This window comes from Cuculus canorus, chromosome 11, assembly GCF_017976375.1.
Source record: "Cuculus canorus isolate bCucCan1 chromosome 11, bCucCan1.pri, whole genome shotgun sequence".
Taxonomy (NCBI): domain Eukaryota; kingdom Metazoa; phylum Chordata; class Aves; order Cuculiformes; family Cuculidae; genus Cuculus; species Cuculus canorus.
The window spans coordinates 16,271,566-16,515,358 of record NC_071411.1 but is presented as its reverse complement, the minus strand read 5'-3'; the positions used below and the strand labels follow the sequence as shown (position 1 = coordinate 16,515,358).

The 243,793-nt window shown below is 44.4% G+C and overlaps 2 protein-coding genes across 5 annotated transcripts; one reads left to right on the top strand and one right to left on the bottom strand.

The window, feature by feature from the left end:
* The first annotated feature begins 640 nt into the window (after positions 1 to 640).
* On the top strand, positions 641 to 90,424 carry SLC25A26 (solute carrier family 25 member 26). Of its 3 annotated transcripts, none has more exons than XM_054076460.1 (10): positions 641 to 826; positions 3,019 to 3,175; positions 4,793 to 4,902; positions 19,876 to 19,980; positions 21,353 to 21,400; positions 61,113 to 61,157; positions 72,532 to 72,601; positions 80,387 to 80,451; positions 81,916 to 81,989; positions 86,370 to 90,424. In XM_054076460.1, the coding sequence occupies exons 1-10, from the start codon at positions 794 to 796 to the stop codon at positions 86,464 to 86,466; spliced, it is 804 nt and encodes a 267-aa protein (XP_053932435.1). In that variant the 5' UTR covers positions 641 to 793; the 3' UTR covers positions 86,467 to 90,424. The 3 variants fall into 3 exon arrangements, with proteins under 3 accessions (XP_053932435.1, XP_053932436.1, XP_053932437.1); XM_054076462.1 differs by lacking the exon at positions 641 to 826 and adding an exon at positions 1,771 to 1,875; XM_054076461.1 differs by lacking the exon at positions 61,113 to 61,157.
* A 1,868-nt stretch (positions 90,425 to 92,292) lies between these two features.
* Positions 92,293 to 182,985, bottom strand: LRIG1 (leucine rich repeats and immunoglobulin like domains 1). 2 transcript variants are annotated; one of them, XM_054076457.1, is made up of 19 exons: positions 182,568 to 182,985; positions 146,221 to 146,292; positions 140,909 to 140,983; positions 122,180 to 122,317; positions 121,095 to 121,238; positions 118,699 to 118,842; positions 117,736 to 117,879; positions 112,591 to 112,734; positions 108,617 to 108,697; positions 103,473 to 103,544; positions 102,115 to 102,186; positions 100,699 to 100,862; positions 98,582 to 98,902; positions 97,666 to 97,947; positions 96,676 to 97,095; positions 95,236 to 95,358; positions 94,496 to 94,660; positions 93,086 to 93,394; positions 92,293 to 92,876 (listed from the first exon to the last, which is right to left on the bottom strand). In XM_054076457.1, exons 1-19 carry the CDS (start codon positions 182,744 to 182,746, stop codon positions 92,644 to 92,646), a joined length of 3,282 nt encoding a protein of 1,093 aa, XP_053932432.1. In that variant the 5' UTR covers positions 182,747 to 182,985; the 3' UTR covers positions 92,293 to 92,643. The 2 variants fall into 2 exon arrangements, with proteins under 2 accessions (XP_053932432.1, XP_053932434.1); XM_054076459.1 differs by having other exon boundaries at positions 94,496 to 94,642; positions 182,568 to 182,984.
* Between the last annotated feature and the right edge of the window lie 60,808 nt (positions 182,986 to 243,793).

Below are 243,793 nucleotides of genomic sequence, written 5' to 3'. Positions count from 1 at the left end.
GGAATACTGCGTCCAGTTCTGGAATCCTCAACATAAGAAGGATATGGAGCTCTTGGAATGGGTCCAGAGGAGGCTACAAAGATGACCAGAGCGCTGGAGCACCACCCATATGAGGACAGGCTGAGAGAGCTGGGGTTGTTCAGCCTGGAGAAGGTTCTGGGGACACCTTATAGCGACCTTCCAGTACCTGAAGGGGCTACAAGAAAGCTGGGGAGGGGCTTGTGTTGATAGGACGAGGGGCAATGGGTATAAACTGGAGAGGGGCAGATTTAGACTAGACATTAGGAAGAATTTCTTCACGATGAGAGTTAAGGCCCTGGCCCAGGTTGCCCAGGGAAGGTGTGGCTGCCCCATCCCTGGAGGTGTTCCAGGCCAGGTTGGATGGGCCTTGGGCAGCCTGAGCCAGTGGGAGGTGTCCCTGCCCATGGCAGAGGGTTGGAACTGGATGATCTTTAAGGTCCCTTCCAACCCAAACTATTCCATGAATCTGCGATTCACGGCCCGTAAAACTACCCACTGGCGTTTCAGGACAAGGCTCCGCCCCCATCGGACGAGGCTCCGCCCCCACCGGACGAGGCTCCGCCCCCGGGCAGGGTGAGGCTGCGGGCGGCGGCGCAGCTGCAGTAGGGAGCGGCGCTCACGTGACCGCGGGGCCCACGTGACCACGGCTCGGGGGGCACCAACATGGCTGCGCCCACGCGCACGCTGGGGGCGCGGTGGTGGCGGGGGCTCTAGTGCCGTTTCGAGGAAGGGAGAGCCGAGCCGCGCTGCCATCCCGGCCCACTGACCCCGTATGGAGACGCGGCAGTCCTGGGCGGCCTTGGCGGTGAGTGCGTGAGCCCGGGCCGGCTTGGGTTCTCTTCCCCTGGGCTCAGCAGCCGCCCCGGGCACGGCTCTGGCTCTCCCAGGCTCGGCAGCTGCTGCCGGCTGCGTGAGGCGCCTGCTTTGTTCTCCATTTCCCTCCCTAAAAGCTCTCCCTTGTATGGTCATGGCTGCTATCCACAACGTCCATGCGGTTTTGTTTAACTGTGTCCCTGGCGTTCAGTCCGGCCCCCCTCAGTACAAGAAAGACAGTGAGAAGCAAGGCTGGAGCGCGTCTAGAGAAAGGCAATTGAACTGCTGAAGGATTTGTAACACAAGCGTTACGAAAAGCAGCTGAGGGACCTGGGGTTGTTTAGCCTGGAGAAAAGGAGGCTGAGGGGAGACATCATTGCTCGCTGCAGCTCCCTGAAGGGAGGTTGCAACAGAGGCGGGTGTTGGTCTCTTCTCCCAAGACACAAGTGGTAGGACAAGAGGAAATGGCCTCAAGATGCACCAGAGAGGTTTAGACTGGATATTAGGAAAAGCTCCTTCACTGAAGGGGTTGTCCAGCATAGCAACAGGCTGCCCAGGGAAGTTCTGGAGTCACCATCCCTTGGAGATAGTTAAAAGACACACATATGTTCTTTAGTGGTGGCAATACTCGTTTATGGTTGGACTTGATGATCATAGAATTGTTAAGGTTGGAAAAAGCCTCTAAGATCATCAAGTCCAGCCATCAGCCCAACACCACCACCATGTCCAGAAGTGCCACGTATTAAAGATCTTGGATGATCTTCAAGGTTTCTTCCAACATAAATGATTCTGTGAAGTTTAACTGGGTATGTCCAGCTCCTGGTAAAGGTCTTCCATCTGTTTGATTTCTGATAACATTACTGAAAGGTGGGGAGAAGATGCCTTGGAGTTGCCTTATTATCTAAAACTCATTGCTGTTTTCTGCAGATGGTGGAAGCAGGGGGGTGTTGTTGCCTGCTGGCAGTGCTGTTAGCTGCTTCATGAATTTAAATGACATCTAAGATGCCGAACTTCGAAAACTGAAGAGGCTATTAGTAACTTGTGAGTTGTGTTTTAACGGATGGGTAGATTAAACCTGATTACATGTTATTTTGATCAGATAAGGATTTTGATCAAAAATAGTGAAGAAAAATCGATGCATGCAAATTGGCTAAATAGATGAAAAGACTAATTAACTTATTGATTAAAACTTTAGCAGCAGATAGTGAACACCTCTCTGAATCCTCTAGTGGCTCTGAAAAAAAATCCAGTGGCATAGTGAGATTTGTTTTCAGACAGAGTTTAAAATCTGTGCAGTTGTCTCTCTTGTGGTGCTCTATGTGAAGCAGACTTCAAACTATGTTTTCTATTCTCAATAACAGTGCATCTGAATAATGTCTCATAATGGATTCATGTGAAATATTGATATTTTACTTTTTGAAAATAAGTTTTTCTGTGTATTTCAGTCTCCTCCTGCTGTTTTTAACAAGTAGTTCTTTTCTTGTTATCAGATCAGCCATGTCCTAGGAAAAAGTCATCTAGAAACACAGAGAATAGAAAAAGATTGAGCTTTAGTTGACACTATTTTATCAGGGTTTGGTTTTAAGGATTGCTTTGGATAAAAACTTTCCCTTTTTCCTTACAGCTTTGAAAACCTATTTATTTAATATGATATTTCTTCCTATAGGCTTTTGTCAGCTAAAGAAAATAAAGCAGTTTTACTTTAGGCTTTGTCCAACCAAGGAAATGGGGGGGGTAACACTTTAAATGAAGAAGAATGGTAGAAAAATGTGAATGTACTTTCCAGTGATGCTCATGGGGGAGCAGAATTGCTTTTCTTAATATCACACAACTTCTAGAGGTGCTGGTCATTCTGTGCTGTGGCATTTGCTGTCTTGCTTTTATGTGTGCTGGCTAAGTGATGCATTGCTTTATTTGTACTATTCAAAACACTGAGATTGTTTTGAAAATACCTTAAAAATGGTTTAAAAGTTGTATTATCTGTTACTTTCTTTTGTTGAAGCTTCTTTGTTATAGCTCTGGAAGCCATTGAGGTCTGTGTGAGAATACCGGTTTATAATTTGACTTCAGAAAGGCTATAGTCAGTAGACCTTTGGTGTACGCTCACTTCAGTTACTCACAGAAGCACCGCAGCTTCACCCCTATGAATATTAATGCACTTTACTCCATTTTTCTGTCTTAAAGGCTGGTGGAGTTGCTGGTGTCTGTGTTGACCTGATCCTTTTTCCCCTGGATACCATAAAAACAAGACTGCAGAGTCCTCAAGGATTTAGGAAGTCTGGTGGTTTTCGTGGCATCTATGCTGGTGTTCCTTCCACTGCTATAGGATCCTTTCCAAATGGTAAATTGTTTTTTGGATTTTGCTTTGCCTTCTTTAAGCAGGTACTTAGGAAGTATGGGACATTCATGTCCATGGCTTCCCCTCTTGTGGGTGACTGTGCGGCTTTTGCAAGTCTGTGTCCAGTCATGAAAAGCAGTTGCAAGAATTGTACAATATTGAACAAACCCTTTAAGTGAGCCTGGAATGAATGCTGTTGCATGTTTACTCGGCAAAGCAACCCTTTGTAAACTTTCCTGAATTACAGGGGAACCCTAAAGCATTTCGAGGTGCAAAGAGGGCTTGAGTCTTGCTTGCCATGGGTGCTTTTGTCATGACCCACTCTTTCACAGCATTGGAAATTAATCAAAATTCTAAGTGCTTGAGCACTGGAGGCCTTTGAGTTAATTCCCCTGGGGATGCCATGTGCCTCTTTTTCTCCCTAGAAACAACTACAACACTTAAAATGAGAAGACATCAGGAATACTTTTGAAACTGAAGCTTTAAAAAAGTAAATGCTCCCTGCAGAGAGAAGGCATCTAAAATTCCTAATGCCTTTGTCCATTTTGTCTTTGTAAGGAGGGATAAAAAGACAGTGAGTTATGCTGTCAGTAGTAAATGTTAGCAGAACTTTGCTGACAAATCCACTGACACCTTCAGATGTTTGATGTCCTTCATAAGATGATATAAAAAAATTCAGTTCTTTATCTTGTCTGCTCTGTTATCTCCTTTTGAGGTGATAAGCATCTTTTGATTAGCAGAAGGCAATTCACATAGCCCTTCTTTACAATTAAGATCCATTTCCCCGCAAGACATGTCAGTTTTTTCCAGGATTTACATCTTCAAAATCTGAACTGTGGTTTTATCTTTCCAACATATGATGAGAACTGAAATTATCCTTAGGAGAAGGAGTAACCCTTAAGCTGCAAGTGCCTTTGTAGTTGACTTGCAGTGAATAAACATAGCCCGTGTTGTTATGCTGAGTTTAGTTTTGTTTGTTTCTTGTTCACTGAACAAGACGTCTATGAATTCTTCAGAAACTTAGAAGAATTTTTTTTTTTATGGAGATGAAGGGCAAAATGTTAAACTGACGATAGCTAGGAAGAAGTTATTAATAACTGCTCCTGTAACAGTTTTGCACATTGCAGGGTAGCAGGCTTGGATCAAGGACCTGGATGGGTTTGGGTTGTTGTGGTTTTTTTTTTTCTTTTAAATTAATCAACTGATTTATTTTGGAGGGTTTATTTATTTCCTTACCCCAAAATAAAGAACATCTACCCAATTCAACCAAACGACCTCCTCTCTCCCCATCAGATCTATGAATATGGAAGTTACCATTTTTTCAAAACCCACTGGACATTCATGGCTAACACATCTTTCCTTATCTCAATACTAAATATGGCTGGAAGTCCTGACACCTTTTGATATTTAATGGGAGGCTTGCCAGTGATAGCCAGGAGCATGAACTTCTGAAAGAATTATCCCACAGATTGTGTTGATATTGTATTGTTTTGGGCAAAAATATCCTGTTTTCAACTGCTGTTGTAGAATAAAAGGTGACAGAATCTACCTCTAAATGTTTTTGTGCTAGTTCTGTGATGGAGGAATGGTTAAAGGACTGCATGTATTCTTGAATTTCAGCTGCTGCTTTTTTTATCACCTATGAGAATGTGAAATCCATGCTGCACTTTGACTCTGCATCCTACTTGACTCCAGCAACACACATGGTGGCCGCCTCCCTTGGGGAAGTGGTAAGAAAGAAGTTCATATTGTGTGTCTGTGGGAGGAGAGGAAACCATGCAATTATGAAAACTCAAGTTTGGTGTCATATCATGCTTTTTTGAATGTTGACAATCTTTGTACTTGTGACAGTTCTTACAAAACTATTACTTCTTCTTTAATGACTTTTTGGCACTGGTAAGGATGGTTTCAAAGTGAATAGAAGAATTAGTAACAGTTCTTAGTAGCCCTGTTAGGTTATCTTGCTGTCAGTAGATACTGGAAGTGTGCGTTGTTCTAAAACATGAATCTCCTTGTAGTAGTTGTGTGTCAGTGTTAGCATTCAAGGAAGGCTTTTACAGCCTCTCGGCTTCGTGTGGGGTAGTCCTGGAAATTATTTTAAAAACAGCTGTAAGAGAATGATGTTACAGGTAAAGTAGGCAGATGCCATCATCTGAAACCCATACACCTCGATGAGTGAGAACCAGTATTACCAGATTAATACTAATATCCCTCTCCTTCTCCACTATTTAACGAACTATTTATTGTATTTATAAAAAGACTTTTCTAGTGACTGCTGTGCAAGTCCCCTTACCAGATGATGTGTAATGCTTTCCTGATGAAACCTGCCTCAGTGGGAAGTGTCGTGGGTAACCTAATGATGCTTTCTCCCTTGGGATTGACATCTGTATGTTTTAGTGGCAGCTTTTCACACAGTCTCTCTGAAAGCTGTAGCTCTTATTTTAGTGTATTCATAGGGTTATTGCAGGCTAAAAATATGTGAGTAATGAAAATAATCTCCATATCCAAGCTTTTTGAAAGCTCTTTCCTCCGACTTTTTGGTAAAGTTGCTGTGTTTCTTATCCATTAAATCCAGTGCTTTGTTTATAGCAGGCTCTGGAGCTGCAAGTAATGCCTGCCTTTGCCTGGGTTCATAGAATACCCAGAATAATTGAGACCAATTCTATTGAATGCTTTAAATGATGGGTAAGGAACGTCACAAGAGAAGCTTCTCTTGTTTTGATGCCCAGGTTGCCCTTACCTTGTTAACAGCATGGATTTTGCAGAAATTGTGTGTGTATGTGTGCACGTGGTTGGTTGGTTTGTTTGTTTTATATTGTAAGTTACAAATGAAATAGCACTACAGTATTGAATTTAAGAAATTACCTCTTCCCCTCTTGACTTTCCAGTCTTGTGCAAATAATTTGTGACGAGTTTTGAAAACGAATGCTTCTTTATGTGATCAAACAGTGACTATTCCTGTTTGGTCCAGATGCAAACGTCTATGGGTAAATACTGAAGGCACTTTATCCACAAGCTGTATCCTAGAAGCTTGTGTATTGTCTGGTTAAAAACTGTTTCTGAGGTTATTTGCAAACAAAAAGAGCCAGGTTGCTGTGGGATAGCTGAATCAAAGAAATTCCAGCTTCAGCAAAATCCTTCTTTCCCCAGATGCTCCTCATTTTTGACTGCAGAGTTGGTGGGTGCCTTAGTGGTGTTTGGGGCTCGGTGTTAAGCTGTGAAGTCCATGGCTGTTCCTTCCAGCACTGCTCACCACCTTCTTCCTGCTGTTCTCACACTGCGTGTCTTTCGGCACTGCAGTGATGAAACGGAGTGCAAACTGCCGTCCCTCCACAGGTTTGAGGGAGGGAAATGGCCTCTATGAAACTAACTTTTTTGGCTCCTTTTACAACTTAAACTTAGCCTGTGATGTGGGGCAGAGAAATGTATTGTGCCTGTGGTTCCACAGTCTGCTTTTTATTAACTGAGTTTTTTCATCTCTTGTGACACTGGCTCCTTTCTCTCCGTTTTTATATTTTTATATTCCTCGTGCAGGCTTTGCTTACTTGTAGATGGGTCCCAAGCTGCTGGCAGTGCCGAGGGATCTGTGCCGTTTTAGCTTAGCACCAGGTGCCTCGCTGTTACAGCAGCACAGCCTCACTACTTCCCACAGGAGGCAGCTCAGCTCTCCCTGCTCTCTGTGTTTCCAGCTTTGATTCCCAAGTAATTTTTATTTTCCCGTGGAAAAGATACTGATTGGATTGAATGGGAACTAGGTAGGGAATGTAATTTAACATAGCAAGCGCATGAGGACAGGGGAGTGCAGCACCTATTGACCACTCTGGTAGTGGTTATAGGCAGAAGCAGGTAGAAGGGCAATAAATTTAGGGCTGGTTTAGATACGTTTGTGTTGCTGCTTCAGGTGGATTCTCTTTGATCTTGATTAGAGCCTGTGCTGTCAGATTACAGCTTCTAAGTGAAGGCAATGCGCAGAACTTATTTCCATGGAAATTCTTGCTGATTTCTTACAGCCTTTACAGAGATTCTTCACTATGGCAATGCATAGCCCTTAAATTCCTCGTTTGCCTGATATGGAGCGAGGAGATCCAAGAGGTGTGTTAAGCTTCTCGCGTGCTATTTCAGAATAAAGCAAAATGATGATTGGGCTTGTGAAAAGATGCCAGTGCTCTGTGATAAAATCCACTGAAAAAAAAACCTCTTTTCTTTTATGAGTGGGTTATTTATAGCATACTACTTCTGCCTGTGAGGGTTCTGTGAGAAAACTATAACTGGGTACTTTAATCGTTAGCAGCCAAAGAACAGTTGGCTGCAGGTGACTCCGTGCATGATTACAGAACCTGCTGCCTGTATTTTTCAAGGTGGTCTGTGCTCTTGTGACTTTTACAGCTCAGGCACTTTCTGCTTTCACTTCCAGGCTGACAAATGGAGATGCAGCATAGTTAAACGAGTTGCTCAGGGCTGTCTCGTGCTTGGCTCTTGCTACTGTAAGAGCAGAGAAAAATATAGTGATAGCCATTGAAATGGCAATCTGACTTTATGGTGTGGAAACTGTGATGTTGTAACAACCATTATTCAGCTAATAAGATTCTGCTTTTTTCTAGCTTTTCTTCTTGTCTTGGTGTGATGGGAGCTCTAAGCTGTAAAATAATTGAGGTAGGGATTTAGAGATTTGCTACAACAAACCTGTACTAAAAATAGCACAAAGCAAGATCTTCTCGCATTTGTTTTATAAAAAGTCTTAGCCAATCGATAGAAATATATAAACTATTCCAAGTTGCATCAGGGTGAAAGTTATAATTATGTTTTATTGATTAGTCATTAAGTTTTAATCTGGGTGTAACCATTGGGACTATTATTTTGTCAGTAGTTTTTTAACGTACTTTTCCCCTTTGTACACTTTAATAATTACGATGATATAAATTGCTTTTAAATATGAAACAATAAGACTATGTCATGTTAGGATTCCCAAGACTGCATTTCCAAACTGTCTTTTTACAAAACGGAAAAATTAAGATTTAGAGCACGAAACTGATGTTGGACTTCTAGGTTTGCTGCTCCTTCAGTGGTGAGCATAAATGAGTCAGTCACCTTCTTGTCCATCAATGAAATGTGAGTATGTGCTAAGCTTAAAGTTATGTTAATGCTGACTAATTTGTGTTTTGAATGTGACCCAGTCAAAAGAATAAAATAGGTAAGGAGGCAGAAAGGCAAAGGTTGCATCAATAGGGGAGAAACTGGTCAAATGGGAGCTCTTAGTATTTATAGCAGCCACTCTTCTGTATTTTTTACAGCCCATGTAATTGCATGGGAAACAGTCCCCTGGAACTGGTTCGGTTCAACTTCCCAGTTCCAGGCTATGGGGCACAAAACTGAGCAATAAAAAAGCAGTGGCTGTAGTGTGGTTTTCTTTTTTTTTTTTCTTTTGGGCAGGAGGAACAGAAGGCAGCTCTCATCTCCCAGAGTGAGATAAAGAGAAGTGCATACAAAATCTGACCCTGTTAAACATAATTATTTTTTCCTTTAACTGAATCTTGCTGGATAGGGACTCTGACTATCCCATAATACATGAAAAATTACTTACAAAGACACAGCCAAAACTCTAGAGGGCGGATCCATGGTATATCACCTCATCTCATCAAGGAAAAAGAAGGTTGAAGAATACATGAGTTACCTGGAGGAGCGGAACTCTTATAATACCCTTGTGAAGTTTGGAGATAGGAAACACACTTCCTGCATCCAGGGCTTTGGAATTTTCCATCTTGACTCTATATTGTCCTGTATGTTTAGTCTGCCTGTATCTTTGCAGTGAGCTGCCAAGTATGCTTGGAAAACATGATATCATAGGGAGTGGAAAGGAAAACCAGATGTTCTAAAATTTTACTTTTAATATTCTAAGGCGATTTAAGTAACTCTGCAAAGGAGCAGTGCTTTTAACTTCCTAGTCCCCGTCTTAAATGGTAACCAGGTGTGTCTTGCAGATCCAGAGTTAATTGTACAGCTGTGGATTGATTTGCACAGAATTTTTAAGGTCTGTTTAATATGACAATGAATACTGTTAATTACAAGAAATTCTGACAAAGAGAAGTCCCCCTCCGGGCCTTCCCCACCAGCCTCCTGCAAACATGGATTTATGGGACAAGTTTAAGATTGTCCCAGTTTGACCGATGAGGTTTCCTTCATGAGTGCCAAAATGGTTGGATTCAGCACTGCTAATTTTACATCCTGCTGACTTTTCCATGGAGGTGAGAATATAGTCGTTTGGATGGTGTTCCTGAAGCTAGCTGACAACGGCCTTTTCCATCTAATGTTTAGATATTGTTATGGTTACGATCTGAACTTTGCGATACATTTAGTGAAAGTTTTGGGCTGTTGCTTGTAAATATCAGGTTCACTCTTATCTTTCTGACCTTTTATTTTTGATTGACTATTTTTGATGATGTCTTTTTTTTTTTTTTTTTTCCTACTCTGTAGGAAAGCAAGTCTACCTGACTTCAATTTCACTTGTGAGAGAAAGTGTGTGGGAGGACTGAGGACCAGGATGGGAGTTAAAGGTCCTGTTCTTTTGGCAGCTAGAGGTAATGACTGTGCTCTGCAAGTAGATTTCCAGCTGAAGTTATTGGGCTGCTTTTGTCTTTATGTAAGTTTGCTGAGCACTCCAGGATTACAGCGCTGGAGGTGTTGACACTGGGCAGTGTATTGCCAAGGTTGAGAGATCCTAGGTGTGACCTGCAATGAAGTGGTGCAGCTACAGAGTTTGCATAGCACCAGGCAGAGAGAGTAACCCAGATCCTGAAGGCTGCATGAGGGAGAGGGCATGAGAATGGCTGACTTGTCATACTTCACGTGAGTGAAGTGAAGTAGCAGGGGAAACATGCTGAAGAGGGCAACAGCTAAAACATAGAAACGGAGCTGGATGTTCGTTTCGCTGCCTCATCTTGGTTTGAATGAGTAGGTGAGTGGTGTGACATTGTCACCTCACTCCAACAGGGGCTGTCACTGTGGCTCCACAGGGCGAGATGAGGACAGGTATTTGAAGGTGAATTTCCAAGCTCGCTTGTGTATTCCAGCGTGTTGCCACTTAAGATACTTTTATGATAAGAGCAAAGCGTGTGGTTCATCTGTGATTAGCATCTGACTGTCAGTATTAATAGTTTGGGAATTTTTTATCTCCTGTTGGAATGTGTCAAATAGGAAAACTTCTTAATGCAGGAATTGTCTTTCTGGGGAATTCAGACAGCTTTCTCTACTAGTCCTAACTTGTTTCTTAGAAGAAGCAAGCCCAAATGCAAGCAAGTTTAGAGATTACAAATCGTGGTTCTGTCGAATAACATTTTGAATGTGCTTTTAGTTCAAATAAAGAAGAGAAGGGCATGTTTTTATTACTTTAGGCTTAGTCTTTTTTTCTCAGAGGGGTGTGGGGAAGTGTTTTGGAGAGGACATCATGTTGTTTGTCTCCGTCCACAAATCAGCCTCTTTCTCTCTGCCATGGCAGTATCTTTTAGAACAGTTAACTAGTTTCAGTTTAATAGAAGAACAGCAATCTCCAAATATGAATTCCATGAGAGTGGCGAGGTTAGAGAAGAAAGTTGCTATTAATGCCTGTTCTGAGGAAAAGGCAGAAGCACGAGTCAGACAAATCCACAGGGTAATATGAAAGAATCTCCAGCAGGATAATTGGCCAGTGCTTTGCAGCATTGTAAGCCCTAGAAGATCATATTGTTGGAGTCCAATCTAACAGAGATGAAACAGCCACTCACATTAGACATGGAGTTAAGATTTTAGCTATTTGAAACTCCAAAACTTGTGTGTTGGAAGATGTGACTTTTCAGTTCAATGGGCAAGTTGGACACTCTAGGCAGAGTTGCTTCTAACTCAACAATCGCTTGCTGGAACAAGAGGTGATTTAACACTTACTGTGTCTAGACTTTTGCCTAATGGCTTTGAATTTTTAACTATGCCTTTTTCCACTCCACTAAGAAATGGACAAAGCTAATTAAAAACAAAAAGCCGCATTTTCTGCTTTGCATTCTATCTCCTCTCCGCCAGTGTAGTATGGGCTAGTGTTCAGAGTAGTATTCAAAGTCTGAGAGCAGTCAAAGTTTGATGGGACCTCTTCCACAGTATTTAGGCTTTTTTTTTGCTGCTTTCATTGATCACTACTTGTCATTTTGGGTGTGACTCTTTTGTGCTGTGCATATCTGGATGGATACAGACAGTGATAAGATGAATGTGCTGACCCTGTTGGGGAGTGCAGCAACATAGGTGGTCTTCTGAATTAATCATGGTGGATTTTGAAATATTCATGAATTAATCTAGGTGAGGTCAAGTCCGCACTACAGATGCTGCAGGATTTTTGCCAGATTCTTATGCCAGAAGCATAGCTGAGCAGTGTTTGGAAGATGGTTGTGAAGGTGAGGCTGCTGCCATTAAGGGCTACTAGAGAAGGAGCATACTTAGAGTGGATGGAAACTCAAATTAGAGCTGCATCTGGAAATTGCTTGTAAATAAAGATGAATGGAGGCATGAATCTACAAATGTTGCCAACAAATTCATCATGCAATTAAAGGCTGAAACAGCAAATTAAGAACTGTCAAACATCTAAGCAGCCACCCATGCTCATCATCTCTTGTGTGTGCCATGTTAACTGCATGCATTACTTTGTCTTCATCAGCTGTCTTTTCTAGATTGCTGTGTTATGTGCTCAGTTCAGGGCTTAGAGGATGTGCTGCTTTGCAGTATAAAGTAGAAGCTTCATGGCTGTCATTCCTTTTTCTTTTTTAAATCCTAGGGCTGATGTTCAGCTGATTTATAAATATTTGTAGCTCAGTGTGTCTATAGAGGAAAGCTACTTTGGGTTAAAGAATATAAGTGAGAAATAAATAATTTAAAAGTATTTCCTGATAGATTTCCTGGTTTGCAATGTGTTCTGCTGGAGTCAGCTTTGGAAATGTCTGAGATAGTTTAAGGTAAGTTTATTCCAAAGTAAGGTTCCATCCAGGGTTTGTCAGGAATAACTATTTCTGAATAGCTCCATATGTGGACAAGACCATAATTCTTTAAGTGAAAAGTCTGTAAGAAAGAGTAAGGGATCAATTAAAGGAAAATACTTGATAAAATACAATGTAGTTGAAATTTCCGTGTTCTGGGCCAATGTAACCCCAAGAGACTGAGGAAATTGTAAAATACTAGTCATCTTTCAACAGGAGACTTAATGTGTTTTCAGAAAATATTGCCTGTGTTCTCTTGCCTGGAATCTCATTAACATTTGTCCTCCTGTAACACAGCCCGACCCCACTTGGCTCCTTGGAAACAGTTTTATGCTGGATGGGATGCACTGTGCTACTTTTGCTGAAAGAACAGTTTGGCTGGTGGGTGTGATGAGTTTCTTGAGCCTTTTAAAATTAGTTTAACAGACTTGATGGTGGAAGAGTTGCTGGGATAGATTGGATCATGCAGACAATTCTGTAGGTTGAATTAAGGGGTACTCTTGTTCATCTTTAAGGCTTTCTGTGTTTGAATGTGGTAGTTATTTGTGATTCGTGCATCAACTAGGGTTTTTAAAAGCTGTTCGACTGTCTGATTTTTTTTTTCACTTGAGTGCAAACCAACTGCTTGCAACTGTACTGAGGAACTTAAAAATCTGCGAGACACTTGGTCTGTGCTGGAGTACAAGAGATGTGCCTAACAGCAGGCCATGTTTAGTAGGTTTTAGGTTTGGTTTTAAAAAGGAAACACAACTCTACACTAGTTAAACTTTGAAAGACCAATTTAATTATGCAAAGTGCACAAACTTTCAAAACATCTGCAGTCAGAAGAACTTCTGTCAAGAAGTATTTAGTGTAAACTTTGTCAGCTTCACAGACTTTTCCAATTCTTTTTCTGTTAACTGATAGAATTGGGGTAACGGTTTTTCCTTGCTGTGAAGAGAGCTCAGCTCATATTTCCACTGTTTGAGGACAAACGTTTTCCAGAGTGTACCTAACATGGTTGGTGGAGAGGTAGGCAGGGAGCCTACAGTAAGAGTTGCAGGGCATGTAGTGTGGCAGTTGAAGAGGCATATGTGGGGATGGAAATCAGAGGGATAGAAGGGATGGACAAGGAGCCGGCAGAGGACTTCAGGCTGCTGGATTGAAAAGGTGTTGCTCTGGAGCAGGAAGAGGAGAGTTCTGAAAAGCAATAATAAGAAGCTGACTTAGAGTTGACAATGACAGGGTGAAATGACACTGCAAACCAGCTCTGCTATTTCCAGGTGTAGTCATCTAAGGTGGAAACATGGAGGAAGTTGAAAATGTTTTGGAAAACCAGAGGTTTTACACAATGCTTGTGAGATTTGGTGCCTGTGAGTGGTCTCATCTCTGAAAGAGTACATTTTAAGCTCTGGGAAGTGCTGAGATCTGAAGGATCTTGCTGGGTGAGATTGCGCTTTGAAGAATGTTTCCTGCCAGCATACAGGGGAGCTGCAGTTAAATTAATGAAGGCTCTATTGTGTCAGTCAGGAAAAGATGGGACAAAGAGCTTGGCATTGTCTAAAGCTTCCCATCCAGAGCCTATTAGTCAAAACTTGTTCTCTCCATGGGGTTTAAAGTAGGAATGGAGTCACCTGTTCAAGATCCCAGCTGCCTTGCACAGCTCTGAATTTAACTATGCTGAAAAGGGCTGTGGGTGCTGTGCTTGAGCGTGGGAGGGGAAAATAAGATTAGCATTTTCTGAGGTTTTGTTTTTGAAGATGAACTCATTTTCTTCTGGGGCTGGAAGTTAAGGCAGAAACTGAAGGTGGACAGTGCATATAATGGGCAGTTCCTGTCCTCTCTGGACACAATTTCCTCGTTAAATAAGTGTTAACGCTTCAATTCTCCAGTTGTGCTTTAGCAGGCAACGCAACCTGCTGGCAAGCAAGCACGTGTGGAAGGACTTGTTCACGGCTTGAGGTGTGATCCACAGCAAATTACAGACCACAGACTTTTTTGTTCTGTCTTGGTCAAAAGGGCAGCAATTATTTAGGTGAAAGTGTATTGGTGTTTGAACTGTTACAGGTCTGTGGTTGCAACAGTTCAGGCTTCTCTGCTCAAAGAAAATATGAAACCAAATGCGAATTTCATGTTTCTCCACTTTTCTGTTGATTTTTCCTGGTGGTGGAAAGGGTTCAGTGGTTCATCTTCTGTCTACAGAGACGTCTTGTGCTCTTCACCCCCCTCTGCCCATCCACTAACGTTCCCAATCCAAGACTTGTGGCAAGTTTAGGAGCAATTATTTGGAGGATAAGATACTTTGCTAATTGCATAATATTGCATTGAAAAAGTTCATTTTTACACTGATATTGGGAAGGGGATCACAAAGAGATCTCAAAAACCAAACATGGACTTAGAAAGTCTGGAGCAGTATGGGAAGCTGCAGTGCTGAATTCAGTATCTGTTGAGAACCTCTGACTTGAACAAAGAGGGAAAATATCCCTTCTTTTTCAGGATCCAAATGAAATCAGTGCAATTTAAGAACTCTTAATTTTAGGCTCAGCTATTATTTTAATCATTCAGTTATCTGAGGAATGGAAAAGGACACTTTTCATGTTTCAGGTGAAAAATAGTAAATTTCTGCTTACAAGGGAGCATCTGATAAAGAAATTTAGATGCTCAGATTGTCATATTTATTAACCTATTTGGGGAAGCAGGTTTGTTTTTTTTTAAAAATAATATAAACACACAAACGAAGCAGTAGTAAGACTAACCTGAGTTATAAGGTCACTTTTGACTGCTGGAATATGGCCAAGGCTAATGCGGAGTGCACTAAAAAATACCCAAACAAACAAACAACAAACCCAAACACTTCACAACATCAAAACCATCTTTATTGCTTCTTCTCTTTGAATAGGGGTTTAGAATTGCACTGCTTTTCTTGCTCTTTCTGTGTTATGTTAGAGCAGGCAATCCTTCTGACCTTCAGGGCTGGGGGGAGAGATTAGGATTTTGTTGCCAGATTGACTGCAGCATAAACATAAGTCATAGCCTCTTTGTTGTAATTCTTGTGCAGCAGCTTTTTCTTCCGAATGGGTTTGTGATTCTCTTGCATAGGTATTGTGAGGTTTAGCTTAAAGCCTCTGCTGTCTGGGTACAAATTTGTGCAGTGTCATAAATTAGATTCTTGTTTGATTAAGAATAAATTTAGGCAGATGACATTTAAAAGTAACTCTCCCCAGGTATGTTCCTTTAGTTCTGTATAAAGTATTAAATTTTATTTATATGGTAAACATCAATTAAAGCTTCCCAGCCTACTCAGACAGAAAAAAACATTAAAACTAACCTCCAGCTAAGGAAATCTACAATTAGAATCATTTAGGAAGACAGTGTTCTGAAGAGTTTAGAGCTGCAACACAGAGGAGTATTTTGGAGCTCACTGCATGTTTCTGTATCCATTTTTCAAAGCAGGCTTAGGTGTCCAAGCCAGAGATTTGGACAGAGTCACTGAGCGTGGGTTCCTAAATTGCAAGCCACTAAAGTATTCCCAAACATTTCTCTGTCAGACCACTCTGCTCCTGCCTTGTAGCAGAATAGCTGGCTAATTACAAAGTGGAAAAAATTCAGCCTTGATTCTCACCCAGTCCCAGGTTAGTGCAGAGAACAGATGAGCTCGTTAGCCAGGAGCACATCAGGTGCCAGCATCTTAACAGAATGGGCTCTTAGTCTTTGCCCTTCAGTAGCCTGCCTTAAAAGCATGGATAATATCTGTCTCTTATTAAGATAAGAAACACTCAGACCATATGGTTGTGGGAGCTTTGAAGAGTATGAGTGAAATCCTCAGCTGTGCAAGGTGCATGCCAGGCTGCAGAAAGTAATGCTTTCTCAAGCTGCTCTCCTTGGAAGTACAAAGCCACGAATAGCAGTGTGCCAGCTGTGTCCCCAGTTCTGAGAAAAGCCTGCCCTCCATCATCCCACTTTAAATAAGCCCTTAATAGCAACTGCAACACCTGCTCTGTCCTCTTTCAAATGGTTCCGGATACCTCTCCTGCACAGACCTTCCTGCAAGGTTAGGTGTCAAACAGTAATATAGGTGCCTGAAACAAATGCACATGTTCTTTTTAATTATGTGCCCAGTGTTACTGTCTGTAAAAAAATGCTCAGTAGCCTTGTGCTGATGAACTAGGTGAGTAATACCTAATTTTTTAACAGCTGCTCCAGCTTTAAGTAGGATTAGCCCCTGTGCTGAAGTCAGTGATTTGAGATAAGGTGTTTCCAATAAACTTAGTTGAGTCTGTGCAAAAGGCTTTGAGCAGGTCCCTGGTGCCCTTTGCAGCAGATCTTATTTTCTGTTAGCTTCAACCGTGTAGGAACAGGCTGATCTACTGAAACAAACTGTTTAAATCTTTATATATATATAGGAGGCTTTGTGTTGACTTTAAGTCACTTTTAAGACTTTAATTGCACTGGTCATTCTCCGTTATCAGTTGGGATATCGGTCAGAACAATCAGGGAAGACTGGTTCCAACACAAATCCAACCAGGAGATGGCAGCATTGATGCGTGTAAGTAATATCTAAAAGTTAAAATGCTTTTCACTGACAAAGAGAAAACATTACCTTCACTTAATTGCAAGATACTCTGACTAGCAATACGTAGATAAATGTTAACAAAATAGTCCTATTTTTAGCTTTTTACCCTAAACAGCTAACACAAGTTAGTAAATTAAAAATGCAGTTAGGTTTGCATCTAAATACTGGAGTCACCATTTGACCTGGTAGTGATTTAAGAAAAGAATTTTGCAATTCCAAACGGTTTTGTTCAGAAGTGGTTATAGTATGAAAAGGCTTGAAAGATAGTAGATGCTAATATTGTCGTTTCTGCATAGCTGCTCTGTAAACTAATAATAGCTTTGCTTGTAGCTGTAAAATTGGGTTTTGCTAAAGTTTAAATCTAAAAATCCTTGAGTCTTTGTTTCAGCGTTATTATCTCCCTGTGGCATGTATGCACATGCATTGTCATGGGGGCAGAGGCTGAAAACGGGAGAACTAATACCTGACCTGGTAAATAAGTAAGGAATTTGTAGGGCAGCACCCATTTTTTTTGCTGAATTGGGTTTGTAGGATCTTGATTCTCTCTTTCTGATTCTATCAAAACCACAGGAATAACTCCCTACTCCAGAGCTTGCCTGGAAAAATGAGCATGGCTCCTATCAACAGGGTGCTGTTGTCTGATGCCTTAATGTCAGCTGAGGTGGCCAGGGGCTAGCTGCTGTACCCTCTGCGTGGCTGCCTATGCAGGTGTTCAACAGAGAGCTTGTTCATCACAGGACCGTCTCCAAAACTGGTAGGATGCCCAGGGAGTTTAGCAGGCTGTATTGTGTTTTGTGGAAGCAACAGGCTGCATCTTGTGAACAGCCAAGAGATTAAAAAGCAATTTTTTCCTGTGATCTTGGTGATTAGGGAGGTGAATGGGCTCGCAAGGTCACGTTATTGTCTGCCTTCCACATCTGTTTATCTAGTAGCTGATGTCAGTAAAAGCATGTACGTGGACAGTTACTGCAGAGCAGCCACACAAGTTTATTTTTCACCCATGCTTCTGCAATTTGCTTATTGCTTTCAGATGTTTGAAATTTTAAGTATGAATTCTCTTGGTGCAGTGTTATCATGCTGGTGCTGATTGAACGTATTTAGCTAAGAAAGCAAACCATGGAGATGTGCCTTGTTCTTTTCACTCTGCAGTGTAACCTGGAAGGTGCTGGGATGATTAAAATCTAAGCATAATAGAGTTGAGATTTTTCTGCACCCATCTGTCCCAGGTTGTTACTTTTCTTAACCTTGTGAGCTAGTAAGATAGGTGTGAAGTCGATCTTGCATACTTCCCTTTAGAGACCCGTGTTTGACTGACATCAAAAGGCTGCTCAGATTGTTTCTGGTGGTGAGGTACAGATGTAGGAACTAATAAGGTAAGGTGGTGTAAGTTCAGGTGCACAGCAAAAATGTCACCATTCGGTCTGATATTGGCAGTTGCAGCTTGTGGCTTTTTCAGTCCCAGAAGTGTCCTATGGAGCCAATCTGACAGCGCGGCCCGGGTGACACAAACCTTTATTATTTCCTTTCATAACAGTACAATGTAATCACTGTTTTTGTTCCTGTGCATCCACGGATCCCCTTGTAGGTGCAAATTCAAATGGGAGAAACATCCAAGTTAATTTGAAATGAGATGCACCCCAAGCAGTCCCAGGGAAATGGAGACATTCCTTTGTAGCCACCCTTCTCCTGCCAAAACTGCAGCACCCTAGATGTCAGGAAGCCACCCTGAGCTCTTTGTCTGGTCTCGTTTGACTAGATTGTTTTCATCCGAGCCTTTTTACAGCTTTCCTCCTGCCTCCATACTTTTAAGGAATAAAAAGCTAATATAAGGACATGGAGTGTTATGAAGCATGAAGTTCCATAAATATTTATGCTGAAGTATCAAAAAAAACTTGACAGTTCTTATTTTCTTGACAGATTGGGGTCACTTGTTATTTTTGACCCTGAGAATTGAAGAGCACAAGGAGTTAGATCTGTTTGTAATGACTTGTGGATATTGTTGTCTGGTAAACGTGTAGGAATGTAACAGGATAATGGACTTTTTCTTGGTCTCTTTGTGAAAACGGAACTTAAACTTTGTACTGTTACCCACAAACGACCACTCACATTACTGTCTCTCCGCAGTTGGGCAGTGAATTCCTGAACTTAAACTCTCTTTGGCACATGTGGCATTCTGGATTAGCAGCTTGGTTTGTCACTTCAGATGGACAGCTTTCACCTAGGTTGCTGAAGTACTCCGTGATCACCTTTACGTCTAGTGACCAGGTTCATCGCAGCACGTTCTGAGCGTGACACAGCATACGACTGAGGAAGGCCAAAAACCTGGCAAAGGTGTCTCCAGTGTTTTGCCACCAATCCCAGCCTGCTTTAAGTATTTCCTTGGCCAACTGAAGACAAGCTCTTCTTAAAAGCTTAAATGCTGATAAACGGATATTTTCTATGTAGATGAGAGGCATCTAAAGCTCTCATAGTTTAGGATCCTCATTCCTCAAAATTGTATGCACATAAGCTTAACTCCTACCTGAAGATGTAGTGGCAGGTAAATGTTTTAAAGCCAAGTCTGATTGCAGCCACATTATTACATCCAGCTGCAGGGGCCTTTTTTGCCTTGTAAATTAGTTGTGTAGGGAAGGATCAATCTGATGTTTCACCTCAAATGGAATTGGATGTGTGTTTTAAGGTAAACCTTGAAAATATTCCATGTATCTAAAGCTAACTGGAGTGTGTCTTGCTGTCAGTCACTAGAGGGCACAAAGGAACTACCTAGAAAAGATGTTGGTTGTTCTTCAAGTCCTGAATCTCTAGTTTAGATCTGTGAAAGTCAGGGGAAAATTTCTTTGACTGCCAAAAGACAGGATGGCTTCAAAATTTTAGTTTCATCAGTGACTTTTCCCACTCAAATATACTAATGGTTTAGAAGTTAAAAAATTTCAACGGTACTTCCATTTTTCTGCCAGTACGATTTTGTGTTTGGAAGGTATGTAGCTCTCGGAGCAAATACATAAACTGCTCATAAACAGCTTTTAAGTTCAACTCGTATAGTTACAAAAGTTATTTCCTCCTTTCTCAGCTTTCTGTAGTTGGAACAATCTCCAAATGTGTCCACTGCATGAAAAGTAAGGCAGCAAAAGGATTTGCTCTCTGAACGTATGGTTCTTTTGCAGGTTGCATGCCTTGTACGGGTTCCATCTGAAGTTGTCAAGCAACGGGCCCAGGTTTCTCCTTCCTCAAGTACCCTCCGGATTCTTTCCCACACCTTGTATCATGAGGTGAGTTCAGTGCAAAATTTCAAAGGTGCTGCTTCATTCTTCCCACTCAATGCCATACGTGTCCAGAAGTGTTCCTACAGCTTTATTCCAGTTGCGTGCTCTCCCAGTACTTTCTCATCTATTTTGTCGTTAGAAGCGATTGGCATATTATGGTTAAGGAAACCCAACCCCCACCTACGTGCACTTACACGCACACTCTAAGCAACTTTTTTCCTCAAAGATTTAGCTTTCCAGTTTCCAACGCTCTGTTTGTATTTATGTGAGCAGTCTCAACAGAGCATCAAGTCTCTGTATCTGGAGGTTGTAGAATGGTTTGCAGGTTTTGATGCAGGCTTTGCAGAACATGTCTTAAAGGCAACGTTTCAGAGAGGCTCTGTAAGGAGCTTTGGAAGCGAGTGCTCATCCAGTGTTGGTAACTTGTGAAAAAGAAGGGCTTTTGACATCTTTTCAGTAGTTAGACTGTTCCTGCCTCTGAAACCCCGTTCACCACTGCTTTTACTGAGTCTCACACAGGGCATTTTTCAAGTTGTATTCTGTAAAAGCAAGTGGCTCCTAAAAACACTATGGGGAAAATTATTATACACATTTCTGTGTGTAAAAGCCAGGAGAAGGAAGATATAAATATGACCTTTAAACCATCCACTTGATTTTTATTTGCTTGTAAATGAAAATTATTGTGATAACCCTGCACATGAGGGTGCTGGAACTTCTTTCTGTGTTTTGACCATTCTGCTATAAAAGCTGATGCTCTGAGAATTGCATGTTTTTCTTCTTTCTAGCTGGCTAGAGAACCGTAAGAATTGCCAAACACTGGAATATACTATCCTATAAGATATTAAACATAATTTTATATGCTTTTATAAAATCATATTTTAATTTTTGAATGTTATTAGCTAGTTAAAATACAAAATATTTGTATTTAAAAGCTCTGAATCAAGGCTAAGAAGATGAACATAGGAAGCTGTCATTTGTGTGTTCATTTTGCATAGGCTATTTAAACAGAAGAGAAGCAGTTTCAAAATATTTATAGGATAATGAATACTTCTAGACCAAAATATGGGGCAAGTAGAGTTTGAAGTAATGTATTTCTGTGTCTTCTTGTCCTTTGAATTTTAACTGTAAGGTCTATTTTCTCCTCTATAACTGAATAATCTGAACAATGGTTAAATGATCTTTGCAATGAACATAGAAGCCTCTGGCATTGTGAACTGTGAAATACAGCATACAAGGTGATAATCAATGTAGTCAACCTGCAAGAAGCTCAGGTCTGACACTCAGTAAAGCTGTAATGCTTGTCTTGTAATCACTATTAAATTGTGGGTTTTGGCAAACTAATTCCTTATAGCTGATGCTTTCTTTTGTTGATTTACAGGGTATTCAAGGACTTTATCGGGGTTATAAAAGCACAGTATTAAGAGAGGTAAAACACTTATCTGCCTCATTTAATTTTTTTTTTTGTTTTAAATTGATTCCTTTGCTTCACTTTGTTCTCTAACAAGAGGTAGTAAAGTTGAGATCAATTGCTCTAACCATAAGCTCTCATCCTAGCCTATTTTATTCTAGATAAGTTACTAGCGTGTAGTTTAAATAGAATCTGATAATGTGCACCAAGATGATGTGTGATACATGCAAAAAGTCATCTACCATTCTGTCTCTCAGTTCTGTTGCTGCTAAGTCATAAAAGGATGGAAACGTATGAGTTAACATGATTAAAACCTTAAAATAAAGTACTGGAAACTTCTTCAAGTCTTGTGATTGCATCATGTGAAGTATGTATGCCAACAATGGTGAACTGGTGGCATCAGGCCAAGCTTGGCATAGACAGATTTAGGCTTTCTTTAAATATGTTTGTCAGCAGATGGCAAGAGATTATCTGGCATCTGTGTATAGGGGGGATTGTGTGCTCCCGCGCTCTCATTTTTTTTTTTTTTTTAAATGTGTGAAAGAAATGCATTTAGTTATCCAGCCTGTAGATGTGATATGGCATTACTTAGCTCTAAATCCAAGGTACTTCACTGTTGGAAAAAAGCTGGAGCTAAAAATATTTTTGGCCTGCTTGGCAGAAAGCAGTTCCTAAACTGAGATCTCCTCACAAACATACAGCGAATTACAGGATCAGTGTCTTGGAAGTGCTTGGGTACACTCTGTGAACTGCAGGCAGGTGAGAAAAGCAGAAAAACATGCAGATAACTCCCAGTCTAAAACTGTTTCAGAATCAGATACCAGGAGGTCATCTCTTGACAAAGCAGAAGGGGTACCACGAGTACCTCAAATAGAGATGAGGCTCGATTCCTGGGAAAACGTAATAGCTACTGTCCAGGAAGGGTTCTTTACTTACTGTGTTCAATGGGATGTGTGGGTTTGTCCTCTCCATTTGTGACTTGACTGAGTAAACTAAGTTCGGATCTTTGCTTCTTTTGTTTTTTTAAATACAGAATTGGATCGGTTGGCTGTGTTGCCATTGATAATAAAGCCAGTTACAGAGGGGTTTTAGCCTTAATTCAGTAGCTTTTCTTTTAAAGCATTTCTTCCAGCTGACAACTGTTTTTAAGACAGTTATGTTAGCCAGCTCTTGTTACAACTACAGAATAAAGATGGACATTACCTAAAATAAGAAATACCAAATTCAGTGTTCCTTAGAGAACTGACAAATGATAATGCGCTGCAGTCTCTTTTAGCAGTGTTGAGTGTTTAAAAAATTAGTTATTTGTGCAGAGATGACACCTGCTTTTCTGAAACGTAACCTCCACCATAGCTTGGTCCTGTACTTATTTTCTGGCTCACTAAACACATGTTATTCACTCAGATTTTATTTGGAGACGGGCAAAAAAGGCCAACAAATCATTTTGATTTCTCTGAGGAGTTCTGAATAAATGAATAAATTTAGATCCTATTGAATACAGATTTTGCATACTAACAGGTAGATAAAACACATGGTTGCTACTGGGTGCTGTTCTCCTTAAAATTTGTTTTGACATATGTCAGGGTGGTAATTAATTTGCAGACCATATTCATGGCATAGTGTGTGACCCTGCTGAGATAACTTTGTTTACTCAAAATGGCAGCACTTTGTTGGAAATTTAATGGGGGTCCTCTCCATTATGTGTATTCATAAAAGATCCTTCAGAACTGATTTCAGTTGAAGTATTGCTTTTTGGGAGAATCTGTCCAATAGAATGAGAAATAAATGATTACCAAATGAAATGTGCTTTCTCTTCAAAATGAAACAAATCAGTTGTGATGTTTTAAAAATAAATATCTTTGAATTTAACAGCCTGTTAAGACCATTGCATTTTTTACACTAAATATTGTAAAGCAATGCCTATTCAAGTAATGCCAGCATGCTGAAGCTTCAGCTGGAAATGTTGCAAGCCTGACATTTAATCTGGATATTTTCCTCTCTTTCCCTAGAGGAAGAAGTGTATGTAAAGTCTTTATTTCCAGATAAAACTCTATTTTAATTCATTATTGGACACATCCAGGTAGCTGCATAGCATATATAGACTCGTATTTAATTCCAGCTGATTTTTGTACTTACATAGTTTGTTTACATGATTGAGTTCTTTACTTGGACAAACCCCTTTGTTTAGTTACAGTGGAGTGGGATTTCGGGATAGAGAGGGGCTTCAATGCATGATTTTTCATTAAAAGAAAATAATTGGAAGAGGCTAGGAGTGTTGATGGTTTTCAGATTATGATGTTCTCACGCTGGCAAAATTCTTGAGCCAGAATTTAAGAAAAGTTAATTTAAGTTGATGCATTGGGATAAAACTTTGATTATCACATAAAATGCATTTCAGTGCCTTTAGAGAGATCTGCTTGCCAACTGCTTGGACTCAAGTGAAAATGAGTCTGACTGTTTATAAAGGGAGTATAATATTAAAACTTCATCGTTTTACTGTAGTGTAATAGATCTGTTCAGCTTGGAGAAGAGAAGACTTCGAGGAGATCTTATTGCAGCCTTTCAATATTTAAAGGGGGCTTATAAGAAAGATGGGGAAAAAATTTTTAGCAGAGCCTGTAGCAATAGGACAAGGCATAATGTTTTTAAACTAGAAGAGGAGAGGTCTAGACTAGATATTAGGAAGGAATTTTTAACCTGAGGGTGGTGGATGGAAACACTGGAACAGATTGCCCAGAGAGGTGGTGGATGCCCCATCCCTTCATTCTTGATTCTCATTCTTTCAGTTATCCACCTTATGTTTGCATCAGAATACTTTCTGTACAGGTGAATATCAGAAAGAAAAGAAGATGGCCAAGTATATGCAGTGCTTTTAGAAATACCTTTGAGTGAACCTCAGTGGAGGACAAAGCCTTCAATGCTTGGAAGTTTTGTCTATGACTTTTTCACCTACTTTCTTTTTGGTGCCTCCTCCCTCCCATCTCCGTTATGTTTGGGTCTTTATTTCTTCCTTTGATGTTACTTAAACAGAAGTAATTAAAAAAAATCTAAAGGGAAGTGAGGTACAGAGCATCACTCTCTTGGCAGCATGAGCCTGATGGAGACATCCGTACTCCAAGAGGAAAGCTTTTGTGATACAACACAAAGTGGGAGTATGGTTACTAGGTTGCTGAATGAGACTTCGAATAAACGCAGAAATTGGAGGCTGTAAAATGATGTGGAATTCCCATGATGTCATTTCCAAAACAAATCCGAGTGAGAATTGTCTTTTTCTATGGTAGTAGTGTACCAGTGTGCATCGGTGTAGAAACAGGAGCATGCTCCTAAGAGCAGTCAATGAACAGGTAAATTTATTCATGTTCTGTACAGCAAGAGACAAGTTCATTTGTGAAATCTCTAGCCATCTTATAACAAGGCAGGAGCAGACTGTAAATCCACTTTAAATTCTCTAGAATTTCTTAATGGGGATGTAGTTCTGCTGCTGAGATCTTATATAAGCAAATGGAGCCAGATTTTTAATTCCTGCATAATGCATTTTATTAACTATGACCAAGTAGAACATCTGTTAAAATTCCATAATGTTCAGTTCATGGGAAAAAGAGAGAAACCTCTGAGTTCCTGTTGGAGCTTTTCCATTTCCATTAGTGTTACAGGACTCTACCAGATGTCTTAAAGGACGTTATTATGAATGAGGGGACAACACAAAAGAAAAGGAAGTGCCTTGTCCAGTGTCTCTGTGTACAATAGCTCCCTGTACAATGAGTTATTTGACCCTCAGCGTGTCTGTGTGCAGGCTGGAGCTTTGCACAAGCGATGCTGCTGTTAGCTGTAGTGTCCCTTCTGTTGTGAGTTACTGTGTGGAAGAGTTGAGTGAGTCCCGAGTGGGTGTTCTGTGTGGTTTCCATCTAATTTGTTGCTTTTAAAAATATTGCAGATGGACTGGGCCCTTGCCTAGCAGTAGATTCAAAAGGAGCTAAACTGCATATTAAAGTCCTCCTTAAAGATAAAGAGGGATGGGGGACGACTGGCTCTTTATAATTCACAGATGACTTGAAAGGAGACTGAGAATCGCTTTCAAATGTCACGTTTGCTGCGCAGGTTGCCCTCAGCAAGCCGGTCCTCTGTGTCGCCTTGTAGAGTTTGCTGAAACAATTCAGGCTCTCTGCTCATGGTGGCCTCTGTTCGGGTAGAGATGGCAATGCTGCTTCACTTAGCAGTGTTGTTGGAATTTGAAAGAAGGCTATCAATAAATCTGAACCCACTGCTGTCAGTGTGCTGTTGATCTGACTTTCAGTGAGATAGTGGAGTCCTTACTCCTGGGAGTCCCAGTTTTTTTGTGTTGGTACAGTTGTGTGTTGGTTTGGGTATTTTTTTTTGTTTGTATTTCTCCCTTCATTGTATGCAAGTTGGCAGCCCGAGTGGATAAAGGCGGCTATTGTTGTCTTGGGAGGAGGAGAGCACTCCGTGCTATATTCATTTTCAGGAGGAGCAGGACAGATAGTTCAAAGTTTGCATTAATGACTGGCAGCAGTGGGACAAATGGGCAACAAATTCAGGCTTTTCCGAGTCTCAAGAAGGCACAAGTAATACTGTGTCCCGAGAGGAGCGTGTTGTTTTACATATGCAGCTGAATGAGCATCCTGTTGTAATGGGCGTATCAAACGGGTGCAGTGTAGCCTATGCAGATGAAGGAACCAGCAGAAAAAAGACCAACTGCCCTCCCCCTTAAATGGCTTATACTTGGGAGAGGGAATCTAAAGCAAGTGGCAGCAAAATGGACCTTAAAGTCACACCTGCTTCATGTTCCTAAACTTAAAGGGTCAATGAACAAAGGATGCTGAGAAGGTTTTGTATAAAACTGTGAAACCCAGCTGACATATGTTAAACCACTGTTGACTGAGGGAGGGAGGGGATCTCTGAAGGTAGAGCTCGATAGGGAACCGTCTGCAAACAGGGAGCCTCGTTTGTTTATCCACTAGAGGTAGTTTTGCATGCTTTTCTTTTGTTAGGACATCTTTATATAAATATCCTGTTCTTCTAGCTGTTAGAGGTTTTTTTTAAGTTTATCTCTGTTGCTGTAGGACAGAAAGAATGTTATTAATACGTTCTTTTACTTACACAATTAAAACTTTGATCTTCTGTCATTCTTTGTGTATTACAGAGCAGATGTCAATAGAAGCAGGCAAAGCAGGATGCTATCTTAATACAATATTTGGAAAAATAAACATCCTCCTTAATGAAATATGTGCAGTATCTGTCTTTTGTTACCTTCTGGAAAACTGGCTTTATTGGGGTTTTTTTGTGAGTCTAGGTAGGTTAGGTTTAACCAGGAATTTGCCAGGCAGGCTCTGTAACACTGGGTTTTTTGACTTTTAGTGAGCAACCAGCATTTTATTGGCTTGGGTGTTTCTGTATAGAACAACATCAGCCTCATGAAAGGGATAGGAACTGCAAAATGGATTAACTCACTTGTCCCTGCCATGTGGAAAATTGTGCAGAAGTTGTGACGTGATTAATGGGAGGAAAGTTGAAAAATTAAGACTCTGCTCCCTCCTCTCCGCTTACTGGAAAGCCTGTCACTGGGGTTCTCTCTCTCTGGTACACTTGTGTCCTTCTAGATATCGATATTGGAGGAGTTTCATACAGGAAAGTATATAAGGGTTAAAGGTAATGCCTGTGGGGTAAGAGCAGGAGGCAGCTCCATGCTCTGGATAAGGGCTGAAGCACATCCGAGCTCGTGACCTGCAACACTGATAAACAGACAAAAGGAATAGCCGTCCTTCACTGTTGTAGGTCATGCTTGTTATCTTCTCCTCTGAAAATGCTGGAAGAGTACTTGGAAATGAAAACGGAGATCTCAAAAGGCAGTTACAAATGACTTTTACAGACCACACAATAACTCTGCTTTTTCTAATTTACCGGTTGTGGGGAATAGGTTTTGAGACATGCCTGACTGGCAAATTGGCCAGGGTGGGCAAAGACCTAAAGCAAATTCCTTGTTGAAGTCTGACAGGGGTTAGCTTTTTTTTTTGTTGTTGCTCTCAGCTTTCCCGGTTGAACGCTCTCTCTCAAACTAGGTGTAGTATCCATATATACTGGTTAGAAGCAGAATGCAGCCATCCTTGCTGCCATCAATTTTAAGTGTATCAGTGGAGCATTCAGTTGTTGTCATGTCTGACATCAGTGGATATCTTCAGATGAAAATAACTTCATATATGCAGAGTGTTTCTGTATTTTAAAAACTGCAGCCTTGCATCTAGGGTCTTTGAACTGAAAAAAAGACTGAAAACTATGTGTACTAAAAATGGCTTATGTGATTTGATAATGCAGATTCCTTCCAAATGAATGTGTGTGCAAGCAGAGTCTTGCAGGAATCATATTCTACTTGAATATAGATACTTGAAATAGATACTATTTCCATACATTCTCTTAGCAGCTTACTAAAGCATTTTTGCAAGTGATGTTTTCCACAGCATTCATGGTATAGGAACGTGTTGGGTCAGTAGCAACACTGTGGGCAAGAACAATTGATGATAAATGAACAATTTTGTAGTTCTGGGCTTTTTTTGTTTGTTTTTTTTTGGGTTTTTTTTAGACAACTTGAGAAGTATATTCTTTACATTGGTTGCTCTTGGTTTTTACATGTTTGGCAATGGTTTGAAAAGCATACTTCAGATGCTATCTCCAGTGGAAAATGTGAATATGAAACTGCTCTGTTTCCCCACCTAAATAAAATTATCTGTGACCAAGGATTAGGAAGCAGTTGCGAGTCCCTCAAGAAGGAGAACTCACAAAAAGCATCCCTTTCCCCAATGAGCAGGTGAGACTTTAACCAGAGGGAGTACAGGCATCAAGAGAGAGAGTCCTTATTGTAAAAAGAGCAAAGGCTTAAAATAGTAAAAGAAGTAAAAAACAAATAGAAGTGATTATAAGGGATACTTAAAAAAATAGAAGAAAGCAAAAAAAAACAAACCAAAACCTACCCGGTAGTGTCATTGAATAGTAACACCTGTACAAGGCAAAACTAAGGATATTGGAGTTAATGGAGTGACTTTGAATCTTCAGTCGTAGTGGCCTGTTAGCATGGCACTGAAGTCGGGGAGAGCCACTGCATCTCTAATGGCATTAGGTGGTTGTGCCCACTTCTGTAAAATTTGGCTGACCTTAGCTCTTGGGACTGTTAAAAGGCAAACCCCAAAGAATTGAATAGAAATTTGTGGCATTTTTGGATGAGTGATGGCTTTTAGTTTTAATTCCACAGCTACATCCCGCTAAGGACAACTGTATTTTGTCTGTGTAAATTTTTTCTGTAGTTTTCAGTGGGAGATAAGATGTCCTGTGTTACTAGACTGTAGGGTAATCCTGCCAATGGCCAAAGGGTTGCCCAGCTCTATCTGTTGAAGATTGTGTTTTGTTTGTGGGAGAAGCCACTTCTGCATATCAGTGCTGCAGCAGGTAATTCTATAACCCTAAAAAGATGTACAGATTGCTTATCTGTTTATACAAAATCTGTACATCTGACATATGGATGCATGTACATGTAAAACGTGATATTGTTGTCAAGGGTCTCAGACTCTGTGAAGCAACTTGTCCTGTAAATGTGTGTGGTTGGTCTGGAACAGCAAGCAATTTAGCAATTTCCTAGGAGCACACAACTGTATTTCAAGGGTGAAATTCTTGCTTGAACTAGACCAAAACATGATTTTTTTACAGTGGAAGACTTCCACCGGCAGAATCACACTGCTGTCAGTATTAATAGCAATTATCTGTTCTTCATACTTGGGCTGCTATTACCTGGTATCTCTATATCTGCTGAAAACCAGAAGCACAGTTAAAAGAATTGGCAATCCAAGAGCTTTTTCCCAAAATTCCTTGTATGATGTTATCTCAACCAGCAGTTCTGCTTTAACATAAAAATCCAAGTGTCTGCTCCAGTCAAGAGAAGATGTACGTCAGGACCTGGGGGCATAATGAGAGTTCTGGGGAGCAAGGCTGGTGTGGAACCTAGACTGTCCGCTTTCTGCTTGGCCTTGAGCTTGGCCATGACTGAGAGCCTTTAGCACTCATGAGCCACCACAAATTGAGTGGTGGCTGTCAGACGGCTTTCTTTTTTTGATGTTTTCATATTCTGTAGATTGTTGAAAGAGCTCAGCAAGAGGCAAGTCTTGAGGGCATCGACGTGTGAGCTCTAGTGATTTGTTTGGGAGAGTCCCCTTCTTTCTGTTGGGAGTTTAGCACCTCTGTACTTTAAATGAAAGTAGTACAAAGTGGTGGGCTTTGAGTTGGAGTTCAGAGGATGGTGTGACACATGCTAGTTTCTTCTGGTTCTGGTACAGGCTGGTAAGTAGGGGGACTCTGGCAGTGGGGCGAGGCAGGTGGTTGGGGTCTTCTCTTAAATTGTCCCACCATTGAATCTAGGAACCTGCCATCCGTATCCTCAGTATGAAAAATCAGGTCTGCATATATTCATAACAATGTGCCTGGTTTTGGTGGGAGCTTTAGCACTTGAATTCCCATTTGTGCAGGTTTCCAAAGACCATAGTGATCATGTGCTTTCATCTGAAGGTACAACAGAATTGAAGGGGTGTACCTAAAGCATGTAGAAAAGAGGAAACTAAATTTTAATTTAGACTCTTGCTGCTGAAGCCATGCCTTCTTCTGACCCTAAACAATTCCACCCAACCCTGACCTGTCACTAGATTTTTATCTATATATATGCACATATAATACTCTGTTACTTGTTACATTACATATAATCTGTTTATATAAGTAAGTATTAGGTATCTACTGAGAAATATGAAACTGAAAAGTTGAATCTGAAACCCAAACGTTACGGTGAAGGTGTGAAAATAAACCAGATCTGCAGCAGAGAGCATATGTAGTTTGTCACAGTTAGAGCAGTGTTTGAAAGCATGACTATAGAGGCACTTGTGAGAGTCTGCTACAAGAACAGTTTTCCTACTGCTCCACACAGATCATGCTTCAATTTTTGTGAAAGACTAGCTTATTAGTATCTTGCAGGAAATAAGAAGTGATTCCGCTGATTTAAGTGTAGAAGTGATGCCCCACAGAAAGAAAATACAGAGAGTCATACCCAAAAAAAGAAAATATGGAAAGTCACACCTAGCTTCAGAATATTTTCAGGAGGAGATTTGGCTGGGTTTAGCTAACGGCAGAGATGAAACAACTTTCCTACTTTATTTAACGAGGAATCTTGGGAGTGCACTAGCAATCATTCCTTGTAGTAAACAGTTCAGCCACTTAAGGGAAAAGAAGCTAATTTGGGGCATGGGAACTTTTTCTTGTATTTAAAAATAAAAGAAAAATAGGAGCACCATGACCTTTCTTCTGTTCCTGTTTGCTGTGGGCACGGTGACTTCAGTGCTGTCATACACTAGAGGGCACACAATGCTTACGATTGCTGCAGTGCCAGCCCAAGGAAATGCCTATTGCCAGGGATCTAATCTTAGGCTGACCTGAGGATCTTGGAATTGACTTTGCTTTAATCCTGCCTCTCAAGCCAGTTGCAAAGGAAACAAAACTTGAAATGTTATGAATTTTGTTTGACTCTGGGGACCAGTCCCATTGAATTGCCTGGAACTGCCTTGTGCAGGTGAACTCCGTGAGATTTAGTTTGGGAACGATTTTATGTACTCTTGCTTTCTACTTTTGCCTAGGTTTGCATTTGATATGAATTGATCAAATAAAGTCTGTAGCATTCCCCACGTGTTTTTGCCCAGGGGAATAATGTCTGTATAATCACAGAGAAGAGAAAGAAGGTTATACGATCATGACCTGTTAGTGTCCGTGCTGAGACTTAATAGAATATGTAGTAAGCTATTTAAAATTTTATTTTAAAGTCAGTTTTTGTCAAGATTCTGCAGTTCCTTAGCTTATCTATAATATTTATATTATATATATGTATTTATATATGTATTTATAATATATATATTATGTATTTATATATGTATTTATATTATATATATGTATTTATAATCTCTGGGATAATCCCTGTGTGGTTTGCACCTTAATTTGGGAATCTCATGTCACTTTATACGTAGTTGGAACTGCATGGTGGGGATGGAACAGGAGAGATGGGTGGTAACGTGATTTTCATTATTTTGATGGAAAAGCAGGGAAAGGAGGCCTGGTGTGTATGCTGCAAATGGAAACAGCGCTATTAAACCAGGTTCTTATCTCACTTTTATTTTTCTGTTGATTTTATAGAAGCCAATAAACAGCAAGCTCTGCAAATTTTCTTTTTTATGCTGAATATGTGAAAATTGTGTTCTTGCTTTTCAAAGCCTGCAGGTCTAGCTGCATTAAAGTAGAGCTTGCCCTGAACGTTTTGGCATCATGATCTGGTACAGCTACCCCGAGCTTGACTCTTTCCCAGTTAAAGGCTGCTAGTGGTGCTTGGTGTAGGACATGAATGAACTTCTGTCATGAGTAAACTGAGGTGCTCTGTCAGACAGAACAACCCCCCCAAAAGAGACAGAAATGTAAGCCAGGATACTACCTTGGGAGAACAGCTAGCACATTGTATTCTGTGTTTGCATTTGGCATTGTAGAGTCTCATAACTTAAAAACAGAAGAGCAAATAAAGAAGTATCCATAGATATCAGAATAAATAATGTGCTTGTATCTCAGTGGGTGGTCATCTGCTTCATTCTCGCTTTTCCTGATATGAAATCCTGAAGTGTGAAATAAAATTCTAGGAGGAATATAAGACCATGAGGCTTAGCTGAATCTTGTCTTGCTGACTTTTAATGTACTCAATGCCAATTAAAGCAAAATTTGGCCCAGTATAATTTTGCCACTGGCTACATACCTCACAAGTTTTGGATGGATTTTTTTTCCCCCTTTTTTTCCAACTCTCCCAGCGTTTTGCCTTCTGGCCTGTACAGCTGTGCTGCTAGTATACTTTCTATTTCTGGAAGTGACCCATGCAGTTAGGTCAGTTTGTTTTAGCCTCGCTCCTTGTTGCTGAAGTAGAATAGCACATTTCCCTGAACTGCATGAAAGCTGGGGTAGACAATCTTGATAGATATGATTAATGGGTGCCTCTACTTTGCTCTGCAGCTGAAGGCTTCCTGAGGTTCTGTGTCAGCTGGGTTACAGCTCCCCAGCCCAACCTTTACATCGAAAGTGTGCCTTAGGTTCAATTATGTTGTTAAATATATTTTTATTCACTGCTTTTACTTTAGGAAAGTCTTTTCAATTGAAATACAGTAAAGAGAGTCTGAAGGGGTAGTAATGGCAGGAAAAGCAAGTCATAAAGATGGACGAGTTTGGATTTTTTTCCCCCGTCTTTTTACCTGGTAGTTTGTAGGCTACATTTCCTGTGACTGGAGTTAAGTCTGGGGTTAGTGAGGTGTTTAATTCTTTGCTCTTAGCAGCAGGATGGTAACCATGATGGAAGATAGTAGCAAGTGATGGTAGCTTTGAGTCGGTGATAGCTTGTCAGTACATGGAATATATTTGTAGGTTACTGTTATATTTATTTCCAGTAATGGGACTTTAATATGGGATTCATTGAACTTGACAGAAAATATGTTTTGTATTGTCACTTTTGTCAGAAGGAAAAACAAATTATGCATCACATTAGATGAAAAACGCTATCCACAGCCTCCAGCCGTTGTGTGACTGCTCCTTCAGAAACAGAATTAAAGAATATAGGGGGGAGCCCCCCTGTTGATGTGAGTGATAATAAAATATAATGTGTGATTGGCGACAAGGAACACTGCGCTCGTGCCTCTCTGTTATAGCGAACACTAACAACACTGCAAATTGTTCAAGTTCAGAGGCTGGACTCTGGGTGTGTGAATGCTGGCTGCAGCACTGGCTGGATCCATCCAGTTTTCCTGGTGACTGCAATGCAATTGTAATTGCAAGAGCACATTAGCATTCTGGGCAATTGAGTACAAGTCTTAATTGCAAATAATCCTCTTGAAGTTGTTCTCCCCTCTACTGCAATCAAAGGAGAGCTTTGTTAAGGCATTAACTAACAAATTAGCTGCTAAATACTGGTAATTACCTATTTCCCAGAGATTGCTTTTTAATTATAGCTTAAGCTATGTGATTCCTGAAATCACTTCTTTGGCAAACCAATGTTTGTGGTCATTTCCAACCACTGTAACTAAAGGGGAAAAAAGTAATTTTTGAAGTCTTTACTGATATCAGAACATACTTTGCTGGCCTGCAGAAATACCTTCTTGGTGTTTCTTTTAACTGTTATTAGTATTTTAATTTAAATGCATTGGGCTGTGCTGAAGAATTGTCGTTTCAATTTTACTTCCATGTACAACGTGTTCTCGTTAGATTTGTAGATAGCGTGGATATTTTCCACTTAACTATTACAAGAAACTTTTCCTATGAGGGAGAAGGAATTAACCACTTTATTTTCATATATAGTGGTTAATGCAAACTATTTATTTTGCTAATCTGTGTCTTAGTAACCATTTAGAAAAATAAATGATGTTTGTTTTTTTGGAGAAAGGGGGTATTTTTTTGTATATTCATTGCTTTTCCTTCCCAGATTTCAATAAAGGCTGCAAGTCTTCCAATATATCATTCTGCTTCCTTTCAAACCTGACTTTTTTATGAGGGAGCACAACCATCAAAATTGGCAAGCGTTAAGCTTCATAATTAGTTCAATATAGTGACCAATTCTGTGAATTATGAGTTCAAAGCAACATATGGACATGGATGAAATCAGATTTTGGCATTTCTCACTTAGATTGTTTCAGGACACTGCTGGAGCTTCTTTGATCTGTAAATAACAACTGCAGTTCAGTGCCTTACTTAAAATACATCAAACGCATTCATGACTTTTGCTTTTACATATAAACCTCACTTCCAGTTACAGTTTTGAATCAGATTAAGAAAGCTATTCATGTTTGGGGATTTCATAGAGAAAGCTAAAATAGATAGCTTGTTTTATTCTTCTTGTTTCAAGACTTGCAGCAAAACTTTCTTTGTCGCAATGTGCACCCCAGACTACATCAGCAGTTGCTTTATCAAGTCAAAAGCAAGCATCTTCTGTATTGCAGATCCTCTACAACCTGATGGCAATGCGTGTCTTCCTTTCTCAGCAGTATCAAAGAAGTGAACCAAAGGTTTGGTTTTGCTGCACCATGCAGTGATGTACTTCAGTAACTCCTTTGCCTGTTTGCACATAGCAGCCTTGTTCCTGGTTCTGAATTTTGTTGTGGTGTGGGCTGGGATGTGCCCTCTAGCAGACAGTAGCTGGAGATAACCAGACAGCCTTTACTTCTTACTCCTTAACGATATACACAGGTGCTGACCTTGTTCAATAAGCAACATTGCCTTTCAGTAGTTGGTTAAATGCACTACCTCTGGGCTTATCAGTTATGAAAGGGCCGTATGATTTCTTGGTAGCAAAAGAATGCGGGGAATTATGGCTTCTTGGCGTTCTACCATGAGCTTTCCAGCTGGGTAACTCCATTGCTTTAACTTCCAGTGTTTTGATTAGAAAAATTCTGCGTTCAGTGGTAGTGCAGTGGAGATGTTTTTCTGCTGCGTAGTTAGTGTAATTACCAGAGTTCTACACAAATGCCTAAGAGTTATTTTCATCTTTAGGGTCTACTAAGGTAAAGTTCTTGTCCCATATAGCCCCTAACATACAACTTTGTACTCAGTAAAAATCCACTGCAATCCTTCACCTCCCCAAAAAACTCATAAGCTTGAAACTTAGCTGAAAGATGAGCTGCTTTTCTAAGCCCCCTGTCCCTTATCCATTTATAGTCCCTTGATAAGATGCCAGATACCTCTCACCTGGAGTATTTGTTTCTGAGAGTGGCAGATGAGGAAACCTGAGCAGGCAAGTTAGACTTTGCCTGATGAGATCAGACCCATGTTCTGTCCAGTCTGATGTCTTGTCTCTCCTTGGGGCCAGATGTGGAATCCTCAGGGAAGTCAAGAGGTGGGAAGGGTGCCCTGCTGTGTTTCAGGCTCACAGCTGGCAGCTGTTAAAAGGCAAGCATTAAACCTGCCTTCAGTAAGTCCTTGTTCTTACCAGCATCCCCAACAAAAATGACTGTAGAAGTAGGTACTACAAATCCCACACTTTTACATTAACCCTTTTAAATGGATGCAGCTGACTCAGAGATTTCTTACACCAATGACTGATATTTTTTGAGGGCAGGGACAGCTTATACTTATTATCTGGGAAAATGAATGATCCTTCCTACTTATTCCCCATTTATCTTTCCCTTGGAGTCTGTCCTCTAAAATGCCCTTATTTATTTATGCATCCTGCCTTGCAAAATAACATCTTGCACAGATAAACTTTTAATCTTTGTGATGCAAATTGTGCTCCATTCAGTGTTTTCCTGCTGATATCCCTCTGCAGAAATCTGGGCCAACGAGCTGGGGCACAACCCAAGACCACGTCTCTCAGACCTTAGTGGCAAAGGCTTCTCCAGGGTGACTGTATGACTGTCCCTAACCTTTGTTGCAAAGTCTTCTGAACATTGTAGTTTACTGTCTGAAAAGTAACAGCTGGAAGAACAGCTAACTAAGCTGTGGGCAGAGAAAGTGTTTCAGAAAGAGAAATTTTCACTATGAGAATTTTTGGCAGCTTTGGAAGAACTTCATCCCACACCTGTCATGCTTGGCAGAGGATTTCCCTTCTGCATCTCCAGTAGAAAGCTGTACATGTCCAAAGAACCCTGAGGTATGTGGATATGAGGGAAAGGGTTGACATCAAAATTCAGTCGGAGCAGTCAGAAAAAAAAGAAAAAAACCAGCAGCAGACAAGGAAAACCCGAGGAGAGGCAACAGTGAAAACACTAAGGTGCAATGAAAGGAATTGGTGCTCTCAGTGTTGTGTAAGGTCTTGTGTTTAATTCTAGATTTGGTCAAAACCTGACATTAGGTGGAAGAGTTTTCAACTGGTTTTGTGCTTTCTTGTCTTTGTTGATTTTCCTTTGGGAGTAATGCACTCACTCATGGACACTTGAGGGTTCTTGTTGGGTGCTCTGGCTGGCTGTAAGGCCTTTGTTTTTGCAAAGGGAACTCCCTGCAGAAGGGAAAGGGGTAATGCATGTCATTTTAACAGTAGAAATATTTGTGGATGTTTTCAGTGTGGTGGGATTTCCTTGCTGGTTCTGAAGGCCTTTGGTTTCTATACTGGCTTTTAAAAACAAAGAGAGAACACCATTGCATAGACTATCCTTCTTTGTGGTTTGAATGCATACAGAAGTTTTCATACTGTCTTTTCAAAGTGAAATGAGTTAGAGGAATTTTACCCTTTAGCTTTAGCTTGGGTAGTTTGTATCATTCAGCTACTTAATTTTTACTTAGGTGGTTATTCAATCTGCAAATTCTGGCTTGACCAGTTTCGAAGAGATGGGCTTACTGGGCTTGGAATTGCCTAAGAGGCTGTGATGAAGAATGAAAGGACTGAGGGCTGCTCTGAGAAGGTGAAAGGAGCGCCTCTGTGAGGGCTTTAGGATTGAATCTCAGCAGGATTTGTTTTGTAAATTGATATCTGAAGCTTCTGGGATTTGGTAGCATTAGATTCTGAAGAAGATTAGCATTTGTATCAAAACTGTATATCACAAGATTATATTTTATGCATATTTCAGTTATTCTCCCTCTATCTGCCCCACTTATTTACCGTTTTTTGGCTCTGAAGTATGTGCATGTCTTCTATGAGTTCTAACACTTCATCTTAATGTAATGAGTATGAATTTCCTTTTGGATTCACAGCCCTGTCACCAATGCTCTCTGTTGTTTTTTCACTTTAGTTGTAAGTATAGATGCGTGTTTAATCTGAATTTTAGATAGTTGAGAGGTGCTTATTCTTAAAATGTAGTGGTACTAACTGTTATTTTCAGAACATGTAGTGAAAGAATGTATTTAGAAACTAAGCCCAGGAATTTCTGTGGCGGGTCAGGCACTTCTGGCCTCAACTGTCATTGACTACAAGAAGAATAAAGCTCACTTGTGCCTCTACAAATCACCGAAGCATTCCCTTCCCTGATGTTATGATATGTGTCATACGCTCTGTTGAGAGACAATATGAATGTGCCTGGTGGGTTAACTATTCTCTGGATAAACTTGGGTATTGCTGGGTCTTTTCACTGTGCCTTTTACGATCCACATCTCTCAGAATGATGTGAATATGTAAAATATGAGCTGCTTTTAAAAAACAGAAGTGTGCGTACATCTACCAACCATGGAAAAAACCTTTGATAAGTGAGCTAGATACTACAGTGAAGTTTCAAACACCAGCCAACAAAAGAGCCCTAATGTTTTTTGTTTTCATTCCTGTACTTTTTAGAGTCTATTTCATGATCGTTCGTGCTTGATTCAGAATTTTAGGTGGGAGTTGGAAGAACACAGTGAAGTTGTGTGATTAAAGAGGCTGATGAGCCACCATAGCCTCCATGCACGGTGACTGAGAGCAAACTCATCTTGCCTGGATATTCCAGATTCCTGAGAGAGAAAATAAGTGAGGAAAACCTACAAATTGAGTGAGGAGGAAATGGTTAAAAATAAAATGTTTGGGGTTGTCAAACCTTGGTGAGAGAATTCTGCCCAAGATCCTACACAGCCATGTGGTGTTCAGAGTAGTGAAAGGCAAGATGCTAAAGATCTTTAGTCTGTTGTTTAATATCTGAGTGAATATATTGGACAGATCCACAGGTCAGGTGAATATAAATTGTGTTGTTGGAATTTATCCGGCCAGTAACTTAACCTCTGACTCACCCCAGCAACGGTACAACATTTCAAATGTAGCCTTCAAGGAAGGATGAACAAATTTCTTAAGCCATTGGGCACAAACAAAACCTTCAAAATCAGTCAAGAATACCTCCTTGTTCCCACTGCTCCGTCACCCCTTGTGCCCTGGGATGTATTTATTGTAGCTAATTCTAGGAAAATTCCATCTGTCTGTGTTCTGTGCTCGGAGTGACTAAAAGTACCTTTCCTTATTTTGTCCATCTCGTGTTTAGTTCTGTGGCCTTTTAAAATTTTCCAGACCACCAAGTGTGATGACTCTCGGCTGAGGATATGGATACCCATGGTCTGACAAACTAACCTCTTTTGTTATTTTACTTCAACCGAAGGGAACATAAAGAGGGGAATGCGAAAACATGGTTTTCTTGACAGTCCCAGCAGTTTAGGAATTAACTCATTCAGGCCACAGAAATCCTACGTATTACTAAGGGACTTGAAAAGAATGTGTCCTCTCACCTGGGATTTCATTTTACCTTCGTGCCTCCCCAAAATCCACCTGACGCACAGAGCTCCCACTAACAGTGGGGAAGGAGCTTAGTACTTCTAGAAACAAATAAGGCTGATTAAGTGCTTATGTCTGATTTAGCTCTTTACCTGTTAAGTAGATGATTTGGAAATGTCTTGTGTGTGTGTGTAAGGGAACTATTCCCATTGCTAAATTTCATTTCTCAGGAATTTTTCCCCATTTTTAATTAAAAAGGGGAGCAGAAGTGAGTAATGGTAGGAAGGAGCCAGCTCGAGGATCCAATCTGAATTTCGTGCTAAATAGGTAGCTGGAAAATCCTGCCTGGGTTATGAGGCAGACACTGAAACACGGGACCACTCGCTGAGGTATTTTTTATTGGATGGCCTTGAACAACTTATTTATTTTCCCAAGGCCCATGAATTGCCAACACAGGGAGTACTTTTACTGTAATAAAATACCATGTATTTAAAGAGAATTCCTTCTTTCTCAGGACAAATGTGACCTTGATTAAATTATTTCTATTTTTAATCAACTTTAAGGTCCTTGGAACTTCTAAAGTTCTTAGCAGCTGTTCCTCAGATGTCTGCTGGCCTGTTGGCCTCACAGATTTCCCCACCTCTTCCAGAGGGCTAAGGACTCCAAATACATCCTAAACAGCCAGGGATAACATTTTGTGGCCAAGAAAGACTAAGTGGTGCCCTGTGCTTGGAAAGGGCTCTGTAAATGGTCTCCAGAGCTTGCCCACTGAGGCTATATGTTGGAGAACCCTGTTAAAGAGCAGTTCAGCTTTAGAAGTTGCACTCTGATCCCCAAACACTGGATCTTCTTTCTGGTGCCAGTTTTCTTTTGTACATTATGTTTCCTTTGAGAGCAGAATACAGGCAGAATCTCTTAGGCTCTTGTTTTACTCTTTAATGCAGCACCACAAACCAGAAATCCTTGGGGTTTAAGCAGCTTCACCATTTGTTTACACAGGTCTACACTGGCTTTTTGTTTTCTTTGTTGTTTCGTCTGTGTTTTTGCCCCTGCCCTGCGTTTTGGATGGTTCTGTTTTCTGTAGGAAATTCTGAAAGGCGGTTTAGCTGCATGCATACCACCTTCCCCATACATCCACCTAGTCATCTCTGCACATGGTGCAATACATGACTAGCACTCTGTTCTGAAAGCCATCGTACCCTTTCTTTACTGAAGTACTTCTAAAAACAGAAGAAACACATTTTCCTACGGACCTGCAATCCACAGTGCCCCTGCTTTCCCTTTTGCACTGATTTATGCTCTGCTTTCACAGCCCCAGAACTCCCTCCTAAAGCCCCAAGGTGTTGGTTGAGCAGGTGGTAACACGTACTGAGGCACTTCTCCAGGTGTCCATGTGCTCCTTCTCTGCTGGTGTGTACCCACTGACTGCTTGGCCAGCAACCACATAGATAACTCTTGGGGTTCCTCTGCAGCCTTTCCTGCAAAGTGGTGTTGCCATGTTGAGTCTCTTGGCTCAATTGAGATGCTTACAGATGTGTTTGTGATGTTCAGTTGATGTTCACATAAGTTTTAGGAGCTTTGTCCCTACCACCATCTTATTTGCCTAATATTAGATGATGAGTTCAAAAGCTAAGGAAAAAGAGGGCAACTTCATGCACCACTTCAATAGCAAACCTGTCTGAAAAGAAACCTCTGTACAGTCAGAGACAAGATGTCAGTAAATATCTTAGTGGATGTCTCATGTTATTCGTACAGCATTGAAATAAGGATTTTTTTTTGAGCCATATTGTAAGCATATGGTAGAAATGGAAACCTTGGTACTGATTATTATTATCCAAATGTTAACTAAAATTTTATCATCCAGACATTGTTTGTTAGGGCCAATGGAAGACAAAACTCTACAATGCCAGTGAAATTTGTATCAGGACCAAGTTATGGTATTAATAGTTGGCAAAGGCACTGAGTTTTACTGTACTAACCAAATATTGTCATTTATCATGTCTCGGGTACCCATTGAAAATACATGGGCTACAGTCCAAGTGCAATACCTGTGGAGATTAACAAATTGAAGGTTTAGTTCAGGGCACTCCTGAAACTGCTCAGGTATTACAAATGAGGAATACTTCTTGGTACAAAATGTCCTCAGGCTTCATCAGTGCAGATATCCTTTCAGTAGTTGTTACGGATAGTATGCGAGTAACCACACCGTGATGCAGGTCTGAAGTACCGCTCTCCTTTTCTTGGTAGATATGAGACCATTTAATTGAAGATTTAGTTATGGAATTTTCTCTCTATGAGTAGAATTCCATAGTTTATTATACTGAAATTCCTGAAATAGCAAAAAAACCCAACCTATAAGGAAGGATCAGGCAGCTTAAAGCTAAAATAATAGAATCTCATGTTGTGTGTGCATTGGGGTTTTATGGCCCTTATGCATCGAGAGTAAGAGTTGCAAATGTTGTATGTTTGCAGACCTGGAGTTTTGATGTTGTTGGTTTATTTTCAATTAATTGTATGTGTACCAGATAACTGTTACTTAAATAGACTTAGAAATCTTTTTCTTTTGAGATTTGTAATACCTTTTTTCTTTAAGGGTTTAGCACTGGTAGTTGGGTTTTGTGTAAATCTATTGATGTTATTTCTACCACTGGTGATCTTATTTGTGACCACAAACACTACTATTTGATTCTGTCAAAGGTGTTTCCATAATCATAGTGCAGCTTAATAACAATTCAGAGAGCATAAAGCTCCCAGTAGTTCTAGTTGAAAATGGATACAGAAGCTACAGCTTGGATCAGAGATAGTAAAACTGGATAGCATTTTGTGTCCCTAAATCTTTTCCATCACATCTTAACATTCCATGTTACTCAAATGGAAAAGAATTTTGTAGAAGTGTGTTTCTAATTTTTTTAAGTTCAGTAAAGAAAATCACAATAAAATAGAACTGTTGGCATTTCTTTGTATCAAGAGCTGTTCTGCTCTTAAAGATCCTGTTAACTTTAGTGTGAACTGCTTGAATTAGATGTTTGCAGGTTCAGGCTGCTTCCAGGTATTTGGATGGAAGCTATCCTGGCTTCTTTACTTGATGAAGCATGTTGAATTAACAATAAATTGTTAGTATCGTCTCTCTCGCCTCATGTTTTTCCATGAGAATACTTGGGAGGTAAAAGTTTTGTTACTTGACAGCGAAATCATCAGTAGTCCTTTGACAGTAAAGAAATGTCAACCTTTGAAAATCCTATTGATTTTCTAAGTATTTTGCAGTCTTTGGAAAGTATTTTGCAGGCTTTGGAAACTGAACTATCATGAATACGGGCACAGTGCAGATGCCACGGCTTGAAAAAACTCTCTGATCAAGGATACAGGTGTATCTTTGGACACAAGAATGCAGACTTGAGCATTGCTCCCTTTCTAGCATAAGCTTTACCCCAGAAGATCCTTTAATGCCTGTGCTTACAGTGACAGAAAGCCTTTTGATTAGCAGCGCCTATAAAGAGCAGATGGTATCTTCTGAATGTGTTTTAATACAAGAAAGTATTGAGTATAGATTGAGACCACGGATATTTAAAATCAGCTGTGTCTGTAAACTCCATTTCAGTGTTACCTGTGCTTTGAAGAGCTTAGGATATTTAATATGTCTGCAGACATCCCATAAATTCTTATTTACCCCACCTGCCTCCTTGTGCTAAGTTCCTGCTGTTACAAGTAAAGCTTTGATGAATATTTAGATTGCACTATAAAGTTCTTTCCCTCACAGATATAGATTTTCCTCATGGAAACACTTTATTTCTCTTCAGAAAAACACAGGAGAAAAAGATTGTCTTATGTCTGCAGCTCACCAGGTTTCCAGTGGAGTGGCAATGAATAATTCTTCCTAGAGCAGTACAGAGCAGCGAATACAGTTTCCTGATACCTCAAAAGCTAAGTCAAACCCCCCCAAGTTTAGTAGTTTTGGTACTAAAACTTCCTCTTTCCCCAATTTTTAAATGATTGCAGTAATCATCTTCTTGATGGATATTGTTCTGTGTTTTGTTACATGCTTGGTACTCTTGTGACCTCCCCTACCCAGTCTTCCACCCTTCCAACCATCCATCAGAAGTCTCGGTCTTAGAAACCTGGCTGGGCCTTCTTTGTTTTCCCTCTTCAGGAACCAACTATTTAGTATGAGATGGAGTTTTACGTATGCAGCTGTCTGAAATTACAGCCCCTTTTCTGAAAGAGGATGTTTACTGCCTCATTAATATCAGTTAGAAGTTCTACTTTATAGCATTGCATTAATAGGAGTAAGGTGGAAACGTTAGCGGAAGGCTGAGATCTGAGATTTTCGTTAGTGCTTTTGAATGCCGTTAACTGTCCTTGTAAAGCTACAGGTAACCCCATGTTCTTGTGAGAAATGTGTACCCCTTATCTGACCAGATTGTTTATAGAGCTGTAGATTTATCATTTATCATCTTCCTTGTCTGTCTTCACAAATGAGCTCTTTGTGAAGTTTCCTAGTAGACAGCTGTTTGATCAGAGTTGAGTTTGAGAGATCTTTCCTAGAGCTTCCTGGAAAGCCTCATCATTTATTGGTTTGATTTTATCTTGAAGTATTTGAGTTTCATGGAAAATCTCTTCTATGTGTGTACCTACACCCCTGTAACAGGAAAGCTGAGATCTTGCAGCTTTTTGTGTTTGCGTTACAACATCAGGATCTGGCCTTTTACTATCCTTACAGAGGACTCGACAGGAAATCTGGATCATGTACATGCTGCTTTAAGTCTTCAAAGCCAAATTAAGAGATCTGTGGAGATAATACGACTTTTCCTTGTATTGCTGGGGAATAAAATCCATGGGTGAGATGTATTCTTATAGCACAGTCTTCCAGAAGTTTTTCTCTTCAGGGAACTGATGCTACTGAATGCAACAGTAATCATTAACGGAAGGAGGCTGTGATTTCAGGCAGACTTCATATATGTTGTCATTACACATCTGGGCTAACGTATTATGTTTGGGTCCTGCAGCCACTGCTGTAATATGAATAATCCGTACAGACTCAATCAAAATCAAAGCCTTAGTGTTTTACAGACTGTCCTCTCAGCCAAAGGTCATCTTTGAGCTGATGACCTTCTCGTCCAATGGACAAGATGAAGGGCTACCATTTTTTCCAGATGTCAGGTCCAGAAAGATTGAGTGCTTTCCCTGAGGTTGTGCCCCTAACTTCCTATAAAGTTGGGGAATTCTCCTCACTGCCAGACCAGTTTCAGACATGAAAGACTATCCTGCTGCCTCAATTAAAGGTTTTTGTTGCGAACTTACAGTTGAGCACACATGTGACATTTTGCAAGGTGCTGAAGGTTGAAACTGTCACAGTGGCTGACTTTGCCAAGGTTCTACACTGAAATTCAGCATACGTATACGATGACTTCTCTCGTGTTCACTAAAAGTCAGAGCGCCTTGGAATAACAGAGTCCTGTAGCTCAGGCTTCTGCATCACAGAATGCCTCAGACTACACAGACTCTTTGGGTTATACTTGTTTCCCACAATTTTCTGCATGTTTGTCTCTAAATGAACCATGAAATGATTCAGTGCCCACATGTGGTTTTAATAACAAGCGTATGTGGGCAAATAAGAAAATATAGACCATTTGACTAGAAGTTTCCAGTGGACGATACAGGTTCAAATCAAAGTAGGTTTGTTGTACAGTGTTTGTCAGAGTCAGTTAATTACTTTTGGATTATATGGCATTTTAGGTGAGACTTCTCTCTATAACCTGGTGACAGCTGTTGAGCAATGGAAGGCTTCATATTTAATCAAGGACAGATTTGGAACAATAAGCTTCAGTTTGATCTTCACTGTGAACTTTTGGGAAGTTTGTTTGGTGATGTTAGTCTTTGGGTTTTTTGTTTTGCTGCTGCTGTTTTTGGTTGTTAGGTTGTGGGTTTTTTGGGTTTTGGTTTTTGTTTTGTTTTTTTTTATTTGAGAAAGTTCAGCAGGTAGCTTTCTGATCTTGTTTTAGCTGAGAGTTCGGTCAAGGCTTTATGCATGTTTAATAGAAAGTCACATTAGGCATCTGCATCTTGAAAACTAGAACTACTGTAGATAGATTGTTGGCTTCAGGTGGAGTGCTATCCTTCCCTTCACCATGTATCCTTAGCTTTGAAAAATGCTTGCGAAAGGACTCTTGTGTCTTCCATTTTTATTTTGTTATCGAGTAATAAGTTCTTACATTTACAAATTTTCTATTCTGGGCTCCCACCTCAGACCACCTCTTGTTCAGCTCTGATGTTCCTTCTTCCATGCGTAGTGAAGGGAGACTGATATCCCACTAGCTTGAAATCAGAAGAAATCTGTTGTTGTCACATGAGAGAATCTCACGTAGGCTATTCTGAATCTATCTTCTCTTTTTTTTTCCCAAACTTGAAGGGTTCATGTTGGCTTAGACTTAACCAATCTGGCTGAAGCTTGCTGATGAAACACACGGTGAGAATTGCCTTTGTCAGTCTTTGAGACTGATGTCCTTTTGTGTGAAAGGGAGGAAAAGTGATAAATAAAGACAGGTACTTGAGAATTTTCTTGATGGAGAAAAGACAAATCTGTTCCTATTGCTCTGATGAGAAGGTGAAGAAGGAATGACTTAAATTGCTCTGGGGAACTATCATACAGAGCAGCACCTGAGCTGATCCTCTGTGGGGTCCATCCATCAGGAGAGGCTGTTTCAAATAGGTTAGACAAACATGTTGGGAACAGGCCCTGCCCTTGGTCAACAGCCTTCAGATTGCTCTTTCTCCATAATACTGTAATTCCTGGGAAAGGCAGGTTTAGTTGTAAGAGAAGGCAAACAAGCAGTGCAAAGGAGCAGTGCTTTGGGTGTTGTGTAGAATAAGAGACTTCAGTTTAACAGGTGGATAAAGCCTGTAAAATTTGTTAAACTATGTTTTTCTCCACTTATGTTACTGGAAGCGTTGTTTTTCTGTGGAGGTTTTTTCAGTATCTAAATGATGTGTCAGGGTGTCTGTGTTAGGTAGAGGAACCTGAACCTGCTCCCTGGGGGCTTGTATGTGAGTTGCGCTGGGCTGCACTGGTTTCTTCTCGCTCTGATCTTTGGGCACCAAACTTGATTGCAAGGAGGAGATACGTGACATGTGCATAGGTCTTTTTGCCGTGTTGTGAGGAACATAGGTCTGCTGGAAGCTCTGAAGTGATGGCAAGGAAACTGTGGTCAAATTTGCTATAAATCCTGCTGTATGTAGCTGATTTACACACAACTCGCAAAAAAGTATTTTTGGCCCAGAAATGTGAAACCAGTGTCACCCAGGACTATAAGCTGGAGAAGGTCAAATGGTCTGTGTTTTGAGAGTGCAGAGGATTTCAGGAGGATGGTGATGCTGAGGGAGGACTATTTCCCATGGTTGCTCTTGCTTTCTGCTTCACACTAGGAGTGGACACAACCCCAGGCAGCTTATGGGCCTTATCACGAAGCGAGGGTTGTAGTGTCGAGGCAAATTTTTGCATGTTCTAAAGGGGAAATGCACTTCTCTGAAGCACAAACGTCCCAAGGTGCTATAGATGATAACACCTGTATGCAGTTATTTTATCTCTGGGCTCATCAGGTTTTAGGAGCAGAGCCATATATTAAAGGAGCTGTCACAGCAGTCCGTGTTTGCCTCCAAGGTGTCTCCTGAAATGCTTCTGCAGGTAATTAATCACCTAATAAAAAACACTCTTTGACAGTAGGTGGAATTTAGAAATTAATTTGCACCCCTTAAATAAGGCTTCTAAAACTATAATTATCATGAAAGGAAGAAACAAGCTGTGTCAGGTGTATAAATGATTTATTTCTCAAGAAAAAACTGTCACCGAAATAGCACTTAAGCTTGCAGTGTCTGCTGTGTTTCTTTTAAGTGTATTAAGCAATGACATTTGCCTTCCCTCTCATATTTGCAGGTACTGGGCAAGTCTTCAATTGTTTGTGAAATGTTCATTACTAAAGTGACCTGCAACAAAATTATACCTGCTCTTTTTGTGTTCTCTTTCTCTGTGTGATCTCTCCTTGCTTCCCCATCACTCCCTGGTCAGTGTCTTACCCACTGGGGAGCCTCTGCCTCCTCAGAGGACACTGCAGACCTTGTGCAGCCCAGTGGGTTGTTTGGATTTCTCATTCTCTCTCCAAACGGTGGATTTTGTGAACTGGATGTTGGTAGCATCGGGAAATAGCTAAGGGGAGGAATTTTTAACTAGTTGGCATATAGTATAAGTTACCTGGAATAAAGGGAAATCTAAGATATCTGATTATCTTTTTTTAAATGATACAGGTTTAAAGATGCCTGAGATTTGTTTTTCAAGGTTGTGAGAAGGCAGTTGGGTTTTTTTTAGATCTAGAGAAATATGTGAATACCAATGTTTTAAAAGTGAATTGTTTACTATATGATTTACCTTCAAAATCAAGCAAATGCCCTGTTAAAAATGTGTCGCTGAAATATCTGACCTGTGCAGCAGAGCATCAGAAGACTTATTTCAGGTGCGTGGGTGAAGGCGATGCAGGCTTCACTGCAGCCTTTGCTGTGAAATTGCCACTAACGACTGTTCTGGTATCTACATCAGAAGTGTATTTGTTGCTGACAGTGTAATTTGCAGGCTTCAAAGAGCGTGCGGTGTGCTGATATACTGTCTGTAGTTTATGTGACATGGAAGAAAATTGTCTTGTTATTGCATATTAATCTTGCATTATTCGTGCATTAATTTCTGAGAAAGCCCAGGAGGATTTCTATTCAGTTGTGTCTGACCAACTTCCCCACTGCACACATCCTTCCACACTTATTTGCCTGAAGTTGACTTGCAAGTGGGATGTGGGTGCTCAGCACCACTAGCTTGATTCAAAAGTCTTCTTGCTCGCACTGAGATTTCTGGAGTTAAAACCCCTTGAGAAAAGCTGGAGTAAAAATTAAATCACTTACAGTGTCCTTTCAATTTACGTTTTAGTTACATGGTCTTCTATGCATATGGTGTACTGGAATGCATCACAAACAAAATAGGCTGTTTTCAAAAAACCCATGTGGTACTATTAGATTGGAAATGCCATGTTTTCATTATAGGAACTGACAGGTTGCAAGCGACTTGTGCGAGTAAAAAATACTTGTGATTCTTACTTTACACTTAGGAATGCATGTTGGAATAAAGCTATGCAAAAACCTTTCAAAATAAACTAATAACTTTCTTCTTTCTCCTTCTCCAGAGTTTTACCACGAAGTGTTTTTACTGGATTGCTGGGTTTTCTAGAGTTGTAGTGGAAATAACTTTCATGAAAGCCAAGTGGCAAAAATTAAATGCTGTGGAATGCAGCTGAAAGGGCAGTCCAACTACCCTGAGCATGTCCTGGTTTGCTTGAAATATGGTTGCCCTTTACAGGCACTCAATTCATCTTGAGGCCAATTTGAACAGTGCGCAGTGCAAAAATGATGAACTGTTATGACATGCCCTGAACCAGCTCCAGTTCAGCTTGTGTAAATTCTACATGTGGGGTGCTTTTGGAGCTGACAGGTGGAATTTTATTGTGATTGTATTTAACTATTCCACCACAGTAAAGGCTTTTGTCATTTGTCTTACTAAATTGCAAAGCAAAGACACAAGTTCTTTACTTTTACTTTTTGTGAAGTCTGTTGCTCAGGGTCTGGAAACATGGATAAAGATCTTCCTAGTGCTCAGTTCCACATCGCAAATGGGTACTTACCATCAGGTCTGTGGGTACAGGGCATCATGTTTGGGTCTTTTTCTGGGCTGGCTGCTGCTGGGTGCACCGTGGTGGTGGTGGTGGAAGAAGCTCATCTTTGGTTTAAGCCTGAGAGTGAAGTCAGGCTTAGTCCATGCTCAGGGATCCTCTACTGGCTGCATGGCCAGGTGAAGAGGTTATGACCCCCTGTTGCCTCTTGCCATCTTTAAACTGGCTTATTTGGCAAGAAGCAGGGATGGAGCATGTTAGTGGCAGGGTTTGTAATGAGCTCTTGGGAGCAGGGTAAAAGTGACAACTGGCCCCTCTGTCCCCATGGCTGCAGCGAGAGGAGGGAGTGCAAGCAGGCAGTGGACATAGAGCTCACTCTGCTGCACATTCTCCCTCTTAGTCTACAGGGCATTTCCTTCCAGGATAACAGGCTGTTTTCACCACGTCTGTCAGCATTTCAGCATGAATTTGGGAACCTCCTTTCCACCCCAGACTAGTCCTGGGTCTAAGACACTGACTTCCCAATCAAGTCAGGTCCTTTACTGGCATCGTGCCAGGTGAGCTTTTCAAATTGTATATGTGAGCACAGAATCAGGACACTGTTCTGCAGGTTTCTTAATTCTTTTTGTGATCCCAGACCACTGCCAGCATTTGCTGGTACTGTTTAAAGAACAGTGTTAATGGTATTATATCTTTTAATTGGACGCTACAGTTGATTTTTGCTCTTGTATGACTTCCTCAGACTTTAGTTGTTTTGTCTGAAGTGATCTATTAATATTTGCACTGAGATAAAAATTGTGTTTGAAGTGAAGAAAGCATTCTGGCACAAATTAGAAAATCCTAAGGAAGATAAATGAAAAATGTAATTAAAATGCCTTGAGATTGAAACATTATGGGGATTGTAATGTATAGCTTGCTAATCTCATTAGAAAAGTTTTAAGTCACCTGGATATATTATATTCTGCCAACAACAATCTGTTCCCTTTCAGCCCAAAAGGTTACAAATATTACACTGGAAGAGGCATTTGCTTTGAGATCAGCTCAATCTTTGTATTAGGCAATAGCATTGCTTGCTTTCTTTTTCTCTTTGGCCCTTAACTTGCTTGTTAGTTTTCCTCTCCTGTGTGCCTGTTGCCCAGTGCTTGTGGTCCAGCTGTGTGTGGTGCCACTGCAGGGACACTGTCTCACGATTTTTTCCTTCAGCTGCTGCCTTGCAGTTCTGTTGAACTAATTTGGACAGATAGATCTCAGTCTCAGGGCAAAGGGAGCATCATTCGTGTATCATCTATGGGTGGCACTGAGAACAAGGCATCCAAACCCTGCAGGAACAGAAATGGTTCTCAAGACCTGCGTGAGGGCAGGTTTCTCAAGCAGATACTCAAACATCGTCCACGAAATTTTCTGGAGATTCCTAATGCTTGAGGAATGATTGGCTGTTTCCTCAACCAATGTTTTCATGTCTGATTTTCTTTCCTCTCAAGTAATGCCTGTTAGTAGGGCTGACTTTCTGTTTCCTAGCTGGAAAAAAAATTGGGAGGAGTATGGTTCAAATCGTGTATATGTAAATCCCATCTTTTACTGTGTATCACAGGCAAAAGCCCATACCAGCCAACACAACTTAAGCCATTGCACTGTGAGTTTTATGAATCTACCTATGACAGCAGGGAATTGGCAAATCTGCCACTGGTTGTGATGGGCATTTGACATGGCTGCAAAACCAATGAGGAAAAGAAATAATCTAGTGGAACCTTCTGGATGTGAAACGGCCTTTAAATGAATTAAAGCTGTGAGCACAGCAGTTCCCATTCCTTTCCCTCTAGAGGCCAAGCTGCAGTGGGCGTACAACTTGGCTTTCTCCTTTTGGTGTCAATGTTTTCCACAGAAGTACGTTTCTTAAAGGAACCATCAGTGCAACAGATGCTGCGCTCGGACCTGCTGTGTGAGAGAGGAGCGTTCTGGAAGTGGTGGGATCTAATCCCATCCTGAGGCTCTGGTAGTTACATTGGATTTTTCTGCTGCTACTTGTGACGCTAAAACCCCTTGATGGAGCTGCAGTTGTGTTGTTACCTTGGCTTATCCTCTGTTGGGTGTTTGAGGTCACTTTGGGTTCTTTATTGTATATCTATAGTAACCCACAGAAAAGTTTTCTTTGGCTTTTCATTCACCATGTTGGTTGCAACACCAAATTAGCAGAAAACTTTCTTTAGGTGTCAGTTCAACAAAACACTTTGGCCCAACTCCAGCTCTGGAAGAGCTTTTGGATTAATGGGTAGTTGGGAGTATAAAGAAGAGAATGGAGTCAAAAATCTTTTTTGGGTCTGATCTTTAGTGTTTTTAAAGTGTAATCTTGTCCCTATTCAGCAACAGTGAAAGCTAAGCATGTGCTTAAGTGCTTTGCCAAGCATGGAGAGGGGATGATTTATACTGGTAAAGTGGAAATTTAATAGTTTCCGCTTTACTGATCACAGCTATAACCAGGATTTCATAGAAGAGTTAGCTACCATTGTGCTCTGCAGTTCAGTTCAGGCTCTGAAGGTTGCCCAAACCTATAGCTGGGATGTGTGGACAGCCCTGCAGCGTGAGCAGATGAAGAAAGTAAAGAGTTCTTCTGTATCTGGAATGTTGCGTTTGTTTAGTTCTTGCCCACTAGAGCACCCTTGTTCCTGTGGATCGTGTTCCCATGCTCTTGTAGTTTGGCACGCCTTCCTCATGTCCAAGCTGAGCGATGGACTGTGAGAAATTATTTTGGTTTAGCTTTATGATTTAACATCCTGGTTTTGAGAGAGCCTCAAGGCAAATAGAAATGAGGTGGCTGTATGAAGATGTGCAAATGAATTTGAAGGCTTATGGTGAAAACATCTTCTCCATAAATGAATCCAAACAAATAATTGAGAGTGGTGGCTTTTATTGCCACAGGTCTGACAGTGTTGGTGTCGTTGTGGAAGCAGGGTTAGACTCCTTTGAGGATGCCTGCAAGAGGTTCTTGAAAGCAGAACCTCAATGCTGTCCGCAAACTGGGTTTGTGTATGCCGGCAGGCTCATCTAAATTTTTTCCCAGCTTGCTGACAGACAGGAAGCTGGGGGTGCAGGCAGTGAGACGGCTTTCCTAGGGGCTCAGTTGCCACGTCAGAGTGTGCAAGTCCACACCTGGGAGGGCAGCGAGTCCCAGGTGGACCTGCAGCGTCCAACTCGACATTGTACAGCTGCTGCCTTTGGGGAGGGTGGAAGAGGGGCTCCATTAGGAGCATAGGAGCAAAGCATCTTGCCAGCTGCATAGGCAGGGAGGTCTGCTGGGTCCACGAGTCTTCCTGTGTAAATAGTTACAGTCTGGTTTAACTATCAAAAAAAATCTACAGAGGGTAAAGAAAATAAAAGAACCATCCTTCCTGTATCTGTACGTGCGTTGTCTAACTATTCATTTGGGTCTGAGCAAGTGCTTGTTGCTCTTTTTCTGTTCACTTTCATGGGTTTTAGATTAGGTCTTTTATAATATAGAGTCAGATTAAAGTTTGTGAAATTGTAACTGCAGTTCAGGAAATCTCATGCTTAAATACATAAAAGCTAGGAGAGACCATTGTCATAAGCTACTAGGTGCCCTGATGTAACATATGCAAGTTGCTTCTCTCAGCGACTCTGAGAGACTGTATCTTGTGGTTGGGCTAAAGCAATGCAACTGTTTATTAAAAAATAATAAAGGCGAGTGAGAGAGAAAAAATAGTCCAGCCTTATTTCAGGCACACACAGGATAGTCAGGCTATTCAGTACAGGATGTACAGACATACTGAAGTGTTTCTCTGTAAAGAGGTGGGAAGTTAATATGTGTTTTACTGCTTTGCAGAACCAACACCTGTTCAGCTAACACCAACAGATCGCACGTGGTGAGCTCTTCTATGAAGATCAATCCTTTAAGTCCACATGGACTGACATGCCTTTTGGGCTGCTGCGTGGCAGGCTATTCACCCCGGCCTTGTGAGGCTTCCCCAATGTTTGCCCTGATCGTCATTTCATTGGCACCCACTGGGGCTCCACACACGAGACTGCAAGCACCTTGCAAAACAAGGCTATTTCTTCTTTTACCTGTAGTGCACAACGCAGGTCCAGTTGTTAATAGCTGTAAACAGCAGTCACAGAAAAAGCAATACCCCAGTTTGTGGGTTACTCACAAAATTTGGAATGTGTATACATATAAGCATCTGTGCAGGTGTGTAAGATAAGTAAAATATCTTTACATGAATAGCATTTCCTGCATTTGACATTAATCTGCATTTTTTCTCTCTGCCACATGATGGGGATAACGGTGTAAGATACATAAACAGCACTGCATGGGTCATGCACTTCAAAGAAAGAAGTTGCGACTTGGCAGTTTATGGTAATTGCTCCGTTAGTGTTGGATTTGCACAAGCCTTGACGGAATAATGTTCTCACAGTATCTGTGGGATTTTTTGTTCAAAGCAGAATTTGGTTTCTTGTCTTGTTCTGTTGGGGTTTTTTGTTTTGTTTTTTCTTCCCCATGAAAGGCAAGTATGCAGGAATACCCTTACAAAGTCATCCAGGCTGTCGATGCAGCAACACACCAAAGTGCTTATGTAGTAATAAATTCAAAGGAATTCACTTAGTTTGCATTGACTTAATTGGGACTTTATGTTGTACTTACATATGTACTTCACGTTTGGGGTCAAGTACAGCCACTTTTTGAACTGTTATGTCCACTTCTGCAGAAACAGGGACTTTGCAGCAGATGCTGCTTAAGAAGTTAAAAAGAGCATGTCCTAGATCCTGCTCTCACTATGAGTCGGGGTCAGTGCATCCAGGGAAGGACATGGTAAGATCCAAATTATTTGATCCCTGTGTTGTATGCTAGAACCCTTGCAATCTGCGCTCTCCTCTTTTCTCCAACTTGAGCATAGGTCCTGATCCAAAAGCTATCGAAGCCATGTGTGCAAAATTCCTAGTGATTTCAGTGAACTTTCAATCAGGCTCACATGCAAAGGCAGAGATAGATTTTCCCATGGTATTTTTTTAGTGACATTTAGAAATCTCCTGGTGAGAGATGTGTTTAATTTTTATGGTGAGAGCTGCTCTGTTGTGTTTGCGATCATAATGTAGTAACAAGACATTTGTAACAAAACTGCTGTAGGCTGAAATACATCCAGGGAAGGGAGAAACACGTGTTTCTTTCCAGTCTGTTAATTTTTTGTGGCTGTTACTTTGAGGACATGATTTCCTATGCTGATGTCAGTGCAATTACAGCTGCACTGTTGTCAAGTTTCTTTGACTGAATATTTGCTGGATGAAGCACTACTGTCACCCTCTCCACAGATCCACCTGCCTTAGGATTCAAACATGCTGCTACTTTAATTCCGTGTGCTCAGGTCCCTGCGTCTGGTGCAAAAATCCTTATTTGAGGAACTGTTCAACTCTGATACCGCAAATCTGCCAGTCCAGTGTCTGCCTATAATTTTTTTTCTTTGATGAGACTTTAAAAGTTTGTATTAGAGGCTCTCCCTTGAATAAAGCATTATATTTACATTTAAAACATTACATGTATGTAAAACGCACATGAAAATGCCTTCAAAATTAGGGAGTGGACATGGTGCCCGGACAGCAGCACATAAACTTGCACGTGTGTGTTTGCATGCCCACGTATTGGTGCAATATCTTCTCTGAATGTTAGAGAAGTCTTTTTCCAGAAATGCCGCACTCCATGCTCTAGGGTTCTGCTCCTCTGTTTTTTTTTTTCATGAGAACAAAGATTGGTCCTTCATGGTCCTAAACTCAATGCATGTGCATGACTTAAAGGCATTACCTACCAATAAATAGGAGATTAGCTGCGGCTTGTGTATTTCCTGATCAGTTCAGGTTTTTTCAGATGGCTCGTTGTTATCCCGTTTCCTTTAACGATGGGACACTTTAATGAGTTTGCCATCTGACATACATCTGCTTCCTGTTAAACAATACCTTCATTCTTCTAGAGCTGCTAAACTCATCTTTCATCCTACAAGATTTTTATCTGTGCCCTGAAAACAGCATGTACGAATTGATGTCAGCATATTCATAATCTTGTTGAGGGTTTTTTTTTTGATATGTTTTCGAGAAAGGACAGCGAAACGGGCTTCTCCTTTACTGTTTGTTTGCTGGAGAATGGGAGAACATGGATATTATTTGTCTAATTAGGGGCCAATCAGTCCAGCTTCTGTTTGAAGTCCAGTAGGATCAAGTTCTGCAGCTACCATTATACAATTTGTACTAGTTATTCTATCCTGCCAGCAAAAGAAGGGGCTGGTGCAAAAGGGAGGGATTTTGAGGGCTGTTAATGTTGTTTATTTGAGGAAAGAGTTTTCAGTAGCTTAAGGATGGTCTGTTTCATGTGTGTGCAAAATTAGTGCTCCGTGATCATCAGGATCTTTCAAATGAATCCAGCCTGCACTGAGTTTGTGCATCTGCCTCATTGCTTCTCCTTTCCCCCATGTTTTGGGAACATGGAGTCCTGCCGGATCTCTGACTGTGTCTTTCCCTTCACTGGTCAATGCTGCTCCTCCAGAAAAACCGTTCCTTCCTTTTTCTTTTCTTTTTTTTTTTTTTTTTTTCTTCTATTGGAGGGAAACTGGATAGAATTTTCCTTGTATTTATCTGTCTCTACATAATGTCCTTTATATCTTGCTTTTGTAATGGGTGTGTGGTGATGCTTAGAAGAAAATCTTGTATGTGACATTTTGCCACACAAGTCAGTCCAAAGGACATCTGCAAGAATGACTTGTAGCTGAATTAAGCAACCAGTGGGACACATAGTATTTTGTCTTAGAAAGGAATTTGCTTCTCAATATTTGCGTATGCAAGGTGGCAAGTGGAAGAACTTAGGATTTAGAGAGTTGGGAAAACCGAGGAAGCAAGGTGCAATATTTATTTGAGGGTTAGTGGATGCTTGAATCAGAATAATGACTGTAATTTAGGCATTTTGTATTTCTTCCCACTTACAGCTTGCAGTTGTTTCCCAGCTCACACAGGGTTAATGTTACTTGTGTGAAAATGAGGGTATTGCTGATTACCTGAAGTGACTGCTGATGCATGATCTGACACCTTTGTTTTAATGATACTCTTGGCACTGTTGGGATCTGTGTTTCTGCCACCCTAACTGCCATTCTTTTGCCTCTGGCAGTGCTGCAGAGCCAAGCATTCCAGCTGAAGAGCTGGGAGAAGTTGTTAGTTAAAAGTGCAACTTCATAGTTCTTCCTCTGATGGCCCGGTTTCCCATGGGGTTCCACCTGTCTCTGGCTTCATGCAGTCTTAGAGGAGGTGCTGTATGTGAACTGGGTCTCTCAGTATGTTCACTAAGGGATGGAACCACAAGGAGATCTTCTCTGGTCATTGCTATTCTAGCATTGTCATACTTGCCTGAAGAGTTTGTTTCTAACTGCATCACTGTTTATTAACAAAACTCTTCATCATTTATTTAACATTTAGACTTGTCCAGTCTTTCACCAGACTCACACCTTCCATCTCTAGGTGCTGCTGGAACACAGTTGATGGCTTTGGCAGTCCTTCATTTATGTTAGGATTATGAGTTGCCTTCGTTGGGTTCATTATGGAGTCTACAATTTATCAAGGAGGATCTGGGAGGCAGTATTAATTGAAGCTTCGCAAGAAGATAGGTGAGCTCTGTCAACTTTGGGGTGTTCTATCGATGATGGCTGTGCTGAGCTCCCGTATACCTTCACCTTCAGTCAGGATTGTGGGAAGCTACGGGTCTACACAATGATGTCTATTGCTGTGACCTCCTACGTGACCAGGGGAGAGGCTTAGCTCATGGTCTGCTGTCTTTTCAAACCTCATCGTGGGGAAAGTATATTTATAGCTGGACCATCAGTTTATCGTTGTGAAGATGTATTGGGCAAGTGTGTGAAGAATTATAGGAGGACACGAGACTGAACCAGATTTACTGTCATTATTAATGGAAATGTTTGGTGTTATTAATGGAAATGTTTGGTGGGCAGACAGGGTGTTTTATTCTACCTGTAAATGGAAACTATTTGAAAATAACCATCTTTTATAAAGAAGCTGATTAGAAGAAAAGGAATGTAAAGGAGACTTGCATAAAAGGAAATTGTTCTGAAATCTGTGAGTTTTGTACCCTCGGAAAAGAGTCTATTTTTTGATACTCGGAGGTGGTTTATTAGAGTTTTTGTAGCAGTTACAATGGAGAGGGCACAGTTTAACACCTGCAGCTCAGACGCTGTGGTGGCGTACTCCTTTTAAATGCCAATTTCAGTGGTGGTAAGAGCTTTCTGAGCCTCATCAAAGAGCATGCAAGTGACAGCTTAGGTGTGAGTTTGAGAACTGCTCCGTGACGACTGCAATACATTCTCCCTCAAGTCCACAGATATTCTTGCTGTTGGCCTTTGTGAGAGTTGTATGGTCAAAAAAACCTCATTATAGCTGTTGGATTTTCTCCCATTGCTGTTAATGAAGGGAACAGCGGAGACATGGAGGAGAGCAGTTTCTGGGACATTGGTACAGTTTCAGGGACATTGAAGAAACTCTTACAAGGTGAGCCTGTTCCTCCTCTGGCTGTTTATGCCAATCTCTCTTTCAGTATTTACTCTAACGTTTATAAAAACAGCTCTTCTGGAGAGCAGAGCCCGCTGAACTGGAGACAGAAAACCTGAATAAACAAACATGTGCCACAGATTAGTAAGAACATCTGTAGGTTTTATATTGTTTTGAGAACACATACCACATAGTTTTTCATTTCTTATGCTTTTCTAGTTTCTCCCTTTCTTTCTGTCTCTCTCTTCTTCTTTTTAAATCTATTGCTAATAAAGGTTGGAGGTAAAAAGCACAGCTGGACTATGCATGACATGCCACTGTTTAATTTCTAGCTCGGAGGTTGAGAAGAAGAGTAGTTTTATTGTATCCTAGAAGAGAATAAAGCCACATGCAAATTCCAGCCATGGACATCTGTTTCCTCTTTGTGTGAAAGAATTATCATATTTGGAAGGGAATCCCAGTTCTGAAGGGGCTGATGAGGGTTTTTTTTTCTCTTTTTGGTTCTACCCCCCCCTTCAGCCTTGCTCTACTCACTCCCTGGCTGCAGTGTTTCCTTCGGGACGTCAGCTTGCGATTTAGCATCAGATATTGAACGGGGGAGTTTTGAGTTGCTTTAAATGTTGTGCTGCAGTTACAAAGAATATTATTAAGCTCCTCCTTAAATTTCTTTTATTTAATTAAACAGCGTTTGGTGGGAGGACTTTTGCTCTGCCATCAATCTTCAGTACTTGCCAGTATTTTCTTGAGAAGTAAGATGTGCATATCTTGCTCTGGCTGTGAAGTGCAACTGTTGCTAGAAGTAATTTATTTTATTTTTAATAATTTTAAAAATCTTTCTGTATCGGAGGAATTAAGCAGACCTATGGAGATAATGTGCAATGTTCATTACATTTTTAGGCATCAGGTGCTGGGGATGACAGGGGCCAAAGTGGATGATAATTTCACTAACCTGTAAAACATTTTGAATAACGATTTACAGCTGTCTGGGTCTTTAAACTTTTTTTTTTGTGGTGTTGTTGTTAGACTTGACTGTGTTGAACAAACAGCACAGTTATCTAATATCAGGCCAGACATGAGAACTGGTACTCTCTGTCTATTTTATATTAACGTCAAATGAGAGGTTGGCAGAGCTCACCAGGGTTTCATATTTGCTGGCAGAAAGTTACTCACATGTGTGGACCACATTTTTATTGTTGCTTTAGCCTATTACAGGCATAAATATTGTTGCCTGGCAGGGTGTGATTCTGTTCATTGCTGAAAAGCTTGTCTTTTAAAAAGGAAAATATGCAGACGAATGAAATGCTGTAAATGTTCAAATTAAGAAGCGTCCCCAGACTGCGAGATTTTGTTGCGTCCGTTGTGGTAGAGGAATAAAAGGCGATAAGCGATGGCTTTTCGTTGTTGCATGGGTTACCCTTGCAGAACTATTTCTTTTTGCATATATTAATCCTGCTTTTGGGCATGGGCTGCTTAGTCTGGTCTCTTAGGGAAACGAGGTATATGCGCAGGGGAGCGCAGAGCAGACTGCACAGCCCTGGGACATGTTGGCCGCAGAAATGGGGCGGAAAGGCAAAGGCTGCAAAGATAAATAGAAGTTCCTATAAGTTTCTTGAAAATGTGTGTAATTGGAGAATGAAAGTGATTAAAGGGTTTGAAGGAAGGCTTGAAACAGGAACTGACCTTCCAGCAAGGGCTGTGGTGGATGTCCTTTGGGTAGGAAAATCACTTGACCCAGCTAGGAAATTATTTGGCTTGAAATGGCTCTTGTGGGTTTTGTTTTTAAGTCAGGGTGTTGTCAAACAGGCTCCAATGAACACTGTAAGAAATGGGGGACATCTCATTAGGATCTCCTTAGTGTAGGCAAAGGTGCTGCTCTGCTTGGTTCGGTTGGTGGTGCTTCCTAGTTTGTTTGCGATTTGCATTTTCAAACTCTATGGAAGTGTGACTTAAGACTGTTTAAGTCTTTATCCTGCAGAGGTGTTGTAGAGTAGGGAGCCCAGCGATGGTGTGGATCCCGCTAACATACTTTGAAATCTTCCCTGGCATTTTGGAAGCCTGCGCATGGCAGCATCTTGTGGGGCACACAGAGCAAAGTGAAATCCATCATCCCCATCCAGGTCTGGTCCCTGCCGAGTGGGACACAGAAAGCAAACACCAGTAAAGCAGAAAATCAAACAGCAATCACGAACAAATTTCCTCGTTGATTGAAATGCTTCTAACTAGGAGATAAAAAGGGGGTTATGTCAAAAGCTTCCCTTGTTGTCTTATTAACAGCTGCATAATTTTACCACTCATTCACGCGTATAGAAAAGCAAATCTTGGAGACTGTATTTGAAAGCTTGTTTTGTTTGGTGTACAGCTGGACACAGAGCATTTCCTTTTCTCTCTTTTCACAAATTTGAAGCAAATGTAATGGATATTGTGTCTTTTTTCAACGTACTTTTTGACCTAGATAAGTGAGGATTGTGTTGGTTTTCATTTTACATTGTAAAGAAATCATGCCATTTAACTCCAATTCAACAATGATGCAGCAGCATGTGAAGATATATGTATCTTCTCATAAATATATTACCACATATTACTGTCAAATAGCTGAACTTTTTCAGTCAGTATGAAAAACAAAATTTAATTGCTACACTAGAGTTTCAAGGCCCTGATAAATAAGAGCCATGTCTGACCTTTATTGTGGGGCTCTGAGATGCCACCAGGGATATTACTCAGTGTTCAAGATGACAAACTTCCTCTGAGATTTCAGTTTGTCAGCTCAATGTACAGCAGTGACATTGATTTCTTCTTACTGCCATTTCCTGCCTGAGTAGATAACAAATTTTCTGTGGCAGGTGTCTGTCAAGCTTAGTTTTGCTTGGCAGATTAACTTAATAGTCTCATTTATTAATCATCAATTGCAACGACAGTAAAGTAGACAATACTCTAACTCTTAGGATGTTGAATGGATGTACCATTTCAGATTCCTTTATGTAGCTTGAATTTGGTCTTAATAAGCGGTTCATATCTCTGTAGTGAATGTCTTTAACTTGGCATTACTGATGTAACAAAGAGCAATGGTTTCTGTATTGGTTAAATGTGACCCATTTTGAGCGTATACTGTGTTTCATGGCCAAAGGCTAGCAAAATTATGCACAAAATACACAATCAGCCTCCTTAAGGGGGAAAACTAATCTGACATGCACCATGCTTGGGAAAGAAGGTAAAATTAGGAGAAGAAAATAGATACTTGGAGTAAGATTTGAAACTGATGCTTGATCGGCTATTGGAGTGGAAGAGAGAACTGCAGAATCATTTAAGAAAGAGCAAAGGAGATCTGCAGATAGAGCTATAGGGCAGTTCTGGCACAGGCTGGTGTTTTCACAGGGCCTCCTTCCTTCAAGATGTATTGAGATAGAATGCCAGGCTGGAGAAAGCAAAGGCAGGGTTGGTACTAGAAGTGGATGTTGGACGGGGCTTGTCAGAGTGGTGAAGGAGGAGGGAGAGCCAGAAGAACTTGGTGGAGAGATTGGAAGAGAGGAAAACAATAAGGAAAGGCAAAAACCTTGGAAAGCGATGTCTCCTGTTGCAAGGAATCACTCTGTTCAAAGCGAACAGAGTGTAGGCTGTGTTAGCCCTACACAGCCTACAGAGCTGTAGGAGAAGAATGTTTGCTTTTCTCCCCCGTGTTAAGAGATTTCTGTAAAGGAGCTGGAAATGCACAGGCACTGCTGGGGACACATGGCTGCAGGAAGAAGCCTAGGTAGAGACACAAGCTTTTGCTGGACAGAAGAACCTCTTGTTACAGGTGATGAGACGAGAACAACCAAGCTTCTCCCGGGTTTTAGTTGGGTTCTGGTAGCTCTTCACAACCTGCTTTTAATTCTGAAGGGAGCTTGTTAATGTGAGATCACTGGGAGATGTTCAGGAAAGTTTCTGCAGCTTGGGAATGGTTTTCTTGAACCATCCGTATGGCTTTCTTGGCTGAACGTCAAACCAAGAATGTCCCTGCACTAGATCATACTGCTTATTGCCCTTCTAGGCCACCTTGGTAACAATACATTAACCTCTCAGCAGGGAATGTGATAAACAAAGTAAAACTGCTTTAGTGAAACGAGTAATTTAATGGCAGCATACATAAAGTGTCCTTAAAGATTTGTAAATGTAATAAGCTGCAGTCCACTGACTAAACACTAACCGTTCCTAATTTAGCCAGTTGAGGAACATGCCAACTTAATTTGCTTTTCTAACATTGTGTTGTTTTTTGTTTTTTTTTCTTTTCCCGCCTCTCCAGATTCCTTTCTCTCTTGTACAATTTCCCCTCTGGGAGTCCTTAAAGGTAAGTCCTCTTTAATGATAGAAATATAAATTGTACGTTTTCACAAAGGCTTTCCATGGTAACCCGTCTAACTTGATCATCACAATTCTGAGCACACCCAAGAATCAGTGCGTATGTACCAACCTACCTGTCCATGTGAAGATAATTTGCCTGAATATCTGAAAAACAACAGGGAACATCTAACCACTAATATGTAGCATGCAGTCTAAATTTTACTCCCCAGCATACCGGAAATTTCATCTGCTGCCCTGGCTATTTTTACTGATTAGAGTGGGAACCATCTTGTGCTGTGTTTCTTTTTTATTTTATTTTAATATCTTTTAGCATTTCACTCTTCAAGGTAACAGGCAGTTGGAAATGATGCAGAAAAAGCATTATTGAGCCTGGTTTTGTAGACAGGGAGAAGTTCTCAGTGCATCACTAGCAGGCTATCCTGATTGGATATGTATTCCTTATTTCAAAGGTCGTTTAAAGAAGGTGTCAGTTGGATGATATTTTAATAATGCTGTTCTCTCAACAGCTATTGTTTTGTTAATCCTAGACACAGTGAAGGTCTAGATTTTTGAACACAGAATTGGATTCGAGTCATGTGACTTCTTTGTCCCTCTTTTTTTCTTTTAACTCACTGCAAAAGGTGAAGGAAAGTCGGGGCTTTTCTGGTGCTTGGGTTGGAAGCACAGAAAATTATTGCAGATTTTTGAAAGCATTGTAGCAAAATAGAAGATTTGTATGAGAGGAGCTGGGGGGAGAGCAATTTTCTTCTTGTTAAGGGTGCTGGACTTCTGTGGGAGCCTGGCACTGAAACTCAGACTGGGCAGGGGTACTGGGAAGGATGAGAACTGGTGATGATCTTCATTGCCCCTTGCTGCTTCTGTTGAGGGAAGAGGGCTTGTCTTTGCCTTGGTCGCTGTATGCTTGCTTGGTACAATCGCTTGTCCTCTCGCTGTGTGTCAGTAGCTTGGGTTTTTCTGGAGGGATGAGCCCACAGTACTCATGGTTGCACTGGAGGCTTCAGGGAGTCAAATATAAAGGGGAGTCCACAGGCAGGAGGAGTGTGAAATACATCAAGAGCTTTCACAGCACTGAACTGCGTTTTGCAGAGGAATCTGTAGGAACTTGATGAGCTTGGTCTGCTGTGGTGTCTGGGTATCGTCCCATCGCGCAGGCTAGCTTTGACTGCCTTATTAGGAATCTGTTTCCCTGCCAGTATCTAGGAATGGCTTTCTGTAAACTCTTAGGCAGTGATGCTGGCCTGACCTGCTAGTTGTTAGTGCAGCAGCCGTGTCTGGGAGCAAGAGGTGATAGTGCTTAAAGAGAAAAAGTGCAGTGTTCTTGGCAAAACCCACATAAACCAGCAACATAGCATAGCTGTTTTCAGAATGTAAAGTTATTTTAACTACTGTCCACATAGCTGAGACCATAAAATGTATTGTTTAGATCGCAGGCTTTAAAGAAGACAGTTTGACTTTAGCTAGCTGCAGGAGTGAGTCACTTAGAATGAGACATCATGTTTAATCTGAAGAGGTTAGTGCAGATATGAAGAGAAACAAAACTGGGTTAGTTTGTTATATGGACTGGGTGCAGTATATTCTTCTGCCTTGGAAACTAAGAGCAGAACATGGCAGAAGTCAGTCTTGCATGCTTCAATCACTTTGGCTCAGCACATGGAGAGAACTCAAGGTTGGTCACATCAAAGCCAGGCAGTGAAAGCAGAATACATTTTGTTTATCTGAGTGAAGCACTTGAAAAAATTGCACTGACAATATGACAAAGGAAAAAAACCACTGTGGTCCCATCAACGGGCCGGATGTGGTCAATAGCATCTACGGGAGCATGATTCAGGGCAGGGCTTCTGCATGGGTGCATGAGGGAGCTTGAAGAGACAGTAATTATGAAGGAGTGCGAAGGACAGGAGATGAATGGCATGAAACTTGAACATAGATGAGTTTACAGAGGCTGTTGGTTTGATAATGTTTGAGATACTATTCTGCACTGCATTAATGGGATTCCTTGAGAAAGTAAGTGCAGGAATAGTTGTGTGTGGATCATCTCACAGAGGAGAACAGAACAAGTACTGTGGCTGTGTCATTTTTAAAACCATTAGTACAAAATTACATAAGCTGATGGATGATAGACTCGGTCACATAATTCCCTGAACAAGCTAATCGTCATGAACATGAGGAAAAAAAGACAGCTAGTGAGGCACATGGAAGAAGTTTCCCTTTCTTTCACATATGTGCTGGCTGCAGCCAGCAGGAGGGTGTTAAGCTTAAAGAAGCCTAATAAAGGCTTGTTGTAGGCAGTGAATCAGGTGTTTCTATATTCCATTTTCTCTATCTGCTTTGCTCCAAGCCATTGTGGTTATTCCTTATGCTTCCAGACAGCTTTAGCCAGATAGTTTATGTGTACACTTTTCTTCTGTACACCAACCGTCCTATGTGAGAGTGAACTTTCATATCAATCACTAAACTAAGTGATATGAACTAAGAACATTGTATAAATTACTGAACTATGATAGTTACTTACACCATGTGTGCTGGAAAGGGGAGTACTGCAGTAATCAGCAAGGAAGAAATACTGCTTCAAAAACTGGCTTTGCTTGCAGTTATTCAGGTGAACACACTATTTAGAAACAGTCAATAGACTCATTCCTTAGATGACAGAGACTCAAGAAGCAACAGTAAACAAATGATGGTGATTTTAATAAAAGCAAACCCTTCTTTTTTTTTTGGTTGTAGGTAGCATCCACTGCTGTATTGTACACTTAATGGCCTTTGACTTCCCAATTCTTCATTTTTCCGTGTTTTGATTATTGATACAAACCAAAGGGGAGAAAGAAACTGTCCTATCATATACCAGATTTCAGGAGAGACATTTTAATTCTCTACTAGGATGAGTGCTTCTCTATCTTATTAGCCCAACCTTTACAGTTAAAACAGTTTTGAAGTCTTCTCAGAGCTGAGGAAAAGAAGGGGTATTTCAAATTTCATTCACTGTCTGCTACACCAGAGGGGTTTGATTACCACTGTGGCAGTTTGATCAGGTTTAGGTTCTTTTAGGTGGGGCTAATGCTTCTGATCCCATCTCAAAGCCAGCTGGCCATGAAGAATGGCAGCAGAATGTAACTCGTGTGCTTCCCAAATGCCAGACGAGCACACTGCCTTCTGTATTAATTCAAATTTGGAATAACGTTGTGAGATACAGTCCCCTTGTAAGCTGCTGTTGAACTTCCAGGGTGACTTTGTAACTTGCTTTGGAAGCACTATATGTGTGTTCTTCATTGTGGGAATTTTAAGTTACAAAGTCTGTGTATTTGGCATGAAATTGTGGTGGGTTACAGAGAGTCTGACACAACTCTCTTGCTTTCACCCTACTGCCAAAGGTCTGAGTCTCCACTCAGATGGCTGTAGCCCTGTGGAGTTCATCCCTTCTCTTTGATCTTCTGCTCTATCCTACTGTGTTTGAGTGTTTTATTCAGCATATCTGAGCACCTATCAACAGCACATAAATGATTTATCATTAAGTTTTAGTTGTGTTTCAATCCATATATTTTCTCTTCTAGATTTAACTGAGAATAAAGACACCTTTAGTTTCTGCTGTGGGGACATTGCAGGTTTTATTTTCAACAGAATGGAATCTAATCCCCCCCCAAAAATCAAGAGCCTTTGGTTAGGTTTGAGTCCAGAAACATCTTGTGAAAACTGCCTGTTTTTTATGTCTGAATGGAAATGATCTGTTCCCTCAGAGAACAGCGCTGTGTGTGAGATAAACCTGTCTCAGGTGAAACAAGACTCGGTCCTCTTGGGTTTTATATTTCTGCATGTTGGCTGCGCTTCACAGTGCCTGAAAGTTACTCCAATGCAGCTGTACATGAAGAATGCTCTCTTTATAGGCTAAATGTATTGTATCTCTGGAGAAAGGCTCTGGTAGCCAGCGACAAGGGAAGGAACAGTCAGGACAGGAGGACATAGGTCTCAGATGAGTAGACTTGAAAAATAAGGATTTTTTTGTTCAGGTGGTTGTTTTTTAAGGAGTGAAAACAAACCTACTATTCTGGGAACCTTTTGTATTTTTAATTAGACAGGTCCAATTCTGAGATGAGACACTTGGATGTTGCTAAGACAGGATCAGGCTGATTTCACCCTGCAGATCCTGTGCGCTCTTGCAGATGCAGCCTCTCTGGGAGGGCTTTCACGGACTGTGCTGCTCTGCTGGCCCAGGACTTACAAGGAAGGATAAAAATCTTGGACTGACTGTGCTCCAGGTGATGTTCTGGCTCTTCTGGCACTCAGTGGGACCGGGATTTCTCTGTTTGTCTCAGTGCTCTTAGATTTTCTGTGGCTATGGTGACCCTGCATGTTTTTTTGTCACTGTCTTAAACAATAAGATAGTTTTCTCAAATCTTTAAGTCTCACAGATTAACAAGTGTTTTACAAAGAGACATTTGATTGGACCTTCAGAACCCTTCCTGGCTATAGACAGGGAGCTGAGATACATAGGCAGCACTCTCTTGTGGGATTTTATAATAACCGTGGTGGCCTGGGATAGTGGTGTAAGATGCTGAACAAGCAGAAGAATGCTTGGTGGCTTCAGGAGAAAGGATGGTTTGAGGAGTGCACAGAGGCACATTTCTACCCTGTGAAATGAGGGGCATTGCAGTAAAGAGAATGGGAGACCTCCAGCCATTCCCTGTGAGGCTGACCAGTAGCAGAAGCTTGGTTGGGTCAGAACAGAAGTTTCCCAAGTTGTTCCTAGGCTGGGTCCTGCCCACACGATGCAGAGCAGGCTTGGGATTGGGTTTACGCTTCCTTAGGGGCCTTGTTTTTCTGTCCAGGTTCAGCTGTCACCCCAGGCACAAGGAGTTTGTGTTGAGAGGAGCAGATCTTGGGAAATCTGCTGATGAACTGGACTAGAGAGCTACATGAGGCCATTGGCACTTGTACTCATTTGCTTGGTTCTCTTGGCTCACCCTCCGGAGAGATCCACTTCTGGTGGCTGCTATAGGCAGCCCAGCACGTGAACAACTGTGGTTTGAGGGTGGGCTCGGCTTTGCTGGTAGCTGTCGGTGCAGGTATACCTGGGAGACATACCTTGAAGCATGCTGTGCAAAGGGTGCTTGGTGAGTTTCTGTAGAGGGTGAGGACTTTCATCTTGGTTGGAGCTTATTGCACCTGATTTTTAAAGTTAATAAGAATGAAAAGTTTACAGAATGCTTCTGCCCAGGCATCTGGGGTTCTCAGCAGTAATACGTGTTTATAACTCCACCATTGAAACAATAAACCACATGCTATTTCCCTTCTAAAATTTACAATCAAATCTGTTGCCGTTTAACAGGGTAAGTAGAAGATAGAAGAATGTAGCCAAACTGGGCCTAAAATGGTTTTCCCTGCTCTGTAGGTAGGTGACAGCTTTCCTTTTTTCCTGGAGAAGCAGTCTAGTATTTCTTTTCTGCTATGCTCAGCTGCATATAAGTCAAGAGTAAATGAAACCCAGGCCTGGCTTTAAACCCATTTCCTTGCAGCAGTGTAGTAAGTGTTCTACCATGCCTTGCTCCCTCTTTGAGTAACGATCAGGCTGATTTAGGGATTAAGTCCTCACTGTTAAATAACACTAACGTGTCTGCCATTTGCTTAGGTGCTGTATCAGGAAAACAGATTTCCAAGGCGGCATTTCCAGGCGTGATGTAACTTGCGGCCAATGTGGTGTGTGCATGCCATTAGCATAACGGCTGCATTTTTCTCACAAAAGAACAATGTACCCAACAGCTGTTCAGCAAACAGCCCTTGCTTTATTAGTGTCACAATAAGTGTCATTCACACAGTCTTGAAGCACAATCGAAGGAATGCTATACACCATCTGCACCAAAGAGAAAGAAACAAATGCAATCCTTACTTACAGCTCTGCAGGCACGTTTGAGAAAGTCAGATGGTCTTGGATCATCAATGCAGCATTTAAAATGGCAGAAGTAAAACAGACTCGCGCAGTCTGTAGATACAGAGCCAGATTGTGATGTTCTTGGTCGTGCCCAGACCAGAAGTCATTCTCTAGAAGTCACGGAGCTTGGCAGTGATATCTGTAGACATTTAGTAGAACACAGAAGTAATCAATGTGAAGGGCTTACCATTTGATTCAGATGCTTGCTTCTTGGTGAAAAACCTTGAAAGACTCATGTAATTCTTCCATGTAATTTATTCATACAAGCCTGCATGAAGCATGGATTTATTAGCAGGTAGTAGCTGTGCAGATGCTCGAGGAAAGTCGTCCTAACTTCAAAGTGATTTTTCAGAAGGGCATTTTCTTCCCCAGACACATATATGGCCCTTCATGCCATGGAAACTGAGCGTAGCTGGCGTATTATGTTCTGTCTTGCCATGGGAACGCTGTTTTGAAGACATTTTCTTTAACCAGGCTTTTAGCACATCCATTTTGATTTACATCCAAATAGGTCACAGACTTCAGTGCAGTATTATGTAGGGAGAAAAAAGGAATTAAATGCTTTTAACATGAAAAGTACACTGTTGCATGTAGGCCAACTTTTGTTCTTTCTCTCAATTTATCTAGGATTTGGGTGGGTTTAATTCTATTCCCAAATTCAGCACTGGCATAAACGAGCACAACTCCATTAGTGCAAATGGAGTCTCAAAGTTTATGTCAACAGCGAACTTAGATCATTGAATTTTTCCCATGTTTGGGCTTACATGTTTCCTGCAAGATAATATACACATGTACTGCACATATGCTGTACATATGGACATAAAAATTCACTGGGGAGGACGTTTGGCTCTATGCTTTTTGACTTTATATATAGAAACTGCAATCAGCTTATGAATGTTTTGCTTCTCCTGTAGCTAATGTGCCATGCATCTGTAGGGATCAGCCATGCAGAATGCCATGTTGCAAGTAAAATAACTAGTAGCAAAGGGAAGGTTGAAAATTGCTTTCCTTTCCTCCAGACCTGCACATGCACGCAAATCCCTGTGATTAATTCGGAGAGATTTTTCTCCCCTCTGTTATCATAAAATTGAACACTGTCTTGAACAGAGGGGTGCATAGAAATACTACAGATGCTTATCATAGGAGTGAATTGTAATGTTTACTCAGCTGCAGGCCTCAAGTTTAGTGTATGCTGTAAAGTCTTGCCTCTTAGTACCTGAGGAACAGCAAGGCCAAGGCAGAGATGTCTCAGTCTCTGCGATGCTTTCTGACACGTCTGGGATGTTGGTTTGGTCGTCAGGTTTGAGAGAGATATGAGTGTTGCGCTTCCCTGGGGTCACCATAGCTTAGATATCCTGAATAGAGACCAAGACTCAGCTGTGCTGCGAGCACAAAGCTGACAGATGATTTCTGCATTAAACTGTAACTCCAAATGCATGGCAAAGGTGACAAGCATGCACAGAACTGTTTGAATTGCTCTAAAGTTATTGGCCATCAGGAGCCCAGGTATCCTCAGTACAGGGGGAGCTCATGTTTGTGGGCACCATGTACCTCCCCTCTCTATTCAAAGGCGGTGGTAGTCTTTTGGTTTTTTTTTTTTTTCAAGTTTTTTAGATTGAAAGGCCTTTGGTCTGTCCTAAGAGCGGATTTTACAATGCACCTTCTGCCCAGCAAAATAAGATGTCCTAGTATTCTTTGTATCAAAAAGAGCTAAATAACGTTTGTAGTAAGAAGCAGAGGACACCGGCCTGTGGGACAGAATGAAGTGGGATCGTTAGGAAGAAAACTGAGTTCTACTCGCATATAGAACTTGACCTTTCTCTGTGAACATTATCCTTGTGAATAATTGGAAATCTGCATTCAGGCTTCCCACTGCGTCCCGTCCCTTGGGGACACACCCGCTGTATTGCTTTACATGGTGCCGCAATGCACAGCGAGATTTACATATATATCACAGAAAAGTGTTTACAAAAAAAATTAGCATGTGATTGAGCTGGGAAGCTGCAGAGGGCCCCAACTGTACGAGTTTCCATGCGCTTCAGCCAGAAGATTTATTTCCAATTTGTTATTCATAAGGGAAGAGCGAGAGATTGGGATGGGGTCCTTTGAAGTGGAAAACAAAGTCTTCTATTCAGCCTTCAGCTTAATAGAATACACATGACACAGGCTTGGCATGGCGGCCTGCTTTCATGTAATGTGCTCCTTGTCATTTTGCTTTCCTAGGCTGTGAATTCTAGTGGGAATGGGTATTGCCCTGGAAAAGTCTTGTTGTCTCCTGCTGCCTTTTGCAGGAGCAGCACAGTGTAAGCAGGTAGGAGCCATTTGGTGCTGGTGGTGGGGAAACGGTCGGATCCAACTGTTGCATTTGTGTTGCTTGTAATTCCTGGTTTATGTTCTGTATTAAAGATCATATGTAGCAAAAGCAGTCTGGTTGCAGGGCTTCTGTGGATGTTATGTGGGTGCTTCTGCCCTGTTTGGAGGTCCCCAGGCAGGGAGCCGTCACCCACGGGCTCTGAGCCTGCCTCTGACACCAATCATCTACGTGACCTGAGCTCTTGCTGTTACCCCTCGAGTAGAAGTGGCTGAGAGAAGGTTTTTCTGAATTTGTGCAGCATCTGGGATGGCAGAGCCTGATCTAGGCACTGTATCACTACGAATAATCAGTGGTTCTGTCAGAAGTTGGTGGTTTGGGGATATGTCTATGTATATTTCTTACCAGGAATGAGGCCCCAGTTTTACAGTGATGTTGTTATTACCTGTAGCCATGAGCCTCTCGTAGCTTCTGTGCTTTGCCCTGATTAGTAGCCTTAAAGCCATCCGCAGTGCAGCACAAAGGTGAGTATTTTTAAAGAACTTACAAGTCCAACATACTGCAAAGATCTGTCAGTAAGTGGGTCCGTGGGCTTTGAGAGGAAATGTGTGACCTTCAGCACGTCTGCTTGGCCCACAGCCTGAGTTTGGTTTGAAGTAATTTGAACCAGACCCCTGTTGGTCCTCTTGGCCCTTGACACTTCTTCTCAGCTTCCTTCGGGATGATGTCCTTGCACCACTCTCTCTCTCTTCTGCATGTTCAGGTTTGGAGCTCTGGGTGAATCACCAAAATCAGAGATGGAAAGAAATGCGTGAAGTCATCTCATCCTGCCCTTGCCAGCGCAGGATTATTCCCCGCAGTACAGTCTTGAGTGCCTTCTCTAGTCTATTTTTAAATGACTCAAAGGAGAGGGCTTTCCTCTCCTCCCCAGGGAGGCTGGCTCCACTCTTTGGTAGACCTCACTGTTGGGGAATTTTCTTCCTGTTCTCCAGCCTCAATTCTCCTTTTCCCTAATTTAATTGAACTGTTCCTGGCTCCACCCTTCTAAACAATTTTCCGTATTACATGGCTGTTGCAAATACCTGTTGTCAATTTGCAGGCATAAAGGATGGGAATTCATCACAGTTTGCCTTGCTTGGCAAAGGCTCTTTGTGCAGAACTGTACTGGGAAGCCAGGATTTATCAGAAACTACATTTCAGAGCTACACGCCAAGAAATAAGAATGACCTTTTCCTACTTCTTTGGACAATGCCATTGACATAAACCCCAATCATAACTGAGAATGGGCTGGGCTTCTGGCAGAGCTGTGAATGTCTGTATTAATTTGCTGGTTTTCCTCTCAGTCCTCCAGCAAATCTTCCATAGTGTTGTTTTGCATGACAGAAGTAACTGTTCTGAGTTCTTGGGTTTCATAGTAGATGGATAGATGTTTGGAGAATGTTTAATGAGAAAATACTGTAATTCTGTTTTTATCGAGTGGCTCCAGCAGTTAAATTTCTAAGCCCTCACTTTCGGTTTGAGGTTTCTTAAGCACCTGAAATGTTTTTAAAATGAGTTTTGAAGGTTGGACTTACACTTTGACAATACCTCCATGCTTTGGAAGGTAGCGTCTTTTGTCTTAGGGGGAGTGTCCTTCATCCAGCAGGACTGACTTGAAAGGAGTGTGTCCAAAAAGCAGAAGTTATTCCAGAAAAGCATCTTATGGATTCGAAGAATTATGATTCCCTGTTTATGAGATAAAAATCAGTTTCTGCTGTGGGTGACAGTAGAATAGAAGACCATACTGAAAATACTAGGAAAAGAATGGCTAACATTAAAGAGACTGAAATCCCTTTAGTGCTTTCGTACAACAGAGCTGCAGCTATTTAGCTGTGGCAGCATACCAAACAACATTGTGGCTGGCCATTGTTGCTTGAACAGTTTGATTTTTAAAACATTCAACTGAATTACAACCAGCAGCCAAGTTGGAAGAAGCAAGTCTCAAGGACAGTGTGTTAAATGAAGTCAGCAAATAAGGGAAATGAATTCCCATGCCCCAGTGGAAAGCGGCTGTATGGCAGAGCAGGAGCCTGAGAGCAATATCTCCACCTAGCACAGCTATCAGGTTGCTTTCAGGAAAACTTTGTCATATAGAAGTAATACAGCTTTAATTAGAATGAGACAGTGCCACAGCTATAAAATAAAATAACTGATTTCTCTGCGGTAGCCCTTGGAAGGGCCATGGACCCCATACTTTTTTGCTCAGCGCTGGTCCTTGCATCATAAACCAGAAACATCTCCTCCGGAGAACTTCTAATGTTAAGTATTTCAGGAGCTGGGAAAGGGGGATGAAGTGGGGTGTAGAGAACAAAGTGACGGAATGAAAAACATCCCAGCACGCATTGGCCTTTGTTGCTGATACTGATCTGGCTTATCAGACTGTTTAACGTGATTCTTGATATGTGTTTTTTAGAAGACACTGTTCTTGTTGGTGTTTTCAAACGTGCATGTTTAAATGATACTGCGAGTTGAATGGATCGGAGCATGGTGTGTGGGAGCAGTGCAGAGAAGGGTGTGTGGTCCCTAATGACGCCAAGTGAAAAACAGAGACACACCTGCTTTGGGATGTAATGGGTGTGATAAGAGTAATTTCTTAACGATGGGGCTTTTTGGGGAGTATGAAGGGAAGGGTTGGTTTAGGGAATGTAGGGGGACAAACAGGACTTCTGTCTCTCTATGCTGGGGACTGTTTTTTTAAATGGAGTGTTTGGTACATCTGGGCTGAACTGATATTGGTTCTTGCATGCCATCCCCCCCGCTCAGTGTTTTGCTTTGCACTGTTTTAGCTGCCAAAAAGAAAATAAATTCACAAAATATTTGCAAAGTTGCATGGCCACAGGCTTAAATACATACATATGAAATCCCTGAAAGCAATTTGCTTCAAGCCCTCCTCAGTTCCAGACATCTTTCTCACTCCATCTGCTCGTTCAAGTACACAAGCTTTTTGGGAAAAATCACTTATTACATCACTGAAAAATGCCACAAAAATAGCTTTTCACTTAAGTTCCCATCCTCGGAGTTAACTCACATGGGGATCAGATAGATTCAAACATTTAATAACTTTTTATTTTCCTTTCTCTTTAAACACAGGATCTCTGGTCATGGAAGCAGGGTCACGTGGTGGATTCTTGGCAGTCGGCAGTCTGTGGAGCTTTTGCAGGTGCAAAGGATTATATGTTATACTGGGAAAGACTAAAGAAGAAAGGGAAAAATGTGCAAATCTATTAAGTATAGCAGAACAACATTCCTTTGTAATTCAAGTTTGTTTAGAAGACAAGGGATCCAGTTGTTGTTTGGAAATAGGGAAGTCAGCAAAGGATAGAGAAGGGAAAAAAAAAAAAAAGAAAGACTCAAACAGGGTGTCTGTTTGAAAGACAACCAATTTGTTTTTGACAAATTTCTGCTATTTAAAAACCAGGGGCCTGTCAGTCAGGCTTTGCAATTATTTCGAAGTTGATTTGTAAAATCCTCATCCAGGAGAAACTTTGCTTGGGTGGGGGTTTGTGCAGCTGCCTGCTCTGAGCGCTTCCCCAGGGGCTGAAGTGATTGCAGCGAGAGGCTGTGATTCACCGTTCATGTGACAGCTCTGACAGCCATGTAGATTAACTAGAGTCAGGAGAGCAGAGGCTAGTCCTGCACAGCCCCGAGGCAAAAGCCTTCCACAGCAAAAAAAACCCCGGAGGACGAAACATCTGGGCAATCTCCAGACACTAGAAGAAGAATAAAGAGTGGCAGAATACAATACTGCACTATTTATTACCGAACAAGCCAGAAGTTAATTGGATTCTTCAGTAGGCGTCTTGCTTAATTTTAGCCTACTGTAGTTGTTTCCAAAAAAAAAAGGAGAAAAAAATCAATTAATGACTCATCAGTATAGCTGACAAGTTTGAGGGAGGAGAGACTCAACTGTCTTAATAGAAAAAACAGATTAGTAGTTAAGAGATGGATAGCCAGAGCTTTTCCCCAAGGAGCTAAAATACATTTTGAGATTCCAAACCAGAAACAGACTACATGGAAAAAATAAATCCTATTTAAAGAGAAATTATAGCATTTCTTGAAATAGAGATTATCAACAGCAAAGTTTGTTCTTTGATGACTTACAAAATCAGAGCCATTGCGTCATATATATTTTTTTCAAAAAACTAAGCTCTGTTAGGGGAATCGAAGTATTAAAATAGCAGCAGAATTCCAGCGGAGACTGAGGCTTCGTTTGATGGGCCCTGTAACTGCACAGCTGAGAAAGGGTGCGTGGCTGTAAGTGCACACAGTTCAGTAGCTCTAGGGCATGTGAACTGTAAGGGAATGGTTTGCGTAGAATTGATTCCATTTTGGGGCAGAGGAAATGTTTTAGTTAATCTCTTGTGGTGTTGTCCAGCTGTATTTTCTGTGCTGATGTGATGGGAAGATGGGGGGGTTACTCTGCTTAAAATTCAGCCTGCTGTTAGGTTTTAGACTGACTTCATCAAATCTGTGCAAACAAGGTCAGAGCAATTGAAACAGATCGTTCATTTTCATTTTGAGACAAAACGAGCTACCAGACTAAAAATGCTTTAAAATGCAATCTGTACGTCTGCAGGTGTGATAGGGGATCATTAATTTAGCTCTGTTGATTTCTTTACAGTCAAATTGATAGAAAAACTGTGTTCAGGCATGTTCAGAGATCTGGAAAGGTTATCTGATTTACCCAAGGCCTTGTGGAGTAATTTCCTGAAGTCCAATTGGTGCCTCAATCGGAAATTTAGCCCAGTGCCTCCTTTTCCGTCTCTGTATTTTTTGATTCTAACCAGTTGTGCTTGGACTTGCCACTGATTGCAGGATGTTCAGTAATGTCTGCTAGCTTTCTAGCAGAAATATCGCGGAAGGATCTTCCAGAGGTACAGTTGTGCGTGAATGCTTCGCTGCCTTTCAGCAGAGACTGGGAGACCTAATGCTTTGTGTTGGAGGAGGCACCGGGTCCTGTAGCAGCACAGAGACTTCCAGGTCTGTGGTGGTGATAGATGAGACTGTTCAGCCTACCTGTCCTCATAGGCTTTATTCCCCAAGCACAAATCTTTGCAGATCTGGAGTCTTACTTTGTAGGTCGTGTTGTAATCGGTGATGATATATGTTCTCTGGTTCATCCTTACAGCTTCACTTCCTCCAACCTAGTTTGTCATCTTTGTTTGTTCTGTCCCCATTCTCTTCTTTCCACTAACAGTATTTGAAGCTTCCTTTCTCACGTATCCTTTGAGGACCTGCTTCAAAATTCACGAGGTTAATCGCTTAGGATGGGAACCTCACCCTTCCATCACTATTGCCTTCCCTCTGCAGCTGTGTAACAGGCAGGACCTGTATCAATCTAATCTGATACCGCATCCCTTCTGTTTCAGTGAAAATATTTAGCCTTTTTGCTGAATGGAGGCAATGGAAAAATAATTTCCTGCTTTCTCAAGAATGGATTCCACAGTTAAAAAATTATTAACTACCTACATACAGCTTCAAACCAGAGAATGAAAACCAGGCCAAACTCTTCAGCATTTTCTTTCCACTCAAGGAAAAAAAAAAAAAAATCAAAATCCCACTAGTACACTGTGAATAAAATAAGAAGGATGTGTGCATGCAAGTTATTTAAAATTATTGTTTTAAAAACCTCAAAAGGAGAAGATTATCCAAAACCCAAACTTTAAATGCAGAGATGCTGTCAGATGCCACCGTGGTAGTAGTGGGGAGGTGAAATCATACAGCCATGCTTTTCTCCTGTGTTCTTTGCTTGAATTCAGTACTGTCTAAAAATATGTTAGAGGTCCTGAGGGGCAGGGTAATAGGCTGAAACAAACTGAAAGAAAAGTCCTGTTTGGCTTCCCTTTATGGCACACCCACACATGTGTTGGTTAGTTCCTAGCTAAATCATAATTGATTATTTGGCGAAGACAGAACAAAGAGCAACAATATATTGAACTCCATCCCCAGTGCCTGTGCAATGGCAGTGATTTCAGCGAAGTGCTGTGAGAGGCCCAACTCTTCCTTGTTGAGCGCAGATGTGTACGATGTGTGCATGCAATCCATGGGCTTTTTATAGTCACAAAATAGGCACGAGCGTAACTATCAGAGATTTGGAATTCTCTCTGTCTCATCTGTTAATAATTTAATCCCTGGAGGCCTTGTCCAGCATTATCATCATCTCTGATGCCTTAACTAGAGGAGATGTTCGGAGGAGTCAGGGAGTGAGAGAAGGCAATATGTGAGCAGCCGGTGGGGGGAGAACCCAAGGGGAGAGATGCATGACAATTTAAGCCTGAGGTTGCATTTAAACCAAACTTTCCTTCGTGATTGGGCTGTTTGGACACTAGCCCACATTTGGGCAGAGATTTGGGCACAGGCTGAAAGCAGAGGGAAACATCCCCATGCTGCAGGCAGATTGGGCATGACGGTGGTTGCCTTCCATGCTCTGGGCTTAGGCTGCCTGGCTGGACTGCTGCACCCCAGCCCTACCGGGGCTGGATGGCCCAGAAGAGAGCTTCTGGGTGGGTTTCGTGTGCCCTCCGTTGGGCCAGTGGTAAGGACATCCTGCCATTGAGTATTAGCTGTTGGGAAAGCAAAGCACTGCCCAGAAGCAGTGAGGCCGCTCCAGCTTGTCAAAGAACCTGAGTGTCCATTTAATGCGATTGAAAATTCGTATTAAAGACTTCTTCTTTCTCCCTAAGGTAAAAAAAAAAATGTGTCTTAACATTAATAATTAATGCTCTTTGGTGACAAAGTCACAGAGACTGGAGGTGCAAGGCTGGTGAATAACAAAGCACTAACGAGAGCTTTTTGCACATTAACAGGGAAGACTTCTCATCACTTTTGTTTTGATCTAATTGGCTCTGACAAGATTACACACTGTGTCTAAAAGCCTCTTTAACTCTATAGGTCTGAATAAATTTTGAGAGGTTCTCGGGATTTCCCTGCAGTGCCTGCTTGGACCACGCTTCTAACCCTGAAGTGGTTAAATCACTGGAGCAGCAGTGCTTTGCCTCTTGGTATTTCTGCTGAAATCCAAAGGGGTTCTTCCTCGGGTCACTTTGCTCTACTATGGACAGATGATGTTACCACAGTGATAAAGGACCAGAATAAACTTCTCTTTAAAGAAATTTAACATCAATGAAAGAAAAGTGCAATTATGGAGTGATTGAATGAAGTGTTCTGAAAAAGACTCTGAATTAGCATTGGACCTGTGTGACTCAGCTTTTTCAACTCAAGTTTGGGATTCAGTCCTGAATCAATCCTGAGTACTCTACAGCAGTCAGAACAGAAAATAGTAATGAAGACAGGAAATAATGTAGCTGCACCTGGGTTTTTTTCTTTTTCCTAAGGTGGGCTTATTCAAACAAGGACATTAGTCAAGCACAAATTCCTGTTGCTTGAAATGAGCTTGACCTACCGAACTGGGCTGACGTTGCAGAAGAGAATGCCAGGAGTCCAGCCAGATGACAGAAATTCAGGATTGGGAGGAACCCCTGTGATGACCAGAAGGGTTCCTTGGAAACCCTTTAGAAAGGGTGAGGAGAAGTTAAAATGGTACAGAAAAAAAAAAGATAAGAGGACTAAAGGAAAACTTTCCTTCTTCCATTTGTGGGCTCTTATTTGAGGACTGTGTGAAAGAACCTGTGAAACATTTTCCTACAGCAGCAGCAGCAGCAGCAGCAAATTCTGCAGGCAGCCACCTTAGCAGGGACCTAAGGTTATGTATTGTTCTCAGGTGAAATATTTCACTCTTTTCTGATGTTTCTCAGTTTTCATTTGCATGTGACAGCTAAAAAGGGTAAGAAATGCCAGCAGGACCCTAGGGGTAATATCTTAAGTCTTCAAGATTTTTTATTCTTATTGCCAAGTACAGGTAAATCATTCCCTGCAGATGTTGGTCACTAGCACCTTCATCAAGAATTGGTCGCTGGGAAAGTGTGAGCAGCAGAGGGATTTTCTGTTTAATGCCCTGAGCTTGGTAAAGTTTAGCTGCTCAGTTGACATATGACTATACAGTGTCCATTGTAACTTCCTGGGAGACAGGGGATGAATTTTCAACTACTATATGAAGTTTTATTTTCCCAGTAGAGGAGTTTGTCACCCTGCTAGAAGTATTAACAAGCCAAGAGCCTTTTCCTATGTGCAAATCCGTCTTTATGCCTACTTGCTGAGCCCGAGTTGCCACCAGATCCTTCTAGGGCAAGGGAGAAAGGAGCCTTCTCCAGGATGGAGCTGGTGGGTCTTGTCTGGGCACAGACTGCCCGCAAAGGTGCGTTCTGCTCTGCAGAGAAGCTGGAATGATTAGGAGTGTGATTTGATGAGGGGACTCTGGCTGACTGTTTGTATCTGTTGTATTAATGTGATAATTGGAAACAGTAGTGTTGTAGGTTTCTTTATCCAGTTAAAGTAGATGGGATTGAGCAGTAGCACTGTAGCAAATTCTTACATACCTGTGTTCTAACGTTGAAGAGGTCACTCTAAAATTTCCTTGGACGTTTAGAATTAAGGCTGGAGCAAATTAATTTTGTCAGACTCACTGTCTTCAATGAAATGCAGTTCCCAACAAATGCTAGCTTTAATCTTCTGTTTTTCTCGAGCTTATACAAATTTGCATTTCATTTAGCCGCTTCCCTGCTGCTTGTTGTGCTTAAGAAGCATTTTATTGTGGCTGTGGTCATTCTAAATTGTTTGGTAAATCTGTAACAAATACTTCCCAGTGATGGAAAAAGAAACATTGAAATGTTAATAACAAAAGAGTCTGAAAAATCCAGATGTTAGTTGGCGATAAAATGAAAACCAATCAGCATCAGCCAAGATTGAAGCTTCTGTCAGTAAAAAACTTTCAGGAACAAACACATAAAAAAAATTACTGTGGTCTGATAAGAGGAATAAGTTGGTCTGACCGAACTGTTACCGTTGGCTCTATAACTGAGTGATGCATGGAGGTTTTTTGCCTGATACAGGCCTGACAGCCGTGTGGTTCACTGTTTGATTGCATCTTGTTCTGTGGGCAAAGGAAGGGCTTCTACATCCAGACTTGTAAAGGCACAATTTTCCATGGAGATTATTTTTACTATTCTAAAAATACATCGCTGACATGAGTACCAAAGTTTCTATCCAGACCATTCTCTCAAAGCCTTTGGGTCACTTACTCAAGAACTGGCTCACCATAAAAAGATTTTTGACCTTAAAGAAGGCCCATGAATTGGCTGGAATTTAGTTTAACTTGCTCACAGTTTCTGCTCTGGCTTCTTGAGTACAACCCATTTTTCTGCTTTTTTAGTGAGGCATCACTGCTAGAGAGCTTTCGGCAGCGTGAACCAGCTGGGCTGACCTGACGAGAGCAGAAGCTGCTCTGAAACCAGGCATTTTGGGCTGTTTGATAGCTCAGCTTTCTTGCGATTCTTGTTTGATATTCAGGGGACTGCATATACGCCTTACTGCATCTCCTGAACTGTCATGAGATGTTCCTTAGTTAACTGTAAGAAGTCAATGTAGCGTGCCAGCTGGCCCAGCCTCCTTTTTTATTTAAAGCAGGGGTTCAGTATGGTAAGGCTAAGGTTCTTGAGAGAGAGGTGCAGGTGAAAACACAAGCCAGTGGGGAAGAGTTCATTACTTCATGCATTTTAGAAGAAATGTTTTTCCTCTTTCCCATCTTGAGAAATGAGAGATCAATTTTTCTGCATTCCATAAAACTTGGAACAGAAAATAGATTATTTTTAGGTTATTCCCTGGGTGCTGTGTAGGCTTCAGTCTTTGGAGTGACTCTGTTCCCTGCTGTAACAGATACAGGGTTTATACAAGCTCCCAAGAAGAAAACAGGAGTAAGAAGGAAGAAATTTCAGAACAAGTCTCTCTCTTTTCCTCCCTTCTTTCTTTCTTCACTCACTGCTGGTCTGCTCCTTCATTTTAAATTTCCTTCACATTGGCTCTTCCTCAGCATGAATTACTTCCTTGAAATCTTGTGACCAGAGGAAGGAGAGAGAGATTAATGTTAGGATGGGGAAATGAGGCAAAGGGGATAAGATTCTGGAAGAAAAAGCAGCAAAGCTGGCCCCTAGATAGAACAAGAGGCCAGGCCATAGCCTCTGGGTTAAACTATGGAGACAGAAATGCACATTTCTGGGTGAGACACGCTGATAGACAAGCTGAAGATCTCTGGCTTTCAGGAGGAGAGCCACAGCTGAGCTGCCTGCTCCAGGCAAGAGGAATAAACTCCAAGGGTGAGGTCTGGGAGTGACTAGAGAGAATGACACTGCCCGTGAGGGGAAGATGCGCTTGTGGCAGCAGACTTCTGACTGTTTCCAAAGACCCTTGGACAGCTTTACATTGTTGTCCTCCAAACTGGAGCTGGTTTCATTTGTTGGAGATGAGCTCCATCCCAAAGACAGGCTTGTCTTTTTTCCTTGAAACAAGAGTTCCAGGTCTAACAGTTGAAGTCTTGATCCAGTCTGTGTTTCCTGGATAGCTTTGAGGAACATGTGTTTCAGATGCAGAGCATCTTTTCTCTCTTTCTGTTTTTCTAGCTTTTGGACGGTCAGGCTTTAATTCTCAAAGCAGAGCACAGTGTGATGAGGTTGTTTGCTCCTCTGTGCAAATGAGTAAGCATGTTCTTCCTTTCAAACTTGTCTGTAGGTGTTGGAAGTGGAATCCATGATCCTTACGACCTTCAAATGTTCATATATGTACAGAATCCAAAACAAAAGGACAGTAATCTCAATGGACATGTTTGGATTTACAGTTAACTAGTATAGAGCTATTTTCCTTAAGTCAGCACACAGGAATAAAACACTCTGTGTACAGACCTTCAACAAACGTACCTGGACTCTGACGTGAGGAAACATGCTGTAGGCATTAATAATGGAACAGTGTTGACCGCAGCCATGGGAATTATAGGCAGTGTGGCATTCATATTCACCCAACAATGTCTCACTTGTGTTTGGTATTTTAATTTGCTCAGGTGGATTTGCAGCTGCAGTCACCACGCCTCTCGACGTAGCGAAGACAAGAATTATGTTGGCAAAGGTAAGAGCGAAGGAGGCCACCAGGCACGTGGGTGAGTGGCTTGTGTGGTTCCAGAGTTTCTCTGTGGTCATTACAGAGTGAAATCCAGCACCTATATTAATATGATTTCTGCTCTTGTCTTCAAATGCAGGATTAGATGCGAACAGGTACTGCCTGCAGAACTAATGAAATTGCTTTGTTCCTTTCCCCAAATTGCTGCTCTGTTCCTTTCCCAAAGGAGCTGTCTGAGAAGGACTTGTGCTTGTGCTAGACTTCTGGAGTCTCTTGCAGCATCTTTAGGAGAAAATCCTTGCAGGGTCAGATGCCCAAAGTTAAAATTCCCATCAGGGATTTATTCCTCTGCTGGTTTGATATTTATTGGACTTGAACATGTGTGTGAGTCTTTTCTGAAGAGGACTTGACACTGGGTTTTCTCCCGAAATTCTAAGCCATAGAGATCTTGATGGCTTACATCTGCCAACCAGGGCAAAAGGAAGATTGCTTTCAAAGATCAATGAGTTTAGTAAGTAGTTAAATGGCTGCTAAGTCCAGTGTTCCTGTCATCATCTTGCTGACCCAGAGCAGAGCTGAGAGCAGCTCCATAGCTAGAAGCCCTCAGCAGGTGGTTACTCCAAAAGCCTTTCCCTGCCTTGATAGGAGCTATTGTATTGACAAAAGTCGGGCATTCTGGCATTCCTGTGGATGGTTTTTACCCTATTCCTCATGTCTCTCATGATGGGGATGTTTCTTGTTGATAACATCCACCTCCGCAGCCGAGTCACACACATCCGTGCTCCCCACCTTGCTCTGCTGTGTGTCTCTCACTGCTGGGTGTTGGACCTGCTGCAGCTCCTTTGCCTTTAGATGGTTTTGGTGATAGAACTGTAAGAACTGGGCTTCGTTTCTGTTTCCTGCTGTCCTGAGAAAACATTGTTGGTAAGGGAATGACACTCTTTTGGGATGTTCTGAGACCATTCAAACAGCATCTTCACATTCATTGTCTCAGACAAACTATATCACAGGTGTAATTCAGTTGTTTGTAGTCCTGCTGTTTGCACTCCAGGCAATTTTCACATGTAATACACTACTCATCCTTTTTTTTTTTTAAGTAAACCTCAAGGCTGCTGTTCTCTTGCAGTGAGCAGCAAAGTCACTTGTTGGTGCTTTTAGAGTGCATTTTTATTAACATCTTAGTCCAGTGTCAGCTGCTGGATGGTAGAACCGAGTACAGTGCAGAAGGGAATAAAGTCCCAGTTCTGTAACTAAGCAGCTGTGTGACCTTGAAGTGATCATTTTGTTCTTCTGTGCCTTGGTTTCTCTTTGCCTCATTTCTGGAGACAAGGAACTTTTTCCTGTGCCTGGGGTGAGGAGATTGTTAGGGTGTCAGTAATGGCTGTAAAGCAGCACTAAGCGGGGACGGGGAGCTCAGTAAATAACTAACCCTCTCTGCTGACAGTTTCCAATCTCTCTCCTTCTGTGGTCCAGGCTGGTTCCAGCAATGCTAGTGGGAATGTTCTGGCCGCCCTTGGAGGCATCTGGAGGACGCAAGGCCTGTCAGGGTAAGGATATGCTGGAGAAGCACATCTCGGGTGTTGTGTCTCTGTGTGTGCTGGGGAGTGGGAGGGGAGCGGGTGGTCTGCTTGTATTTAAATTCTGTTATACAGAAAAGACTTTGAATTCCTGTGTACGTTGTCTTGTGGCAGTGAGTCCACAGATTGATTGAGGTGTGTGAATTACCCTGCCTGAGAGGTCAGGGAAGGCCAGCATAGGAACCATGTATCCCTTATGGACAGTCTTCTCCTTCTGGCAGTTTCCTACTGATTTGAAAGCACCAGCAAGGTCTCCTCTGTTCCGTTATAATCGCTGTTCTTACTGTGAAGTATGATGGGTGCATGCCATTCCAGTGTGGTGCCAGCAACAGGGACAAACTGAAGCAGAAAGAAGGGAGCTGTGGGCTCCCTGACTTGTCCACTGAGCCTCCTGTTAGGTCTGAGCTTGAGCATATGCCCACTTGGATTTCTCTGGTGAGGCACTTGTTCCAAAAATGCACATTTTCTGAGACAGGCTTGAGTGCAAAGAGTAAGTCAGGGCAGACGCAGAGCAGCTCTCTGGCTGCTTTCCTCCTGTAACTAGGGTGTAGAAATGTTCTGGGCTGTGGAAATCTGGAATAATGTCAATTCAGTCTCTTGACTGCCTCACTTTACCCAGTCCTGAGATGGAGAACTGCTCTCCTGACTGTGGAGTGGTGTTGTGAACGGAGTCCTCTGCTAGCATTTGTAGAACATTTTGAATATACGTTATTACTGATTTTTAGAGCTCTGCTTCATTCTGCTACCTTGCCCTGTTGGAGTGCATGAGTCGTACCAGTTATTGGCCACTTGTAGTGAATACACATCTTGAACAACTCTTCCAGTCCATGAGGTTCAACCTGTGCTTCCTTCAGTAGGGCTTGTGTCCCACCTGCCCTTGGCCTGGAAGGGAAAGGGAGGGCTTTTTGGAGGCTTTTCACAGTGATTTCTCACAGGTTTTTAATCTGCTTGCTCTGGCCGACGCTTTCAGGGTGCTGTTTTAACATCTGTAAACTGCTGCTCAAAGCAGCATGCCCGTCGCAGCTTTGCAGGAGATAGTTTTCTCTTAACATCTGATCTCTGCTCGTGCGACTAATAAAAGTTCAATCTTCTTTCTACACATGTGGGAAATAATTCAAAGCAAATTGCAGGAAGTTCCTGGACACCAATTCCAGGAAGGCATCCAGCTGTGCCCCCCGGCAGTGCTCAGGGATGGTTTGTCTCAGGTTTGCTCTTTGAGATGATGAGGTGACCTGGCAGTGGGTGAGTTTTGGGTCCTGTGCAGCTCAGTGGATGCCGGGGCACGTTTTGAAAGGAACTAGGAGAAGTGAGGCCGTGTCTGCTGCTGATGGCAGTTCTGCTCTGAAGGGTGTGAAAAGGCATGGATTTGGCTGGGGAAAGCTCCCCTGTTCCCCAGCCAACGGCAGAGAATAAAAATGTGTGTTTGTGTTCTTTTCAGGGTGTTTCAGCAGTGCCCTTTTCTAAATAACCCAAAATTACATTCTGCCTAAAGATAGTACCCGTGGAGTGGGACCAAAGGGAGCACAATTGAATTGAAATCAAAACAATAAGCGATCTGGAGAAAAAGTAATGTGTAAAAGGGGGCCAAGCTGCGTCAGCTGCAAGGAAAAGGAAGAAAGTCTTGGGAAAAATAAACGCAGAGGCTGCCATGCCTGCTGCCAATTATAAATCTATTAATCAAAAACAATAAAAATGTCAGGCTTTTTTGGCCAGTTGCAACATGAAATGATTTATGGCTCCTCTAATAAATCTTGTACTTGAAGAGGAGGAATTCTGAGGGCAGAAAGAGGCATTGCTTATTGCCACCTTATTAAAACCAGAGTGCAGGGCTCAGCTTCCTGGTCTGCACCTAGTAAATCCAATCCCTCTGCTTCACGCCAAGAAATTTCACATCCCTTTCTGTCCGGGGAGAGCCAGGATAGGGATGCGGTGAGTGGATCCACGCGCCTCTTTGCTCTTGCCAGTAGGGTAGACCAGCTATTCATGTGAAAGCAGGTTTGCATCTTGTCCAGCTGCTTTTCACACAAGGAGGTGGTAGCGTTTGAAAGATGTGAATGGAGCTTCACAGCTCACTGGTGAGAAAGACAAGGGTTATTTGACTGATAAATCTGGTGAGGTGGCTTGTCCCAGCCTGTGTGGAGCTGGGGGTGGAGCTGGTGGTTTGCACTAGGCGTCCCGTTCCTCAGCCGAGCTTCACGTCTGAGGTGGACGTGGCACAATGGGCAGTAACCACACCTCTCTCTAGAGCTGAATCTCGCCGCTGTGCGTGGTGAAAGCAGCTCCCGTACTCAAGGGAGCTGGTTTTGTAGCCAAGCACACAGACATGACAATGACTTTGAACAGGAGTCCTGGTTATTCTCTATTGAGAAAGAATTTGCTTTGCGTTGCCAAGTGGTGGTCCCAGACCATCACTTTTGCTGTTGGGACCTCAGGACAAGGTGTGTTGCTGGGCTAGGAACCCTGAAATGAAGAGTTGCACCCTGGAGGGCAGGGTATCGTGGTGCTGGCAGGCTGGGAGGGGAGATGGTGCAGGTTTAACACCTGCGGCCAAGCTTCACCCTGGGATTTCAATGGGATTCCTGGAGTTGTGACTCCTGCTGAGCCGTTCCTCGCACAGGTAGGAAGAGCATGATGTGTCTGTACCTGAAAGCCTGTATCTGATCTTTGCCAGTGACTGACATACCGTGCATTTATTGCAGCCATTGGTGAGGAGAAGGCAGGGGTGAAGCCCTCCAGCCCGTGGTGCAGGATCTGACTGGTAACAGGGAGAGCTGCTTAAGCAAAAGGAGAAGCCCAGGCAGGGAGAGAGGAGTGGCAGGGTGCCAGGCACAATCTGTGCAAATATATAGCAACTACAAATAGGCAGCAGAGCTGTGCCCATGTGTGGTTTCTGATGGAGGCAGCAAAACAAACCCTGGCTGATCTCATCTGCTGGGGAGGACAAGTGCAGCCCGGGGAGGAGCAGTTTGGGTCAGGCCCACAGCAGAGCTCAGCTCTTTGGGTTTGGGCAGCCCCAGAGCTGTTCAGCTCTGCCCTCCTGCCTTGGTTGGAGAGGCCATAGGTGGAAGGTGAGAAACTGGGAAGAGCAGGGCCAGGGTTCTTGGAAGTGATGGTTGGTAATAGAGGTTGCCAGGGATGCAGCTCCCGCGTAACTCAGTTATCTGCCCTTGTTTATGTAATAGCCGTGTCTCGAGCGGGCTGTGCTGTAAATGACTGTTGTTCTGTAAATGAATGTCTGCCACTGCTGCTGTAGTGAGGCTGCCTGATTCGGCAGGAGGAGGATGGTACGCATTTCAGGAGCGATGCTGTGTCATAGGATTTACCCTATCAGTGCTCTGTCCATACATGCCTTGTACAAATTACTCTGTTTTAAAGCTGTCATTATGGTAATAGACCCAATTGCTGTCTAGTAAAGCCATAAAATGTTTCCATCTGCCTGTGCGCTCCAGGCTCCTTAGCAAAGCTCATTACAACGAAAACCAGAGTTATGGCAGCCCGAGGTTTCCCCAGCGCAGCCTGAGTAGCCAGATGCAGGCAGAGCAGGTAGCTCCTAGGGGCGCGTGCATCTTACATGCAGCCACTTTCACTGGGAATGACACCTTGTCCCACTGTGGAACCACTCGTAGCAGGGACTGAGCAGCATTTGGAAAAGGTTGAGGACCACAGCATCCCTGCAGAGCTCAGCTAGAGTGTGCTGGGAAGGGCTCCCGCCATGCAGGGATAGATCAGTAGGGGGATGCCAGACAGATTTGAGCTTAATGTTTAGTTCTTGCTTGCAATGAAGGAAGTCTGAAATCCTCTGGGAGGATACGTTGGCCTATTCTGAGGTTGTTAAACCAGCTATGAGTTTAGATGTGTTGTGCAATTGGCTTTGCACGAGTTTCCTGTTAACTTCCAAGAGCTACTGATGATCAGGCACCTAAAAATTGTGGCGGCTGAACGCACAGCCACTCCTGTTCCCTCCTCACTGGGTGTTACTGGGGACGAGCAGGGCTCTCACTGCAGTGGGCGAGCTCCTGGCAGAGAGAGAGTCCCTCTGCCCAGGCTAGATGGAGGCAGCAGAGGTTGGGACGCTTCCCATCCATCTGCGCCCCTCCTGGGGATGCGTCTGAGCTCCTCGCTCTGCAGCGTGGCCCATGGCCTCCTGCACCCGAGGAGTGTGGAGAGGGGTTAAAAATGACAGGCTTGGGAGTGCTCTCTTAGGGAAGCCCAGACAGGTTCCTCCACTGAGCAGTGGGGTGAGGTTTGAAAAACCAGCAAGAGAGAGCTTTGTCTTCCAACGCCCTGCAGCCAGCCGTGCAGCATCCGCTCATCCCTCATCCTCTGAAACCGCCTTTCCTTTGCCTTCAGCTTGTTCGCAGGTGTTGTCCCACGGATGGCAGCCATCAGCCTGGGAGGCTTCATCTTCCTGGGGACATACGAGAAGACTCGGCAGCTGCTGCTCTGAGCCAGCCTGGCCGGTCCAGCCGGTGGCCACTGAGGCGCTGGAGAAGCCGCTGAGCTGGAGGAGGAGTCCACCCATGAACGCAGCCTTCCTCCTGCCACCCCTCGCCGCGCAGGAGCAGCTGTTCAGCAGGCTGAGCGCCACTTTCGCTGTTAAAGAAAAGTAAATCCTCCAATAATCCAATTTCCCAAACATGAAATTTTCCTGCATGGAAAGTGAGTGAGGTCATACTGAGAGTCGTGCCAAAAAAGTACTGTTTGGGGGGTAAACAGCTAATTACGGTGGCTGAGAAAGGCGTTATTAGTCCTCTGTCAGGGGAAATGTTTTGCAAACCTCCAGATCATGGGCTGAGCGGAGAGGCTGAAATAAAGCGAGTTTTCATCAGTGAGTGGCACCTGCCTCGTAACACAGGGAAGGGTTTTTCTGGTCGGGGAAGGGGCCGATAGAGTTACAGACTGCTGCCCTCCAACAGCACTGAAAGTATTCCAGGTTGGGAGAGCTCTTTGTAAAAGACAATAATCCATTTGTTCCTGATTCGAGCCCTATTTTTGAAAGTTTATATTGCTGTTTATCCCTACAGGTGCTCAGCAAGCATTTCTGTGTGGAAATTTTCTGTGCAGCTTTGTTAATTAGACTCACATTTCTCCACTAAAAGCATGAGCTCGTATTATTTTACAGCTGTGCTTGTGCAGAGAGATGCAGCTCTGTCTTCTTTTGGTCTTCCTCTCTGAACAGCTGAAGGAACAGGAGGCTGGAAATGCTGAAGCCCAAGGAGGGAGGCTGGGAAGGCAAGGAGAGCGCATAAGTTCTCCTGCCGATGAACAGATGGATCCTGAGGGCTCTCAGGGGGCTGCTGGCCGGCAGAGCAAACCTGTGCTGTTGCTCTCCTCTTAGGAAATGGAAGCTGTAGTGGCCAAAGTGGTGCAGGAACGAGGTTGGTGAAAAGGCCTAATTGAAATTAATGAAAAGGACATCCTGAAATTAATTAAAATGATCAGGAGAGGGTGGATGGGGGAGAATTGGCCAAGTTTACACCAGCAGCTCAGCTAGGTGCTGTTGGAAATGGGTGCTTGTGTGGGAATGCCTGGGCAGGCAGAGTTGAGCTACTGCAGTGAGCACCTAAGGCACGCGCTGAAGCCCCTCCGTGGCTGTGCCAGCAGGACGGGTTGCGAGGGGCTCGGTTGGGTGGCGGCAGCTCCTCTGTTTGCCCTGGGCTCAGCCGGGATGCTCAGTGGGTGAGGATGAGGAGGGCAGCTTTGTGCTGGGTGTTGGGATGCGCTGCACCAACGATGCCGGCGATCGAATGTGAGAGCCCAGCACAGCCCGGCTCGTGCAGCCACGGCAGCAGCGAGGCTGTCGGCTTCGGCCCCGTGCACCGGTGTTACGGGGTGTTGTAGCCGTGATGCCGTGCTTCCCTGGAGTGCTGTAATTTAGCAGTGAGGTTGTTCCGTCCATTAGGACGGTGCCACACAGTAGGAGGGAGCGTGGGCCAAGGAGGAGCAAACGCCAAACCAGCTCTGTGTGTGAGTGAACAGGGAGCACGGGCAGAGCTGTGGCACAACCACGAGCCGGGCTTTCCAAGGCCGATGTTTAATTACACTGTCATCCCGTGAGTAAAGTTAAAAAATAATTGGCAACCAAGTAAAGCAAACATAACAAAGGACATGATTCTTAACACTAATCTTCAATTAAAAATGGGGAGTCAGCTAAGTCCCATACTGGCTGGCCAGTGCTTCCAGTTGCCACAGCACGGTGTAGCCGTGCTTCCCACCACTTTCAAGGATGGCTCTTCTGTGAAGTTCTATATAGAGACCAGAACCCATCTAGGGAGCTTTGGGTTGGAGATTTATTACTGTCTTATATTTTCTACTAAAGCTCTTTAAACATGAAGAGAGGGTTAGTGCTGTACTCGGTGCATTTAATTATTTGAGCCGAAAATAATTGTTGAGTCCAAATGCTGCATTTTTGTTGGTTTTATTTAATATTTGCATAATCAGTTTTTGGCATCACTGGGGTGTTTTTTGTTAAAAAACTCTCAATCCATACCTCAAACGACTCCCCACATTGCTTTAGCCAACCTAATGCTGGGGTGGAGCGATGGGAGCCCAAGTGATTCCCCTTCCTTTGTGCCAATGGAGTGTCTCCAAACCCTGAACCACCGCGGGAAGGACAAGGTCACTCATGAGCGGCACCGGGCAGGTGAGAGTTGCGGCGGGCAGGGACCGTTCCACACACACTGATTTGTCTGATCCTGCTGTAAATGACACTGTGGGGGGAAAGACCTAAAAATGTGGGGTTTCCCCCATCTCCACTACCCGTTTGCCTCGAGTTTTAGCAGTGTTGTATTTCAAGTTTACCAGAAGTTGGATATATTTTAGCTCAGTAATGTGGAATAACAACTTGAATCTCAGACCAGGCTCAGCCTCTTAAAGGCTCATTCTTTTCCATTATAAAAAATCGAACTCCTACATGTGTTAACAGACATCAGAGCAGAAAATCCACTTTATGCCCAAAGTTCTAATTTGGAGGAGGAAATACTTTAATTTTATTTTTAAATATACAGAACCTGAATTGAGATTTTAAGTTAAACCAAGAATCTGAGCTTATCTCTAACGCTGCCTCTGGAATTTCCAGCAAGGGTACGGCTGGGGTTTGAAAAAGCCAGAGGTGACCCATTTTCCTTGCATCCTTACGGATGCGCACAGCCCATCTCTCTGGTTTCCAAGTGCTGAGACTGCCAGATACTTAACCAAGGTGATATATTAGAAATGTTCTTTATTGTATCTTTCAATACAGCCCCCAAAATTCCACCTCATCCACAGATTAGGCTCATGCCAACCCACAGTGTCTAATGTTGAAGCTGTGGGTCTTGTTTCAGGAGTGACTATTTTGGCAGTTGGTCTGTGTTTTCATCAGAGAAAGACAGAAAAGAGTGTAGCAATGGATTAGAATTTTATTTAATTTTCCACTGAAACTCCCAAAAGCTCACTCGCAACAAAACCACTTTGATATTACAAATGAACCTTTATTAAAGACACTTCAATGCCGTTTGTTAGACACTTCAATATCTTACATGTTTTTCAATGTACAACATTGTACCAAATTTTCTAATAAATAAATAACTTTGTACACAAAAGTAATACTTCCTCTTTCACATTGCCTCTTAGAAGCAGCAAATTCACATATTTAGTGGAAGTCATAACATTAGGCAGTTAACTATTCGGAAACATTATTTTCACTTGTTAATGTGGCAAAGATGCTTTGTGTCTGCAGTGGTGATGACATTTCCACCAGCAAAATGAGTCAACTCAATCATTCCCATCGTCCCTGTGTCCCCAGTTCCACTGTGTTCTCCCCGCTAGTCGGCTCCCAAGCATCCTTCTCCTTCAGTAAAGGGAACAGCACCCTCGGTGTACAGTTTTCTAACATCCTTTTCCATTTCTTTGAGTAAACTTGGTACTCAGCATCACCAGGCACCTGCCTCAAAGTGCAAACGTGGCCATAGTCAGGAACAGGTACAGACAGGTGCCTGGCTGCGTTCTGCCCTGCATTATCAAGGTTGCCCACAGCAAAACTCCCCCTCAGCTCCTCAGGGTGAGGCTACAGGACAGATCCCCAAGTGATGGATCTGAATGGAAAACTAACCGTTTGTGCCCTTATTTGAGCCGCAGCACTAACAAAGGTGGATTCCTGCCAGAGTGGGCTTCAGTGGAACTGGTATTTGAGTTGCTTCTAAAGGAAAATGGTAACAACTCCCCCTAATAAACCTTCCCCCAAAGTAGTCATCACCAGAGTGAGCAACCTTATGTTAGCAGGACTAAAACTACAAATAACTCGAAGAGATTCCTCCATCCACAGGTACCAACACCAACGGAAAGCAGCCTTTCTGTAAAGAAAAAGTTCTGTAGTGAAGTTGGAAGTGACAGCAAGAGATCTGTGTGACCACGGTGGGTCTTTCTTTCCCTCCTGCCCATTCATGGATAAACTTAAGAGACCACATAAAAATAGTTGGGATGTTTCCATTTAACAGAGGACTTTCAGCCATAAATACACCTTCTCCTTTCTAAACGAGAGTATTTCTGCATGGCCCACAGCTGCTACGCAGAGCAGCGGTCAGCGGAGGCGGGGATGTGAATACAAAGGCTCTGAGCTGCACATGGGGTCCTGGTGTTCACAGAAAAGCCTCCTCTTGGGTTGCAGGGAGAATGTTCAAAGTCTGAATTAACAGTGCAGCTGTCAGCTTACGAGTGGGATTCTAGTGTTGTCAGAACGGCTCTACAGTTTCAACCTCTTTTCAGAGAGGAGGTGGTTTGGGGGGGATGGAGGGATATTAAGATGTGTTACACTGGCATGGGTTATTCCTTCTAAACTGGACTAAACTGTGTATCATTACAGAATTCTAGAATGGTGGAGGTTGAAAGGGACCTCTAAGCGCTCATCCAGTTCAACAACCTGCTAAAGCAGGGTCACCTCGAACAGATTGCATAGGAACATGTCCAGGCAGGCCTTGAATATCTCCAGAGATGGAGACTACCCAGCCTCCCTGGGCAGCCTGGTCCAGTGCTCCGTCACACTCACAGGAAGGCAATTTTCCCTTGTGTTCAGATGGAGCTTCCTGTGCTCCAGTTTGTACCCGGTGGTGCCCTTGTCCTGTCACTGGGCAATACTGAAGACTCTGGTCCCATCTTCCTGATCCCTGCCCTTTAGATATTGATCAGCAGCAATGAGGTTCCCTCTCAGTCTTCTCCAGGCTAAACAGAATTGGGTCTCTCAGCCTTTCCTCCTGGCTCATTGGTGTCACTTTGGTGTCCACCAGGACCTCCCAGGCTCTTCTCCACAGAGTTGCTTTCCAGCAGGTCCACAACCTGACCTGTACTGGTGCAGCGGATTGTTCCTCCTGAGGCGCTGAAGCCTTCGCTTGCCGTTGTTGAACCTTATGAGACTCCTCTCCACCTGGCTCTTGGGCCTGTCCAGGTCTCGCTGAAGGGCAGCACAGCCTTCTGGTGCATCCGCCACTCCCCCCAGTTTTGTGTCACCAGCAAACATGCTGAGGGTGCACTCTGTCCCCTCACTGAGGTATTGATGAAGTTGTTGAGAAGAGCGGACCCAGCGCTGACCCCGGGGAGAACCAGTGGCCACAAGCTTCCCTGTGCACCGTACACAGGTAAAGCTGCACTCATCTGGGCAGGGAAACACCTGCAGTTGGCTCTGCAGGTGACCGGTGCTGGAACAACGTACACGGCTGTGTAACGCTTCCGCTGCTATGCTGTTAGCGGGGCAGTGACCCACCCTGCCCTCTACTCACACCTTAGTTTTGTCGGTAATGAGTGCTCACAACAGCCTGGTTGGTTGGTTTGGGGCTCGGCTCTGCTGCAGAATCACTCCTTCCTTGTGTGTGGCCGCTCTAAGCTATCGCACAGGCACAGCTCAAACCCTAATTTTTATGCATTTTTATAAAAGAAATGGAATTTAAGAGAAAAAATGGAGTTGCCATGTAACTTCTCACTGCTTGGTTTTTCCCTATAAACTTCATTTGACACAGTTGAAGATCGCTGTTTACATGTGTTAAGTGCAATAAATTTCAAAGGGGAAGGAAATTTGTGCTAAGTAACCCAATTGATCCTTGATTTAAAGGAACTTCCATTGAAAAGAGGACGATCCCTTTGGAACAGTCTGGCTTTTTAAAGTTCTGCTTATGCATTTAAGGCACCAGAATTATTTCTCTCACAAAGTTTAACAGCAACCTGATACTGAAAACAATATTGCCAAAATTGTAAAATTTCACTCAGTTTTCCATGCACTAAAGATTAAAATAGCCTCTGTAAAAGATATATATATATATTTTTATATATATATATTTATATATGAAAACTCTTATGTACAATTGTATCAAATACTTTTCTCTTTACACAATAATCCCTTGCATTTATGTGCTTCATATGCAAGTCAACTTTTGAACGCTTCATACTTCTCAGGGAAGTTTTAAACTATGTACAAACAGATGACGCTCGAACAGGAGTTTGTTCCCCATACAAGCTTGTTTCTCATACCTCAGCTGTTTGCCCTTGACAGGTCATCAGTTCACGATTTGAGGTAGAAGTAAGTAGCCTATATTCTCTGTGCAAAAAAAATTATAACCAATAATAACGTGTTTGTTAATTTGCACATGGCAGCCTGTCCTCAGTCCAGCGACCGGTTTGGTGGTTTCGGCTCATGAATGGCGTCGCACGGCTGGGGCGCGAAGCCGTTGGACAGGAGAGCCTGCTTCACTGCTGCTTCGCTCTGCAAATCCAGTAGTGTTGGGGAGATTTCAGGAAGCACATTCAGTTGCTTTAAGGACCCTCCTGCCGGTGAAGCTCTCACCAAATTAAGGTTGTTGAGCTCTGAAGGCTTTGCTGCTGCTTGTGAAGAGCCTGCAAAAACCCAAAGAAACAGGGTGGTTAGTTGATACTTAGGCCGGCCGGTGCTCCTCATCAAACCAACCCTCCTCATAAAACCAGCCCTGCTGTTACCATTCACGGCTTTGAGCCAGTTAACAACGCTGATGGGAAAACACAGAGCTCCGCTACAGGTATTACACTGCATCTGGGGAGACAAAAGACATCCCTGAGGAAACACCTACCCTGTTTGTCTGCAAGCAGAGGGCTGGTGGTGCTCGCAGGTCTTATTCTGTCGTGGTTGCTGGGGTAGAGGGTCCCATCTGTTTCTAACGTCTTGCCGCCGGCAATCCCGTTGCACGGCTGAGGAGGAAGAAGGCTGGTGCCCGCACCCCTCTTCCTATTTCGTTCATTGCTGCTCAGTGCGTTTGGGTAGGTATTATCCATAGTCTTAAGGCTCTCAGAGTAGAAATCTGACTCCTTGGGATAAATGCGGACGTTCATGCTGTCCGTGCTGCCGCTGCAGTCTGTGCACACAACGGGCAGGCCGTAGCCTTGAAGGGAGGAAGGGAAAACAGCACAACGATTAACCAGCTGGACATTGTCAGCACTGAGGCACACAACTTGCGGAAGGAAAGGCAGCTCTGTTTAATACATCTCTCCCTCAGCAGGGTGGGAATCTCACTACATAACATGAACGTTTCTGGGATCTATACAGCCCTAGTACCCATCTGTGGTTTTCAGAACTCTGCTGCCATCACCAAAGGTTGTCCCAATTAATGGGTTCAGGTGGTTGGGTTTTTTTACTTCAAAGAAGTTGCAGCTTTCTTTTTATAAATAAATCATGCATTTATTTGCTTTTCCAGACTTTCTAGTCAAGGTAGAAAGCGGAACTTCCCTGTCCCTGCTTTAAAATACCAAGTTACCTGTCTTGTGCTGGTGCTTTACAGGCATCACTGTCAACTCGTAGTGTTATGGCAAGATATTTTCTTACTGTTAATGGTATTAACAGATGAGCAGAATTCAAAGAAGCAGGCAGGAAGGAGTTTCTAAACGTTTAAAGTTAATTTCCTTAGTGTACTTGACAACTTTCTATTATTAAACTTCACAGTTTCTCCTGGACAAAAGATTTGTTTCACTGGGAGTTTTTCTGTGGCTGTTACAATACAGCATGAGAACAGAAAACACACCCTAAAGCTAGAAAAGCATGAGTGTAAAACCCAAAAAAATGGCAAACAATAGAGGCAGGTAGTGCCCCAAATAATCTTTAGATTTTGAAAATTAAAAGAAAAGCAGAGCTTTGAAGCTGACAGCCCCTTTAAAGAGGATGAGAAACTTTAAACACCTTCAGTTTGAAACTGCTGTCATGTTTTAGGAACAGCTCAAATCAAAATACCGATCAGCCAGCTGCAAGGAATTATGATCGGGAGCTTCAGACTGCTTCCTTCTGTTAGTTCCTTGAATTCAAGCTATCCAAGCTTGATAGTGGAGCAGAGCAAACAGGAGAAAGTAAATCTACTGTGCTCACACCTGAGAATCATTCTGGGCCTTTCTTTTCTGAAGGCAACAATTTCTTGTCTTAATGCTTACTGACTTGGAAGGCTTTCTGATCTGTACAAACACAAAATACCTTTCCAGATTAATGGGTTTTGTACCTGTATTATCTGGAACAAGCATTCCATCAGCCGTGTCTTCAGTTTTCCAAGTGTCTTTATTATAGCCGATACACAGCTTTGGCTGTCTACAACCTACGGTGGGAGCTTCAACATCTGGACACCTTCCAGCATCAGTCTGACACATACCTGTAACAAACGAACCATCTGGCTAAAGATTACAACCATCTGCTCTTAGTTAAATGACTTGTTAAGTCTTATTTCTAACCGTGAAAGCTGCGAAAGGGAGAAAAAATAGCAATGGAGATAATAGAACATCAAAAGATAAATGTTTAACAGAATGCATACTGTACAATCTCAGGAGAATCTTGGTTCAGGACACTAACTTTTTCTTTCTAACGTGCTGTATGTAAAATCCCAACATTTAATTTCTAAGCCTGAAGGGAGGGACAGGCAATGTTAATGTATTTTCTAGTAGAGCGTCACTATGGTTAACTCCAGTGCCAAAAACCTAATCCAAAATTAGCAAAAAAATAGTCCTTCGGGCTTGACTGAGCAGTTTCTGAAGCAGCCTGCCTGTATGAGCACTTATTACTGGGAGAGAAGAGCTTTGTGAAGTGAGACAGATCCTTGTTCTGCATAAATGCTGTAGCTGGAGAACTACATTATTAAGGTCTTTCAGATAACTCACAAGTGCAGAGGTACTTTATGCTGAGGCTCCTCCCTCTTCTTATCAAGTTCAGATACAGCATCACAGAAAAAAGAATCAAAGCAGTTCTCACCGTTGCTGTCGATGTGCCCGTTAGGCTGTTGGCTGTCTACTCTGACAACTGTTTCCTGCCGGTCAGAGAGCGTCCCTTGTGAAGACAAGTAGCTCGGCACGTCAGGAGGCACGATGGTCTCATCTAGAGCAACGGGAGCAGAGAAATGTCAGCTCCCGGTAGTTACATATAGGGGCTTCTGTTTGCCAAGGCATGCAAAATCATGTTTTCGAAAGGGATTTAGGACCAGATCTATAACTGGTATTTTCTGTAGATGCAATGGAAAAAGTGAACAGCCTACACACTCCATCTCCTCAGAAGCCCTGGTTTTACAAAACTTAAAGCTGTGAGGTACAGTGCTGACAATGCCATTTTGCATGTTTGCATTTGGCATGGCTAGTAAATGTATATGGAGGTAAAACTCTCTCTTCAGAACAGGTAAATTTTTCCTTTTTCCGTGAAATTCAGACTACCTCACTTGATTCAAGTCCTCTGTCTCCTAAAGTCCCAAGTAACAGACTTCCAGAGAACATGGTCTTCAATTCCCTTAAGCAGGCAAGTAAGCCTAAACCCCTTACCTCTCCTTGGCTACCTCTGTCTTTTATCGGGTAATTTTGGTTTCTCCCTGTCACACAAACCTAAGTGAAACCCAATCAATTATGCTAAGCACCAAGCCCCTAGATTTTCAGGACTGAAGAAAAAGGGGAAAGAATATCCTGCTGGCACTTCACATTGCTCGTATGGTACCCAAGGCTTCCTACCTAGCCTTTAAAATCCTATCTTGTAGTATACCTGAAGTTAAGGGTAATACAGAAAGACTGCAAATCCCAGCAGGGTAGGGAAGCCTTAAGCTGCTTCTTCCATACTTCTGTTCAGAGGGTACACAGTGTTGAGGGCAGGACAGTTTATTCTCACCACCACACTCATTTCAGCACCAAATGACCCCCATTACATATCAGGAGGAAGCAAAAACCACTTCTTTTTATCCTAAAAATTGAGGGATATTCCTCAACAGCAAGGCTGCAATAGCTCTCCCAGGCAACATGGAAAAAGATATTCCAGCTTCAAAGTCTAGTTTTGCAAGTTTTGAATTTAAAGTCATTGAAAATACAGATTCCCAAGAAGGAAGACAGGTTCTCAGCATCATGGACATAATCCAGACTGTCTCTAGAATTATCACATATGGTCATGGAAAATCAAAGTAGCAAAGCAACGACTGAAAGTACTGCCAAGGAGAAAAGGCCTTTCTGAAGAGGAAGCCAAGGGGAGAAATGCAGCTCTGAACATGCTTCAACAGCAAGTGAAAGCCGGTTCCAGCTTTGTGAGCCAAGAGAACTACTGAGATAAGCTAAGTGCTCTTCCAGCGTGACCGTGTGGCTACCTGACATGCCGACTCAGCCTCAGAGGGAAGTCTGACAGCACAGAAGGTTAGAGAAAACCTTAGCAAGAGACTACAGCTACCTGTGTTGGTGACGCTGTATTCCTCACTCTTCTTCCTGGTTTGGTAGATGATGCAGACCCAGACCAGAGAGGTGAGCACAATGCTACACACCACGGCGATGGTGATGATCCCCACAGTAGTACGGTCCTTCCTGCAGCCAAGAGACTGTAAGATGCTCACATGGCTGTGCGCGCGCTCTGTCCCCAGGGTGTTGGACATTTCACAGGTGTATTTCCCAGCATCCTCCAAGACAACGTTCCTCACAATCAGCAGCTGATTCCCGGAGGTAAAGTGGTGTCTTTCAGTCACAATCAGGGGCTGGTCACCTTTCAGCCAGGTAATGCGGGGAGGTGGGCTCCCTGTGGCTTTGCACTGAAGAGCCACAGTCTCACCTACAGACACTACATGGTCTTCCAGGGGGTGGATCAAAGATGGTGTCTCTGCAGGAGAATAAAACCAGAAATTAATTCTGGAGGACAGTACAACAACAGATTTCTTGTAACAGTATTGAACTCAACTGATGTTCCTGCAGACAAATGTATAGCAATGCACTATGTGGCCAGGTACCCAAGAGTATGGTGGCTGCAAACTGTAGCAGATCTAACAATCACAACCAAGGTCTTCCTTTTAACCAGTTGCCGTTAGGTCTTCTAAACAAAGAAACCCCCAAGGATAAGGGGCAATGGGTGACACACATGAATTATTTCACAGGGCAAGAAAGATGGGAGTGCAATTTTCTTTTGAAGTCATTTTCCCAGACAGGAAATATGGTGGTTGGAGGGGCTTCCTTGGCATAGGAAGGAGGAAATCTGACTCACATCTCCTTTTTTTAATTAGCGGGGCATTTTTTGTTGGTTAACTAAAGCGTAAAGGAGTGAAACGAGACAAATGCAGAGCATTGCCTCTTTTTCTCTTTTCTGTATCTGCAACTGCTGAAGAGCTTTAACAGCAATTCCTTCCAGCTCCCTGTGCTTGAACACTTCATCTCTTGGGGCACTAAGGCATCTTACCCAGTACAGTCAGGGTGGCATTTGCAAGCACAGATCCCGCAGAATTCTGTGCTGTGCAGCTGTAGACACCCATGTCTTCTATCTTTACATCCGTAATGAAGAAGACGTCGTCATCAGGCATGACGTGCATGCGGCGTTCTCGAGCTGCAGGGAAGTCCGTGCCCCCATCTTTCTGCCAGGCAATTTGTGGGGTGGGGTGTCCCTCGGCCGCACACTCCAGCCGTGCCGTGGTCCCTGTCCGGCTGGTGATGTCGTGGGGAGTTTTGATAAATGAGGGCAACACTGCGAGAGAAAAACAAGAAAAAGAGATGAGCAATTCCACAGGGAAAACACCATCTTCTGAGCAGTTCTAACTGTTTTCCTTCCCAGGCAGGAGATGGAAATGATAACCACCCATACACAAAAGCATGGCAAGCTGCTTTTTTAAGATATATCTAAACTGCAGGGAATTGACCCTCTGTTTCTACCGCACATACATGTCTGCAGTGTCCAAGGCCCCCCTCACTTGGGATCATCAGAGCTGGAAAAGCTAATCTTCTTCTGTGATTAATGTGAAAACAAACCCATTATCTCTCCTACAGAGAACTTTCAATCATTATAGTCCCTCTTCTTTGTATCCGACTGTATTTTCATTTTCATTCACCCTTTTCATTGGGCAAAGACTCGATCAGAACAGCCAGTCACTGAGAATGTGCTGAAGTGCTTGGCTGGATGGAAGCCACCACAAGCATGGCACGTGCTCCTCACATTGTACTTCTCAGCATCCACTGAGATACAACAAGGTGATGCGAAGAGGTTAGGAGCTCCTCACCATCAGGAATGGACTCTCAGGAGTAACTGTGTTCTCTGAGAGTGTCTCAGAGAATTTTACTAGCTTAGGCTAAGGAAAGGAATGAGAAAGCGGCTCCCTACTCACCATTAACAGTGAGTCTGGCCTTGTTGGAGTAGGTAGAGCCAAAGTGGTTGGTGATGATACACTGGTAACGCCCTTCATTGGCAAAGGTGACATGCCGGAGGTGCAGAATGGTGGTGTACTCCATCACCTCGCCGTCCTTTGCCCGCACGTGGGTGAAGTTCTCAATCTCAGCATTGTGCAGCATCTCGTTGTCTTTCTTCCATGCAAATCTCATAGGGGAGCTGCTACTGCTGGCAGCCGAGCAAGTGAAACGAATGTCCTTCCCAAGGACAGCCACGGTTGTCTCTGGCTGAATGATGATCTGCGGCTTGGGGAAATCATCTAAGAGAAAACAGCAAGCATAGTTAGTTCTGTGCTATGAGGAGAGACAGGGGCAAGCAAAGAGATGCAATGAGAAATGAGTAGTGCATTAGTGGAATCATTATTGCACATCTGCTTTTCCATCCACTGCTGTCTGCACCAGGAATGCTCTTGCAAAGCACTGCACCTTTGGGACTGCCTCTGCGGCTCAGACAGACTGTACACAACTGAGCGGCTGGTCTAAGCTAGGGCTCTCCTTCCGCTGGTTCCTTCTGCAAGCAGAGGAGTGAGATGGTCACTTAGTGACCTCAAACACCTAGAAGCAGCTTAGCTCTCTTCAGCAATGTAGCTGAACCTTACCATGGTCTAAAGAAAATATCCTTCTTTGTACAACCCATACATGAAGAGCAAGACTGAACTTAGAACTTCACCTCCAGGCCTGCGTTAATGTGAAGCTGAAGGGGAGAGCAGGAGGACATTTAGAGAGCTGAAATGCCACCTTTTAGGATAAATGCTCACAAGCAAGGCGACTGCAGCATGCATGGCTGAAGCAGAGGCAGCTGTATTTGCCTGTCACCCATCTAGGGTAGAAAGATTTGCACACTCTCTCTGCCCAAGATTGTTGGCTTTAGCAAGGTTCCAAGAAGATTCATTTATTATGTTTCTACAAATGGTGTAATATAATATTTGACTAAGGTTTAATTAACCAGCCAGGCCTCTGGAACCAGGAGTACTAGTGCCTGGAGGACTTGGCAGGCACTGCAGAAACAAAGCTGTCTTCGCTTTGTGCTGTTGCTGTGGGGATGGAGCCTTCACAATCTCTTCTTCCAGATGAACACAGTGAGCCTCCAAGACTCGTGCCAACAGAGGCCACCTAGGCAGAGCCCTTCCACTCCAGGATCGAGGGACATGGGATGGCAGCTAGAACAAGGCTGTGTTCAATGCCAGTCATGCATTCAACTTAGTTCAATAGTGTTTTCAAAAGCCCATTTTCCCTTCATCAAACAGCGATGTGCAGCTCCACCCAGGATCCCCCACGCAGGGTTTGACTCCCCAAACCAGGCCTTCATTTTGCCCAAAAGCTGGATGCATGAGCCACATTCCTTTGGCCTCCTCTGATCATTTATGCTTTTTTTCTTTACGAGAGAGGTTGTTTGTGTGTGCTGGGTATTAAGTAAAGTTGCTTTGCAGCCACAGCTCAGGTGCAGAGTCAGCTGCAGTGCTGGGGTGGAAGAACAGCAGTAGGTGCTGCTTAGAAGAAAAAAAACACTGTAGGAGAAAAAAAAGGATTCTAATTCAACTGTTGGCTATTGGTTGGTTCAAGCGTCATGCCTTACTGGCCCAAAAAAAGGGGCTGTGATGGAGACATTCTCCTCTGCTATTTTTTTTAACCCTTTGCTATTTCCAAAAGGAAGAAAAGATGAGCAAAGAACACAAAGCCACAGAAGAAGCTCAAAACACTGCAGAGTGAAAAAAAAAGTACAGCTGCAGTCTTGATAGAATCAAACAGAGGGGACTGGGGAAGCCTGTGCAGTTCCATTTGGAAGTGGAACAAGCATTAGCCCCATTTGATTTAATACTCAGGGAGCCCAGTGACGAATACACTTGATGCAAGCAATGCGCTGTGTGGTTTTGGTGGGAAATAAATTGTAGCCAATGACAAATTTTTAAAATGCAGGCTTGGGCTTCCTTTGATCCCAATGAATAACAAAACAAAACAGAAACCCTCTCGTAATAACATGCTAGTAGTCAAAGAAAATGTTTCCCAAGCGAGTCCTACCCTTTGTGCAACCTCAAAACACATAGGCAAGACTTACCACACACAAAACTTTCTGGCATGATGGCAAAAATGCTCTTGCTTTTTAGTGACTCAGGATGGGCGCAGGTGGCCACCACAAAGGATTGCAGCTCTTTTTCAACTAACCACTGGGGCAACCATTTCAGCTGGCAATCGCAGAGGAAGCTGTCGCTGTTTATGTGGCTGCAGGGAAACAAAACCAACACAAGCCTGCTGTGAGTCCCACACGGAGAGAAGACTGGAAAGCTCACAGTCCTTTCACGTTAGACACATTCCTCCCTTCCACCCAGGATGGGTAGAAGTAAAAAACGGAGAGCAGGGTTGTCCTTGAGGCACTAATGATATTAAACACACAACACATTTTAACAGCATTTCATCTCCACATAGAGCAACCCTCTCCTGTACTCCAGTGACACTCCCTCGTGCCTTGTATTTATCAACGAGCTTCCAGAGCGATCCCCAGGAACAGACAAGCACTGCCATATGTGGCTGAAGTGAGAGAAAGTGGGGCACATCACCTACAAAGCTGACTTGCAGCAGAGACACACGTGAACAGTACAACCCGTCCTGCTCCCATTTCTCATATCTAATTACCACACATGCTCCCTCCCTGCCTCCAAGTTTGAGCATCCTTAGTGGGAACTGAATTCAGGAGCCAGTGCACAAGGTAAGACAGTTCAACAAGCAATGGACATGCCAGGTTCTCTTATTCACTATCCAGTTACCAGTATTAAAAGTCCCTATTAACAGTGACCATCCGATTCCTGTTTCCAACGTCAGGAAGAATCTTAACCTGCCCAAATACCAGCTAAGTGATTTCTTGCTCCACAGACATTGCACTACCCTAGAGTGTAGCAATGCACTGACAGCGGATTAAATATTTATGGAGAAGACGAGAAAAGGAAACCAGACAAGACTGGAAACAGTGTCCGATAACAGTACAGAGCCCCAGGCTGGAGCACAAGCAGCAGCTCTGATAACGCATCTGTATTTTTACACCAGGGGGCTGGATGACAACTGGATCCAGTTCAAATGGTGCTTATCACTAAAGTGTCAATACTGTATGCAAACCCTAAACATAGGCCCAGCAAAGGAGCAGATGCACCACTGGGAATTAAATCAGTGGTGGTGTCAGAGGGAGAGATGGCTAACAGGACCGGGGCTGGACTTCCTGAGCAGAGATGAATAATTGCACAGATGTGAACCTGCTGGAAGAACCTGTTCCAATGATCTAATTTCACTCACTATTACATGCAAGATGCTTCCGTGACATCTAATCATGTGTAAAAATACCCTGCAGAGGAGGACAGAGGGGAGAAGGAAATAAATGAGCGGTAATGTGGATAACACCCCATTGAAACTATGTGCTAACTCTCACATCCCGGACAAAAACGATCCCTGACTCCTTAACGGTGTGTACAGTCCCATTACTTACAGCTGCTGCAGGCTCTTCATCTTAGCAAAAGCATCTGCTTGAATCGAGCGGATGGCATTATCCCCAAGGTTCCTGCAGAACACAACCAAAGGCAATGTGAGCAAACGGGATGCTATGGCTGTGTCAAAACAAGTCTCTCCAGATTCAAGCAATGACTCCAGTAGCAGTTGATTTAGTAGCTCCTGTTAAGGCCGTATCCACATACAGCTCACAGAAAGAGCTTTCCACAAAACACTTAAATATTTGAAGTATTGCTTAACAATACTCAACCAGCAGAAATTATGGGAATAAATCACTAATTCATCCTGTACCCTACCTTCTCGCTACATTTTCTCAGTCTCAGCTACCTCCATCATCCATAGCTCAGAAATTCCTCAGCCCCCTTGATAACCAAAGATAGTCAGGAATGTCCTATCCCAGGCTAGACCTTCAGCAAACATAAAGAAAGCAAATACTTGCACTAAATGGCATCTGGACAAGTTACTTGAAAGTGACTTTGAGAGAAACATCGCAATGTTTCCATAAGAAGGTATTCTTAAAAGCTTCCCTGACAACAATTGCTAATGAAAAAAATTCACTTGGCCTCTGAAAAAGGACACTGTCAGATTTAGGGCTTAAGTTTACCAAGTAGGACAGACAAGCATTGCCTGTAGAGGAAAATCTCAGTAGGGCATTAATAAGGGAACCTTTATCTGTGAACATACCCCAAGTCAGGCAGCCCTAACCCTTCAATATGCTCTCAATGGTTGTAATATTTCATACGACTAACAGCCTCTAAAACATCCAGAGCAAAATCATATATTCTTTAACTTGTCTTAATTCAGCAAGGAAGTTATTCATGAATCACTGCTGGAGTCATCAGCCTTGGGACACGAAAAAAAAACTACATAGCGGCAGCCAAAATTTCCTTCGTGCAAATCGCTCTGAGGCAGCTGTGCTGAACGGGGCTGTTGGGTGCCTGCGCCGTAAGCAGTCATTTGCAGCATGTGTCACTGCCAGAGCCTAGGTTTAGGAGGAAGTTGGGGCAATGGAGAAGGAGAGAGGACTACATCTGAAATAGCATATTTTCATTGCTAACAGCCTACAAAGAAGCAATGTGCAAGTCAAAGAGATATTTATCCGAGAACAAATCAAAAATTAAGAGCATGCAGATTTGCCATATGTTCTGTAACTTTGTTCCTGGCACATAAAAAGGCCAAAGTTGAAGCGGACTTATAATGAGAAGGAAGCAGGTGGCCCCCACAAATGGACTGGCTTCTCAGTTTACAAAGACGCTATTAAATTGCTAGCAGATCCCTCAAGCAGCTACTTTTGGCAGACCCCCCTTCCCGAACTCCGAGGCATGGTGGGTTACTCACAGGTGCTCCAGGGCCTCCAACCCTGAGAACGCTTTCTTGGCCACCGACTTGATCTTGTTTCCAAACAGAGTCCTGCAGTTTCCAAACATCCAGTGCCAGATAAAGAGAAAGAAAATGGGGAGAGGAGGGCAGAAAAAGAAGGAACACAATTAGTGTGGCTTTATCTGATATACACGCTCAGTGTAAGTCCTAGGAAATCTGAACTGCATGGAGATTAAGAGGGTTGAAGTACACTCACTTTCCCGCTTCTGAAATTAAATCCTTTTATCTGTATTTGAATTTAATAGTGATGACAGCACAAAAGGGAATGTTCCATATCACGTAAAAAGGTAGGTTTGCCCAGCGCTCGGAAACCAGCCTGCTGAGTAACAGAAGGTCCCCTCTATTCTTTGCAGGCTGGCTGCAGACAGGATTAAGTGCAATGACAGTTTAACAAGATTTGGGTCTCCCCCTGCAACACTTTCCATTTCTGACTTCTTCCCCAATAGCAAAAGTGTGGTTATTTATTTGCTGCTGCTTTGCCTGAACAGACATCCACACACCAGGGCTGAGGGCTGTCTCTCAACTGCGTGTTCACACAGCAGCTAACTGAAGTACAAATACAACAGCACAGTTGTCATAATACAATGCAATATATAATAGCTGTGTGGTAATTTCAAGAGGCAAAAGGATGAAGAGAAGAGGTAATGTACAGAGCTGAGGAGCACGCTTGCTTGCACCTGTGAGAGAACATTCCTCCAAATCAGCAGACAGTGCTACACAGCAGCAAGAGGGGGACTATCAGCAGGCAGCAGCCACTGGAGCGATCACAGCCCAGCTGCTCTCTGCAAAGTAACAGCTCTCTATAAATACTGACCAGTGGCGATTGGCCAGGGATAGGGTTCATGCAAAACAGATAAGTCTGCTCAGCTGTTTTAATGAAACATCAACCGATGTCATTAATTAGGAAGTGCTTTCCTTCTTCAAATTCTCTCTGTCACAGGTTTATCTTCCAGGTGCATCTTTTATCACTGCCTGCTTCACATGCTGTCCAATGCAAGTCATCACTAACACCACCTCAGGTACAAAACTGGCACATGTGGTGCTACACTTGGTGAGGGTTTCCTCCAACATTTTTCCTTCAGTAAAGGTTATAACCTATATTTGCACCCTTAAAAGGCTCTAAAACGATGACAGTCCCACTGCTTGCTGCTGGCCAGGGAACAAGATGCACGTGCAGATGAGCAAGTACATTTGCAAGATCTCGTCAAGGTTTTGGTGTTTCAGCGCTGGCACCCAGAAAGCCCAAGTTTTGTGTGGATGAAAGCAGTGGGTGCCACGCTCAGTAGAAAGTAAAAAGGGGGCTCATCACGTTGACTGTATCACAGTCCGTCCTTGCGGCTTGTTGTCTTTGGAGGGAATTTGGGTGCCTGTCACCAGGCAACACTTGATCCGAAGTAGGTCCTCACAAAACCAATCGCCCTGACAGTGGTATTGCTGGGTGAGCCACCACTCTAATTCTTGAGTGGGCAGAGGTGAGAATAAAGACAGCTATCATAGGCTACAGATACCTGCAACCTGCTTTATTGACAGTACTGTTCTAAATATCTACAGTGAGCTTTCCCGAGCTCCTTGCTGCAGTACCCAAACCAGGGTATCAGACGTCCTGTTTACTGCATGAGAGTGTCTGTGGCTTTTTGGTCAGTGTGAAATACCCCAAGCACCAAAGGATGTGTGCGATCATGTGTACCGTCATTTGCTGAAAGGGATGCTGTATTAATGAAGGCTTTGAAAAATCCATTAGAATGATTAATACAGTAAATAATTTACTATATGCAAACTCTGGTCATATGGCTGCATCCATACACACTAATTTCTGGAGCCATATTCCTAAATGAGGGAGTTATAATGAGTTTGGGTTTGATAACTGGAGATCTCTATTTATTGTTTACAGTGGCTCTTAGACTTTGAAAATTGGAGATATTGATTATATCTGTTGACTTATCTGTGCAGAGACAAGTACATCGTAGATGTGACCATGCAATGTATGCACCACTTGTATTGGTGCACACAATTTTATGTGAAAATTTTATGAGAAATACAAAGCATGCTGATAACAACGCCATGTCCCAGCAAACTCATTAAAATCATTACACCTTTCGAACCTCAACTAACCACTTCTCCAGTTCCCATACGGTTCCAACCCAGCGGCCCCCTTCAAAGGGCTGTGGCACGCTGGAATGCAAAGGCGGTGGGTCTGCAGCTCCACAATTAGACCGCCTGCCTGCTGCAGTCCACACTGCTCCGCTGTCAGCAGAGCTAGGCGCAAGCATGCTCTCCCAGTGATTGCATAAGTGTAATTACACGCTAGGCATGCAATTCATTAGAAAGCAGCATTTTCTCCTCCAGCCAGTTTTGCACCTGCAGGAAAATCTCAGTCACTGAGTGAGCCATCAAAAAACCGGTTACATTTAGCAGCTTGAATAATTAGGAAACTCGTTGCTCCCCAGCGATTCCGCTGATGCTTTTTATGCTTCGGTGCTTCTCGACTCCCTCTTTCTTGAAGCAACATTTTAATTTAGGCTTGTGCTCTCCAGCCCGGAGAGCTTCATATATAATTCAGAGAAGGCTAAAGTGACTGGCCTCCCCACCTCTCACAGTTTAACACCTTCATTTAAGCCAACAACCCTCTCCGTGCTTAATCCTTTCAGAGGCTAATCTGTGCCAGATCAAAGGGGAACGGCTTTTAAGGCAATCTCCACAGAGCCGAGGTGATTATTAATTCATTGGAAGGTCTCCTCTGAAGTGCCCATTTATTTTTTTGTATGTTAATGCATTTAAAGCCCACTGACAGTTTAAACACGGGCCCTAAATCACCCAGTGAAATGTTTGCCGTGGAGGCCGATATTTTGTTTACCAAAAAACTCCTGCCAGCAAGAAGGATACTCGTCTTTGATGAAATTACAAGTTTGGGATTTATGTGCTGTTGAGCTAACACAGAACTGAGTAGATCCCTTTAAAAGTGACCACTGTCAGGTGTCCCCAAAACGCCTCAAGAAATATAATCAAATACTCTCATATTCGGAGGGTTTTTCTAGCCTAGCACTCTGGCTGACAATGCACAATCCCAATAACCTGTCCATCCCACAGCAGGTTTGCTCTGCCCGGTAATCAAAGCGCTCCTGTCTGCCCGAGACCAACTTGACCCGCAAGCTACTCCAGGCTATGAAATTCGAGGCGATTCCCCCACAAACCACAGGCACCTGTCCTTCCCAATGTTTCAGCAGATTCGGAAGTGGCCCAAGTCCATGTGCAACGAAAGACAGAGGTCAACAACATGAAAAAAAGACGCAAGGACTTGTGCAAGCTCTTGCCGCATCCTTTGCTACTGGCAGACAAACCCCACCATCTTCTGAAATCGTGCACTTGTGCCGGATGAGAAACAGCAGATCAAGTCACTGCTATTTCACAGGGGAGCGATAGCCGCTCTGCCCAGAGCTCCAAGCACAACTCGCACCACCCCGCAGGCTGCCTCTGCTCCCTTCCTTCCTCCTCCCGCTCCTTGCTGTACCTCCTGGCCTCTGCCTGACCCCAGCTCATCAGCGCTCAGTTCTCCTGGCTGCTGAATCAATCCCTTTGCTGAACTAGCTCCCTCAATGCTGTCTCCTCTGGCTTTTTCACCTTTCTCCTGTTATCTGCACCCAGTATTTCTAACACATCCCACACCTGCTTCGGTGCCAGTGGTCATGTTCGAAGGATGCCCTGCAGGGCGTCCCACCAGGACAGCACTCTCTCTGCTCCTTTCCTCCTCCACCTTCTCTCCCTTGTCAAAGCAGCACTACAGACTCAATCCTACAATCTGCAAATCCATCTGGACAAAGCGTCTGCTTCCACTACACTTTCTAGCCAACTAAATGGTTTCCCTGGCTTCAAAAACTCCAGGCACAGCATCCAAGGAGTCTCCCACCTACCACATCTGCTCCTCTCCCTTTCTTCAAGCAACTCATAGGAAAATTTTCAGACTCCGTGCACACAGTGATTCCTACTGGCCTCTCTCCCTCCCACACTTCTATTTCCCAGTCTATAACTCTCTCTCTGCCTTCTGCCTCACTTTACTCGCAGCTACAGCTTGGTTCCCTTCTCCTTGGATCCAATGGCTCCACTCAACAATGATCAAATGCCATCTCTATCTGTGACTTCGTATTTTTCTTCTCTGTCTAAGCACTGTGTCCCCACGAATCCTGCCACAGCTCCTCCCTCTCCCCTAGGAGTCTCTAATGAGAGCGTGACAATATACCGCCTGCCAGGATTCATTCCAGCCATCTGCTATCCATCGAGGTACTTTTACTGCACCTCTGGCTGTGCCATCTCAGCATCAGAGACAGAGTGATGGGGGGTGCTGAGAACTTAAACAAAGGCAAGAGGTAATGATTAGAAAGACTCTTGATTTGTCACAAGCCATCAGAGACTTCTCTGACGGAGATGATTTATAGACCCGATTTCAAATGGAATACGAACAAGTACAGAGCAATGTGAAAACACTTGTGAAGGCCAAGCAAGCTATAAACATTTGCAAGGCGCATGCTTTCCTTAGGTCTCTTTTAATCTCTTTAGGAGCCTATGCCCCATGGTGCCTTTTATTGTCACTGCACATGGAAGCAAGCCCAAAAGATCACTCTCAGACAGAGTATCCCACAGAAATGAATCCTGTTTCAATCCCCTGTTGTAACAGGAAATGGGGTGATTTTTCTCTTCTGTTTATTGTTATTTGCTGCACCAATCAGTGCTTCGCCGAAGATTGAAAGGGGTCTTTTTTGTTGCTGTTTGCTTTTAGAAGCAAGGAACAGTTGTGCTGAATCTTACAGATGAAAACCTGTGATTTTTCTCTCCTGTGTCTCTGAACTACAGTATGTAGAGCACTAAAGCATCTAAAGCATCATTGCTTTAGAAGAGTATAATCACTTTGTACCTGCTTAGAAACACAAGTGCTTGATAACCACATCTGCATGCTTGTAGTGAGCCTGCAAAACTACTACACCTCAGATTTTGTATCGATCTTCATTTTGTTCCAAACGGAGGAAGGCTGTTTTGGAGGGAAGAGACCCAGCCCCACAGAGGCACACAACACAACTGCTTTGCAGAACTTCAAACTCAGAGATACTCACAGCTTGCTTAGGTTTTCTAGGCCTGTAAAGGCTCCATTGGTATCTTCTATTGTGCCCGAGATGTCATTGTGGTCCAGTTCCCTAGGGAGAGGACAAGAGAGAGCTTATTATCAGTGTCTTAGACCTCGGCTCATTATTAAAAACAAACGGAAGAAAGGTTGAGAATGCCACATGAAGAGCTTCCCATTTTCTCCTGCCCGTTTTCAGAAAAAGCAGAGTCCTGCAGCAAGGCAGCACTAATCACTTTTCCTGCATTGGCCCATGTCAAGTTGGTGCATTCAAAGAAGATCCCTGTCTTTTCCCTAGTTGAAGACCTCTGTTTCTGAGACAGCAGTAGCAGCAGACAGCTACTTCTTAACAACTAGGTTTGAGTCCTTTTCTAATTCTGTGCATCCGAAGACAAAGAAAATAAAGTCTTGAAACTAAACTGTGAGAAACAGCTGTCCTGAAATGCTACTATCATGAATTAAGGAAACTTCGGCTATTCCAATATATAGATTTATTTGTCTCTACCTACATCTTGGGAAGATGATCTGGTGTATTTGCTATGAAGCGGCATTTTTTTCTGGCAATGAACTTGAAAGTTCCACAAAGGGAAGCACTACCACCGCCACACTAGCCTAACTCTGTATAACCATTTTTTTTACAAAAAATTAGTAAGAATTCCTTTTTCAGAGTTAGCTTCTTCTGGCTTTCAAACTGACCATCAATTACAAGAGCCAAAGATGTCTGAAGAAAAACAAGCACACAGAACAAAGAAAGAGATCCACAAAAGCTGTTTAAACAGTCTATTTAAAAATCCTACCCTCCTAGCTTTAATTCCAGCTAGCAATGAATACCCAGCAACACAGACTGAAATTTATCATTTCTAATGTTAAATAAAAAGAAAGAATAAATAAATAGGCTGTGTTGGTTCTGTTACATCACTCTGATTTAAGACCTAGCAAAACCCAACACCAAAGCAAACACCACCACCCAGATAACCCCCCGACCCGCAGGTGCTCCTTTCACACCTTTTGAAGATTATTATCAGAACATTTCCAGTTTAAAAATATTAAGATCAAAAAAGAAAAAACAAAGCCCCCTGCATTTGGCAGCATTCCAGGCACAGGCATCATAGCGTAGCTTCTAGGCTATGCAGCACATAAGTACAACCTCCCAGAAGAAGAGGGAAATGTTTAAAAACCCCAGTTTCCATATTGGCACAATTTTCCCCAGGCAGGATGAGGCTGAGACTTTTGCTCTCTGTACCTAAGCTGGCTGCAGCCTTAGCTTGTTTCTCAGCTTTCATGTGTAAACTAAAGATGTGAAAGAAGATGGCCAAAAGCCACAATTCCTGTTTCTCAGCTGGCTTCTGTGTGAGACCCAAAAATTCCATGTCCCTAGGGAACCCTCGCCTTAGCCAGCATCGCTGTGGATGTCAGGGTGATCTGTGGGTCGGTCTATGCCAAAGGGAAAGATAAAAACCCAACATCCCTGTGGAGCGTGGGCGCACATAACGCTGTGGTAGTGTAAGAGACAAGTCCTGGAGAGATGCTTTGATGTGCTGACATTTTCAGAGCTATCTAAGTGGGGCAGGAGCAAATATATCCTGCTGGAGCAAAGTTTCTGCATTTCCCCTGCGGTTGCCAAGCCAATACCCATTATCCTGCTTGTTTTTAAAGGGCAAATCCCTTCTCAGACATTTCTCCCCCTCAATTCCACCATGGGCTACCGGTCTTTGGATCAGCAAACCCTTTCCCATGGCAGAGACAGACAAGTGGGAACAGTCTGTAGGAGCTCTCTGACACACACTTTTATTAATTGACTGCCACACATTGTGTTTTCTTGAAAAAGGAAAAGAAAACGGTATTGCTTGTTCATCCAGAGGCAACTCAAAGGTTTAGTGTTAGAAAGGAGGAATAAAAACCTTTTCAACAAATGAGTGAAAATAGAGAGAGAGGAAAAAAAGAGTGGGGTATTTTGGCCTGGCTCTCTTTGTATTCAAACTCCTCTCCCAGCCCCTGTTGCCAATTTCCTATTCTTTCCGGCTGGCTGAGCTTGAATGCTTGCAGCCTTGTTAATCATTGTGCTCCGAGGTCTCTGGGTCTGACCTCTATTTGAATAGCTCCACATTTCAGCAGTTTCACACCCACCAAAGGCTCCCCAACAATAGGCCATAATTAAAGCATGCTCGGGTCTTTTTCACCAGGTGCAGGACCCAATAGGCCTTTTTCTTTATTAAATTAGAGCTAGCTCACACACTCCCTCTCTGCCTCCCCCCTCTGCCCTAACTGTAAAAGAGGCTCCATATTCACCGCAGAGCAAAGAGAACTGCCAGCTCCCCTTCCCCTCTATTTTTCTTTGGGAACCTTTAGTTCCGGTCTTGACAGCTGCCTCAGAGAGGTCCCTTCTGGATGCCCAGTGGCTGAAAGGCTTTGGCTTAAGTTTAGAGAAAGGAAAAAAAGCAAACAAAACCTAAACTCACTTTCCAGTCACTTCCTTCACTGTGAGCTTCACAATAAAGGGAGAGATGGCAAAAAGTACTGTAAAGAGGGGAGAGCTTTCTGTTCCCATTTCCTTTTAATTACTCAGGCCACAAAGGGCTTCTGAAGAGGAACAGAAGTATCAGTGTGATTTTTCCTTTTGAAGGAAGAATTAAGCCAGCCTGCTGATCTCAACCAGCCTGAGAGCTTGGATGGGGCTATAACACAAACTCCAAGAACTTTGTGGTGTGCCAGATGAAGGTGCTGAGCCTGCAGCCTCTGGAGAGAGGATGAGAGCAGCCAGAAGCTCACAGGTACAAACATGGGAGATGGAGTCAACACAGCTGCAGGAATGGACAATTAGAAGAACTGGATTCCCCACCTTCCAATGTTTCTATGGCGAGCCCAGATGTATTTCAAACCAATGTAGCTCTTGGGCTTAACAGCGTATAATAGTGCAATTCTATAGCTGACATCCCAGAGGAGGTCAGACCGATTTGCCTAATGGTCTCTATTGGCCCTAAAATCTTAGAAAGTTGCTACCTGGACTGGCAAGCTCATTTCCAGTGCCACATTTCCAGGTATAATGTTTAAATAAAAGTCTCTGGCAAATGGCCATAACCACCACTGAAGGATCATTTTGCAATTCAGTATTAGGGTACATTAAACTTTCCTCTTGAGATAGCATAGCAGTCTTTTTGTTATTCAGGGGTTACCATGAAAATTGGAACAACAGAACCTTTCATCACTCAAGTGACTCCAATTCTTTACTAAAGAAGACGACTTCTGGTTACTCTCTCGGCCCCTGCAGCAGCTTCCTGCTCCCATGGTTAGACCCACGACTGGGTAAAGCTTCACATGTTACGTTTCTGGTATAATCAGATCTCAAGCCCAACTTCTGAATTTCTTTGTTGTTGTTATTCTACTTTTTCTTCTCAACACCATCTTAGCCCAGGATTTTGTATTTATTATTTGATTAAGAAAAAGTAGCACCACATAAAAACACATGATAGCATATTTACGAGGATATTGAAATTTCCAGCGCTGTCACTGGAAGTGGTCATTCAGACTCCTCCTGAGTGTAGAATGACACAACAGAAGCTGTGCTTTTACAAGAACTTCAGTTCAAGTCAATGTAATGGCAAGAGATGTTCTGCTATTTGCTGATGGACTGAAACCTCAGGGAGTTTTGCTCAGCTGGGCTAGAGTCAGGATCCTGTCTTATGTTCCTTAATTTTATTCTGGTGTTCAGTACTCTGGAAGCTCCCTACAACACTGAGCAGTCCCAACTACCATTCTCCTAACTACTCTTAATTAAAAAATACAAGTTCACTGTAGTTGAATAATGGGGTAAACACAACAGCTGCTGAAGACAACCAAGCAGCGCATAAGTGAGTTTGATGCTGAGGACACAGGCACCCAAAGCAACTGCACAGTAGAACAGCTTGGCAGAACACAAACTGTGGGGGAAAACCAGGTGTTAACTGACAAAACCTTGGGGCAACTTACAGGACACGTAGGTTTTTGAGTCCCTTGAAGGCACCTTCTGCAATATGATTGATGGAATTGTGGCTCAGTCGTAGTACGTGCAGTCCCCCAAGGTCTGCTAAGCTTCCCTCATCCAGCCTTGTTAGGTTGTTGTAAGAGAGTATTCTGCGGAAAAAAAAAAAAACAAGAGCCCTTGTCAATCCAACCGGTATTTCCCAAACTCCTCTGTGCCAACCACTGCCTGCCTCCTACAACCACCTTACGGGAGGCGATGTGTACTGGGTGGATACAGAACAGCTTGATTAGAAAATAAGACTGCAGTCTGCAACTATTCCCACAAGACACACACGGAGCAGCCTGGATGACCCTAAGTGAGCAGGAGGCGTTTGGTACCCAGCTATAGTGTAGTCTTCTGTACAGGCAACAGAGAGAGGTTCCTCCAGAAGCAAATAAGAGCAACAACCTAACAGGTGTGCTGTCAGTTATGGAGGAAGAAGTGACTGTCTTTCAGTTTAGGGTCTGGGAGCACCACCTCTCCCTTCAGTCCCCAGGGGTGCAAGTAACACTCAGGTATCGGTCCTGGTTGTGGTTCAATCCCCACTCCCAATTGGACTCCTGCTGTGGCTTACAGGAAAAAGCAGTTCCCTCCTTCCCCACACCCTGTGAGGTGGAGAGTGATGTCAAACAAATGGATTTTGAAGTTCACACACACTCTTGGCAGGGTCCAGACTTCTGTATTCAGGAGGTGTCTTATCGTTCTGCACTTGTGCACAGCAAGCCCCAGGCGTTTGGGTGTGGGTGTTTCCACAGCCCGCTCCACCCCAGTTGAGAGCCAGAAGCATTTCACCACAAGGCAATTGAAAGCTTCCTTTCATGCACACGAAGGAGGTATCTGTTGTAAACCAGCTGCCTTCCCTCCCGCTCCCCATAGTCAAGGAGTGTACAATCTGCTTGAAATCTTCTCCACTTCCACAAAGGAACTGGAGGGTTGTTTTTTATCTAGTATGCCATCGTCTCTTCCCCTTGTCTGTATTTCTTCTGGTTTTGAAGATTTTTTTAAGCGCTACTCTTGTTGCAACTTGGAAGCTGGTAGGAAGAAAACTGCTCTCTCCCAGCCAGGGAGCAGATGAAACTTCAGTGATTTGACACCGAGGGCAGGGCATGGGAAGCTACAAGCCCTTGCAGACTCCTCACGCATACGTAACTACCTTCTACGCAAGCAGTAAAGCCGTAGCATTGCTGATGCTGAAGGTCAGCTTGGCTCAGCACAACGAGGGACCTCCTGGGGTAGCAGCAGGCAGTCACTGGTCAGTGATCTTCAGCCTAAAGCATCCACTCACAGCTCCCTGCTGCATGTATATTCCTCCTGATCTCTGGATGTCACTGAAGCTGGGTAAGCCCTGCAGGGCTACCGGCAGCTAGGTGCAACCAAGCAATAGCTTCAGCTTTAAGTTGACTGCACATTGACGTGTGGGTTATTAAAAAGTGGCATTCATCTACAGGCCGCTACTTGCAGCTTCTTGGGTTTATCTCTCTACAAAGCACAGTTGAATGGGATTTTTGAAAATACCTCAGGGACTTGGGAACACAAGTCACTTCAAAAGATGTGAGGGTTTGGGCAGCTAAACTTATCAAAAAGTAGAGTTACGCAGCTTTGAACAAGCCCTGAAATCCTTCATTGTACAGACAAGAAGAAAAAAAAATCTCACAGAGTTCCAAACCTCCAAATTCCTCTTCTAGTACTGCCTGTTAATGAGTCTGCTTAAAAATGTGTCTAGGGCTTGCATGAGAGCCACTGCAAAGCCAAAACCTAAGTCAAAACAGGCACATACTCTGAAGCACTGAGAGTGTCATTTACTTGGCAAATGAGCTGTCTATCTTTTCACAGTGTGAGTGGGCAGAGGGCAAGCTTTGGAAAAAATTCAGCTAAGATTAATGAGTTTGAAGAAGGCATGGGACAACATACTTTCATTCCTAAAGAAGTTGTAGTGTTAGTTATGAAGAACTGGCATCCAGTCAAAATTATGTCCTCACCTGCGATTAAAGAATTTGGCTTTAAAAAAAGTGTTCAAAAGTAATCCTAAACGCGGCCGAGAAAAAAATAGTTCCTTTTGATTCTACACCGAAGAGTTCCTGCCACAACTGGTGAAGGCATGTTCCCCTCTGCTCGTCCTGATATCACCCCAAGATGGACGAACTGCCGCAGTCTTTAGAGGGCTCTCTCAATAGCTGCAACCAGATGGAAGGTTTCAGGAGCTAACACACCTGGCAGTGGCTTCCTTCAACACGTACGGGCCCTGCTTCCTGCCAACAGGACAGGCCAGTTTGCAAAACAGTGCATTCCCCTCCTCAACAGTTTGGATTATCTGAGATGAGAGAAGTCAGCAGGTCTCTGCTGCTTCCCCTAGCTTCTCATCTCCCTACCAGTGAGAAATCACTGGAACAAACAAGTGGAAGCGTTTGTCTACACAGCCCTTCTGGCCTGTCGAGGACACAGGAGAGCAGCACACAGAGCAGCATGGAACAGTGACACATAAAGGGGTTAAACCAGAAACCTATTGTGCAGCTGGGGCTCCTGCTGCCAGCCAATTCTGGACCAGGTACATCTAACGCATTTCATTCCCATGGACCAAATATAAGTAAAAAGTCAAAAGAAAGACCCAGCAGCCAAGTCATCATTTACCTCTGATGAAATGCTGTGCTCCCACTGTGGATTTTTCCATAATGTTGATGTCCTAGCACCAGACTGGTGAATACAATCGGCCCTTTTTCATGCCCATAACAAGTCAAGAGCTCTCTTTCTTTGTTAGCTCTTACATCAGACCAGAGCTCTGGGGTGCCATTTTCTCCAAACAACTGAAGGAGAGACATTTCATCCTTCAGATGACCGCCTCCTTCCTCAGCGCAGGTAAGTAGTGGCCTGTGCACCTCTCTTTCTTGAGTCAAGGACTCTGAAAATCATTCTCTGTACAACCAGAGATGATGTTTTCCGATAACCGAAACCCAGTAGATTTAGCAACAAGGAAGTTGAGCAAGGATCTTAATTTATTGAGGAATGGAAAGTACTCATTCAAAGAAGTGCACAGAGGCAGCCTAGATGTATCTAGTGCTTCCTTTCCTCACCCTTCAATTTCAGAGCGGACCTCTCCTACAAGTACTCCTTGGCTGTGAGAGTTTCAGTTAGGAGTATCTGATGGCTCCCTGCAGCAGCCTTACCCTGAAGGCAACACCTGCAAGACCTCGTAGTATTTTGCAAGGATGTGTACTAACACACATATAATTGCCTTTTGAATCTTAGCAATTGTCGTCTCTGGCCTCACACTCTAGCACAATCCTATCTGTCAGGCCAAGCACACCCCAGTGGCTTCTACTGCCTAACACCACCAGACATTTTCCCAATGTACCCCATCCTGCTCCACAGCAAGCGAGTCCTGCACTGGGTTTCTGCAGTTACTGCAGAGAATGGCTTATAAGCCAGGACAGCTCACCGCTAGCACTACCTGTTGGGAAGAGATCCCAATCTACACCTGACAAATAAAGGAGTCTGCATGACATGCAATCTTATCTAAACCTTGAAGGTTTGCAAATACAGTGTCAGGGAGTAAAGACAAGCATAGCTTTCCCTAAAAGACTTCTGATGGTAGCTCTGCAAGATGTAGATAGGGCTTACCCAGACCACCTGAACCCAGGCTGAAATAAAGCTTGAACACAGGCACCAGACATTGAGTCCTAGAGAGCAGAAAGCTCCCAGATCTGTGCTACTAACACAGCGTAGAGATCTGAATTCAGCTATCTCAGGGCTCCCGCTGTGACTGCTCGAGGAAGGCAGACTCCCTTTTCTTGATGTTTCAGATTTAAGCAGACCACAGATGGAGCACAGTGACAATCCTGATCTGCTGCCTTGACAACTTCTCCATTGACACTACCTTTATCCGGTAAAACATCACTTCAGGACCTGCATGTGAAGGAACTGCAGCTCTCTACAACACGGTGCCAAGCAAAGGAGTCCTTCAGGAATGGGCAGTTTCACAACAACTTGAAAAATTAAGTAAATAAACAATCACATATGTATTTAACTAAAATAAAACCAAAAAAATTTCCTTGAGTCCCCAAAAAACGATCCACATATGACTGAATAATTTGGGCTCAAAAGAAAATCGCATCTGGTCGCTGGGATAACATGTTAATTCTACAGCTTCTGAACTTAAAGGAATGATGTGTGTCATGGCCACCTATCCCTGAATCCACATCCCAAAAACTAGGGTCTCACCACTGAGTAAGCAGATAACCAATCTTTGGTCTGAGTCCAGAGCGAGGCCTCTGAAAGCAGGAAGCTGCTATACCATCCTGCTTTTTGGTGGATAGAAGAATCCCTAACAATGTTTAACAGGAGATTTCCGAGCACCAAGCAGAGTGAATTACAGTTCCGCTAACCACATGTGTCAAGTTATCCAAAGAAAAAAGTGAATCTTTCCACAGTCCCACCGAGGGGATGACAGCTACTTCTGTAAATACTGCAAGCATCCATGTGTGTCTCTTCAGAAAGGCATTAAGCAGTGCCACAGACCCAAAAGTCACCCTTGTGGGGCTGTCCTCGGCAGCAAGGTTTTCTTTCATTTATCAAAGAGACTGTATTCACAGCTGGAAATCTCAGGGGAGCAAAGTCAATGCATTTACTTTTCAACAGCTGAGCCCTACAGGAAGGGTAAAACGTAAACAGGAGAAACGAGGAGAACTGCCTCTGAAGGGCCAAACCTCTGCTGGCTAAAGACATGATTGTTCTTTGTAAATACAGAGGATAAAGCAAACCCTCCTTCAGGCTGTACAGTCATTATATGGCAAGCCATGCACATCTCGTAACTAGCCAGCTAAAAAGCGCTGGCACACCGCAGACCACAAACTCTCTAGGTCTTTTGGCACTGTGTACTTTTAGTGGGTTGTAGTCTTTGTTTCTGCTGCAAACGTATTTTAATCAGGTGCTCTGAAGGCCACAACTTCATGAAAAACAAGGGCATCGCTTAGGAGGCTGCAGCTCCTGTATTTCTACCGACTGACGTAGCAGGAGCTGAATGCCATGCAATTGGGAAAAATCTTTACTCTCTTTTCCTGCCAATGTTGTATCAGTATCAAACCCTGCCCAACCAACTACAACAGAAACCGACTTACAGCTCATGCAGCTTCTGACAGAAGCTCCAGCCATCGGGGTTGATGCGGGATATGGAGTTGTTACTAAGGTGAAGCTGGTGCAGAGATGAAAGGCCATAGAGAGAGCCACTGTTCACTTCTGTCAGGCTGTTGTACTCCAGGTGGCTGCAGAGAGAAATCAGAAGGAATTGACTGATAGGCAGCACAAAGTCAAGAAATGAGATTTTAGCCATTCCTACACACCCTTCCACTGACCCATGCGGATATGGGCATGGCTGGGCATTTGCAAGCGAAAGACAGAAATTCAAGGACAACACAAAGGAGATGTCCTGAATGATCTGTGACTGCAAAGGTACGCTCCACTGCAAGGAAGCTGGGCTTAAAGCATCCCATTCAAGTTTGTATTTTCAGGCTCTCAGTTGTGTGACAGCAGCATCCAGAAACATGCTGCCTTGATCACTTGTGACCTTGCAGACATGAAAGGCAGTCATGTTGGAAGTTTCAAGCATTTCTCTGCAATGGCTATTCCATTTGTTCTCTCGTATGGAAAGAGCACATTGCTGAGACAGACCAGCTTGGTTTCTAGGTATCTCAGGAGGCAGAAAAATCAGATCTGCAACACGCAGTTTCCATGTATCAGTTAAATTTGCAGAAGCCAGATAAGGTTATAATATTTAGAGACCAACTGAGATCTTACTGAACGTTCAAAGAGTCAAACTTACAAAGGAACACCGCCACAGGTCAAAAAACACGCCTTTTTTACTGAACACCCGGTAAAGCAATGAGCTTTAGTAAATTGTAGGTGAACTAAACTGCTGTAGAATGGCAGAGCTCTCTGCATTGCAGGGCACAGAAAGAAGCACAAAGAATGGCACAGATGCCCACAAGTCTCCAATGGGAGTCCTTGCTAAAACACAGAGAAGGACATGCTAGCAGGTGAAGTCTAGGCTGTTTAAGAGAAAAGAACCCTTCTGCCCAACTTACAGAACTTGCATCTTGGCTAGGCCCCAGAAAGCCCCATCAGTCAATTTGCTAATGTTGTTGCGCTGGAGTTTCAGGATTTCCAAGCTGTCCAGTCCCTGGAATGTCAGGCCTTCAATCAGGCGGATGCGATTCCGGTTCAGCTCCCTAGAATCACCAAGGCCATGCAAGTTTATTAAATCCCAGTCCTTTCTCACGAAATCAGCTGTACAGCATACAATGGGGACAGCAATGACAACAACTCCTCTTGTCAACGGTTCCCAGGAGAGAGCAGAGGCACACCGGAAACTTTCAATCCCAGAGCTAGCCTGGGAAGTCAGCTGGGTGTGATCGTTTAAATAAACTCACCCTGGGACAGACTTTCACTATAGAGAAATAACAGCAATAGTACAGCAATTCCTCTTCATCTGTTCTCTCTGCATTTCTTTTAAACCATTTATCCTTTCATCACATTTTCACACTTCATCCTCTCTCAAGCAGAGGCACCATTTGAACCAATACAGATAAATATCAGCATTATTTCCCTTACAACCCGTTGTTTTTACAGGACTTGTAATCGTCCAGTAAAAACACACTCCGGAACAAGCGGGTGCCATGAGAACTCTGAGCCCAAGTGGAAATTTTATGGTTAAGTTTGAAAGGAAAGCTTTCAGCTCCCCTGACAAATTTCATATTTTTCTATTATAAGAAACTAATAAAGAGTGAAACAAATTGTTTCCAATAACAAGGCACTCTATATTTTGTGCATACAAAAACCTCCAACTTGGTTCATTAAATTTCTTTTTCCTTTTTTTCCCCTGAATAGGGAGAGACTTCTACATTCTAGGAATACTTTTTTTCTGCACAGCAATATGAACATCATCACAGCACACTTTACCAAGCCATATCAAACAGTCTTATGGATTACTAGACCCAGTTATACCAGGTGAAATCCTAGTTCCTTAAAGTCAGTGGAAAACTGCATCCAGGCAATACACTAAAGCTGAAGACAGAGCTTTTAAAACCGTTACCTTTTTGTACATTTAAGACTAATCTAAGGCTAGTTCCCCACTCAAAGTTTGCATTGAAGAAAACGGTGGAGGTTGCAACATCAATACTTGCATTGGAAATGATGTGGAAGCTGTAGAAACTTTAATCTTACTTTTTAACTGCCTAAAAAAATAACGTTGAACTTGCACTCAAGCTGAGTGTAATTAAAGTCAAGCAAGCCATTAAAAAGTTTGCAGGCCTAAAGACTCTTGCCTTACTGCACTTCCTAGGCTATTAGTGAACTACGACTTTCCAGAAAAAGAACTGTACACAAATTCTACAACACATCAAGTCTGCATAACTTACAATTAATTCATGTTTACCTACAGGGTTAAACAACCAGCTGTGAGGAGTACCGATCACTCCAACTTTCAGTGAAAACCACGCTCCTAAACAGATTTGAGTGACCCTCCTTTTTGTTACAGTTTTGTGCATGATGCAGACAAACACAGTGGATTACAAGCTCTCAGTCAATGGACAGTAACTTTCAGCTGAGAAGTTACAGACTTCTAAGATGTGTGTATACTGTTCAATCCCAAATTTGCTATAAATCCTACATGTATGCAAGCACAAATGCATATCCATTCCTTAGACACATCTTGGCTTAAGGATCTGTCTCTCAATCAAGAGGTTTCCATTTAGAGGTGTGAGTTCCAACAGCTTTTGTGGACTTTATGTTAACAGACAGAGGTTGACCTTTTGCATATCAAATTTGATGGAAAGGCTCCAAATGAGCCTCAGGCTAGGCCCATTTCTCCAACAGAAAGGAAAAGCTAAACGAATGAGTGCTACTATTTTACACATAAAGCATAGTTATAGCTGCAGATGTCTCTGCATCCTCATGCAGCTCCTGCCATACAGATAGCAGGCTGTACAACGACGTGTGTGTTAACTCATCTAGAGTGCTATTTTCTCTGTCCAAATATCACCGCACAGTTTAACAACCTTCCGTCATTGCTTTTTTATTGCCACATAAAGATACCTGTGTGGTCTTGAAAAACTAACATGGTAGCTGAGCTCTGTCACTCGCAATAGAAACTTCCTCCAAACCTCTCTTGTGCCACAGACACCAGCACTGTTCAAGCAAATGGATTTGTCTTACGTTGTCAAGTGTACAAGATGCGGATGTCTGTTGCAGCATCCCTCCCTTCCCACCTGATCAGAAGACCTGAAAAGCCAATAGTTACAAGACAAAAAGGACCCTCTCTCAACATGTTTTACTAGGTGCTGGCAGAGGACTACTACACAGCATATTCAAAGTTTTATAGATAGCAGGTGAGGAATAGTGACATTTGGTGTGTATATCCTCGGGGACATTTTGTCTCCATAAAGTGTGGCTGAGTTTAATTAAAGTGCACATTTCTACTCACAGTTGCGTTAGCCTGGGTAGCCTGAACGCCTTGACAGGAAGCTGAGTGATCCTGTTTTTACTCAGACGAAGTGTTAGCAGGGACCGTGACAGACTATCAAAAGCACCAGGCTCCAGGGTGCTGATCCTGTTGTTCCCCAGGTACCTGCAATAAATCACAGCAGAGAAATGAACAGTTCTGTCAGAAATCTCCTTTTAGCATTTGGTTGGTCTCCAGACAGGCTGGTGAAATTACAGAGGTGGCTTCAAATCAATTGGATTTCAGGCTGCACAAAGGGCACAACACCTTTCCCAGAGCCATGTGACTAACATGAAGAAGCACTGCACACTTCCCAAGAGCTTTTGCTACCCTCCTACGTCAACAAGGCAATACAGAAACTGGAGAATATTCCAGTGCAGGATGACCATTCATTCCCCATTTTCTCATCAGCATCTGCCCCAGGACTCTTTCTTACTCGGATCCACAGAGGCTGTTTTTACAGAACAACAGGCAAATATCAGTCAAAACACTACTCTCATATCTTCTCACAACCAGAGGCAGAAACTTCGGTGCAAACTTTAATGCAAGCAGATTATCTGTTTGCACCTCTTCAAAGGTAGCTAAAACACAGATTATTTCACGTGTCCCTGAATAGGCAAACAGAGGGTGTTACTCTGCTTAACTCTAGTTTTCTTCAAATAACCAATGATGAATGATGAAATAGTCATCCCCCCCCCCCCCCCTTCTTCCAGATTCCCACTGGGAACAGACACAGGTCTCCTGCTGACAGTTCTTCTGATTCCTAGGTTTGGAGACACCTGCACCTGAAAGATGCAGGATACCTCTTGTCTGTTACAACACTCCCAGGCAACACAATTAATCTGTGTTCTTTACAGATACAACAGAAACAAAAAACGACAGAGTTCAAAAAATAACCTGACAGTAGGGACAACGTGCTGCCTTCTAATTCTCTTTTGCACTTAAAAAAACTGAGGAGTAACCCCATACTTTAAGTTCATTCCTTCTCCTTCTTTTAAAGAAGGTTTGAGGCCTTTTTCTCTGCTGTGGTAACTCAACAAAAGCTGTTCCCAAAAAGAAAAACTCACAGCTCCTTTATGTGAAGTCCCTGTGGAAAGCAGCCGTTTCGGATTTCCGTGATGTCATTGAAACTCAGGTCCAACGTTTCCAGGGTAACGTAGGGCTTCAGTTGACTTGCTTCGATGCTGCGGATCCTGTTGTGATGCCTGAAAGAGTCAGGAGAAGAAACGGAGACAATTCAGTTCTTTTCAAAAACCAGAAAGAACATCGGAGGCCGCAGCAGGCCCACAGACTGGCCCCTGAATTCACACACTCAGCCTTGCAGTGCTTCTTCAACAGCTGTCTGAGAAGAAGCCCACACCAGATATATCTTCCCTAATCCCCATGCTTTTCCTGTGGCTTACAGACTAGCTCACGGGTATCTGCAAGCTTCCAGATACTTTTTCTGGTACGGTACAACACTTTTCTCTTCTACAGAACTACTGACTCCATTCCTCAGTTTTTCATCTGGTAATCTGGGCTCTGTCTCCTACAACCCTGTACTTCCAGAATGGATTTGTTACATGCAAGAATTGTAGGGCTGAATTTTAACCCAGCAGGCACAGAGTGCTGATCAATGGTTTAAGCAACTGCCAATATTTTACATAGCAGATGAGATTTTCAGAGCAGGAAACGGAGAGATAAATATCTCAGCAAAAATTACAAAACTTCCTTAACTTCTAAGAGCTCTTCTGAAAACTCCCAGCTTTGGACTATGTTACAATGACCCATAATGCACAGACTCACTGCAAGAGGTCTTGCGAACGTTCTTGCAACATTTCCTTGTCTCTTGCTGCCTTTGTCCCACTGCGCAAGTGCCAGTGCTCTGCTCAAGCACCAACCACAGGATCAGAGCCTGTAACGATCACTGCATTTGCTGCCTTACCGGTACCAGCCTGAAGGATTCAATCTAATGTTTGTTCTTTAGAGAAGGTACTACAAGCTATGCTCAGGGTTTCCGCAGCCACCCAGACCTCATCCGTACTCGAAAAGTTCTGACTAAAAATACCTCCAAGTACTTTCCCCTGACTCCTTTCTGGTCTGAATCAGTAGAGAGAACACTAACCAATTAAAAAAATACATTGCGCATTAGTCACAAGAAACAGAGCACGTGCCTGATGTGAATTTAGACCAGTCACTGATATTACTGGCACAGCTGTGAGTGAGGCACTCCAAATAGAGACGCTCACCAGACACTTGAGAACTTGCTGAATAATAAGAGATAGCAGAGAGGGTTCAGACAAGTACTGTGCCTTAATCTGGACGGCTACCCACTGAGTAACCAGAAGAGGAGACAGCAGCCAGTGAAAGCACTCTTGAATGCAAAGCGAGATGTCCCAGCTCTCCTGACAAAGCATCAGCCCTTTGAATCAAAAAACTGACGGGTGACCCAACCACAGCCTTCCAGGCACTGAAGCCGGGTGCCTGAGAACCCATCTTCCCCAGCCTCAACTCCGCTTCAGGCTCTTCCAAGGGTTCAGACAAGCCCCTTTCAAAGAAAACCTCTCCTCTCAAAAGAAAATACAAATAGCACGTGGCAAGGGACCTGCTTCCCACACCGCGATCTGCTTCTTTGCCTGCCCTGCGATTAAAACCAGATTGTTCCACCACCACATTTGTTGGTGTCTGTAACAGGAAGAGGGTAAAAACTGCATCCCCAGAAATATTTGCTTTCTGAAGACTCACCCTTTAAACAGCCAACACATGATCCTCACTTACACTGGGGAAACATTTGCAGAAATGCTGCTTTGTCTAAAGAGTTTAAATGGTACTTAATTAATTCAGTGCAGGCTCACAAATCATTAAGGACAAATTTTACACCACTCTAGCAATGTGCTGCTAACGTGTTGCAAAGAGGCATCAGGAAAATTAAAGGAAAGTCATTAACCTATGTTCCCTAACTGGTTACTCCATGGGTTGCAGGCACACAGCTCTCTGCAACCACAAACTGTATAAAAGGCAATGATCTGGCTACAATCCAAGTGAGCAATATTCATTTACAGCCAGGAATAAAGGCTGAATTTTCACATCCACGGCACATAGTGGAACAGAGGTCCAGCGAAATTATGCTAACAGTGCGACTAAAATACAGGAAAAGTCACTATACCCAGAATTTTGTGGCCTCCACAAACTGAACACGCGGGTGAGGGGAATTTCTTTTCCCCAAGGACTAGTTTCTTTTGCAAGTACCTGAATATTAGAATCGGCAAGTTCAAAAATTTCAATCTTTTTTCCTTCTCAAAATGAGAGTCCATTAAAACGTGTGTGTGACTGATTCGGCAAAGAACCTCAACGCAGACATAAGTGAAAGAAAACCCCAAGCATGTTTTCTGTGGCTCCACTGAAGCTGGAGCTGAGAGTTCAACTCTGATCTCATCTAGGCTGTGATGGCTGCCACGAATCTGGCTGTAAATTAACAGGAAATGAAGGCTTCTACAAATGAACCTGAAGAATCTATAAATTACCTGACGATTCCTGCGCAGAGCAGCTAAGTCTGCAAGGGAACGAGAGCACAGAGTGAGTTTGGACGTGAAGTGCTCTTCAGAAGCCAATGTTATTTTTTTGGAGTACGAATATTTCTGTGCTTTAGTTGTTCAACATATATCCAATCTGTCTGCCTGCCCGATCTCCCAGACAATCCAGAGGACAGACTTTAGGAAGAAAAGGACAGGGAAGTACAATTTTGTTTGAGCCATGTTCCCAGGTGACTTCTGTTTGTCTCTTGCTTTTCATGCACTACAGCTGGCAGATTAGATGGATGCACTATTTCACAGGAAAAAAAAAACAGGCTCCTTTCTCTCCCTCTCCTTCAAACATGGGCTGACTCCAAATGTAACTCTCAGCTCCAAACACTATCCCTGTCCAGTCCCAGCTGGGGAATGTCAGACAGTTTGCTGCAAAGGACTGCACTTCAAACAAAACCAGCCCTGCTGATTTTTCCTATACACAGCATGTGAGATGAACGCAACACCATCCAAACCTTTTACTAGCTTGATTACATTTTATTTTTCATTCTTTCAGGAAGAGCTGAAATGTGATTTAACTCTTCCTGTTAACATTTGGATTCTTTCAGCCTTTGTTCCCAGCCTCATCACAAAGGTGTTTTACAGCAAAAAAAAAAAAACCCAGCGACGTTATGACTTTGCCTGTGACTGACTTAAGCAGTGACTGGAAAACGGCTGGATTTTTCCCAACTAGCTCCTTAGTTTATATTTCTCTGGCTTCAAAGGTGATGTATCAGATTTTAGTACCAACTGCTGAAACCAGACTTTGAAGCACAAATTATTGGTGCTTCCACAACCAATGTGCCTCCAGGTGTCTTTTCCTCTCCCCACTCCTTAGGTATCACAGCCTAGAAACAGCTTTCCCTGTCTCAATTCAGCCAGCGATACCTCAAGAATATACAATGACAGGGCTTCAATGGGAGATCGAGCAATTAGACCCTGAAACGGGAGACAAATCTCTTCATTTCTATTCCCAGTTTTGGCAATGACACATCTGCCTTGGGCAAACTCCTTAATCCCTCTCTATCTCTGGGTTTACCAGTGAGTTTGGGAATGTACTACCAGACTAGGATGATGTGGGACTGTCTTCACTGGAGACTAAAAATTCGGAGTGAAAGCAGACAAGTGAAAAAGAAATCATAGGTACTAAGGAGCTCATCCAAATCCATTTGGGTTTGCTCACAAATACAGGACGTTCTGGCTAAAATAGTTGATCTTCTCAGCTCGTATTCAACCTCATTACTGAAGACACCCCATTCGCAGCTAACGCAGATCTTGAACTGCAGCATCTTCGTGCCAAACTGAAGTAACTCCAAGCTAGCAATGGATTACTGTCAGACCGTGAGCATCATACATATGGCACTTGTTCAGGAACTGCTTCACCCTCAGGTCAGCACTCGCTACAGCTGCAAACAAAAGGAGGAGAGCCAAGGGAAGCCACCCCTCCAGCCACTGCCGCTTAACCTGCCTGCACCCCCCATCAACACCCCAAGGCTCTGCAGGCTCCTAGCCCTTGCACTTTGCACCACTTTTGAATAGACCCCTCAGGCTTACAGGAGATTTGGATTAACCTCAGTCAGCTCTTTGCTGAACCAAGCCCATCAGGACCACGGCAGAGAGCAAATGCACTCTCTGCGCTCCTCCGGGCTGCTGCGAGACAGAAAAACAAGCAAAATGTTCCTATGAAGCCAAAGTGTGTTTGGGTTTGCTCTAAGTCAGGAGGGAGCTGAAGGGGGCCGCAGGAAAACAACAGGCGGCACAAAGTCAAAAGCTTGCAGCATTTCCAGGAACCTCAGCTTGTCTTTTAGAGGTAAAGCTACACTTTAGTCCCCATGGGTTTCCTCGTTCGACAAGTCCTTGTGAATATTTATTTGATAAACAGGGTGTGAAACATTTTCCACTAGACCTAACAGGAGAAAAATTCACCTTCCTCTTTGCAGCATGTCTGTCCTTTAGAGAACACTAATCAGTTTAATTTAGACCGTGGCTTCAAAACTACTTGTGTGAAATCGATGCAGAGAGCAGCGCAAACACACGCCTTTGTTGTTTGAGCCACATTCACTTCCCCTCAGCAGCTGCCCGTTAGAAACCTGACAGCGGAAAATCAAAGCGAGTAGACCCTCAGATGGGAACGTATGAGGGGCTTTGGTTCGGCAGATTTAAATGTAATCAGCACCAAACCTCCTGGTTTGGACAAAGCTTGAATTAAGGCTGCTGGGAGTCTGCAGTGCAAATGTTTGGAGCGAAGCGAGTCTAAAGGCAGGGAGAAGTCACACGCTTGGCCTTCATGTCGTGTCAGCTTACAGGGCCGGCCAGGCTCACCTAAAAAAAAGGCAAGCTGTAATACAGAAAACCTATTAACTCAACACCTGTTATAGGCATCAAAAATATAATCGAGCTTCAAAAGAGAGGCTCTGCACCTCGGGTTGGGTTCTATTAATATGCAATCACATTTTTAAAATTAACATACGGGGAGATCACAAGACTAGAAAGACAGAGATTAAAGAAGTCAGGGTTTGGCTAATGTTTCCGTATGGGTACATATTGAAGAAACCAAATGTTAGAGCCAGAAGTTATGGGGTTTGCTGCTGAAGGACACGCAAGGTTTGGTGTCAGAGACAGGCCACGCAAAGTGAATGAGATCAAAGGCACCTTAAGGTGAGATGGATCACTGCGACTAACTGATGCCTGGAACTACCTGCCCTTCTCCCCAGTGCAGAGGAGATGGAGATACTGATCCTCCTGGAAACACTGGAGAAGATTCAAAACATGGGCTCCTGCGCTTTTCCTGACAAGGAGGAAGGGGTACTACTAATGTGGAAGATGTGTTTCTGTTTACAACAGCGGCAACATAAATGTTTGTGTGCGTTCTGGTCACATTAATGTAATCAATAACTGAAGCTCTATCCCAAGCACTTCCTATTAACCTAAGGGAAGAATGAGAGAAGAACAGCATTAGGAACTAAACATCAGCTTTGACTCAAAGTCAGTCCAGTTTATCAATGCACAACTGCTGGCATGATTTTAACATGTTACTCATAAAAAGATTTTTGCTTCCAAAAAGACTTTTATTTCTGAAAGAGGCATCTGCTGTACTTGTAAAAGATCTGCTTTGGAGTACTGAAGCTGCCTCTGCAACAAGAAATGATGCAAACATGCAGGTGACATGCTAGAAATCAGTGTCCCAAAGTGTATAAGCACTCATCCTTTCCAATTGCTCTGGGAAAGCCCGTCTCATTGTCTGACACTTCACACTATTATGTCAGCCTTGCCAGGATAATCCACAAGGCTCAAGATTTTGTACTATTACAAGAATGTATGTTATTTGCCATCCCAACATGTACTGTATTTGCTTATGGGAACAGCCCCACTGCCCTCTCAGAGTATGGCTGCATAGCTTACTGTCTGGGCAAGAAGCAAGGATGTATGGAAGCAGCCCCCACTTTTCTTAGATGCTCTGAATCACTTTTTCCCTGAGGAATCCTGGCTGATTCCCAGGCTGCTGCAGATACAGCTCTGTTTGTTCAGGTGCTGGCTGCACACACAAGAGCAGAGCGGTGGCAGATCAAGCAGCCACTGCATTTTAGGGTCAGCCACAAAGAAAAAAAGAAACCCACAAAACACCAAAAACAAACCAGAAAAAAAAAGCCAAACACCAAAACCAAACCAAAACCCAATAGCCAACAACCCCACCAAACAAGAAACACTAACAGAAAAGAGCTCTACCTTTTCCTTAAAGGTTTACATGCTCTGCCTGAGTCCATGTGAACATCTTCCCTGTTCATAGTAGTCCTTCAGAAAATAGCCTTTCCAAAACACAGCAAACAAACTCTATGGCCATTTTACATGGTGTTCGTTTAAAAGCATCTTACGTAAGTGTAAACCAAGCACAGGCTGGTGGGGCTCATCCAGCTGTATCAAGCCATGGCAGAGAGTCTAAAGACACTTCCATATCTGCTGAACATCAGCTTCAAAACTAGTATATCTCAGGAGGCTATCATTCATCAGATTACATTCTTGCGTTGTGTTAGTGGTTTAGGATGGACAAGCATGAATCAAACTATTTCTGGTTACATACAGGCTAGGACAGATAAGGGGCAAAATAAAGCCTTCTCATTTTCCCCTTTTATCCAATTTTCTTAAATGAGAGAAGAAAAACATGCAACCCTTCATGGTGAAGTGACGGCATTTTTGTTCCAGGCCAGGGACATTTGGAGTCAGAAAAAAAGAGTCAGTCTAGGAGATAGCATTTGCTCATTCATCCCTGTGGACTTGGGAGCAGCAGCCACCTGCAAGTCAAGCCAGTGACATTACAAAGGGCTGGGTTATGAACTCTCTGTTCCCACAAGGAAACTATTACTCACACAAATAGTTCTACTATAGTCAACAGGACTGTTCACGTGAGACCAGTGTGACTCAAGGGTTATGTTTCCACTGTCTGTTAAGGGCTATTCTGTGGCTATCCACAGGACCAAGCTCTTCTGCCTTTCACATGGATGCAATGCAACCATTGACCATAGTGTAGCCCAGGCATAGCCTGAGGAGCATCTTTGAGCCTCAGGTACCTCAATATAAGCAGACGTTATCCTCCTACCTGGCACATTTTCATAGCTCTTTCAAGGAGGCAGCCACATGGGTAAGAGTTAGGCAAAGATCAAGCATACTGTTTAGAAGCCAGCTTTCAGAGCAGCTGGATATCACCAAGGGTCTGGATTTGATGAACTTCCATTAAGGGCTTTTGTTGGGTTCAGTATGAACCGCATGAAGGAAATCCTTATTTCAAAAAAGTGCCATATCCAGTAAGATACATATTCTTAGGGTATTTCTGCATTAGCAAAGTTTAAGCCAACTTTCTGACTTGTTAGAGGGCCTTATGCTACATGTTAGACCCACTGAGGTAAGTGATGTAAGTTTTAAAAGCTCTCTCCCTTACTTCAATCTGCATTTACTCTCACTACACATTTTTTACTTGCCACCATATGATTATGGATATTTTTTGCAATACGCAACATGTAAACCTTCGGCATTCAGTTGCACTAGTTGAGTAAAATCTGCGGGACAGGCAGAATTAGAAGTTAGTCATCTTTAAAACAGAAGCTGTCTTATCTCCTTAGCAAATTACACAACCTGTTATGACATGAAAGCAAATTAAGATTCCTGCAGACAAGACAGTCTGTTACAGGCACAGTCCCCCCATCAGCAAAAAGGTGGTTCAAGACAAGCAAAGTTTCTGCTCTCTTCTGGTTACACCAGATGTTTCATAAAAGGTTGTGCTCCACAGAGGCCTTCTAAATGATGGATTCACAAAGGGCACAGAGCCATTAAAAAGGCTGTGCAAGGCATCTTTCACTGTCTGTCATGGCCTCTCTGTAAGCAGCTTTCCTGGATTTTTATGAAGTCAATACTAGAGCACAACCTTACCTCCCTGCGTGCAGCCCTACTTCACATCATCTTCACGACCATCTTCAGAGTCGCTGTGTGCATCCCTCAGTGGGATCATGCACTTGCTAGTTTCTGGGCCAGGGGTCTTTAGCAGGGGCTGCTCAACTTGTAATGAACGCAGTTCGGCTGGGAAGACAACCTCCAAGTCACTGAGCATAATCAATGCCAGGTTTGAAATAGCCTATTGGTGAACTGTGCTTGTCTTCCACCCCTTCTCCTCCAGCTCTCAGTCCAAACCACTGCTCTTGCCCCTCTCAATCTTCTCATTTTCCCTGACCTCACAGTCTGAAGCAAGCAATGAGGAAGTCTGCAAAGGAGAGGAGAGGCCTGGCCCTGTTGAGTGCTAAACTCTGCTAAGGAGAAAAACTCTCCTACAGGGTTAGTGTCATACAAGGTAGGTGGCAGTTTTCATGCAAGAATGCAGGAAAACACATGGCTCTGCACGGGCTGCGTGAACAGGGTCATACTGCTCAACAGAGCATCTTTGAGCATCAGCATTTGAAAGGGGTCAGTTGTTGGCAGATGACAATTGGGTCAGTGTTTTTATGTTCTTCATCTCCTGTCTTTGGTTTGCCATTCTCTTGCTCTCATGTTGACTCTTCCTCTTGCATACTTACCTCAAAGGCTGCAGACAGCCTAAACTAAACTCAAGTTTCAATCACAAATTAAATACATAAGCCAGTCCTTGAAGCCAAGAAAGAGCCCAGCTTCACCCCCACTGGTTTGCTGCTCTGATCAGTTCCTGCTCTCCACAGCCCCACACTTGCACAGCACCCAGCACAGCGAGCCACTCCATGTCAGGGCTGCTGCCCAGACCCCACACCCTTATTACTGGCCTCAAAGATGGTTCAAGTTTGTGATGAGGAAGAACAGAGAACTAAGAATCAGATCCATCTCAGGTGTCAATTTAACTAGCCCACAGCAGAGGCTGGAGCAACTACTCTGTCTCACTCCTAAGCAGAGACGGCAGCCTCTTCTCATTTTCATCGAAGACAAGTTTTGTGCTTCTAATCAAAGAAGGCAGCGTTTTCATTCGAAAGCCAATAGAGTCCAGGATCACAGGGCCTATAGACACTTTTATCCTTAAATCCTGATGCTGATTTTAGTTTCTCTTTGTGTAATAAATGATCAAAGTAAGGAAGATCCACCACAGCCTAGTGAGCACATGTGTTTTGTGGGTGGCTTTGTTTTGCTTCTCTCTCTCCACAGGAGTGAGGAGGGGAAAATACACAAGCAGAGAAGCAATTTAAGTGCAAACCAAATGTAATGACTCTGCCCATGATGCTGGGACATTAATCCAAACTGTAATCACAAGCAGACTTCTTGATAGCACGCACTGCTTCTGCCTGAAAGTCATGATGTGACAGAGGGGCTTTTCCCACCTTTGACGGGAGCACAATGAAAACAGGTGGAATTAACTACAGAAGAGCTCTGTGTCTCTGATGCTTAGGCAGGTGGAAAAAGGACACCACACTTGAAAGTTTAGTCTGGAGAGCAGACGTGTTAAGTCTCACGGAACTTGCAGCCAAAGTTGCTACAAGTCTTGCCCCTTGAAGGCAGCAGTTGGAGAAACACATTTTTGACTGGCCAGTCAAACCGCTGTTAACACTCTAGAGACACAGATAGGCTGGCTGGTTACTCTGTTCCAACATGACACACACTTGTGCTCTGTTGAAAGGGCTTATCTGGCTTGTCAGCAAGGCCGCCAGAACAGGGAGAGCCTCCGGGCTAAGACTGTGCAGCCTCTAAGAAGGAATAGCTCCTATGTGGAAAAGCAATGGTCAAGTTAGCAAAGAAAATGGCTCTTCTTAACAAGTCTAGGCACCCTGTCATCAATACATCATGCCGAGTCAGAACGATGGCTTCAGGAAACTCCAGAGCAAGGTGTCAAAATTCAGGGAACAGAATACTCAAGCTCTGGAGTAGAATTGCTATTGTGCTAAGCCAGGCTGGGCTGCTATAAAGCATTATCTGTTCAAGCCTCCCTAGAGGAGATCTCATAGAATCAGCACTAAGCGTGCTTCTTTAACAAGACCATTTACATCTTCAGCTCCTCTTATTTTGAAAAAGACAACAGCTGTCTCAAGAACATAATCTGGAGGGAAGAAGACTGTCTTCAGTAAGACCACCAAAAGGTGTTCCTTTTCCAGGGCACCTGAAAAATTGCAGAATTCAATCTCTTTCCCTGGCTGTTTTTGCTAGTCACCTCTGTTCAACAACTGCTTCCGTGCAATGTGATGACTTATACTGGTTGGACTTGATCTCAAAATCTTTTCTAACCTAGGGATTCTATGATACGGACTGGACAGGAGAAAGTATTTTAAGTCTAAAACCAGTAAGCCTTTTATAGATTCTTTCTTTTACCATCAACTCTTAATTGTTCCCCTCTCCCCAACTTATCTTCCTCTGCTCAGATCTCACCACTAGAGCAGTTGCCTCTTCACTCACACGCCCCTGCACTCCTGTTTCATTTTCCAGCTGCCTTTGCTATTTTCCCCAACATGCAATTGAACACTAAATGGTTTGACAGACAGAACACCTACTCACCCAACCGTTTATTCCCAATCAATATCCACGTGGAATTCCTGTTAACAAGAAAGAGGTATGCACACACTTGGAAAGGACGGTGGCCCTCTTCAGTGATCACATCTAAAGGTAGCACTGATCACCATCTTAACCATTAATCAGATTTTCCAACCTACACACCCCTAAAAGCAGGATTGGTTTTGCAAGGTCAAGATCAGCACTTCTGACGTGATGTTGATTGTTCATCTCCACAATTAATAAGGGAATTTAATATGAACTTAAAAAATACCAGAAAATCCAGCACATAGCCAGCTTTTATTCAGCTAAAAATGAACTTTCTAGAGATTTTTTTTTAGTAATCTTTTCCAACCTAGAGCTGGCAGATCACAATTTAATGATTACTGTTTACAATAGTGTTTCTTAACTCTGAATTACACACTATTCCTAACAGTGCCAGTGGAAGCAATGATGGAAGTGCTAAGCATCGTTTAGAGCGCAAGGTAAATGGCAAAACTGATGTTTTACCCACTGGGCTTTGCACCACATGGGCAAGACTCACTTTTTAACACCTCTACTGAAACAGTTTTAGCCTTGTTATATGCAGAAGAACTAAAAGACACTGCCTGTTCGCAAGCTTTCCAGGATGCCTGAAGGTAAACAAAACAGAGAGATTTAAAAAATGTTTTATGGCACTGTACTTAAAAAAAAAAACAAAACCAAAACCCTATCCTCAACTCCAGTTCTTACTGCTAGCTAGGCACCAGTTTGGTGCTCTGCACAATCACCACTAGTCTAACAACCAGCATAAACTGAAGACTAACAATGAGGACTAAACTGGACATTCTCTGTAAAACAGAAAAAGTAACACATACATATAGTTTCCTGATATCATGCAATTTTGTTCAGAAATTGAATCAGTCAAGTTTTAAGAGAGAAAAATAGGTAGAGAATTCTACCCCGAAATAAGTTAGGTTACTTTTGTTGCAGCTACAACTCTGCTTTTACTCACTCCTGAGCAAACTAAATCGCCATTACTAGCAGTTTTTAGGCAGGAAGCTCCACTAGGCTAAAAAAACTTTCAACTCAGCAAGTTATTTATGTTTGAAATCTGCTCAGCCTGTGAAGACTAACAAAGGAATTGCTTTTGTAGACAAGTGCTTTATTTGCCATATGACATTAAACGAGACAGTCAATCTACCACAGATATTAATAGTAGTGAGTTTGGGCTATTCTAAGGCTCAAATATGAGGCTATTTTCCGTATTGACCTTAACAAAAGATCATGTTCGCAAATGACCCCCACAACTAATCTAGGCTTGATCTGCAGAGGGATAGAACATGGAAACCACCCTGTGCATTGTACACAACGGGCACCTGCCCTCAGACAACGCACTAGAAGATCCTTTATATCCATCAGTTACATCTGTCCTTGGGCAATGCCTGCTGCTCAGTTTAGAGGATGTAGGCCTACCAAACAGGAATTTACTGAGTCCGGGGGTGTAAAGAATGTGAGACATACACAAAAGAGATAATGTTCCAACTGCTAACCTTGAGCTCCATCCCACAGGATCGCTGGTGTCCTCTCCTTCCTGCAGAACAAATACTAGTCTAGCACCTCCTGCGAAGCAGCACATCAATGTTAGTGCAAACCCAGCCCAGCTCAGAGCAATTCTCGATCACAGAAGCAGCTGCCAGGGCTGCACAAAACAGTTACCCAAGATGTAACTGGTATTCCATGAGCTGCCAGCAACTTACACTATCTTTTTCCTCTGACCAATTGTGACAGTGCTATTAGTGCCCAGATTGCTTTTTGATGCTCTTTTGTTGCATGTGAGGACTATGTGTTTTACTGCCGCTGCTTTTCTAGAAGAAATGGTTACTCATTTCCCTGGAACAGCTTCAGATCCTTTGCCATTTCCATGTGCTCACGTTATATCTGAAAGCTCAAAGAGGACATGCAAATGATTATAACAGTTCCAAGAGCCCAAAAGAGAAATCAAAACAGCGTCTCTTCTGGTGCTTGGAAGGACATGATTGATGAGAATTTCCTCCACTGGGAAAGGCCCTTGCAGTCTTTGGCCTCAAACACTAGCAGACTTTACACTCCAGAGCCTTACTATGAACTCTGAGCAAAACAAACAGGAGAGGCGGGTTTCAGAATACCCTATGCCTGTACGTTGCTTGCATACTGAACAGCCCAACTGCCAGCATTCTTTCTATTCACCTCTCCACATCAATTCAAAAATAGAAGCTGAGCAGTGTAGCCTGCAGCTTGGACCAAACCTTCAGAAAGCAACTCTCTCTCCAGCCTCCGAGGAGAACGGCCTGAAGGCAAAAACTCCAGAGAATTGGTCCCTGTAGACATCACACCACAAAAGAACTGATGCAAGTAGGGGCTGAGGGTGAATCTTCTCCCATGATGGATCTAAATCTAAGTATACCACTTACTTATCAGGGAAAGTTTTCTTTGTTTGTGCAAGTAATTATGCAGCATCGCAGGCAGTGCGGTTTTCTGAGCTGCCCAAGACTTGTCCTACCCACAAGCAGAGCCTGCTGACTTCAACCGGACCCCGCACATGGCTGTGTCTGAGTCATCTGGATTTTGTGCTTATGAGTACAAAACCGCTTGCTGTGACCCAGATGGAATTAACAGAGTATTCTCCTTATTTCTAATTGTTAGATCATCCTTTTTTTAACTCCAGCAAAGATGACTCGCAAACTAAGTCTCCTGGGGGTCAAGGCAGTTGTTTTGTTTGTACAGCAATTAGCACAGCAGGATCCCAAGCCACAAATGGCCTCCAAGGCTACATCTACACTATCGTGTGAGCTCAAACCTCAATTCTTCATTTAAGCCGAAACATCTCAACTATCAACACCGCCTACACAGAGGTTTATGCTCCAGCCTAGTCAGGAACACAAAGTGAGCTCACACCTCATGTAGAGGCCAGCTCAGGCTTGAGCTGTGCCCTGTAAACAGCACAGATGCAGCAGTTTCAAGCCCTTTCCTTTAGGAGGGTCAGAGACAGCTGTGGGCAGGAACCGGAGGCTGCAGTTCTCCTGATAATCAGCTGAGTCTTCAGTGTCTTAACTTGAAAGCCAAAGACTAATTGGAGTCGCACATTTTAACACCACCTCAGCTCCTGGGAGAAGCCTGTGGAGATGAAAGCCTATTTGCCAGATCACACTTGGATCAGCAGAGTAGCAACTGCTAGCATTGTTTCAGCTAACATAGCAGGACACATTTGTCCTGGGTGAAAGCAAAACAGCAGCTCAAAGAATCTCATGGACCACATGGGTCTTCAGAGAGAAGCTCTGCAAAGCCAATTTGACAGCACTAGTGAAACAGTGTGAACAACACTAGAATAACAGTTGCTTTCTCAAGCTTTCACTAAGAAACCATTAAACAACGGTTCTAGGAGGATCGATAATATAACCCAAGTTCTGCCACATTAAGGATTTCCAAGACCAGTCAACTCTAATGCAGTACATATGTCTAATCAGATAAATGAAAATTAAATCCAAAGCCAGACAAGAAACACAGGTCACATTACTAACAATGCAACTAATTTCACCAGAATTATAACCAAATCCCCAGCCCCTGGAGGAGGGGCTCTCCATGAAACCATGCAATAAATGGAAACGTTATCCCTGATGCAGAGGCCATGAGCTGCGGTCTTTGTCCTGTCCTGCCCCCAACAACCAGATGGAATACCATGGAGTACCTTCCTTTTCACAAGGACCATGCTACCCCAATTGGCATCTGAGCTTACCAGTCCTTTCAAGCAGGCTCAGCGTGTTGCCTGCCACTCCCTGCTTCCAATTCTCCACGTATTTAGTTTTCAAATTTTACACAATATATTTTGCCTGTGGCAGAGTAGATAACTTACCCTTCTATTGACCCTCTCTGTTTAATTACAGTTTAATGTGAATTGATCTTTACATTAATGAGCCTGTAAAGAAGATTGATTTTCTTCAAGAGACTTTTATGCCTAGTTTGGCAGCAGAGTAGTGCTATTGATTTCGCTTTCCACAGTAAATACACTGCAGAGTGTCATTGCAGCCTCTGTGAATCAGCTAATCCTATTTCACACTCTTTTGCTCTAAAAATCCCTATTCTGACTTCCTTGTTATCTGTGCTTATTCAGAGCAAGATCCATGGGGCCAAAGCATCTCAAACAGCTTTGACTGTTGCTAACATAGAGCTGACTGCCATGGGTCACTATCCCCTTTGTTCCTAAATGGCTGGGAGCTTAAAAGACTTGCAGTGAAAGAAATGAAAGTTATTTTTAAGTGTTTAATCTGTTAACTTCCTTAATGCCTAGCCAGCTAAGGACATGGCATAGAGCGTGCTCTGTTTATCAGACTTGCTTCAGAGGTCTGGCTAGCAGGCTCTCCACTGAGCTCTACAGCTGCATAACAGCCTGTGCTGGTGTGCCTGCATTGGTGGATGCTGACAGAATTAGGCTGGCCACTTCAGAGCCAGGGCAGAGGACAAGGATCCACCTCCATCACCCTGTGCGGACACCCCAAAAGCCCTCCAGGATGCATTCACTTACATGAAGGTAGATGAAACAGTGGCAGACAATAAGGGCTGACCTTGTGTTTGAGCAGGGGTTTGTGGGAGACCTGTAGTAACAGACCAAGGCAGAGCTGATTGCAACTCAGGTCCTCCTCTTAGCCAGCATGCCAGCAAGGCTAAGAGACTTTCCAAGCAAGCTAGTGAGGAAGTGGGATATAAACAGACTCAATTCTGCTGTAAATAAAAGGTTTCTTCTATAATCCCCTTCCCCACCAGATCAGGTAACAGAGTAAAATCTTGAGAGCCTACAGAGTTAATACACTCGAGTTGCGGCAGAACATCAGGAAGGGAAATCCTCAGCCAAGAGCATGTCAGTGAAAACATCCTGCCATCAACTCCCAAACGTCCAAGTCTAGGAACTGTAGCTAAATTACAAATGCTGTGGGAATTTCAGGCAAGATTCTCCTCTCAGCTACTCCGATGTAATTTCGGAATGAATCCAGACTCACTCTCCCTCTCTCAGCTGAATTTCCTGGCTTTTGTTTGCACTAACAGATGTTTGCATTTAATGCCTGTCTTTATTTGGTATCCCATACATACATTATTTTTCCCTTCTGTTCTATTAAAAGCCTTATCAAGTCCCTTGTTTGTTCGTGTTAGGATGAACGACTTTGGCAGTATTTTCAGCACGCAAGGCAAACAGACTCTTTGAGGAATAATTAAAGTGAACTAAATTTCACGGCAGTATATTAGGGCATAGCATGTTTGATGCTCATGTTATGCCCCCATCCATCTGCAGCCTGAAACACCCAAAGACTTGCAGAAAGATTTGAGGATTCTCTCTCTAACAGACTCCCACATGCTTACGCATACATAACTGGTCCATGGTCCACAGCCATGTGAGGTCAAGCAAGTTTTGGATGATGGAGACAGGTATAGGAAACACCAAAACAAGAAATGCAAAGCAATTAAGCTCATTATAAGGACTCATATGGAAAACATGAGTCTGGCAGTACAGCAGATTTCTTTCTACCAGCACCAAAAAGAGAAAAAGCCTCTTCCCCAGTTCAGGAAGAGCAGTAGATAAAGTAAATTGTCCAAAAGGGCTGTTTTGAGTGACAAATATACAATCGTTGCTCTTATAATACATTCACAGTCCTTTGGAAATACTTAAGCACATGCAATATACAAAACCTACTTCAGAGGTTTGTGAGGTAAACACACTTCACACATTTCTAAACACTGAAAAAAAAACGAAGTGTATTTATTTTTCTTTAGCACTGAGAATACACTAACACTATATACTTAAACCAGCTTCTCCATACACAGTCCTCATGAGTCTTCACCCTGGGTTTGGTTTGGCAGCCTCTCCAATTATTAGTTCATGGATTTGAAGGCCAGAAGAAACCAGTATAACCATACAATCTGATTCCTTACATCACATGAGGCCAAAGAACTTCAAAGAACTTCATTCGCATATCAAGCCCATTAACCCAGAGTTGAACTAAAGGACCATCTTTCAGGAAGCCGTCCAATTGATTTAAAGACTTCCAAGGATGGAGAAAGCTTCACTTCCCCAGCAAATCATTCCAATGCGAGTTACTCAGCAACATCGATTAATGCAGGTACTCTAAAACATCTTTCAGATTATTTTTACCTCTGACAAAAATTAAAAGGAAATGCAAGGGGCAAAAAAAGGGCCATACTCTGAAACAAGCTAAACAAAGAGATCCTCCTTGCAGAGGTATGACAGCAGCATTACAAATCCCACTATCAGAGTTATTTATGTGTAGCAGCTGAGGAAAGCAATACAGATTTCTGGAAAGTGATACTAAGCAGGTCTGTTTAGAATACCGTCCTTTTATCATTTGGCTTTGTACCTTCTCCTTCCTTCTGCACCACTGATATTTCAGAGGAGCTGTAAATCTACTGCTTTCCACCAGTCATTATTCCTCCTTTCCAAACTGCTTATTTCATTTCAGGAACAAAAAAAAAGCCCAAAGCTCTAGTAATTTGGTCCATTGCCAATGGCTAAATTAATAGCAAAAATAACAACAGAGGCTTGTGAAACTCAGATCATTTATAGACTTCGTGAGAAAGAAAAGCTGATTTGGGGGGCCTAAAACTATATCCTGGATGGCAAATTGCATGCAAGCTTTCTACCCATAAATCAGATCTCTGGAGTTTTTTCAATACCAATGTATAGCACACTGGATTATGCAGCAGCCTGGCAAGGTCAGTTCAAGTGGCAGGCAGATGGCCTCTTATGTGACAGGATCATGTCTAAACAAGGAACACTGCTCAAAGGGAGTCACTGCCCCACTTTGCAGCCAGCTGCCCCCAAATCATGGACCCAGACTTCGTATGTGGTCGCACAGACCAGGAAAGGCCGCAGCAAAGCCTGGAATCAAATGAGGTGGCTTCCCACCTACTGCCTGTGACACATTTGACAGGTCTGGAAACTGCTGACACACAAGCTACCTCTCCACCCAGGAGATGAAGTGGTTACTTGTGCATTTAACAAAGACGCTTGTTAGATCCAGTGCTGATGATAGCAGAGGAGCACTTCAGCTCTTAAGCTCTGCAGGAACAGGGTATACCCAAAAACCAGATCAAAGGCACCATATCTCAAACAAAAGCTAAACTTACTTCATGCCAACAGTGAGAGATGGACACCAATTTGAAGCCAAGATCCTTAAACTGAATTAAGACATCGAGGGAGTTGTTCTGCTTTGCATATTTTAACAACACTGCCTAATGGAAGAGCAGGAACAGTGCCAGTTCACTCAATTCTGTCCTTGATTTAAGTTATAGGAATGTACTTGTAGTCAATAGATCAAGGTTGTCTCAGCCTTTTGAAGATGAGGCCAGTCTCCTGGTGGCATGGACACAGGCATTTTCCACTACAAGGAGAAGCAAATCCATGGCAAATAAGACACCTGCCTGTGGATGTAACACTGCAAGGCCATGCCCACTGGAAGCCATCGCATGAACTGTTCAAGCACATTGCTAGAGTACATATCAGCTATAGCTGCTACTTCTTCCCAAGAAGTTGGAAGGTATCATGTATATCTCAGCAAAATCCCTTCCCTGTCTGCATTACAGGCAGACACATAATTTAGAAAGTCATGCTCTTAAAGCATTAAGAAGTTTGATATAATATCTTTATTCCCTTCAGCAGCATCCTCAACCCAAGATCCTTGGCAGCAGACACACAAGGGTTCTCAGGTGTGCTAACACTTCTGCCAGGCACCTAAACTACCAAACTCAGGAACTTTAAAGTTGCTGCAGATCTAGCCTTACAGCCACTTTCTCAAAAGGAAAGAGACCATGAAAACAGGTCTGGAATAAGTTCCCTCAAAAATTAAGACAGGAACAGTCTCTGGCTTTAAGAGAAAAGAAGAAATCATCAGTACAGGGCCAGGGGAAAAACAGAACAATAAAGAAAAGGTAAAACGACACACTCTTTTAATGGCACAAGTATGACAATTGCTGAAACCCAAATGCAGATGAAGGAAAAAAAAATCATTTTACTCAATACAAAACAAAGCTGTGGAGTTACTGACATAAGTTATCACTGATCATAAGTACATTAACAGAGCCCAACCTTGAACAAAGCACACAGCTCCAGAAGATGTTTACTTAATTAAGGTGCCAACAAGCCTGATAAGAAGATCTGAAGAGTCAGCAGGAGTGGGTGACACATGAAACTCAGAGCAGCTAAACCCACCCCACCAACAGCAGCCCAGAGAGGCAGCAGCCACTTACAGGTGGAGGGAGCGGATGCTCGCAGCAGCAGGTCCCAGGGTGGGAATAGCTGTCAGCTCATTGTTGTTCAGTTGCCTGCAATAAACAGAAATTAACAGCTGAATCAAGTAGTTCATGACCAAGCACGTTGGGAGCTTCCTCATCCATCCCCCCAACTCCTCAAGAACAGTGACATTCTGGCAGAGGGCCCCATCTCAAGGGGTCTGTCTGTCTCTGACAGTCCTGAAGCTGAAGAAGGGGCTGGAGAACAAGTTCTACGAGAAGCAGCCAAGGGAACTGGGGTTGTTTAGCCTGGAGAAGGGGAGGCTGAGGTGAGACCTTATCACTGTCTACAACTACCTGAAAGGAGGTTGTAGAAAGGTAGGTGTTAGTCTCTTCTCCTCTCCTAAGTGATAGGACAAAAGGAAGTGGCCTCAAGCTGTACCAGGGGAGGTTTAGATTGGACATCAGGAAGACCTTCTTCACTGAAACAATTCTCAGGCACTGGCTTAGGCTGCCCAGAGAGATAGTCAAGTTGCCATCCCTGGAGGTATTTAAAAGACAGGCAGGTGAAATGCTTAGGGACATAATTTTGTAGCAGACAGGTATGGTTGGACTCTATGATCTCAGAGGTCTTTTCCAACCAATCAATTCTATGATTCTTATGCTCCAAACCCTTCGATAAATGACTCACTCCCTTGACCCAAGTCAAGCCCACTGAGGAAGGCACCATGCCACAACCCTCCATTGGCCTGAGCCTCCCCAGTCACTACGGAGCTGAGCCCAAGACAGGATGCTGTTTGCACCCACAGCCACAAAGCAGCTAGGTCCCACTGCCTCAGAATAATGAATTTACCTTCCCGAACAGTAGCCCCAGCCTAGGCCTCCACACGAAGCCCAGCAGGCTGCCATGGCAGCAGGGAACGGATGGAAACCCTGCAAGAGAAGCCCTGTGAAGCCAGCCCCAAACATCAAAAGAAGAGTATGCTGAGCACAGTAATACCACCAAAAATAAGTGACCTGCCCCAGCCAGGGAGCACCACACAGCCCCAAGCAGCCCCCTGGGGCTAATGGCAATTGCAGATGGGGTCTCGCTCCTGGAAACGCTGCTACAAAAATGTACCCCTCAATGGCCTAATGTTTGAAGTGTTTTTCTGACTGAAAACAGATCCTCGCCATGTGACCATCTCTTCCTTGGTTTAAAGAGCCCTTGTTTGTATGGTGAATTAGTCAATTAATTACTGTAACAGTCACTTGTCTGGCTGCTTGAAAATTACCTAACTTCTTAGCCATCTTGCCCGCTCCCCACCACATGCTGAAGCCATTAGAGCCCAGCCCCTGCCAGGATGAGCCAGGCAGCACAAGGCAGCTCCCCAGGACCCCTCTCTGATCAGCAATCACTTGAGGCTGAGCCTGGCTGGGTCTCTCTCCACTGCCTGCCTTCCTTGCAGCTGCTCCCTTCCCCTTCTACAGGGGCTCTGCACAGGGGTCTGAAAGATCACCCACCACTGGGGTGTGAGCTGTAGAGCATCTCGTAGCAAGCAGGGGACCAAGGCACAGCTCAGGTGTGCTAAGCTACGGGCACAAGTTGGGGCAATCCGAAGTTATAGTGGAGGGTTTTTTTTTTTCCCTTTGAAACTATTTTTGGCAGGTGAGAGAGAGCAGCGATACATCCATCCCAGAACTTCCTTCTGACTCCTCTGAGAGCAGGCAAGATATTTGATTTCACAAGGAGTTCCAGGCACTGCTGGGATAAAAGCTTTCCTCAGCCTCGGCTGTGCCTCTGACATTATACCCGTACCCTAAAATGTAAAGGAAAAAAAGCCAGATGCATTGCAATCCAGCAAGGAGCTCTGCTTTGCAACTAAAAGCTCATTGTTGCTCATATTATAGCAAGGTCTAGAGCTTTCAAAGGTACAATGTAAGCTGGAAAGAGCATTAAAATGCTCTAATATTTCTGCTGTGTTTTCATTAACATGCAACTGAGCATCTTTTAGAAAAGCATAGGAGAAGGAGAATTAGGCCCACTCTCCACCAGCCTGGGTCACCTCTGGTTAAGTGGTTCTGACACCGACCGGGGTCTCACAGCTGGTCAAACCCTCCTCTGACATAAGTGTGATTTTCATATACCAGCCTCCTGTCAGGTCAGAAGTCAGTCTGAAGTGGTTCTCCCACCTCATTTTCTCTCTTGGCTCACAGGCACCAGTTACTGATGCAAAGGAGAGAGCCAAGCTTGGTATTTGTCTGGGACTTCCCTCCCATCTTCCTCTTCCCCCATGTAAAGGGACAAAAAAAAAAAGTAGCAAAAAACCCCAAAACAGAACAGCCAGGATCAACAAACAAACTTTCAGCCTCCTTTCTCGTCCTCAGCCCCAACCTCTGACAGCACGAACCTGCTGCCTCTGGATGCTGAGGCAGAGGAGGAGGGGGGCCACCCGTATAAAATATTTACAGTCCAGTTGCCAGGCTGGTGTCAAGCTGAAATGGAGCCTGCTCAAAAATAGCACAGCTCTCCAGAGCTTTCAGTGAAAGGCACTTTAGAAAATAAAAGGTGAGTTGTTTGGAAAGGAATTTTAGCACACTTACTACTTCTTTGTTACAAATGAGCCTGGAAAACCTGAGAGCCTACAATTATCACTTTCATGGATCCCATGATCCATATGACCTCAGGAAACCCCATAAAGGACCAGAGAGCTTATCCCACAGCAGTACCTTCCATCTCACCCTTTCGGTCAAGGTGCAAGTAAGGATGGATCCCCAGGAGCTGTCATGAGAAGCAACCACCAAAGAGGAGGAGAGAAAGTATAGGTGTCCTGAAGGAAAGCAATATTCTCCCCCTGCCTCCAGCCTCTACCAGCCGAGCCTCCATCAGCACATAGCAACTTATTTCAGAGCACAAGGGATCACAGGCTTTCATATCACTTTCAGACACTAAATTTCATCCCACACAGACTTCAAATTTTAAGGAAAAGCAGCTTCTCAAACAAAAAACCTCAAACACAAACAACTGCCTAAACCCAGGGGAAAGGAAAAGTATGGGGTAAATACAGCATTGCCTTACTGCAATCTCAGTAAAGCAAAACAGAACACCCGAGACAAGCTATGAAGTTTAAATCTTTTGCTTCACAGACATTTTCTTGAAATCAAGGGAAAACAAAAGATTTATCAAAATATATCATACTAATTATTCATATAGAGACAGACACAGAGCTTTGAGCCTCATGTGTAATGCTCAGGAAGCACAGGCACGGTGTTTGAAGCATCATGGGAGGTTTGGGGCCTTATCAATGCATCTGTTATTTGGGGCAATCTCTTCCCCTGAGGGTGACTTGGTTTGCCCAGCACAGCGCACACAGCAAAACACTGACTTGCTCTTAAGACATGCCACAGCATGATGCTTATTTCATGAATGTTTGTAAAGTGCTTAAAAAAAAAAACCTCAGAAAGGAGATGCTCTGGCAGCACAGATGTGGTTCTCTCTGTGAAAAGCAGTTTATTTCAGTGGTCTGTGGTTTAGCTGTTATTCAAAAGCAACCAAGATTGGTAGATAGGGCTTTTAATAGAGCTTCTCCCTCACACTTTCCAGAGCCTGCCTTACAGGCTGCACTCCAGACCTCTGCATCCCTTCAAGTCTCCCATTTCTGACTGCCTCCTTTCCCTCCTATTCACTCCTCTGCTTTCTCCCTTTTCCCTATCCGTGCCTTTCTAACACAGCAAGCAGCTCTTATCTGCACTGTTACTTTGCAGGCTGCACTACTTACCTCCCTCGAACCCTGACTTTTTTTAGCTGCTGACTGTTCAGTAAAGGGCTTGTCCTGCTCTCAACACACATAGTGCTTTGCACGGGGAGCTCCCTACCTAAGGGATCAGAAACCATACACATTTCCCAGCCCAACGCTCCCTCAAGTCACACGCCTCCAGGCACTTCCACAAATAAAAGCTATTCCTTAAGCCACAATCATGTTAGAATAATTCTAAAGTCTCATGGGATCAGGGCTACAATTCTCTTCTTTAAGCACAGAGTAATTTAAGGCTTTCTGCAGTTCAAAGAGAAGTTGAGAAAACAGATCCTATAAGACAGCATTTTGCTAACTTGCATCACTTTCCCTCCTCTCCCTGACTGCTGCCTAGGATGATCACAATGAACTTATTTCAGAGCACTGTAGTCACTCCTGATGCCTATTCCTCACCTAACCATGATTCCTAGCAAGTCCCTGCTATTAGTGTAAACAGGGAAGCTGGGGCACTCAGTCCAGGGGGGAGAGGCTACACTAATCCCCAAGGTCCAGGACTGCAGGCATCAGTCGGGCAAAACTCCCACTGTAGCAAGCTTTTTTCCCTATTTAAGGATCAAAGGATCCTGCCCCTTCACAAGCCTCAGAGACAACACTTAATGAAGACAGACGGAGAACAAGAGAAAATGCAAGATATACACAGAGTGCAGTATTGTTTCAGAAAGGAAATGTTTTTTCAGTTTCCCATGAGGCATCAGTAGCTCTTCAAACAGAGCCCAAACCTCAAGTATGCCAGCGATTCAATAGTCAAACGCCAGCTCATTACCTCAACCCACCGCTTGCCATTTTAGCCACTTTCATTTTTCAAACCCCAAAAATCGGGAATCATTGAATAGCTGACAAGCACAGCTCCTCTGCCAGTGCAACTGCTGAGCGTTAACCCAGATCAGGAGCTAGGAAACCCCTCCAATCTCCAAACGAGGTTTCTTTCAACAGCAAGGAAGGTCTGGCGCAGCACTCGGACCTTCATGCTCTCCTTATTTTCTCCCACCAATGCAGAAGACTGCTGTTTCAGCCTCTCCTAGCAGACTTCAAACAGAATTTGTTCTGGTCCCAGAAGGAGCTCAGAGGAGGAGACACACTTAAGTGCTTTGTTCCCCACTACACTACACCTTTGTTTCCTGGGAGATTTAGGTTAGGTTGGCATCAGGTATCACCATCCAGACTGTTCTGCCTTGCTTCAGGGTTACACTTTCAGCAAGGAGCTCTGTGTGTGTGTGTGTGTGTGTGTGCGCGCGCGTGTTCAGGTTTGTCAGCTGAACAGCTCTCTCAGAACACTGCACAAGACTGAAGGAGGCCAACTCCAATGATTTCCAATAAGAGCTACACTGTTTTAATTGGGATGTTGTGTTGTGCTAATTGATTAGTTATAAAAAACCAGCACAGGTGCAATACAGAGGAAAAAACCCTCCACACCAAATGAGATCTGCTCATTCAAGTCAGCTAAAGGGACTGTCTTAGGAAACTATACATAAATTTCCTCCTGGCCCACAAGCCACCCCAGCAAAATGCAATTAAAACCTTTGAAAGAATACTTACACCTCCTGCAGGTTCAACAGCTCTGCAAAGGCAGACGGATCAATCTCCATCAGCTTGTTGTAGCTCAGGTTTCTGTTAAAATAAAAAAAAAAGTGGGATCAGCATAGTGCAGTTACCATGCTCAGCAAAACAGTCGTCTTAATTATTCTGGAAATGATTCTGAATTGCACTGCGAGGGCGAGTTGTTGGGTTATCAACAAGAGCACTTAAACCCAGCAGAGCAGCTCTTTTCTGAATATGTGAGTTTAGTTCCACGATCAAAATGTTATCTAGCTCTCCCTAAGCTTTTTCCTGTTTTGCATTAGTGTGGTTTTAATTTGTCTTTATATTACACAATTACATTTATTATTCTTCTATTGGTTATTCACAACCACAAAACTAATCACAGATGAATAGGATATTTCCTGACAAATTAAAGTCTGAACAAACAATCAACAAACTTTCCGCTAAATATTTCAAAGCTATATTCACACAGTATTTTTACAAATCGTGTTACATACAAAATATACACACAGGTACGTACACTTACTATCGGTAAATGTCACACATGCTACATTTTTGAACAAGATCATATTATTATTATATCACTATTTTTTTAATCAGCTATTACAGCTTCCAGCCCATCAGACTGTAGTACACACTTTGGTCCTCCACAACCCCAACCAATGCCTTCCAACTATGGGACAGCCCAGATCTCCATCATATTATAGCACTTCCCTGTTGGATGGCAAACAGGTTGTGCTGTACTATCTGCTAACAGCCCAGTGGGAGAGCAGACCTGCTCACACGACACCCGTGTTCAGAAACAGAGCTCAATGGCCTTCTGGGAGGAACGCACTGCAAGGATTGCTAGGGACAAACAGACTAAATAGCGCAAATAAAGCATTGATGGAAAATCACAAGCAAGAGCTTCGCCACGCTCTGCTGTAGCATCATAGATTGCAACAGCGAAGTCCCCCCTCCAGGATCCACACTGTCAGCACACCACACACAACAGGTCAGACCTGCAGCTAAGGACAGAGCACAGATCAATTAGGACCAAGTGACTAATGATGCAGAAATTAACAAATGGCCTAATTAACATGATGTATGCAGTGTTGGCATGTTCCTGTGAGTGTGTAATCTAAAGGGGGAGGAGGCAAATTGATGGGTGGTAGCAGAAGAACAACCACAATAAGTTGTAAGGAAACTGTGAGGGGGACCTACTTTAATTTAACCCTGTTCCACACCCTGCTCTAGGATATTATCCTGGGGAAAAAACTCCCCTGTCTCCTCTGCGGGGAGGTTACACCCTCTTACTGCACCTCTGAACACGACCCAAAAGATTCATGGCCCGATATTAGATAAGCCTTCAAACATTCAGCTGCTTATTCAAACCACCAAGCCAGTCTGACTAGAAAACTGGCCAATCTTTCCTGTTTTGTGTATTTTCTTTGTTTCAAAGCTGTGCCCACAGAACCCAAGCACACCTGCAGCCCAAACAGGTAAACAGGACCTAAGTCACCGAGGCACCTACTGAACTTTTACCCAACACTACATGACCCAAGAGGTGAAGGACGCAAAAACAAGGCAGCTGCCAGAAGACTGCAGAGCCTTCCGGTTTGAATTGCTTCTGCTAAGCCTCTGCACAGCACGGTAACGCAAGAGAGAAATCTAGAAATAAGGCAACACTGGCAAACACCAAGACTTGAAAGACTACAAAGCTTACCGACTTTGCAAGATTAGCAGGAAGCGATAAACACCTCTTTTGAGCTAAAATGCAGTTATTGATCACCTGCCCTCCTATAATGCATTTATGGGAAGTCCTCAAAGCATTCCCCTGCACACGGGAACCATTCGATAGTTCTCATGCACAGCTTCCCACCACTTGAGAGCTGCCAGCTCCGAAGACTGCTCCTTGCATCTTGCTTGAAGCATTCAATTTTTGCCAATACCTGCTGTGAACAATGGCTCTACAAACCAACACCACGGGCTAGCTCTTAACAGAATCTAGACCTGAAACTACACAGAAGGGTAAAACCTAACCAAGCATCTAGTTTTAAAATATGCTGTCCTGTAAGCCCCTTCTGTCTTTTAAAATACTCAAGAGACCTTTAAATCAATACTAGCCTACAGCAGATATCCATTCCACTATGAACTCAAAGGCATTTATCTAAATAAAAGTCAAACTGCAGTTTAAACTCAGAGTGCATTTGAAAGCCAAGTTCATATTCATAGCACAATTACGAATTAAAGTGCAATTTGCCCACAGATTACATTACTATCTTTTTTTTTTTTCTTTAAACCACACAGCAAAATTGGGTTGAGGCTTGTCCCTGCCTGATATACAGGCTAAATGAGAGACTACAACAGGTAATGTCCTATAGGCTCAACACAATAAAGATAAAGCTGACACAGAAATACTAGCGACAAACTGTGAGGGGGGGAAATACAACCACAGTCATTTGTTTTAATGTATTTCTATTTCTTCTACTGTTGCAAATCTTTCCATTTCTTAAGGTATCCTCAAAACATTCCTCTGCAATAGGCTAAGAGGCTGTTTTATGAACCAAGCACTGAGAATCACAGGCACCAAACCGATCATCCCCACACCTGTCAGAGGAACCAGACCCCCGCTCAGCCAGTGCTCAAACACTGAGTGACACTGATGCGAACCCCACAAGTTCACAAGTTAAAAAAAAAAAGTCTTCAGACAATTAAAAGATTTCATGATACAAAACCATCCAAAGCACCTTTCTGATTACTGCTGCTTCCACTTAAGAAGTCTGAACATCAAAGTCATTGCACATGTAAGCTGGCTCTTTGGATAGCAATGTTCGCAGCAGAAGTACAGGTGAATACCACTTTTGAGTACACCAAAGTCTTCACTTCTCCCCACACTCCAACAGCCATCTAACATCATCCAACAACAATGCTGTTCAAAAGTCCAGAGGGAAGCGAAAACTAGAAACACAGGATCAGTGCAAAATAAACAGAAGACTTGAAATTAAATACATACACCAAAATAAATAGTTCCTTCAGTTTCTAAGACTAGATATATTTTAACTTACATTAACATACACCCAGGAATTTCTACCCTGAAGCACTAGCAATCAAAGGCTGTGCTTCCCAGAACTCTGATCCCCTCACCAGACAGTATTTAGCACGACAGTCACAGCATGCAAATGGGAGAAAGAATTAACGTGCTCCAATAGATAGATGACTGGGACCGGGAGTCAGGAAACCTCTGTCTATTCCTGGCTCTCTTAATCTCCTGCTGCGTGACCGGGTCATGTCACATCACCTCTCTAGAGCTTTTGTTTCCACAGCCACCCTTTGTCTGTCTTGTCTACTTAGACTGTAAATAAAATTGAGGTGGGTATTGTCTCAGTTTGCCCAATGCTGATGAAATGAGGCCTCAATCTTGGTTGGGCTCCAATAACGCAAATAAAGAAGGGAACTCAAAACTTGAGGTCATGAGTGCATATGACACTTCCCCGGCAATAAGCACAGGCCCCAAATGCACAGCAGTGCACAAAGCACTGCAGGGACTGTAACACCCTTGTCAGCACAGCCTCCCCAAGCCAAGCAGACCAGCAACGCAGGCTGGTTGGAGATGCCAAGCTTGGGGGCACAGCTATCCCATTACTGAAAATTGTCACGTTTCTGCACTCCCATAGCATAGAAAGCATTCTTTCGAGGAGCTTCTTGGTCTGATGCTGTGCAGTAGAGTAAAAGCTCACTGAGTAAATGTTTCTGTGTTCCCAAATGTCTTGTTCAGAGAAAGAGCCCTCAAAACCCAAAGCCAAAACCCCTATCGTTTCCCAAGTCAGCACTTCTCTAAACCACCTGAGCTATCTCGGGTACCAGTGACAGGTTTTAAAGCATCATGTGCAGTGCTTCATGCCAGTCCCGAGAGCCCATGCCTTTGGTGTGCGGTCAGCCACATCTCCATAGGGGGGAGCCAAGCCCAAGCATGGGCATAGCCACGCAGAAGGCAGGCTGCCCAGTGTCCCGCCTGCTTCTCTGCATGGGTACGTGTTTCTGTCGAATTACTCATGGGATGATGTTTTGATCCCTCCAAGGCAACTGTGGCAAGAAAACAGAATTCAGACAACCAACAAAAATCCTGGACAAAAGCCTGGACTGCATGTTCAGGGAATCATCCTACAAAGGTCAGAAACTTCTGCAGATGACAGAGAAGACTGAGCAGAGCTTACTTGAGTGGCACCTAATGCGCACATTGTTTTTTCCTTGTTGAATAGAAGCTAATCTGAAGTTTGTGGGTTTTTTTAAACTTTATTTCAACTGAATTGCATGAGAAGTGCTCTGCACATTATTTATCCCATACTTCAAGTCTTCCTTGTATTGGCTAATCCAACAATGTAGGGTTTTTCCCCTCCTGTCACAAAGACGCTTATAATCAGGAACTTAGAATCTGTTAAATCAATGTGGGAAAGGCTCTGTTCTGTCTCTTCATCCATTCCAGTCTCTAAATAAGAAAGCAGTGTTTGCCTTTAGTTAGCATTGTGAAAATGGCACCGTGGATCACTGAACATTGCAGAGACTGAAAGAAAAGCCTTGTTAAATAACCAGGTATGTAGCCTGCCTTGCAACCACCTCCTGAAAGTAATAATGCTGTCATACAGAGTCCTGCTGCCAGCAACGAGGGGTTAGTCAGCTCTTTGAACCATGAGACGCCAGTCCTGCCTCCTTTGGCAAGGTACGAGGTAGACAGAGTTCATGTAGAAGGCTTGGCTCTGCTTTGGGAACTTCACCAGTGCAGAGAAAAGCCATCTCTCTTTTGAAAACAGAGGTGCTCGGCTGGCTCAGCAGACAAAGGAACAGAGACAATTGTGGCTCCTGCTCTCTGCTCACCATGATGATGGCTGAATTCTGCTCAGTGAGGTGAAGGTTACATCAAAACCATTTATCTGTCAGTGCAGAAGATTATGTCAAAAGTATTTCTGCACCTTTTGATGACAGGCACTGGAGAAAAGGAGGATGGCTCAAAGTTCTGCCACTGTCAACTGTGGCTTTCATTAAGCACTTTGTCAACCATTGTCATAACACAACTTTTCATTGCTCCTGCACAAAAGGGAGTCGAGGGCTCAGAACAATCAAGCCCTGCGACAGAAATTCCTCTGGCTAATCTGTCGAAAGATAGCTGCCTAGTCGACAGCTTACTGAATAGGCACCATCCTCTTCCCACATGTTTGTGGATGGCTTTACAGTGCTGGAATGGAGGCCCCATGCACACTTGATTGGGTATGAAAAGCACGGCCACAGCTGAGTTAGCATGGGGATGGGGGCCAGGGGAGCAAGTGAGGGAACACATTACCCATACTAGAAGTATACAGCTGTGCCGAGAAGAAATCACACTCTAATTTTTATTTAAAACAAGCTTTTGAGCTTCCAGAGAGATGGCAGTCCTCATAAGCAGCGACACACCAGGCTTAACACTGAAGAAGAAAGCAATCAAAGAGATGGCAAGGATTCAGGTGGTTGCGTGGACCATAAGGACAGAACCAAGTAGCTTAAGTCCATTTTTAACTTGTGCGCAAGAAGTCCCAATTCTATTCCCTTGAAGGAAAATTGGCCTCCTACCACAGCTAGTGCCAGCTACCCACCGCTGCACTGCACCTCAACAACTTCCTTTACATGGGAGTTTTTCAATTCGTTATAAAATGAATGGCCACTAAATGGAGTTTGATAAGCCACCACAGTGATGAGAGTCAGAAGGCACTTTCACGTACTAGATGTGCAGTCCTGCATTAGCTTTTGGAGGATTAATTTGAAGTGGCTGATGCACTGCCAGAAGACAAAACCTGGACTCAGGTTGGGTGAGCAATTCCTCATCACCACCACTTTCCTGTGCTCCCTTTGAATCCACCTGCTAAACTGATAGAGAATCAGATCCTTACGCCCCATCAGCTTCCTCACTGCCTCTATTCTACTGCCTCTATTCAAACTCAGCATAACAGGCCTGCAGTCAGGAAGTACAAAGAACAGAAATACATCTTAGCTGAAGGATGCACTTAAGGCTCTGCACTACGCCTTCCATTTCAGCCAGCCTCAGGCATGAGCTCCCCGACTTCTGAGCCGTACTTGGACTGACCAGGCTGCATCACTTCTGGGATGCTCAAGCTCCTGGTGTGCCCATGGCTGCATTGAGCAGCCCTCACGATTTCTTTTGCAGTCTAGCCCAGAGAACTCAGTCTGTCTGTGCAAGGCACCCAGCATAGAAGAGAAGGGACACTGCTGTCCCACAGCAAGCACCAGCAAGAGTTATCTCCTTTAGAAGGTAAGAACCACAAAATATGCAGCACCAGAAGAGTGAATGACCCAGTTTGCTGTTTTAAGTGCTTTGGAAACAAGATGAGGTCTCTAAACGACATGGCAAGAACAAACAGCACTTGTGGGTGAAGCTGTGCCCCATCACTGAGAGGTCCTGTTAGCAGCTAAGTGAATGTGCTCACTCAGGCTTTACTTATGCTCAAATCATCATCAGCATCATATTAGCTTGGGTTAATAGCCTGCTCATATAAGGGGCTTTATGTGCAGAAGGGAGTCAACTTAAGGGCAACCCTCAAGCCATAACATGAGCTAATTTGACAGTGAAGACAAACTTTGAGAGGTCACCCAGACACCAAGAGAACTGCACCATGAATCACTCTCAGTCCTGACCAACAATCCTGTCTAAAGGAAATTCCTGTAGCATGATCACCAAAGAATCAATACCACACCAATTCCAGCAGATGCTTGCAGTCATTAATGCAAAGAACACTAATTAAAACCGCATCACTGAGAAGCATTGTGCCAGACTACAATTTAATTTAGCATGCGGTTGATATGGTCCAAGGAATTACAGAACTATCTTCTCATCTTCAAGGAACTTGCGGGGACACTTTCAGCCCCAGCCCTTGGTCCTGCTTTGCCACTCTGGGCTCACAAGCACACAGAGCCCACACGTCTGTCATGTGAAGATGCCTGCACAGACAAGCCTGGTAAGCAACCACCAGCACCAGGAAAAACACAATCGCTGCTAGCTGCCCAGCTCTGGCAGGCAGCACAGGAGCGGCCACGCTCCTGGTGCCCAAGGAAAGGCAGAGAAGTCTTTTGCAGGAGCACTGAGTAACACCACGGAGCTGCTGGGACTTCCACATCTGCTACAACAAGGAACTTCTACAGGCTTATTTGTCTCTTTAAAATGGCAGTGACAGGTTATTGTAGGCCCTGTTCAGTTTACACGTGTTTTTAAGAAACCAAGGATCCTACTTTCTCTTATTTTACCAACATTAGCAAAACTAAAGGAGAGTTCCTTTCTGCCTTTTCATTATTTTGCTTGGAAGACCATGCCCTCCAAGTACTCCAAATAGTTTATTTTTTTTTAAAAAAAAAAAAGAAATAAAGATTATCTTCAACTTAATCTACTTAATCACACATGTATAAAACACATAAAAGTGTATAGCATAGGGGTAACCCAGGTGCTCACAGACCCCTTGCCATGACTCTGCAGCATTAGGAGACACATTAGGGTACTCATTTCACCAGGGCTTGATCCTGGTCCACAAAACAAGAGTCTTCCTTAGTATTTCAACTGCTCCACCCTCCAAAAAAAGTGAAGTGAGATTTCAAGAGGTGAAGTAATTTGAAAGTCATCCAATGGCCTCAATGGCGGTGAGGACTGTGAACCCTTGCAGAGTGCCCCACCAGCCCTGGCAGTGCTCACAGCTGGGGACGCACACGGCCCCTTCCCTCTCCTGGCAGCCCGTTGGGACCTAACCCAGCAGAAGACAGCCAGACAAAGTAAGCATTTATGACAAGGTGGTTCAGCAACGCTTTCTCTGCTTCTGAAAGACACCAGCAGCAGCCACATGGCCTGTAGTACAGAGGCTACAAACCCTCCCATTAGGATTGCACATTCTGCTCCTGACAAGACAACCCAGTCAAAGGCAGCACTGTATGCAGAGAACAAGAGATGCTGCAGGGCTAGAGCAGGCAGTATTTAATTGCAGCAATTTTTCACTTTATTTGCTGCTTCTTCTATTAAGCTGCACTGCCTGAAGGAGACCGATTCTCTCCAGAAGAGTGAGCCACTGGCTGCAAGGTTTATCTCAAAGCAAACACACTTCAAAAGGGAGCATGGACATCTAAATAAAAACAACCATATTTAATTTAACATAAAGCAACTCTGGTTTGCCACTGGTGACAGGTAAAAAGTTGGAAGGAAAAGCAGGATGTAGAACGTTTTTTTAACCCATAAATAAACTCTACTCATCTGCCCAGACACCCACAGGGTTTGTTCTGTGTTTATTGTTTCAATTAAAGTACTACTTACTATCATGAGCAAGACTGACCCTAAAACCAAAATTAACAATTTGCCTCTCCCACTGCATAAGAGCAAACTCACCTTTTTCTAATTTGATGGCAGATGTCTTTCTTAGATATTTTGCCATCTTAAACTGCTAAAGCAATGACTGAAAGCCTAGCTCATAAGCAAAATACTCATGAAACAAATTGCTCCTGCTTCCATCACCACTGTCTCTCTTCAGCAAATCAATAAAGGCCATGACTTCTTTACTAACATTTTCAATTAAGGTTCCCCACTGTGTATTCAACATACTAAACAGATTTATTGAGGATTAACAACTGTATAATTTACTATACATATCCCCCTTAGAACAACTGCTAGCCTCCATTAACTGATAACAACAGCTATATTGACAAATCAGCAGTAAGTGCTATTTACAGTTTCAAAGCCTGCTATTTCTGCAATGCCAATATTTCCATCTGAAAGCTGTACAATTTTTTCACAGGTACTCACAGCAGCAAAAACATGTTAAATCTTTGGCTTTTTCAGATGCTTGGGAGGATCCACTGCAATCCACTCGAGTGAAGGTAACCTAACCCTCTCACCACTCGACTTTGCAAAATCCATCTCTGGGCTACAGGTACAGTGCAGATGGAAAAGAGATAATTCAGAACTCCCCAAACACTGTTCAGAAGTTTCCAAGACTTAAGAAAACACCCAGGGTCAACAGTCATTCAACAATATCCAATAACCCATATTTTAAGAAATGTTTTCTCCTATAACGCAGGACTGTAACGTGCTATACTCTCTTTGGGGATGCAAGTGGTTTCAATCATGTCCACAAGCACTTCTGGTAAACTCAAGAGTGCTTAACTAGCCAAGAAGACATTTTTCCAGTATTGCACCACCACAGTTTGTCAGAAATATTAATTCCATAAACACATCACCAGGCCTAGCTCTCAGCAGCACCATGTTCGCATCCACTGCCCCAATCAGGAAGAGCACTAAACCCTAAGTTTAGTGTTCGGAAGTTTCAGCACCCATCTGGCATTGCCCCTTGGAGGAGCCCACAGTAAGCATGGCTTAGCCATGCCCAGTCCATGGCAGCACGGGGCACAGCATCACCCAGCCACACCAGAGCAAAGCCCCGTCAATCATTAACGGTGAGAAGAAGGCAGGCAACCCGCTCTCGCCATGTTTGCTTAGCACTTCATTCTCTCCTGGTTCTTCTTATTAATAGTTAATCAGCAAGGACCGATCTTCTCCAGAAAACACGCTTGCTTGGAAGCGGCACAAAGGAATATTGTGCTGCTTAAAACTAGTCAGGCAAAGACTTAGGGGGAAAAAAATGTCTTACAAAAACAGTGTACAGCCTGCAGCTCAGGCACAGGGACTCACCAGCTTGCTCTCATCTCTCCTGCACTTGATGCCACTTTGACACTGCAGAGCTGGGCTGAATCATCTCTTGCCCGCCTACAGAGGAAGAGTTGCTGTTCACTCATTCCCATCAGCTCTGGCTAGTTATGCTACACTGCCCCGTTTCACCAAGAGTGCTCTGCATCAACCCCCTATTGGCTGTGCCATCATCTAGGAAATGCATTTGCTGAGATTTTGACTCGTAGCTCTTCTCATTAGATCTGCTGCAAAATTGAATGAGCTTACTGCCCAGACCCAAAGCAGCGAACTCAGCTGTACCAGCCAGGACAGAGGCTGGTGGTCGGTCCCAACCTGCTCTGCTCTTCCCACCTGGGGCAACAGCCCTGGTGTCACAGAATACCAGGACAACTTTACAGCTTTCTACACTGGAAACAAACTCCCTTCCAATTCCAGTAGCAGTCCAAGTGGAATTACACCACCAGACTTCTTGTTATGCCCACCCTAAGTTTACTCAGTTTAAAATCCACCCAAGCAAGAACATTCCCTGCACTTTTTAATGCATGGACTGAAACAAAGAGGCTGACTAACACCAAAGATCTTGTGCTTGGAAAGGAACGATCTATCTAACCTCAAAGCATCAGCCAAGGGATTAGTTACCTGTGGGGCAGTCAGTGGCTGGCAGCACTGCACGCTGCATGGCCAACCCTAATCCCTCAGAGGTGTGAACAAACACACAGCAGACAGTTCTCCATTTTCAGCTTAAAAACAGTTCTTCTTTGTAATAAAGAATAACATTTTAAGGGCAAAACATGCACATTTCAAGCTAAAAAAAACCAAAACCCTAAAGCTGGCCATCGTGGCTGGAGGTGTGTGGTTTACACAGGCATCCACCCTTTCTCCTTTAGAGTAATCAATGCCCAATCATAAAGCACTTCCATTCCAAGCACTTTTCTATTGCCCATAAAGCACCAAGCAATTTAATGGATTTCTAACCCCAAATTGGAAGCTGTACTGCATCCAATTGACTCAATTTGTTCAGTCTTAGAGGAAGCCCTGGAACAAAGTGCTAGAAATAAAACCACATGCACAGATAACATTACAGAAATAGATACACCAAGAAGCAAGTTTTCTGTCCCTCTATTTTACCTCACCTCCAACCTGTTTTAATTGACCTTCAAGACAGAAAGGCTGAATTTAAAAGAAACCATTTCCACCTAGATCAAGAGAAATTAAAGCCAAGCTATATATAATGTATTTGCTGCAAAACAAGGCAAATAAATCTACCATGAAGCTACCTTTTACTTGACAATGAAAAGCCACAAGAGACTTTCAAGTTAATTTACTCCATATTTTAGGTCCTAGGCAGAGCTGCTTTCCTTGATAAACATCTTTCTCTGCACATGGCCTGAAAACAGCAGAGATTGTTTCCCCTACCCTTACCTAATCGCAACCACAGTGCTTGATGGAAGACAGCTATACTGTCATCTTCAGCTGGGAAGAGGCTTAAGCAGCAGATCAGAGGCAATGGTGGGATCTGTTTGACATTGTAGACGCTTTCCTTACATTGATTCTACATCTAAGTGACCACTGTAATTACAATAATTATGACCTAGAGTATGACATTATACGATGTGCTACAGAAAGCTCCGTGTTAAGAGCAGGGCCATCTATCAGAACAAGCATTCATATTTGAGCATAACTCCTATACTGCTGTTCACCACTGGGACAGCAGTGGGACATCAGCAAGGGTTTCAAAGCAGAAGCAGCTGCTGCTTAAGTCTGCCCAAAGAATACCACAAAGAAGCCAGGGGATGGTTAAATCTACTACTGCTTTCCATTACGTGCCAGTCTTTATATTCCTTGTATACAGCAGAATGTCACAAATCAGCATGCACGCTAGCTTAAATAACTTGCACATGTACGTGACTGTTTCACTATGATTCCAGACATGTGCAGCTACAAGCACATAAACATGTACATATGCATGAGGCAACACATCTACAGTGATGTATACAGGCAGAAAGGCTTTACCAGGAGAGACTGGGACAGCTGTGCAGCTTATGACCGAGTTGTGAAAAACACTAGTACCAATCTTTATCACGCTCTACCCCAGCATGTAATGCCACATCTTTTACAGAAGTACTATTTAAAAAAAATGTTTGAAGTCTTTACAGTTTTTATTGGTGCTATTTTTCAACTCTTCCACATACAAAGCCAGACTTATTTATTTGTGCAACTCAAGCTGCAAAAATACTCAGAAAGAGGAAAAGTTATAGCCAATAATATTTTAGAAAGTTCATGTTCTTGCTCTTCCGAATTCCCATATCTCAGGACTTCTCAGGATTAAGAGACAGCCCGTACTTCGAGCAGCTGCAGCTTTTCCCTCTTCAATTTCTCAGCCTTTCAGGAGTCTTGGGCAAGCAGGGCTCTTGGCAGGTAAAGTAGGCAGTTTAGGAACCCACCTTTGCTCCTGCTCTCCACATTCCTTGTTGGCACACTTGAGCTAAGCTCAAATCCTGCATTAGCATCAGTCAGGTGCCAAAGCTGACCACACATTTTGCCTTCAGACCAGGAAGTTATTTATTTCCTCTGCTTCAAAGGGCCATGATGTACTTTGCTGGATAGATGCCTTGATTTATTATTTGAGAAACTCCTTGAACTTGTGCAGTTTCTCAGCTGACAGCATGACAGCTAATTCAAAGTGAGGGCAGCTATTACAGTTGAGTCAAGGAACAAACTTTCTTTTCTATAGATTTTTATCGGCTCCATGTTGTACAGGGTTAGAGGGATGGGAAGGGAACATTTCCCTATTTTTCTGGTAGAGGAAGCAGTTAAGGACCCAAAGTCCTGCACAACTGCGGGATTCAGAAGGTACTTGGATACACTCATTTTTCTTAACTATTATTATTGAAATTCTACTGCTGCATATGAGATCAGATTTTTCTGCTATAGCTACCTTTGTTTCTGTCCACCAGAAGGTGTGTTTACACCAGTAGAGGCTCCAGTCCCAGTTTCAAGCACAGAGAACCCCTTCAACCTAACAAAGCCTGCATCCAACAACAAATTCTGCAGGGAGACATTAAAAGGCTGATGGATACTTGACTCCTGCTTTGAGCCCATCTTACTCAGGCATAACCCAAAGTAGACGCCATCTTAAAACTGCCTGATGGCCTCCAAAAACCAAAAAAGTCCCATAACAAAATTCCACATGGGTGGCCTCCTGGCTGCACAGAAAACAGAAAAGCTAACACTAAAATTAGGCCAAGAACAGAATTACCCTTTCACTCTTCTGAGTGGTCCTTGCAAGCTCAGGCACTGTGCCAAAGAGCTCACCATTCACCACTCACACTGCACCTCTCATGGGGAAAAAGGCACCTTGGCTTCGCACCAACGCCTCATGCTCTGAAAAGCAATTATTTGAAAAACAAATGCAGAAGGTGCTCCCAAGGTTTGTTACTGCATGGGGAGGGCCGCAGGTGTACTCACTGCTTGTAGAACTCAAACCACATCCTTCTGAGAGAAGGTAAATTCATCTCTATGATGAGAATAAGAAGAAATGTCACCATTTCGTGGTAATCGGGAAAAGAACTCTTGGGGCTCGTGGAAAGCATCGCTGCTCAAAGCAGACAGCAGTGGAAAAAGTGCAGCCCTTCACATGCAAAAGATGAAGGGAAGCCAAGATGAACCATGACTGAGAACCCAAGGCACCTCACAAACGAGGTCATGGGAGAGATGAGAGAAGTCCAAGGGGACCAGAGGGTAACAGCACATCACAGGGTGAAAAACCACAGAGAAACATCCATGCAACTCACTAGCATATTTGTGAAGCCACTGAGAGGAGATACAGCTTCTCCTCTGGGCAGGTTGCAACTTGGCTGTCAGCTGCACAGTTTTCTCAGTCCTTCCTAAACTGAGCATTGTCCGGAGCAGGACATGGGGCCAGACAGGCCACTGGCTCACGGCACCACGGGAGCACATGCTAATGGAGACTCTGTATTCCAAGCCTGGCTCGACCACAACAAAGCCACATTTAAAAACACATTTTCCTCAATTTGTCACAGCAAGTGAGGTAGGAAATAAAAAACTTTCTGAATTTTCCAAACACACCAGCTCCCCACTAAAGCTTTTTGCAAGCCACAGAAAAAAAAAAAGTGTAAAAATAAGTTGTACTGCATTTTATAGGAGAAAATAACTTTGCTGCAACTGGAAACACATAACCTAGCTTTTCTCTAACACCACCTACGGGAAATGGCTCTGCAAAAGTTAACTAAGTGATGCCGAACTTTCTCCAGAGTGTTGTATAGGAAATAACACTGCAGAAATGACTGCCCAATTTAACCTTTTGTCCAGACTACACTACAAAGCTGTACTACAGAGGTATCTGGCCGATGTTAACAATCCTCCAGTGCATTCTCTAGAACCACAGCAGAGAAGGCAGGTTCTCTCACACATGCTCAGCAAAACACCCTGGCCACGACGCAAAGCCCAGGCAGCCAACGCCTGATGAAAACCAGAATTTTACTATTTTCCCCTTTCTGAGGTTGGCAGTTATTTTTTGTTTTTTAAAGATGTGAAGAAGTAACAGCTGTCCTGTGGCACAAAGAGCAGAGTAGATGTGTGCATCCCCTGTGTTCAGACCTGTACCAGACTGCCAGAACAGACATACCAAGATGTCCCATCTCTGTGCTATCCATCAGACCATCCACCCATTCATTAAGAGACCTCACAATGCGATACCACAGTATTTCTTTTCTTCAGCACTATGATTCTCAGCTCTACCACTAACACTGGCTGACCTTCTCCCCCTTTACTCACCGCCTCCACCATCCCAGGAGGGGCTGCTTCATGTAACAGTGAGCATCACTGAAGGATCTCTCACTCCCAGGGCATCTCAGGAATGGCATCGCTGCCAAGAAATCTGGTGTCAATATTTATCAGGAGCTCTGCAATCATGCCTACACAAACTGACCCAGGCTGCCCTCCATCCTTTTTCCCCTGCGTGCACATGCTTGAGCATGGAAAAGGAGTTGCTGCAAAGACCTAAAACAAGTCTGGCTTTCAGACTTCATTTCTTTTAGCAAAAAAGAGGAGCTACAGCTTACATATATCCCCAACATCTCATTCAATCTTTGCTTTCCATGAAATATCCTGTATGGGGAAGAAAAAGATAAGGAAAAGAAACCAAGGACTTTCCACATTCCCACAAAGCTTTGGTTGCTATGTGATTGCTTTAACCAGGGCAGAGCTTCTTCTCAAGAGCTACAGGACATGCATCTGCTTGATTAGGCTAACCAGCAGAAACGTCACGTTACTTTTTTTGACATAACCACCTAAGCTGCCCCAAGTCACAAAAAAAATCCCCAAAATAGAGAGGCAAGAGACAAAAAACAATCCATCTACAGCAAGGACATAATCCTCTGTTCAGGAGGCTTGCAACAGAACAACACTGATTTCTATGTACCAAACTGGCCACTGAGAGGGAAGATAATATATGGCAATACTGCTGTTGGCCTCAGGAATTAGCCCTACAGGTTTGGGTTTTTTTTTTTTTTACCTGCAGCCCCATGTTTACATCAAGTCACATGAACACAATTACGCAAACTGTACCTTCTCCAGGAACACCTTCTCTGGGATAAAGGTTCTCATTTTACTCCATGTAAAACACTCTCCACAGGTCTATAAGCTTTAATTGCTATGTGAACACATAAAAAGTGTCCAAATAAGTCTATTTAATAGTTACACATTAACTATCATACACCTTCAGGCTGGTGTTATCCCCTTATTTGCTAGATCAATAAACTGCTTGTAAGCAAACTCTTTAAAAATGTTGCTGCAGCTGAAAATGTTCTGGCAGCTGAAAAATGTTCCCTTCCTGTTTACTCATAACTTTATGAAATTAATTGGAAACTCCTACCAATATCTGAAGTTTTCTGCTTAGTTTTGCTAAGAAAAAAGCAAGCTGTCTTTCAGTACAAAGTATCACAACCATATCTCCAACGCGCAGAACTGGACACCAGCCCACGAGGCAATGCAAGAGCAGTTCAGCTCTGGGCTGGGAAGGACTTCAGTGAAGAAAACTGCACAGGTGTGTGCCTACCGATACAGAGCATCTCTACCCCCAAGGAGAAAAGACCTCTAAAAAACACCTTAAGCCTGGACAGCCAGGAGAAGGGAAGCCGTTTGCATGAGGACAACGGATGGGAAGCATTAACAACTGGTTTTTGGAAACCACACACCCAGAATACTCTTGTTGGCAACTGAAGTGAAGGGCATCATTCTCAGTGAACCTGTTCCTCTGCCATTCACCTGCCCCTGTCCTACGTTCACCCCACAGAGCTCCAAGAGGCAAATTTGGCCAATGGAGCATCAGGTATGGAGGTGGCTGCCTGCAGTCAACACGTGTAACAGCAAATGACGGGACAGCATCATCAAACAAGACCTTCCCACCACAAGGCACCCTTGCCTGCTAACTGGTACCTGAAGGAGCTGCTTCACGTTGCGGAGTATTTCCTGCCCACAAGAGCAAGACTTCTCGGATGCTCTGCACACCTCCAGGAAGTGTTTCTTTCACTGTCCTGTACCTGAAAGGGCATCAGCAACCTGGTGGAGCCTGACTGCTTTCTCACTACGATCAGACTGTATCAAACACCTAAATTCCACCCTGGGCATTTTCAGACACTCTGTCCTGCACTGACCCACCCGATAGACTTGTGCAGTGGGCAGCAGAGCCAAGTGGCACCTCCCTGCCTCCTCTGGGATGGGGGAGATGGGGAGAAAGACTGAGCAAAGAACTCAGAGTGATTAAATGCTATTCAAATCCAACTATTTCATAAAGTTTATGTCAAACCAGCTTCAACCGTCTCCATGCTTTGCCATGAAATCCCTGTGATATGTCTGTGAATGGCTCCTTTGTCACTTCTTCACCCTTAATAAAGAAGAGGCAGACTCTGAAACTCCAAGGCAGCACTTTGATATTCCAGTGTGTGCCTCCCCAAGCGCCCACTGAGTGCTCAGCATGGGCACCACAGCCCCACACCTCAAGACCTATATCCTCCCAGGGATGGATAATGCTGCTTTCTCCCTAACCAGCTCCCCTTCCCCCATGGTGAGGAAATATTCCTTCTCCCACACTGCCTTCCCAGGCTGCTTGCTTCCCAGCCTGCCTGCAGACCCACTTCAATTCCATGGGGGGCAGACAGACAGCGGGCATTTCACACCTCTCCACCATAAACCTGCCCAGAGCAATTATCCCGTCCTGCTCCAGTGGGGAACACATTGCTGCCTAATTTATAGCAGCAGAGCCACAAGGGCAGCAGGCGGCTGGCCCTGGGGCCAGGGCATGGAGAGAAGCCGAAGGCCCCCGACAGTGGAGGAAACAAACACAGGGGAACTCACACTGCCCCCATTAAAAAAAATTAATCCTGATCATAAAAGCTGGAGCACAGCCTGTATTTCAGACCAAATAATAAAGGAAGGCCTTTATAAATAGGGAATCACTTACTATTCAGAGGTAGGAGGATTAGAAAGGTTATTTAAATTAAAAACAAACTGCACAAACAAATAATTCCACCCCCCTTGGCCACTGCAGTCCCAACCCCACATCAGCTGCCTGTTCCGCACATGTTATCTGCAAACCATGGGCAACGCAATTCCCTGCTCCACACCGTTTCACAATCTGCTCACTCTGAACCTTACATTACGTCAGGAATTAAACAAACATTTCCTCTTTCTCCTTCTTTGGAGCTTCCCCCCCCAGTGCAGAGCTCAGCTCCAAAGTCCAGCCAGGCAGCAGGCATCGGGGTCGAGGTGTAAGTGCCAGCTTACAGAGCTCAGCATGCTTCCCACTGCCTCTTCGACAGCCCCCAGAGCATCAGCGGGGCAGCTGGTGGTGGTGACAGGGCATAACGACTCCATCGTACCCAGGGAAGCAAAAGGAAAGCTGTGGGCCAGTTGTCCATCACAACGTTCATGAAAAACAGCATGGAAAAACAGGAGAGGGGCTCCCACTGCTCCACTAAGAGGATAAATGCACCACAGCCACCAAATCTGTTTATCACGCAAAACTGGGGCATAGGACTTACACTTGTTTGTAGATTTGCTCCCAAGGAAGACAAGGCTGCAGGCTTGTGTTCTTATCCCAAACAGTTTAAAACTGAGAAGAGACAAGAGGGGTGCGAGGTCCCTGTGGGGCTGCGGAACAGGGCAGGCAGGGAGGGCAGGTGGCCGGGGGCCAACACACAGCTTCAGCCCTGCCCTGGGACCAACCAGGCCCATTGGTCCAGTGAACAGGCAGCTCTGCACACCCCACAAACACACCACCAACAGTAAGGAGGAAGGGAGCATCATGCTAAAAGCCAAAGCATAAATAACAGGAAAACTCGGCAGAAGTCAATGAATAAGTTAGTCAGCCCTGGATACAGAAATCCTCAGGAAACCAGACTCCATCTGTCCGTTTCCATGCAAACAACTGATCATGACTAGTAACTGCAAAGTCTTTTCGCGATCTGTCCATATTTCCAAACAGGTTTATACTACAAATCCGAGGTTTATCTGCTCTGGAAAACCCCGCGAGGGCCATAGCGGGGAACCAGCAAAGTGAGAGCATGAGATATACCAAGAGACTGAATATCAGAGAGCCAAGTCAGGTCGGGTGAATTTTTGTGTGGTTGCTGCTATTTAATGGCAATGCCTTGTTAACAATTTGGATAAAGCAAGCTTTTGTTAAGGACCTGCTATTTTCCTCCCTCCTATACCTTCCCCCCACGTTTTGAGATCACATAAACACATCCCCAAGCTCCTCAAGGGATGTTTTTTTCCCAGCAAAGCCAAGGCTGACAAGACTTGGCATTCCTGAAATGTCTAAATAGGGGAAGGAGGAGAAACAACATTTTTTTCAAGCCCACTTTATGCATCACAGACAAGCAAAGATTGGCCCGGGGCCAATAAAAAAAACACAATCTAAAAATATTTGCAAGATCATCTTAAATACTCCTAATGCTCCTGATAGAAAAGTCCTCGGCTGCACAGCAGACACAAGCCCCCGCGCCAAATACTGTGCATTCCTGGAGGGAGCTGTGGAGCAGAAAGACATAATCGAGGCAATTGACAAACCACTGCACGCGACTGTGGGTCCATCCCCAAGCATCCCGTGGGGACCTGCCACCACTGGCATTCACCCACAGAAGGTCTCGGGCTCATGGTGAAACCTCACACATGAAACACATCCCAGGCACTTGGTAACAAGTTCAGGATTAAGAAACTTGGCTAATGAAGGGGCAAGAGCCAAGAGATCAAATTTCTGCCAAATACCAGGAGAATCACACCACTATCAGTAGCCATTATATTCATTAGTTTATACACTGGCCCATTTTGTGGGTTTTTCCAGGTTCGGATTTCACTTGCCCAATGCTGCTGGACAAAATTAGGCAAGGAGAAGGGTCTGGACGCAACACTACAGCTTGCAATAAAAAAACTGGAGGTGATACAAACCAGATGTGGATGCGCTCCAAGAGGTATTACAACTTCATATGCCAGCCTCTGCATAACAGCGCACTCAGGAGTGAGCGTCCACAAAGCCAAAACACACTTGAGAGCAGGGACTGCTTCAAGGGGAGCAGAATGGGTTAATGGGAACCCACTGAGCTCCCGTGGCCAATTATTCTTCCTAGGTTTGCTAGCTCAGAAATTTGGGCATCTAAGAAGACTGCAGTGTTCCACTTGTGCAATAAACTCCTCTAACCGACATCACTTCACACTTCGCGGAGTGCAAAGTTCGTGCTGATATTGTTGGCTTTCTTGTTCACTGCTTTTTGGCACCGTCCTGCCCGCCTGACTGTTCATTAATATGCAATCAGGACATTAAAGGCTTCATTCCAGTCCCAGCTAGGCTGTGGCTGCCTTTTCCAGCAAGTGCTCTCTTGCGGGAGAGAGAGGTGCAAATGCGTTTAGGTGCTCCTAAACACTCAAAATTAAAAAAAAAAAAAACAACACACCCTGTATCCTGTATTCCTACCAACTGGATTTAACAGAATAAGGGATTATCACTATCAGTTCAAACAGGACCCAGAGAAAACTTGGAAACTGTCCTGGATTTACTGTCATTGTGCTTTACTCCTTTATGTATCAGTTACAGCACTAAACTTTGGCACAGTTTACAGACTGACTAATCACAGCTACATGGCAAAGGCTGCCTAAATGCACTGGCAATGAGAAAGTTTCCATCATTTTCATTTAAATGACTGCCAGCTGGTAACAGTCCCCCATAATCCCCACCTGTGTGTTCAGCTATCCTCTGATCTCCCCGATTTGAGCAGCAAGCAGGACAGCCCTGTCTCATTTACTGTCACCACGGCTGCATGGAAAACCATGTCACTATAAGATCAAAATAATTCCCGCTCTTTCAGGAGCGCATTATGTACAGCTTTGCTCCCTGCACCCCTCTGCTCCTCACCAGCTCCATCAATGCTCCATCACTCCTAGGCAGTGTGCAGCACTCATCCCAACCAAGAAACGAACTCGCCTTTAGTCTCCTGCTGCTATCTACAATGAGCCAGCAGCTGTTGGCTAACAAACTCCGCAATGAAACACTCTGTATTGACTTCATAGCCTCCTCTTTTCCCACTCCTGGGCTTGAGTCTTTGCTCCAGCCTGTGCCCTTCGGCATCACCTCCTGTCCCGCTTTCCCAACAGTCATAGAAAACTTGCCCCAGCCTCCCTTAATGTATTATTAAATCCTGCCTTATTTTTCTTCCCTGAGAGACTAAACAGGCCATCAGTTCAATATGAAACTAAGTGCATGCCCAAAAGACAGAACTAACAGATTTTAAGAGTAAGGAGTGCTAAAAAAAGCACTCTAGTTGTTTCAGGTCACTTTAAGCCACATTAATTTTCTGTCCCAAATTTTCAAGAGTTGCTTGTGATGGAGACAAGCCCAACTAGAAAAATCAAAGAATCCCTGAACTCTGAAGGAAGGTTTATCTGAGTTTGGTCCTATATCTGCACTGAATGCAACACAGCCAAATAACATTTTTTCCATTACTTTTTATCACTATCACTTTGCGTTCCCCCCCCTCCTTGAGCACAAGGTCACATCAAAATTTCTCCAGGCAGCCCACGGTGCCATAAATTGTTAGAGATCTGGATTTACATCAGTAGGATTACATGAGATGAGCCAAATGTGCACATGCTGGAGGGAGAGGAGACAACACAGCACTTGAGAACTGGAGAGTATTTTTCATTTATAAATAGTTTACATTTTTTGGATCCAGCAGCAGACAACCCGCTCAGTCTGTACTGAAACCAAAGAAATATCATGTGTGAGTACTAACCACAGCGCAACAGAGATAATAAACAACAGACAGGCAGCCTTACACAGTGAGGCTAGTGCTTTTTGGAGAGGAGGCAAATTAAAAGGGAAAGAAACACCAAATTCAGCAACCCTCACACAGCTAAAGAACCTATTAAATTTCAGAGGGATACGCTTCTCCAACTTAGGCTGCAGGAGAAAACTCTACAAGGAAGCCAGCTCCCTACACCCTGTTGTGCTTCCCTGCTCTCGGCTATACTCATGGTTTTAGCATCTCGGACCACTGCCCCAGAACTAAGGAACACCCAGTCTGAAGACCTGCAACAAACAGGGACAAAGGGATGCCAATGCAGTCACAAAAAGTATGTGCACAGCATGGAGCATGGGCTGGCATCCCAGTCCCAGGGCAATAACCTGAGTTAACGCACACAGGAACAGTTCAAATTCTAATCCGAGACTGACCTGGTACACTCTTCTAAATTATATATAGGAAATAAGTACAAGAAGCAGAAACCTAAAATATACGCTGTGTCTTGCAACCACAGACCATGCTTTCACACTCCAGGAGATTACATTCGCCAACATCATGCAAGTGAGGGCTGTTAAATGTAAAGCACCCAAAGGCAGTGCTGGGCTCCCTCAGAAGCCTCCAGCCTCATGGACTTCAAGAGAACAGAGCCGGATTACAAACCTTCTATGCCAACCTCTACTTTCACACTAAATAGAACTGAAATGAACACTGACATCTATCTTATCCATGCTTTCTACAAATGTTTGTTATTACATCAAACAATATCCTATATCCCACAGAAAAGACAAGTTTTAAAAGGAAGCAGGACAACTCTGTGCTTGCCAAGCAGAGGAACTTGAACTTGGGGAGTATCTCCATTGAAATCAGCCTGCCAAGACCAATTTGATCCACTTTATTACTGCAAGGAATCCCACAAATATGCTGGTAGCTTTTGAGCATCAGCGTGGGTTCCTAGGTAGGGAAAAACCTCCTTAAAATACACACTTCCCGGATTTTGCAAGCATTTACCAGATGTAAGAGAATTCATCTGCCATGACAAGTGTGTAGACACCAATTCTAGCAGACGAGGCTGAGCACTCATCTGTCACAAGTGAAAGCCTACAGCCAGATACGCCTGGCTTAACAAAGGTTTGTTTTCAATTATATTTCAGATTCTTCTAACCATAACTGCCTGGCGTCTGGCACCAACACATCTGAGCCTTTGAAGTGGTTCTTGACTTCAACGGGAAAAGGGAGGAGAGCAAAAAAAAGGGAATCAATCAGCAATTTCAGTTCAAGTCAAATCTCTTCTCTGAAGAGAAAAGGTTAATAACACAACCACTGAGCACACTAGAAGTGTGCTAGCAAAAACAAGTTCCCAAAACAAAACCCATATTTGAGTCAAAATAGCCATGGGTCTGTACAGGGGTTAGGCTTTCACTTTCAGAAACAAGGTTATAAGATACCTGGGTCAATGGTCCCAGACAGAGGAACGTTCCTGCCTCCTAACATCTCCCCATGCTGCGACACTCAGCATTCCCCTCCTGATCACTCAGGCTCACCTGCAATAAAATGCTCATGAGAAAAGACCTTTAACACCTAAACTCCAAGCCCAGCAACCACCAAAAGTACAATTAAATCAGAAAGGCAGCAAGCAAAGCCTTAAATGACACTGCTAGGATCAGGAGGGAAGTCAGTGCAAGAGCAGCGGTAAAAACCTCAGTTTTAAAATGTGTCTCTTCTTTGTCTTCTTTATTCAAACAAGCACAGCTGTGATTTAACAGCAACAAGGTGGCAGAGTACAACAGCTCCCAAGACCAGGGATGGTGGTTTTGATTGGAATGATGTTCATTTAAAGAGGGATAAAAATGCCTTATTCATTTTCTCCAAGCTGTGCCCAACTCAACCAACTCATTTTGTTAGGTCAGGCAGTTTCTGGAAACATCTCCTGGCTCAAAACACTCTCAGAATTTCAAGAATCTGCTCCACAAGTCTTGAGGCTGCTGTGTTCAGGAATGCTGACATGTGGGCAAAGGAAAACCAAAACGTCCCCTTGAATGCTGCACAAAGCTTTAAGGTCTGCCCAAAATGAGAAATGCAAGAGTCAAGACTGAAGGAAGTGTGGGTTTTCTGCTGCATTTCAAAAATCGCCTTGAACACACTCTTCCAGCACAGGAACGTGGCTGTGCCAAGACAGCCTGCATGCCTAGCAAGGCTGACGGCCTCCATGTGCTCCCCTCAAAGGACGGATGGAGTTCAGAATGAATAAATAAAACAGACTTTCAGATCAAGTTTTCTTGGCTTTTGCGGAGATGAGCGTGCTGTGAAAAAGCTCTGGGCAGAAAATCTCTTCTCTCTAGACAGGATCCACCCGCTTCCCAATGCCTCCCTGTCCGCAAGCAAAGGGCAAGCACATACTTGGTCTTCTGCTTGCACAGCTCCCAGGACAATACTTGAGTTGTCCTCTGAAAATATCCACTGCATTCCACAAAATTGAGAAAACTAGACCTCTGGCTTATCCATACAGCCTAATACTTATAGGCTTACATTAAAACAAGATGGATCTTCACTGCTTTACCACAGGACCATTGTCAGGCTGGAGGAGCCCTGCCCAGGACAGCAGCCTGCTGGTGGCTGCCAAAAGAAGGCCCAGCTCCCACCGCAACAACGCTCCTGCCACAGTGGAGGTGGTCACAGAGAACAGCAAAAGAACCAGGATCTGAAAGCCTGGCAGAGGAGTGGTTCCACGGGGCTCCTTCCTGGCTTGTCCTCCACCTTTGCTCCTCACAAACCCAGAGCTGAAGAGGCATCCTGCAACCCTCTTCCACACACCATGGGAGTACCAGAGCACTGATGCAGACGGCTTTAAAACTGGCAGTCAGAATTACTCAGGAAATCATAGAGGAAGCAATTGGAAGTTGTTGGACAGAGAAGCTTCCCCATTTTGTTTCTAAATGTGCAGGCCCAGAAGTCTGTGCTGAATTCCTCTTTTAGCCCTGCCTCTTACAAACAAAGCAATATTAATTAGCACACAGATCCAAAAGTGTTCAGCTGACTCCTCCTCCCCCAAAAAGGTGGATTTTTGCTGGTTTGACTTTAACAAAAATTTACGACAAGCGTAAACAACTTAATCACACACAGCCTGCTCCCCAGCAAGGCCCACGCCGGCATTACGACTTGCACATGGGGTGCTTGAAAACCTTGCCTCTGAGCTCAAGTATTCACAGCTGGAGGGTGAAGCAAACAAACTAAACAGCAGGAACCAGAGCCCAGCCAGCAGCCTGCACATACCCCTGGCTCATCGGCAGCGTTAGAGCTGCCAAAAGGTACCATCACCTGAGAACGGGGTGGACAGAAGGAGATGCAGGGAAGGTACCAGGACAAAAGCTTATGCAGCCCTTGGGAGCTGGAGTGAGCCTGGGAGACATACAGAGGGATGCAGTGCAGCCCCACCATCCGTGCCGGCTGAAAGGCCAGGCTCTTGTTAAGCTGACCACAAAGTGGTAGCACTTGAGACACAAGTGCTAGGAACTGGGAAGAAAGAAACGCTGTAGTAAACAGCGGGCTGCTATCTGGCATCTCCTAAGGATGCTGCCCGCACTTGCTAAGAAGCCAGAGCTGTCCCTGCCCTGCCAAGGGGCTGCCAGGGAGCAGGAAGACACAGAAGGCCACCACTTCCAACCTGCACCTATTGCTCAATGCCCATCAGGCCACAGAGGCTTCTTCTTCCTGGAAACTCTGCTCCAAGATGGGAGCAGCGAGTCACCAAAAATGATTTCCAGCTGTGGCTGTGACGGGCTTGCTGCTCTGGCTGAGATGCTCCCCCATCATATGGGTGGCACCACTTCACCCACAGAGAAACCACCACATGGGTCCTGAAACAGGTGAGGATTCAGGTGCTGCCTCCACAGCATCCCCTGCTCACAAGAACAAGGTGTGGGGTAAGCCAGCACCAAATCCTCTACCCCTACAGGTATTTGCTAATGCCAGCACTCTTCCAACAGGCCTCTGAATTCCTCCATCAGTGACCTCCTACTGGGCATAAATGCAGTGCTTGGTGGAGCTGGGTCTCCATTATCTACTTTTCCTGCAGGGATAATTTAATGGCTCTACTCTCTGCCACAGGGATTGTCTGCTGTCCAATACCAGATAATCTCACACTGCTTCCCTGCCCTTGGTGGGGATATGGCACAGCCACTCCCCCAGCCTGCTGCCTATGACAGAGATAGGCATTTCAAACCTGAGTTGACTCCTCAAACTGAACTCGGCCAACAGCATCAAAAGCTCCAAGGGAGAGAACAGGCACACGCACTATTGCACAGCCTCCTTCCTCGTAAAACTTGGGTAGAAAGCAGTACCTGCCTCAGAGAGATTATTAAACCAGGGAGAAGCAAAGCCAAATGCTGTTTTAAGCAGACCATATAAGCCAAACACATCCTGTCACATCTGAATGACTACAGAGATCAACTCAAAGACCAGCACGCGCCTCCACTGGTAGGGATGAAACCAAAATCCTGGAAGAGGTTCAGCTCACCAAGAACTCAAAAGCCAAACAGCTTCGCTGGGGAGCTGGACTCAGTCCCACAGAGATAAACAGATGCATTTATTAGAACTGCAGAAGCTGAAGGAAGCCCTGCACACATCCTTGCAGACCCATGAGGCAGGCTGCCGGCTCCTGGTTCAACAGCCAAACTAAGTGACACCGCTCGAGATGAAAGCACTCAGAGAACAGTGATGAAGCCTCAGCTCTGCAGACCTCCTACAAAACCAAAAAACTTTTCCCCTAGTCACACAGCAGAGGCAGAGTCCGCCTGGGGACCATTTTAATACCTTCATTAAGCCATTTTCTAACCTACTATAACAGGAAAAGTTCATTCATCAGCTCTTACGAAGAGCAATCCAAACTCCTTCAGCCCATCATCTCAACAGCTTTTAGGTGGTCCTCTCAATAACAAGGGGTGGAAAGCAGGAAAGAGGATATACAAGAGGTTTACAGCCATGCAAAACTGTAAAGACAGCCCAAGTATCACAAAGGCTTCCAAATCACAAGCCTAAAAATATGCACCATCATATTTACTGATTTAATGCAGCGTGCGTGCCCAACTCCAGAAATAATCCAAAGGTGTTTGAAAGCCAAAAATTCTGACTTACACGACTTGTTTAAGGAGAAAAATGGAGGAATAGAGTTGTTTATAGACTAACAGATAGGAACAGCACAAAAATATGCTTAGCAGAGGAAAAGTGGAAAGTATTATGACACCTTTCAAAATAAAACATCGTTGTTTGAATCTCTTAAAACAAGACAAGCCTCCCCATTTTGCCAAAATAAATGAAATACAAGCGTGGATCTGACTTTGCCCCCTGGTTCAGAAGGGGACAAAGGTTTATGGCGAGTTACACAGACAAACAGAGCACGGGACATTCTCCTGGCTCACCAGCAAGGACAGATCACAGACCGCAAAGAGACAAGCGCCAGCAACTGCCCCATATCAGCAGCACTTGGCATTTCTGCACTGCTCATGCTATCGCCAGACAGGCACAGGAGTAACTGGGCAGGAAAGGAGTGAGGAGCATCCAGGTGCCACCTAGATCATCAAGAGATGCCTCCTTGCCCACTGCAAATGACAGAGGTCACTGCTGACATGGGCCAGGCATGCACTCTGCCATACTCCCCATCCCCACATCCCGTTCATGCTGCAAAGCCTGCTGAGAAAGGAGGAAACCAGTGGCTCCATGCACCTTCCAGCTCCAACTCAAAACAACAACCTCCTGCTGCTAAGGAGCCAAATTGGGGTTGCCTGCTCATGGACTGGGCAGCTGCAGGAACACCCCATGCTGTCCAGACAGCTAGGGGATATTTTTTAGGACTGTGCTAAAGGAAGGCTTCTGGTGCTTTTTCACAGCTCTCCAACCTGGGCAGACCGCAGCTGACCCAGACACAGCAAAAAGAAAGCAACGGCGGCTCAGGGCTGCTCCCCAGGCAGTGGTGGTGCAGAGCCAGCTCCAGCCTCCCCCCGCACACGCAGCGGAGGAAGGAGAGGCACCAGTGTTTGGACAACTGGAACACATTTAGGGGGTGATTTTTCACAGGGCCTCCAGCCAGGCAGTTTCCTACGATAGCCATTTTATTACCCGTGATACAACGCACAGATCAGCAGCTCCCTGTCCACTAGGTCTCCCACCACTCCTACAACAACATGACCCACAGAAAGCCCCACCACTGGGGCATTTACATACCCAGCACACATCCAGCATCATGTCCTTAAATGCAACCACAAGATAATACCCAATAAACCTGCCATCTCTGTCTGAATCTCTTTGGGCACATCCAGTTTGACCCCAGCACCCATCTCTGCTAATAACAAAGCAGCACTAGCCAAGCACTGCCATACACAATGCAAAAAACCAGCCCACTGGAGAGCTGTGAGTTTGTGGAGGTGTTTTCTAGATGACAGATAACATAGAAAACCTGTGTTTATATTGGCACACAGCAGGCTAAACCAGACTTAAATACAGTTATAAAACAGTCCAGTCTACACCGGCCATGCAAGATGTGTTTCAAACTGCAGGGCAGTATTTGGAGAGAGGTTTGTTAGTAGCTGGTGTTGATAAACTCTGCAGGGCAGAGGAGTATTCACACCACCAAAAGACAACAGCATCCCATCCTGGCAAATGCCCATCCCAAAAGTGCAGATTTTGGGCAGCCACATCAGTGACAACGATGGATTCATGTCCCCATCTGCGGGGAGCAGAAAGAAGAAGAGCCCTGACTTCGTGTTTTGCAGCTCATCTTCTTGCACATGAGGGCCTGCCCTGCCTTTCTGCAGGGAGGGAAAAACCTACCAGCTAGAGGAGGTGGTCTTGGAAAAAAAACATCTTATTTTAAGATTTCACAGCTGAATTTCCACTTCACTGACGGGTTATGTTCATTTAATCTGAAAGTACTCATAAAAAAACAGGTACCTTCAACAAAAGGGAAGTATTTGTGATACGCAGCCTGGGTTTAAAAAGAATGGTATTTAAGACTGCACCTCTGCAGATTCCCAAAAGTAATGAGATTGCCCTAGGGGTCCAAGAAAAAAAAAAAAAGAAAGACACCAAGGGAAAATTAACAAATAAAATAAAAGGTACTGCCTCATTATGAGCAGCAACACCAAGACTACCCACCCCCCAAAAAATCCATGACAAATACTCTGGCACCCAAAACTAGCTCTACACAAGGCTTTAGGCAGCTAATGCTTTTTTAAATGCAACACATGCAAGACACTGCATTGTTCATTTTTCAAATCTGTAGCTCTGCACAAAGCTATTGGGTTGTAAAGGCCCTCTGACACTTTTCCTGCTGAAATCCATGCAAAGCCACTGCACCACCAAACCACAAAACTGTCACACAAGTGCACATAACCAACCACTCTGCCTGCACGTCCAGCATGGTTAACTAATAAAAACTGATCAGACAGCTACAGTTTGAGACCTGTCCTTTAATTCTTACTCAAACTGAAAATGCAACCACACAGAAGTGAACCATGCTCCTGGAACTGGATGCAACACGTCATCAGGGCTTAAGCGGCACCCCCAAAATAGCAGGGCCCACTTCGAGACTTCTCCAAAATTATAAGGTTGTGGCTCGAGAGACAACGTGCTGAAAATACGATGAGGAAGCATAACGCGTTACATATGTTGTGGTCCTGCTCTGAAGCTGGAAGAGGCTCAGGCTGAAGGACTTGGGCTGCAGTGCCCAACTTGGTTAACTATTAATGGATGACTCAGCTACAATAGGTATTTTGCGTTGTGCGCTGGCACAGCAGCAGAAAGTCCTGGTCCTTGACTTGGGCCACTGTGCACAGCAGAAATAAATGCTTCATAGCACATCATCTAATAGATGGATGTACCAGGAAACAAAAAAAAAAAAAAAGAGGGTTTATTTGCCCTTTGTTTCTTTCAGTCCTTCAGGTGCCACTAAAAAGCAACAAAGGACCTCAGAAAAGAGCTGCTGGTGGTTTTGCGCAAGCCTTGGGGGCTGGACACCCACAATCCAGACCAACATTCACTCACTGTTATTCAAAGCCATGCTCCACGTTAAATCACTCTCCTCACCCTGAAGTAAGTGCTAATTCCTGCCCAGCCCTGGTCCTGCAGAGCTGAAGAACCTGGAGCCTGGATTTTCTGCGGCTCTTCCCGGCAGCATTAGCCTAAATTATCTCTACTCCATTCATCCACATGACCCCATCCAGCTCCACATTGCAAAACAAGGGAGTCACACTGGGTGATTAGGTTAGCAGCACAAAATGATTATGTTAAAAGCTGATGAGCTGAGCTAACTCAATTCAAGGTGTCTCCCGGGGCAGCCAACAAGATCAATTAAAAGCCCTGCAGCCCTAATTAAGAGTTTCTGGGTGCGGTTGACATACAAGGCAGGGATAATACACAAGTTCTCATCAGAGCTGGCTACTGAGCAACTGAAAGCCATCACCTCATTTCGCAGCCACTCAAACTCCAAGACACAATTTTAGTCCCTCTTCAAGACATCAAGGCAAGGAGAATCCAAAGGCAGGTACTGCTTGTGCTCAGACAGGGCCTCCTGCAGAGACAGTGGGAGCTGCACACATATTCATGAGCCCAGGTGCAGGCAGAGTTTGGAAGGTGTTTCACCAGCCAGTGAGGAGAGCCTCAACATGAAGCCACCTCAAACTCTTCCAGCATATTCTGCTGAAGCTGCCCACTGGGGGGGGAGTATCCTTCCAGTGCTCTCAGACTTCCCTGCCAAACAAAGCCTCATGTCAGCAAAGCACTTCTGCATCTGCCCAAATCCCTATCCGAGACAAGACTACAGAACCAGCCTAACTTCAAGCAGGGAAGTGAGATCTCGCCCATGCTCAAAGGAGCATTTAAGTACCTGAAGTGCTCTGCTGAAGTGTCTGAGCTCCTAAACATATAAATTTACAACCTCTAGCCTCTTGATGCCAGCAAGCAAAGGCAGAAGGCGATCAACATCATATTTGCTCCTTCATCCCTTAAAGTCCAAGTAGGAATTCCTGCAAGGCTCAGCCACCCCCAAACCTTACATCCACAGAACTGCAGAGTGGTTTGCACAAGCAAAGAAAAAAAATATTAAGTTGTACCTAACACATAATAATGGTTGATTTTCCTAAAGAACAATTGGTGGTGTGTTGGTTTTTTTCAGCTGCCTACTGAGATGCTCGGTCCCCTGCCCTGGGAATTTTCACTCTGCAGCTTGTACTCCCCCAGCTCCCAGACCATCCATTCTCCCCTTTTCAAACTGCACCCATTGTAAACAGCACTGAATATTAACAAAGCCCATTGAGCACTTGCTCCTTTTCTATGGGACCCCTGCGTTTCAAATTGCAGTCACTGCAGAGAGGAAAAGGCTCGAAGTGATTAAATGCCATGAAGCTTCTTAAAAGGAGAGAGGAATATGCAGAGGAAGCTGAGGGGGTCCTAGAGCCTTTCACTTGAAGACAGGGGCTTCACAAGAGCCAGTAAGGCTTCTTGGTGGGGATATTTTATCCCATTCAGGTTTCATTATCAATCGCATATGTGCTTCCAATCCTAGTCTGATTGAGATTATTTCTGCCCCAGCTGTAGCTCTGCCAGAGATTAAAATGAGAAGATCAGACAGCAGTCGCAACGGGCTTACTATAACTGCTCCTCTCCAGTCAGCACGAATAAATATCACAGCATGCTGAGGGTGGTCAGCGGATCCACCGACACATGTTCACACAGGAAGGGTGGATTTATTCGCAAGTGCATATATTTATTTGTGCATAAGCAGCAGGCCTGGAGAGGCACTGCTTTACAAGGAGGGGCTTTGCTGTTGCTCCAACGGGATCAAGCTCCAGAGCAGTACCTGCAAATCCATAGGGTGCAAAGCCATCCCGCAGCCCCGGGGCTGGAGACCTTCCCAGAGACCTTCCGGAGTAAAGCCACTGCCGAGGACGATGCTCCAGGAAGCACCCAACCAAGTGCGTCACTGCAACCTGAGGATTTCTTGTACAAACACCCCCAGCTCCCTGCAGCATCCCACCTGAGCAGCCTTGGACCACCACCCAAGGAGGGAGCGCTGGCTTTGCAGAATTTCTTTGGGTTACCACTCCCTTTCTCGAGGAGAAAGGAGGACCAGCCACCTGCACCCACCCACATACCCCTCTCCCAAGCTGTCTTTCCAAGCCCGGCAGCCTCCCAGAAGCCAGCACACGGTGAGGGCTCCACAGCTGCACAGGGCCCGGCGCTGCGAGCCTGGGGTGACGATTACTTAATCTTTGTTCCATTATTTCAGCAGGGCTGGAAGTAAGACATGCAGAGGAGGAAATGCCAGCAGCACTCCCCCTTCTCAGCACTGTCTGCAGGAGGGTTCCCCCCCCCCACTACCTTCTCGTCCAGCACCTGCAGAAGATCACGAGTTGCTCTGGGGCTCTGGAGTAACTAACGTCCGTCTCCAGAGATCACCATGCACACAAGTGGTGGCACAGCAAGCTTTCTGCAGAGCCCAACTCCACTCTACTAAGCAAGAAAAGAAGTCACCCTAACGTGCAACGGCAGAGCAACAGGACCTGGCACATGAAAACCTCAGTTTAGCAAGAAATTTAAATTAATGGGCAAATTTGAGCACAAACAGTTTCCTTGCCTTCAACAAAGTCTCTGTGTCCATACACTTGAGTGGGTCTGCTCCCCATTCCTAATTCAAATGCTTTTCCAAAGCCATATAAACATTGACAGGCATCCACAGGATTTTCCAAATCATCCAGACTATTTGCCCAACTCTCTTCAGACAGGAGCAGCAGCACCGGCCACACAGCCAGCATCCGTGCAGCTGGTGCTCAGGGCAACTTGATCTACACAGATCCCAGAGCCTCCCTGGGAAACAGCAGCTCTGAGCCCAGCTGTCCTGGGCACTGCCAAGGACTCGCTTGTTCCCAGATATGCCAAGCACACAACGACCCAGAGGCAGAAGCATCTGTGCATGGATGTCCAGTATCCCAAAACCATCCCCCAGTCATCTGGGTGAAAAACACACAAACACTTGTTTAAAATGAACCCTTTCATTCCTCTGGACTGTACCAGCAACGAATTCGCTATCCAACCACACTTCCATAGCTCCAAAGCCTTCTCACCATTAACATCTGTACCCAAAATACTATTGCTCTATCACTAGAAAGGAAGGAAAACCTCTCACTCGTACATGATGCCTCAAAGAAATCTTTCTTCTACCACTCCTCAAAACTTAAGATGCATGGAGAGACAGAAGGATGGTGAGGATGCGCCAGGTCACCAACACTGCTGGAGCCCTGCCCCCAACTTTGCTGGGCACAAAGCATTTCATACTCAAGCTTGGCCTTAAAGTTTATGCCACATAAAACTCTGGTGTAAAAACAAACTTCACACTTAAACACCAATAGATATGGAGCTTCTCCAGCAGCTTTGAACCGAGATGCTGCAAAGCAGTTCTGCACAGCAACTTCTCCGCAGAGCCTGGTTTTCTGGGCATCCCTATGGACCACAGACATCGCAGAGCTTGTAGCAGCTGGGGCTGCAGCTCCTGTGAGGACAACACAAGTCACGCCAGAGTGTTGCAACATGCGTGATGCAGGGCTACTGAGCCAGCAAGTCCTGCACTTTTCCATAACCAGCATGCAGGATTGATCTGCCTGTTGCTTGTAAGTAAGAAGCCATCTGTGCCATACTGCATTAACTGTGAGCAACTGCAGTGCACCAGCCCTTCTGCAGATCAGCTCTGCCCTCTGAAAGCCAGGGAGAAAAATTACAACTCAAAGCTCCACTGCCAACACAGAAATAACAATAGTTCTAGAAGATCTCAATGCTTTTCTTTAGTACTGATAGTCCTGTTGACAAAATATGCAGCATGATTCTGTCTGTTCCAGAACCCTCCCCAGCATTCAGAGCCACATTTCCAACCCTACAAACAAAAGCTTTATCTCCAATACACTGAAAACCGACTCCAAACACTGCTTCAGCTTTGTGGCACTCATTAGGAATAAAAGATAAACTGCTAAGGAGGGGTTTTTCAATAGCACTTTAAAGAAGTTAAAGCACAGCCAGCACGGGTTACTGAAAACAGGATTTATCTTGTCTCCTATTAGGGATCAAACATGCCTGAGCTTATCACCCGGGGGAAGCAGACACCTTCGGCGGGAGAGGCAGCCTGCCCAGAAGCGATGGAGAAGAGGGACACAAGCTTTGACATCGCCTGTCTCACCTCAGTTTACAGGAACCCGCACCCTCAAACCACACCACCACATTAGCCCAGGCTGCTGCAGCTGCAAAAGGACATCTTGACAAAACCCAAGAAGCGACAGAGCTGCACAGAGACAACTTTTTTCCACTACATGATTCTTTTATAGAGGACGTGAAACAACTAAAAATTTAGTTAACGATTCTCTGCACGAGAATTTTCTATTTATGGTCGTACCAAGCATGAAAAAAGTACTTCAATTTTCCATCTCTGAACTAAGTGAAGTGATTTTCAGTGATTAGAAACAATAATCGCTTTAAAACCAAAAGTTTTTGCAGTAGCTTAAATGCGTGGGGTTTGTATTAGTTATGGAGAAGGGGGAAAAAAACCCAAACCCCTTAATTTTGACTGTCAGATATGAAAGCCATGACAAATTTCCACTTTAGCTAATTCTTTGGTTAGTTTAGAATTTACAAAATCATAAATGGTATTCTGTGTTTAAAAAAAATCAACAGCCCACAGGCCCATAGCAGCAGATTTATTGGTGAAGTAACAGCACATATAAAATTTAAACTGAACTCAAGACACTCAAAAATCTGTTCCATATGAAAAAGACACTCCTGGGTATTAGCACTCCAGGAAAAAAAACACAACAATAAATTTGTTCAGACTGGGCTATTAATGCATTTCTCTGCACCAACAAAGATACACTGTCCTATTTTAAGAGGTGCATGGGGATGCTGGAATTATGCTGAGAAGACTAAAAACTCACTCTGAAAGGTGCCCAGAGCTGAAGGACAGCTCTGTCAGAGCACACAGCAACAGGTGAAAAGGATGAGTCAGGGTTTTAATGCAGAGGCCACATGTTCCTCTTGGTATGACACCTGATAATTTCATGTAAAACAAGGCATTTCTGCAGCCAGAAGTGAATAACACCAGGAGAACCTGAAAAACCTCTAATAATTCTTCTTAATAAGGAGCTGGATGATCTCCAGCAACACTTCAGTGGCCACTATCTGCATTAGCAGAACCGAGGAGTATCTCTTACAACAAGAGTTTTATAGATTCAGTAATCTATAAATCTGTTCAAATAGCCCAGCAACAGAAGCACAGAGGCACTCTTCCTGATCTGCATCCTTCTTTCCTGAGGTGAACTAGATGTCCAGAACACTTATTTTTACAAGTTTACGAGCACTCGCACGTAGTTACTCGCAGTCCTCCTGCACTGTCAAATGAACTGAGCCATCAAAGCAGAGACAACTTTCCCTCCCGGATCTCTGCTGCTTCGTATCTCTGATGTTATATTTTGGATCTTACTGGGTCAGAGCAGCAGCAGCGCTCGGCACTGACACAACCAGAGCAGACTTGCTGCATTTTTTGGGAAATAGCAACCACGCTGTCTGGGACTTGAGCATGGACCCCAACACTTTCAAACACCCTTTTAGGAGGGGGGAAAAAAGCCACAGACACTGTACTAACCCCCAGGTGCCAGGCTGAGAGCTCAGCTGCTGCGCAGCACACAGCACAGGTTAATAACTCGGACAGATGGATAAAAGATGGATAAGTACCTAGGGAATCACAACTTTTATTGGGAAGCAACACCTGGGTCTTCTCAAAACGTCCTATCAGTACACTTAACGGCTTTGGCACCTCAACAGTTGTCAGCTCGGAGCACCCAACAGGTGAGCACGGCCACAGCGCTGGGTGCGCACAGGGCGCGGGATGGATGTCTTTATCCATCGGATAAAGGATTCGGGAGCCCACGCCGGCCGGTATCTCCAGCAGATCCCATCGCTGGAGACCGAACCCACTCGCGGCTCCCATTCCCCTTTTACAGGCAGGCAGCCCCGGGACCCGCATCGCACCCGCCCCGAGTGGGAACGGCAGCGGGCACCGGGACACGGGAGAAGCTCCACGGCGCCCACAAAACGGCAGAGCCCGCCTTGCTTTATAAATCAATCTCAACTCCGCGGTTCTTTTCGCTGCGGGTTCGGCGAGCCCCACGCTGCGCCGCGGTGGCCCAAACCCTCGCAGGATGAGTGTCCTAACAAGGATTCGGGAGCCACGCTGCCGATCATTGCTGGAGACCGAACCCACTCCCGGCTCCCCTTCCTTCCAGAGCCCCGTACGGAGGAGAAGGAAAGGGAGCCGGGCGGTCAGGGATGCGGGGAGCAGCATCGCACCCGCCCGGGGGGGAGCCAGAGCGGACACGGGAGCGGCTCCCCCCGGGCTGCTCCGTGGCAGTGCCCGTTGTGCTTTAGAAACCAAGTAAACCTCAACTTCGGGGTTCTTTTTGCTGCGGATTTGGCGACCCTCGCGCTGTGCCCGGTTACCCAAAACCCCGCCGGATGGGTGCCCCAAGAAGGATCCGGGAGCCCACGCAGACCGATCGGGCAGGGATGCTGGGACCAGCATCGCACGCCAGACGGTATCTCCAGCCGATCCCATAGCTGGGGACCGAACCTACACCCCACTCCGCTTCCTCCCAGACCCCCATAAGTAGCAGGAAAAGGAGGAGGAGGAGGAAGAGGAGAGCCGGCTCGGCGAGGGGTCGGGCGGGCAGGAATGCCACGACCGGCATCGCACCGGGACACGGGAGCGGCTTTCCCCGCGCAGCTCCGCAGCGGAGCCCGCTGTGCTTTAGAAAGCAAATAAACCTCAACTTGGGGGTTCTTTTGCTGCGCGTTTCGCGACCCTCGCGCTGTGCCCGGTTACCCAAAACCCCGCGGGATGGGTGTCCCAAAAAGGATTCGGGACCTCACGCCAGTCGGTATCTCTAGCGGAGCCCATCGCTGGGGACCGAACCTACGCCCGGCTCCCTTCCCTCCCGGAGCCCCGTAAGGAGCAGGAGAAGGAGGGGAAGGTGGAGGACAGCCAGCCCTGCGAGGGACCGGACAGGCAGGGAATTCCGGGACCAGTATCGCACTCCAGCCGGTATCTCCAGCGGATCCCATCGCTGGGGACCGAACGTATTCTCGGCTCCCGTAAATAGAGAGAAAAGAAGCAGGGTAAGGAGGAGAAGGAGAGCCAGCCCAACGAGGGATCGGACGGGCAGGGATACCGGGACCGGCATCGCACCGGGATACTGGAGCGGCTCCCCCCTCGCTTTCTCAACGCCCCCCGCCGCGGTCCCGCCGCTCCCGGTACTCACAGGTGCCGCGTCGCCGCCGGCAGGTCCCGGGGCAGGGCGGGCAGGCCGAGCCCGGCGCAGCTCAGGCGCTGCTGGCCGCAGGCGCACCCGGCGGGGCAGGCGGCGCGGCCCGAGCGCAGCAGCCCCAGCAGCAGCAGCAGCGCCGCCGCCCCGCCGCCCGCCCGCCGCGGCCCCGCCATCTTGTATCCGGTACCGGAGAGACGCTCGGAGGCGGCAGCGCTCAGCGCCGCTCCGCCGCCCGCAGCATCGCGCCGCGCAGCATCACCGCGGGGCGCTCACGGCATCCACCCCCGCCGCGGGAACCGCCTCCTTCTCCTCCTCGCTGCCAGCGACCGCTGGGGCTGCTCGGTGCGCTCCCTCGGGGCCGAGCGCTGCTGCTCCAGCCGCTCCCACCACCGCCGCCCCGGCCCGGCCCGGCCCCAGCGCCGCGCGCCCACGTTGGCGACCCCGCAACATGTAAAGCCGCGCCGCCCCCCGCGCGCCGCCCATTGGCCGCCGGGCGGGCCCTGGCGCGCTGCCATTGGTCGAGGGCGCCCCCCGGCGGGGCGCTGCGGCGTCTCATTGGTGGGAGCCGCCCGTCACTCGGGGGAATGGGGCCCGCCCCTCTTTCCCACTCCAGGTGTGAACGCGGGCCGCCCCCCCACCCCCCGAGCCGCTTCTCTTAAAGGGGCCGCGTCCTACGCGCCCAGAGCGGCTTAGAAACCTCCCTCTTGTGGAAGCGGACGATCCGCTGCCAGAACAGCGCTCAGGGATGTGCTACACCCCTTCTCTGGACACCACGAAGCGGTCGAAGGGCATGAATGTCCCTCCACGACTGCAGAACTGGTTTAATGAAACTCATGTTTCAAACCGAACCTGAGCGGCTGCTCGAATTCCTAAATTCACCCCTGTTTGTGAAAGCCCAGCAAGAACCAGACACAAGGGAGCGAGCACACAGTCGCAATCGGGTGGGAGCATGACTCACTAATAGCTGCTGCAAGATCATTACGGGCAAAATTAATCTTAGATTATCAATACACTTCAAAGACTGAATTTAGAGGCTGCTCCTGAACTCAGCAGAGAGCATGCAACTGGCTCATCCAAAAACATTTAGGGGAAGAAGATCTTGGTGGGCTCAATGCACCCTGGGCAGGGGGGAATGTGGTTTAACCCTAACATCAACTCAGCCTTGCACCAGGAGTGATGTGAGGAGAAGGGGTTATGATATCTTAGGGAGAAAAACACATATCACACTCCGATCCTGCTTCCAGTACCTCTACTGGGGCCCCATCTGGAGTCCTGTATCCAGTTCTGGGCTCCCCAGTTAAGGAAAGACAAGGAATTACTGGAGAGAGTCCAGCAGAGGCCACGAAGATTATGAACAGACTGGAGCATCTCTCTTAGGAGGAGAAGTGGAGAGAGCCTGGAGGAGACTGAGAGGGGACCTTATCAGTGGTGATCACTATCTGAAGAGCAGGAATCTAGAGGATGGGGCCAGAGTCTTCAGTGGTGCCCGGTGACAGGCCAAGGGGCAAGAGGCACAAACTGGGGCACCTGAACATGAGGAAAAACTTCTTTCCTGTGAGAGTGATGGAGCACTGCAACAGGCTGCCCAAGGAGGGTGTGGAGCCTCCTTCTCTGGAGATATTCAACCCACCCTGGACACTTTTCTGTGCAACCTGTTCAAGGTGACCCTGCTTTAGCAGGGGGGTTGGTCTGGATGAACTCCAGGGGTCCTTTCTGACCCCATCATTCTGGGACTCTGTGATTTTATTTCCATCCCTCTGTGTCAGATTTCTCCCCAGTGCAGGGAGGGAGCTGTTGTTTTCTTTTTGTAACAGGATGGGGCATTGCACTGCAGGATGCTTTAATTGTGTTGCTCATCTTCCAAGAGTCACGTATCTCTTCACATAAAACAGTCTGCATGAAGAGGGTTGAATCCGGGTGGGTTTAAAGTGGCATCCAAGCTATACAAATGTGCGGCATCCTGAAAGGCAGCAAACCTGGATTGGTGGCATCTAGAAAATAAATCAGGCCGGCCAAATCAGAACCCAAGTTTGACATTGAATTTGCTGGTAAACTCAATCAAACAAGTTGGGTTTCACCCACAGGTTCCCTCCAGGCTGTAAAAGCTCAGTGTCAGAGACTAAGGTGTGTCTGTTCCACATGCAGAATGAAGAATTTTGGCAGCCTTCTGAGTCTTGCAAGGAGCATCTGTTCTCCCTACGCCTGCGTAGGTATCTGCAGCACAGGGAAGCATCACGCTGAAGCATCATCAGCAACTGACAGAAGAGGAATGGAGATGACAGGTCATCCTTTCATGAAGAGTTGGGGCTTTTGAAAGCCAGGCTTCAGTATTCTGAGCCTATGTTCCCCAAACTCGGCAAAGACCGTGCAAGGCCTTTCTCCTCTACCACAGCACTGGTGAGCATGATTATGACACTGCCTTGATGATGTGCGGGAAGGTGTTGGAAGCTATCATTCTGAGTGGAGACTTTCTCTTCTCCTCCCTGTTCTTCTTTTCTTCTAGATTTCTTACAGATTCATCAATGAAGCAATTCATTTAATCTGACACAGTGCACAGGGATCTTCTAGGTTAGGTATCCAGCTGCCTGCCGCAGACAGCAATCGAGTCTTTTGCTGGAGCCAAAAGCAACGCTTGTAGGATGATAAAGCAGCCCCTGCGCCTCCTGGCTACTTCATCTTCTTGGAGAAGCATGTACAGTGTGCACTGCTGAAGAGATACACGTACAAAAATCATTCCTGACAGCGATTAGAAAAAGGAAAAGCAGTCTGAAAATCCTGAGGAGGAAGATTCAGCTTTGGAAGGTGCCATGGTATGAAATGTAGAAACTGGGTTTATTGATGGGGCAAGATCTTGCTCCAGGATGAGGGATTTATGATTTGAGTATTCCCACTGAAATCCCAACCATACACCGCAATAAGCAGTGTTAGCTATTACTGGCATAGAGTTTCCCTGTTCTTCTCTATTTACTCCTGACAGTCTACCCGCACAACAACTATTTGGCCTTCAGGACAGCTTTGAATATATCAGATTGCAGAGATTAATGGTAAACAGAAAATTCTGTCTCTGCAAAGGCTTCTGCCTGCTCATCGCTGGGGTAACCAGGACTTTCAGGCATCCTGTCCCACAGAGTCACACCTTCCCAGTGACCCAATGCCTTGCGCGGGGTCCGCGATGACAAGAGCATCTTTTGGCACAGACACTGCAGATACTGTGTGGGCCAGTCCTAAACCTTTCTGGGCAGAATCAACAGACATCATTATATACAGGGGACTTCTATTGTACATATATAGGGACTTTTGCTAGGTAAAACTCGGGGTTTAGGCTTTTGTTACACCGTGGGGGGGGGGGGGGAGGAAGGCAGGGCAGAGAATTCAGATTATTGTGAGTTGGAGTCTTATTTCAGCTTTCGAGAACTGGAGAAAAGAAGAGAATGGCTTATGTTTGCTGTTTGCAAACTAAAAGCAAGGGCTCCTGTCCCTGGGGAGGGACCTAAAGCAGGATGGGTAGAGGTATTACAGAAGATAGTGCAGTCATTTACAAATATAAAGCCAATTAAAAAAATACACCTTTAGTTCTTCAAAGTAAGAAACCAAAGTTTAAGATACTTTTATGGAGTAGATTTCTCTTGCCTGGTGAGGAAGGCATCATAAAATAATAGGCTAATAAAAGGCTAATAAAAATATATTTTGCTCTTTTGCAGTGGTTTCAACCTTGACACTTAAGCATTATAATTATTTTTAACAATTAATTTCAATATTCTTTAATTATTCTTGAAATCCCTGACCTCAAACCCTGCTGATTTAATCTCACCCACTCAATGCAGGACTCTCAGTCGCAGTGCCTGTTCCCAAAGTCCCTCCGCTGTTCCCCTGCCCCTTGACAAGGATGAGAGGCTGGCCATGAGGTTTCCTGTGGAGAGAGAGATCCAAAGCCTTAAATAACATTCCTTAAAAAGATACATAAAGCAGCTCTCCTGTAAACCCAGCTGAATCACCCTGCATTTGCACAAGATTGCGGTGCAGTGGAAATAATTCAGCGAGGGCAGGTGGAAAGAAATGAGTCTCTTCTCAGCGTCATGCTCCCCTACCCGAATCAATGCCTTTGCTAGAGAGGAGGCTGTGTACAGCATGGAGGATGTTTCTTCCTTGAACCTCATTAAATCTAATTAAATAGCTTACAAAAGTATTTATGAAAACAAATTTTAAAATGGCAAGCACATGCCAACAAGGAAGATACTTCTAATTCTGCTGATGTCTTTTTGTGGATTTGGAGTTGGTTCAGAAGTGCACACTTGGAAGGTAATTGCTGACAGCGTGCAGAATCCATCAAGCTGTAATTAACACTCTACTATTATTCTAATTGCCTCACTCAAGCTTCTGTGTTTTTTAATTGTAGAGCAATTTGCCAATGGAGGATTTAATTGCAATACATATTTTATACATTTTGGGACAAAGTACCATTATTCCTACTTCAGCAAAAATGATCCTCAATTTTTAATAGCTTGTTTTATTCTTTTCTAGGATTCCTTTTGTCCGATAAAGGGATTTGATTGCAACCTCTTGTGAAATTAGCAATGATATAATATACTGGAGTGCCTGGAGGCTTCAGTTTGGATCGTGACTATTAAGCTAGGAACTGTACATACATGTAGCAAGACACAGCCCTGAGGAGATTGAAACCTAAACAGAGAAGACAAACTGAGGTGAGAACAGAAGTATTATCCCTGTTCTACAGCTGGAGAACTGGAGCCCCAGATTACTCACCTTAGGCGACCCTGCGCTCCTGGGGCACCGCCAGGAACTCACTTGAGCCCTGAATGCCGGGCACCCTTCCTCTTGTACGTGAACTTATTTTCTGTCTCCTGCTTCCTGCAAAACTACATCTCTGGTTTTATGTTGAACAACATTTCTGTTGTTTATGGTTGGACTCGATGACCTAGTGGGTCCCTTCCAACCTAGTGATTCGATGCTTCTATGATTCTCTGTGATGTGACTTGCTAGCTAGACCTTCTAAATAACTTTTAGCCATTTAGGATCTACAATAACTTTCCACAATGCCTTGGCTTTCAGAGCAAGACCCAGCCTTGAATAGGAGCCCTGGTGAGGATGCAGAGCACTCCAGCAGATGTGTCGTGCTGGATGGATGACAATAGCAATGTTGTTGGGCTTTGTGAGGGATGTGTTTGACTTCTCCTGGGGCAGGCTGAAGATTGGAGGTGGGGAAATAGAAAAGGATGGGCCTTAGGTCACATTGATTGTCCTCACATTTGACAATTTTTCTTCACTCCAGCTTGTTTCTTTTATCTGCAGGGCCACTAATTTCTCTGTAACAAAGACTGTCTTCTTCTAATGAGGATTTGCAAATTGCACAATACCTGTGGCTACAATAGCTTATATTGTCACCCTGGTGCACTGATGTATCAATCAATATAATTATGGTGACAAATTATATATATATTTATATATTAAAATGGTTACAGGAGACGTGTTGTAGAGGGTGTGCAAGATCGCAGTGATTATTCAGCACAGCAACAGTCACATTTTTATGTAGCTAACAGTGGCCTTTGGTATCATCTGCTCATGGCAAGCTGCATTGTTTGACTCCTGGCCTGCAAGTTGCAAGACATGGTTTCTCTTGTATGACCAGATCAACCAAAGGATCTGCATTCCAGAGGTTTATTAGTTGATCCGGTTACACCAGATCTGCAAGGACAATTTTATTGGCATCTTGCCACCCAAAGTTGGTCTCTGTCTTGCTTGGATCCCAACCCTGCTCCTCAGAGCTCATTCTGTTGGTATAACTTGCGAGATGTATGACGTGATGTAGAAGTGCTTAGCAGCAATGACTAACAATAACATCACTTCTCAATGTTGTAAAGGGTGAAGCCGTTTCAGCTTAGCAGGAGAAAGCATATGACAGTGAGAATTATAGGAAGAGATGATCAAGCCAAACTTCAGTACAGGGTCACTAGCAGCGCTGACACGAAAGTTTAGATTGGGCTTAAACTCTGAAGAGTCTGCCTTGCAATGACACGCAAGCCTTTTCTTCTCCTAAAATTAGGGACCGGTGCTTGAACTCTGGTCCTCCAGGAGCATAAAGTCTTTGATCAAGACCAGATCATGCTTCGTTAATGTGAAAGTTCATTCAAGTAGCTGGTGTCATTTCATTTTTCACAGGCAATGAGTTAAATTGCTCTCCCAGCCTGGAACTGGCACAGGCGGTTAGCAAAAAATGGTGCTAATAGCTAGATCCAATTAATGAAATCCATGTTCTGTCACAATGTTGCCACCTCTGATCTTTTTTTTTTTAACTTCCCAAAGGAGTTGTTTTAAAACTTCTCTATAGGCTTATGTTTATTTGTTTTTTTAAAAGAAAAAAGAAACAATCAGAAAGCTGTGTCAGCAATTTACTGTCAAGACAGAAGGGGGAGAGAGAGCAGACTGTTAGTGCTAGAATATTGCCTGACATTTGAATGGGCAAAATGCATGATAAGAGAGAGGGTTTGGATGTAAAGCTATGGTACTTGAACCTGGAGCTCACACTCAATTGATTAAAAACATGTTTTTGTAGACAAGGTCATGGACTAACTCCAAGAACAAGAAGGAAGCTGGTAGAGCTGATGTCTGAACACCGTTTGTTTGCTTGGGTCACACATTTCAATGTGACACTACTCTCCATAATTGTGCTTGACATCCAAAATCCAGGAGTTCCCCCAAGCTCAGAGAGAGGTCTGGCCCTGTGTGTGAGCTGGCGGGTATCAGAGTTTGGTCTTCAGATCTGGGCTTGGATTCAGATCTGTGCCAAGCTTCTGACAGCAACAGCAGAGCTGGAGACACAGCTATTCCCAACAGTGACTAGTGCTAATAGTGTTTGTGCTATGAAGAGCTCTATTAACTGGCATAATAACTATAATTATATGGTGTAACTTCTTTTCGTTGCTTTCACCTCTAGGCTGAGATGGAAGTGTGAAGTTCTTGCAGCCTCAGAGGAATGTATTACATGAAATTATGCAAGTGGAGTGAAGAAGCTGGAATCCAGCTATAGCTGAAATAGGGGCTACCTGCTCAGAGAATAATACAGAAAGATTTAGAAATCTCAGAGGAGGAGGAGGAGTTTAACTTCTCTTTCAGATAGTGATGTTTTAAATTGAGGCTATTTCTTCACTCTGGACAAGGCTCCTCTAGAATGTGCAAGAGACTTTGGGTACGTCTAAAATATAAGAAATGCTTTATTTTACTGCAAACCCTTGCCTCAAAGTCAGTGTGAAAATGAACTACCAGCTTGCTTAATAAAAGTAGCATTTCCAGAGTAAGGCTTGTATTTCCTTTCTGATGGCCATCACCTTCCAGTGATTTTCACAGGAAACAAAGCTACCCCCTCCCCTGCCCCCAGCCAACCCACAGCCCTCTTGGGGCTCAGAAGGTTGATAAGGAAAACCCCAAACAGAGTTAGTGCAGGATACCCTCTCCAAAAGCAGTCAAGCTGAGTACTTACGTAATAGCTCACTGGCCGAGACTTTATACTATAGATGAAGGGCACCGTCAGCAAAGGGTGGTCTCTGCCTGACAGGATTTTCAAGGCAAGTTTAGCTCAAAGTTGCACAAGTTATGGCTGTTCTCAAAGGTCAAAATCCCATATAGCAATTCAAGGAAGACGACTGTGGAATGACCACAGCAGCCAGATTTTGGATGGATCCAGCAAGTAAGCAAGCACTGCCTTGCAGGTTAGAGCCATTTTTTTCCAGCTGTTGTACTTTATCCATACTGGAAATGGGGCAAGATACCTTGTGACAACTTTTATTGGTACTCAGTTACTGCCTCTGTGATTACCATGGGCTGTTACTACCAAACTGCCTCTTGTTGCTTCATCTGGCTGGAAGATATTAGGATTTGTCTGCTGCTTCATTATACTTTGATCCTTTGTTTAGAAAAGAAATCTGTTTCCTTGCTCTTGAGTGCCTTGTTCTTGGCTAAGGACTGAATTGCAGGCTGATATTTCTGTTTGGCCCTTGAAGCCAACTATTAACCACACTTCTTGTCCTGCTGGTACCACCCAGGAGTGCATCAATAGTGTGATACAAATGGCACAGTGTCATTATATGAAGAACAAAATATGTGGCAGGACCCTGCTGTGGCTTAGAGGCTCCAAGAAGAATCTCTCAAAATATCTTAGACATCTGCCATGTGTAAAATCTCATGATTGTTCTTCAAATTCTTCTCCGGATACATCAGCCTTTCCTCCACTTCTCTCCCTGTCTCTCTCTGCTAACGCATATGCTTCTTACCAGCAGTATGTGACGCAAAGGCTGTTTTCCTCTACAGTTATTCTATTTATTTAATACCTGAGGTTATTATCCTCTGGTTTGAGACATCCTAAATCACTTCCATAGAGCAGTTGGGATGACATGAAGGATTATGACTTCATGTGGGAATAAGGAGGAGCAGATGAAGACTTAATAGACACAGATCCTGTTTTATGCCAATGCTATAACTAATGAGAAACAGAGAGGAAGCAAGTAGATGGGAACCATCTCAAACTTCTTCAGTTTGCCATGGCATATGAAAGAGTCTCTGTCATCATCACGCCAGCCTTGCAGCAGTTGGACAACCTTGTCCGCAGATGCAGTGGTGGACATTTGGGGTTTGTATTAGCTCTGTGTGGCCCCAGCAAAGCCCGTTTCTCACATGCCTTCTCCATCTCCCACAAGATGTGAGCAACCACGAGAAGTTACAGGGTTGCATAACGACTGTTTCTGTTATTCCAAGAGGATTAAATTCCTTTTGCCTTTGAGATAAGTTTTCCACTAACTTGGCAGTAAGGCACACTAAAGTAAGAGCTCACACAGAGGTAATGAGACTGAATCTGTTACCAACTTATGATCTGGAGGCAGCACTATTTGAAGAGGTACAAGATGCCTCATGCTCCCTGCCATGCAACTTTAAAAAAAAAGAAGAAAACCACCCCAGTATGATGCAATTTGCCTCTTGAATTGGAGGAAACTACATAGAGCTTTTAGCCTCACAACTGTGCTGCTCCAAGAGAGGAGCTGAATTCAACCAGCATTTCTTTTTGCTCTTTAGTTTCTGCATTTTTCTCTAAGTGGACTACATTTCTTCCCTTCCATCCCACTTGGCCAGACCCAACTTGTTCTGGTTACCCTGGACAATAACATCATCTGTTCTGTTCTGGAGGATCTATAACCAGATGCCTTCAAGATAAGGCCATATGAACCAGCAGTCTCTGCCTCCTCACCCAGCTACGGCAACATCATCTTCTTCTAGGGCATCAAGTGAGAGTTTTTTCTGAGACCAGATAAAGAACAAGCAACATCCATCAGAAATGCCAAATAAAAAGGTGGAAGGAGAAAGGAAAAAGTGCCACTCTTGCCTCCAGCTTATCCTACTCTTTTGAAGAGATTTTTGGAGTCATTGAATCAGGCTGGCAGCAATACAGTAAATAGCCACATGCCCTGTGCACAGACTCACTGCTCACCAACATGGGCAAGAACAGGATGCTGAGCTTGTTCCCTTCTGCTCCATCATCATCACCTGAAGATACACAAGACCATACTGCTGCACCCCTTCCTTTTGAACCAGGGCTATCTGCATGCAGTAGAAGTACAGTCTGCTCTCCACTGCATTTATGGGGTTTACAGGTGTCTGTATGCTGTGGCTCCCTGGCTGGGCCTTTCCAGATGGGCTACACCTGTAGGGAGAGAATCAGCTGCAAATTATCAACTGCCAATCTCATATCCCAGCACCATTTACCCTGCTTCAAGCTTCGATCCTTCAAGGGATCCTTGAGGGTGAAACGGCAGGCAATGGATGCTACTTTTTCATGTGATGACCTTACTGGCTATTCTGTCAGATGCACCAGGACTGCGTTTTGGATGATTCTTTGTTTCTTGTCCTAGGAAAGGTCCTTGTTTCAGGCAAAGGGAATGCTTCTGATGTGTGTTGAATGCTTTCAAGTACGTGGTGGAGCCTTGTGACACTTGGAATATCTGTGGTGGTCTAAAGCTGCAACGTGATGGGTAAGTGAATGAGAATTGTTTCTCTTGTGAAATGATATTTTAGCAAGAGCTGTTTTGTTCATCTCCAGTTGTGACTTGTAATGGCTGGGTTACTCTGAGCTACTGCACTCTTTGAACTGGTGACTCTGTGTGAGATGTTTCCTTGGGACTTCATATACCTTTTCTGCTGCCTAATGTTGGACGTGTTCAGGAGAATTGGTTCCAATGTCCATTTTCAGATGGTTTCCATAAGCACTGGTGGTTTCCCTTGGCTTTTTGGCTGACAGTTTTGAGACTGGAGCAGCAGTTCTCCTAAATGCCTTCTTTTAACAGGTAGAAGGCAATATAGACAGGAGTTCTGTAAGTACCACCATGCATATAGGTAACACAAAGCTTAGGCTGGCTTGTCTCTGCGATGCCCAGATTGCATAGGTTTCAACAGCTTCCTCAGGTATGGCAGCATGCAGGTGATTAGAATCCTCTAACAGATCATCCCTAATTTAATAAAAGTTAGCTCCTTGTATTAATATAAGGCAACACATTGGAAAAAGTCATTAATCATAGCAAGTCTTGATGGCTGCTGAGTCCACACCTGCGAAGCTGGAGCCTTGGGAAATAGTATTTTAAGCAATCTGCATGGCTTTGACAGAATGCCTGTAAGTTTTTCCCATTACATCATTACTGGGGCCAACACAAAGGCTATCTGGGTTGCTCAAGGAAGTGTATTGTGGAAAACAATCCTACTTTGATGACTGATCCAGGCATATATTTAGGCAAAGCAGAAGCAGTTGCATTGGCTCATTTGATCTGTGCTGTTAATAGGAGACAGCTCAGCGCATGCTTTTGTTATACTTGCTCTTGCTTGCATAAGTTCCTGAGATATTTTTTTTTGTTCATGAATAAAACTATCTATCCCTTCACATGGAAATCACACCAGTGTCACAATCTTAATTATTGCTCAAATTTTCCAGGTTTTTTTTTTCCAAAATGTTGCTCTGAAGAATTTCCTCAGGTTTATGAAAGTCACTGGTTAGAATATCGAACAGCTTAAAAAGTGTATGTGCAAGAAAAGAAAGGATGGGGTGCAATGGGTGCGATGTGGGGTAAAACTAAAACAGCTACTGGATTTCTAGCTGTGTGTACCAGAAAAATGTCAGTACCCCTCTGTATCCTTTTGCAGCAAGGACACAAATTCCTTGTTACCGATTCCCTGAAAGGGAAGGAAATCTGTTACACGGATCAGACCCATCTCTGGGGCTGTAGTTGGAGCACCTTGCAAAACAATTACTTTTTTAACATGCATTCTCTGTTACTATTTCTCATACCTTAGTGCCTGTTGTTAAAGGCTTGATGAATGGCTTGGATGAAAGACTTACGCAAATTATTATTTCACCTCTTTGGTATCTGACTTTCAAACTTCGTGTACTCTTTATCTGCATATTCATTAAATCAAGATAAACTGACCCTCTGAAAAAATAAGTAGGGCTTTCAACAATGTAATTTTGGAAATAAAAGGTGTAACTTGGCTAGGGAAGCTGACGAACAAGAGTTATATTCTTCTCAGGTGTATGCAATGTAATAAAACATGGTATTGCCACAGAATTTTTCCGCATCATAGCAGTTTTATCTGATTTTAGATCTTTTCTAAGGGTTAATATTTGTCAGCCCCAAAGCTGTGGGAGAAGAGTGGGGTTTTAGTTGTACCTTGTTAGTGACAAAGGCCATGGTAAGCAGCAGACCATCACTGATCAGGATTGCAAGAACCTACCAGTGAGAAGAAATCTGCACTGCAATAAATCTTTCCTCCTAAGCCAATCCTTAAAAGACTTGGCAAGATTTGGCCATAAATATTTTGTGCACAGAAAGTGGCAAACTGGACGTCCAACTCTACACTGTCAGGTTCACAATCACCTCCAGGGCAGCTCTGATGAGAGCTGGCTTAGTTATTTCTCTTCCTGCAACAGGTTAAATGAGCAGTGAGCACTGAAATCTTTCGGAGAAAGATTCCTAAAACCAGGAGGGCAGACCCTCAGCACACCTTCCCAGGGCATAGCTCCATCCACAAAAGCCAGTGAGCATTTTTGCATGCCTTTTCTCCTAAAGCGCTGCAAACCGTAATGGAGAGGACCATAAAACTGGTGTCTGGACAGCTGGAACTGGCTTCTTGTGGGATAATGGAGAGTGCAGACTTGCACTGCTGTGGATCTGATCCGAACTGACTGCCTAGGTTGTGTGGATGCTAAAGGAGACCATGGGGGAAGTTTCCCCCACGGCATCCTTCAGCAGAACAGTCTTTCCCATCCGCTGTCCTTACCTGCTAGATCATTTGTCTACTTCCTAGTCTCTAGTTTTTGGCTAGGAATAGCACATCACCACCTCTTCCTAGTTCTTGTGATTAATTTTCTACAAGTGTTGTTTGGTGTGTCTAATTTCTTTTTTTTTTTTTCTTTTTTTTTTTGCAACAGGGGATATGAACTGGTTTAAAAGTAATCTCAAAAGCCTGCTTCAGTATAAAGCTGGAGGAAAGCAAAGCTGTGTGCATGCCTGTATATTGCTTGCATGCAGCAGCCCCTGCAGCTACTGATTCCTTTTCCAGTCAGCTCAGTACAGGCAACTGAAAGCATGACATTTGGACATCATCCCATTTCCTCCCCTCTTCAAACTGAACGCTGTCTTCCAGGTGTTACAGACATTTTTGAAGTCAAAGCACTTGCCAACTCTAATTAAACTTGTGGTTTGCAGACAAATTGTGAGCTGGCCGCAGTGGAAGCTGGTGGGAGAGCAGCTCTGTACGTGCACCAGGCTTGTGGACAGTTAGGTTTCCATAGATTCTGTGCAAATAGGGAGCAGGGCAGAGAAAAGACCATCCACGCTTTACCTCTAGCAAAGAAGGCACAAAGGAACAACTGCATCGTGTCTGTGATGAAGGACTCCAGAAGAGCAGAGATGTGCTTTGGTTATTTAGGGTGAGCTCCTGTTAGGAATGGCAAAATTGGAGAACTCTGATTTCATTTCTCCAGCTTGCAGCCCAAAAACATAGTCTGGATGGCACCTCTCTGGGTGTCCTCTCTGCAGGGTCACCAGCAGTCGGCTGCAAAGGGCTGGATTAGGCTTTGCATGAGCATGGTCTGCTCATCTTCTAGGGTACACCTACATTCTTCTTCCTTCTGTATTTTAGCTGCTTCAGTCACCTATCTTGCCTTCTCCCTGATCCAGTCCTGTACTCCAATGTTATTCTCTGCAGGACCTTGTCAGAAGAGGGTTTATTTACTCACAAGTCTTTGCAAATGATTTCTGGACATTTGAGGTCTCCTTTCATACAAAACATTTCACCAAGCTGAGAGGTACCTTGAGGCCATTTGTAATGAAATTCTTTAAACAGGAGTGGGAAATACTTTTCCCAAACTGGGAATATTTTAGAGACCTTTGAACAACGTAATTCTTAGTTTGCATAGTGACCAAGTTCAAACACTTGGGTTTTGTTAGGGGTAAGGAGGGAGGGTATTTTGATCCTTTTCCCGCTTGCAGCTTTGCGAACGTGCATTTTGAAAACCATGAAAAAGAACCTTCAGTTTTGGCACTCACCTGAAATGGGACACTTCACCTGGATTTAAAAGACGGCCTCAAAACTAAACATTTTCTGCAAAAAAAATTTTTGACAATTTTTTTTCTGTGGGAAAATACGGTATAGTGAGGAAACTGCTCCTCAGGTCTAGTATTTGATACTATTGGAGATGTCTTTTGCAGCTTTAAAAAAAAAAATTGCTTTTTTTTTTCTCATGCATTCTGCCAGCCAAAGTGGAATCTGAGAGCAAAGTCAGACAGAAACCCAGGAGGAAACAGAGCTTATTAGGTTGAGGGTGACTTTTGCAGTGTATCTCACTGTCATGTTCCAGTGATCTTTCCAACCTGGCTGTCTGCGTTGCAGACTCACACGCAGATAATGTGTCCCTGGTGTTGCAATGATGTTTCTTCCCAACATCCTGATGGTTCAGCTCCAGGGGATCTCCAGCCCTCTTGCTGATATTACTTGCTGTTCTCTGCCTGAAGGCACTACCAGCTTCTCCCAAAATGCCTCTCTGCCCTTGCCATGGCCTTCCAGGTGTTTTTTTGTTGCACTTTCTGCCAGGCACCCTTTCCATTTACTGCCCCTTCTACACCCATAAAAGCTCCCCCATAGTGTCTCTGAAAGCCTTAGGATAAGCTGTGTTATGGCAGTAGAGGAGAACCAATTTGCTGTTGTGAACACGAGTATAAAGAGGATTGGGGAGCAGTGCGAAATTACCTTTTTAGTTTCTACTACAAGTGTAGGATTTTATTTTGCCACAACCCTTATAGGAAGCGTCTCTGGTCCAAGCAACACTGAGGCATTTTGAGGGGTAGAACTGGAGGACCTCAATAGGTCTGTGGCTCCTTAGTGGTTCAAAATGAGCCCACATCTGCCACTCTTCCTGCCAGTGAGACTTTTGCTCAGCTGTCCCCAGTGATGGTGGCCTCATGGTATCTTGGGTGGCCAGGCAGCATCTGAATTTCCAAAATGGGCTGCTTTGAGTGGCCTCCCAGCCCCTTGTCCTGTGAGCAAGAGCTGTGTTCAAGCCATTTGCTCACCACTCTGAGAAGGATGTGCAGGTCTCCATGGAGTGACACTGTTGCCTTATGGAAGCTTCTTTCTTCTCCTGCGGCCTTCTTCCTGACTGTGTTTCTGTTTTTCCTCTTGACTGTTTCTCTATCCTTCACCTCCCCTTCACCTCCATCTGGTTTCTATCTGGACAAAACAGATGTTTTTCCACTTCTTAAATGTCTTGTGTGCTCACCTCACCGATGTCTAACAGTGATTGTTCATTCTTCTTTCCCCAGGTGTAAAACTTGAAAAACTTTCAAGGAGGGACTGGGGGAGAACCAGCTTCTTGCAATACTTTGGTGTGCATTTAGTGCTGGATGGAGGGATAAGGAAAACCTTTCCAATTATTCACCTTGTAGCCTAGAACCCTGTTACTCCTTCCAGGTCCCTGTTCCATTGCCAGTGTATACAGAGGATCAGACCTGTGATTTATGCCGGGGCAGTGTGTATAATATTCTCGCTTTCATGTTGTAAATGTTTAACAAATCCATAAGGTATCAAAAGAACTTGCGGAGGAGATTTGCTAAGAAGGGCTTGTGGATAAACCTTTTGGACTTGGCTGAAAAGAAGACCTATACAGTTTATTGCTTCCCCCTGCTGTGGAGTGACAATAGGTTAATTGTAGATTTTTTTCCTTAAAATAAAAGCTCCTCACTTGGCAATTCAGTCAAGTGGTATCTGTCATGCGGAGGTCTTGTGAAGGATTTATTCCCATTTTAAGTAATGTTTTGGAGGTGCACGCTCCATATGGAATACATTAGATAGAGAGCAGCAAGGTTCGCTGGCATGTTCACGGGGCTGGGGAAGGTATGTGTTCTGTGGGCACTGGGGCTCAGCAGCAGGGATCTTCTGCAGTTCAGCGGGGATCTGGTTTCCCCTTGTACTCTTTCTCTCCTTTTTCCCCTTACATGGCTCTGAGGGTTTACTCAGCCTCTCCCTGGAGGCACTGGGAGCACCGTGGTAGAGGAGTCTTTGCCCATTGCCAGGTGCCTGGAAGGAGAAGGACCGCATCTCCTCGTCCACTGGAGCAGGAAGCCATGAGCTCTCCAAGTAAGCACAAGGCAGAGATCCCAGTGCAGATCCCAACTCTGGTTCTTGGGGCAGTGTCGGCTCAGCAGTGCCCAGTCCTTGCAGGTTTTGCTGAGGTTGCAGAGATGCTCTGAGCCACGTTGGGTCCCAGAGCTGGTGGCAGCCACGGGTGGTGGCTCTTCCTGGCAATGGCAGCACCCAGCTCTGGTGCAGGGGGCTGAGGTGAAGAACTGTTTTTTCCCTGGGAAAAAACAACTCCCTTCTGTGATGGGAACTGATTGACCGAGTAAAACAATGTCATTTGGAAGCTGCTCTCTGCTTGGCTTTTGTATTTATTTTCTGTTGGCTGGACTCTCTCCGGTAAAAACAACCAGAAAAAAGATAAGTGGACAAAATACTTGCAAGACAAGTTGCCTTCTGGGTTTGGACCGGGGTGTTACACCCATCTGTCACTGGAGGCCTCTGGTTGATCAGAGGTGGGTGCTGGCCTCCGGACACCCTGGCCTCTGGGGCAGCCCCTCCTGCTTTGCTTTACGTTTTGGAAACTGTCCTCCTTAGAGACCATATCTGCAAGCACTGGCATTTTCCATGCTGCCTGCCAAGGGGGGCTGTGCAGATTAGTACTTGAGCGTGTGTGTTTTCTTGCACCGGGTTGCGGCACTCAGTGGAGCACAGCCTGCTCCCCTAGAGGATTTGGCTTTTGTCACGCACCGTCCGCTGGGACCAGAGCACCTGCGTTATTGCTCTGCAGGTGCCCTGGCTGCAAAGTGTGCTTTGCTGTGTTTTGAATGAGCTGAGAGAAGTCCCCGTGGTGCACTCGGGTGCTGGTGAGGAGCAGCAGGGAGCTGGAATTGTTTTTACTGTGAATTTGCTCTCATAGGTGCCCTCTACAATATCCATGGTCAGAATGCACCTGCTCTGAGCAGACACAGTGCCGCATCGTCAGAAGGACTCAGAGACAGGAAACAATGAACCTCATAGAATAAAAATGAAACCAAACAAAAACTGACAACCTGAACAACCCAAGACCATTTAATCTAGATCTACCTGTTAATATAGCCATAGCTCTGCAGCATTGTGAACCTCGGCACTGCCTCAACATGCCATGTCTGGCCATGAAGCCTGTAGGTTCCCAGCTCCCCAGGACAGCGAGCACTAGGACACATTTCCACAAGACTTGCGGCCGGTTCCAGAAAGAGCAAATTATGCCCTATGGCCCAAAGGAAAATTCATAATCTGGGAGCAGAGGGAAGAGCCAAAAGTAGAGTTCCAGTTGCTTTTATGAAAGTACATTGTAATGACAGATAAAACCCAGCTCCTTTGGCCAGGGGGGGCTGGGTCTCTGTTAGGGCATCTCATCATCATGTGTGTGTAATGTCTTTTTGGAGGTAGGACCCTTCTCTGGGTAAAGTTGGTGGCCCTCCACAGCAATGCTGGAGCCGTGTGACACCAGTGCTGTTGATGGCAGGAAAGTAGTTTAGTTTTTCACAGAACATATTTCCCTTAACTTTCTGACCTTGAAGTTTTCGGCCAGAGCTTTGGTATTTCATGTTCCCCAGCCCAGTGAAAGATGAAACTCAGTGCGGAGCGGACGAGGTGCAGCAGGCGCGTTACTAATGGGATGTGGAAGTGCCATATGTTCCTGAAAAATCACTGTCAGCAAGACAACATTGAGGAGCCCCCCTCGGAGGGGGAGGGGGACAGAGGCAATTAATCATCTTCACCTCCTAATAAGTATGCAAGCTCTCATACCAACGAGCACTCTTGGTGGAGGAGCAAAACTTCAAAGCACACAGTGCCCCATAGCCCAGCAGATGCACGGAGCACTGGGAAGCAGAGGCTGCAGCCTGCTGGGTTACAGTCTGTGCATCTGAAAGTACTGACAATCGATGACAAATGTGACAGAGGTGGCTATCAACTCTCCCCTAGGATGGGGATAGTGTGTTTCACAGGGTTTGTGGCTCATAGCATCCCCAGCTCATCCCAACATTGGTTTCTGTGCCTGTGGGGCCACTGGGAGTATTGTGCTCCTGGGGGTTCCCAGCTGGAGAGCTATTATTCCTCTTGAAATGTTTGAGGGATCCCCAAAGTAAGGAAGCACTTGACTGTGTTGGCCTTGCGGGGCCTGAGTCCCCATTGGATCAGTTGCACCAGTGCAATGCTCAATAAACACCACTCTGAAGCCACTGGCTGCATTTCCACCACTGGAAAACCAGCAGCTCCTTGTTCTCTTATCCTTAAGCTCTGTCTGGATGAAGCAGAAAGCGTTATTGGGGGAAAAAGCTGTTTATTCAGGCTCTTCTTACTTTAACAGACTTCCCTTTGTCCTAAGTACCTCTATTTCACACATTTCCCTTCGCAGTAGAGTCTGCAGTACCATCCCCTGGCCACAGAAAGGCTCACACAGCCCTTCCCACTGTTTTCGTTATCAACTTGGTGTTACGCTGGAAAACAGTCTTGAGGAAATTGTATTTCAGCTCATCCCAACTTCCATTGTCCATGGATAAAATAAAGCACCCAAACCTCATAGCACTTCCTAAATATCTCTGCCCATGTAGAGAGCAATAGGTGCTTTCCAGAGCCCTGTTTGCCAGGCCACGGAGATTTTGAATATTTATCGGGAAGCTGCAGCTGTGTCTGTCCCTGCCTGCCATGCCAGGAGCTGCTGTTTGCTAGGGAGCTTGGGGTCAGGGCAGTGCCTTGCTCAGGGTAAGCCTGCGGCTGCCAGAGGAGTTTTTCCTCCAAGTCCATGATCTCTGGAGCAGAAGGAGTTGTCCCTCATTGATACCGCTGGTGAGGAGGCAGATAGCGAGGTGCGTGGTGATGCTGGTGCTGGTGGGCAGCTTCTGTGCAAATGTAACTGGGTGTGACTGGAGGCACAGGGAAGAGGATGCTGGCAGAGTAAACCCTTTGTATGTCTCTCTTTCTCTGTTTTCTGCTGAGGCTGCATCTCTGAGCAGGGCCTTGGGAGCAGCTTCCAGTTTGTCCTTCTCCTGTCTGTGCCAATCACTGCTCTTCCCCACAGGCTCAGCCCAGCACCAACACTGCTGCCACGGCCTCTCCGCTCTACTGCGGGAGCCACAGCACCTCACACGGGGTATGCAGAATAAAGGAATTAAAACTGAGCTGTCCTTTGCTCATGTTTCGCTCTGGCTAAGTGAACAGGCTTTGCAAATTCTGTGTTGTGAACAAGCTTCCACTTGTATTTCCACACGCAGCATCATCCTGAGCTGTAACATAAAGCAGATCCTGCAGAGGCTCACACATGGCCACCCGTGTCCTCCTTGTTGGTAGTGTTATCTGGGCACAAAATGCCTTTGCAGAAGAGCGTGGTAGAGGCCTAGAGGTGAATGTGTGGCGTGTTGCTTAACCATAAAACCAAAACCCAGCTGGAGTGTGGGTTTTGCTGGGATTTTTACAGATGCGTGAGTCTTGAAGGTGTGCGTGTGCACGTTATTCTCCACTGTCAGACCGAAAAGGCTTTTCCCACAGCTGCTGTCTCTCTCCAGGCAGCAGCATTCTTTGAGCAGCACTGCAAAATCGGTGGTTTTGATTTCTTATATCCACCTTGATGTATTTGAGGGGAGGGGAAACATCCATCTGATGAGCACAATCGTGTTGTCAGTCACAGGGGGGCCCCAAGAACAGCTAAGCTAGAAATGACTGATGCTCTGAATGGATATTGGAGCCCTCCTGCTCGCTGTGGATATGGACATGTGGGACTTGGCTGAAAGTGCAGGATTTCAGTTGGGAATAAGCAGCAGCAGTTATGTATCCGGTAATCTCTGGCAATTCACCGTATCCTAAAAATATTTTTTCATTAAAGCTGCTTTTTGAAGCAGCTCTTGTGTCCCAGTGAGGGGAGGTAGGCCGCTGAACCAGCTGTGGTTTTTTTTTTGCTAGTTTGCTATACTGGATTTTTAAACCCCGCTGCTCAGTTTGCCAACTGCTGTTCTTTCTGATGCTACCCAGTTGTTTTGCATGGCCTTGAAGTGGTTTCCCAGCTATTTGAACTCCCTAAATGACAATGCTTCATTATTGTCTGATGGAGAAGTGGAATCTTCTGTTTATATGTAAAGGTTCCCCTCCTTCCCCCCTACCTCCCTCAACATATGCAAAGGCACTGCAGAAACTGGAACCAGATAAAAAGAAGAAAACAGGCTTTTAAAGCAAGTTCTGAAGCGTAAAGATGTGAAGGCCACTTAGAAATCATTGCATTGCACTTTCTCCCACACTGTGATTCATTTGGTCCAATCCGTCATTGATTCAACACGCTTATCCGCCAGAGCCTTCAAAGACAACTGTGCGTCTGCTTTAGCCATTCATCAAGGAGAAGCACAAAAGAGAAGGGCAAAGGAAAATGTATTGCCAGCTCCCTTTGGTGCTGTTTAATGGGTGTGAAAAAAGGACAGTGAAGGAGCTTGGTTAATGAAAGCCAGGATGGCTGAGGAAGTGCCCCCGGGACTTATAATTTTCAGCCCAGGTACGGACCTTGCTGAATTTGATTCTGCAGAGGAACTTCAAACACAGAGCAGGAGAGCCAAAATGAGGTCAACATGCAGAAGAGTAATCTAGTGCAGGTGGATGCTTTTTCCCCCAAGGCTTGCATGGACAGTGAGGCGACCACTCAGCCCCGCTGTTCTCTGACTTCCCTCATAAGCAACAAAGCAGTTTCAGAGGTATGATGCTCTGCTGCTCCAGAGGGCTCCTGTAGCCCAGGCCCTAAGAGATGGCCTCATGTGGGCCAAGCAGTAAGATGCAAAATAGGTTTTGCTTTTTCGAGCTGTTTGTTCACTATAGCCCTGCCTGCAAGTCATTTATCTTGCACATCTGTGGAAGGCGAGTCCCCTCAGCACAGTCCTCTGCTGCCCAGGAGCCGCAGGTCCAAACCCAGTTGCACTGACTGGGATGTCAAGCTGTGTGCATGCAGCCTTGGTGCTTGGACCTGTGGCGAGCACCTGGGGTATCCGAGCTTGCTGGCTTCATGCTAGCAAAGGCATCTGCTCTATCTTCTGACTGTGAGGCACATGCGTGGCTGAGCAACCCCTCAAGTGGCACAACCACCTCTGACCAACCCAACATGGCAGTAAACCCAAGTTTGTGATGGGCTCTGGGAGAAGTCTCTTGTCTTAACACAACCTGGAGGGCATTTTGTGGAGGTTGCTGGCCTTGTTCCTTATGTCATTGTGACCCTGCTAAGCTGACTAGTGATGAAGTAAGGATGTTTTACCTCATGTGTTTCTATTTATTTTCTTGTGTTCTCACACTGTTTTTCTCCTGGCCCTTCTTTGCCCCCCATGGTCCTCCCTCATTCTGTCCATCCTTCCTTCTTACACACCCTTCCCCACAAGGAAAGGAAGAGAAGGAAAGAGATTGCTGGTTAGGAACATATTTGACATTTGCTTTTTCACCTTAAAAACCTAAGAATGTTGGAGGGAAAATATTATTTTTGCAATTCTCTAAGTCTGTAGGAAAAAATAAGAGGAAAAATAAGACAATAGCCTGTGACAGTATCGTGCCATCTGAGTACACAGCCCCATGACTCTCCAAACACAGGTGTTCAAACAGTGCTAGTGCACACCACCACACGGGACAGTAGAAGAGACAGAGTTTCCACTTCTCCTCTTTCCCAGGCAGACCCACACCTGTGCAGGTGGGAGGTGACGGGTGCTGAGGGGAGTCTCGTTTTTTTCTGATGCTGAAGTCAGAGTGCCACCACTGCACAAGAAAGGTGAATTTGAGATGTCCTGAGTTGTCCTTGCACAGCACCCCCTTTCTGAAAGGGGGTTAGGTACGTGCGATGTAACTGTGCTTTTCTTTGCAAGGGCATGAGCTAGTATTGACAGGATATGTTATTTTGTTTTCTGGTCATCCTTGAAGAACCCCCAAATTCCTGGGCTAGCCAACGCTCTGTTAACATATTATTTGTCCTTCTTTAGTGTGAGTTTATCTTGGTGGAGGAAGGTTGTTACAAGTTGCACAGAGGAAGAAGGACACTGTACAACACCACAGAAAAATCTCTTGGGCAGCTTATGGGCTGGTATGGAGCAGCAAGTCATAGAATATGTCTTGCAGCTAATTATCTCACTTCGGGGGATGGTTGAAGCCTCCTCCTGTGTTCTCATGTGATGTTATTTATCACTGATATTATGTTCTTTTCAATCAAAGATTCTTAGTCTGAAGTTTTATGAAGACTTCTTCCAAGTAGTTGAGCAACAATTTGTTCTCGGAATAAACCAATTTGCAGCTGGGGCCTGAAACTCTTTGAAGAAGATGAGTTTATACTTGCAGGCATTCTGCTTTGTGCTTATCTTGATTTGGCCTTGCAGATCTTAGTCCAGATTTATAGCTGAGTGCAGTCTTAGCTTCAGGATGGGGAGGGAAAGCACTGTGTTTCCCAACAGCACATCAATGGGTGAGCTCTTGTCCAAAATCCTTCCTCTGTGAATTAAATAGAGCTTCTGGACTTGTGTAATGCGCTGGCCAATGTGTGCCCATTTCTGTCCTTTCCCATACTGTGGGATATAGATGGAAGCTGGCATGAATTATTAATCTTTGTGCTTCAGTTCTGTAAAATGAGAGTTGGAGGTTACAGATTCCTTGGAAAAGGTTGGAAAGTCTGGACAAGAACCTTGTACAAGTACTGTGAGTTTTTTCATTTTAGTGCAGTTATCACAGAAGCCCAGCTATATCTACGTCTATATACATGTAGTTTGTCTTTCAGGCCAGCTGTGTAGACTTTCTTATTTAAGTCTGTATGCTGCAGGTTGGGATTTGCTTTTCCTGGCTATGTCTTCTTCAGTCCTCTTTATTAATGCAGTTGCTTTAACATTTTGCTCTTGAATTCCCGTGATTTCAATCAGTTCTGGAGCTTTGAAACTAAAGCCTAGGAGACTCCTATTCATTTGCTTGCAGCTCAAATCAAAGACAGCAACCCCTCTCTGCGAGTTCATCATTGTTACAGAAAAAGTATAAACCATTCTTGTGAGGTTTGAGTTTGCTAATGAAGAAAGCAGGACAATGTATTCTGCTAAACGAGTGTACTCATGTTATAAGGCTCCTGATGGGAATCTGGGGCGGTGAAGTCACATAGCCCTGGCCTGGGTGCGGTCAAAATTGTGAACAGACATTGGTTTTAGATAAAACAGTGTTTCAGCATTAGTGTGCTTTTATAGAAAGTTAGTAGCACGGATGTTGACCTTATGTTTGGCAAAAGTAGACTACCCAAAACATGTATGCAAGGCAGATGGGGAATGCAATTTTAATTAAAAAAGAAAATATTATGATATTCAGAGAACAAAGTGGTCAAATTGTCTGGCTGTGCAGGAATTTCTTTTGAGAAATGGAAGGCACTGAAAGGCTGGACAAGGAGGGGATGAAGTCTGAAATGTCCTTCCACAGTGAGGAGGAGGAAGGATGATCCTGGGATATCTGGCTGGTGGCAGGGTTATCAGTTACTCTCTGGAGCAGTGATGCCTGGAGATCTTCCAAGCACATTTTTCCATTGGAGGGTGCCAGCTTGCTGGAACTGAGTCGCTTCACAGAAGAAGGTTTGATTCCAGCACGATAGCAGTGCTGGCTCCCTGCCCACTGCTGCTGGCACCCCCTGGCCCCACCTGCGCTGCCCACCTGTGCCTGCATCGCCCCTGGGGCTCCCACCCAGCCCCCTGGATGCCGTGCCAGAAGTCTTGCACCGACAAACCCCAAGGCATCGGGTGATGCGATGGGGAGGTAGGAGCTGAGCTCGGTAAACAGGAATGTCCTTCACCCACCAGTGTTTTTGCACCTCTAGGTTTCCCTCTGGTGCCTCGGGGACTGTTAATAAAGACCTGGAGCCCAGGATCGCTGCCTCGCAGCTCCTCTGCTCTTCACCAGGCAGGCAGTGTGGAGCAAAGCCCTTTGATGCGCTGCTGCTGTAAGGCAGGTTTGCAGGACCAGGGAAGCGCAGCGGGAGGACAGCTGTGGAGTTTTCTCCTGGTGGGAAAAATGTGACCCTGAATTCTTGCGGGGAGGGAGAAGGCAACAGAAACCTTGGCTTTTTCCCCTGATGTCTTGCAACTGTGCTCTGCACACTGCCATACGACCGCTCCTGCCTGCCTTCACCCCATCCAGAGATGAGCCTGCAGCTGCTCCTGGGCCCCACGTGAGCCGGGGGTGTCAGCAAACGGGGCTGTGTGAGGCAGCTGCGGACCACAACGTGCAAATAAACAAACAGGGGCTTTCCTGAAGGGTGGAATTGCAGCCATGGGCTCTTGCTCCACCATGGATCCTTGCTGCCCATGGCTGATGCCTCTCTGGGGACTCAAGCAGATTGCTGAGTGGACAGGGGCTCTGGAAATCTGGCAGTTTGAGGGGCTTTCATGTGCATTTAAGAGCCTCCACGTAGACACCTGCTTCTGAAAATCTATGCCAAGGGCACCAGTGGGGGAAGAATGTGGGAAAGGATCTGTGTAGCTGAATAGGTCTATGGGTGCTGGGGCACAGCAGGGCCCTTGAGTCAGAGGGAACTGGAAAAGGGACAGACCCAGGTGCAGGTACAAGGGTGACATCCTTGACCAGGAGAGAGGGTCTCTGGTGGGTGATGGAGAGGTGTCTCAGGTCAGGGAGGACCTCCTTCTCCATGGGTTTGCTTGTATAAAGACATGAGTCTCGCTTGCAGCACTGGACACAGGACAGGATGGCTTTGGCCACAGGCTGAAATCTTCAGGGAAGGATCCCCTAATCTTTGGAACTCTGGCGATCATCACCCAAATTTGGAATGACCCCAGAGAGTGACAGAGGAGGCAGTACAGCCTACAACCCTGATCCTCCAATCCATTGTCTGGTCCTGTTCCTATATAAAACCTGCAAGCCTTCTGCCCTGGCTCTGGGGGTCTGTGGAGACCAGGGTGAGCAAGTCTGGCTTCAGCCTCCAGGTCTTCATTTGTAAATAAGCATCCAGCTGCTATGGTAATGCTTATTTAATTTAGGGTAAGTATTTCTACAGCTGTTTTGGGGGAATCATGCTGCTTTATGGTACGTATTAATCCTTGGCTGCTCACAGCTGCACCAGTGTATTGGTCAGGAGCAGTCCCAAGGACAGGTTCTGCTGTGTGGTAAGGCACAGCCGTGCAGGCTGCTCCTTTTTATGGAGTTCATGGAGAGCATCAATTGCTCTTCAAGACCGCTTGCGTACAGCTTACACAAGACAGTAACTGGTACCTCTCTGTGTTAACAAAGAAGATCAGAAGTGGTTACCTAAGACATTTTTAAACAAAACTGATGCTGATCCTCTTCTTGGATATAGATGTCTGTATATTTACCTGCTTTCTGAGCACTCACACCATGTCGGAGAGCATGCTGGGCTTTCCTGCCTCGGTTATTGATGGGGCCAGACTCTTCTCGATTGTACCTTGCAACAGGACAAGGAGCAACAGGCACAGACTGAAGCACAGGAAAGTCCATGTGAACAGGAGGAAAAACTTCTTTCGTGTGAGGGAGTCAGAGTGCTGGAACAGGCTGCCCAGCGAGGCTGGGGAGTCTCCTTCACTGGAGATATTCAAACCTATCTGGATGCGGGTGAACCTACTTTAGTTAGAGGGGTTGGACTGTATGATCTTCAGAGCACCCTTACGACCCTGACCATTCTGTGATTACATAGGGCTAAATCCCTCCTTGCTTCTTAGCCAGGCTTTGAATGACCAGGGTGGGCCAAGGCGTAGAAACCAAGAGGATAGACACTGAGCACGTGGCACAGGCACCCATGAGACCAGGGGTGGCATACTGTCGGTGGAGGCAGGTAGGTGGCCATCAACTGCTGTGGGTGGTCCTTGCCTTGGAGCAACCTTTGGGACAGACCTATTTCAAAGCCTGTGCAATCCACCTTGTGTTCCATCGCTGCCCAATTCCTCTTCCTTAGAGGTGTGGGGACATGCTGACCATCCACAAAGACCCCACAGATCCACCTGCCTCCCTCTGCAGCACATCCAAGTTGTATTAGTTTCTCCATGGCAGAGAACTCTTCCCAGGAACAGCATCTTCCCAGGAACTGCCAAAGCATTCTGCTGTAGCAGGTGGGCCCTGCTGGCGGGGAGAAGCAGCAATGAGCGCTGGCTCCTCCAGCGCTTTGAGCAGCTGGGAAGCTGCTGCTGTTGGCCAAGTGTGATAAAAGTCTCCCTGCAGCCTCCCCTGGGCTCGGGTGGACTGGAAATCCTGGCTTAGCTCATGCTGAGGCTGAAGACACATTCTGCAAAATTCAGATTTTAGGGCATGCTGCTCTGAAGTCAACTTTCTGTTTAGGATGGTGTTTTGGGGCAAGTGTTGGGGAGCACCAGGGTGTTCTGCAGCTGGCAGCCTAGCCATGGTCACAAGTGCACCATGGACCCGGAGGTTTCTCAGCTGGTGCAAAACTTGCATATTAAGCATCGCACCAGCTGAGATGATGTTGGGTGCAAGCATACCGAGGACCTGAGAGGATGCTGGATCCAACCATGCTGCGGACCCAGCGGCTCTAGAAGCTTTGCATTGTCTGAGATGATGCTGCGCCCAAAAGTGCTATGGACCTGAGATGTTCCTGGTCTAGGTCCCGTGCTGGGCCATGGCCCCAGGTGTGCAGCAGACCAAGCATTGTCTCAGTGCAAACCTTTGCAGAGCTGCTGGGTCCACAGCATGGTTGGACCCAGCAGCATCTCAGGTGTTCAGCGTGCTTGGACCTATCATCGTCTCAGTGGGTACAAAACCTGCTCCTCCGGAGATGATGCTGGGTCCATGGCATGCTAAAATAAGCCTCGCTTTGACAGGAACCTTTGTGCAGGCTATCACGCAATCTGTTTATAGCTCGGGATTGTCTTTAACTTTTAAACACTGCGGCAAGGAGTAAACGCAGCAAGCCCAATGCAGGCTTTGTTATGACATTTTGTTGCAGGCAGGAGGCAAGCTCCGGCTCCAATAACAAACACACAGTGTTATGACACTTTTACCTTTCCAACTATTTATGTAAGCACAAATATTTTATTTTAAGGTTTGAGACATGCCGTTAACATAAAGCAGTCTCATTCCTTTCAGTACAGCCTGTTTTTCACTTGGGGAGCTGTTGTTTAATGAAAAGGTTAATTGTGTTTTATAGGGCTGTATCGCCTGCCTACCGCTTTCTGGCTTGGAAGGAGGTTGAGGTGCGGCTCCTGGTGCTCGTGCCAAGTTATGGGCTGTGAATAAAGGCAGTTCCTAGGAAGAAAACAAAATGCACAACAAAAAGTAGCTCAGAAATCAAGGAGTTCTGTGGTGCAAAACCATTTAGGGGCTGCAAAATTAATTTCAACTGAAATCCTTTCCAATAAGGCTACCCCATGACAACACCCTGTGCAGCGGAAGATGAGAAAGGAGTTTCAAAGAACATGAGCTGTTTTCCGCTCAGCAGTAAGCACGCTCAGCCTTTCCCTTCCATAGCTATACTACGTTAAAGGAACCCTGCATGTATTTTCCTCTCCTGAGATTGAATTAATTAACTCAAAATTTCTTTTTAACAGTACATAATGACTGGAGAGAGCAGAAGGAACTGAAAGTTTAATCTTGACTTGTCAGCAAATTCCTCCTCCGGCAGACGAAGGAGAAGCTGCCATGCACTTGCATAATGCCCTGGTGCGGCTGCCGGACTGTTTTGATTAAATGGATTCTGGGGGTTTAGGAAAACTACAAATTTTATAGCTATGGTGCTCTTTGCAAAAGTGATGTAAAACATCATAAAGCTGCCAAACCACTGCTGCGGTGCAGGGATTCACGCTGGCCTCCTCTGCAGCAGTGACTGGCAGCCCCAGAAAGTGCTGTTAAGAAAAAATCTGAGATAGACTTGGCAGGAGGAGGCGAGGGAGGTTGGCACTTTGCAAGCTTTTGTTCCCTCTTTCTGACCATTTAATATCTTTCGATCCCTGCCACTTAGTAGCCACGACGGAATTTGGCCCGGTGTTTGAATTAGGCTCTTGTGAGCCAAGTGTTTCTCTGCAGTGGCATCACTCATGGCAGCAGTAATGGCATCATACCTGATCTTTCCTACTTCCATTTCAAAAGAGATCCAGCACCAGCCCTGTATTGTGGTACTGACCATTTCTGCCTTCATGCTGTGCTGAGGATTGATCCAGGGTAAAAGTTACTACCTAAGCAGCATGGTTTCAGAGCAACTCTTTGAAAGAAGGTGCTTGTGGCCCAAAACCTCATGTAGGGAGTCATCCCCTGCCCTGTATCTACTCCAAGTTGCCTGCTGGCTGCCCTGAGCAGCTGCACCCAGACCCAGCAGCCCCTGAAGGTTGATGAACTTGTCCCTGGATGTCTCTTTTGGGATGCCCACTGTATGCTGTGGTGTTTGGGTCAGGCTCTGCCTCCTCACACCTAATTCAGTTGGCAGACTGTGCTTCGTTTGCTCTCTCATGAGTGGGGCGATGATCTGGTGCTCTGCAATAGTAACAAACTGGACTGCATCGTCAGGACGGTGCCTGGCTGGAGGCTTTTGTCAGCTCCTCCTGGGGCAAGACATCGCAGGCTTTGGACTGGGTGAAGGCAGCAGACAGGTGCACCCTCCACCCAGAGAGACCGCCTGTCTCCAAGTGCTTAGGGAATGCTCTCTCTTTTGGCAAATTCCTTATCTGTTCCTATGGATTATAGAAATGAAATGCAGCTCAGAGTTTCTTAAAGATATTAAAAACTGAGTTCCTCAAATCAAATCTATTGCATTATAATTACAGCCACCTTTTCTTGCAACCAGTGCCAGATGGACATGCTGTGCACGATCAATGGTTTTAATGTCTGGGACCTGAGCATTTCAACATTCCAGGTCCCGAAGAAGAGTCAAATTCAGAGCAGAAGCGGAGAAAATTGAGCCCTGTTCACTGCCAAGAGGCAGCAGGGAAGATGGGCGTATGCAGAAATGGTGCTAATCAGCACAGCCACCGAACCATTCGTTTCACTCTTTCCTCCTTTTTTTTTTTTCCTCTTTCTTTTACCCTTTTTTTTTATTATTCTTTTCATTGGAGCAAACTGGGCTGTCAACAGCATTGGGGTGAAGTGTTCAGTGGAGTTAGAGAAGGCTCTCACTACACGACTGAGCTGAAGGAATTTTGTACAGCGGGAGGTAGGCAGATCTGTGCTAGGGCGTGTGGCATGGACCAAGGGTTATGTGCTTGGCAGCTGGCAGCTCAGCCATGGTCCCAAGGATGCTGTTGGACCCAGCATCATCTCAGGTCTTTGGAACACTTGAATGCAGCATTGTCTTGGTTAAGGATGAGACTCCTATGTGGGAAAGTTATGCTCTGAATAAAGCCTCTGCTTGAAGCTGGTGGAAAAAATTTGGAATCAAAATACCATTAAATGCTGTTAACATATAAATGGAAGTTCTCTAAACCTTAAGGTTTAATTGATATTTTGTCTTCAAATAACAGACTAAAGTTGAGCAATTTAAGCTATTTCACAGCAAAGGCAATTGAATAATTGCTAATGGCTTTCAGCTGAATGTATTTAAAGTTGGGTCACAAATCTGAGCTGATTTAAAGATCAAGAGGCATTCCTTTCTCTTGGAAAAGAATTAGATAACAATGGTAATTACAAGATGGGATTCAAAGGAAAATTGAAATTTGATGTGAGCCTTGGCAGAGCAAGAGCAAAAGAACTGACCTGGTGAAATAAAATGGTAATGAACTATCCTGTGGAGTGCTCCAAGGGAGTAAGCCAGGGAAACAGAGATCTCTACGTTAGAAATCTGAATTATGTTAATGTGCATTAAGGGGTTAAAATGGACAGATTTTTTAGCCTGGTGTTATGTTGTAGAGGCCAGGTTGGTGCAAGATTTCCTTGCCTGTGGCTGCACCTCGAACCCATTCATAGGCTGGAAAATCCCATGGGGACATTGTGGCATGCAGAACGGGGCAGACTGGCAGAGGAGCATCACCACGGCCTGCATGCCTAAAGATGGTGACAGGGCAAAGTTTAAAGGATAAACACATGCCCTTGAGTATTTGTGTGGGTGTTTTCAGAGCAGATGAACAACATGCCCTGCTGAAGAACAATTTATTGACACTTCAGACAAGCTGGGACTCCTGCCCCAAGTTGCTGCTGGGGCAAGTCATTGTTATATTTATTTGTTTTCCTGCCTCTGGCTCAGGAATTTGCTAGCTTTGGGAGCTGGCAGGTATCTGTCTTCACGTTGCCGCATGGCCACACGTGTGTCACTAAGGCAGCACTGAACCGTGACGCTGAGCATTGCCACATCTGCTGCCTGCTGTGCCAGCAGTGCTGCTTGTCCTTGCTCTGTGATGGGGGACTCATCCTGCTGTTGGGGAAGGCAATAAAACTTTGGAGCAGATCGGTGCACAGCATCTCTAAAACTACTCTATATAGTAATTCCCAGCGTACCCAACCTGGGGCCTCACTGATAATTCATGGTATTCATACACATCTCATTTGCAGTTGTCTCCTGAAGCCAGTGGGTCTTCAGTTTCAGTGACATCTTATGGTAGTGGCTTCCCTGTCTCAGTGATGAGGTGGCATGAAACTGTGCCTTTTGCTGTCCTTTGGATTGGTCTTGCTCTGGAGTCAGAGAAGGAAAAGAGAAATTCCTCATCAGCTTTCTTCAAATAATAGAAAGTGTATTCCTTTGTTTCCTCCTTTTTGTTTCCTTTTAAGGTAACATGTACTTGCTCATCAGAGGAGAACTTTTTTCTTCCCTCAGTGTTTGCACAGCTTCTCTGAACTCCTCCTTCACGAGTCCTACAGAAATGGAGAATCCTGTAGCAGAATAGCACGTCCCTGCTTATCTCTGTGTTGCTGTTCATAATAGGGTTTCACTGAAGTGTTTTGTTCACTGTGCCTATACGTTCAGCTGAGATCTTCCCCATCCATTCTGCTCTAATGCCGTTGGTCCCTTTCTGCCCATGCAGTAATACAAGCTCCTTCCAATGTCCTTCCTTTGCCTCTATCAGCACTGAGCTTGAACTTCAATTGCTATTGCTTTGTTTGCATAAGGCAGTAGTCCTGCCTCTGGAGTACGGCTGTTTGGGAGCTTTCATAAATCACAGCCTGCCTTCTCCTGTGATTTATCTCTTTCCTTCTGCCAGCCACCACGTGGCATGTGAAGGTATGATCTATTAACACAAAACCACATTAAACTTTAAATCAGAGTTACCCAGGATGTGACGTGGGTAGTTTTGCTATGACTCGCAGGCCTATGACTTCTTTTTGACAGTTTGGTAGTACTCATGAAGCATTCTTACAGCCCTTCATCACAATTCTCATGAGCTTTCTTAAGGCTTTATGGCTCCTGGCAGAAGATCCTTCCTTGCTGGGTCGCATCTGTTTGGTGTCCTCAGCTGAGGCATCCTTCGTTAACGTCTCTGTTCCTTGCAGATTCCCTTCTGAATGCTGCTGTTCTCTATCAGACTTTGGCAGTCCTTGTCCTGATGTCATCAGAGCAGCTCCTCATCTGAAGTCATGGCTACTCTACATTTTCCTTCCCTTGCCCTGTTACTTGCTCTCCAGGACACTAAAGGCATGAGATAAGGAGAAACCAAAGAGCAAACAAAGATGCCAGTGGACCTTTAACATTCCATTGCCTTGGGAAAGGCTGTGTGTCCTGTACTTAATTCTTTTCTTTGCTATCACCCAATTTTCCACCACACTCCAACATGGGAGCAGTTAAGCTGCATAAATAGCAAACAGGTTCACATGCCTGAGCACTTCCAGATGCCTGAGCAGGTAATGCTTTGAAATGTCTTTTAAATGAGTGCTGAGTTTTGACCCTCAGGATAAATGCCAACTGGCATGACACAAATAGTACCGATCTTGAAAATTACCCCAAATTATCCCCACCAGTTGTAATAGTGGTAACAGCACAGAGACCTGTGCCTTAATGAAGTGATTTCCTGCTACGATACTGTAGAGCCCCTCAGTTACTGTCACTGAATTGTACCTTTAATTACCATGTCTTTGCTAATTGCCTCTGCTTCCTCATCTAGGTCTAAACACAAAACTCTTGTTTTTAATTTATTATCTGTTCATACAGCCGCGCTCCATCATGTCCATTCTCTCTGTCTCACTGGACCTAAGGAGCTCAATGCTGTATGTTCGGCATCACTTATGTGGAGCTTTATCCTTTGGGATATTTTCCTCATTCAGAGATTTTGCATCTGGTCTCTGTAGGACAGAGGTGTCTACTCCTTCTCCTCCCATCTCCCTGCCCTTCCGATTACGAATCTCCTTTTTGAAGAGGATGATGCCTTACTGCAAGAGCAGCACTGCCAAATAAGTAATATATTTAGTTCAGTGGGGCTTAGATATCTCCGTAACAACTGTAGGCTTCTGCTGTCTGAACAGCTTATATGGCACCAGTACATATAGGAGAATAATTAGGACAGGGTATGATTTTTCTCTTTTCAGGAAGAAAATCCTTTGTAACCGCCCACAGTCAAATATAGCCTATAAATCAGAGCAGATCAAACTGGTACCCATGTGAGGATATCCATTTTCTCTATGAAACAGGGGAGAGGAGGTGGAGGAGAAAACCTCAATCCCACCTCTGGACCCTTTGGGAGACTTCTTGTCCTTTACAAATCTTGGCATCACATCCTGCCTCCTTCCAAATCCAAAGAGCTCATGTGAGACAATTCTATAGAAATTTTCACTATCTACATGCTCCAAAAATTCTTCTGTGTATTTCTTTTGGTATTTTGTGCTGCTGTGGACGAATACTGTCTCTTCCACAGGAGAGAAATTAATAGGCGAAAAACCTGAGGTAAGTGTCAGGGATAAATGGTGAGCTGGACCTTACACCGTAGTATTGCACAGCCCGATCAAATTGTATTTCTAGTAACTGTTTACAAATGCTTGCTTCTTGGAAAATGTCTCCTATATGTGGGCAAGGAATTAAACTGCTAGTTTAAAACTATTGAGAGAGATCACTTTACGTTGTGCTGAGTGATAACAAACATCCAGTATAATATTAGAGCCCTTCCTTACTCTGGCTGTTAATATTTAAAGTTTAATACTAAAATAAATTAAATGAATTATTCTCCCTTTACTGCGTTCTGTCTGCTCCTACTTTCCTCTCCAATAGCTGTAGGAGACCTTCCCTAATCTTTCTAATTAACTCGGTATTTCCTGTAAGGCTAACACTGAAAAGGGTAAGAAAGGAGTGTAAAGCGAGGAAAGACATCTGTCAACTATTGGAAATACTTTCCGTGTTAGAAATTGAAGGGAGCCCACACTGAAGCCAGATGATCCGGCGAGAAGAACAATTGCAGTGTTGGCTTGAAAAGAATGTGGGTGATTTGTTATAGCTGTCCTCGCAGTAGGCACCGGGTTGTCATGTTCATATGAGAATACCTTGGAGATATGCTAAACACATATCCTGTTCCCATCAGGAGTGCTGAAGGGCCAGAACAGGCAAGGTTTGACTTGCATTTTCTGGAAGACATAAATTATCATTTGTTCCTAAATCTCCATCTTTTAAAATCCTTCTCATTCCTCTCTGCTGTCCCACGACTAATTTAAACCAAGTTGTGAAGAGTTTGCATTCTGTAGGCAGTTGAAAGTGTGTGTTTTACCAACTATTGGAACTCCTGATTGACCCTTTCTGGTAGTGAGGCTCTGTGCAGAAAGCATGTAATGATCTGGTTTTGACTATGAGCTTTACTAGGTCAGCAGAGACCTGTTTTGGTGATATTGTCTTTAAAATATGAAATACTTTTTGGGGAGGAGAGACCCAGCATTTCAGCTGATCTGACACATAAGCTTTTGGATTGTTGTTTGATTGTTTAACTTTTTGGTTTATTCTGAAGCTTGAAAATGGCTCTAGCGTAGCCTAAAAACAAGCTGGAACAACAGTTCAGCTTTGCAGGCCAGGACATGCTTTAACAGGGTCTGTCCCACTTCTCCACTCTTCCTTGCTCAACCCTAAGTAAATTAATTCTAGATGCAGAGAGAAGAATCAGCTTCATTCTCCTAAAAGGCAGAAAACGTGATTTCATTGCAATAGTTTCTGCACCACTTGGTTTCCTCCTCTCTTCCCTCATTTGATCAAAGACAAGCTTTTCAGTAGTCCTTCACTCATCTCCATCTGTAAAGAAGAGATCTATGAACTTGTCGATTCAAGGCGTGGCCCCACCAGTTTGACATTATACTCTTGGATTCTTCTGCCCTTCATCTCGTTGTGCCAGGCTCCAGGAAACCAGAAGAAACTTCTGTGAACAGCTGGATTAGTTTTAAGGGCAGAGACTATCACAAGATCAACAACTGGAAGTTTACATTTCATGAATCATGAGACTTATCCAGTCACCCTGGCAAAGAGCCCAATAACTCTTATTCCGAAATGGCCTGCCAGTGAAGATGTCAAGGGATGGAAACTGTGTTAGTACTTCCATTGTTATCTTTGTGCTTAGTCACAACGTTTGAATTTGTCTATCTCCATTTTGAACATGAAACCATGCCAATCCTTCCTGCCTGAATTTTGGCAGTGGATGTTACTGTGGGATGAGAAAAGGAGAACTGTGGTGGTCACTACTGCATGTTTAGGTCTGTCAGAGCAGCTTGTGCTTTGGATCTCGTGGAATAAGACCAGCCTTGCCCGAGGGAGCCCAGCACCACCCTGAAGGCATCCATTTTAAGAGTAGGAACCCAACCAGCATTGCCCCTGAACGCACTGTATCTCTGTGGCTGTGTTCTCCCCTGCAGGCTTTAACAGTGCAGGAGCTAGTTTAAATAGAAACCTTTTATAAAAACTGCTTAACATGTTCTCCTTCAAAAGATAAAACCTGTGTTGTCGTCTTCTCAAGCTGTCTCTCTCGTTCTGACATTTCGTAGGGCTGGACCCAGCAAGGACAGGAATTGGTGTAAGGCTTATGTCAATGCACTGTGGGTTTTCCTGCTCCAGACCAGACCTAGAGAAGGCATCCTGTCCATCATGAGCTATAGCCCTGTCCAAGCGTGCTATTTGTCCTAGAAAAGTTTAATCTCTTGCTGTGAATGTTACCCCTCGGCTGCTGTTGGTTATGCTGACCTGCAGTGTTTGGTGGGACATCCTGGCCATGACCACTTCCAGCCCCTGCCTCCATCCTCGAGATTTAAACTTGTTCCTGCCTTGCATGTCTCCCGAGTCCAGCCTCATGACATATGTGCTATTTGCAGAAAATGTTTGTCAAGACCAGGTGGTTGAAAGTAAAAATGCCAACAGATCTGCCTTTTGTAACCATGCAAGCAGCTTGTTAAAATTAGTCACAGGCTAAGCTGCAGTACATCTGTGCTGTCAGCCGTCCAGAGAGCCATCGATACCGCCCGCTCCCACTGCGCCAGCCCCAGATGGGAGTCGTGCTGCTAATGCCGATCATCGGGTCCGCGCTAACACAGACTGAAGTAATTCCCACTGCCTTTCCCCCCTCCTCCGGTTCACAAACCTTTGCCCAAATTTAGCCACAAGCCTCCTTCTAAATGCATAAACATTTATGTGTCCTGAGTTTCAGATGCCTGCAGACAGAGCATCCCAAAACAAAACCTGGGAAATCTCGATGTCGGCATTTTGCTTTGGAAGAATTTGTACTCGGCTCTTTTGAAAACCTCTTCCCCCTACCCCTCATTTAATTGAACAACTGCTGTGATTCCCAAGGCCTTTTGGGGAGTGAGGGACCTAGCTGTCATTGGAGGCTTCATTAAATTCAGGCTCAATTCCCATAGTCTACTTGAAAAACTACGAAGCAACGTTTCTATCTGGCTCTCTGCTGTGGTGCAGCTGTCTATCGGAAAGCACCAAATCATCTGGTAATTAATGACCGTCCCTAGTGCTGAGCTGGAGTCATCTGTTCCTGCTTTCTGTGAAGCACCCAGCACCAAGAGCCTTTGGGGGCAGTACCCCAGTGAGTGCCACTTGTGGGGCCAGGATGGCCAAGGCATGCTGGTGGGGCAGTGCCGTGCCTCCCGCCCTCTGCTTCCCCATTGGGAGCTGTCTTTGATGCATATCCAAAAGTACGGCTTGAATTGGCTTCTTCAGATCCATCGTGCTTAACTGCTCTATCAACATACCCCACTGTACAAATACATAAATATTTTGCATGTCTGTCCTCGAGCCAAGGGTCTCGTATTTCTTTGTGTCCCACCTCCAATGACTTCTCCCAACATGCTGCAACAGATGCCTGAGCTCACCCTGCCCTGCATCCGCACTCCCATCTGTGGGTACGTGGCCCCAGCCTACTCAGCTTGGGAAATGCCGCTCCTTCTCCTGAAGGTCAGAAACTTGAGGGTTTTATTCTCCTGTCCTTAAAACAGGGATCCTGATAAGTTTGACCAAGTTTTCTTGCACTGCCACCAGCAATAGACAGGATAGTTCATACTTGAGTGGAGAAAGGGAGAGCATTGCTCTGGCTTTGCCCATTTCAAAGCACATTTGGTGCTGACTTCCAGGCATTTTGCATGTAATTCCCTGCCCGTGTGAAAGCTTGACATTGTGCCGGAAGGACATGAACACAGAACCTTTGTGCTCAGGGTATAATGCTTTCCCCGCGCACATACTCCCTGCTCACACATGCTGTCTGGCCAGCTCTTGTAGCTGGGTCTCTTGCATACCACGCTTTCCTATGGAATTTGGATTCAAATGTGAAAAATTCTCCACCACACAATAAAAGTGGCATTTCCATGCCCTTTAGCACATCAGTCTTTTCTTCTGAATAGAGCCCCGAGTTCTTTGGCTTTTGCCATATGGAACAATTGATCCCTTCAGTTCACTTGCCAACAGTAATCGGTTTCTCCTAGCCATAAATTTTAGCCATTCTTCTTCCCCCCCGACTTTTTTAGGGGACATGGATGGGAATAAAGCAATAAAAAGAGACAGCCATAAAGTAGGCAGCTGTTACTGGTCAGATCTTGGTCTGGGAAAGAAGCAAAGCAAGTATCAGCCTGACTTTTACCTGTTGCTCTCTGCTGATGTTTTGCTATTGGGACAAGTTGCTCTGTGATGGGTCTCACTTCCAGTGTTCCTGCTTTCTCTGTAATGACTGGCTGAGTGTTGTCCTGCTGTGTTTAAACTAAAGTAATAATCAATTCTAAGCACCCTATGGGCTTTTATGGTTGTGGGACGAGGTCAAGTAAAATACTCCAAGTGGGCAAAGAAGTAGTGAGACAATAGTTCTGTTAAGAATATATCACTTTTCTACTTGGTGACATTATTTGTTTGCCTGTTCTTTGCCTTGCATCAACAGACCGCTTGCTCATTTTACCAAAGCTTTCCTCTTCTGTGTGTTGCACAGAATTATTAGAATTTATTTCTAAAGGAGGACTTTGGTGCTCCTCGCTCTGGTTGGTCACAGTGAGCTGCCAGTCTCATGCTGGGTGGCACTGAAGAGGTTCCAATACCAACCCCAGCCTGCAAACTCTCCCTCTCCTGTCCCCACTGCTGTCCTGTGTGTTTTTTTGCTTTCTACTTGTCTGTAGCTGAGGCAAAAAGGGACAGGAAATACCAAGAAAAACAGTTCCCCTCTCTCCTCCAAAGACAAGTGTCATGGAGCTTACTTTATAAGACCTGCTTTCTCCTAATCCTGGAGTGTGTCTTGAAGATGGGTATATTTGAAATGTTTGTCCTGGAGGGAGATTTTCTATCTATATGTCCTAGTACAGAAAGAGTTGATTCACGCTTCTCTTGTGGTTTCCAATGCACTGTAAGCACTTGCCTCTTCTGGGCCTGGGAAAGGTAGAGAGGCTTTGAAACTCCTGATAGAATTGTTCTGCAAGGAAAGTTGATTTTGCTCAGTTTCCTTCCTTTGCCTGTTCCATGCTCCTGGTATCAGAGGAGGATGGTGGGGGCCTCTGTTGTGAGCAGCTTATTAGAGGAACACGGCAGATTTAGGATCCAATCCCTCCAAATTACAAAAGGAAGTGTCCTGCTGCTCTGGGAGGGAGGAACATCCTACTTGGGAACAACCTGCACCTCTGCAGCTGCTGTTGCTATGCCAGTGACAACCAGGAGACGTTAAATGGGTGTCTGATGGGGCCTGGACATGCTGGGTGATTTGCAGAGCAAGCAGAAAACTCTCAGAGTTTCTCCTTCCCCTGCAGTTGCTGATCTGCAGACATTTGCTTTCTCTCTAGCAGGATTTTGATTCCTACAAAGTTCTTCCAAAACTGATGTCATCTGGGCAGAGACCTGCCAGATTTTCTGACCTTTTTGATATGCTCCCAGTATCCACAACCCCTGGGGACTCTACAAGATGACGTGCACTGTGGCCAAAGGCCGTGGGGCTGCTGGCCCATGAGCAGAGTACTCGGCTCGCAGGCTGCCCCAGGAGAACCAGCCCCAAAATCTGCACACCAGCTCCCCCCCAGCCAGCTAAATCCCTCCCACTGAAACTGCTTTGTTTTCCTAACACTGTACAATGACTTCTTGACTTTGGAGAGGGCTTAGGTTACTTTCCGCCATCCCTACTGAGGTCTGGAAAGAAATATGTGTATTTTAAGCCCCCTCTATCCGGCAGATAGTGCACTCCCATCTGTAACCCCAGGGCTGTGCAGGTACTACAAATGCAAAGTCAGCCTTTCCCAGCACTGTCCCTGCCTGTTCGATTTGTGCATCACGCGCCAATATCCAACTGCAGTACGGCTACAGTACCACCTCATTTCTATCAATTCAGTATGAGGCAATAAAATCTTTTTTTTTAATCTTGGGTATTGCAGGACCAACAAGGAGGGATGTAGTCATGGGATAAATCATCAGATACTTTCTCTTAGGGAAATATCCATTTCAGTGCCTTGTATAACTGCAAATCTTATCTTTCGCTTTAAATACTGCACTGGTGTTTGTAGTGATGTTGCATGTCCCCCAAAGTCCCACTTAGAGGACAATGTGCATCATCAGCTACACTTGGAAGAGGTGCACGGTTCTGAAACCTAAGTGTGAAGCAGCTGGACCAGCCAGCATGAATCATAGAATCGTAGAATCACCAGATTGGAAACGACCCACTGGATCGTTGAGTCCAACAATTCCTGACACTCCCTTAAACCATGTCCCTCAGCACTTCATCAACCCGTTCCTTAAACACCTCCAGGGAAGGTGAAGGTAAACACCTCCAATGAAGGATGAAGCCCAGTCTCATCTTTAGGGCATTGTAGTTATCAAAAAAGATTGGATCTTTGTGAGGACATTTCATGCACAAAAACAGAATTTGAAACCCTGTTTCAGAATCCTGTTCCAGATCTTGACAGGTTGGAGACACCTTGAATGAATGATGACTTTCCACCTTCGGATGCACAAAGCCTGGGGCGTGCTTTTGAAGTGAGATGGGCTTTTTTTTGTCCCTACCACGTGTCTGCCTGTGTGTGAGGCTGCAGGGGCTGCCTTCTAACCATGTTTGTGCAGGGTTTGGTTTGAGAAGAGACCTCCTCTGATGGACCTCCAAAATGCTGCTGACACCCGGAGAAGATTAACAAACTCAGGAGAAGGCCAGAAATAATATATAGAGCCCCTACTCACATTCTTGTTATGATCAGTTAAAAAAACCAAATACACATAACTGTCAGTCTACAACAACTGAACACAGTTGTATTATCTGTTCCACTTTCTGATTTATTTGTTGAAGTATAGCAGAGCACTTATGCCCTACACAGCTAATAGTTGCTCTTTCATGAGCAGCTGAAATGCTTACGCATTCCAGTAGTTAAATGATGCAATATCCAGGTGGATATTTAATAGCCCATGACAAATCTGGAATGACACAGTAGACACCATAAATATCTTCACTTGAACAGATAGAACAAAACCTATTTATGAAAGCTGTTCCCAATTTTTTATCACATGCTGTCCCTATTTTTAAAATAGCCTGAGGAATCGTCCCTGTCCTCACTGCCGCCCAATCCTTTCCAAGTTCTTCAGCATGTGGAGTCCGTGGTCCTGCACACAGCAGAGCTCTTTCCTGTCAAACAGATAGGTTTTGGCATTTTTTTTTAACACTCATGGAAAAATTTGCAGTTCATTCATGTGAATATGTCCAATTTGTTCAGTAAAACTGCTCGGGCCTGTGTGCACTTAGGGGTTTTGCATAATCCTGGAGGGTTTTTTAAGCACGTGCTTCTGCTTGTAGGTGAGTGCTGTCTTGGTTAGAGCAAGCTGTAGGTTGTCAAGACTGGCAGTCATTCTTGGGATCGCTGTGTGTGCTCCCATGCCACCAGTGTCCTCCAACTTGGTAGTTGGAGATCCAAAGATCTCCAACAAGAGGTAGTTGTCCTGCAGACTAGACACGAGACAGACCCGAAGAGTGCCCACACTGATGTGCCTGAGCATCTTCTCCGAGTCTCGGTATCCTTATGTTACATATACCATGCTGCAAAGGGGCGGGTGAATTTACTGAAAGGGGTGACGTATTTATTTTTAAAGCAAGGTTTAGGAAGATCTGGAGCTTTTGTGAGCTGAGACTGAACTTACTGGATCTTCAGTTTTTCTACTAAAACTTTTTAAAAATCCTCACGCTTCATTTTGTCATCCTTCAGATCGGAGCATATTTTAGACCAGCGTTAAAAGGAAGTTTTGAAAACAGAGAAGTTTTTTTAAAAAAAAAGTCTGAGGAACCCAAAAGAGAAGTAGATGTGAATCAAGAAAAATCTTGTTATGTGTCAAAGGGTTTATTTGAATTTTTTCAAAGGGTAGGGAGGAGAGGTGAGTGTTTTGTAACTTTGCTTTTGGTTTAAGATTAGTAGATATTTTTAAGTTATTTTATTTAGTTGGTCATTGAATTAAAACCTCTTGGTTTTCTTGGCTCCATTACTCAAACAGTGATGAGGCAGCCTCATTTTAGCTTATGGACATGTCCTTTCCAAGAGTGCAAAACCCCCGCAGGCTGGCTCAAACAGACAACCGGGGAGTCTTTATTAACTACATCTCAAAATCCTGATCTTGGAAAGACAAATGCATGCTGAGTGGGTGCAGGGCAGAGCAGGGCAGAGGATTGGGGTTAGCAGCCACAAAAGGGACAGCGGTTTGCCACATGCACTGTGAATACTGGGGTCCTTGGCTGTGTAGTGTTTGATCCCTTGTGGAGTACATAACTATTCTCAAACAGGCTACAGAGACTCAGAAGAACATTTCTGCTGCTACTGTCCTTGTTTATGGGCCATTTCTGTGTACTTTTTATCAAAACATTTAGAAAGCAGTAGGATTTCATTAGTGAGATGTGTGCCTCAGAGGCAGCTACTGAGCCTGGTGGAAACATCATTGTCTCTTAAGGAGTGCTTTGGACAATAAGGTATTAACTAACCCATTAGGTTTAACAATACGTGCTGGTGTGAGGTACCTTGGAGCCATTTTTCAGGATAGGTAAATCTAAAAGGCTGCACGCTCAGCTTAATGGACTACACATGGCTGTACTCTTGACCGCACCTCCCTTCTCTTAAAATGCTCTTTATTCTTTTGAATGCATCCTTTATTCATAAACAGTGAAGAACTTGTCAATTTGTCATGATCTCTATATACCCTTCTCCTCCCTGCAGTTAATCCCTATTATAGGCTAACATAACTGATTTTTGTCTGTTATTAACCACTTACCATTTCTGGTATGTTGCAGTCACTTTTACTGACATTCATGTGTTTATTTCTGTTTAATCTCTAGTGTCAAAGCACTAGAAATCTCTCTTGGTCTTGAGTTATGGGATACTTGTCTCTACCACAAGTTAATGAATGATGTAATCACAGCTGCATCTTGAACTAGCCTGCCTGAAAATACCTCCGTAATGCTCTCCAGAAATGACCTGCCCTGCAAAAAAAACCTGTGATCAGGCCAATCGTCAACAGGAGAGCCTCGCAGGTGCACATGGGGCCACGTGCAATTGCTCCATCCAGCAAGGGTCTAGTGCATGTTCCAAGGAAGATGTGCTCCAGGTTCCTGGTGGGGTGCTGGGTTTGTCCTGGGAGCGAGGATGGCAGATCTCTGTTTGGAGCAATAGAGAAAACATTCTGGCCACCGCTCAGCCTCCCAGTGACGATGCTTTCCTTCTCGTGGCTTTGAACTTGCAAGTTCCTCTCTCCCCTGGCAAACCTTAATGTTTCACTGTATTGTATGGAAATACTGGTGCTTCTCTGTGAAACAGTGAGGATTCATTTTTTTTTTCCTAAAGGTAGACAAAACAACCCTGTTTTCCATGAGCTCATTCTACGAAACACGAGATGCATTTCAAGTGATGTTTTCCCCCCAAGATGTAGACTGAGGCAGATGCTGATTTGGAAAATTTAAGCCCCAGTAGTTGAATTTTGGCAACAGCAACTGAAAAACCAGTGTCTTGTCATGAAAAGCATTTGACAACTGTAACCATTGAAAAGTCTACATAAAATAAACCTGGGGAAATAATTAAGCATGCAGGGGAGGCTGTGCAAATGAAGGAATGAATGGGGAAGGATATCTTCAGGTGTGTGGCTTTCTCTCTGCTTTTGGGCTCAATACAGTGTCCGATCAGCCAAAGCAGCTGGAGGCCATTGGGGCAGCCCGGCTGCAACTGATCCATGCTCTTGTTATCCAGGGAAGCATTAGCAGAGATGACAATGACGCACAGCCCCAGCCTAGGCTTGGCCAGCGTCCCGTTTGCTCCAGCTCCACTGCGGTTAGCAGCCTCTTGCTTCTCCTCATCTCCTTTAAAAATGTAATTTCCCAGAGAACTATCCAAGAGCGCAGATGTGAAGTTGTCTGCATGCAGGGTCTGCTGGACAGGCAGGCTGGGCACTGGCAGAGGCTGACCCTAGCTGGGATAGCCTCTTCGGAATGTGGTTTAATACCCACCTGCCCTATTTAAGCACATCTAGGAGAGATGCTCAGACTTCTCAGGCCCCTCTGGACCAGCACAAAGGCACCAAGGAAAGTGTCCAGGCCTAATATAAGCGATTATTTTCTTGTTGCTGTCCCAACCCTATTGATTACTTCCTTTGCTCATCTTTCTGTTTTTCTTCTCTCCACTTTCCTCGTTAGTAGCAGCGTGGCCCCTTCCCAGAGCATGTCTGCCTGGCTGGGAAGACTTGAATTTCCATTACTAATGTCCATCACGTGTTTGTCAGGTCCAGTACGCAATTCTTCCTTTGTATTCCCAAAGTGTTAAATTGCATTTATTATACAAGATACTAAGAGAAAATTGGCTAAGCAGTTGATGGATAGTTGTATTTCTTGTATTTTCCTCCTTTTCCTGCTGTAGAAGAGATTTGCTTGGTGAAAAGAACGCTACATTTTTATCCAGTTTCCCCCCTGCTGTGACAGAGCTGTGCTCTCATTACTCATTCAATTTTTATCTTTTATGGCAATGAATTTAGGGTTTTTTTGGCCATGAACTCCTTTGTTCTGCTTTTGCCCTGATTAGCTCACATTTTCTTTCCCTTCACTTCCTGCAAGAACATATTTTCCTACAAAAACTTCATGTATTTATCTTTAAGGCATTTATTTGTAAGCCACCACTGGGCCTTTGTGCTTTATCCAAAGGCAAAAGCCCCGGTATCTCCAGGAGATGTTTGCAATCCAGCCGCAAAATGGAGTCCTGCATGTGGTGGGTGTTTACATGTAGGTTAGGACCATCCGCATGGGTCACACCGAAGTTTAGCCCTGCCTGGTGTTTGGGGCCATGGAGCAGGTGCTCAGAGAAAAAGTCTAAGGTCAAGGCAGGAGTTGTCTGATACCACCTTCAGCATCATTCCCATTCATGGCCATCAACAGCTTTGGATCTTCCCATGCTAAGGAGTTGTGTTGCCTCTTGGTGTCTAATGTCTGTGTCCCTAATCCCCATTTAAACACTGTGCTTAATAACATTTGTCTGTGTGGTGGTTCACAAAGCCTTCTGTAAGTGGCTTTTTTATTTTTGTTAGCAAAATATTTTTGGGTTCCATAAAACGTTTTCCTTAAAAAAACAAACAGAAGAAATCTTGGTAATCTATCCAATTTAGCACTGTAAAAATCATAGCAATTTCCAATCCAATCCCATTGTCTCAGCCTCGGCTCAGTCTCTTTGACAGCTTCCCTGAGCAATGGGATTTTCCTGGGGTGCAGGGATCTCCAGAGGGAACACGTCCTGAGACTGCAGCTCCTCCATGCAGGAGTGAGTCTACATGTGCAAAACCTCCCTGAGGGTGGAATCGCTTCAACAGCACTTTGCTGGAATTTTTCCAAGGAAACTGATTTTTCCAGGTGCTGTTTGTATGTCCTCAGCTGAAGGCGCTGTCATGATTTGCCATGGTTTTTGTGTTCCTCGGGTGAGTGTGGTGCTCACCACGCTCCCTAGGAGCGGACTTGCTCGAGGGCTTCCCCGTGCAGCTGTACAGACCGTTGCTGCATCGTGATGCTCACACCTCCTGTTCATGCTGCAGGGAGGAAAGAGCCAGCCCAAGCGGGACGGCGTATGCCACCCTGCATTTCCCAGTGTCCTTATGGGGTGTCCTTATGGGGTGACAAATACCTTTTCTGGTGCACGCACACCTTGGACTGCTCTTTACAGCAGCTCTTCACCTTGGAGATCTTTTTCTCCAGACTGGGATTAATTTCTCCTTAATGCATCAGGTTGTATTTCTCCTCTAATCAAAATGTTACCTTCTGGTTTTGACTTTTCCCCCTGCATCTTTTTTTTTTTTTATTTTAAATTCCCTTAAAGCAATTTTGTTTCCAGGGTGAATTTTTGGAGCGGCTCCTGTGCTGATTTCACTCCCCTACTAAAAACATTGAATAAACTTGATCCTTGCAGAAGCCAAAATCTCTGCACACCTTCTCTACCTTTCCCTGTGGCTCTGCTCACTCAGCGCTATGTTTCCAGGCCATAGGTCTATGGTTTCCATCTGAATGACTGGCTGAGCTTGTCCCATCGCTGGAACCTTGGCCCCAGGCTCAAAGGCTGCTTGGGGAGGTCTGTGTTTCTTCTCAGGACTGCAAACTGGGGCCTAAGTAGGATGTAGCTCTGCTCATCTGCCTGACCCTGGTGGGATTTGAGGCTGCTCAGGCATCCTCTGCATCTGTCCATCCATCGGCACCCTGGAGGTCAGCTCTGCCAGGGGCTCAGCTCTGGCTCAGAGGCAGAAAAGCTCTGCTCCGAGGGCTTGGGCAAGAGCCTGGTTTAGAAAGTTGCCTGGGTGCCTTGGCATTGGCGGTTGTTTTCCAACCCGAAGCAAACCATCAGGGCAACAGATGATGTTTACTTCATGTGACAAAATACTCAAGCCAAATATTATTTAATAGTGCTTTCTTTCATGTCCTGACAACTCTGAAAGTGCCTCTGTGTGACAAAAAGCTGTCGAACAACTTTTTGCAGCTTTGTCTTGTTTTGTGTGCAGAGTGAATATTTGTCTTTTCTTTGGCCAAGTCAGACTGATCCCAGCAGAGCTACATCAGGTCAGACTGAAGCCATTTGCGTTCGGTTTTACTAGCACAAGTTTATCACGTCCCACAAAGGAGACTGGAAAAAAGCTCCGGTGGGTTTTGGACTGAATTTAAGGTCAGCTAGAGTGCTTGGTGAAGTGGGAGGGATTAATAAAAATGTCAGCAAGGGATGACAGGAAAAAAAGCTTAGATTATAACCCAAGAAAGTGTCAGGGCTTCCCAGCTGCGTTCAGGTGTTTGTGTTCAGCCCTTGCTCCTCCCGACATCCTTTGCAGGGCACTGCTGCCCTCACGCCAAGACGGGACTATGGAAATGTCTTGTGCGGATGAGCAATGCTGATGCCTTGTACCTAGGAAGGGTCACTGTTTGCTTTGATGTTTCCAGCCAACCGTTGACCAGTGAGGGTTTCAGAGGCTTCCTGAGCCTCTCCTCTCTTTGCTTTGTCATTGAGCCAAAGGGATTCTGCCTGGTGGGTTGCTGCTGGCCTTTTTGTCCCTGTGAAATAACATGGTAAAGCTTTTGTGGATCTGTCTGAGCCCCAGCAAGCTCCGGATGAGGGCTGTGATAATTATATCTGAGCATCATCTTCGGGACCAACCCCAAACTGTGTCCTCACAGCCAGGTAGGGGATCATTGAGGTGGTGGGGTCCAGAGACACCATTGCTCATTGTAGCAGTGTCTGGTTTATTAACCTCCTGTAAGCCAAATTTTAATAAGGAAATGACACATTTTAGGGATGTGAGCTGACAATTCGCTTTAGGAGCCTTTCCTGCTAAAGCTTTGTGGATCCAACAAACCAAGTGCCCTGGCAGTGTAGTACTTCTGATGTACCATTTCATTTTTACAGTGTGCTTACACGTATTCTATTATCACGTTCACTGCAGAAAGTAAATACTATCAGTCTTGATGAAGGTGTTTCGTTGGAGAAAGTATTTTAGATGACTGAAGCTGACAGAGGGAAACGTGGTTGTTCTTTACTCACAACAGGCTTTCTCTCTCAGTCAGCAAGGCTCCCGTGGATAAACTAGAAATTTCCAAATATTCACGAAAACTTTTGCTGATGAGAGACAATGTTATTAGCGGCATGCAATTTAGCAGCACTCAGAGGACGTGGCTGAGCTCGGACTCTCTGCCCTGTGTCTTTTGCTCTCCAAACCCAAGGTAGTTCTGCATCAGTAAAATCTCTGTGAGAAAGGCAGTGCCCCACTTGCCAATTGGCCTTTAGCAGAGGAGTCAGGGGGATCTGAAATTATTTGAAGACGTTGGTGTTTGCCCTGTGTTTTGAGACTGCAGGGGTAAAGCACCATGGAGGGCGCATCTTGGATTGAGGTTGTGTGTTTAGGATGTTTACAGGCTGTGTGAAGCGTTGCGAAGCATTTGGAACAAATATGTGTTGGTCCTAATTTAGCAGCATAGAGTTGATAACTTCTGTGTGAAGAGCAAAGCTTTTCTCTTTCCCCACAACTGCCTGCAATACAGATAGGAGAAGTTCAAAATGCTGGTGATGGCTGAATGCCACAAAACTGCCATGAATATTCATTGAGATCTTTACATGAATTTGCTTAGGCTGAGATCACACCCTTTGTATCTGCTTTTCACTGATACCCAGTCCATCAAGTTTTACTGGCCGTAGCCTGCAAGCCTTGAAGCCAGGATGTCACTGGCATGAGTATTTGTAGAAATTGGACTTTACATTCCCTTGCAGGGGGGGAAAAAGGAAGAAGAAAAAGGGAAAAAGTGCTATAGGAAATATCCAGGGCATTGTTTAATAACAACTGTCAGAAAATTGGGCTCTTGGAGTTGAAGCTGACTTTGTTATGGGCTTGGACAGTGGGGTGCCAAGTACAAAAAGGGCAATAGCCCCCAAGACCAGCAAGACTTAGACATCCCTGGAGGTGTTTGAGGACAGGCTGGATGAGGCTTCCAGCAACCTGATGCGGTGGAAGGTGTACCTACCCATGGCAGGGACATTGGAAGTGTATGATCTTTAAGGTCCCTTCCAACCAAAATTCTATGATTTTCTGTTTCTATGACTAATTCAGTTTGCAAAGCAGCATAGCTGTGCTGGCTGGGGTGGATTGTCTGTGTTTTAATTACCCATATAAAACTTTCCTCTGGACATCCTAAGCACAACCCTCTGAGCAACTTCTCAGAATTAAAAACATCCAGGAGCGTTCCATATGTGCAAACATTAAACCAGTTTTAAAGTTGCAAAGAATTGTCTGTGTGCTCTTGAGTCCCATCAAGTCTTCTCTGTTTTCTTCAGTGGGGACTGTGTGTGGTAGTCCAGGAAAATAAACTCTAGCGCATTAAATTAGACTTTGCTAAGAGTATTGGTCTGATAGAGCCTACTTTATCATAATAAAGTCACGCTTACAGCCGATACAGATCTGAAGTCACTAATGCAGATGTGTTTGGAAGTGAGATGTTTGGTCTGTTTTATGGGTTTTATTGTTTTAAGATGATTGATGTTGCAAAAGGCTTTATCATGCTGTCAGCAATAAATGGAGAAAGGACACAACACATCCAGAGTCATGGAGCTGGTAGCTCAGCCTGGGTCTGCTGACGTGCAGCTGTGCTCCTCCTCTGCTTGGCCACCCTGTCTCCTCCAAAATACTGGACTATCGTCAAATACTCTGCTGCATCTCAACTGAGCAGTGAGCCAAAAGCCCGCAGGGAGAAGGGTGTCTATCAGCAACTCTGGTGGGCTCTGCTTTAAGAGCTTCGAACCTTGTGGGATTTTCAAACAGCGTATTTTCAAACCCAGACAGTATCCCAGGCTCCACTTGGGGCTTCTGCAGACACGTTGTAGCCGATTTGACTTAACATTTAGATTGGAGACAGACGGCACAATTTAATCCAGAAAAGATGGAGACAGAAGCTTTTAAAAAAGGACTACTTATGAAAGGTCCCTCTCTGCTTTAATGTCAGGAGGGGCATTTTAAGCAGATGGAAGGTTGGGTATCTCTCAGTGCTCCTCCCTTCCATCATTCACAACAGGGTGCAAATCTCCCTCCTAACTGCGCTCCATGCCTGTTTTGCCTGTTCCCCAGCAGCCTGGTTTAGCAGAACCAGTCTTGCTCTCCTGGCACACAAACTTCAGTGTCCAGCCAGCAGTGAGGGGCATCTCTTGCTTTTCTTGCTCCCTGCTTGCTTTTATAGGGCAACGTTTTATTGCTACTTTTGGCTGTGATACAAGCTTTGTCTGAACAAGCAGGAGGGAGTCTTTTTTGGCTGTCTCCTCTCCGTTTTCCCCTGGTGTTCTGGCTTTTTCTCCCCTCTCTGTTTATTCCCTCAGGAGCCCAGACACTAGCAGAGCTGTTGAGACTCCGGTAAGGGTGCAGCAGTCACAAACACGCAGCCACAGTTCACTTTGCAGAGGGAGGAAAAAAAGCAGATGCTGGGAACAGCTAGCTGCCCTGGAAACGGTGTTATTGGTACAGATGCAGAGGCAGACCTAAGTTGGCATCATGTGTCCCACAACTCAGGTTTCTTTAGATGCCACCAGCAGTGGTGAGCACTCTGTCAACCACAAAGCCAGCCAGGACAGGACAGGTCAGCGGGACGAAGCTCAGCAACAAATTGCAGACATCTCCTCCCTTAGAAAACTGCAGGGCTAGGGTGGGATCAAGTCTTCCCTGCAAGGGAGCATTTATAAAGTGTCTTTAATTCCTATTTTGCGTCTGAACACCATTCTTTTTAAGAATTCAGATTTCACATGCTCAAAGATGGGGTCTGGATGCTTGCATATTTGGTCAATTCAAGGAAGGGCTTTGAATCCTAATCGAGAATAAGTTGAAACTGGAGATGTAGAGACGAATTATTGCCTTTTCCCTGCCTTACCAGGAGATGAGGATGTTTACTTCTCCACTATTCGCTTTCAGCTCTTGAAACAGCTCTTTGGCTGACAAAAGCCATCCCCGGGAACAAGAGGAATTTGTTGGCTTCCCCTACCCAGGATCTGACTGTCCCACCTTCTTTTGGAGCTTTTGAAATATCTACTTTTCTCTTTAACTGGTTATCTCTAAAGCATTGCAGCAAAACTCCCAAATATCCCCAAAAGGTTTTCCCAGCAATAAGGGTTCTGATGACCCTGACCGCATCCATCTTTCCCCACCCTCATCAGAGATGTCCAGAGCCTGCCAGGGGAGGAGGATGCTGGTGGGCTGAGCTCTGCCTTCTGAAACCTTCCTCTTCTACAAGCCTGTAATGGATATTGATAGCTAAAACCCTCTGCTTTTCTAAAAGGCCTTTTTTTGCCTTTGAAAGTGATTTTAAGAGTTCCTTTTGGTGGCAGAAGACTGGATTCAGAGGTCTTTCCCGGTTCTTCATCCTTAAAGATTGTAACTTAAGCATTGAATTTGTCCAGGGAGTGTGGTGTCCTGTGTTCTGAAGAAGCCCAAGTTTGGTAAGAACAATAGTTTTTTTCGCACCTTAGTGTCGCCTGTTGGGGAAATGTGGCCAATGTTACTGTCTCTTCTCCCCACCATGAGTGCCTGCTGGCATGGTCCACAGAGGACCACAAGTCTCTTGGTGATGTGCCACCTCTCAGCAGGACAAATAGAAACCAAAAGCCTCCCCACCAGGTGTGCAGGAGCCTGCATCCAGCTCCGATGGCTCTGCAATCCATCGATGCATCACAGGGATGGCTGTGAACCTTGTTTTTATCTGCTGGAGCTGCTGGCTTGCCTGGCACAGGGACCCCCATTGTCCTTCACAGGGAGCGTTTGTTCAGGGTCTGTGTCGACTTGGATGACTGACCCCTTATCTGGCAGGATGAGTGATGGTGGGGAGGGACAACTCCACTTCTCTGTGCCTTTCCCTAGTGAGGGAGAAAATACACAGAGTGGCTTTCAGTGCAGTCCAGCTCCTTGCGGGATGGCCGGTGGGGAGGTTTGTCTTCTCAACAAACCACCTAGGAGCATTTCCTATGCACCACATGGATCTGGCCTTGAGTCTCCAAGCTTTGAAGAGCAGGACCACACAGAAAGTCCAGCCATGCGATGAGGGATGCTGCTAATTGTCTCTGTCTGCTCGGGTGTCTGACTACCGCTTGGCAGGAGCTACCCATGCACGCTGAGCAAGGTGGACTGCAAAAACACAGCCCAGGCATCTGTGGGACACAGCAAGGGCAAGCGGGCTGTTTGTGGTGACTCGTGCTGTAAATCGCTCTATTAATAGCCTAGGAATTACCTTTCTGTTTCTCTCAGGAAGATGCGCTTAGCTAAACATAGAGCAGCACGGAGGGGCTGCTTTGTTTGTTGATACAGTTGGTCTCCATGCAGTACGTGGGCTCTGCCAGGTTGGAAACCCTATCAATATTTTGGTGACATGGAGTTACTAGGCTACTGTCAAACCTCTTTGGGAAAGCAAGCAGATTACCTCCCTGAATGCAGCTCACAGCTCACCATTTCAAGCCCATTTTTACATTTTACGGCAATGTTGTGCAACGTCGTTATCTAGTTCTACTCAGCTCCAGAGATGGCTGAAATCAAACCACTCTTCCTCCTGGAGATGCTGAGCTGATAACGTCGCTCACTATGGTGCTCACAGTGGGAGGTGGGACTGGGATGGTGAAAGAGTCTTTTCTTTACAAAACCTGTCTCCAGCCGACCTGGCTTCCCATCCTGGCTGTGGTCATCCTTCTGGGGTGGCTTCTGGCTTTGCATGAGGCAGGCGAGCTGGGCTTGGCCGAAGGTTGTTTTGTTTGTTCTCCTCTCCGTGCTTTGACTTGGAGCCTTGGCAATCCTTGTGAAAATGCCTTGGGGTTAGAAAAGTTTGAAAATGTGTTTGTTTGAAATACTTGGCTGGGCTTATTTTAGGCAAGTTTCCCACCACAGGTGTGAACTTTTTTGAGTGCTGGTTGTAACACAAACAGTGAAGGAAGCGCTCCCGTATTCTGCATGGATTTCACAACATTCCAGCTTGCTATGGGTTTTTTCACCCTGTGGCCTTGGCAATGTTAGTTTTATTCCTTATTTATTAATTTATTTCTTATAAAACAATATCCCTTCCCTACCTCCCTCTCAATCCCAGCCGTGTTTGGATGCAGATGGGGTGCAAGGAGAAGGTGTGGTCCCGTGGTGGCTTCATCCCCATGTTGGGACACTCTGTGGGGGTTCTTGCCCCTGCTGCTCTCTCGCCATGGAGATATTTGGCCGGGTCCAGCCCTTGAGGAACTAGGGTGACCAACAACAGAGGGGAAAGGTTTATTTCAGCTCTGCTAAAAAGGTGACAATTCACTGAACTCCCAAATTGGCGTTTTGCCTGAATCAACATTGGGTGCGCAGGGTGGATTTCTCTTTTAAAGGCAGGGCAAAAGTGCACCCTGTTTGCTTTACCTTTTTTTCCTTCCCCCAGTTTGATGGAGCAATTGAAGGGCTTGTTGAAATAGGGCTTAAAAGTCAGGCAAGCATTTTCTTGACATGCAAGGGGTTTGCGGCATTCCTGTCAAAACTCAGCTCAAGTGAAGGGATGTGACACTCAGACTTAACTCCATGTTTCTTTAAAAAATAATAGCCTAAATTAGCTTCCAATATGAGTTTTGACAACAGAGTGAATGGACATAAACAAGCAGAAAATGAGAAGGTTTGTAATCCTTTAAGGATCAAGCCTGCTGGGGTTGCTGCAGGTGAGGAGACCAAAAAGGGTGGAAGGCTTTCAGGGGAGCTTGTGATGCTTTTGAGAAAGTGCCTGTGTGATATATGGACTGGTGATATAACGACATATAAGGTGCTGAGGGAGGCAGGAACTCTTGCTTCTTCTACCTCATTTATTCATGAGATGATTTTCAAAATTAAACAAACAGTCTGGTGAGAGCAGCAGTGACTCCCAGGTTTTCCGGGCCACAATTAGTACTGCAGTCTCATTTGCTCTATTGCTCCTTCAGATCACAGTGGTAAAAGCACGGAAGCAAACACCATGGGCTAGGGACACCAGCAGCTGAGTGCAGGTTGCTTTCCACTTATTCAGCCACCATTTCAGCCAAGTTCCTGCTCTTGTGAGGAGCTTTGCTGCCTGGAGGAAGTTTTTCCTGGTTCGGTGATAGTTTCCCCACCTTAAGGCTGGCAGTAGCTCTGAGTGCTCTTCTGATGAGGGGTTTGGTTACACAACACTGTCATTTTTGCAATAGAAATTAATGAGGCTAAAATAAACCAGCAAAGCCAATCAATCTACCTCAAATCTACCATTTCTGAGTGTAAGAGGATAAAATCCCAAAGCTCCATATTAACTCAAAATGCCAATATGTATTTCCCTCTATCTTTACACCAGTAAAGTCCAAGACAAGAGCTCGATTCTACTCCTGAAGGCAAAACTTTCCCTATAAAAGAGCTGTATGGAAAAAGACATTTCCTAGGCAGAATTTTGATCCTTATTTTGTCCCTATTAATTTAGTCCAGTCTGAGATACTGGAAAAAATCCCGAAATCCTCACAGCTTGCAAAAAAATCCCTGTGTCCACTGAGCCCCACATCTCTATGCAGGAGGCTTTGTCTGCTTCACTTGCTCTTCAAAGGAGACCTTTTTTCTAAGGCACTGCCCAAAGACACTGGTAGATATTTTGGTTTGCCAAGAAAAAACCCTTCAATTTTTAACAAACTAAGTGAGAATGGGCATCTGGGGATGCTGCAGCCCTCACTGTATCGCGAGCTCTGTCGCAATGCGAAAATAAATAAATTAGCAACAGCATCAGCCCTCACCCTCCAACACTCTGACTCCAAACCACTCCAGGATTTGTGGGCTGCAGAGCAGTCTTGTTGCCTGGAACCATGGGGTGGGGTGGCAGGGTGGGTAAAGAGACCTGCTAACCTGCTGGAAAGGAGATTTCCAGGAAAATCTCTAATGCAATCACCACACCAATACAATGCAAAGCGGGAATCATGATGGGAACACAACCCTTTGCTGAAATAGTCAGGAGGAGAAATGCAATCTAGTGGCTGCTGTGGCGTCGCCCTTGGGCCTCACCCTAGCACAGAGTGTCCGTGATCTCGAGCAGGTCTGTGGCCAGGGTTAGGTTCAATGTGCTGCAGGTTCCTTTAATTCCTCAAAGGTGGATCACGTTTAGTTTCTGCAGCGGTGTGCAGGGTCTGTCACTGCCTTCCAGTGCCTTTCTTCCTTTGATTGCTTTGATTGAGAGTGTTGATTGCTTTGGTTGAGCCCATTACAGAGATATAAGAAACTAAGGCAGCATCAGAAAAATGGCTCAGGTGGGGAAAGCCAGCCCCCAACGTGCACCCCCTCAACTTGCTGCCTTCTGCTGTTCTTTGGGGATAAGCTATAGGACTCTTTTCTTCTAAAAATATTTTGAGCTCTTATTAAAGGCTTCTTTGAAAGAGAACCAATTATAGCTCTTTGCATCATTTCCTTGCTCAAGCGTGACCCAGAAGCTGTAAGCACTCACATTTGCTATCTGTACTTCATTTCAACTTCAATAATAATTCCTGCTTTTAATTCGATGCTGAGTGATCGTGAAACTGCGTGTAAGCCATATGGCATCGTGTTTACAGTTTTACACCACTCCCATTTTCCAGCAGTCATATCGAACAATTTACGTAGCTCCAGACATGCTAAAGGGACAGCCAAAGAATGGCATTTGTTTCGATTATCTTATTAATGCTTTATTCGATCAGGAGAAGTCACAGCGAATGCGTAGCAGACCAAATGTGTGCAGACAAGACCGCCCAAACTCACATGAGAGCAGGCGGGCTGGCCGGGAGGAGGAGCGTTGGGTATGGTTTTAGGCATCTGCGTTCCAAAAATCCAAATATTATCTTTGTCAACAAGGCCTGAGAAACTCTTACTGGAGGTAAAAGATTTAGTTTGCTTTGACTTGCCCTTTTCTGGGCTTTCCCAGAAAATGTAGCAGATGCAGCTGGTGAGAGCAATGGGTTGTGCAGGTTGGAGCCCTGACAGGCTGGGATCCACCTCGGGGTCACAGGAGGGGTGTAGGGATGGGGCAAGCGAGGAGGATCCCAAGTTTTGGCCTCACCAGCCTTCGGCCAGCTGCAGCTCAGAGGCTTCCTGCCCCAGAGGCTGTGGCGTCGTGTCAGACTGAGGTGCCAGGTGCCACTTGGGTCTGGATGTGTGTAGCATCCCCCAAGCACAGGGACGCCAAGCAGAGTTATCCTGGGACCTGGGGCTGCAATTTCTGTTTACCGCAGAGCAGTGCTGGCAGCTGCACATCACCTGAGCTCTAGTTGCAGTGCATGGTTTTGCAACGCTTTATTGAAACCGAGCTGTAATCTCAAAACTGGGAGGGTGCGTTTTGGCTCGCCGTGCTCAAAATCAGGAATTCCAAGTTTCCTCAAAATCTGACAAAGAGAGTCATTTCCCGCTGAACAGATGGAAATGACTACTCCCATAGCTATGGGCTGGGTGTGCAACCAAGCACTTCTAAATTAAAGGTTGCCCTTGTTCCTCTCGGTGTGCCTGTGCTTAATATGCATGGCCTAGATTATTCCAGTTTGAAACATAAAATAAAATGGCAAAAATGCAGACAAATCATGACAAATACCAATATTTATTGTAATCTCATTCCTGGCAGTGTCTGGAGCCTTTTGCGATAGCCAGGCATCTGAGAAAATCAATTCATATTTAAAAGATTAATTACTTAAAGGTAAACTGCACATTCAAAATGAAAACCAGGTTAAGGGGAGAAATGTGGGCTGGATGCCTCACTCCAACTGGGGTTGAGACATATGATATGTTTTTAGACAGAGGTTTGCAAAGATGTTTTAGGGATATAGTGCTCAGTTTCAAAAGCTGTTGATCACTCAGATCCTACATGTGGCATTTTCCTTTTTAGAGAAACGCTGCTTGATTTAGCTAATTATGCAAAAACAATTTGCTTTCCAAAATAGCTCCAGGTAGATATAAATGAGACTATATTACGTTCTAATAACTGGAATGCCAGTTGTTCACTTCCTTTAATATTCAGTTGAAAATATACTGAATGTCAAAGAAATAAACCCTATCGGTTTCATACTTTTCCTGGTAAAAACCCATGCTGTTTTGCCAAGGACACCGATTAGTTCAGTAGTGAATTTATACTTGATGGCATAAAGGGGGAGCAAATAATTACATGAGACTATCGCTAGTAAAGGTATGCCAATCTGCTACAAATATTTAAAGTGTCTTCTGCCACACTGAGAAATCACAGAATCACAGAATCACAGAATCACACAAGGTTGGAAAGGACCCATTGGATCATCGAGTCCAACCGTTCCTAACACTCCCTAAACCATGTCCCTAAGTACTTCATCCACCCGTTCCTTAAACACCTCCAGGGAAGGCGACTCGACCACCTCCCTGGGCAGCTGTTCCAGTACCCAATGACTCTTACTGTGAAGAATTTTTTTCTGATATCCAACCTGAACCTCCCCTGACGGAGCTTCAGGCCATTCCCTCTAGTCCTGTCCCCTGTCACTTGGGAGAAGAGGCCAGCTCCCTCCTCTCCACAACCTCCTTTCAGGTAGTTGTAGAGAGTAATAAGGTCTCCCCTCAGCCTCCTCTTCTCAAGGCTAAACAACCCCAGCTCTCTCAGCCGCTCCTCATAAGACTTGTTCTCCAGCCCCTCACCAGCTTTGTTGCTCTTCTCTGGACACGCTCCAGAGCCTCAACATCCTTCTTGTGGTGAGGGGCCCAGAACTGAACACAGTATTCGAGGTGCGGTCTCACCAGTGCCGAGTACAGAGGGAGAATAACCTCCCTGGACCTGCTGGTGACCCCATTTCTGATACAAGCCAAGATGCCATTGGCCTTCTTGGCCACCTGGGCACACTGCTGGCTCATGTTCAGTCGGCTGTCAACCAGCACCCCCAGGTCCTTCTCTTCTGTGCAGCTCTCCAGCCATTCTTCCCCCAGTCTGTAGCGCTGCATAGGGTTGTTGTGCCCCAAGTGCAGGACCCGGCATTTGGTCTTGTTAAACCTCATCCCATTGGTCTCAGCCCAGCAGTCCAGCCTGTTCAGATCCCTTTGCAGAGCCTCCCTACCCTCCAGCAGATCGACACTTCCTCCCAGCTTAGTGTCATCTGCAAACTTGCTGAGGGTGCACTCAATGCCTTCATCCAGGTCATTGATAAAGACATTGAACAGAGCTGGACCCAGTACTGAGCCCTGAGGAACTCCACTTGTGACTGGCCTCCAGCTGGAGTTAACTCCATTGACCACCACTCTCTGGGCCCGGCCATCCAACCAGTTTTCAACCCAGGAGAGTGTGCGCCTGTCCAGGCCAGAGGCTGACAGTTTCTGAAGCAGAATGCTGTGAGAAACTGTGTCAAAGGCTTTACTGAAGTCCAAAATGAATAGTTACCCATTGTTTTGTCCTGAAGATTGATTTCCTCCCTGACATGGAATTTCTACCTGATGGAATACATATGAATTAAACATTTTGCATTATTGTGTGCACTGTTTCCTCCTAAGGCTTCACAGGTAAAACATAGAAAGTGAAAACAAAACGTTGGTGTTTCCAGAAGTGCCTTTAAAGTTGGACTTTACTCAGGACAGCTTCCAATTCTGCAGTAGTGGGGAAGATTTGTCCTGCAGGATGCAATGACTTGTAGTCTTTTCAGGAGGGCTTTGAGGTCATTCTCAGCAGACTGACCACCATGCCCCGAGAGGGAGATGTGCACGGCAAGTACAGAGTGGAGCTTACAGACAGCTGATAATTGGAGTTTATCAGCAGCAAGGAACTGCACTTGTAACAAATGCTGCTGCCAACAGCCCGCTGTCACGGTGCGTCGTCCGTCACCACAGGAAGGTCCGGGTTTTGCTGAAAGTAACATTTCCTTCTGTTGGCTTCATGCACGGGTAATTATTTGCAATGCCAGGAGCAACTGCTCTCCCACTAAGCAGCACGGACAGGCAACCTCTCCCTCTCTGCCCCCTGATATTTCCCTTTAAGACAAAGCAAAAGCACAAGCAGGGAATGTAGAGAATGTTTTTTATTCCAACTAAGGAAATCTCAGGGGCTTCTTTTAAAATAGTGGTGAGTGCCCTACGCCTGGCTGCAATGTGCAGCATTTCTCATCAGCTCTGCCCCATCACTGCAAAACGTGCTGTAACCTCTTGGGAGCAGCTGGGTCAGCACCCGCCACCCTCCGTGCTTGGGTGAGAGGCAAAGCTGAAGCAAAAAGTAAAGGATTGCTTCTGTATAGGTGGGGATGTGTTTTGGATGCACGTTGAAGGTAAATTGTTATGCTTGTATCTCCCTTTTCCTGCAAGGATGCTCATGGACACGCTCCTCCCCTCTGTATTCCTGAACAAAAAGAATTTGGGCAGATATGTGGCCACAAGGTCAGTAGTGGAATGAAGCAAGATATCACCTTGCTGGGGGCAATGGCTTGGCGTGTGATGGAGGACAGGTCTTGGCACCAAGCTGCTGGGCTGATGCTCTTTCCCATCCCTTTGTCAGTCAACGTAGTCATTTGAGGCAAGCCTGATGTTTTCTGCCGTATTTTACACAAACTCTGCCCTTCTTTTTCAGTAATGCACAGTTCCGAGCTGGGTGATAGTTTGCTGTTCATGTACAGTGACCAGGAACGGGTGTGGTGTCTCCTGGCTGTCACTGCATCCGCGGGTTTCTCCATGGGTGGCCCCACAGCTCCCGCTGCAGCTTCGTTCCTGGGGCAGCTCAGCCGCCCGGGGAGAAGTAAAATGAATATCTGGTAAAAGAGTCCAGTGGCTGGTTCAGAACCTCTGACCCTGTCTGTTTAATTTATTGACGGAAAAATAAATTTATCCTCTTTCCGCAAGAAAATACAGTGTTTCTATGTGAAATCTGGACTGATTTTATGAGTGCGAACGCTGAAGTGCCCCAACAAAAAGACAGTTGATTCTTAGTGCAGTATAAACTTGCAGTAGTTTATTTGACTTAAGCCACATGAAAGCCAGCAGAATTTATCTTCTATATAGATTATTTTGCCGTATTAGAGAAGAACAGAAATAGATTTTAATTATTTTTTAAAGTAGAAATGGTTAAAATCAGAATTTATTGTATTATTTGCTTTCTGGTAGAAGTCTTTTGAGGTCTCTTAGGCGAGCTTCAAAAACACCTAAAAGTTGCCTGATCGAAGCTTTGTATTCAATTATTCATTTGTTTTCAATATCTGAAGGTCATACAACAGGCTGGGATGTGGAATGCAGCTGTCATTAAAAATTTACTTACTTTTTTGTACTCCAATTAAACTTACAGATAATAGCAGATAAAAACAACTATGCAATTGCTTTCCTGATGAAGGCACTGATTTATTGACACTGAACTTGGCTTCAGCGTGCTTACACCAGGGGTGAGTTTGTCTGCAAAGGTTTGCTTCCATTTTAGGAAGAAAAAAATTGACAGCTGTGAAAACAGCAGGATGTGATACTGTCCTTGATGAGGATTTTTCTTGGCAGCATGGTATACACATCTTGCAAGACCGTGACATGCCCCATTCCCTCTGAAGACACGGTCAACTAATGCTTGTATGTTAAATTAGGGATTCAGTCCTGTCTACTCCCTCTGCAGTCAATCGAAAAGGGAGGAGACCTGGATCTGTGGTGGGGATGGGGATGGAGGAGCTGCCTTTGGGGTCTATGCACTGGCATTCTGCATTTCACAGGATTGGTGAATTTTGCCAAATTAAAAGCAAGATCTTTCTTGAGGAATCTGTTTGCTAGTCTTGCAGGCTGGTGTTTCAACAGTTCATTGGGGTATCTGTAAGAACAAAGTTATCCAAAGGGTAAGTGCTTCTGGAAATCCAGCCATGTAACTTTGGCAATTTGAACAATATCCCCTTTTACAGAAGGAAGGGGAGATGCTGCAGTGAATCGATATAACCTACACGTATCTTGGACATATTGACTTAGCACCTAGAACAACTGCAGAAGTAATTGGAATGTGCAGCAATAATATAACCTTTTGTAATGCGTGATCTAAAAGAGAAATGAGGTCCAGCCACTCACACCGGCTTCTCTTTTCTGAGTCAGGGCTAGGTTTACAGCGTAAGTACCTTGTATATTCTTCTACGGAGAAAATTGGGTAGCTACACCAAAGCAAACTTGCTAGCAATGACTCATCCCTAATCACTGGCAATTAAATCTGAATGATACTGAATATATTTGCAGAGGTCTGTGAATATGTTATTAAAAAACTGTTTCTGTTGTGGACAAATAGAAAAAAAACAGCAAAAAAAGATTGCATTTGGAAGCTACTGTAGAAGAAGAAGATGTTATGAAGAAGGATCAAGAGGAGAGAGAGCTGTGTATAGAAATGAAAGAAGGAATTTATTTTATATCAATGCCTCAAGGGTTAGGGTTTCCCAGAAAAAAACATCGGTTTTCAATGGAAATGGATCAGAGTAAAGATACTTTCACTCTTACCTCTCTTCTTCTATGTAATTCTCCTTCCCTCACTGTGGTATTGTTTATTTTATCCGTCTCAAAACTACATCTAAGCTTATCAGTGATATTAGGGATTTGTCTTAAGCAGTGGATCAAAATAATCATTTTACTGCAAATTTTCTTGCTAGTGAGTTTAATATCTGCATAGCAGTTACCTCCCCACCTACAGCCTCTATTCTAAGAAGGAATTCATCACTCATAATAAGGGTAAGAAATTCAGAAATGCTTGATAATTTGGTAAGTAATTCAGCGCAAATGGGGTGTCTACATTGATTAAAAATGCAAGAACCGATGTAAAATCTGCTTAGGGATGGTCACAGGACAGGCTTAATTTTTACTCTTTTTTTTTCTATGGAGAAAACTCTGCCAAATATCCCACTGGCTTTGATGGGAGGTTGAGAAAACCTGTCAGTAACAGTAAAGACAAGGGTCTGTCATTACATGTTTGTTTCTCTGAGAGGGTTTTTTTTGCTCTGTAGCAAAATATTCTATGCAACATGTTAGCATTGAAGGCCTGAAGACAGGCAGATTGTGGTAGGAACTATGCAGATAACAAGGTCCCACAACTTGTGGATTGTGTCATTCTTACAGGACTAAACTTTCATCTCCTTTTTTAATGCTGCTCCAATGTGCTCTTGAAAAGATTTGGATTTCATGAAACATCAAAGAAGTTATCTTCATGGTGCTTTCAGAAAGACTGATGGTACAGGCTTGCTGTCATCATGCTGTCATCTTCTGCAAAGTGGCTGAATTACAATAAATTACAACTCTGATTTGACTGAGGAAAGACTTGTCTGTGTGCGTCTAAGGACAAACTCCTGCTATAAGCCTGTAAAATGACTAAGATGGATGAAGAAGGCTTAGATTTAAACCAATCTTTAGGTCCTCTTCATGCCTTTAATTCTGACTGATGTGACTACACGCAATGAGTAAGAACATTGGGTCTAAATTATGAAAACAGCTGCAGCAGAGGATGGCTCTTAAATCTTCTCTGCATGTTTGCGTGTACGTGTGTGTGTGTATCAGTCAGCTCTGTCTTCCTGCTCAGCATCCAACTGATTGTCCTACGCAAGGCTTAATGAATTGCTTTGGGCAAATTTCAGTGGAATTTGATGAGTAGTTTCAGCTGAGTTATTGTATAAGGTCAATTTTGTACGGACTTAAAATTGCCTGCTAACACATTTTTAACTGGGATTTTCAGTCTGTTATTTGCTATTCTTCAACACTGAGTGATGCGCTGAGAGGAGCAATGGGCCATTTTGCCTCTTCGTGTTAATATTTTTCCTATATGGCAAACCCAAGCTAAATATACTTATCCCAAATGGCCATTGAAAAACTACCAGAGTGAGTGTTACTATAGCCATGGTGAAAGCCTTAAAATATAAGATGTTTAAGATACATGAGCACTGATCAAAGCAGAGATCCAAACCACAGCTGAGGCGAACTCTGGGAGGACCCGGTTTTGGGATCACTTCTTACCAGGAAATGTTAAAGTCCTCCTCGAGTTGAGCAACGTCTGGGGAAGACAAGACTGCTGGGATTGCCATTTTGGTTTCCAAGTGAGTTTTTATGTACTCTGACTTTTTTTCCATATCACAGCCTTGCAAGCTCATAAAGTCCATGCAACCAGCTACACTAAAGGGCCTCTGTCAGAGAGCTGCAGCTGAAAGGACACTAATGCAGCTTCATGCAATATTTGCCCCGGAAGGACAGAAGGTGCTCAACTTGGTTATTAATATAAACATAAACAAGAGAACTGTAAGGATTCCCTCTGTGCAGTTAGAATTTTTCTACGTGCCTTCTGAAATTAAAAGAACTTCTGAACTGTATTATTTATTTTCTTTCTAATGATAAGCATTGT

Coding starts and splice junctions, on each gene's coding strand:
- LRIG1 (XM_054076457.1), bottom strand. CDS start 182,746: ATGGCGGGGCCGCGGCGGGCGGGCGGCGGGGCGGCGGCGCTGCTGCTG. Junction 122,318..140,908: donor AGCATCCGCTCCCTCCACCT/GTAAGTGGCTGC, acceptor TGACTCTTTCAG/GCATCACAACAGGATCCGCA. Junction 112,735..117,735: donor TGTCAGAAGCTGCATGAGCT/GTAAGTCGGTTT, acceptor TTTTTTCCGCAG/AATACTCTCTTACAACAACC.
- SLC25A26 (XM_054076460.1), top strand. CDS start 794: ATGGAGACGCGGCAGTCCTGGGCGGCCTTGGCG. Junction 4,903..19,875: donor CCGCCTCCCTTGGGGAAGTG/GTAAGAAAGAAG, acceptor GTTCTTTTGCAG/GTTGCATGCCTTGTACGGGT. Junction 19,981..21,352: donor CCCACACCTTGTATCATGAG/GTGAGTTCAGTG, acceptor GTTGATTTACAG/GGTATTCAAGGACTTTATCG.